The 241,385-nt window shown below is 34.0% G+C and overlaps 2 long non-coding RNA genes and 1 other non-coding gene across 9 annotated transcripts; 2 read left to right on the top strand and 1 right to left on the bottom strand.

Annotated features, from left to right (window-relative positions):
• Positions 1-25,547: 25,547 nt before the first annotated feature.
• On the bottom strand, positions 25,548-141,749 carry LOC147656328 (uncharacterized). Of its 3 annotated transcripts, XR_015294619.1 has the most exons (5): positions 140,752-141,749; positions 88,790-88,878; positions 44,422-44,769; positions 28,694-28,756; positions 25,548-28,556 (listed from the first exon to the last, which is right to left on the bottom strand). It is a non-coding gene; the product is annotated as an uncharacterized LOC147656328 (long non-coding RNA). The 3 variants fall into 3 exon arrangements; XR_015294617.1 differs by lacking the exon at positions 25,548-28,556 and having other exon boundaries at positions 28,609-28,756; XR_015294618.1 differs by lacking the exons at positions 25,548-28,556; positions 88,790-88,878; positions 140,752-141,749 and adding an exon at positions 56,994-57,276 and having other exon boundaries at positions 28,609-28,756.
• Positions 141,390-188,827, top strand: LOC147656327 (uncharacterized). Of its 5 annotated transcripts, XR_015294612.1 has the most exons (4): positions 141,390-142,083; positions 143,348-143,475; positions 182,197-182,479; positions 188,164-188,827. It is a non-coding gene; the product is annotated as an uncharacterized LOC147656327 (long non-coding RNA). The 5 variants fall into 5 exon arrangements; XR_015294614.1 differs by lacking the exon at positions 182,197-182,479; XR_015294613.1 differs by lacking the exon at positions 143,348-143,475 and having other exon boundaries at positions 141,835-141,924.
• Positions 183,684-183,802, top strand: LOC116414248 (5S ribosomal RNA). Its single transcript, XR_004224723.1, has one exon. It is a non-coding gene; the product is annotated as a 5S ribosomal RNA (ribosomal RNA).
• Positions 188,828-241,385: the final 52,558 nt, after the last annotated feature.

Here is a 241,385-nt window from a genome sequence, read left to right as displayed (position 1 = left end):
ATCGAAGGGTGAAGGATTTATAAGAAGGAACGTCGTTTTCTTAAATGGGACTATACATTTTTTATCACTCCTATTGATGTCTCTTGGAATTCTCTATAAAAAAGTATTAAGCTTTATATAGCAAAAAACCAATAGTTTAAAAAATAAACAAAATTATGTAAATATCGTTTTAAAAAATAGTTTTTCGCTAAAAATGGTCTAATACTTTTTTATGGAAAATACTACCATACATCGATTGATGCCTTCAAAGTTATATGGTGCCATTTAAAAAAATAAAGTTCTACTCGAGAAGTTTTTTATGGGGCCACATACGAAAAAAATGAATGCACCAGAATATAGCCCTTTCGAAACCAAGCAACTTTTATTCGAAACTTTTTTCGATATTGTTAATAATAAGGGAGATATTTAATAAAGAAGACGAATATCGAAATTCCTGGGGTCGAAGAAAAATTTTTGTCCAAAAATGCGACTTTGTATTAGGAGAACATGATACGATAGGAGGTCGATCGAAAAATTTTTCCAAGAAATGACGTCAAATTCTGGGAACCTCTGAAATTCTTGGAAATGACGTCTAATTCTCGGAACCACTGAAATTCTTGGAAATGACGTGGATTTCTCGGAACCTCTAAAATTCTTGGAACTGACGTCAAATTCTTGGAAATTTCCAAGCGTTCGAACAATAGATCGAAACTTTTCGTCAAAAATTCGATGTATCTCGCTTATTTGTGGAGATATTAAAAAATGTTTCGAATAAAAATTACGTGGTTTCGAGGGAGGAATAGGCTGGTACCGTTTATTTTTTTATAAATAAAAGGGTGAAGGATTTATAAGAAGGAACGTTGTTTTTTTAAATGGAACTATACATTTTTTAACACTCCCGTTTTTGTCTCTTGGCGTTCGCTATAAAAAAGTGTTAAGCTTTATATAGCAAAAAACCAACAATTTAAAAAATAAAAAAATTTATGTAAACATCTTTTTAAAAAATAGTTTTTCGCTAAAAATGGTCTAATACTTTTTTATGGAAAATACTACCATACATCGATTGATGCCTTCAAAGTTATATGGTGCCATTTAAAAAAATAAAGTTCTACTCGAGAAGTTTTTTATGGGGCCACATACGAAAAAAATGAATGCACCAGAATATAGCCCTTTCGAAACCAAGCAACTTTTATTCGAAACTTTTTTCGATATTGTTAATAATAAGGGAGATATTTAATAAAGAAGACGAATATCGAAATTCCTGGGAACGAAGAAAAATTTTTGTCCAAAAATGCGACTTTGTATTAGGAGAACATGATACGATAGGAGGTCGATCGAAACTTTTTGACAAAAATTCGATGTATCTCGCTTGTTTGTGGAGATATTAAAAAATGTTTGGAATAAAAGTTACGTGGTTTCGAGGGAGGAACATCCTGGTACCACTTATTTTTTTATAAATCGAAGGGTGAAGGATTTATAAGAAGGAACGTCGTTTTCTTAAATGGGACTATACATTTTTTATCACTCCTATTGATGTCTCTTGGAATTCTCTATAAAAAAGTATTAAGCTTTATATAGCAAAAAACCAATAGTTTAAAAAATAAACAAAATTATGTAAATATCGTTTTAAAAAATAGTTTTTCGCTAAAAATGGTCTAATACTTTTTTATGGAAAATACTACCATACATCGATTGATGCCTTCAAAGTTATATGGTGCCATTTAAAAAAATAAAGTTCTACTCGAGAAGTTTTTTATGGGGCCACATACGAAAAAAATGAATGCACCAGAATATAGCCCTTTCGAAACCAAGCAACTTTTATTCGAAACTTTTTTCGATATTGTTAATAATAAGGGAGATATTTAATAAAGAAGACGAATATCGAAATTCCTGGGGTCGAAGAAAAATTTTTGTCCAAAAATGCGACTTTGTATTAGGAGAACATGATACGATAGGAGGTCGATCGAAAAATTTTTCCAAGAAATGACGTCAAATTCTGGGAACCTCTGAAATTCTTGGAAATGACGTCTAATTCTCGGAACCACTGAAATTCTTGGAAATGACGTGGATTTCTCGGAACCTCTAAAATTCTTGGAACTGACGTCAAATTCTTGGAAATTTCCAAGCGTTCGAACAATAGATCGAAACTTTTCGTCAAAAATTCGATGTATCTCGTTTATTTGTGGAGATATTAAAAAATGTTTCGAATAAAAATTACGTGGTTTCGAGGGAGGAATAGGCTGGTACCGTTTATTTTTTTATAAATAAAAGGGTGAAGGATTTATAAGAAGGAACGTTGTTTTTTTAAATGGAACTATACATTTTTTAACACTCCCGTTTTTGTCTCTTGGCGTTCGCTATAAAAAAGTGTTAAGCTTTATATAGCAAAAAACCAACAATTTAAAAAATAAAAAAATTTATGTAAACATCTTTTTAAAAAATAGTTTTTCGCTAAAAATGGTCTAATACTTTTTTATGGAAAATACTACCATACATCGATTGATGCCTTCAAAGTTATATGGTGCCATTTAAAAAAATAAAGTTCTACTCGAGAAGTTTTTTATGGGGCCACATACGAAAAAAATGAATGCACCAGAATATAGCCCTTTCGAAACCAAGCAACTTTTATTCGAAACTTTTTTCGATATTGTTAATAATAAGGGAGATATTTAATAAAGAAGACGAATATCGAAATTCCTGGGGTCGAAGAAAAATTTTTGTCCAAAAATGCGACTTTGTATTAGGAGAACATGATACGATAGGAGGTCGATCGAAACTTTTTGACAAAAATTCGATGTATCTCGCTTGTTTGTGGAGATATTAAAAAATGTTTGGAATAAAAGTTACGTGGTTTCGAGGGAGGAACATCCTGGTACCATTTATTTTTTTATAAATCGAAGGGTGAAGGATTTATAAGAAGGAACGTCGTTTTCTTAAATGGGACTATACATTTTTTATCACTCCTATTGATGTCTCTTGGAATTCTCTATAAAAAAGTATTAAGCTTTATATAGCAAAAAACCAATAGTTTAAAAAATAAACAAAATTATGTAAATATCGTTTTAAAAAATAGTTTTTCGCTAAAAATGGTCTAATACTTTTTTATGGAAAATACTACCATACATCGATTGATGCCTTCAAAGTTATATGGTGCCATTTAAAAAAATAAAGTTCTACTCGAGAAGTTTTTTATGGGGCCACATACGAAAAAAATGAATGCACCAGAATATAGCCCTTTCGAAACCAAGCAACTTTTATTCGAAACTTTTTTCGATATTGTTAATAATAAGGGAGATATTTAATAAAGAAGACGAATATCGAAATTCCTGGGGTCGAAGAAAAATTTTTGTCCAAAAATGCGACTTTGTATTAGGAGAACATGATACGATAGGAGGTCGATCGAAACTTTTCGTCAAAAATTCGATGTATCTCGCTTGTTTGTGGAGATATTAAAAAATGTTTGGAATAAAAGTTACGTGGCTTCGAGGGAGGAACATCATGGTACCATTTATTTTTTTATGAATCGAAGGGTGAAGGATTTATAAGAAGGAACGTCGTTTTCTTAAATGGGACTATACATTTTTTATCACTCCTATTGATGTCTCTTGGAATTCTCTATAAAAAAGTATTAAGCTTTATATAGCAAAAAACCAATAGTTTAAAAAATAAACAAAATTATGTAAATATCTTTTTAAAAAATAGTTTTTCGCTAAAAATGGTCTAATACTTTTTTATGGAAAATACTACCATACATCGATTGATGCCTTCAAAGTTATATGGTGCCATTTAAAAAAATAAAGTTCTACTCGAGAAGTTTTTTATGGGGCCACATACGAAAAAAATGAATGCACCAGAATATAGCCCTTTCGAAACCAAGCAACTTTTATTCGAAACTTTTTTCGATATTGTTAATAATAAGGGAGATATTTAATAAAGAAGACGAATATCGAAATTCCTGGGAACGAAGAAAAATTTTTGTCCAAAAATGCGACTTTGTATTAGGAGAACATGATACGATAGGAGGTCGATCGAAACTTTTTGACAAAAATTCGATGTATCTCGCTTGTTTGTGGAGATATTAAAAAATGTTTGGAATAAAAGTTACGTGGTTTCGAGGGAGGAACATCCTGGTACCATTTATTTTTTTATAAATCGAAGGGTGAAGGATTTATAAGAAGGAACGTCGTTTTCTTAAATGGGACTATACATTTTTTATCACTCCTATTGATGTCTCTTGGAATTCTCTATAAAAAAGTATTAAGCTTTATATAGCAAAAAACCAATAGTTTAAAAAATAAACAAAATTATGTAAATATCGTTTTAAAAAATAGTTTTTCGCTAAAAATGGTCTAATACTTTTTTATGGAAAATACTACCATACATCGATTGATGCCTTCAAAGTTATATGGTGCCATTTAAAAAAATAAAGTTCTACTCGAGAAGTTTTTTATGGGGCCACATACGAAAAAAATGAATGCACCAGAATATAGCCCTTTCGAAACCAAGCAACTTTTATTCGAAACTTTTTTCGATATTGTTAATAATAAGGGAGATATTTAATAAAGAAGACGAATATCGAAATTCCTGGGGTCGAAGAAAAATTTTTGTCCAAAAATGCGACTTTGTATTAGGAGAACATGATACGATAGGAGGTCGATCGAAAAATTTTTCCAAGAAATGACGTCAAATTCTGGGAACCTCTGAAATTCTTGGAAATGACGTCTAATTCTCGGAACCACTGAAATTCTTGGAAATGACGTGGATTTCTCGGAACCTCTAAAATTCTTGGAACTGACGTCAAATTCTTGGAAATTTCCAAGCGTTCGAACAATAGATCGAAACTTTTCGTCAAAAATTCGATGTATCTCGTTTATTTGTGGAGATATTAAAAAATGTTTCGAATAAAAATTACGTGGTTTCGAGGGAGGAATAGGCTGGTACCGTTTATTTTTTTATAAATAAAAGGGTGAAGGATTTATAAGAAGGAACGTTGTTTTTTTAAATGGAACTATACATTTTTTAACACTCCCGTTTTTGTCTCTTGGCGTTCGCTATAAAAAAGTGTTAAGCTTTATATAGCAAAAAACCAACAATTTAAAAAATAAAAAAATTTATGTAAACATCTTTTTAAAAAATAGTTTTTCGCTAAAAATGGTCTAATACTTTTTTATGGAAAATACTACCATACATCGATTGATGCCTTCAAAGTTATATGGTGCCATTTAAAAAAATAAAGTTCTACTCGAGAAGTTTTTTATGGGGCCACATACGAAAAAAATGAATGCACCAGAATATAGCCCTTTCGAAACCAAGCAACTTTTATTCGAAACTTTTTTCGATATTGTTAATAATAAGGGAGATATTTAATAAAGAAGACGAATATCGAAATTCCTGGGAACGAAGAAAAATTTTTGTCCAAAAATGCGACTTTGTATTAGGAGAACATGATACGATAGGAGGTCGATCGAAACTTTTTGACAAAAATTCGATGTATCTCGCTTGTTTGTGGAGATATTAAAAAATGTTTGGAATAAAAGTTACGTGGTTTCGAGGGAGGAACATCCTGGTACCACTTATTTTTTTATAAATCGAAGGGTGAAGGATTTATAAGAAGGAACGTCGTTTTCTTAAATGGGACTATACATTTTTTATCACTCCTATTGATGTCTCTTGGAATTCTCTATAAAAAAGTATTAAGCTTTATATAGCAAAAAACCAATAGTTTAAAAAATAAACAAAATTATGTAAATATCGTTTTAAAAAATAGTTTTTCGCTAAAAATGGTCTAATACTTTTTTATGGAAAATACTACCATACATCGATTGATGCCTTCAAAGTTATATGGTGCCATTTAAAAAAATAAAGTTCTACTCGAGAAGTTTTTTATGGGGCCACATACGAAAAAAATGAATGCACCAGAATATAGCCCTTTCGAAACCAAGCAACTTTTATTCGAAACTTTTTTCGATATTGTTAATAATAAGGGAGATATTTAATAAAGAAGACGAATATCGAAATTCCTGGGGTCGAAGAAAAATTTTTGTCCAAAAATGCGACTTTGTATTAGGAGAACATGATACGATAGGAGGTCGATCGAAAAATTTTTCCAAGAAATGACGTCAAATTCTGGGAACCTCTGAAATTCTTGGAAATGACGTCTAATTCTCGGAACCACTGAAATTCTTGGAAATGACGTGGATTTCTCGGAACCTCTAAAATTCTTGGAACTGACGTCAAATTCTTGGAAATTTCCAAGCGTTCGAACAATAGATCGAAACTTTTCGTCAAAAATTCGATGTATCTCGCTTATTTGTGGAGATATTAAAAAATGTTTCGAATAAAAATTACGTGGTTTCGAGGGAGGAATAGGCTGGTACCGTTTATTTTTTTATAAATAAAAGGGTGAAGGATTTATAAGAAGGAACGTTGTTTTTTTAAATGGAACTATACATTTTTTAACACTCCCGTTTTTGTCTCTTGGCGTTCGCTATAAAAAAGTGTTAAGCTTTATATAGCAAAAAACCAACAATTTAAAAAATAAAAAAATTTATGTAAACATCTTTTTAAAAAATAGTTTTTCGCTAAAAATGGTCTAATACTTTTTTATGGAAAATACTACCATACATCGATTGATGCCTTCAAAGTTATATGGTGCCATTTAAAAAAATAAAGTTCTACTCGAGAAGTTTTTTATGGGGCCACATACGAAAAAAATGAATGCACCAGAATATAGCCCTTTCGAAACCAAGCAACTTTTATTCGAAACTTTTTTCGATATTGTTAATAATAAGGGAGATATTTAATAAAGAAGACGAATATCGAAATTCCTGGGAACGAAGAAAAATTTTTGTCCAAAAATGCGACTTTGTATTAGGAGAACATGATACGATAGAAGGTCGATCGAAACTTTTTGACAAAAATTCGATGTATCTCGCTTGTTTGTGGAGATATTAAAAAATGTTTGGAATAAAAGTTACGTGGTTTCGAGGGAGGAACATCCTGGTACCATTTATTTTTTTATGAATCGAAGGGTGAAGGATATATAAGAAGGAACGTCGTTTTCTTAAATGGGACTATACATTTTTTATCACTCCTATTGATGTCTCTTGGAATTCTCTATAAAAAAGTATTAAGCTTTATATAGCAAAAAACCAATAGTTTAAAAAATAAACAAAATTATGTAAATATCGTTTTAAAAAATAGTTTTTCGCTAAAAATGGTCTAATACTTTTTTATGGAAAATACTACCATACATCGATTGATGCCTTCAAAGTTATATGGTGCCATTTAAAAAAATAAAGTTCTACTCGAGAAGTTTTTTATGGGGCCACATACGAAAAAAATGAATGCACCAGAATATAGCCCTTTCGAAACCAAGCAACTTTTATTCGAAACTTTTTTCGATATTGTTAATAATAAGGGAGATATTTAATAAAGAAGACGAATATCGAAATTCCTGGGGTCGAAGAAAAATTTTTGTCCAAAAATGCGACTTTGTATTAGGAGAACATGATACGATAGGAGGTCGATCGAAAAATTTTTCCAAGAAATGACGTCAAATTCTGGGAACCTCTGAAATTCTTGGAAATGACGTCGAATTCTCGGAACCACTGAAATTCTTGGAAATGACGTGGATTTCTCGGAACCTCTAAAATTCTTGGAACTGACGTCAAATTCTTGGAAATTTCCAAGCGTTCGAACAATAGATCGAAACTTTTCGTCAAAAATTCGATGTATCTCGCTTATTTGTGGAGATATTAAAAAATGTTTCGAATAAAAATTACGTGGTTTCGAGGGAGGAATAGGCTGGTACCGTTTATTTTTTTATAAATAAAAGGGTGAAGGATTTATAAGAAGGAACGTTGTTTTTTTAAATGGAACTATACATTTTTTAACACTCCCGTTTTTGTCTCTTGGCGTTCGCTATAAAAAAGTGTTAAGCTTTATATAGCAAAAAACCAACAATTTAAAAAATAAAAAAATTTATGTAAACATCTTTTTAAAAAATAGTTTTTCGCTAAAAATGGTCTAATACTTTTTTATGGAAAATACTACCATACATCGATTGATGCCTTCAAAGTTATATGGTGCCATTTAAAAAAATAAAGTTCTACTCGAGAAGTTTTTTATGGGGCCACATACGAAAAAAATGAATGCACCAGAATATAGCCCTTTCGAAACCAAGCAACTTTTATTCGAAACTTTTTTCGATATTGTTAATAATAAGGGAGATATTTAATAAAGAAGACGAATATCGAAATTCCTGGGGTCGAAGAAAAATTTTTGTCCAAAAATGCGACTTTGTATTAGGAGAACATGATACGATAGGAGGTCGATCGAAAAATTTTTCCAAGAAATGACGTCAAATTCTGGGAACCTCTGAAATTCTTGGAAATGACGTCGAATTCTCGGAACCACTGAAATTCTTGGAAATGACGTGGATTTCTCGGAACCTCTAAAATTCTTGGAACTGACGTCAAATTCTTGGAAATTTCCAAGCGTTCGAACAATAGATCGAAACTTTTCGTCAAAAATTCGATGTATCTCGCTTATTTGTGGAGATATTAAAAAATGTTTCGAATAAAAATTACGTGGTTTCGAGGGAGGAATAGGCTGGTACCGTTTATTTTTTTATAAATAAAAGGGTGAAGGATTTATAAGAAGGAACGTTGTTTTTTTAAATGGAACTATACATTTTTTAACACTCCCGTTTTTGTCTCTTGGCGTTCGCTATAAAAAAGTGTTAAGCTTTATATAGCAAAAAACCAACAATTTAAAAAATAAAAAAATTTATGTAAACATCTTTTTAAAAAATAGTTTTTCGCTAAAAATGGTCTAATACTTTTTTATGGAAAATACTACCATACATCGATTGATGCCTTCAAAGTTATATGGTGCCATTTAAAAAAATAAAGTTCTACTCGAGAAGTTTTTTATGGGGCCACATACGAAAAAAATGAATGCACCAGAATATAGCCCTTTCGAAACCAAGCAACTTTTATTCGAAACTTTTTTCGATATTGTTAATAATAAGGGAGATATTTAATAAAGAAGACGAATATCGAAATTCCTGGGGTCGAAGAAAAATTTTTGTCCAAAAATGCGACTTTGTATTAGGAGAACATGATACGATAGGAGGTCGATCGAAAAATTTTTCCAAGAAATGACGTCAAATTCTGGGAACCTCTGAAATTCTTGGAAATGACGTCGAATTCTCGGAACCACTGAAATTCTTGGAAATGACGTGGATTTCTCGGAACCTCTAAAATTCTTGGAACTGACGTCAAATTCTTGGAAATTTCCAAGCGTTCGAACAATAGATCGAAACTTTTCGTCAAAAATTCGATGTATCTCGCTTATTTGTGGAGATATTAAAAAATGTTTCGAATAAAAGTTACGTGGTTTCGAGGGAGGAATAGGCTGGTACCGTTTATTTTTTTATAAATAAAAGGGTGAAGGATTTATAAGAAGGAACGTTGTTTTTTTAAATGGAACTATACATTTTTTAACACTCCCGTTTTTGTCTCTTGGAATTCTCTATAAAAAAGTATTAAGCTTTATATAGCAAAAAACCAACAGTTTAAAAAATAAACAAAATTTATGTAAACATCTTTTTAAAAAATAGTTTTTCGCTAAAAATGGTCTAATACTTTTTTATGGAAAATACTACCATACATCGATTGATGCCTTCAAAGTTATATGGTGCCATTTAAAAAAATAAAGTTCTACTCGAGAAGTTTTTTATGGGGCCACATACGAAAAAAATGAATGCACCAGAATATAGCCCTTTCGAAACCAAGCAACTTTTATTCGAAACTTTTTTCGATATTGTTAATAATAAGGGAGATATTTAATAAAGAAGACGAATATCGAAATTCCTGGGGTCGAAGAAAAATTTTTGTCCAAAAATGCGACTTTGTATTAGGAGAACATGATACGATAGGAGGTCGATCGAAAAATTTTTCCAAGAAATGACGTCAAATTCTGGGAACCTCTGAAATTCTTGGAAATGACGTCGAATTCTCGGAACCACTGAAATTCTTGGAAATGACGTGGATTTCTCGGAACCTCTAAAATTCTTGGAACTGACGTCAAATTCTTGGAAATTTCCAAGCGTTCGAACAATAGATCGAAACTTTTCGTCAAAAATTCGATGTATCTCGCTTATTTGTGGAGATATTAAAAAATGTTTCGAATAAAAATTACGTGGTTTCGAGGGAGGAATAGGCTGGTACCGTTTATTTTTTTATAAATAAAAGGGTGAAGGATTTATAAGAAGGAACGTTGTTTTTTTAAATGGAACTATACATTTTTTAACACTCCCGTTTTTGTCTCTTGGCGTTCGCTATAAAAAAGTGTTAAGCTTTATATAGCAAAAAACCAACAATTTAAAAAATAAAGAAATTTATGTAAATATCTTTTTAAAAAATAGTTTTTCGCTAAAAATGGTCTAATACTTTTTTATGGAAAATACTACCATACATCGATTGATGCCTTCAAAGTTATATGGTGCCATTTAAAAAAATAAAGTTCTACTCGAGAAGTTTTTTATGGGGCCACATACGAAAAAAATGAATGCACCAGAATATAGCCCTTTCGAAACCAAGCAACTTTTATTCGAAACTTTTTTCGATATTGTTAATAATAAGGGAGATATTTAATAAAGAAGACGAATATCGAAATTCCTGGGGTCGAAGAAAAATTTTTGTCCAAAAATGCGACTTTGTATTAGGAGAACATGATACGATAGGAGGTCGATCGAAAAATTTTTCCAAGAAATGACGTCAAATTCTGGGAACTTCTGAATTTCTTGGAAATGACGTCGAATTCTCGGAACCACTGAAATTCTTGGAAATGACGTGGACTTCTCGGAACCTCTAAAATTCTTGGAACTGACGTCAAATTCTTGGAAATTTCCAAGCGTTCGAACAATAGATCGAAACTTTTCGTCAAAAATTCGATGTATCTCGCTTATTTGTGGAGATATTAAAAAATGTTTCGAATAAAAATTACGTGGTTTCGAGGGAGGAATATGCTGGTACCGTTTATTTTTTTATAAATAAAAGGGTGAAGGATTTATAAGAAGGAACGTTGTTTTTTTAAATGGAACTATACATTTTTTAACACTCCCGTTTTTGTCTCTTGGCGTTCGCTATAAAAAAGTGTTAAGCTTTATATAGCAAAAAACCAACAATTTAAAAAATAAAAAAATTTATGTAAACATCTTTTTAAAAAATAGTTTTTCGCTAAAAATGGTCTAATACTTTTTTATGGAAAATACTACCATACATCGATTGATGCCTTCAAAGTTATATGGTGCCATTTAAAAAAATAAAGTTGTACTAGAGAAGTTTTTTATGGGGCCACGTACGAAAAGAATGAATGCACCAGAATATAGCCCTTTCGAAATCAAGCAACTTTTATTCGATACTTTTTTCGATATTGTTAATAGTAAGGGAGATATTTAATAAAGAAGACGAATATCAAAATTCCTGGGGTCGAAGAAAAATTTTTGTCCAAAAATGCGACTTTGTATTAGGAGAACATGATACGATAGGAGGTCGATCGAAAAATTTTTCCAAGAAATGACGTTAAATTCTGGGAACTTCTGAATTTCTTGGAAATGACGTCGAATTCTCGGAACCACTGAAATTCTTGGAAATGACGTCAAATTCTCGGAACCTCTGAAATTCTTGGAAATGACGTCGAATTCTCGGAATCACTGAAATTCTTGGAACTGACGTCAAATTCTTGGAAATTTCCGAATGCTCAAACAATACAACGCTTGGCCGAAAATTCCAGTTTGTATTAGGAGAACATGATACGATAGGAGGTCGATCGATAAACTTTTCCGAGAAATGACGTCATATTCTCGGAACCTCTAAAATTCTTGTGAATGACGTCCATTTCTTAGAATTTCTATATTTCTTGGAAGTGACGTCATGTTCTGGGAAATTTCCGATTCCTCGAACAATACCACGATACGCTTGGCCAAAAATTCGATTTTATATCAGAAGAACACAATTTGGTACAGTGTTATTTTATACATCAAATTGTTTGAGTCCTAAAACAGACTTTTTTATTAAATTTAATGTATTTATTTGCATACTTACCGGCATACTTACCTTGCTACTTACCTGCATATTTACCTGCATACTTACCTTTTCCAGTTATTATTTTTTTCTTGAATTTTTGTTTTTCAACAGTTTTCTTAATTCTAATAATACTTACCTTTTTTTATACTTACCTTTTATATCATAAAAGATATATTTTTATATAATATTGAATGTTTTTTATGGACTGGATGTCTTGTTTAACTTTGTCTACAATATTTCGTTTATTTTTTACAATATTATATAATATTTCACATAAAAGTTAAATGGTTTCAAAAGGACTCTTTTATGATCATATTAATTTTTGAAGTTATAGCACATAACTTTGTTTTTTCAAATAGAATTTTATATTTTTTAATGCATATATTTTGGCATTTTTTATAAAAATGTATCAGACTATATAAATCAAAATATTAGTAATTTAAAAGGTAATTAAATATAATTAAATATCTTCTGAAATAATGCTTAGTATTTTATAAATTATTTATAAGTTATTTAATAATTTTTCATAGAAAATATATTTTATTTATGCATTAAAAAATATATATATATTCTATTTAAGAAGACAGGTCATTTTTATGTAACGTTCACATTGTATTCTATGAGGAGAAAAATAGTTATATAACTATATACCTCTCTTGAAACCATTCAACATTTATCTCAGATATTTTTTGCTACGAAGAATAATAACGACATAATCAAGATGATAATACCTGATGAAACTGTTCTGTACTTTATATCCTCATTCCAGGAATCCAAAGGAGCATAATATCGTCGTGGATAGACACTAAGTGCATTGATATTATTTCCTTCACTATACAAAGCTACACCGTATCTATAAATGAAGAAGTTGTTCAAAATACTACCTTCTATGATATATTTCAAATTTGTTAAAAATAGATGAAAAATAACCCATTACACGTTTTCCTGAAGGCAGTTTCTGACAATGAATTTTATGACACAAGTGCAATAGAAGGGAATAGCCATCGAGGCCTCAAGATGGACGTGCAGTCGATACTCTGCAACATATGGAAGGCCATCGATCGACGCCTGGCCATCGGCAAAGGGATTTCAAGTGGCTCTCACGCGGTTTCAAAAATCTTTCCAGGGAGGCGAGATCCCTGGACGAAATATTATTTTATCCTGCGGCTACGAAACCTTTAACACGAGACACTGATCGTTCTTTTTTTCACCCTTGAACCTGCTTCGAAATCGCTGCCCATTTCCGGTGTCGCGTCAAAAAGGATAATATTGTGCGTCACTCGAATAACACCAGCAAAATGGATGTTCAAGTCTATCCGAGATCACCATTTTATACTCTCGATATTTCCTTCTGCTTTATCCTTCATGGCCTCTTCAAAACTTTTATGGTTATAGATATATAGAAAACATTGTTGTAAAATGTAATACGTTGTGTTTCATGTTTAGAAGAATTTAGAAGATTAATTTAGATTAATTTTTGTTTTTTTCTTGGAAAGGTAAATTTGGTTGAATTATTCTCAAATAATTTCTTTTTTCTCCCCGATAGAGGTATTCTTTCTCGCTTCAGTTTAAAAAAAATTGGAAAAATAAAATTTTGTTCGTCCAATGTAATGTTAAATGATGTATAGGATCGACAAGGGAAGCGTGAAGAAAAAAAAAATACGATACGAAGTAACATAATTAATATATAGGTTGGAAGATTGATTTGTAGGTCGTTATATTTTTACGCGAAAAATATTACATCGTGTTAAAAGTGTGTCACTGTTAGATAAAATAGCTCGATCCATTACCTCATAAAAGATTATTATTAATAATTTCTAACTAATTTTTTGATTTCTATTCATTATTTTGACGGAATTAATTTTTTCAGGACACTTAATATCAAATAAATTTAAAATTCTAACACAGCTTTGTATTGCAAATTCTTTTATTGAACAGATTTATACAATTAAATACACAAAACACATATCGGCATCGAGAAACATAAGAAAATTGGAACAAAAAGTTTTCAAGTGCTTTCTCGTGTACAAGTGATTCGCGAAACATGTCGCGTGTAAGAAATGAATCGTCGCTTTCATTTCGAACGAAAATATATATGAAATATATATGAAAAGATCTTGGTAAGATTATTTCATCTATATTGAAATTTATCGCTCGCTATTTTTCTACTAAATCTTCCCCTCTCGTATAATTCTTATTTCTTATCACAACGAGTTTTAAATTATTTTAAAAAAAAATATACAATATAAATATATTGAATTACAATATAAATCTTAAACTTCTTTTCAAATACGCAAAGAAAAAAAGAACCATTAAACACACGTTACAAATTTACCCCAATTCCTTTGATAAACGTCGGGACACGAGCACGAGGTCCAATTTAAACATCGTATAAACACAGAACCGTGTTCCAGGTTCAACATCCAACGTACCTCTCCCCAAACTTGTCCCGCTTATTGGTAATAATTAATCGGTGGCGCAATTAGGCTAACGATAGCAGGTCCGGATGATGGGCCACCCTTGTTACAGCGCAAACAAAAATAACTTGGCTCGTTTCCATCCGGTGCACGTTGAACCTCGTGCCGGCCCGAAATCCTCGAGAATAGCCGACCGAAATAGAAACCTGCCACGTGCTGGGCAACTATATACTATAAACAAGTATATGACGCGTGACGTTTCAAACGAATTTCCTTGTTTTGCCGCCATTTTCTATCTGCTTGATTGGTTCACGCGTAAGGGAAAGGGTTAAAATCACGGGTGGAGTAAGTTTGCGATGGAAATTGAAACGATTCTTTAAACAGTTTCTTCTATTGTTAGTGTAAATAGGTTTGGAAAAGGAAGTGAAGTGAGAAAGGAGTGGGATGAGTGTAGTTGAATTGGAAATGTAGGATTTTTTTTTTCTTTTTTCTTGAAAGGCATTGGAGAAAAATGTATTGGTGAATGAAATATCAATGGTGTGTATTTTGTAGGTGAAAAGAATGAGGTGAGTTGAAAATATAATTTTTTTCTTTTCCTTTTTAATTTAAAGGAAAACGTAATGGATTGATATTTTGTAAGAATTTTATAGTGAAATGGAAAAGAATAGTATTGAATGCAAAAAAAATGTAAGAAATATTGTAAAATGTAGAATGTAGAATATACATGGAATGAAATATAATAAAAATGTATAGATAATTTTGGATATTTGGTATGTGCAAATGAAATGCAAAGATTAATGTAATATTTCATGTATTTCATTGATAATAGTAATTATATAATATAATATAATAAAAAATATAATTGTATATAAAAAATTTATTGTACGATATTTGTTGAATGTAATTTTATCATATTTTTGGAAAAATTAATCGTATAACTATTGTGGATTTTTCTCGAATTTTATTTCAATGATTGTGTCACAATAGAAAAATAAATCTGATTAAATTTTTGACAGAATAATCGAAAAAATTTTTTACAATTTATCGCTGCATCTTTTATAAAAACAATTTTATTGTTTCTGTAAAAAATATTGTATATATATTTATTTTATACCTCTTCATATGCAAACTAAATTTCGTTTGCATTTCTCTTGTAATTCTCTTTTCTATTCACCTTGCAATTTACCATGCTTTTCATTTTCCACCAAAAAAGGATGAAATGCTTAAAAATCATAAATATTAAAAACTATTAAAGTCATTCTTATGGAATTCGTATTTATAAAATTATCTTTTATTTGCATTTGGTTTCAATGTTCTTGATCAATTTCCAAGATTTTCATTATTTCAATATTCTCGTTTTAAAAATAATTTTCTTTTTAAAAATATAATTCTATTTTCTAATGAATTTCATTAACGAAATATTTAACGTGTATTTCCTTTAAGTGAAAAGCAAATGCAAAAAAATTGATACAATATCTTTTTCAATATAAAACGAAACTTTACAATTTCACATTCTTGTAAAATACTGTGTAAAATATCAACTTCAAACGGATCGAATTTTTGAAATGTTTGTTTAATGTTTGCAAAAAGGAGAATGCGAAAAGAGAACGATGGAAAAGAGATCGTTGCACTTTTACATTCACTAGAAAAAAAAAAATCTCTCAGTATTCTAGTAATTTTATTCTCTTCCTGTTTTTTCCTTGTTAAGATCAAATGAAATCACATTGTTTTTCTGTTGAAACCAAATGAAATCACACGCATTGATTATTACAATAATTGAAATTATATACACGTATATTCGATTTCGAAACGATTTAATTTTTGTACAAAAAACAATTCTTTTTTTTTTTCATGCCCTGATTAAATGGAAATAGAATTATTATGTCATATAGTATATGTATCAAAAATTGAAAAATGTACGTTATAGAAAATTTACATGCACGTACGATTATATGAATATTCATTTATGTTTTAATTTAAAATATTGAGCAAAATGTAAACAGCTTTTTGTAAATATATCAAATATATAAGATAAATACGTATTGACTTTCAAAAAAACGTGCGAGTTAAAATATTTCATATATTCTCGACTTTTTATGTATAACTATAACTATAACTATGGAATAAATTAAAAATATAAAACTTTATGCTGAATATGCATATTTCAACACTCGTTTATTGTTCGACGATATATTATGTACACACATTAAAATTACACAAATTTCAAAAACTATTTCTAAATGATTGATTCAAATTGTCAAATCCAATAATTAAATTCTTATAAAATTAAAGAGGGAAAAAAATGTAACATGAATCCACTATTAGCTCATATTAAGCTCTACATATCTCTTTCCATATCAATCTAGTTCAAAAGAATTTATTGACGCCAGAGATATCTTTCTCCGAGAAGCAGAATTTCTCAAATTAATCAATCAACTCAATCCACTTAATCAGCTACCAACAAAAAGCTCACATTCCTCTCTTACAAACAATCCCTCAATCTTGATAAAGAAACGAACAAAACAAACCCTAAATCGTGCCCAAAAAATCAGGACTCCACCTTCACATTCCTCCAACCATACCAAAAGCCAGTCAGATCGTCGAAGGGGATGCTCGTTAAAAAATATATTGCCGTACGCATCCAATGAATCTTTCTACCCCTTCCTCTCCTCTCTTTTCCAGAGCCCGCCTTTCCCTAATAATTGCCAGCCTCGTTATCTGGCCAGATTGGACTGCCAAGCATCCGTTTCGCACGCGAACAAAACGCTCGTATCTTCTTTGCACACTTGGTGGAGAAGGGAGGGAGGGTGCATCCTGCCGCGAGTTCCGCCCTAATAAACGCTCCCTCTAATTAAGATTTCGCCGATTAAACTTTCAGGCCGCGTGTACACGCGCGGGATCGGCCAACTCTGTTTCTTTCGACGTTAACTCGCCCCATTTATTCAGACTTGGCCACCGCATCCCCCTTCTGTGTACTCCTCCATCAGACTGGTTTTACGATCGCTTGCCAATGATTCCAGTTTTATACTCGATTCGTGGCGATTGAGCTTTGCGAGAATCGATTATTTAATGAAGAGTGGATATTCGATGGAATGAAAGAATTTTTTTTTGAGTCGAGTAAGAGATATGAAACGGGGGATAAAATTTTGATCGGTGAATATTACGTTTTTTTTTAGGGGGAGAGGTATTTATGATGTCTCTGATATTTTTTGAAATAGTTTTAATTTTTTTCGTTGTAACGATTACGTAATTAGTTAGTTTATAATTAATTTATAATTCGTTAGAAAGTTTTTAAATTTAATTTAAATTAAATTAATTAATTAGGCATTTCTATTGTTAATTTTAATTAGGAAAACTTTATAATTATCTGATTTATGACTTATAAGCATGTACTAGACTTTAAATGGAAACTTTGTCATATAGTATTAACATTATGTTAATATAAATTAATGAAATTTTTAATTTTCTAAAAATTTTAATTACTTATTTTTACGATAAGTCGTTTTATGCATATATTACTTCTTTCTTTTGTACAAAAACAAATTTTTTATCCTGTTAAAAATTGTAATTTAAAATGTTAATAGCAATATTAACACTTCAGGTTCTCTCTTTGTAAATATATATCATACCAAAATAAAAATTAAAAATTTCCATTAAATAAATTCTCAAATCATCAATTTATTTTCTCCAAAGTTAATCGAAAGTAATTCTCAACATACTAGTATATACTTCACAGCCTCTCAATACTAAAAATAGCAGAACATGCAAACAAGACTACTCCTCGATCATTCCTCGAGAAAGATCCGCGAATCAAAGATTTATTTATCCTTCTACAAACGAAAAATAATTTTGAATAGTAAAGTACTCGAAATTTATTTCAATCCTAATTTTAAACGAATCGATTATTAATAATCCATCTACAATATTCTTAATTTAATATTCTACTCTGTAATATTTATCATTTAAAAATTTTTGAATAATAACTATCGAAACTTTACTCAAAATTTTTGACAGCTTAAATTATTAAAACATAAACAAATATTTATATATACATAAAATATAGAAAATTCACCTATTTCTTCATTCAACGGATCTAACATCCAAAAAGAAAAATGGATAGATGTCTCACGCTACCTTTGGTCCTTTTCTTTTCTAAAAGAAAAAAAAAAAAAAGAAAAAAGAACTTGGCCACTTCTTGTTCGTCAACCGTTTCACCAACTTTCTATTACGAAACCCGAGTTTAATCGCGACGCAACACGCGGACAAATTTCGGCTCGTTAAGCCGCAGGATTAACTGCCACACGGACGTCGCACTCGTCCGCGTGATGGATGGGATATTCTTCAACGGACGGGCCACCGACGACCCAATTTAACAGGTGCGTTTATCTGCACGCGTGCCTCGTCTGCCTCGTGACAACACGTGCAAACGCCCCCTCCATCCCTCTTTTCATCCTATCCTCGCTATGAAAACGCATTTTCGGCGACGCCGATAGAATTCTGCTCGCGAGCTTTGGGACAGAGTTACTGGAAAATTGGCCGCGTTTTGTCGCCAGAGCGACAAAAGCTCATCGTAATATTGCGCGCAAGCTGATAAAACTTTGTTGGACCCGGGGAAATTCGCCCGAATATATGCGTACACAGACAGATATGTATGCATGTATGTACGGGCAGAGGATAAATGATTATGCTCGTGGAGGATATTTTGTTTTGAATATAGAGGGTCGTGAAATCAATCTTTAGAATTTAGAATGGGGGAATGAACGTTTCGTAATTGAATTTCGTCACTGAGATGTGAAAGAAGAGATGTGTTTTTGGAACAATACGTTTCAATTTATCAATGTGTGAAGACGTGGCTATCTAAGGATTGAGAGAATTTAAAACGATACAGAAGTAGAAAAAGAATAAAATATAAACGCGTGAGATAGAAAGAGAAAAGATTTATGAATATTGGTGAGTAAATTATTGAATTATATTTTGCGAAATCAATAAAGTGTTAAAAATAATTTGTTTCTCTTGCAGCGAATATTCGAACGAAGGATAAATCATGATATTACATGTATTACAAGAAAGTGAAAGAGTTAATTATGGAAAAAAATAAAAAATCAAGAATTTTATCATTTATGTAATATCGTAGTAATATCGTAATGTTCCACAAATTTTTTCCATTTTTTTAATATATTCAATATATTCCTTTTCAGTCATCAAACAATTATATTACAAAAACGAGTTAACACGGCGGAATGGAAAACGCGCGAAAAAATTAAAAAGGAACAAAGGAGAAAAACGCAGAGCAGAGAAGGGAAAGAGAGAAAAAAAATTACGTGTCACCAAGGTAAATCCGGTCAATGATCGATCTCACCGGTGTATCGGTTATTAATTAATTTCAGTCCGTAATTCCAAATCAAAAAAGGTTTTCCCATGGATATCGAGAATTTACAACCGGATCAATTATTTCGTGCTAAATCCCTCCCCCCTCCTCTCCCCCTCTTTTTTTCCATCCTTGATTCCGTCAAAACCAATTCCCAATTTGAGAAGCCGATTCTGCGTGTATTTTTCGATCGTACGCGTTTCCCTGTTCGTGACAACGATTGTCGATAGACACAAACTTCAATAGTAAACTCGTTCGAAGGTGATAAATCCTTGAATCAGAGCCCAATGAAGCTTAAATTTTCGTTTCGGTCTGTTTGATAATAAGGAATATGAATTATACGAACGAGAAAATTTGGTGGGCCGGAAAATAGGATTTAAAGAGGACGAATTGAAATAATTTTCTGTATTGACGAAAATTATATGATGAATTATATTATTAATCGTAATAATATAATTTTATTCATTCTCTATATATAAATGTTTTTAACTATATATCTTTTAACTATATATTATTAATGATTATTATTATTTTATTTTAGGTTACTATAAAGAAATTATTGATAACAAAATAGTACGATAATAAAAAAGATATACTAAATTAAAGTATAAAATATATACATTTACTGACTACAAAAATTAAGAAACAAACTAATTCTTTGAGATGATTACATTGAGGCTAAAATTGAAATGAGAACAGTTCACACATCGATAATGAGTAATAATTTTTCTTTTATAATTAAATAAATTCGCAAATGATTAATTTTCTCAACTTTTCTCCCTAGATATTAAAAATTTCGATTCATACAACAATTCGTTTTCCACGAAACTATCATCCATTTTACAAACAAATAAACATTCCAGAAGCAGAGTTTCCATTCTCCCTCGCTTATTCTCACCTCTATTATACCAAAAATATTTTTCACATCGTATAATAATTCTCCTCTCACCGCTGAGCAACCATCACGGCAAACAGTGGCGAACAAAAGAAGAATGAACGGGCCCCGGCACATTCAATTAAGCTTTCAGTAAAACAGGTGCATTTTCCATACGGTTCACTGGCGAACCAGCGATCATCAGCCAGGATAAATGTTGCTCGTGGAATGAGAATCGTGATATGGAAGGTTTCCGGCTCGCAATCGATGCAAAATTTCGTTTCACACCGATGACAATATCCATTCTTCGAAAATAATTGTCAGCCAACGTTGAAACGTTCGTAATTCGCGGGAACAAACGAACAAAAATCCGCGAAAATAAATTTTCTTTTTTTTTTTTTTTTTTCCTCTCCATCCACTTCGTTACAACGAATTTCAGCGCGACGAAATATTATTTTCGCGATTCGAGAAGAATCGAACCACGTCGAAGAAAGTTTCAAGCGACGACATTTGAATTTTAAATGCGCCCCGAATGAACTGCACGGTACGCCTTCCCCTTTTTTCTTCTTCTTCTTCTTCCTCTTTTTCAGAAGAACTCGTAAAAATTTGTATACAAATTTTCAACTCGCGAATGGTCGTTGGGAAATATTGTTAAAGTTGGACATGGAAATATCTTATTGCGTGTCTCGCGTCAGTTTGGTAAAATTTAAACCAAGTATGGTTATTTTACAGTTCTTCGAATTTTATGATTTATCATATACATTCTTCTAGATCTCCATGTCCTTCTAGAATTAATTTTTTTTTTAATTTATTTTGTGCATTTTTATTTAAATCTACGATACTGTTAGAAAATAAAATTCGTTATACCAATATATTGTTTGCTCAATTAAATTTGTAGATGGTTAAACTGTTCTCTGGGAAAGTAGAAGATTCGTCGGAAGCTAGGTTTCGATCAATCAGAGAAAAATAACATCGAATCGATGCTTTCTGTTTTGAGAGCTTTTGCATTTGTCTACGGCAATAGAATCGCCATAGAACCGTCCAGGAATCGATTTACGACATACGTTGGTTTCATCGTCGACATGTTTCACTCGATGCTTGCAAATGATTCAATTCACTCACGACGTATTATATTTCCTATTGTTTCGTTAGATGGAATGAATGCTTCAAAAGTTGACAGTTTTTCAAAATTACATTTTTCTCGAAAAACGATGAAAATATTGCGCACATTGCAATTTACTTTTTTGATATTTAGATTGACTTTATTTCTTGTTATTTTTCCAAAAAAGTAAATTAATTTTATATATTCCTTAAAAATGCATGAAAATTTAATTGAAGTTAGAAAAACTTTTTCTCTTTTTCGACAGAGTGAAACGTGGTTTCTCTATTTCGTTTTCAATTTGCATTGTCTCTTGACATTCTTCTCGTGTTCGCGTTTTTCAAACGAAATTTACTTCTTTGTGCATTTTATGAAAAAAAAATAGAACAAAATCGTGTCTTTTGCGAATGAAAATTGCGAATTGAGAACAGATTTGGTTAAGAAAGAAGATATTAATTTAATTCTCTCAATTTTACTTGTTTACAAAATTATTAAAATTATTATATTTTCAGATAACAATTCGTTCACTAATGACTACTAGACGTCGATAATTAAAATTATGAATCTAATCTAAAAGAATCAATTCTTTTCTATCGATACAAAAAGATTTTAAAAATACGCATAATTTGACAAGAATTTACATTATTAAAAATGGAAAAAGAGAAATAACAAATTATAAATTGATTTCATCTAACCGATTAAAAAAAAAAAAAAAAGGAGCACGTTTGTTGTCGCGAAAAATTAAAGAAAAGAAAGGTAGATTATTAAACGCGATAATGTACTTGCATAGCTTATTCTTGTCCGATCGAGGACAACCAATTAAGCCGAGATCTCGCCTTTATTCGCGGTATAAATGGTGGAAAAAAGTTTTCTCAGAAGAGACTGAAATGCCCCTTACCCTCGTGGTCTTGGCTAAAAACTTCTGTTAATGCAAAGAATTCTTAAGTTCACTTCGCCGTCTGCAGAGCTGAGATAATCGCGGCAGCCGAGCTTTCTTTGCTCGAGCGCAATATTGCCCGATTCGGAGGTAATTAACGGCGAAAGTGGCGTTATGAATGAATTCGGTACTTTTCCTAGGCAAATGATTCTAATAGTTGCAATTAAGATATTCGATAATTTTGAAAAGGTATTATAGTTTTAGATATGGAAGATATTTAATTTTTATTTGATTTTAAGGATATTTAGAGTTAAACAAGTTTCTTGGATAAGTAAGAAACTTTTTATTCCTTCGTCGTGTATATATATTTTAATAATTTGTTTTTCAAAAGCGTGAATGGATAAACATTAAATTTCGTAGATACGAAACGATTGTCTTCAAAAAGAGATTGAAAAATAGATTGATTAAAATTAATACCGTTCACTGGAAAAATGAATAAAGATGGTGAAAATTTTTTAATGTAATCATCCGAAAATGTACGATATCTTTGACAAATTTATATCTCATTAAACACGTAGCGATGAAATTAATTTGCCCACTCTTTGATTTTCGTATTCGCTTTTTAAAACGGTCGAGCGATCAAAAGAGTGTTCAATATCGTTATCAAGAATCCGTGTACACGTTGTCGCTAAAATATTTTCATGCGCTACATTTGGCTTTAAAATTTCCCGTAACTCCCGCAACAAATAAATAAAGTTTCGATTTCCAGTTTTCCGAACGATTGAAATATATTACGGATCATAAAATCGCATCCATTTACGCGATTTCATTTTCCGTTATACATTTAACTTGGTATTTTATATTGTTACAATATTTCCTATTATTTTATAAATAATTCTTTACTTGGTTGATAATAAATCAATTAATTGATTATAAAATTATCACAGACTCGTCTAGTAGTCTTATCTCTAATAATATCTATATTGTGTACTTTTGTGTGAAAATAAATTTTACATTCTTCGTTTGGTGAGATGGAAATTGACACAGTCGCTTAATTGCAACTAAAAATCGATGAGAATTTCCACGATGTCGGGAGTTGTGTTATTAAAGGAAAAGATAGCGACAGTAGGAAACGAAACAAGTTCCGGCATCGTCTGTGTACCTTTCGCTGAGGGTATCAACTGGGAAACCGGAGATTAAACTCAGGAACGGCAATATTCCGTTTCCGATTCTGCGCAAAATATTTATCCTCCTGATAAAAGTGCTCTCTGGCTGATCAGCTTCGCAGATATAAAAATTAACGATTGACATAAAAGTTACAAAGAGAGCGTAAAAAAGGTGAATATTCTTTTTTCGCTTTTCGTTCCATTTAGTTAAGAGTTCGTTGACAATATAATATTTTCTTCTTTCGTTTCATTTGTTGAATAATTTTGAATTTAAAAAAAAAAAAAAAAACGAATTCTTAACTGACATTCAAACTGACTTCACTTTGGAATCATTTGAAACATTCTCACTCTCCAAGAGACAATTAACAACTACAAAAAACATTTATCTTTACAAAAAAAAAGAAAAATTCATCTCAAAAGTGAATTTGAAACAAAATCATCAATCGTATCGTAAACTTGGGGCGCGAAACTTTCGCAAACTATCTCAACTCGCAAACATCTTCAAACGTGGATATACAACCGAGTTCGGAGTCGGAGTGTTTCGCGTTTATCCGTCGAATAAAAGACGAAAATGGGGGGAGGGGTGTAGTGTTACCCTTCAAACTCGATCAAGCTCTTGATAAGGCAGCTACCCTCTGATAACGTTGGAACGAACGAAATTACCAAAACGTGGCAGACAATTTGAGCCGCATTACCGGTGCTCTACAATTTCGTTATCGTTGCTGGGGGTAGTTGTAGGATAAAGGCACAAAGGCGGGAGCCGGTGCATCGCTCACAAAGTAAAATAAACTCGGCGATGCCTCGCGATTCCTCGAGCACTCCCGTATCCGTCGGCTCGAGATCAAAGATCAACGGCCGGGGGTGAGTAATGTCTGCTCTCTGCCAGGCGTTATGGTAATTCAACGGATGTGTATAGATCGCATCGTTCATCGCGGATCGAATTAATGTCTTGTGAAATTTCGAATACCTGGGGCGGGAATTAATGATAGAGACTCGAGACGAAACGAGGGTAACGAGATTTTACGAGAGTTTTATTAGGTGTCGTGTAATAATTCGTACCGTTATATAATAAAAGTATAATAAAAATGGGAGGTGGAGAGAAAGGGGGAGAAAGAGATGAAATATTGTTATTGGGGATGGAAAAGGAATTGGATTCCGTCTCTTTTTCTTTCTTGTTGCTTCTATTTTTTTTTTTTTTTTACTTTTAGATAGGTTTAAGCCGAGGAAATGGAGAGAAAACTGTGAGAAAATTCTGAATTTAATAATTAGTTGAACGTGCAAAGTGAATAATTGTGAAAACACCAAATTGTATCAATTTTTTCAAAAAATATTGTATTTGCATATTGTAAAATTCAATCCAAAGAAAAGAGAAAGAGATTAAATTGCCGCGCTCGAAAAAATTCTTCAACATGTTTCTTCAAGAAGATAGGATAAAAGCTTAAGGAGAACACAGCAATAAGGACAGGATCTAAAATAAACTCGGCGATCTTTTCGACATCCCCTTTTCTATTCCACGTTACACATCTATACTTACACGAGCTTCTAGGAAATTGCAATCAAATTACCGTGTCTCGTATCTGAAATTTAAATTTATCTAACATTTTTGGACTAGAGAATTTTTAACGTGATGTCATGATGCGATGTTCTATTTAAAATGGAAACTATGCCGAACTCGTTGTTAAGATCTTTTTTATTTTTCTTTTAATTCAAGAATATATTCTTTGATTGATTAAAATAATAATCATCAATAAATTAAAATTAATTTCAATGATATTAAATTGTTACTAAAATTAAAATTAAAATTAAAATTATCCCAAAAATAATAAAATTTACATTATAATTATTGAAATATCGCAACAAAAAAACCTATCACAAATTTACGCAAAATACACGTTTCACTCAACTCGTGCGTACTCAATTCACATAATCCATTTCACGAAAACGAACTCGACCTACATCAACACCGAGCTACGAAATACCTCTGGGAACCACGGTTACCCAACCCTCGCCCTCGTTCCACCACGCAATAAAACATATTCCATAAAATCACCCTCGGTAACTTTGTCTCATAAGCCTGCGTCATAAGCCAATTAACTCTATTTCGTTGTTATCCACGTTACACGATATATACTGCCATGCTTCGCCCACAGTTTCTCAATTTCAATAAATTCCATCTCCGATCCCGTTATTTTTGTTTCCATTCGATTGACGAAGAAACTCCATTTGATCGAGAATCCCATTTGACCGTGGCGAATCCGAGGAAAATTCAAAGGATCAAACGTGAAACTCGACACCTGGTGCCTTCGAATCTTCCATAGGATCAATGGATATTTATTATTAATGGACTCGAAAAGAATGCTATTTTGAAATTTATCGTAAATTCAGCTTGTGTATATGCATATCTCTGTTATATTACTCGTTGTCGAAATGATTAAAATCTAAACTCACTGTAATTTACATCTATAAACTTTCGATTGAAATTTATTAAATTTGTATGGGAGGAAGCGAAACGGAGATAAAATAAAATAATGCAAAATTAAATTCCTTACAATTTAGAATAAACAAACCTCTTTTCTAAAATTGACCCTTCAAAAATTTCCAATATATTAACACCTAAATATCGTTATCGCAGCATGGAAAATGTTCTTTCACTGTCTTTGGAATGATACAGTGACGAGAGAAATACATTCTCTGTACATTCCAGCATGGAAAATGTCTCCTCGCATTTCCCTCCTCCGCGTGTTCCCTATTCTTTGGACGTTCGGAGATCGTGACGGTCTTTTTAACAAGACGAAAATAATCTGTTCGACGAAATGCGCGATTCTCGGCCATAGCCACGTGGTCTCCTCGCGTTCGAGGACAGGTTTGTCAAAGAAAAATGCACGGCTTGACGGCTTGCATCGTCATCGTCAAGGATTGCAAGCTTTTCACATTAAGTGCGTACACGTTCGACTACTGGGGTGGTCGAATGTCGTCGATATTTGGGGGGAAGGATCATTGTATTTATAGTGATACTCGCTAGATTTACTTTGGTTCTCGCGTTCTATAAATTTATGATAGATGTTAGTGTAATATTTCTGTTCTGAATAAAAACTGAATATTAATTTCGAAAAGAAAATTATTATAAAAATGAAAATCGAATATTTAAATCAGACCAATAAAAAAAAAATCTCTGCAATTGATCCTTAAAATCTCTGTGATGATATTACGGTTAATTAATTCCGTATCCGAACAAATTACCCGCAAACACGATTACCCGAACGCTTCGGAACCCGTGGTTGCGACAAATACGATCGAAGTTTGTTTTAATCACCTTGTAAATTCACCAAGTTCCTCCAGACAAGGGCAATTAGCATACAATTTGAAAGGAAAATCAGGTTCCATCGTGTAGGTGGTAGCGGCTTTGACGTAGCCGCGTTAAGTCTCTTCCAAGCGGGCAATCAAACATTGAAACGAGCCGTGAGTAATGAAATTTTCGTAGGCTCGGAATCACGAGCAATCTCAATTCATCCTTTCCACGCGTTTGCTTTTCACCGTTCCTTTTAAGTAAACGATTGTTAAATCATTTTCCGAAGAAGATATCTCTCTAACGATTAATAAACGCGTAATTAAGCTCGTAAGCGTGACGAGCAAGTATTCAGAAAGTACTTCTTGATAATATTAATAATCGAATAAGGATGATCTCCGAGCGATTATTCCCTCGTTACTTTTGTTATTTATTATTTCAATTTGAAAAATAAATATATATAAAGTATAATCTTTCTTTGTAGATAGGAATATAATATTTTCTTATTCTTATAAAATCAAAATTTTCAAAAATAAAATTCTACCAGTATTTTAATAGATCCAAAAATATGACAAAAATTTAAGAATCGTGGCTACTCGCGAGAAAAGAAGAAGATCATTCCGCTGAAATTTTATCGTACTAACAAATTCAAAACAGATTATATAAAAAAAAAAAGTTTAACATCAATAATCACGTCTATTTACAAAAACAGATTCCGATTTGAATTTCGCATCACCGACGCGAGATATTCGAGGAAGAAAAAAAGAAAATAAAGCAAACCAATTAAAAAACAAATCCGCGACAACATGCCATCTCCCGTTAATACCCCGTTCGAATCGATTCGTCCTTTTCAAAACTCCACTCGTTTCAGCTCGAGAATCCTCATTCATCCTCGAATCGATTGATAATTGCGATACGGCTCATAAGCTGCTCAATATTCCGCTCAACGCTCGAGGAACTTTCAAGACGCTCGACATTCCTTAAATCCGCGCTCGTCTTTCATCCCTCCGCGTTTTATTGTCCTCCTCGCAAGATGCATCGTACGTAGAAGGGGACGGAAAGAAGTTCCAACGCGTAAGCATCGATAAACGTGAGCTATTTCTGCACCGACCGCATACTTTGCCCTCGATTCACGCGAGTACTTGTGGGTGTACGCGCGCGGATTTAAAAAACAATACTGGCTATCTCTCGCCAAGCCCGAGCCACTTTTTCGTACACGCTGTTTACTGGTAACGTTTTGAAAGGTTTAAGAGAGAGGAGAATTCTTTTCAACGTTACGAGGCGGATTATCTTCTGGCGCGAGTTTTCGTGCTCGTTGGACGTAATCTGAATCGAGAGAGATTCGTTAGTTGGAGCAAGATGATGCATTGGATACATTACTGGCCAAAAATATATCTAGAAGTAGAATTTAAAGTATTAAAAAAAAAGTAAAATATTGCGTGAAAAATTTAAAAATATTCTATGATTTAATATCAATTATATTTCGTTATTGATTTTTTTAAAACAATTACAGTTATAACTATAATAAATACCTATGAGAAGAAGAAGATGGGTAGAGATTATTTCCAATCCAAATTGATTCTTCTGTGACTTACCTGTAACGAAATAAAAATTAATTAAAATACGTACATTTGATTACAACAAATAATTTATATGACATATTAAAATAAAAAAATATCTACGTACAAATACGCACATTACATTTTTTTAATACATTTTATAAAACGTGTTATAAAAAATAATATTCTTACGAGTTTTAATAACCATAAACGTGTGGAACGGTATCGTGTCGAATATAAACAATGGTACGAGAGATACGAGAACGATAATATCGATTGTCATTAATATTCAAAACATCGAATTAATACAGTCGTGTATAGAATACGGAGACGAACGGGCGCGTTACTTTCCGCTCCTCGCAAAATTATTATATATATTTAATAAATTTATATCTATAATTTTTAATAATTATATATATGTTATATATAATATATATAAAATAATAATTAATAAATAAATGTATTTATATTATATATATATTTATTCATTATATTATATTATATTTATTATTATATATTATATATATTTATTTATTAAATATTATATATAATATTATATTATATATATTTATTTATTAAATATTATATATATAATATTATATTATATATATTATAATATAATAAATAAATGTATTTATATTATATATATATATTTATTTATTATATTATATTATATTAATTATTATATATTATATATATTTATTTATTAAATATTATATATAATATTATATTATATATATAATAATATATAAATATACATATTTATTTATTAAATGTTATATATTTAATATTTAATAAATAAATATATTTATAATATAAAAATAATAATTATTAATAATTTACGCGAGACATTATATAAATGCAAGGCTTTATTAAAAATAACAAATATAATTTATATTCTTAACAAAATAACAAAATAGAAAATTTACAAGCATGCACATTCTTTACAATCTTTTCATAAATTTGTTTCAGTCATCCTTGCGGTAAAGAAAAGACGCGACTCGCGTGAGATGCAATGCATTCGAAATGCAACAATCCGCGAATTTCTCCTTGGCCGAGGTGTTCGAGGAATCGTCGTGGAATTCCAATGATTCTTTTTGCTTGCGTGTCGACGCGCAAGAACGAAAGAAAGAAACCATGGAATAATCGAGATAAAATGAAAATTCAGACGCAATTAGAAAACTTTAATGATCCTCCTTATTAAAAACGGCACGCTTATTTTTCGCTTATTTTTCGACGTGACAACAAAATAAAAAAAATAGACACGTTTTCCGGAATGACGAATCGTTTTACACACACGAGGTAATTTATGAATATTTTTTCTAATTTTATCCTCGGTTCAAGAAATGATTTTGTATCTTTTTATTTTTTTTATATCTTTCAAGATAGAAACGTAAGTAAAACTACGAGTTTTAAATAAGTTAATTAATTAAGTTGTTTTTTTATTCGTGTATTAATTTTTTTTTTAAATTTTGAGATCATTTTAAATAGAAGCAATATTGTTTTGAAATTTTGAAAAATATAAATACAAAGAAAAATTCGATGCGATAAAAATGCGATAAAAAAGAAGAATTATCGCCTTTAAAAGACCAAGTTATTAGTTATTTTCTTTCCTTTTAAAACTCGAGGAACTAAATATATAATTAGAACGACCATTTGCAAATATAATCAAAATCGTTTAATCCGAGATAAAAAAATTGTTAACGTTAAGCATGATTTGCATCTCTACAATTATTCTTTCCAACATTCATCGAAGGAATAAAAATTACAAATAACGAACGGTCGGTAAGATAAATTAATAAGGGGAGATAAAAGCATAGTTAATGGACAGAGTTCGTTTAGACTGTGAAAACAATATCCTGACGTGAAAATACAATGGCTAGGAAAGATACAATTGACAAGTTTGTACAAAATCGATCGAATAAGATAAAATAGAACGAAGAAGATAAAATTGATCAACGGAATGAAGCGAAGCAAGTTTTTAAAACCTTTGTGACACGATTTTAAAGGGGCGAATGTTTTTTCAAGATTATAACTTCCAACTCATTAAGATTTGTATCTTGATTTATTTAAAAAATATCTTAGTTCTGAGATATCTTTGTTTCGAGGAAAAAGTTCATCTCCTTTCGTTAGAGTTAATTAAGGCCACGAGTTATTCAAAGAGAAACTTGAAATATAAGTATTTCTAATAGGATGAAGTAACACTTTATTATATTTTTGAATAAAACTTTTTGATATAATTGTTTTTTTTAATGTTAGTAGAATTTTTTATGAAGAATTTTTAATATCATATAAGTACATAAAAATATACGAAATATAAAGAATAACCAATACAGTATTTTAAAAAATGCTCTACTTTTCTATTTCGAAATGAGTACAAACGATACATTATGTGAAACATTCGTTACTTTTATACATATTAATTACAAAAAAAAAAAAAAGAAGAGAGAGAAATAATTGGCCTTTTTTCATCAGTAATCACGACAAATATCACAAGAATATTGCAATCATTGACCGCGAAATTTCACTTATAAATCAAAATAATAAATTACCTTATGAACGAAATTCTATTAATTAATCTTAATTTAAACTATTCAATTTCTTAGTTGTACTGCAATTAATTTATATCATGAAGGATTTAACGAATTAAAATTTCAATCAAGATCTTACATTTCTGAGTCTCTCAGTAATGCATATATGCAGTTAGTGGAATTCCTTCTTCACCTCTTCTTCAATTTTCATTTTGGAACATTAATTCCAAAATTTCTGCATAACACATCCAGTCCAAAAAAAAAAAAAAAAGAAAAAGAAAAGGATTAAAAAACGCAACGAGAACACGTGTTCCACGGTTAAATCCTCATGTTTCCCTCGTATCAATGTTACTTGAACGTAATTTAAAATGCAAACGCGGGAGACATTAATAATTCCTCCCAGTTAAAATTCCTCCATTTATCTCCTTCTATGTACACAGACACGAAATCAGTTTTGACAATAATATGTAATCTTTTCTTCCATCCACGATCTCTCGGCATTCCCTTGTCAACCTCGTGGAATAACCAACGCTGCAAATGGAAATTTTCTCGTAATTAATACGCAACTAGATCCTTCTAATTTTCCATTCGCGAATCCTCATCGTGCAATTTCTCTATTTCTTTTTTTTTTTTTTTTTTTAGACGATCGAGACCGCCGTTCTCGAATCGTGAGAAACTCGTTAATACGGTCCAGATTAGACGGTCGTTGCGGCTACTCTCGCGTTAAATAACGAGCCACGAATTCTCATAAATATGCGCCACGGCTGGCAACGTACGTTAACGATATTAAAAAGTTTCGGATGGCGGAACGTGCAACTCGTTTTCCCGTACAGTGAACTGAGATACGTAAGTGGATTATTGTTTTCCACCAGGCGTGCGCTTTGTGCTTCGTGGATGGACTCGTTTTGTTCCACCCAAGCGCGAGCAACTATTATTTCTCGTTATGAAAATTCTTTTTTCCACGAGGTTCAGAAGGTTTTGCGTTATTTTTATTCTGGAAACGATGTCTGTTTACTCTTTTCGCTTGTTTGTATTAGATGTTTGAGCTAAATTTGTCGAGAAAAGTTGACAATTGTAAATGTACTTCATAATTGGTATCAATTTTTCAGAATACGACGAGAGAATTGAGTAAATTATATCGTTGGAATGTAAATACGAATTAGATGAATTCTATATTTGAAGGAGAAATTTGATAAACGATAGAAGGTGGATTCGTGTGATTTAGAAAATTTTTTTTGAAAATATTGCAAAATATTGTGAGAGCAATACGATGATGTTTCAAACATAGACAAATATTCTTAAAAATCATCACGATTATTTATAATAATCTATTATTTATCTACAATATATTCCAACAAAAATATTTAAAAAAAAATCAAAATTCATTTATTGTTGTTATAATTTAACACTTTAATACGACATTCTTGCGTTTTTTATCTTCTTCTTTTTCTTCTATCATCTTCCAACCATTCCAAATTTTCTCAAAAAATCGTAATTTTTGGATTTTACAAATTTACAATATACATATCTCGCGTAAAAATGATTTTCAAGGAATCGAGTAAACGAAGTACAATGCCATCTGTATCGGTTCACGCTTTTATCGAAACGAGAAGACCATTTTGAAAAGCTACACGATTTTCAAATTCCGCCGGGTTCCACCGATTTATTCGCCGTGGTCACGCTCCGATATGACCGAGTTGCTGTTTTTTTCCATCCAAAGGGGCACACGGGCAACGATACACGATGGTTGGTGGAAACTGCGCTACCTTGTCCCGGATTTCGTTGTAACGGTTTATTGTGCGGTGAACTATTTTATGGGTTGGCCGTTACCCACCGTGTTTTACGACCCTCGAATCATGCGGGTTATTCTCCGTGTCAAATGGGACTTCTTCGTAACCCTGTGTACACCCTTTATTTTTTACCGACCGATCTGCACGTGTAACTTTATGGCGTATTGCTTTGTTTCGAAGTGGAGAGATGGAGGTCGAAAATAAGATATATATTCGGTAAATTGTTCGTTTCCACGAATTTTATTCGATTTTTTCATCGGAAAAAAAAAAAAAAAAAGAAATTTACTCGATATTTGAATTTCGTGCTATGAATATTAACAGACGAGCGAGATTTTCGAATGTTGGGGAAAGATATGTACGCAATAGGTGCTTAAGCGAATGTTTATGTCATGAAGAGAGGTTTATATCGAGAATTATTTGCGTGGAATGTAATGGAGTTAAGAAATATTGCTCTCGTATAATCTATGAGAAAGGCTATTTTTATCGAAATGGAGGGGATGTAATAAAAATCAATGGTAAGTATTATAATATTTAAAAAATCGAACAAATCTCTATCTAAACTCTATTTCTTTAATCACGTTGATAAATATTTAATTTCGGATAAAAAATATCATTTATACGAGTTTCTTTTAATAAACGATTGCTATTAAATAATAATTCGTAATATTAAAATTTTTTTGAACAATTTTAAAAAACTTTCCAATTATCTTATCCTTGTAGAACGAGAAATATTTAAATGCCAGTTCGACTCCAGTTTCCAATTATATTTTTCAAAAAAAAAAAAAAAAAAATAAAGCCATTGTTTCCATAAAATAATCGCAATTCGAGATTGTTAAAACAAGATTTGTCGTCAAACGATAGATCGAGGACGCTATGATCGATGAACCAGCGTGAGATAAACCACAAGTGGAAAGTAAAGGGATAAGTAAGATTAATACGATTTCTCCCGGGAAGTTTTTCGTAACCGAGGATATTCGACACCGTGGTTGGATTTCCCCGAAAAATCTTCGCCCCTTTCAACCGATTTTCCTCCGTTTATTTCTTTTCACGAAAGGAATTTCCTCTCGATAACGACGATTCGATAAACTCGAATTGCGGATCAAAGACGAAAGAGAGCCATCGAAAAGTATATATTTTGTGCACGACTCGACTCGTACTTTATATCGGGATAAAACGCGAATTGGAATTACGTTGAATAACACGTAGATGTAATAATATTGGAAAAAATTTCATGAGATATAATTTGTAACCGCTGTTGTGAATTTTTAATGCATTTCGTTATCCGGAATGTATGTGTACAATATTACAGAGATACGTAAAATTGATTGAACGTTTTGCAAAATTTTGCGAATTTTCGTTGTCAAATTATGAATCTAACGTGCAATTTTTACCCTTTGTCAAGAATCAATAATGATTCTTCTTGATATCGCAAAATATTCTGTGATTAAATTAACGCGTGTAGCGTTGATAAATAATTAAGAAAAATGTACACATCCTTTTTCTTAATTACAGCTTAAAATATAAGAATTTCCTTACGGAATATTAGAATGAAATATCGATAATTTTAAAAAAAAATTCCAAAATATTTTTTCCGCTCGAATTACACCCTACGCGTTCTCTATCGCTATAAAAAGAGACAAAAGAAAAGGCATCCACATCCTGGAAAAGCGTTGCGTATTTCGAACACGTTGTTCACATTACAACGAGCCATCTTTCGTCTCCGATCTTAACACCCACGCGCATCCACACACGGCATCCGAAAAAAGCCAAAATTCGAGGAGAACGATGACACGATGAAAAGCACTTCTACAGAATTGCTTTCAAGTGCAGCTGCGCTGTTTCATCCCTCGATGCGCCAATTTTTTTTTTCTTTCTTCTTTTTCTCTCTTTCCTCACACCACAGGAGAGTCCTTCGACTGTTTGTCTCTAACTCCATTGTACCAGTTTCGAGCCGTGTCACTTGGACAACCGACTCCTTCCTTCGAGATTTCAATTGTTCCCGTACCGTGAGTCCCGATGCTTCCCATTTTCCCGGCGCAAAGAGAAACAAGCATCGACGAATTACGCCACGGCCTTGTTCTTCCCTCATTTGCCTGAGTGTATCCCCTTTGTCTCGGCCGTGTTTCCAGGTAATTCGACCGTTTTTCCTTCTCCAAGCTTCTCGTTTTCCACCGACATACACACCACTCCGCGTGATGGAGTCTCTTAAACGTATGAGAGGCGCTTTTGAATTTGTTGCGCTTGATTTTTGAACGTTTCTTGCCGTTTTCTAGTCTTGCCTTTCTTCAATACGTTTCGCTTCAAAGGCGGTTTAAAGGGGCTTGTCGTTGTGTAAAGTGTTTTTTATTCTTCCTTTTTATTTTATTTATTTATTTATTTATTTTCTTCGTTTTTTGAGGCTATTGGAAAAACTGAAGTCGTCCTGAATCATAATTAACAGGAATTATAAAAATATCGATACGCAACGAGGAAAAGATCTAATTCAATTTTTTCGTTTCAACAATTTCTCAAAGGATAAAACAATTTATCCCTTCATCAAAAATCATTCGTAAATAAATACAAAATCTATAATTTTACAAAAAATAATTTTTCCAAATCATGTTGTACTTATTGAAAGATCCATCCGCACCACCTATTTCGAACATCGCATTTTAAAAACGTGCAATTCGAAAATAATGCGACGAGAGGCCTACATTTATAGAAACGAATATTTTTTCTTTTTTTTTTTTTTTTTTCCACTCGTTACACCGAGAAAAATACAGGGAAATTAGGTGGCTTATTTCGAATACAAACCGTGTCTGTCTATACATTGACGAATTTCTAAACACAACATAAATGTGGAGCGATATTTCCATCTGGCCGACGGAAACTTCGGCATTAACGAGGACCTGTTCGGGACAAGTTTGAAGGGAAGGAAATTCGGCGAGGTTATTAACGCTTGACACAGTTTTGAAGTTGCTGCGTAGCCGTGAGCGCAGCTAAACTGGTGGAAAGTAACGACCAAGCAATTTCAGAAACTGGACATTGACAATTGGTCAAAGAGAATATTGTCGTGGAAGCATCCTTCTCGCGTGGATAATTACAAATTCATAAATATATGATCCGCAACATTTGCAACTTTCTACTTATTTTTATTTATTACGTACATTTCGTAAATTTTTATTTACACTTAAATTTTGTATAGATATACAATCTAATTATAATGTTTTAATTTGTCTGATATTTCAATTTTGCAATTTTACAGAAGGAAGATTAATATAAGAAACATTCCATATTAATTAAAATAATTTTGTAGGATTAAAAATACTTTGAATTCTTTCAATGTCATTAGTTAATTTAAAATGATATTTCTTATTAATGCTGAAATTGTTATTATTAAAATTTAATTTAATTTCATTATTTTGAATATATGTTATGTACATTCTACATATTTTTATGCACATTAAATTTTCTACGAATTCATAAATATCTTTAATGCAATAATAAAATTACGGCTAAAAGGAATAACAATTAAAATAATTCTCAAGTTTCAAGCTCTTTGTCGAATTTCCATGAAAAATTTAATTCTACAGGGAAAATCGTAAGAGAAATCATTTTCAACTTGTGTCATTGTACCATTGTTTTCTCTGTAACAAAACTTTTAAAGTGTGTCAAACGTTGATAGTGCGAAACTTTTGTTAGTTTCGAACCTCTCTCAAACTATCATTAAGTTGATGTTTCTCTTTTCTTGTTTGAAGGAAAGAAAAACACGATATCACGAGTATAACGTGAACAGCAACTTTTTAATTAATATTTAATTCACTTTTTCAAATTAGTAAATAGCAGGAACGTTTTATTAAAACAGAATTAAAACATAACTGTCATTAACATAAATATCATAAATATCATAGTTACAAAATCTAATAGATAATTAAAGATAATTAAATATTTCAATAATTTTTTCACAATTTTAAAAATTCTATAATATAAAGAAAAAATTCGTGGAGAAAACGAATCAAAAGTCCACTGTAAATATCCATTCTAATTTCACATTCTATCCTTCTGACTACATCATATACACTCCCTTTAGCAACAAAATCTCTCCATTTACGTGGAAAGAATATTCGTATTCGTGTCATCGAGGAATTAATAAATTAAGGAAATTTCATAAACGTCAGGAACCGGTTAATCGCTCTTTCGAACAATATCTCAAACATCATCGAAACAAAATTCCTATTACCACTCAGAAAGATCCAAAGCACGGTCGTTTTCTCATCGACCACGTGCAAGAACGAATTCTCGGATTTATAATTTTTCCGAACGTCTTAGGAAATATTCTCGTTCGAAATGGCTTTCCCCTCGATGCCTCTCCACTAGATTGCAAAGGAAACACGGCGAGCAGCCGTGAATCAAACAAGAGGCAGGTAATTAAGCGGATTTAGGCACTCTTAGACACGAGCACCTCAACACCTTTCCCTTTTAGCCGCCGGTTCAACCGCCAGTCGCCGATTAATTACGGAAGATTACGCCTCGTCTCGAACAAATCGCCTCTCTTTCGTCCTCGTTCTCTTTTTTAGTTTCGAAATCACACATTTTGGGGGATAATTGTTCCTCGAGGTCGTTTGTTATTCGTTCTAGTGTAAAAGGGGGGAAGGGAATGGTCAAAGGATGGCAATAAATAATAATTTTGTATCGTAAAAGAAAAAAAAGAAGCGTGAATAGATTTGTTGTCTAGGCTATTAGATATTGGATAATCTCATCTCAATTCGATACATGTTACGATCTAAGAATTGCGTTTTATTTTATTTTTGTACGAGTTAAGCTATTGACTTAAACCCATCACTTCGAATTGATATAAAAGCCATTTGATTATTAGATCAGATATGTATGATTCGAGTTCATCATTACGTCATAAATTTCGAGACAAAAATTAATTTTTGTATAATTATATTTCAAGTTATAATATATTTTCGGTATTATCGATTGTGTATAGTTTGATACACGAAAAAACTTGTTAAATTATATACACGATTCTCTTTTCTTTTCGTTTAACATGATCAAAATTACCAATGTTGACCGATCCAATATTTTCAAATAAAGAGCAAGAAAGGTTTGTTGGTTCGGATACAATAATCGGTTATTGGAAAACGGATTTATATGAATATGTATAGTATAAAACAAAATTTTAATCTGTATTATTTGTACTTTCCATTGTGAGTGCATTCTATATCTTATTATTGGCGAATTATTATTTTGTACAAAAATCGGAAGAGAAAAAAATAATATGAAGATAAAGTAAACGTACTTTTCTTTTTCTTTTTTTTACAATATAATTAATTGTGAATAAATTGAAAGAAGTTGATTCGGTTTTTGGAATTTCGATAAAATAAAATGAGAGGAATGAATGAAAGATAAGCATAGACGTTTTTCGCGATAAATTCAGAGCGACTCGAACTTGGAAAAATTGCGATACCGAAGTTTCTTCGAGACCGCATACTAAACTCCGATAGAGACTTCCATTTCGCGACACGATTTTCTTTATCGATTTTCCGTTTTGTATGTGAAATGTGACAGAAATGGAATTTGCGCGACGCAACTAGCTTCGAATAGAGATTGACTTGTATTTTATTTTTCTATGAAATTTCAGTGGAATCAGCGCGAAGATATTGAGGAATGGTTACAAAGCGTTCCTTTTACAACGGAACGATTGATTTGTGGCGAGACGTTACCGCAAGACACACAGAGAATTCATAGACATATAGAAATTGATGGTCCTTTCCTAATAAAATTACAGAGGGAACAATTCTGACGGAAAATGATGAATAAATGAAAATTGTTCCGATTGAAAATTGAAAACAAGCAAGATTGAAATAGCGGAATAATTTCTTTTCGTTGTTGTGGTTACCCACGCAAAGAATTTTTATTCCTTGTATAAAGATAAATCGTAAAAGGATGTAACATTTTATTTTGAGAAGTTTTATAAAGTTTATAAACTAGTTGAAGATGATTTATGAAGGTAATTCGAAGTGGATAAAATAAATCGAGAAAGAGGCTGTAAATATCTATCATCGAGAATAATGAAAAGTATCCAATATTACAATATTAATCAAAGATTTCATTCTAAGATCAAACCATATTTTGCATCCCCAAAATTATTCGAATAACCGGTACACTTTTGTTACATGTCTCATCCTCTCGACCATCATTGGTCGAATCATTCACCGTCCATTCTGAGCATGAACAGGCGAGGAAGAAAGGCAACCATAGTCCATCAACTAATTCGATCGATTTCGGCTCAGCAGACCGTTATATCGGGTAGAGAAATTTCCTTGACGTGGCCGAAACGCAATAGAAACGACATCTGCATGACAAGGCGCGATCCGGAGCGGTGCTCGCGAATTATTTACGGTGGCGGTGTCAGCAGCCGGCCAACCCCCATGTATGATAAAGGCATTTGTCATCGCACGGCTTTCGCCTTCGATTATCGATATACGATACACGATCGATACATGCGACCCGCCGATACTCCAATAGGTATTTACGACCGGTCGTTTCCTACTTCCGTTCTTCTTCCTCGTCTACTTTCCTCCCCTCGATACTTTTCATAGTACTACGCTTGTTCGTTTCCATTTTTTTTTTTTTTTTTTTTTTTTAACTTTTTTTCGGTTCGATACCGACCCTGAGTTTCGAAACGGTTTTTCATTCGATGTCATATCTCGTTTATGAATCTAGTTTGACCCCGGCACGAGGAATTTCCGATCTTGGTTTTTTGGTTTCAACAAACAAAATTGGACAAAGTTTGTTACTTCGATCTTCCTTTTCTTTTCCTTTTGATTTTTCTTCGAACAAGAGTTAAGAAAACAAACTAATTTCTTTGAATCTTTTTTATATTCGAAAAGGAATTTAAATAATGAAGGCTATTTTGTACACGATTAATTTAACGTAACTCATATCTTTGCACGAAATTACATTTGTAAGGAAGAAAAATAGAAACGAAATTTCTAAATATGGATCACGCTCAAGGAGACTGCAATTATCTCGAGCATTTCTCTCACCCCCCCCGAACGATCAAGAATTTAAGGATTTTCTCCGTTATTAAGCATCAATCAACTCCATCATCCTTTAGAAATTTCACGTTAAAATTTCAACATTTTCCACCGCGCCGCCTTAAATCCTATTTCACGGCCCCTCTTCCTCCATCTCGCCCCCGATCTAATCCCTCTCCGCGCGTCCATCCGTCTCCATTATCCCGCATCCATCTCCACCCGCCTATTCTCTTCGATCCCTCGACCCCTACCCTGCCCATGAAAACCGATAAAAGTTATTAGATCCTACGGGTAAGTAATTCCTAGTGGGCCAGGTACCCGGAAATGAAGTCTCGAGCCCCGCCGGTGGTTACACGCGTAAGGAACACAGGGACGGGGTGGGTTTCGGGACAAGGACAAAAAGCATCCCTCTCCTCCTTACTTTTCTTCGTGGAGATAGAGGTCGAACCCCTTTATGGAGATACTGGATCGATCCTAGGATGCTTTCATCGGACGTGAGGCTAGCTATGGGATTTGATCTGGCTATGGAATTACTATGGTTGGTATCTATGGTGATTCTTCCATGACAGGGTAGTGGATTTTCCTTTTTTTTTTCTTTTTAGGGATAAAAAATGTTTTATCGTATTAATGATGAAAGATAGATGCATGAGATAAGTGAAGAGAGGAAAAACAAAATAATAAAAAATAATTGAATCTCTTCTTAACGTTTACTATATGATTATTTCCATTAATCTACCAATTAATAACAAAATTCTATAAATAAGTTCGTATAATGCGACGTGACAATCTCACAATTTCACACGAAACGAATTATTAAACATAAAAAAAAAAAAAAGAAAGGAAACTGACCTACTTGAAAATATCACCCAATCATCCAGACAAAACTTTATTCCCCTCAATAATCCTCTTTCCCCGTATTAAACCGGCCAATGTTAAACTACCCCATCGAAACAAAACCACGACAACGATTCAACAATTCGAAACGAACGCCGAAACCAACGTCGTATAAATAAAACACGAATTATTACCGATCACAATCTGTACGACAAAAATCGGCGGAACCTTTGAAACGTTCCATCGAGAGCAATCACAGGCTTTCTTCGATATCGAGACCGATCAAAGCAATCGACGATCCGTGATTTTTGAGATGATGGCCGAAATGGAGGAACACTTGTAAACCAAGGATCGACTATTCCCCGTTCGATTGTTAATCATTTTTCTCCCCAATCAGAGAAGCTCCTCTATGCTTTTTCTTCTCATGGATTTTGTAAAAGTTGTACGAAATCGATGAGAGATCGAGGTAAAGATACCGTTTTCTTGGTATTCCCTATTTGCGGAGCTATTGGACGAAGGGTAATCGTGGATTTATGCTCTACGTCTAATGAAATTCGTGCCCGATTCAACTACAGGAATGATTTGTTTCGAATCGATCCTTGGCCCTGAATTCTTGGACGAATTTCAATTTGTGATGGAGATTCGTTGGATTTGCTCGATGAAAATTCGAGTTAGCAAAAATTAAATTGGCGATGATTAAATGGAAAATTATGCTCCCTTTGAATTAGTATTCAAATTTTTTGAAATAATAATATTACGATGCTTCGAATTACGAATATTTATATTATCTTATACAGAATGGAGAAATTTATTATTTAAATTTTTCCCTTTGTATCCATATCATGTACAAACCTAACTACTAAATTAGACATACCGAGTATCACAACACCAACCAACCTCGTCTATTTTAATCCATCCGAAGATGTAAATCTAAATTTACAAATCCTTTGCACTCTGGTCGTATAAATAGCAAATATCGATTTATACCCAAGACCAACTATTTTCAACCCAATATCCCTCTATTATCGCAACGCACATCGCCAAGCTTTAATTAAAGAACGCGAACGAACGAGGTAAAAATACATTGTACAATCTAATCTATTTATATTAACGAAGAAACGTTCTTTTTTCGTTTCGAAACAAGTACTTTATATCCGTATATAATAATTCTAACCGACGATGTATAAGCGTATAAAAATCGGCCACTTCTCGCGATCCACGTGATAAATCATTCTTTATGGGTGCGCACTTTCGCAAGGATATTTCTTATAGAAACATCCGCGCTTCTGCGCGTAAACTCTTAACGCAGCTCGCAAGAAGTGGAAATATTTGTTTCGAGGAGCGATGTGTGAGCGAAGTAAAATTATAAACAATTTCTTATTGCGAATATTTCGACGTGCCATGAATACGCTAACGATGTAAATATTATGCGTAAATATTATCCCATTAAATTTCCATAGAGTGTGAAATTAACTTTCTCTTTCTAAAAGAGAACGATTATATTATCGAATTTTAATCAGGAATATAGGATGGAAAATTATAGAATAAATTCGTATGGAATTATGTAGGGAAACTGCGACAAGTTTGAAAAGTCGAGGAACGATTCTTATTCAATTTTAACCATGGGACGGAAAATCAAATTTTCTCAAGGGTCACAGGTGTGATCGCAAAAAGACGAGAGTCACGGCAAAACGAGGAACGGGTTAAACGATTCAAGGGAAGCTGGTTCAAGAATAGCTGGTAGAAATAGAGGATGCACGGTGAAATGGCGAAAGGCGAGGGATAAGTTCGCCACGAAACACCAACAAAGGACAGCTGTATGCCGCGCTATATTAATGTCACCGCGAAAAAATAAAAAGAAGAAGGGTAGCTGAGGAATGAGATTCCGTAACAGTCTAAAGGAAAGGAAAGTTAACTGAAAAGTTCGTAATCTTGATGCATCACTTCTTTTAATTATTCTTCTTCTCTTTATGAATATTTATCGTTCCATATTTTCACGATATTTTTAATGATGATATCAAGTAAACGCGATCAATCATAGAAATATTTTTAGGTGTTACAAAAATTTAATCATTTCAATCTTTTAAAATATCCCTTCTTTAACGAAACTTTGCGAATATGTGGCGAATAATATAATATTTTAACATGAAACATCACTTTATTTCGTTCAAAAACATTTTAAATTATAAAATGTTTGGCTTTTAATGCTCTATCACTCCGCTGTGAAAAATGAATCCCCGAATGAAATTGTTTTCAAAAAGATGAACGAAAAGATTATTCCGTTGTGTACAATCCGTTGTGCTACACACACGAATAAAATCAGAATTTTTTGATAAGCTGAATTTTCTTAAATAACACAGCTTATTAATTCAGTAATTCTGATTAATATTTCTGATTATATTGTTATTTTTTCAGATCGACAAACATGAATCGACGTTAAGAAACTTCAATCACTTTCGAATATCGACTCCAAATTTTATTTCCAACCAATTTCCTCCACAAATCGCAACAATTCATCCATCCTGACCGTGTACTAAAAACTATACGTTGAAGAAACAAGAAAAAAAACAAAATCTCCAAATCTGCACGAGAGGACAAAAATTCCGGAGAGAAAATCCGCGATTAAAAATTGCCAACAAACTTCAAAAACAGGAAATCGCAGGACAATAATCCTCGAACGAATGCAGGAAGAAAAACATATCAGGTTGAATACACGGGTGCATAAATTGTTCATTGATATAATTGCGCCACGGCTCCAATCAACGATTAACCAGACGTATTAGCGCGTCGATGAATCGCGACGAGAAACGAGATCCTCGCATTTAAATCGCAAATGCGTTCTTTGTTCCGTGTCTCGTTAGTTTTTAATCTTTTTTTTTTTTCATTTTTCATCGAACATTCGACGCACGTGACAAACACCATTCGGTTCGGCTCTTTCATCAATTTACCACCAGCGAGTGAAAATTCCCGGGCATTCGTTAATGAGGGGCCACGGATGGGGGTGAAAAATAGAAGCATCATTTTTATGGAAAGTATGCTTTTCCATTTTTCTGCCCGCGCAGAACAGACGCGCGTGATAAATCCGGCGAATGCGGAGAAACGATAAATCAGGAACGAAATTTACATTTGCCTAGTCATATGTAACGTGCGTTAAAAGAATGTTGAGTGAAATCCATAAATCAGTATCGAGAGATCGCAACAGATGAAATATATCCTTCGTGGGGCGAGGCGTAATTTAAAGAAAAATTGAAAGAACATGATTTTCACAGCATACAGATAACACGTACAAATAAACACATCTTAATTCAGTTTCTTTCAAAAATTAATAACTTGATTTCTATTCTCTAAGAGGTTATATATATATATATATATATATATATATATATATATATATATATATATATATATATATATATTTTTATAAAAATTAACGAATAAACGAGTGGCCGGAAACGAAGCGGAAACGAAGTGGTACGACGCGTGAAAACGAAGGGCAAAGTTACAATAAAGAGATGACTTACCCAGATGATCCTGTTCCCTCTGAACCTTGCCGGGCTCGACGATCAGCAGACACCAGATGGACACCAGGGACACCGACGAAAGCAATTTTCCCAATATTCCCATTTCTCTTCTTCCCGAAGCTTCCGTTTCGAAGCGATGAAAACACGGACCTCGGCGAGCACACACGCGACCGCGCACACGGAAATGTCAAATCAGCCAACGAGACTTTCGTCTTTGCCGGGTTAATATTTCCCCCATTCGTTTTCCTTTCTATCCCTTTGCCTCTGAAAACCCTTTTGCTCCTTCCTCTGCACCACCCTCCTCGATTCGGCGGCTCCAGGTGAGAACGATTCACTGAACGATGTGCACTGAAAAAAAAAGAAAAAGAAAGATATATATATTTTTATTTTTGACAGTCGAACCTACTTAATTTTTAACTTCATTCAATCATTTCGAATTCGAATTAATCGGGGAACAGAAAATTAATAATAATTATTATTTTATTATACTTTTAATTTTTCTTGGAATAATAATATTTATTTATCACGATCCATAATTAATTGGAACATGGTATACAACAACGCCGTTTAAGCAAATTGTGTGAATGAACATTATATATTTCCCCGTTCTAATAATAGTTCTCATAGCCATCGCCATCGAGAGAAAGGAACGTTTAAAATCTTTTAGCTTGGTTACGCAGTAGCTATGATCGCGCTGCTCTTGTTTTTCGCCTCTTTCGAATATTTCGAGTGACAAAAGATTTAATGGGTGAACTTGGATAATAGGATTACGACACGGTATGACTACGCGTTGCTCCGAATACCGTAATTTGATTCTACGTAAATTTCAGCCGTGTGTTTCATTATGCTCGGCGAAAGCTTTCATTTCCGCGTTATTGATTTTTCGGTAAGCGTATTTAACCAAATTTGAACAAGCGTAAGTACGTTTGATTGTAGAGCGGAATTAAGTTTTTTTAATCCTTGGAAAATGAAAAATTTTTGTTGGTTGATGAGCAATAAATAAGAAATATAAGGATTTAGCTGAATGGTTATATTTTGGTTATACGTGAGTGCACGTGTCGGGCTACTGAACAACTGAAGATCGCGTATCGAAGATAAACAAAAGGATAGCAACTAGAGAATAGTAACACTGCTAGCAACGTTCAATAATAAAATTATAGATAAAATTTCAGTGAACTTTATACTCTATAACAATTTTATATTGGGGACGGGATGGATGGATGAGTTTAGACAACAAGTGGAAGACGTAATTGTGAAATACGTTCTTCTCGTTTTTAACAACAAATCAAAGATTTTTTTTTGGGTATTGTAATAGACAGTTAAAAAAGATTCAATATTTATTATATTGTATTACTCTCTAAAATCAATTTTTTTACTTTTAATTTTGTTAGCAAAAATGGAATAATGAAAGTTCTCAAAATTTTAAGAAGATTAAGGAAGAAACTTTGGATCGTAATTATACATCGTGCTCCTCGCGAAAGATCGAGAAAAACGAATGATATCCGAAAATGACGTAGAACAGACGTTGATTTCTGGACGTGGTTTGTCGTCGATTACGTTCTACGAAAATTCCGCACGTCCATTTTCATTGCTGGAACGCCACGAATATCCGGGATTTCGAGCGAAATAATAGAAATGTCGATACAAGAAATCCGCTCCAATGGCTTCCACTAAATTTTTCTACTCAGACGTTCTCCATTGAATTTTCCTGAATAATTTGAACTGATCGCAAGTAAATTATCGCCCTCTCTTTATCATACTCTTTTCTTCACTTTGCAAAAGAAACTCGAGATTTATATTTAGATATAAATAATGTAGGAACAATTTTAAATAGAAAAAGAAAAAAATGTCTTCGTTGCTTTACAAATTTAATGATAAAAATGAAGATACGATAATTGAAAATGGAAAATGTTACGAATAATTTACAACAATAACATAATTTATAAAAATAAATAACAAACTTTCTCATCCTCTCGCAAAAGAGAGAGAGAGAGAGAGAGAGAGAGAGAGAGAGAGAGAGAGAGAGAGAGAGAGAGAGAGAGAGAACAAAAAAATACTTTCAATACCAATAAATTCGAGCAAACATTCCACCAATCAATTCCATAAAATAAACTACAATAAGTCACAATTAATCATTTTCCTTCGTTACTACTCGTTCTCCTCGTAATAAAGTATAACTCCTCGCGGAGGGAAAGAACGATAAAAGAAAGTGGAGAAAAAAGGGGGAAAGAGGGAGGGAGGGGGGAGGGAGAGGAAAAAAAAAAATAATAAAAGCGGCGAACGACAAAGCGTTTAAAAAGAAGAAAAAGCGCGTGAGAAGGGAGAAATAGTGGTCGCGGTGCGACACGACATTAATTTCTGCCTCGACTCTTCAGATTTACGCGATTCAACGTCATAAAATCGGGGCGGTGGACCACGAAAGAAAAGGGCGAAACAAAGAACGAGATTTTCTCTCGCGACGCGAGAAAGTGAGGCCAACCCTCGTGCTTTTAGAACACGAGTAATTCGACGCGGGGAGAACTACTCGGCCCGAAACATTAATATGACGGAGACGCTCCCCTCCCCTCCCCTCCCCTCCCTCTCTCTCTCTCGCTCTAATGAGATTAAAAGTTATCGAGGATTACAGTGGAGTGCATTAGACATATTAAAAATGGCAAGCTGACAAGCATTATCCTCTATCGAATTGATAAATGCGATAACTGGATCTGGAAATCTGGAAATTGTATTAATTTAAATTGGCGATGTTATTCTTCGAAAGATCGAGATGGTTGTTCGACGAATTTTGCAATGCGTGATGCATCATATTCTGATTGAATGGCATTTTGGTTTTATCTATATGGTTTTTTGATAATTTTTATTATTCCCCTTTCTCAAAAGAATTCTTTCTCGAATAGAAAGTTTTAGCTTATTTTCATTTTATCGTAGCTGTGAGCAAACATGTTAATTTATATGAATTTTCCATAGTAAAGAAAATAAATAAAATAGAAGAATATTGAAATCTCCACCATTTATGAAACTCGATCTCGATGTTTTTATCATGGATAAAAAAATGTTATGGCAATTTCAAATTGATCGACACCAATACTTTCGATAGGTATTTTATTCTTTTTAGTCTCTCGATTTCTTAAGGAATATATAAACAATTCTTGGAACGTCAAACAAAGGGAAGAAGAGAGAAAAAAAAGACGATAACGATAATAGTCCATCGTTTTTTCATATTTTTTGAAATAATAAAGATTTTACCTACCCTCGGTATAGATTGTATAAATATTTACGCTAGAATGGTAAGTTAATCTTCGACGAGGGAAACAACCCTCTTGTCTTCTATATATGAACTTTGGTGAGTCTATTTTCTTCCTGAATATTTGGCGAACACTGACGTGACAGGATGAAACTCGAAGGGAACAAGTGGCAAGTTGGATTGTATTCAAAACGTTTGTTTGCTTAACGATATAATGACAATTTTTACACAAACGTTTTCTCTTGTTTATTATTTTAAACGAAATTAAAAAGTATTCTAAGGATTAATACTTATAAGTATAATGTTTATCAATTTTTAATATATAGCATGTAATATAATGTAACTGGCATAAAAAAATATGCAAATTCTGTCAGAAGATGTAATAATTTTCTTTGATATTATTTTTCATTTCAACCATGTGAAAAACAAACTTTCGTCATGCGAAAACAGACTGACGCGTTTTATTTTTATTATTATTCATGGATGCGACAAATTCGTGCACGAAACCAGCATAAATAATGCTAGAAAAATTATTTTTTCTTTTTATAGAGGATGTTAATATACATTTCATAAGATACATTTCGATTCTGAAATGTCAAAATAAATACAAAAATTTATATACGAAAAAATGTTGATTAAGGTTTATTTATCGAATTATAAAATGAATATTAACAGCCTTGTATACGAATACTAATTTCATTAAATTCGTTTAATATAATAAGTTACATCAGTCGTATATTTTGAGAGAGATAAATTCCAGGCATATATGAGCTATTTCCAATAGCTTTATCAAATATTATTCCATAAAATTAAATTTTATTTTAAATGAAAAATGTATACCTTCGTAATAGAAACGTGCGGTTCTGATTGAAAAACTTGAAAAATAATATCACAATTTTCTCAATCATATTAAGCAACAAAGAAAGAAAAAAACACGTAAAAATTCTTATAGAACGTTTTTCAACCAGAAGAAAAACATGATACTTATCAAAGGGAAAAAGAGATTGAAATATTAAATTATTATTTCAACCATTATAAAAATCAATACGAAATATATCGTGTGATTTATGGATATAAAATTAAAGTGTCAAATATTAATTAAAAATTAAATGATGAATTAATATTAACATAAGAATAGCATAAAACGTATTAATATTATTTATTTAGAATTTAAATTATTTTCTTTCTAATAAAAATAATATTTATTTCATTTATCTTTTCCAGGGAAGAAAAATTATTAATTCCATAAAAGATTCAAATGAAGAAACGATAAAATTTATTTTTTCAAAGAAAAAGAAACTAGTTTTTTGAAGATCGATATAATCTTTCGAGTCTTCATCGGATCGCAGGTTAATCGAACGGAATGAATTCCGGGCAAGGGATGAATTTACAGGGGTGAATTTCGATCTTGTAGGCATCAACGATAGAAAAGCTGTCAACGACAGGTCACTCGGCCACCTGGAAGGCGTGACGTGATGCGACATGGCAGTATTAGCGAAGAGCATTAGCGTGTCGTGTCAATCTTTCAGTTTTAGCGCACAAAGTTGCGAAATTTTTAAATATACAATAATATAATAAATTTATGAAGTAAATAGGTAAACCTTTAATCTGATAATTTTTAATATTTTTTGATTTAGACAGAAATGAAAGGAATTTAATTATTGAATATTTGAAATATTCAATAATGTATACGAAGTAATGAAGTAGAGATATTCAAAGTAAATCCTGACTTATTGAAAGATTAGAATATTTAAAATTTGGATAATAAATAATAAACAGATCGTAATTGGTGAAAGATATAAAATTATTTGAAAAATTAGCATAGCGTTTAATAAGATTTATTTAATCCTCTCGTAAATTTTGGATAATTTACTATTTTTCTAGCAGAGAAAATCACATGAAACGCATTGACTCGTGTGATTTAAAATGGCGTGTCCGCACGGGAATGAAATTAATCGCTTTCACGTGGAAGAATTCCTTTAATCGCCGGCTGGAGAAGTTCAATTTTAACTTTCGGTTTCCTAGAGTAAACTTTTTCCGTTGTTGCGGAAAAACAATTTAAATAAATCACTTTATAGTAAAGTATGAATACTTTACACTGAACATTCTACGACAGTCGATAGATGCATAACTTATTTTCTTCAAAATAAAAATTATATCTTAATACAATATCGAACAAGTATTTATTTATTTGTATGTATAAAAATGAAAAAAAAAAGAAACAAAATTTTAAAAAGGGAAAATACAGAATATTTAATATTTTCATAATAATATCTCTTTGAAAATTTCAATTTAACTTGATAAAAAATTCTATGCTGCGAAGTTTATTGAAAAAAATTCTTACAAATAATGAAATCTAACTTACTACCACGCACCTATTTTACTTATTTTTATTTAATAACGCTCTCCGCAATAAATTCCCGGCTAAAAATCTCCAATAGTTATGAACAATATCCGATATGCTGTAACCACATTTCGTTAACAAAACTCGTTAATTAATTTACTGGAATTTCAGTTTATCAAACACGATCTTTATCAACATCCAATCCACTGTCTACGTATATATAATCAACCCAACAAAAATATCGTTCCACTTCGCTTAAATCTCTCCTCCCCTTCAACATCATCCAATCCCTCGACGCAGCTTCCCGCATAATCTCGGCTAATTTTCTCATTAAACGTAAAATAATCATCAAGCATCCTGCCCTCCGCCGATTCAATTATCCCGGGATGATCCAGGCCATGATCATCAGACGATGTTCGAGGGTCAAGGATTTCTTAAAAGGGGGGTTGGAAGCTCTTCATCCTTGGTTCGCGAAAAATACGAGGTCCTCCACGTCCATGGTGCGAATAAATACGATCTTCCGCGGGCGAAACTTCGACCAACTGTAACAGATGGCTTCGTGACTCGGGCGTCAAGTCTCGAGGAGGGTGGAAAGGCATGATATCCATCCCTCCAGGGGGAAGAATTGAACAGCACTCCTGGGACATCCGCTGAGGATGCCTTGCTTTCGACGCGATCATTTTAAAAGCGTCTTTTCAACAACTAGTTGCAACTTAATCTCTTCGAGCTCACAAGCAAGCTCGAATTCGAACGACGATTTTTACGATTATTCGATATTTTTGGACAAACGATGATTAAATACGTAATCTTTTCTTTGGTGTTTTAAGAATTTTGTTATTTGGTATTTTCATGTGTTATGTTGTAGATTACGTAATAGAAATATCGATTGCATTATTATTTTTTATGTTAGCTTGAGTCGTTTGTTGGGTTAATTGGCTAACAATGTAACTCTCTTTTCATTCAGAGAAACGAATTTAAATTGATCATCCTATGATTATTTAATATTTTTGAGCACTGGTAAATTTCGGAATTATATTGTTTTCGTGCGTTATATTAATTTTATATGAATCGTTTCGAAAAGATTTCCATTTTTCCCGATAAATATTTTAAATATTTGAATCGTGGAAAAATATATTTACCAAATGAAAGGATAAAGTGGTATTAAATGTAGATTTATATTGTTCATTTTTAAATCGATTTATAATTTACTCTTGAATTATTATCTTCTAAAAATACGTATTTTTAAAATAAAATGAAATTCGTGACAAAAAAAAAATAGGTTAAAAGAGATGAATAACTGCTGTTTCACGCGATGGAGATGTTTAGTAGGTTAAACGCGACGAAGATTGAGAGATGCATGTAAATGTCTTATTGATCCACGAGATTGGAAAGGATCTTTAAACCTCTTATTTTAGTTTCCTGGTAAATAATATAACACGATTTATAAACTTAGTGTTCAACTACGTCTTAAAATTTAGCCTTTGCTCAGATTGATGCAAAGTAAACACGGACAAGCTCGAAAATTCCCTTTGAAGCATATTAGAAACAGATGAACTCGAAATTTCGATGTTTTACGAACAAGATTTTCGGCAAAAAAGGAATCGATAAATCATTTCATCCTCCTTCTAAATAAACTGCTGATCAAAAATATAACAACGCCGCATAATTGGCCCACGTTTTCACAGCATATTCAAAATAAAATTTTTATGAAACACGATTATAAAATAAACAAATAAAAACCTTGTTCAAATAAAATACCTGTTACACTTCGAATATTTTGTACGTCTTTTAAACATCATATGCATTCCATAGAACGCGTAAACATTCACGAAGAAGTAGGGATCAAAGATGTTCCACCGCGAATCTAACAATCAACAGAGGTGTTTTTTAGCGACAGATGTGCCCAAAATGGCGGTGATCCCGGCAAAAAGGTTGGAGAGTGGATTAAATTTCAGAGAAGCTAATCCTCTGCTCTGCTCGACGCTCGTCAAACGTCAAGGGAGAATCAATGGAGGAGACGTGTCGCGTGGCAATCCAAGGAATTAAAAAATCTCGAGTGGGCGAGGGTTGGCTGGGACGAACAAAAAGAAGGAGAAGAAAGGGGAAAAAAAAGGCTGGAAGGATGCTCTCTAGCGCCAGGAGAGCTAGGATTATGTCAATTTGAACGTCAGACGCCGTCATCAAAGTCCTTTTTTTCTCTCTCTCTCTCTCTCTCTCTTTCTCTCATCCTCCCTTCAGGTAAAGGTCCCTTCAACACGCCTAAACACGCTTTTCAAACACGAGTGCAAATCAGTCCAAGTGTATGGGGCGGCTTGCCACCGCCTTGTTTTGCGAGCAACCCTTGCTCCGACGTAATCCTCTTTGGGAAGGAACGTTTCCTTGTTTCGCGAGTAAGACCGGGGATTCGAACAGATTTGACGGATCGTTGCCTCATTGCATCAGCCTGCTTTATTACGATGTGGAAATTATGGTATATGGTATTATATTTTGATTGGATGAATGTCTCGGTTTTTTTCTTTTTCCTTTTCATTTTAAATTATTCGATGTTGACGCTTTGATATTGGTTAGTAATTGATAACAATAAATGGTGAATCACGTCCATTTAAGGGATAATTTATTTTTTCAATCACGAAAGAAAGAGAAGAATAATAATTATTTACAGGTTTATGTACAGATTGCACATAAACAGAGAAGAAAGGATGCTCGTCTATTCATATTTTTCCTTGATATCGTTTTAGTAAGAAATATTTTTTACTACGAATAATAATAATATTGAGAAAATCAGATCAGGTATAATAAATCAATCGAAAGAAAAATTTACTGTTCCAAATAATAATCGTTTCCAAGGAACATTCGCTTCATCTTAGATATTTTTTTGTTTCAGATCATCTTCGTTAACGTGAAAGACGATTAAATCTTATCTATTTTGCCGCGCACGAAGAAATAACATGGAAGAAGAAATAAGACATCTCATCGCGTAATAAAATATTCAAATTGGCCAGCTTTCAAATTGTATTCCCTTTACCGATCCTTTCAATGGAAGTAACGAAAATAAATGGCGGAAATGGCAACGTGGAGGGTCGAAATACCAAGGGAGGTAGATCGTGGAACAGGCGTGGCGGGGGAAATACACACAGGATGGAAAAAGGTCGAGGCGGTGATCCGTAATCAATCACGATAACCTGGATATTCGATTTCCACGCCAATTCGAATCGTCCGCCAATTGACTCCTTCGCAATTCGAGATTTAGGTGTTAAGAGACTTACCGCGGTTGTTTCAATTTCTTTTCCCAGTTGTATCGATGGAATTAGACGATTTAAAGAAAGGAACAATCGTGGTGGAACGGAGATGGAACGAATTGGAGACGCCTATCTTGTTATCCTGTCAAGAGACACCGATAAATTTCGCTTTTAAAAAGATTCCGGAAAAAGATCTCTTGACTTTAAAATATTGCGCGAGCCAATTTCGAATACGATCGTTCCTGATAAATCATTCCATTCGAGAACGAGATTTCTTGATTTATTTTTCAAAAGAAGGGGTAATTTCGATTTAAAGCCGAAATCGAATCAAGGATTAAAGTTTAAATTGAACGCGAATCCAATTTTTTAAATCCTCGAAACAATTCGCGTAAGTTTGAATCTTAGAAAAGTTTAATAGAGCGTAATCTTAAGAATTTTACGTCTTTGTTTTTTTTTTTTTATAGCAGCGATAATGGACATTAAAAATAGACATCGAGATCGACCAGTGATCTTAAAGTTCGAATTTATGGTCTTGAATCGTTGTACGGGACGATAATGACACGTTCAGGCAAACAACACACCGATCGAATTTAACTTTAATCTTTATCGCGCATCGATTCGTTTCCAAACAAGAATTGCAAGCGTGGACAAGCGAAGAAATAACATCGAAACTTTGTCCCATTACTTCGTCTAATCTCTGCATTTACGACAAAAAGTTAAAGCGAAATAGACAATCTCGAACGATCCTAGCAATCCTGTCTTTCACAGAAACGTAACATGAAAAGTTTAACAAGATATCCAACTTTCAATTCACTGATACCGTGCCCCTAAAAAATTGTTTCTCTTTCACGCTACTTTCATCAATCTTTCAAGACCTGTTTGCCAAACTGTTTCCACCGACAATTTCGTTACAACGAAAAAAAAAAAAAAAAAGAAAGAGAAAGAAAAAGAGGAAGGAAAAAGTAGCAAAGGAACAAGTTCGACGCTTCCACACACCGGATGTTAATAAATCATTCTTCTTGAAATGAACCGTTGCGCAGTGATTCAAGAATCCAAGCGGATTCTTTCATCGAAAATTTCGTAATCGATTTTCCCTCGTCTCGAGCAACGTCAGAATTCTCGATTCGCCGACAAAGAGGCCGGATCCTCAACAATAAGAAACCTGACGGAAACTTGCCGTTTTCCTCCAGTTCCGTTTCCTTTCTTCCCCCATCGTACAGGCACGCGCCCTATAAAATCTAACCGGGCATCCAATTGAAATTGGATCCTGTTTTTACGGAAGTACAACAGGATGCCTGTTCCATGAGAACTAATATCGAGACCTCAAAGGCGGATATTGCTTCGAGACCTAAATTCCCGTGCCAAGAAGTCTTGAGAGCGCAAACTTGGATCAAGATCTCTCTTTCCGCCACTCGTTACGTTTGAAAAATCTCTTTTCATCGATGGACACCCGAGATTGAATCTCCCCCCATTTACACGTATTTGCTATAACTTATTTTCGAACAGCGACGATCTTCTCCATTTCGAAAATTCAGTAAAAGAATCATCGTTCCCCAATTTCATTTCCTTTTTTTAGTAGAAGGGTAAGCTTCAACGTACCCCGATCTCGAAAAATCTTCCATCTTACCGAGGGAGGAGCTCCTCTTCTGCGAGTTCGTTAAGAAACAGGTCACGATCGCAGATCTGCGAAATCGGAATCCATCTCGAGCCAATTATCGGTCTTATCCTTGGCCGGTTTCAAAGTTCCTAGCCGGCAACTCGGCCAATAGACGACGGATGCAAGCACACTTGGCCAAACGGGCTCGGCCTTTCGAGTATAATAGAGAGAGGAGGAGCCAAGATACGACAAGTTACTCGCCAGAATCCATGTTCTCAACACGACAGTCATCTTTCCTCGACTATCGGTCCCACTTGCTCCCCCAGCCAATGCGCCCAAGTATGCGCGGCTTCACGAATATCGAGAACCGCCTGAGAATTGCATTGAACTTCCCTTCTCTCTCTCTTATTCCTATACCTTTGTGTACACGTACACACGTAACAGCGTGCACACAGAGACACGTGTATATCCGCATACAAACAAAAGCGTGTCCCGTGATAATTGCACTTCTGGGCTATTGAACTCCTAATCACGAAGTGACAACTGTTTCTAACCGTGCTCTCCTCGCTCCAGGGACGTTTACCCTCGTCTACGTCTCCATCAAAGCAAACTATTTCGCTTCCGAATTCCAATTCCTTTCCTCGCTGTCAACTCTCCTTTCTTTTTCCTTTTTGCTTCCTTCCCTTTGCTTCTACACAATCATCATGTTCCTTCTTCTTCTTCTTCTTCTTCTTCTTGGAACCAAAATCTTCAAAGTCCTCTGACCCTGTTTCATCAAGAAACGAAACGAGACGAGACATTTTTCCCTCCCTCTTCAATTCTCCCTTGTTTTTATTCCTATCTTCCCTTCCTTAATTATCATCATCCCCCTTTCCATCGATACCCTTGCAGGGGATTCTAATACTTCTAGGAATAAATTTCTAGAAGCTATTTCGACGGGTATATATATATGCATCTTCGTTAAGCCAAGCACAAAACAGTTTCTATACATCTTCAGATTTATCTCGTCACTCTTGGGGATGCATCTTGGACATCGGCCTTCATTAAACGATACAAACGGTCGTTAAGAGACCGGTCGAACTCGTTCTATTCCGCCTCTTATCGGGCTGTTGTTCAATCAACGCGAAGGAGTCGATTAAGTCGCAACCCCATACTTCGTGGAATCGTGACCGATCGGTGGAATGGGAGAGGAGGAGCAAATTGCCGATCGATGCCGTGGAAACGAGCCGTTGTCGACGAAAGAGAGAATTCGAGAAGAAATTTTGTCGGGATGGAGGAACGAAAAATGAAAGGAGAAGTGGGTGGAACGTTTTGAAAGAGAAAAAAAGAGGAGGGAGGAATTGAGGAGAGACTCGTTGATTGGAGAGATATTCTTGATAGCGGGATTAAATCGTCGAACGAATTGTATCGATATTTATTTCGTGTGCCACGACATAAATATTTATCGATCGTTGCATCGTTATCATCCATGGTGGCGATAGTGTCTCGCGTTGGAAGGCGAAGGATATTTTTTTCGATTGTTTGGGAAAAAATGAGGGAATGGAAAGAGGACGACACGTTTTTTCCTTTTTTATTTTTATCTTTGAGGTGTATTTAATGTTAATCGTTTATTAATTATTGATTTGCTTATGAAGATTTTCACAGGGAAATCGAATTTACAAAATTGTGTACGATGAGAATAATAAATCGTGCGAGGAAAGCATTACTTTTATCCATCGATCCAAGAATCGTATTGGTTTTAATACATCGAAGAGGGGGATAAAGAAAGCACGAGAAGAATTTGCCGGGCAATACATGTGAATCGAAGACGTAAAGTGCATTCCCTGATTCTTGAAATAGACGATTTTACGTGAATAGCTCGCATTTTCCGAATACATCGTCTCTCTTAAAGGGTATCCTCATTTCTCATTAAAATGTAAAGAGTCTCTGAAATTCTAGAACGAGATTACACCGTGTTTCTATCTAATAATGCAGATTTCTTATTCACTTTTGTGATATAAACAATTTTCCTGCAAACAATCTGCGAATATTTAAACAATTTCTGCTCACCATTTATCTATCATGAAATTCGACGAGAATAAAATTATTTAAATCCAATTTATCACAGAATCAAAAAAAGAATTATTCAAAATGATTAAAACTACAACTCACAATTTATCCAAATTTCTTCACCATCGATCGATCACAACTGAAGAAAAACACTTCAGAAAAATCCATAGTATTTTAATTACGCTTACTCCACTCACCGATCGTAAAACAACGGTAAAACGTTTAACAATCTCACAATTTCTCAACAAACGCATTCTCCGAGCACAAGAATCACACGATTCCTCGTATTTTCACCAAGTTTTCCCGCCATTTTCTCCCGCCACGCGACCAGAGGAGAGTGTGTTCCTTGCGACGAACGTGGCACGAGAAATGGCCAACAGGCACTGGCGGTATTTTCGCGAGCGACTACGAAAGCCGGAATTCCGTTTCACCGCCATGTCTCCGATTTATATTTGGCGCGGCCAAGCCGCGCTAATAATATGTGTTCGCTATTGTCGATCCATGGATCATTCGCGGCCCGAAACCACCATGGAACCAGCCTCTTAGTCTCGAAAATTTTTCGACGATAGGGTCGTGATTGATGTTTTCCTGCCGGTGCTTAACGATTTACTTCGGGAACACGGATGAATGAGAAAAGTTTTGATAATTAGGATTTTGCAATAAAGTTAATTGGGACGTACGTTCATTGGCCGACAATTTGTGAATTTATGAGTCGAACGTGATATTATTTTTGAGATGATTTTTCTGAGGATTCGATTTTGAAGAAATTGAAAGAAAGCTATTATTGAGGAACTGTGGATAATGATAAAATATTTTCAAATATTGTTTCTTACGTGGCTATAAGTTCGACGGAAAAAAAAAAATCTAATCTGTATAAAAATGGTTGCAACGAGAATATATATTTATAGGTTGTGGAATCTCTGTGATTCTCGTGGATCGCAAGTTTTTCAGGGAATGTTGGTGAAACGAATTCAAAAAAGAAAAATAGCTAGTGAAACTACGGAATTCGTTGCTTCGTTCACTTTCAAGTTAAAAGTTAAAACTTCTAAATTCTCGTTTGTGAAATTTCATCGCTACGCTAATAAATCTTCATGCAAATACATATTTTCGATTATACGTATATTTTGATAAACCATTAAAAATGCTGCATTAAAATTAGGAAAAATTTAAACCGCTATAAATCCGAAGATAACGATCTCGTCGTCAATAGAATGAAACATCTTCCGAAGCGCGGAATCTTGTCCTTTAAAACGCATTTTCATTTATCCCGATACGATTTCCCATTCTCGAGATATCATCGTTTAAAGAAAAGGTAATTTCTTCGTCATTTACCTTATAAACCCGATTAAAGCGATTAAATTTAGGAAAACTTTGAATCGTTGTAACTCCCAAGATAATGACTTTCGATTGACGAATGAAGAATCGTTGGAAGCGCGGAACTTTCCTCTTTGAAACGCTTTTCCAATTATCTCGATACGACTTTCGGTTCTCGAGATATCGTCGTGCAAAGGAAAAGGTAATTTTCAATCGTTTATTATTTCCGTCCTCGTTGCTTACTCGGATCTCTCGCTCCTATCTTGTCTCACTGACCTATCCTAAACTCCAGACAAGCTGCAGACACGATTCCTGGAAAAACGTAGTATGCATTTCCGGGAAAAGATGTAGGTCGCAAGCCCATTCATAATCTCTGTGCTGGGTTAGGCGTTACGAATACTTTCAGTCTTTATATCTCGACCATCGATTGAGATATCGGGATAAATCAAAAAGCGACTTCAAGCGTGCAGTTTCCTCTATTTTTCGAGTGAGTTTTAATTACTTCTTTCTCTGAAATATTTTTTAATTCTAATTTGTATATAATTGTGTATCGTGATGTTCACGGTTAAACAGATCCAAATCGAACGATGTTCCGAATCAATTTCATACTTATAAATTAAGAGAAGTATAAAAAGAAAAAGATTCTTCTAGCCAAGTCGATTATTTATTTATAAATTGTCGGGCTCGCGAACAGTTAACGAAAAAGCAACTGTACAAATGAATCGAATATTCGTGTAGCGATGATTTACGTAACGTCGAACGCATCCAATCCGCATCCCTCCTCATTTCCCGGCTATTGTTCGACCCCAAATTTTTTTCCAACGTTTTCGTTTATTAGCGTCGACGCGTATCGCGAAATGAATGGCTGCAATTTTCGAACGTGAAATCGAAAATTCTGGCGCGCCTCGAGATTGATCGCGGCGAATCCGAATAAAACGTTGGAAGGGAAAATTGTGGAAAATAAAAAAATTGGCGGGGAATCGAATTCCACGCTAAACGCACCCCTCCTACTTCTTTTTTTTTCAATAAATTTTATCATCGCGCGACAAATCCGTTCGCAATTCTAAACAATTTCTGCCTGCCCTCGAAATCGTGAATTTTAATTGCACATTCCTTTTTTTTTTTTTTTTTTTTTTACCGATATCATGAATATGAAATGTGGAAAATTTATTCGAGTATTTCCATAATAATTAATAATTATTTCATTAATTTTGATTCATATAATAAAACGAATATTCCCACAACTGGTATTTGTCGAAAGATACATTCTTCCTACAAATATGACCAAATTAATTGTCAATAGCACACGATCACGATGCATCAATCTACTCGCAAAGTAACCGGAAACACGTTCTTGTTTCACTCCGTGAAAGTTCAACGTAACAAAAGCCTCGGTTCCCGTGCAACAACACCGAAGTAACGGGCACCGATTGACATCGGCTGCCGTTGACTTAATCCTTGCAGGATCCAAAGTCGAAGCTACTTCGATGTAGCCGCCCGAGTTTTGGTCAAGTTGCGGCCAGGTCGCTTCCAAGTTTCCGCAAGATGCAAATGTGTTAGTTGCATTCCAACCAGAGTTTTCCTTAGAAACTTGGAAGCTCGCGCATAGCCGAGCATCTTACGCTCCGGAAGTCATCGGGACCGTCGAGAATAAGTAAGTTGGATCGATTAAAAATTTACCGATCACTGCGCATTCTCACGATAAATGTAATACGTGAAACGGAGTAGAAAAGTTTTCTGTGCTCGATAAAGAATTTTTATTTGTGACGAAGAAGCGTGTAGAATATAGTTGGATAGAGGGGAGGATGAATTAATCATTAATGATATTAATTTATATTTATATTGTTATTATTGAATTCGTCTTTAAGTAAAATATCTTGAAATATTTTCCGTTAAATCGCGAGAATAAAAAGCGAAAATCGACGAATTCTACCGTTCACTTGAATTTATAAACTTCATAAAACCCTGTAACTGCGGGCGGAAAAACAAGGATTAATTGAAGCAAATCAAAAGTTCATTTCGTTTCACAGAATTTTCTACACCAATTTTATTGTACCAACTATTTACACAACCGAAAACAGAATGTTTCCGGCATGAGTGTTCTATAGACACGATACGTTCATTAATAAAATACTGCATATACACGTGTTACTTCCTTTATATCATGCAATCTATTTCATATAATTAACTTCAATTGATACGCAAGTATTGAGAATATTTATAAATGATTAATTTACTTAACTTATTCCAAGAATTAATTTCTTCAAGATATTCAAACACTACTTATCATAGATTCAACCATGAACATTTCCAAATACTTTTCAATTACAAATCACATTCTCCTTCCAGATTTCCCTTAGAACGCGAGGGATGACGATCGACAAGATTATTCGCCGAGAGTTTGATCGGTCGTGAAGTGTTCGATTCTTCTTTCAATGTCAAGAAATATCCGGCCAACAATGGGAAACACAACTCAGGTGGAGTGGATCGAACTCGTAATATAACCGATCTATTGTTGCCAGAGGGGGAGTGACTTCCTCGCGCGCGTTTCGTGAAATATTTATGAAAGCCCGGATCCATTGTACATGGCTAATGAGGAAAACATTCGCGATACGATGGGATAAAGCAAAACAAAACGAAAGAAAAAAAAAGGTATGAAAACAAGATCGAACGAATTTCAAACGAGATTGTTTCGTTCATTGTCTAATTGCCCGTTCCTGAATTTTATTGCCGTAAAATGGAAAAATTGTTCGTGATATTATTTTGCGTTGAAAAATTTTGTGTTCGTGCAGATGAAATATATAAATGTTAAAATGTGTTAAACGATAAGTGGATATAAGAGTAATAACATTAAGTATTAAAATAATTATTGCTTAATTAATGTTGAAATTTCATTCAGGTAAATAGGGATGAATAATGCATTAATACGAGTCGATGGATGAACGAATAAAATAATAAATAATGCATCTTTTGATCCCTGATAAAACGAGCGAGTACATGTAAATATCGAAGAATTTTCGTTTCGCAAAGGAAAAAACACTTTATATCCATAAATTTTAATACAAATAATCCTCTGATGAATTCGAACCGTGAAAAGCTCGAATCTCTAACGTTCTAAAATATTTGCAAAGCTGAAAAGGGATGTATTGAAAATTTCCAAGGAGACGGACAGACTATAGCCTTTTCTCCGGATGATAAAAAATTCCGAGCTAAGAGACCATTAAGAGCCATTGAAATTAAGAGATCCACGTTATACGTTCACGTTCTTGATAACAGGATGTATTTTTACAAAAGCAGAAAAATTCAAGCGAAAGAGTTAAACGACCAACTTGATTCTCTATTGCATAATAGAAACGGACAATAGGCATTTTAATATTTCCTCAGCTTCCTTCCTGGAAAACTGTTTATCACTGTGTATCACCGCTTGTACATCAGGCTTTCGTTATCTTTTCCATAGCGAAATAAAAAGGAATCTCGGGGAGGCCTTGAATAGGGTCTCGTGCAACGAAAAAACAAAGCCGTTCGAGAAGAGGGACGAGAGGGTTGTGTAGGAATAAGGGAGCGAAATAGATAAAAGGCAAGGAGAGGAGAGAGATCTCCTGAAATAGAACGAATCAACCCAAGTGGAATGTCTAGCCTTCGAAATGGTGGACGATTCGTGGAGGAGGATCCAGCGAACTGTCACTGGAAATTTCTTTAAAGTTTTCTTTTTTTTTCTTTTTTTTTTTTTTTTTGTTAAGTTAACTAAAAGATCGCTTCCTTTTCAACGGATTGATAAAATTACGATACAATAAACGTTTCGAGCTTCTTTTTTCGATTTTTAAAGAAGATTCCTAGAATGGTGGTTAAAGTGAAAAATATTCTATTTCGAAATCGTGTTTTCTTTTTTTTTTTTTTTCTTTTTTCGTTTCTCTTCATTCAAGATAAGTATTGTACTATGAAATATGAAAGAGAGAGGTTTTGAATTGAAAAGCTTGAGAAGAAAATAAGTTATTTCTACGAGATGAAAGTTTTTAATTTATTATCGTCTATCAATATTCCTTTCTTTAAAAATGTAATTTTGTAATTGTCTCGTCATTATCGGGTCACTATCTGTTTCTTACAATATCTTTTATCTCCTACAATCCCTGAGTCATCAGGTTTCATCTCTTTTTCCGACTTTAAACATTTTTATCATCCACTTAGTAGTTCCTTTGATCTTTAAACTAAAATTATTAACCATTTCCTATTGTGTGTAATAAATTCTAGCTAATTGTGGATAGAAAAGATTTCAAATTAAATTTCATTGCTTTATAAATTGCATTAAAATTGTTACAATTTAATCAACAATGGAGAGAATGATTCAATTGTCAATATTCATCGACAGGATATAAAGTATTTTCCGGATCATTCGTCTTCACCATCGATCATAATTATCACGATAATGCGCACAGATGTACGATCTTATCGTGATTTATCAATGCTCGAGAATAGCACAGCCGGGTATCGAACGATTTTCCATTGAATAGCATTTCTACCCCTTCGAATCGAACTTCTCATGTTTTCCTCCATCTATTCAATCCTTCACTCTCGTATCATTCTCTCCCTATTTTTCACATATTTCCTCTTATAATATACTTTATACTTTACACACATTTGCATAAGTAATTCTACAGATTTGTCAAAAATTTAATCGTTATTATTATTCGCGTTATATTTCATAGAATTTATTTTATCAATACACCTTTCTCTTTTTGAAATCAATTTCCTAGCCGCGTATTTCCATAATCATTATCATCATTATCGAACCTGTTCAATAGTTAATCGATTATTGAAAGGATAATCCAATTAATTCTAAAAGTAGAAACAAAGAATCTTCGTTAATGAATCAAGATATATATATATATTTTATATAATAATTAAAATCGTTGATGAATAGATGCGAAAATTATAAAGAAAGCTCTATTCTTCTTGTAAAAAATAATACACGATATTTCGTACGAGTTATTAAAAATTATTATCAAAACTTATTATCTATTAAGTAACATCGTTATCTCTGTTGCAATGATCGTGCAAACTCGCGCTCATAATGATTCACGATAAATTGGAATTTCGGTATCCGTATCGAGAAAGGGTATATTAATTAGAGAATCTAAAACAGAAGTCCAGTAAGGAAAGAGGAAGAGTAGCAACTAAGTGAGATAACGATAGTGCAATTATTTACGCGAAACTCGATGCTTTAGACCCCCCTCACGGTAATATATAACGTTCCAGGGAATATCTAATGCAAACGAGAAGAGGATTAATAAGCACCTTGCTAACGAATTTCGCATAATAATATCTACTCTACCGCGAATCATTAAACCGAAATTCTATTTTTAAAAATAAATTCATCCGTCGTTATTTCGTTCATCGTGCGAAATTTCTTACTTCTCTCCACTCGTGGAAAGAGACGTACGCATCATCGAAATAATCCTTCCATTTTCATCACGAGCAAACTCATAATTCTCCCCGTCAACAACTCGTTATTCAGAAATTGTTCCACGTCGACGATGATGCTTGCGCGTATCCCAGGGATTGATAGGGGGATCGAAGAACTGTAATTAATGAATCCCCTTCTCTCGCTGGGGATGATGGGATTGTTGCAAGGGTACGAATCAGAGCAAAAGGGTTAATTCTCCGGAAAAGTTTCTCGGTGCGTGATCGAAACGGTTCAACGGCCTTTGGACAAAGGGGAGGGGTGGGGAGAAAAGTGGTCATCCATAGTGGAACATAATAAAAAGTTCGATCGTTTCCGGCGTAATGAGTTTCCAAACAATCACTTCCTACTCGACCGATGTTTAAAAATCGTTTCCACGTACGAGAGGAGTCGTTCCGATTTCCAATCGCGCGTGTACAGGGAATTTAATTTGCTCGAAATTCAAATTATTATTACCGGGATTCACATTTCCTTAAATACACAAATATATGCGTTCGAATTGTACATCAAATATTTTGTTCTTATCGCTTACGAATTATCGATTAATAATATTAATTATCCAATTCCAGGGTATCGAGCAAGCATTCATCATCGATAAATCGATCGTGCAAATTCTCCCCGTGTTTGGAAGGTTTCTTTCACTCGGGGGCCGCGTAATCATCAACCTGATCTATCCACTTAATCGGTCAAAACGGATCCCGATCGATCGATACGCCGCAATCGTCGCGGCGTTCGAAAACCACAATCCAATCTCCGCGAGGCGGCAAAGGAAGTCCGCAGGAGGCGAAGTGAAACCGGATAGAAGCGTCAGATTTCACAGAAGGGATGGGAAATTACCACGAGTTTCGAGTGGCGCGGTTAAGCGTAAATCCGGTGGCTGGTAGAATTAAAATCGCGTTTTAATCGTCCCCCGTGGATAATCACAACCGGAGGAATTTCACCCCTCGGATTAAGGAACTCCTATTCGAGAGCAAACAAGCTTCCGCCGATTTCGTCTTGAATCCCGCCACGGTTTTCAATTAGCGACCGCGAGACGCTTCCATTTCGCGTTGATGGCTCCAAGTTGAGCTAACAAAAATGTGGCCCCGAGCCGGGGAAATTATTCGGTGAAATTGCTAACTGCGAAGATTTGTTTAGAGTCGATCTCGTACGCGGACGGATAAATTGAATTGAGAGGATCTTGACAGATGTGGGTAAGGAAGAAGAATTATTGATTCCACGTCAAGGATTCAAGTGATCGAGGATTGATTTCTTTTAGGGGATTTTGAAAATGATTCCAAGTGGGACGTTGTATTAAGAGTATGTAACAGTGTGTCAGATAAATTTAAAAACAATTTTGCAAATATAATAATCGTTGAACGTTTAACGAAGATGGGAAATCGGCTGAAGTTCGAATGATCTGAACTATACGAATGGAACTCATATTAATAGAATTATATTCATTCTATATTAGAGACACACGTTTAAAAATAAGATTAAAATAATTTATTGGACCATCGTTTTTTTCGTTTTCGAAAATTATGAAATTTCGAGAGAGAAATCTAAAAAAAAAAAGGTACGAGACATCGATAAATAATTTTTAGAAGAAGCACACACTCGCTTCCTGGTTTATTTCTGTCGTTTGTATCTCGAGCGTTCGTATTAGCATAAGAAATATTATTTTCGTGTCACGTAAGAAATATCCCAACGAAACAACAAGTACAAAATTGCTTGGTTATATAACAAACTTTCTCGTGAAAAATAGTAATTTAAAAAATACCATTTTTTTACAGAAACAATGTGCAAGAAAGACGATAAAAATTCCGATTATTTACCGAAATGTTAACTTTTATATACTCGAGATAAAAATGGAAAATTTAAATTCCAATTATTTCTAAAAAAAAAAAAAAAAAAATAATACGACAATGAAAAATTTCAATTTCCACGAAATATTAATTTCCATTTAAAATAAAAATTTAAAGAGTTAAGTAAAAAAAAAAAAAAACAGACTCCCATAAAATACTTTTGATAAAAATTTTTTTTACAAAATTTCGATTTTCACCAAGTGTTAACTTTCGTTCAAAGGGGAGCCGGCGAAGAAATTTTCGGACGAGAACAGGGGGAGGCACGAGGCACGAATACGAAATCGGCACAAAAGGATAAGTTGAGGCAGAAGTTGGATGCAACGTTTCGATAGCTGGAGATACGAGCTACTACCAGTCGGTCGACAACGAGGCTTGTTCCATTTTCAGAAATGTATTCGAATCCTCTCGTCGTGGAGCAAAATATACCGAATTCGCGATATTCGACCGGAGTCGGTTCGAAACTTCGTTCCGTAGTTTTCGCATGCTCCACCGTGGCGAGAACTTATTCCAGGAAACAAATAAAAGATACTCGGCTGTTCCACCTCGCCGATTCTTGCCCAAAGTCGGCGATTAAATTCCTTATTCGGCTTTCAGCGAACGGGGTTCGAAAAGGGCTACACTTCTCCTCGTCAAATTCGAGGAGGAAGATTTTGTTTCGAGCAACACAGATATTATTGATATCTTTGTACCGTTTCAAGTTTATAGTCTCGCGTGTTAACAACAAACAATCGATTTCGCGTATTAATCCTTTGTTTTGAAACTTTATGAGAGTGAGAATAATATTTGGAAATTGTACGAAACGATTCGTGGAAATTTTACAATGTGGATTAATATCCATGTGTATTTTATTCTCGTTTCGAAGTTTCATGTCGGGGAATATAATTTTGCATTTTGATGAGATTAACCTCTCGAACGATTGTATCGCGTATAATCAAAGTTATTCTAAATATTCCAGGAACGATGATCGATAATCAACGATACATTTTCCCCATTAAAAATCGCTGCACTCTGAAAAATTCATCGAGAAGAAAATATTATACGCACACATTAATCGATAGGCAACAACACGAATAAACGAAACTCGTTTCGAGAGGTATGTACTCCACCTGTTATATCGTGTACCTTCATTTCGAGCAACGACGAATCCATTTTCCAAAAGTGGAACAACAACTCAGAAAGCTTAAGTTTCGTTGCAATTGTAGCGCCAATTTTCCATCAAAGATCTCGCTGATTTTCATAAATTTATCTCTCCTCCTCCACCATCTCGTCTCTAAAGCAAGTTCTTCCTTACTTTTTCCTCCTGTTGCGCCGAGAGCCAAGATTTTAGAAAACACTTAGCACTCGAAGGAAATTGCGTTTACACGTGTTCAAGCTGGAGAGACGTAACTTCGCGGGAAATATCGTTCGACAAGATTACGGAAATTTTCTCGGTTTCTTCCCGTTGAAACTTTATGATTTTTGCTGGGAAATTTCGTTCCGTCGAGGGAGAAATTGAAAAGAAAGTGAGAAAAATGGTAAATTAATGATCAGGCTTGGAATTCGATAGATAATTTCTTCCTCGTTTTTAGTTTTGGCAAGAGACGGGATTATTGAGCGAAGAATTTTATATACATTCAATTTTAATTCTTTTTCGAGATTAAAGATGAATAATGTGTTAACAATAATCTATTATTCAAAATTTTTATTATTTTAAGTGTACGTTTTAATTTAATCGTTTGAATTTATATATATTTCTCATCCTCTGACGTGAATAGATGAAAATTAAAAATAGCATAAGGAGATCACGATCCATACATTAATAAACAATATATATATATTTTTTTTTGCATAAAGATTAAGTAAAGATAAAAAAAATATATCTTTTCTTCTAATATTTATCAATCTTCCTAAAGAAGAATTTCTTTAAATATCCTTTCTCCATACCGATACAAATTATCGAATTCGAATAAAAATCCACGATCGATCTCAACTTTTCGTGGGGGGAAAAAAATCGTTGTAATTAGAGAAAAGTTTCGAAAAGGGGAAGGAACACTTTCATTTTATTGTTGAAAGTATCATTCCTCCTTCTACTTCTTCTTCGTAGAAAATGGAGGTGAAACGGTGCAAAAACAACGAGTTCGATCGGCGAGAACGTATCCACGCCGTGAACAATTACGGGCGCGAGCAAGATAACGGGTCAAAAACCAGTTCAAACTGTTTGTTGCCGAAAACCACGCCATACCTCTCAATGCCAGCCGTACTCTCCACGACTACGATTCTCTGGCCAAAACGTTTTTGCCCGATTTATACCTTGTTTCCGTCGTTCGAACGAGATCCGATCTGTTTTCAATTTTATCTCGGCCTTTGTGAGAATGCTGAACCCCTGCAATGAAATATCGCGCAAAAATTTCCAAAGAAAAAAAAAAAAAAAAAAGAAGAAAATGAATTCGAATCGATTCTTGGAGAAATTGAAATTCAATTTATCGAATTTTGAATAACTCGGTTATTGGAAAAAGAAGTGTCAGATCAAGCACACAATTTTATGTGAATAAAATTTCTTGACAGTCGAAGGACGACGTAGAAGTTAATACGAAGTTAATCGGTTAAGATAATTCGAACTCATTCTCGAGATTGCAACTGCAAACTGCATTTCCAAAAAAAATTTCCATTTATATTTTTATTTTTATTACCGAGATAACCACACCACGAATCTAACTCGAATCCTGTTATCAACAGATATCTTCCTCAACTTATAATCACGAACGCGTCGTTCTCAATCACCCCCAAAATCACGCGAAAAGATGCCTGATCCCGATAACAAAGCGCATGCATCCCTAACCGAGGGAAACGAATATTCCAATGCGCGATCGCGACGTAGTTTCGAAAATATCGAAGGCAACGCAATCTTGGTCGAACGAGATTCAACCACGGTTTCACGCGAGCTTCCCCCCCGATAAAAAGGTAAATTCGGTTGGAGTGGAGAGAGAAGAGAAGAGAAGAAAGGGGGACGACTCGAAAATTCGATTCATACAATTGGAGGAGGTCGTCATCGATGATCGACCGATGTCCGTATAATTCTCACGCGTTGGTTAACGATTCGTGGCTCGAAGCGGGCGAAGGTGGATCGATGCACGTGAGACGAATGGCCAAGGATGCGTTGGATGAAAACGTTTCAAACTTTACGTCTTCACCTACTCTTCTCGCTCGCGTCGAGCCTCCCTTTGTTCATTTCCCCGCATTCGACCCGCGTTTCTCCCGCCTCTTCGCTCCTTCATCTCCTCATCTCTCTTCATCTACGTTCATTTAGTTCGTTCTCGTGACTCGCTTTTCTTCTCCCTCCTCCTCTCTCTCTTTTCCTCTCGCTACTTGCAATCCTACAGGCTTTACAAAAACTCTCTGCAGTTTTTCTTCTTTTTTTTTTTTTCGTGTCATTCCTTCCTTTTTTGTTTCGTATTCTTTTCCCCCCTCTTCTTCTTTCTTTATTTCCTTTCATTCTCATAACGAACGGAATTAGGGATGATTCTGAAATATTTGCTCGAACGATTTGCAGCAGCGTTCGAACACGATCGTGAAACGTTTCCGCGCTGATTAAGAGAACTGCCCTCTCTGCAGCTGCCCGAGTTAACGAGTTTCGCAAATACGTCCGTGTTTTCCGGAATGAAGCTTCTTTTTGCTCGTTCTTTTCTTTTTTTTTTCTACTTTCTTTTTTCTTTTTTTCTCCCCCTCTTTTTTCGCGAACGCGTATAATTAAAATCCTTCTGTGTTTCGCTAAATCCCGGCGTTCTCTCGCGTTTTTTCCCGGAAAGTCGTTCCGATCCGATAACTTCGAGGAACAACCGTTTCGAGGGGCGTTAAGTGGGGCTGCATTTTCTTTTTTTTTTGTTTAAATTCCCTTTGCAAAAACTTGTATTGCATTCCTTCTGTTGTTTGTTGTTAAAATTTTTCCAAAAGGATAAAAATATTATCCCGTTTATCATTTAGTCTCTTTTAAATAAACGCTGATATGTTTGCGGTTTCGATGTATGCTTTTATTTTCGTTCGCTTGAATTTGTTTTATGAGATAAATATTATATCTGTAACATTGTAATGGAAAGAAGAGAGGAAGAAGGAGGGTGGAGAAAAGGAATGGAATATTTCTTCCGGTATCCGTTATTGGTCTCATTACTAAAGCTTTCTTTTTTTTTTTTTTCCCAGAATAGTGGAAGCCGTTCTTTGTCATTTTTTTTTTTTCTTTTTTTTTTATATCGACGAGAAGAAAAGTCTCCAGTAACAAGAAGCCATTGAAGTATTAAAGTGTATACTTGTCACCAACGTGACAAAGAAATTTGATATATAGCCGAAATAAAAGATGCTTACAATTAATAAGAGGAATCGACGATAAAGCAATAGTAAATAATAATTCAGAAATTTCTAACGATAAGAAAAAATCGTTTTTTTTTTTTTTTTTTTACTCTACTCGCTTCTAGAAGAAGATACACTCTTTGCAACAAATGAAGATAATTTTTTACGCTCGCTTATTTCATTTCTACGTGAAGATATATTCCATAATTTTCCAGTGAACGTAGGGAGATGGCGACGTACCGCACGTATCATCTTCTACCCTTATTTATTCTCATTTCTACAAGAAAATATAAAAATATATTTCACAGCTTTGCAGCAAATGTCGGGATCATTTTCTACCCCTCCACTTATTTCATTTATATTCTACATTAAATAAGACTCTACGTATCATTCTCCTCTTTTATGTTCATTCGTGTTCTACGTTAAACATAATAAGATCCTCACAATTTCTACATATCCTACACGCCTACTTATTTCATTCCTACGAAAAGGAATACATATATATATATATATATATATATATATATATATATATATATACCCCACGATAAATGTACGAAGATCCTCACAGACCTTAATAATTTTCCATCCCTTGCTCATTTCGTTTCTCCCGAGAAAATATTCTCGCACACCTCTTCTCTTTCCAATAATCTCCACATCCACCTCCCCAAAAAACAAAGCAACCCACGTAAAATTCTGGTGGCAACGGAGCCCACCAATCAACTCCGCACATATGCTCCCCTTCCAGAAATACTCTCCATAAAGGAGGGAAGGGTAGGTATTTCGAAGAGAAGGAAGCACCCCCCGGGGATGGCGACAGACACCGTTTAACCCCATGCTCTTTTTTAGCCGTGGAGGACGGAAATGTCGCTCCCCGGAACGAAACTCGATACGCGTGTTTCCCGTGCGCTCGAGATGAACGCGCGCCACGCGCCAAACTGCCTCGCGGGAACCGAGGATTCGCTGTTTAACTTTTCTCGTTCGATTAAGCCATGCTTGGATTACCAACGTTTGCGCTCAATTCCAATGTTTTTTCGTTGATTAAACGATGTCGATCGAGTTACGTAGTAGGAAAGCGTGTGAGTGAATTAATACTCGATGAAGAATCGCCGATATTTCAAACTGTTGGAACTCGATAAAAAAAGAAAGAAAGAACCAGCTTGAAAGCTCATTTTAAGTACTTTTCTATTTTCAGAATACAGAGTTCGAATTGTCGTTTCGAGAGGACGATTTTATATCGTGCAGCAAATAGAAAAGTGAGGATACTTTTTTGCAAATTTGAAAAATTGGCTGCAAGGAAGATCCAAGTCCTATTTTTTTAAGGATCTCTTGAAATCTGGTATACGCCAAGTTATTGAACTTTTCATCGATTGGGTTAATGATCTAGCAATGTGCAGAACGATGATATAATGTATTTGTAACAATTACATCGATACGTTCATTTCGAAGTTAGTATTAAATTTTACTCAGATTAATATTCGCCTTTCTTTTGTAAAAACTGATTACACGCAATTTCTTTTATTTATTTGCAGTATATATTCCTCTTTCCCGCAATAAAATTTATTAAAAGTGTTATTAAAAGGCAATTAATTAAAAGTGAAGGATTATAAGAAAGGATTTGTATATCGTCGGTGTTTCAACAATGTTTCGCAATGTTTTTATTTTCTGGTTAATGTAAAAGACACGGCAAGTAACGCTGGGAGAAAAGAGAATTGTAGGCAGCAGTGAAATGAGAGTATTAAGGCCAGCTTTGAATCTACGGAAACGGAACAAGGAATAATGGAATATTCAGAATGCGAGATCTAAGACACGGTTAGGTATATAAAAGGAAGAGAATGGAGAGATCTTAATAGAGTTTAATGTAGACTGATAATCTAGATTCTCAGATTATCTATAAGTTTGCTTCCACAATAAAAAATATGTTTCTTAGAAGACGATTCTATGCGCATAAAATAAAACTTTTCTACGGAAGCAAATCTTTGCCGATTCTTATGCAAAATCAAATTTTTACAAAATTAAAAAATTTATCCTCGATAACTTTCCAACTACGGATAAAATCGACTTCGAATCGAGCAAAGAATTAACGAAGACGAGTGAAAAAGTGTAAAAGAAGTGTATCCATTGCATTATTTCACGCCTATCCAATACTCTTGAAATGTTTCGTGACTGCACAGCCGAAGGCGCGGCTAAAATCCGGGACAATTAGTTGATGCGCGGGGCGTGGCCCGCGAAAAGGGGTGAAAGTATTATAACACGGTGATGGCTCGTGTCTGCGCCGTGTCCAGACACCTGGATTGCCACCAACTGTTCGGGCTAACGTGTCCAACGCTCGCTAATCTTTCCTTCAACGCCGACACGCCACCATAATGGGGTGCGGCCCCTATTTGCGCCCGTCTCGATGGTAACTCGACTTCCTCCCATCCATTTCGAGCTTCTTTAAACGATTATTGACTGGTGGTTACGACCAATTGATTTCCATTCTACGGGGTGAACGAACAGGGTGCGTGCGTGTGTGGATTGACTTGTTAGGGCGATTATACGGGGAGGAACGTAAGGGAGAATGGAGTTTGTTTTATGCCTTCGTGGTGTTATAAATAAAGAGAGAATGAGATAGAATATATAATTCGATCGAATTAGATAGATTCTATTAATATCAGGGATACGGTAATTTTGTATCTCGTTAATTGTTTTGCGAAAACGCGAAAATATCATAAGCAAGGATAATAAAATGAAATGCAAATATATTGTTCTTCAAACATAATTAAGGGTGAAGGGATCGTTTTTCTACTTTATATAACGCGTATAAGCTTTAATTTCACAACGGGGACGATTGAAAATGCATCAGTTTGATATTCCAAAGGGTAATAATGGTAAGAATAATTATTAATGCTTTCGATAAAAATCGCGAGATAATATTTATATTGATTTATTTTCGCAATGTAATATACGTAAGGGTATTTAGATAAAAGGTGTCAAAGTTGGAAGAAAATTATGAAAGAGAAGTTGGCAAACAATTTAAAAATTCCAACTGTTCCACCGATAGTTATACATTTTATTCTATTTCATAATAAAATATTTATCTTTTCATGTGCAAAGAAGATAATATTAAAATTACGGTTCTGAAGATGTTCAGGATGAGAGAAAATTCTTTTTCCCGGCGTGATATCAAATTAAAAATCTATTTACATTAGAAGAAAACGAGAAAGATAAAGAAAAACGTTTCAAGAAAGTTCCGCGGGAATTTTCCGCGGGAGAAGTGAGAAACGGACGTGTTCTTGCCACCATTTCCATCCTCCCCCCCTCTCCCAGAACACGGGGATGAATATTTAACAGAAAAGTTTATCTACTTAGACCGTTTGACGCTTTAATTAACCGTACGAAAGGCGGAATGTCTTTCGAAATAATCGAATTACCGGATGAATGATTAATAAATCTCGACCGCGATGGGTTCGATTGGTCTATGTTTGGATTTGAATCACGTCAAATTTTCCGGGGCCATTGAACTTTCAGAGTTATCTCGGAAATATATACGTTTTCTCGATCCGACTAAAAATTCATTTTTAACTCTGATATAATTGTTAATACGATTTAACATTAGTTTAGAAACGATAAATATCGTAGACAATGAATGGAAAATAATCGACAAGTGATGACGTAAATTGAAAATCAAAATGGTACAATTAATTGGTATCTAAAATGGAATATTATCTCTGTTAATATTTTATATTGATGAATATAAAATACATGTTTATTAAAAATAATATCTAACATCAATAAATACTAAATTACAGAAATAATAATAATAATGACAATTACAATTTAAATTTATCAATAGATATATAAATTCTTCGAGCGTTTTCACCAACATTTGACACTTCACTTTAATCAATCAATAATTTACTATCATACGTAATTTTTATATTCTCGTCACCAATATTTACCGATAAATTTAAAACGATATTAATCTATAATATGAAATAAAATGAAACGATCAAAAAAATCTTATTAAACAGATGATTTTTCATTTGATTTATCAAAATAAAACTAACGGTAGAGCGCGAGAATTAAATAAGGAATTAATTAACGATTGTAATTCCGATCTTTTGCTACAAAATGAAACGCGGAGGAACTCTCCTCTGAAATATATATACATATATATATATATATATTTCTGTTCTAGAGAAATCTACTTGTTCGTGCATGAAGTTGCTGCTCTGCCTTTCCATTAAAACTCGAATCGCCCCAAGGGTAGAATATTTTCAAAGCTTGTCCCGAATCTAACCAAAGCGTCCTTCGACGACCAGAATATCTTCACCGGTTCGACGGATACGTAAACTAACGATTCTTGTGTACACGAGGAACGACGCCTTTTCACGACCGAAATTCATGGGTTCAGCGTGAGAGAGAGAAAGAGAGAGAGAGAGAGAGAGAGAGAGAGACGTGTAATGAGTAGCGAGAGACGCGCGAGAAATTCCATTTCGCGTTAAAAGCAGTTGGTAATAAGTTTGTTTTATCGGATTCTACCGGAAATGCGCAACGAATGCGAGAAAGACACGAAAGGTGGAAAGTCTTAAAGAGGGGTTATTAGGTTTTAGGTTGTAAATTTAATTGTCGAATGATGTGAAATATTTTAGTATGTTCTTTTTTTTTTATCGTAGAATTAGAATTTAGAGAAATGTTAAATTTGATGATTGATAGAAATTTAATTATCCAACGATTAATCTTATTGTTCTTGTTTTAGAATCAATAGGGAAGAAATGTAAATTTGTATTTTGATAAATTAAATTTATCGGCGGTGTATTTCAAATAATTGGTTCAAACAAATCGTACACATTGTACGTTAATATATTTTACGAAAAATAAATGCAAGATCAGTATTTTATATACAAGCATCATTAAAAATAGAAAATTAGAGCAGAGATGTGTGTATATCCGTAGAGAATAAGCAACAGCGAAGATATATACCTATATATCTCCGAACTGTTATAATATAATTTGATATTCGCTTTGTGCGTTCACTTTGTGCATTTCACTAGCACATCGAGGAAAATGAATTTTTGAACGAAAGCGAGAAGAGCTTAACACTCGTGATTAATTATTTTATTCCCATCGAACGTGCAAAACGTGTCAAAAGAAAAAAAAGAAAAGGAATGTATTTATCTATAATATGAATAAAAACGAAAAAGAAAAAAGGTTGTAAATTCGATATACGTACAAATATCTTATAAAAATTTCGTATATTGCAGAAAAAAATTCTATTTCGAATGCGATGTACAAAAAAATATACCTGTCAAAAGAAAATCTAAATCTATTTGTAAAAAATTCGGAAACTGACTAAACCATACACGTACAACAAAATAATCGCAAAAAAAAAGAAAAAAGAAAGAAAAAAGAAAGGAAGAAAAACACAAGAGGCAGATATCCATCGAAAAATGTTTTAAAATAAAATTCATCTTTCGAAACGCGGAAAATCAAGCTGAACCAAGCGAGATACAGCAAAAAATGGGCTTTAAAATTTCCTTCCATGTTTATCAGTTCGAATAACGACCTTTCACTGAGCAAACATTTCGATATTTCCCTCCGTACCACTCCACTTTTCCTCTATTTTCCAAAGTCTATCCTTTGCATATTGAAGAACGCGGCTTAAAGAACTACTACCTATCCTCGGAAGCATACGTGGCTCACAGATGAAAAGACAAATAAGAAATATTTCCTTTGATGTTCGGCGTGGAACGGTGGAAAACTCTGAGAATGACGAAATATTTTCGCATAAAATGCAGAATTGAATTTTGACGAACAACCACCCTATAAACCGCCTTCTTCCCTTATCTTCCATCACCCCTTTTATCTTCTTACGCGAATTCAATGAAATTATCGTTCGAAATTACATTGGCGGTGCTTTGTATGCGGAATGAGACACGAAAGAACACCTGCAATCCGAACAAATGGAACGAAAGCAATTTTCCCTTTTGAACGCTGATATCCTTGTGTAAAAGAGATCCTCGTTTAATTACTCCGCGTAATTGGATAATTTATTTTAATTCGTACTTCCGGGTATTAACGATATTATTAATTATATTTATTGGTTAATTTTTACAAAAATAGAGAGAGAATTACGTGATTTTTATTGATGCACGTTGAAAATAATGAAAGTTAGTTAGGCGTTAAATCGCTTTGAGTGTACAAAATTCACAGCATTCTTTGAAGTTAAGAGAGAATTTGGAACGTAGATTTTATTAATGTACAAATTTTGGAGAATAATTCTTTATATTTTCTTTTAATAAAATAGCTGATGTTCATCATCGTGCGTCCACTAATTTGAATGATCTTCTTTGCGATAATATAGATGCAGTTCCAATACAGTTTGAGTTAAAGAAAGAAAAAACTAAATATTTTTAGTTTCTCCGTAATTAATTATCGAAACACATAGAATTAGAATGTTACGAACAAGAATGAAAGAAAAAGAAAAAAACGACTTTTTTAAGCCTTCACGTCATGATAAAATGTTAAAAATATTCCTCGAGATAAGAAATATCGAAGAATATGAATTTTACATCAGTTCTACTAAAAGTTCTACTAAAATTTTCAAAGCTAAGAAGCATAGGTTGAACGGTCATAAACTGTTAAACGATCGGTGAAGATTCCGAGACACGAGAAAACAACCATAAAATAAGCATGCAACGACCGACGTCTCTAATATCCCATAAAACTGCATCTATATCCAGATAACACGATAAGATAAGTTTCCATCTATTTAATCCAATAAATAATTTTTTATCCATTTTACATAATTATATATATATATATACCTCTATTTTTATAAGATTACAAATCCAATAATTAAATATACACATTAATAATTTACACTTTCTTCCTTTCTTTCTTATCACAGCATGTATCTTTTTCATCCTTTATCCTGATTGATTCATAAATAATTCGACCAAATATCCAGACTTGGTACCATACATGGAAGTAAAAGATAAGATTCTATATCAATTATTATTATGTACATGCGAAAACACATTAATAATTGATGAAATTTTTACAGTTAAATTTCGTCCAAATATTTTAAATTTTCTCTAAAAAAAAAAAAAAAAAAAAAATATTTGAAAATTTGAGTGAGTGGTGCTACGACTTTTTGTCGAGGAAATATAACTTCGATCCTCCATCCTCGCCTCGAAAATATGAAAATACTATTCAACGCATTGGATATAATTTTGAAACGAATTAAAAATTATCCCGTGCCAGGACAAAAATTCAGCGCGATAATCGGACAATTTCTGAAGGGAATAGCACGGGGGAAGCAAGCACGGGTTGGATCGAGGAGGGTAGAAGCTAGTGCGCGATTATTTACCAAAATCGACGTCGATGGAGAGGTCGGTAAATAGCCACGGTTGCCTGGTAGAGACGGCAAAAAGGTCGATTTAATCTGATTTCGTTTACCTTTCGATGAGAGACAGGAAAAAAGAGAGGGAGAAAGAGAGGGGAAAAGGGCGCTATTAGTTTTCCGTGTTCGTGACCGTAAGTTTCCAACCGTGGAATTGTTCGTACGAAGTTTCGGCAATAAACCACGTCCAATGGAATTTCTGATAAACGATGTTTAAACGAGGATTAAAAGGAAGGAAGGAAGAAAGGAAGATGGGGAGGAGAAGGAGAATGATGGAAGGATCGATGGAACGTGGTATGGCGTTGAAATGAAGAATCGAGTATTGGAACACCTCTTACTGGCTTCCTAAGTATATTGAAAACGCGTGTGATTTATCCGAAAAACGTACAAATATCTGGAAAAATATCTCGGTGAACACGTGTACGTACGTGTGCCCTGTTAATATTTCGTCCATCATAAATCATTAAGGATCCTTTTTAAGGAGGGGAAAAAGGCTACGTGGCTAAAACAGAAATTATAATTAGAAAAACGATAAAAATTGCAATCCTCTTATGGCACAAGCGGGACAAAAAAGTTGGCCGAGTGTTTTTCAAAAATGCATGCAATCATCGATTAAACTCGACGCTCTCTTGGGAACGGTTACTTTAAGTTTCAAATTAATTCCATGGAAAACTGTGTGTGCACTCGGGACGACTTGTAATTAACATTGGACAAAATGTATCGAAACACACGTAGTTCGTTTACGCATCCCTTTTTCGCAAACTTTTCAAGCAAGCTCTCATTATTTTTATTATTATTGTTATTATTTTAATATTTCGCTTTTAAAAGGAATTGTATCGTTTATTAAAACGAGAAACTCAGAGTTAATATTGAGTGAAATGTAATTCATTAGAATGAGATGTTTCTCGTTCCTTAATTTATTAGTCATTTGTCTGTTTCGTGAAACAAGAATATGTAATAAATATGTAATAATTAGAAAAATATTACGAGCAATTAACAAAAAACAATTTTGAGAGAAGAAAGTCTATAAGATAAAGAGAGAAATGAACAAAAAATGGAATTATTCTTCAATTCCAAACTCGTAACTATCCGATCTAAGATGTAAAAGTAGCGTTATTAAAAAAAATATATATATATTTTATAATTTATAAATTATTAATTATTTCGTTATATTTGCTAGGTTATATAATTACATAAGCTAAGGAAAATTAAATAATATATTTTACTTGGATCGATCGAATTCCTAAAAGTACGTCTAGCATGATAAACATCAAGCAGTTTGAACGTCCATTTCAGGATGAATTTCAGCTCGAATGTCACGCTCGAAATGTCAATCAAGACCAGACCCATGCATCAACCGCATTCAACGTCAATGATGTTGCTAATTGGTTAATGCATTCTCTCATTCATGATCGAAAAATATTGAAAAGTTTATTTAGAATTTCGCGAGAAAAGATTTGCATTAAATCCACGTATAAAAAAAAAAAAAACGAAGCCTGTTCTATCAGGCAACAAAAAGTTACCTGGCCGTCATTCCTTTTTTCACTTCCTTTTCTTTTTTCAATTTAGTTTTTTTCAAACGAACACTGCCAAGTCGTGCAGAGGAGAAAAGAGATAGAAAAAGAGAAGAGTTTGTTTCACGAGTTAAACAAATTTAGAAATCTAACGAACCGTGTATTTTTCACACTCTTCTCGCTTTCACGTTTAATTAAATATCACTGTATGGAAAACGAAATTATCGGATATATTTCGATCTTCTTTGACGAGTTCTCGAAACCGATCGAACTTGCAAAATTAATTAACCACAAAGATATACAAAGACGTTAATACATTCGTGAAAAATCATCCAAATATCCGTAAATTGAAATAAATAAAAGTTGACGTATAAAAATAAAAAGTCCATGTATATATTCACGTAGCATATTCCACATGAATATCCTCAAGCTTTTTCATCAAACTATTCATCACAATTCCGAAGCTTCCACTTCCAAATAAGATGAATATTCGTATCCTCCTATCTCGAGAAGAGACACGTGCAGATAAGCCAATCGAACGATTCGATGGATCTTTTGTGGAGCGAAATTGGTCGATAAATGGCGAACAATGTGATCGAAGTAATGGCAGGATTATGCGACGCGACGCGTTTCCGGAACGTGCGTGACCATCGTGGCCACCCTTTACCGTTCAAATTGCTCATTTACCTACGAAAATGAACCCCTATGATATTTCACAGAGGGCCGTTTAGGTGACCGGTCTCTCTGTGACTGTGACCATGTAAATTCGAAGCGGAGAGAATTGGAGGGGGGGAGATGGATGATTATGGTTTTCATCCGAGTGCCGCTATTGTTTGCGACGTTTCGAGTGGATCGGAGGGTGTGGGAAAAATTGATTCGCTTGGAAATTGGGATGAAAGGTTTGGGATGAGGGAAAAGTGATACGAACGAGTGGTGCAAACCCGTTTCGTTTGAGAAAATTGTAGGTATGGTTGAACTTTGATATTTTGAAAATAAAGGATAGCGAGAGAAATGGATACGATACGAGTTCTCGACTTAATTGGATTAATAGTGTTATTGGTGATGTATATTTCGTATGATGAAATTATCTATTAAATATATATCAACATTGCATTATATTGAATTATATACCATGGATGGTCATACCATGTAAAAATTGATTAATTTCTTTTGTATGAAATTAAAAAAAGGGTGATAGTTTAATGTAACATCATTCGTGATAATGAATTATAATCTCTTTATTGTATGAAAATTGTATATAACTCAATTTTGATATATGTAAGCTATTCGAAATTATGATATTTTGACATTTTCGTATAATTTAATAATTACTATTATATCAATTGATTATGCAACGTCGATATATCGAAATGATTAATTAACAATTGTTATTTCTTCCTTCAATTAAACTTGTTTTTTTTCTTTTTTTTTTTTTTTTGATTTTACAAAGGAAGATTGATGCTCGATAAATAATTGCATCGATAAAATTTTTTTATCTCACGGATCAAAGGATAAAATGAAACGAAAATAGAGTTGAACTTTCTTTAAAACGATTAGGTGCGGTGAAAGTATCAACTCTCGACATTTTAATGTTTCGTTAAAGTGTTATCAATTTTTCAAACTCATCCCCTTGGAAATGAGCGATGCTTGTTTGAAATTATTTTTTAAATAACGTTTGGTGGAGATATATAAGGAAAAATTTATCCTCGATATTTTTATAATATTTATTAAAATGTCATTATTTGTTTTATATTTTATATGGAAACAAATAATAATTGTTCGAAATTATTTTTTAAATGTTTCGTGGAGGAAGGATATTTAATAAAAAGAAATCAAATTACTATGCTTTTAGGTTTTAAATGAAATTTTGTAAAAGTAATCTTAAAATAAAAAAATGAATATTTAAAAATACAAATATTAATTTCCTTTTCATTTTTCATTTGATCCAATGTTCCTCGAAATTTCTCTGATAAAACAATATTTTAAAAGCAATGTAATTTGATTTTATTATTGACATTATGATTTTAATTGTAATTTCAATATCGAGCGATACTCATAAGTATTTATATAAGATATTTATAATTTTTATAAACTGGAGAATATTTATAAAATTCTAAATTTATAAATTTTCCATTTTTTCCATAAGTTAATCACTGAATTATTGAACGCCTATATTTACAATGCTATATTAAATAGCTCTTTCATTTTTAAAAATTTTAAGCATCTCACATCAGATAAATCTTTTGGATGAAGATTAAAATAAAAAAATATAGATTTAACAGGTGTATATATAATTTTGACGTTTAAATATATGTCATAAATTTTATGTAATTTGATAAATAAATAAAATCTCGCGAAATTTATTCGCTTCATTCATTCAAATATTAGAACACATTTATTTTGATGAGAAGAAAGAATCAATGCACTAATTCGAAAAAAAAGAAAAATCGCTCGATATTTGCATATTCCATAGTTTCATCTATTTTCTTTTTTTTTTTTTGAACGATGTAAATACTCGTATTCCATCATAATTCATATTTCCACGGTCGAAAATATGGAAAATCACGCGATTAAAAATCGTTACGCGTTCGTAACAGTAAATTGATATTTGCATGAAATCACCGTGGCAAATGATATTAAAATTTCGAAGATGGGAAAGCGTTTAAAAGAGGCGCGGTTTAAAAAATCACGGATGGAATTTTAATCGTCCATCTCAAGAAGAATCGAAAGCTTTTGAGAAATTATATACGTATAAACGAGAATATTTCTGAGAGATCTGAAACAACAAAATCGGAAAATGTTGAGAATTTTAATCGTCCAAGAGAAAAATTAACAATGTCAATCTTCTAGTCAATTTAGAAAAGATTCTCTGACTGTATCGATTTTCTCTCACAATTAGAATTGTTTAAAAATGAAACGAAACAACACACGAAAATAGAAAGAAGAGAAAATTCATTATTTGAACGAGTAATTATTTTAATCGCAATAATAATTAAAATAACTTTCAAAGTATCGATCTTCCTTTAATAATTTTCGTTGACGATTAATTCTCATTATATTCTCTAAATTTTTAATTAACAATTTCACGAGCATATGATAATTTATCACGTTTAACAAAGTATTATAATTATGAAGACAAAGTAGTATAGTCGTGGCGCATCGAATGGCGCAATATTTCACTTTTACTTTATGGAAATTCTTGGTGAAGCACGTTGATCGTGTGCTTTTCGTTTTGGAGAACATTGCCATTTATTCCATACCTTTTTCCCGTTCTACATATTACTTATAAACGGGCATAAATTCGGAGATTCGTGGGTGCATAGGCGAGGGAAAAAGCAGATACTGGTCTAAGGTGAAATATGAAACGTGTCTCTATCTTCGTTGAACAAAAGAATTTGCTGTAAACGCGGGGACAAATTAAATTTCTACGAATTCGAGGAAATAAAATTGAATGAAACGAAGCGGCATAAATTTGAAATAACGAGAATTTTGATGAAATATATTTTGTTGAAATACGATCAATCGATGAATTCTACAGGATATTTTTTTTAAACTGAAAAATTAGTTTCCAATTTAGAAAAAATTGAATTTAAAAATTATACACCTCCAATGGATTAAAAAGAAAAAAAAAGGATTCAAGTGATAAAATTTCATTCTACGTTTTTTACTTATTTTCATATGTAACTGTCTATCGATATTTTCATTTCTCATTCCTCTAATCGAGAAATAATCAATATTTTTCTCTTAATTTATTCGAAAACGAAGTTTCAAATGAAAAAACTTTATTCTATTTTATCCCATTATATTTTCCACTTGTTTTTGAATCACTCTCTATTCTTCTATACTTTTTTTTTTTTATTATCAATTGCAGAACATCTTGTATAATAAAATTTAAGAATAAAAATACCAGAAATTACGGGATATATCTTGTACTCCAAACTAATTCGAAAAAAATAACCTTCTAAAAATTGTAAAAATTTATTTATAAGCTCTTCGTCGATTCATCGACTCATTAATGTACAGTTAAGTTCCCGACCATCGTTTCTCAGAGGAATTAAAGATCAACGAAGCAAGCTTGTTTGATGAAAAGAGCTTTAACTTACCAGCTTTTATAAATTGAATTGCGTTTAAGCCGCAATAATTACTCGCTGGAAAATAATTAAAGCGCGCTCCTGACATGTATCAGGTCGTAATAAATCATCTTAATCTGAACAAACACGATGTTATGAAATTTTATTATATGGTTACTGTTCATTGAAACTTATTCTTAATTCGAAATCACTTTCTATTAAACGTCTTTCCTTTATAAAGCAAAGCTCGATTCAGGTTATATTCAAGATATAACATATGCTCAATAATTAAAATAAAACCTATTATATTCAATCTGATAATAATCAACAATAATATGGAAGATTTTTATAATTAAATTAAATCAATCTAATCCAAATCTACAATGAACGAAATAAAATTTAAATTGTATCCAATGTGTTATTATTATAATGAACAAAATTAGATATCGATCCAGCGATTATATATTGATTTCGATTAAATTACAAAGCAAGGAATTAATTAGAAACTCAAAAAGCATGTAGTATTTTCATTGCAAATCATTTCAAATTACAAGGATATCATCAATGGTGGATACAAATTTATAAGATTGGAGATAAAAGGATGAATAACAGGGAAGAAAGAATCAAATCTGGCTGTTTTCAAACCTGATCAATCTCTTTCGACGATCAAAAAACTTGGAAAATTCATCACGTTTCCTTTCTTTTTTTTATCCAAATTGAGAAAATTCACGCCTGGTTTAGAAGACGGAATAAGCGCGCACAAAGATCAAAGATCGTCTTGAAGAAAAACTCGATAAATTCGGCCAAAGGAACGAGAACAGAAAAACACTATTGTGTACACAAGAAAACCGTGTATTTCTCCCGTGTATAATTTTTGTATGCGCATATTTCTCCGCCTTTTTTCAAAGCGGAGTAGAATGCGAGAGAATTTGTATTCCGCGAAGAAAATCGCACCGGTGCGGCGTGGTTTTCGTATTTTCGTGAGATTTATGAAACGGTTCACGATGCTTTTTATTATAATTGAAGATGCAAATTGCACGGTGGTGTCCTACGAGAATCTTGATTTTCTAGTTGGCGTGTTGCAAATAAATTACAATTGTAACGGTAAGCTAGTTATACGAAGAGCTAGAGGCGTGTGTCTCGAAGATAATTTCGAAACATTGAAATATTCGTAAATAAAAATAAATAATTTTAATTGGAATATCGAAATATCCGAATGTGAATAATTCAATCCTGGATACTATCAATCAAGTTTTTGAAATTTGATTGACAAATAGGTCAATAATAATTCCAAATGCAACTAATATATAGTAAAATATTGTATTCAGAAATTCATAATGCAATTATTGTAACCTGTATTATCCATATATCCACTTTATTACACGAAGATTTATACGCATAAGCATACGAAACAAACCAGTTTCGATTAAACATTCCCCAAAATTCTGCATAATATTGTTGAGAAAATGCACCATGCACTTCACTCGTAAACGAAATCTACCAACATTCAAATTGCATTAAGCAAAATTTCCGAAATAGAGTTTCTGCGAAACATTACTCGAAATTCGCAAATTCGCAACACACAGCCAATTAAAATTTCCCATTATCTCGATACAATGAAGCTTCCCTTCTGAAATGTTCTCGAATTAATCGCAAATTTTCTTAACAAAAGATATACATCTCTTCTTACTCTTCGATCGAAACGATTCCATCGTTTTTCTAATGTTATAAAACGGAAGCTGAGGGTTCCTAATAATTTCAAGAAAATGGGAGAAATGCGAGCGAATGAAAATAGGCGCAATAATGAAAATTTGTACAACGGATAGGTGGTTTTTAATGGCGGGGATCTCTTGCACCCTTCCATTGCTCGAAATAACGAGATCGTGGGGGATGGAAATCACGAGATGACGAGGGGACACGCGAGCCAAGCGTGTTTCCGCGCCATTCACCCGATTTCGCGTAAATTACGCCAATATGGGTTTTATTGGATTTTATCGCCAACGTCTCGTCCAAGATCGATCGTGTTGAAATTAATGCTAAACATGGCTGAAAATTTACCTTCATTGTGTGTTTCGAATTTTTTTTTTTTTTTTTTAGAATTTCAATGAGAAATTATTACAAATTCCTTTGTGAGAAGAAATCTTGGAAGTTTCGCGATAAAAATTTACCTGTAATTTAAAGGTTTTTTTGCGAAGAGTTAGAAGAAATCTTGACACCACGAGTAATCAAATTGGAGACATAGCTTTCAATTCTCTTTCATTCTTTTATCAATATTCAGAAAATGGAGAGGAATATATTTTTCTTACCAGAAAAAAAAAAGAAAACGAAATAGATGAAATGAATAAGCCTTGAAAAAAGTGAAATATAAAGATCTTCACAAGTCGCGCAACGTAATCAACTAATTCTAAAGCTTTGATAAATTAAAAGAAACTCGTTTGAGTAAAATAAACCAAGAGGAATAAAAGGAAGCAAAAAATTATTTCTCAAAAGAGTATCGCGTGTAAATTCCAGAATAATCTCTCGGTACTAAAAAATCCCTCCCATCTGTTCAAACATTTCATTCGTCATTCTCTCCACCGTTACGAAATCCAAAAATATTTCAAAATATGAAATATGAAATGTGAAATATAGCCGAAGAGAAATAACCTAAATAAATGAAATAAAATATAAACACAAGGCAAGATTAAAAGTAAAAGATTTCGTAAAAGAAAAAGAACAGAAGAGAGAAGCTGTTACACACGAAAGAGAGAAAATCGAAGAAGAATTTGGTGGAAACGGTTGATCGAAAATACCTGCTGAAAGATCGCAGATGTTCGAATTCCAAATTTTTTCGTTTCCAAAGATTTCTCGCCCTTTTACAACACCAGAACTGGGACACGTTTTCGCTTCAAAAAGAGAGCTCCGACGAAAATATTGGAAGCACGCAACCATGGTCAATTCGGGCGCGGAAACAAGTTCTACATGGCGTAGCGTATATTCTGCTGAGATTTTCTTCTGATTTACGATTTGTTGACAACGACCAGAATTATTCGAGGCACGGATAAAAGCATGGAAAAAAGTTTGAGGCTAAAACGATTAGCGAAGAGGTATGCTTGAACGATTTGAAATTTAGATAAAAGTAAGTACAATTCTATCATTGATTTTCATTAATTTCATTTTCTTTTCTTGGTAAGTGAGATAGATAGAATATACAATTCCAAGAAGACATCCTATTTCGATTAACAACCTTACTGTATCGTATATTATAGATTAGGTGTATGAATTAATTAAAAGCTGACAGCGCAATCTATCTTATTTTCTCAATAGTAGCACCTTAAATAGTTGCAAGCTAAGGGATGACTAAGAGATTTCTCCTCTAACAAACTAACACTATTCAAAATTTTGCGATACGTCGTGTCACAGATCCATAAATCCGTAAATTATAGAAGAAATAATTAACCATACAAATGTATTCCAAATAATGTTTGAATATTATTCCTGCTCAAACTTGAAATCCTATTCGTTATACCCGTCTTCAACGAATTTATTTGTTCATCCATCCAATCAAAAATTTTTCATTCGCGAAAACACAAAGTAAACTACTCGAGAAACCGATCTGAAAAATGTCACTTCAACCCGAAATGAAACTTGCTCGATTTTCCATTCCTCGTTAAACAACAACGCTTGTTTATGGTCCATCTAATCAAGATTTAATACCTTGCCGATCCCGGAATATTAAACATCGGCCGCTTAGTCATAAACGAGAGGGGAAACGAAAGCGTTTTAATTGCACGGCGCATCGATCGGTGTTTCGAGAGGGCAGGCGAAACGACGAGGCGGAATATCGGCAGGATAGAAATAATTCAGCTGCGCCGTTTGTCGCCGTGAACAGGGACGAATTAACTGCGACAACGGCTTACAAGTGGAGCTGTGGATAAAAAAAAAATCACGGGAAAAGCGGAGAGGAAAAGCGCTGGTTCTCGTCGAGATAAACAACGGAGAATAATTAATCGCACGAGCGATTTTTTCCCGTTATTAACCGAAATTACACCCGCTTCCAACGTTCGATTTAATGTTAATAATATACGAAGGGTTACGCCGGTTTAAACGACAGTTCATCGCAATCAAACGTGGTTAAATATTGACAAGGTTTGATGGGGTGATATCGCAACGATACGACCGTTTACGAAATAATCGCCTCGATGGGAGAGGGAATTTGTATCTATTTTATGCAACGTTTAATGCATTATGTTGTAGTAGTTATTCGAAATGGGATGGAACAAAATTTTACGCGTATATAATATGGGATGTAATATTTATGATTTTCGATAAGATTGGAGTTTCATATCGTGTTCTCTCATTTATTCATAATTTTCTAGCAACTTGAGACTATATATATATATATATATATAGTAAAATAAAAATGTATTAAAATAGTAATTTTAACTTCCGGTATAAATAAATTTAATCACTTAAACTTTTCCTTTAGAAGCAATCAACAATGTGTTCAATTTAACATAATGGAGCTATCCTTTCGAGCGAATAATTAGCGTTGATATTTTAATGGCTCCATTACCTAGTATGTTACAGGCATATTTGACCCGTTAAATCATACATATACATATACTCCCGAACCAATATAGCCAATAATAAAGTAGATCATCTCGTCTAATATTTAGTTCCATTACATTTTAATTATTGTCATTGTATAGTATATCCGTGTATTGGAAAGGTTTTATCAGTAACGAAACGAAATATGAAAAAATTCAAAAGATATAATGAAATTTTTCTTATATAAAGTATAAAATAAACCAAAATTTTTTTAAAATAGAGAATTTAAAAAAGAATATCAAATTATAGCGATCGTCTCGATCAATCGAGATAATAAATTTCTGTTCGGTAATAATATTCAATCTCGATGCACTGCGTCGTATTAACAAAAATACAGTTTCGAGAGTTTTGCTTCCAAATGTATTCTCGCACCAATCTCGTATCCCCCTTTCGAACTTTTATTTTCATTATAATTAATTCACTGCGACCAATGCATGATCAATCATATAAATAATCATTCATTACTCGAATCAAGTCAATGCATAATATATCACTTCGATTAACCAAACAATAAATTCCACTTGATAAACGTACAAATAAAATACCGACTCCCAATTACCAAAGACATTCGCGATACTATAAACGAACAATCTCTTCCTCGTGATCTCGACGACCACGTAGCATCCTCTAATTAGCAAGGATCGGAGGCGATCCTTATCGCGTGTATCCTAGTATCGCCACAGGCGTGGCATTCGTTTCGCCAGATAACCAACGTCGATTTGTCCGTCGCCTCTAAATCCTCGTGAGTTTAAAATCCTCCCTCCCTCCCCTCTTTGCGCGATTCTTACAAAACCGACCGACACGGATATCGCGTGTTTTATGCAAATCCCGCGGCCACGTGTATTATGCAAATCGGGTTTTGTTTGGGAACAAGGCTCGTGAATGATGCACGCGAAACGACACACGATTATTTGCGAGAACCGGCGTTGTTATTTACGTTCGGTTTTTTTTTTAACATGCTCGACGCTGTTAACACGTAACAACGAGACAGATATTGTTATTAATATCGTTATTGCTTGGGTGGTTTAATCAGGATAGAGAGTGTTGGAAATATAACGGTGGTTCAATTTTTTTTTTTTTTTTTTTGGATAAAATTAGCATAGATGTAGCATAGATCGACGAGGCTGGTTACGAGATTTATCGCGAACGCGATTCGTTCGAGGGGATTTCAAGTGACATTAATTAGCTGTCTCCATTGACATTTCTACTCTGTCTACTCTGTTATTTCGAATAAATGTGAATAAATTTTCTAATTAAGCGTTCGGGGGAGATAAGATTGGCAAAAAGATGATGGAAGATGAATTTTATACGTGGAAATTCCGTTATTTCGAAACTGTCTGAACGAAGTTGTAGAATTGTTATCTCACTTTTTGTTCATCATTGAAAATTATTTTTACATACCTAATTGATGACGCTTTTACATTATTCTTCGTCTGGAATATTCTCTGTTACCACGTCGTTTATACATTATTCCTCTTTTGAAATAGTCTCTGAAAAAAAAAATATATATATACATATATTTTCGTATTATAACGTGATAAAGATCGAGAAGGATCAATCTCGAGTCAAATGGAGGAAAAATGGATCATTATCGTGCCATCATTTAATATAACGACTCGTTACGAACTAGTTGAAGAAAGGATTTCGATCGAAAATTGAATGGACCATCCGATAGAAAAACCTTGTTTCTTCTCTCTTCTCAATCTCTTCGACGCGATTTATCAACGGCTTTTATATTCCGTCACAATTCATTACGTGATCGAAAATCGTATCGTATCGAGAGAGAGAAAGAGATTCGATGCATTCTTTGTTTAAAAAGAAATGTTAATTAAATATTTGAAGGATAAATTTTGTGTCTCTTATACGATACGATTGATATAAATACGATACACAAAATGATATTTGGCATACACTTATTGATAAAAAATATTATTGCTTAAAAATATATATATATTAAAAATATTTCCTAAACTTTTACTATTAATAAAAATCAACCAAAACAACGTTTAAAAGCAATGTAACATGAAATATTAAATAAAGAAACACGTATCGTTTCCCAAAATTCGAAAAATTCTGATGAAAATTTTTCATCCAGAGAACCATCCTATTCGACACCCCGAAAATTTACAACGGTATCAACCGCGCAGTGAAAGGGCAAAAAGGGAAGGCGATTAATCTCCACGGGGCAAAAATAATTCTTCGCGCCATTCGCAGGAATAATTCCACGAGTTGTGGGTGTGCTCAGACCCATTGTGCACCGCAATTAACGGCGCACCGAGGGAAATGTTGAACAAATCAGCGGGCGGGACATTTAAATAACCACGATTTGTTCGACTCTCAATTATTAATTCGAATGCAGGCCGGCCCAGAATTTCCTGACTTCGTTATTTCGGGGGGGGGGCCAACTTTCTCGAAAGAAGTTCAACCCACGGGAGAAACTTTTTAATAACAGGGACGTGATCGAAGGACTCTGAATCCGGAAGGTCTCGCTTGGCGAAACAAAAGGAGAGAAATCGGGATTGCAGCGTTTGCAGATGTGAAACTTGAAAATTCTCGTCTCGAATTGAAAGTAATGAAACGAAAAAAAAAAAAAAGAAGAAGAAGAAGAAAGAAAGAAAAAAAAAACGAAGGAGGGGAATTGGAATGTTCCACCCTTTCTCGTTTCTTTCGAATAATTAAAAGGTTTTCTTTAACGCGGCAAATTTAAAATACATCCCCTTTATACTCGAGTTAAGATCTTCCACCTCCTGGAAATTGGGGCGAGGAAAATAAAAGGGAGTAGGATCGGAATAAAGTTCCGACCGATAAAACTGAAGACGGTGGAATAAAAGTCGTCAAAGGTTGCCCTGGAGCCAGGGCACTGATTGTTCGTGAATTAATAACGAGCACCGATTTCGTTAACTACCCATAACGATTTCCTTCCTTGCATCCCCAGAACAAATTTGATTCTCAATTGATTACTGTCATTCGAAAGAAATTTAGAAATTTAGAAATCATATCGTAAATCTTTCTCCTTCGAATTCGTTCATTTCAGTGTTTGAAATATCTTTTAATATTTCGTTGCAAGATTCGTTGTACACGTGTATCACTTGCACGATTCTCGAGTTTCAATTCATCAACCTGCGAATTCAAATTTCTTTAATGACAGACCACGCTGATAATTTTCACTTTCCCTCAAAAATCGGTCGTTAGTATTCAATCGAAAAGAGAGGCACGCTACTACGCCTACTAGAAATTTTCCATAATTACCCCCTCGTTTACGCTACGTGTAATATAGGTATTCCATATTAGTAACCACGTTTACCTTAATCATACGTCGCTATGTTAAAAACTGCGCGTCCACCGTAATCATGGTGAGGCGGGCGTGTAATCACGGGGTGTTTTACAAGAAACAACAACGTCGTCTCGGTAAGAGGATGGTCACGCTCGAATTACAATGAGGCGCAATCACGATCTGTCCCTCTCTCATTACGAATCAAAGTCTCGACGAGAAGTGGTGGTCAGACTCGACTTCTATTATGCACACAGACGCGCGACGACCACCTAAATCACGTAATTTGCCGCTGACACAACAAATAGGGGACGTCGTGTTATTAATTACCGAGGAAATTGCCTTAACCCACGCGGCGATTATCCCTGGCGCACGGTTAACGAGGCAAGTTACAAGAGCGGGTGAGCATTAATACGTACCTACGAGCCCCCAAGTGTGGAATTTCTCGATTTATGCTGCCTCCTTGGGGCGGCCTACGTTTCTTTCTTTCCGCTTTCGTCGAAAAATGAAAAATTCATCGAGACTCTCGTCGAATTACTATTATTATTAATTTTCGAATTTTTGTTGAACCCATGGAAAAACGTGTAAAAATCGATAGTTGCAAAAATTATTCGTCAGGATTTGTACGTTCTACATGGATGGATACGATGATCGATGATCTTCACCGTGCAACGTGACACTTGAAGAGTATAAGGATTCATTCGTTACACGATATGATCCTTAACTGAGTATCCTTTGAATAAGTACGGATGCAATGACCTCTATTACTATGCAATGCTATTCTTAAGAGTCATTCGTATGTCCCCTCCGCAGTAAAGACAATGATCTTTACTCCTGTGCAATACGATCCTTAACTAAGAGTGTAAGGCTTCGTTCGTACGTCCTCTGAATGAATATGGAGTACAATGGCCTTTATTAATATGCGATCCTTCGTTAAAAATCAAAGAGTCCATTTGTACGTTCCTTGGACGAGAATGGATGCCATGAGGCGTGATTTAACTAACTAAAATTGAGTTCAATTTCTCGTGAATCTTTTTATTACTAGAAATAAATATAATGCAAGTTTACGCGACTCGGTGGCCGAGATAAAGAATAATCCGAAGAAGGGAAGGAAATTTGCCGATTTTCTCGTAGAAAATTCTCCAAAGTTGCGGAAATGGAGTTTCGGTGGGGTTGACTGTGAGGTTTCGAGAGGAAAGAGCAAGAAACTTTCATCTCGTCGATTTTCTTGGATCCTGGTCCAAGGAATAATCCAGTTCCGTATGAGAAATGCCAAAGATGAATACGTTTTCCTCGCGTACCGTCGATACTGTAAATACACGATTTGTTTGCCCAACTTCTCTATCCTCGATAGAGAAATTTCAAATTGTTTCCATGAAGACGTTTCGACGGCACCATCGATTGCTTGTCAATTGCACCGAAACCGAAGACTTTCTTCCTCCCGAGAGATTGAACATTCTTGAGACTGATGAAATCTCATAGCTTGAGGAGAATCGTATTACTCATCGTTATTTATTAATATCGTTCGTTGATCGAAAAGAGAAACCAATTATCGATACCCTCCTTCAAATTCTAATCTCCACTCATCAAATATCCTCGATACAAGTTTACAAAATTTACGAGATAATTATTCCTTTCGAAAGGAAAGAAAAATAATTCGATCGATCTGCACAGGATTCCGTTTTCCAACCACGGATGTATAAATTAGAATCAGAAGGATGCGTTTACCTAACATTTTTATCCCTCCTTTTCCCACGAGATCGAATCGAGCCAGCATTAAGATATCAAACCACCTTTCATCCAGTCTAAACACACTTATCAGCGCACACCTTGCTAAAGAGATTACGAAATCCTTGCAACGAACGAACGATTCAATAAATCGCATCCCACGACTCTTCCTTATAAAAGATCCCTCCCCTCCAGACGACGTTTTACATTTTACTCGTCCGTACGTGCCTCGTTCTCGAACGAGACGACACCTATCCCGCGGAAAACTCGTTCACCTCGTGACGAAACTCGCGTTTCTCGTGATTATCCACGTCTTTGAGCAATATCTCGTGTCAACGTGCCGCGCCTTCGCGAAGAGAGAGAGAGAGAGAAAAAGAGAGACGTAAAACGATTTTCTAATTCCCTTTTCCTTTTCAGGTCGGAGGGAGTTGGCTCGGGGTCAATATCGATAGCACTGGAATAAATTTTCCTCGGCGGCGATACCTGGCAGGCGTATCGGTCGAATAACACGAGCCATCCTCGAGGATACGCTGCGCAATTTTGTGTGGCTACGGGACACGATTATACACGAGGAGTTTGTACATATCGAAGAGTTTGATCGTGGAATCAATGCGTTCGATTGATTAATTTAATCGTAGAATCATGCGACTCGTGTTTCAGGTGAATTTGGTGATAAGGATGGACTGAAATTACGAGTGATTTGTATTGAACAAGTGGTTAAAATAATACAGAAAGTAAGTCGAATGATTAAATTGCAACAAAATTTGTATCCAATAAAAATATTAGAATAATCAAATCATCTATTTATTCTTTTCCAGATAACACCTTTCTCCTTCTGTATTTCTCTATAAAGGATGAAAAGATTGTCGAGAAAATTAATCTGATTAATTTCGAGGCGTATTCCTGGGTGCTTTAATTCGCCAATTTTTTTCACCAGGAGATAGGGGTGAACGAGAATCTGTACAACCCATCGGGATGCGATATCGGTTCCCCTCGATTAAATCGACAGAAGCGAACCTGTCCTACATGTTGGTTCGCGAGGCGAAACAGCCCATGCCGAGTTTCTTATCGAGCAACAATTTCTTACGTTTATCGCGATTTTCCTGCGCTCGTCCACCGTTGATAATCGCGTATCGTCCACAATCATCTCTATTTTACCGTAAGCCAGTGCTCGAACGCTTCTTTTTTTTCTTTACTCCAATTATCGTGCATGCAAATAGCTAACGGAGTTGTTGGAATTTGTAGTTTGCACGAAACATATTTTTTTATTATTAGATCATATTAGATCATTTGCTACGGTATACGTGCCAAATAGACAGTATCATCTGTTTATCATAATGATTATGTCGAATATAGAATAGTTTTATTAAAGTATCAAGAGTCGTATTTTCTTATGCTAATATTTTGAAACGATTCACGAAGAGGGCACGATGAAAGAACGATACGATAACCTCTTCCCGTATCATTTAGCTCGACGAAATCCGTGGATTATAAGAATCGTGGTTTTCTCGTGGCGTACTGGTAAAAATTAAATTCTCTCGATTGAAAATTTTCATTCCACGAGTTCCACTCGTGATGTTTAGGGTTTGGCTGATCTTCAGTTCACGAGTTCCACTCGTGCTATTCACGTTTGGACCGAAATCTTCGGTTCACGAGTTCCACTCGTGCTATTCATGTTTGGGGATGAAATCTTCATCACGAGTCAGACTCGTGATAATACGGGAAGAGGATAATAATTCTTCGAAAATAATAGGAATAGAGAACACGTACGATTCTTGTTTATTAAATTTTCTACGAATTTTCACTACTACTACTACACATTCGTATGATTCTCTATTAAAACTTCAATAAATTTCCAAACTGTTTTAGATCTTCATCTTCTTATCGAGGCTCAATTTTAATCTCCAAAAAAAAAAAAAAAACAAAGAACAGAGACTTTGAAATCTCTATAAACTATGATTCTCTAATCTCACGTTTCCATCCGGGGCGGGAACACGGATGCGAAACACGTGGCCGATTCTTCCCCTATCTCGCGGAATTTTAAGCAGAGAGGCACGCAATATGAGCGTGTGCGCACGAACGAAATTCAGAGAGAGGGAGTTGCGCGAGAGTCGATAGCCTCGTTTGCACGGGAAACGGATTGTTGGATCTGGATGCTCTTCCTTCCGGTTCACGAACGTGGCCGCGATTACCGCGAGATCTCGATCGACCACACGGGAAATAGGAACTCGAACCGATCCATCGAGTTACGTGCTTTTTCCTCTTGCTCCTCGAATCTTTGCGCGCGGAAATTGCTTTTCGTCTCTCCGTTCGTAATTAAGATTACGATCTGATGCACTTGCTTCCCTTTTTTTTTTTTTCGAAAAAGGAAAAAAAATATCCTCTTTCATTCTCGAAATCTTCGCTTCTGTTTGAACATATTTCATTCGAACGTAGGTGTATGTGTATACGCTATGTACTTTTTCTCGTTTATATAATAAATGGTTAATGTAATAGTATTATTGGAGATTTATACACGTTTGGAGGGGAAGATCAAATTTGGTTAACGAGTTGTATTATCGGAATTAAAAGTAATTTTGTTTTGCGTGAATCATCGTGAATAAAAATATAAGTATTATTTTCGTTTTTTAAATAATAATTTTCTGTAAGATAATGGAGAGGGAGAGAGAGCAAAATTTTAAAAAATAATTCCAGACGAAATTCGTGCGCAAGAAGTAATTCAAAGAGATTTTCTGTCGAAAAATAAATTGCCTCGCCTCGTATAAATATGAATTTTCGTTAAAATCAAATTTTTCAGGGTGAATTTTCTTCCAGCAAGATAAGACTTTCGTGACCGATTGTAAAAGTATATAGATTTGCGATAAAAAAAAACAAAGACGGAATTTGAAGATAACGATCCGAATGGGTTTTATTTTTATTTCAATTTCTCGTTCGCGTTTCGCTCTTGATGAAATGCAAATCAAGCTTCTGCGTATTTATTTATTTATTTCACAGGGATGCAAAGTATATATAACATTCTGAATTTTAAAATTTCCCAATTTTTTGATCGAAGTTTTGTACATGACGTCAAACAATTCCGATTCCTCTTATTGCGATATCGGAGAATCGAAATATTTTCAACGAAAGCGAATTATTTTCGAAATCAAAGCGCCGCGGTTGCATCCGGCTTAAAAATATAAATTGAACAACAAAATATTATGTCAAACCATCCTGTATATCCGGTTGTAAAACGTTGACATTTCGCTGCCCTTTTTCTGATAAAACCAGGCTTTCATCCTGAGCACGCCACGTCGAATTCATAAAATATATTCCGCTGTATGTACTTACAATCGTACAAACTCGTATGCATTGTCCGTTCCCCTCGGTAAAACTAATTTTGCAGAAATCTGCCAAATGGGAATATATATATATATATAAAAGAAAAAAAATAGTATCGTATCGTATTAAATATCAGCTTATCGTGCAAAAATGATGACAAAGGAAAATGGAAAAAAGTTAAATCAATTCGTTTAAAATTATATCTGAAAGCGACGAAATATTTTAATATTATAAATTAATTAATAACCGTAGTATCTCCGGTACTTTTCATATCATATTTTAATCATATTTTCAATGGAACAAATGTGTGTTCGTTTCTGCATATCATAATTTAATTTGTAAATGAATAATTAATATCGATAATTCCATTCTTACAAATTCAACATCCCAGGAAAATTCAAATCAAATGGAATAAAACTACTTCCCAATAAATCATTAATTTATAAATATACATGTAATTAACTTCTATATCACGATCAGTTTCGGATTCTCTCGAAGAGACGATCCGCAAGTCTAATAAAATTCTCCACCAACTCGACAATGATAAACAACAAACTAGAATCCAATTACAAACAAGCATTCTTCTCACCAAGTTGCCCTAATGTCGAACATCGTGTCGATTATCGCGTAACCATCGATGATTAAAGATCGCCGAATGAGTTACACGATCGCGCGACATTAAGCTGCTCGGTTAACCGGCCAAGTTCACCGAGGTGCCCGCCACCTTCGACCTCGACAAATTGACTCGTGGATCGATTAATCCTATCCGTCCACCTCCCGTGTAAGATCTAACGATTCGAGGAGAGGTGTGGCGAGAGAACCAGGTTCTCAGCACACCAGCTCTTCCTCCTGTGTTTCCCAGTGATTAAGCAGGGAGAGAAATAAACCTGTCCTCGGTTGCCATTGCGGGATGTAACGGGTAGACAAGCTTCCTACTATAGCAGAAGCCACCGTCGTGTCCCCAGGGTGTTCTTGCCTCGAGAGAGGGGAGAAGCCAAGGAACGAGGATACTCCAAGAGAGAGAGAGATAGAGAGAAACATCGGAGGCTACAGCTGCATAATTCAGGCTAGCTCCCAGCCCAAGTTCACGCGATAATGCAGGGTATCGTATCGAGGTTCGGCAATGCTCCGCTGTTTCGACCCGATCGGAATCGTATCGTCGTTCGACTCGCGTCTATCTCGAGCGTAATCGTGGACGGAATGGGTATGAGACGTCGGGATGTAGTTGGAATCGGGCGATCGAAGCGGATTTCCAAGGGAAAGGGGGGAGATCTCGTGGTAACGAGAAGTTCGTACGTGCGGGTCGATCAAGGGAGATAAAATATTTTGGACGGGTGGATATTGATGGTGGCCTCGAAATCGATGGCTATGGTGGCAGGTGGTGTAAACTTTTGTTCTATTGCGAGGGATTTCGGTCTGCTCCCCTTTTGCAGGGATTTTCGAAACGTTTGGAGGGACAGTTGCTCCGATTTCTTTTTTTTTTTTTTTTCCTTTTACGAGAAACGAGTGGGAATGGAATTTTCAATTTTTCCGAATTCTGTTTCAGATTACGAAGAGATCTGCGATGCGAAGGAGGATTCGTTGTAATAAGAATAAGAATATGTTGAGAAAAAATATACACGTTCTTCTTTTATATGTAACGGATATAATCGATGTACAAGCGAAAACATCTGTTGCTCTAATCAATAAATATCCTTGTAGATCCTTCCCACGACGCATGAGATATCCATTCGAACGATTAAACGATTCTCCACCCACTGTTAGATAAGACCTGACTAATCGCCCACGCGTCAAGTTTCAAAAGTACTGGAAAAACTATATTTTCCATAACCCAGATCTATGTTATGCTCACGAAATTCCACACTGAAAGCCAAACGATTTTCCAGCCATCGATGCGTGATTGTCACGGTACGATAACGAGGGTCGAAGAACCGGCGATAACGATTCGTTAACAACGACGACGACGACGACGACGACGACGACGTGGCTATCGTCCGCTCACGCATGCGGAACACGCATGGCGGTCGAGGGCACGTTCCTCCTCATCCATGGTGTTCCAGGAATATAAAACTAGACACGACCGACAAATACACGGCCGGATTATCGAGCATCGGCTTAGGATTATCGGCCGTGGACGCGGTAAACCGGCGATTGGGAATTTCCATCGTCGATCTCGGCCGAGAGTAGGAAATCCGCTCGAATTCTGCTCGTCGCGTGAAATAAAAATTCCTCGCGTGTGTTTTTTATATCGAAGGCATTGGATTAGATTTTTGGATTTTGACGAGATCTTTATTTATTTTTGTTTCGAAGATTCTTTTGGAAATTATATATTCGCGTTTCGAATTCGATTGCAAGTTTGTTTCTGCAATTGAATTTGGAGATTTGGGATTTGTTGCACGGGTATGTTCGGCAGTTTGTTAGAAAGAAATGAGTTTTTTCTTTGAACGGAGAATTTCGGCTTGCCTTTGTGAGGTCGCAGGAATCGACGGTTCTGAGAAGGTTCTTTCGGCACAAGTGCCATTTAGCATGTAAAGATCGGCGAAGGATATTTTTGACCGGCTGCGGTTAATAGTCCAATGATTATTGGAACGTGTTTCTTCACATTCTGTATATATGCATAAATGCGTAATAATTGAATGCAAATGAAACTTTTGTAAACACTGGCAAAAAGAAATGGAGCTTTGTTGTCTTATTTTCCAAATATAATATAAATATTATACTTTGAATATTTAAATTTGGCTTAAATGCACAAACGTCCGCAGTTATATTTAAATTTAGAAGAATAAAATAATTTGTTAAATAATTTTTGAAATCTTAATTGATAAGTAATGTCATTATGCGCATATTTTATTTCCATTTGACTTTCTGCGAAAAATATCAATCCATAAAACGCGCCAACTCCACTCAACTTTATCGATCGTAGTAGATTCGCGTAAATACGTAGGGCGTGATGAATATTTTTTTTTTTTTCAACTTTATACCCCACTTACCAAAGAGAATGGTAAACTGGATGGAACGCAAATACTGGTCCGACAATTGTTGATCGCGTGTGTGAGAAAATACGCCGCTTGTCAACGGGAACGTACAGAAATATTTTTAAAATCCTCTTGATACTCGCGAAATTTCGAATTTACTGTTTTACGACGAACTGTTCGAAGATACACGAGCACAATAAAACGTGTGCTCTTTAAATAAAAGAAGAAAAACCATCACGTAGTGCATCTCGATAGAAGATGCAATCCTGTGAATGCAATCTTGTCCCCGATTTGTTGTGAAATCGTGATCGAAATATTTAAGGTAACCGAATAGGTAACTTTGACATTTGTGTCAATACATGAAATTTTCAACATCGTTCGAATTTTCGAATCGTTGTAATTCCTTTTTTTTTTTATTTCTTATTTTTCAATTTCTAGAATACGAATCGATGAAAGATCTCGATGGAAAGATTTGAAGAATTTTTAATGGAGGATTAACGATAAGGATTGTTACGTAAGGGTGACACATAAAAAGTGGAGAATATACATTTAGATAGATTTGATATATACATACATTGTAGCGTGGAAATATTTACAAAATAAATACAGGATTGAAATCGAATCCTATCAAATATTTAAATAACGACGTCGATATCGAAACGGTTGTTTATTTAAACCTGTGAAAATTGGAGTGTGAAAAAAGAAAAAAAAAAGAATGGTAACGATAATTTCTTTTTGTACCATGATCGATTTGCAATTTTTTTTTTTTTTTTCAATTCTATTTTCAATTAACAGAATGCTGGAATGCTCATCGATCACTATACACATCTGTCAATTTCACATCTATGATAAACATAAAATCAGCTAAGTTTCAAAGCAATAAAATATATCCTGCACATGAACATATATCGTGCCAAGCGCAAGGTTTATATGCAAGGCGAAACCCATTTCTGGTGTTAAGTAGAAAAGCATCGGAGATAAACAGTTTTCAAGAGTGGGTCGGTTATACGAAAAAGAGGCGAGAAGAAATAGAACGACTGCGGACCCCTTTCAACCATCGTACAACCGCATCTTTGTTTGTCTTTGGCGAGGGATCGGACTTCTTCTGGACCCCTACGTTGAATCCCTTCCGGGAAACAGTAGTGGAAACCGTCATCAGTTTAAGTATTTACGTTTGTTTCTTCTCCTTTCTTAGCTACAACATGGATAGACACTCGAGACATGTGTCGTTCTTCTTTCGTCCGAGCGATGAATTGCTTCGTTCTTGTCTCGCGAAATAGAAAGGAACAGGAGAAATTACAATTTTTGAAGAAGCAAAGAAGATGAAACGATCGTGCAGTGATATTTTTATAATTATAGAATCATTACAGAATCTTGTACAAATTGTTTTTGTTTTTCAGAGATTTGATGTTCTCCTCTCGTCAGTGAGATGAAACAGAAAATTAAAGATGTGGCAAAAAAAAAAAAAAAAATGTTTCCATTGAAAATTCCACTCGATTCTATTTCAACGCAATTATTTTCTTCGAGTTTAAATTTCTGCTCACGGACTTATTTTTCCTCGTGGAAAGCACGTGTTAAATACTACTTAGCTAACTGTCCAAACAAATTAAATTTTCCGTCATTTTAGAGATCTTTATGAATACGTTTCATTACAGAGACCGTGTTGCGCCTTCCCATTATACTAATACACTTTTGCTGTACTTGCCTCTTCTAAATATTTCACTCTAAATATCTTACGTTTCTTCTTCTTTAAAAATGTTTTTCATATTAACACGCAAAATATTATTATGAGTGGAAATAAACGATTGGTGAAACGTTTACTCTTCGAAGTATAATTTTGTAATACATGAGAATCTTTACATCCACATATCGGAATTTTAATGATTAAAAATTCTTTGATACACCATCTTTTCGCGGTTTTATTAGAATTTTAAATTCTATATAACTTCCAAGAAACGTGCATCAACGAAATTTCCCAATTGAATTTCATTAAGTATCGATTCAGCGATTCGACCTGATTTTTCTTATTGATATACAAAAGTTTCCACACCTAAGATAAACATGCATAAGAGATATCGAGACAAAAGTTTAGAGAAAGATTGAAGTTTAAAATCATCGAATTATAAATATACTACTAATGTGTAAAATAAAGAAGAGAACGCCTTAAACGCAAGTCAAACGATGTGTACACGGAACGATAACTAAGTGCTCGTGAGAATTGTGTTTTCGATGTAAATCCCTCCGATGGTGAATTTTGAACAGCAACTACGCGTGTTTGCACCACGTAACGACCCAATTCAGATAATGTGATTATAGTCGACAACAGTCTAACAGTCTCCATCTAAAGATCATTTTCAGTTGAGAAATAAACTCAGGTGAAAAAAACTCGCTCGAATTATTCGTTCCCCGGAAAATATCATAAATCGCCAATTCCAATTTAGATTATAAAGTGTCCAAGATCGAACGTTTCTCAAGAGGACGTCTCTCACGGTGCGCAATCGAAGCGTTCGAAAGCTGTATCCTCAAAGTTTCACCGTTTGTTAAGGAAATTGATTACATTCGATACCTAAACAAGATCTCTCTGACGACTCTACCGAGGACATAATTTCTCGTGGAAATGTCTGCTCTCGTTGACCGGGTTCGTCCAAAGCTCGACGACAGGTGGTTACCGTTACGAGCGAATCGTCCAATCGAGAGGAAGAGAGACGGTATATACATACATATATGTAGAAGAGAGAGAAGGAAAGACAGACAGAGAGAGAGAGAGAGAGAGAGAGAGAGATCACTCGTACAGTGACGAATTGTACGTGGAAGCAACTAAGAGGTGGATGCGGTCGAGGAAGAGGCAATAAAGGGATCTGATGGCGTGTAATACCACGGCCGAGGAAAGATTAATTTGTTACTCGTTATAATGCCTTCTACCATGGTGAAGGGACAGTCGTTTCTGTAATGTTTGTCCGTAATTGCGACGAAATTGCTTTGATCATACGAGACGCGTTCCCTTGATTATATAACAAGACGATGATTTTTAAATTTCGATCTCGAAAATTCTCATCATTGATGCGTATATTTATCACAGAATTGTAATCCCAATAATTCGTTCCAATTCGATCCATCAAAGAACGATATTTCCACTCGATACTTTGACTCGACTTGTTAGAAAATACGTGGCAATACGTGTTGTACGAAACTGTTGTACGACTCGTGTAGGAAGTGACGAGAATTATTCACGAAGAAGGGGTCTAGATGAGCGACTAGTTACACGGATTAATTTATCATTCGGTACGATGACCCACGAACGCGATTATGCTCATTATTAAACAAGCATAATCTCGTGGGTGGATTCACTCTCGTGTGTGATAATAACCATCTCCAACAGAGCAGAGTAGATTTTAGGATTTTTCACGGTGCAAGTGAAACGTGACATTACATGAAAATTCGCATCCGCCTAATGGCGATCCTCTCGAGAATAAAATAAATGCTTTCAACGAGCATCCCGATCGGCATTTTGCCAGCTTGTACACCATGCACACGGTGAATTTGACAAATCATGGGAACATTTATGAAATTTATCCCGCGGATGGATAATTTTTGGAGCTGCGACAATTTCTTTTGGAATTTTTATTTTGAGTTTGGCTACGTTTAATGTATATGTGCTTTTCAAATTTTTTTATTTTGGGGGAAACGTGAAAAATGGATTTTTTTAATTTATTTATTAAAGCGGAGATGAAAAAGAGGGTTCCTTTTTCATTTTTTGAAAAAAAATTGGAACAATGAATGTAATTCTGGAACGAATTAAATTGAAAAATGTGAATTTGGGGAAATTTGTAAATATTGCTCTGTTCTATTTTCGAAAGTAGAAAAACGTGGAACGTGACGGTGTAATTTATTGCAATTAAATGAATGTAAATTATTTTTTAATTACTGTTATTATTTTTTTATCGCATAATAAGTAGATCTAATTTTTTTCCACATGTCTTATTAAGGACAAAAATCAAATATTTAAATAAATTAATATTTATATTAACAATTTTTTTAACTGGCATTCTTAAAAACAAACGAGCTATCTGGCTCGCACATTTAACAGATTAATACACGAATTAATTTCGAATGGAGAATGTAATTATCGAAAAATTTACGACGAAAGTTGCGTCGTAATAAATATTCATTTAAAAACATTTAACAATTACCCAAGCAACAAACGTTTTTACAACACGCAGAAATTCCACAATCGTTACAAAATGAAAACAATTAATTTCAAAAAGAAGAAAAAGGAATACACACAATACGGAAATCCAAAACAAAATAAAATTCTTCGACGAAAATGGAAAAAAAAGAAAAAAAGAAAGAAAGAAAGAAAAAAAAAAAGAGTCGACGGCGCGAAATACCAGAGGAAATCTATTTTTCGTTCCAACCATTGTTCTCGAGTCGATGACGTCGTCTGCGAGCGAAAAAATGAAATACTGTCGGGAAGGATCAAGCGGAAGAGACACGCGGAAAATGTCTTCTAATTCGTCGCGAAACATTTGTATCGGCGGAAAAATCGTCTCGCCTCTTTGTTCCGCCCCTCTTCACTCGTGCATATATGTCTTTCATTCAGGAAAAAAAAAAAAAAGAAAAAAAGAAACGAGTCAAAAGACGTCGCGGTTCCACACTCTTTTCACACTCTTTCGAGATACATCGAAATTAAAACGACAGTTTAATCTTCTCGATAAATCAGAGGGACCAACGTGTCCAATTTTCGCGATTTTGGAACACGAACGTGAAAGATCGAATATCATTCGTTTATATTCGATCGTAATTAGAATCGAGAAAAATCATGTGTTCCATTATGATCTTTGAAATGATCTCGAATGAAAATACGATACGTATAATCAATTGATACATGATATATATATAATTGTAAAAAAAAAGTAGGGGAATGATCAGGAAATATGGAACGAATTTAAAAAGAAATTTGTGCATTTGGCTAACGAGGGTAATTTAATGCTTCGTTTCGTTCCGACTAACTAATGTTCACGCAAATGTGCGAGGGAATTCCCTTGGGAATATTGGACGATTCGAGTCTAAATATTCATTGATGTATAAATCGTAAATATTTGTACACTGGCAGATACGTAATACATGCTCGGTTCTACAAATATTTTCCGACGCGGGTGTTTTATTCGTGTGTGTTAAAACCCATAATGCAACATTTGGTTTAAAAAGCTAATTAATCGAGATGATGATTGGAAAATAAATATAAATGAACGTGTGTATATGTAAATACTCAAAGATCAATATTTGAACTGTCGTGTATGCTTTGTTGTGGCGAGTAAACACACGTGTAATTCCATAGAATCTCCAGGTGAACAGTAGCGAGCAGAATTAGTTAAGGAAGTTTAGCAGATTTTAGACGTATGTTAACTAGATAAAATAACAGTACAAATAACTCGATACGGATACGTGTGTATACATCTGCGTAACTCAGCTTCTGAACTTGTGCAGATCCTAAACTATCTGCCCAAAAAGCATCACTTTAAATTATCACTTTGAACGGATACCAGATTTACACACGTTCGAAATGTTTCACGTTGAAATTTGCACGAGTAACGAGGTTAATCGACAAGAGAAACATAATTGCTGCTCAAAGAAGAAAAAGTAGCTTTAGATTTGATAACTTTCCTAGATTATAAAAAAATCTCGTCAATTAATATAAAGAAAAAGATATTCGCATTCCTTTCCATCTCTCACCGTTACTCAAAAATTGTTTCATTCAAAAAATAACTTATAGAAAAAACCGTAGCAAACCATACTCATCGATCGTCACAAACCAAAACATCATCCCCTGTATTCACCCCTTCCATCACTCCACCTTTCTTTCAACCATTCCTCTCACCGTTCCATATCTCATTACTTTTTCGAATTGCCTTCAAAATTATGGCTGACAAAACGTTCCTAAAAAAGGGGAAAGGAAGGGGAGGGAGAAAAAAATTCATCGTACAGCAAGTTTAATACTCGCAAGTCCTAGCTTTTGGCATTGTTTCGTCGCGAGCCAACAGACTCCCGGGTGACGGCGCGTTGGCGACAATGGATGTGCTCTGTTCAACGGATGACTTCGTCAAAGGAAACGGAAGCAACGCACAGGAAAGTTCGGCGGACAGGCATTCATACGGGCCCTCGCTTCGACTTTTGTTTTAAGACTTTTGTCAGCCGACCACGAGCCAACCAAGAACCCATTCGGCCAACTTTTCGAGCCCTGCGCATTGTGCCCACCCATTATTGTTCTCTACGGGGCGCGTATGCCGAGCGTGGTGAGTTCACGCGCCTCTTGCCTCGCCTAATGGTCACCTGGAAACTTTCTTGACACGCGTAAGGCGCGATAAACGAATTTGTACTTCGACCGAAACGTGATGCAGTTCGTGATGTGGAATGAAAGATTCCTCTTTTTTTTTTTTTTTACGAGTAACGTTCTTCAATCGTGAATGCATGACGATGCACGCTTAGCTCGTGGCATTGCAGAGTTATCTCTAATAATTTTTGAAAAAGAGAATATCCGATTTGTTCATTTTTTATAGTTGTCTTTCTCTTTTCTTTCTTTTGGATCTATTATATTCTACTGTTATTGCGGCTCATAAGGAATGGATCAAAAGATGTGTTTTTGTATTAATTTTCTTTGGGGTAAATGTATATTTACTGTAGTAAATTTTATGTACTAAATTGTACATATCTATCATTGGACGATAGATTTCGAGTTAATGCGATTTAAGAAAGATACGAATGGGAAATTCTTCAAAAACGATTGTAAGAGAAACGAAGAGGAATGAAAAGGATACAACGAATCAATGAAAAGTAGATATAATTATTTTCTATGGCCGACAAAATAATTCTATAAAACGGAGAAAAAAAATTAACACGCTCGGCCAATATTAATTTGCTTCAAAGTATCATTTCACAATGAATAAACTTTGAAAGCTTAACACGCGTGTAATTACATACATACATTAAATGCATGTCCTCGATTAAATGCACTAATTTTTACCGTTTCAAGAATCGGTTATTACGTTAATGCATATTAAGTTTGCCGAATCTCTCGTGCGCGGCTAACGATCTATGATCACGACACACACGGTGGATATTTAAAATGCGCGATACGAAACGATCGATACGAAACGGCGAGCTTTACTTTCGCGAACTCGCGACAAGTTGGCATTCGACTATTCGTCCACAGCTAATGGGTTTTATGTAGCATTCACACGGTGCAACCTCGTTTTTCTTCCTCGTTCCCCGCCACAGCGAATTACGGCACTTTATCACTGTTAATTATTAACTCCTCCTGTCAACCATCCTTTATAAAGAATATTTCTCCTTTTTTTCTTTTTTTGCCTTCGAGGCAGCCGATATTCGCAAAACTTGGTTGTAAAATAACGTATCCCCTGACTGTTCGAAATGATATTTCATATTATCACAAAGTAAAAATTATTCATATAGAAATTTTAAGAAGAATTTAAAGTGATATTTGAACGAAATACGAGTGTGTATTTTTTAAATTTTGAAAGATGGAAAAAGTCAAATCTTACGATTGGACAAATTATTTTCTATAACTTCGTTTCGTTTTTTAATTGCATCATTATCTGAAATTAACGGAGCGTATCGTAAAGATTTTTCTTTAATCTTCGATTCGATTCAAAGATAAATACTTCATTCCAGTTAGTACTTTTTAACCTATTTCTTTTTTTTTTTTTTTATTAATCGAGACACGGATTTTAACCGATTCAAAAATGAACTACGCCCGATAAGCGGCGCGAATCGAGGAAAGAAGGAACGATCCGTAATTAAGTGTGGCTCGAGCTATAAATTAAAGTTGATCGTTAAAGGGAATAAAATGTGTTGCACGTTCCAGTTGAAAAAGCCTCACGCTCTCACGAACTTACTTACACGTGAATCGAGTAAGTAACACTTTGTTCCGTTATATTTTTATTCTCCTCGCCGTCGTAAAAATTTACAAAATTCCGAACAATTCTTTAGAATATCATACTTCCACTCGTCGTTCACTTCGATGAGCAACGAATCTCGAAATAGTCGCGTTAATCCTTTAATTTTGATTTTCTTACTCGAAAATTACTAGGTCGTTGAAATTTCCAAATGAGAACTTATCTTGATCCACGTTTTCGCTTATCAATCATAGATTCGAATGAATAACGAAATCAAACGAATCATCTTAAGAAAGAAATCATCGTCAAACTTAAAAATATCGCAACGCCAAAAGTTTAAAAAACATCTTCTCGATCTTTCAATCTGGAACGCGATTTGTGTCTGGTCACTAAGCGAGTTTAATGGTTCCATAAATCGTGGAGGATTAACCAAAATGACAGAATTTAAATGCCTTCGCATTCGTCGTCCCCGGGACAGATATAGATCGGGCAGGAGACGATCGTGCGCTCACATAATCGGGCAGTTTCTCACAAACTGAGAGCGACCATTGTTTGAAGTGTTTCTATATGCGTTCTCACGCTTTGCCCGCGGTAATCGATGGATCCGTAACACCGCCCCCTTTATTTCCTTTAAACGGCCGACCAATTCCGAGATGAAATTCTCTCGAACAGGTAGCTCCTTCACCTTGGCTAACGTCGCTCTCTTATGACCAATTTTTCCAACCATGCGAGCCAAATGGGACCTAGTTGGTAACGGCGTTGCATGCAGTTTCTTGCTCGTTCCAGCTAGTGGTTTCGGGCAAAGTTTTAAACGGATTAGTTTTCGCCTTGCGGATATATCCACAGGCGAAACTTTTGCCTATGATTGGTGTAATTGTAACACAAGGAGAGGAGAGAAGAATTCTTGAAAAGTGGTAGAAATGAGTAGAAAAATATTTTATCCAAGTGATTGATCCAGGAGAAGATTAAGTTGAAATTTTTATTGGTGATATATTATTACTTCATAGAATTTTATTTTTTAATTATTCTAACTTTTACAAAGTTTTGAAATTAAATAGTAATTCTTGGTATCTGTGTATTATTTCAAATAGAATAAAATAATTGAGGTTTAATCGTCACGACGAGATTTAGATAGAATAAATAAAAGCACGTTGTTGGTTGTATTGTAATTTTCTCATGAAACTTGGAATTCTGAATCTCTAACTTCCTTAAAATTTCCCGATCCGTAAATTTAGAAGCATAGAAACTCGAGTGTTCCCCAGATTTTTATTCCAACGTCCTTTACGTGCTCGGCTAAGTGCTCCTCAAATCGTTCAAGCATTATACAAGTAGCTCGGTGTGCCGTTATTATTACATTTTATTGTTACGTAACAATGAAAACCTTTCTGTCTCACTGTCAATTCTTTTTTCAAAGGAGAAGGCATTGTTAACTTAACAAGGATACTTATCTCGAAAAAATGGACAAGACGATTGATACGAATAATATTAACATTTCCCTTTATTTCTCGCTCCATCTTTCTTTTTTCTTTTCCGCGATCTATATCCCAATTGACACATTTTGCACGTGAAAAGAGATAATATTATTCATTCGTAGAAAAAATTAATTTGAGATTTTTAACACGAGGTGTTATTTAATCAATGCTACAATGTCGATCTGATAAATTTTTACGTTTAATAAACTCCATCGATTAATTCATTGTTTTCTTTCAGATTACACGTATGTTTAAATATATGTATAATTTTGAATATCGATATATTTGCTTCTCTTCGTCAAGAGATAAAATTAAAAATAAAATCTTTTTGACGCGAATGAAATCCTTCGAGATTAATCTACTATGTAAATATTCGTTTCATCGATGATTATTGATTATCAATTTGATGTATGAACAACAAAATGAAACAACATTAATCTCCGTACTTCTAGATATTTTCAATTTCTCAAAAATAACGACTCGACTTATCGCATAGTTCTCTTTCGATCTTCGTAAAATTCGAGAAAACGAGGGATTGTATTAGGCGGATCTGATGAGCTTCTTTACATAGCAAGATTACACTCTGCAGAATCAGAAAATTACGTTCTGGAATGAAGTCGCTGCCGCGGGACTCGTTTCGCGAAACTCGTGATGCAGCCAGTTATCCAGGGAATATATATTTTTATTCCTCTCGAAATCACACTTTGATAAAGCGCATATCATACGTTGAGCGAGTAACATAATCCTCTTGTGTCATAAAGAAATCAATTAATTTATATCGAGAAGATGCACTGATTGAATCGCGTATAAAATATTCGCGGACACTTGCTCGCCCAGATCTTCGGATCAATTTCTGAAGAACTTCTAAAATTCTTATTGGTCGTCTTCTAATTCTAACGAGACGTAAATCTATAAATTTTCGAATTTTAATCTTCAAAAATCAAAAATAAATTCTTATATTTTTATCTTTATCTTCGCATCTTTCATATACATTGTATCGTCATAATAATATAAAATATTTTACACATGTGTTGTGTACTAAAAAAACTTACACGTTTCCTCTTCCCAAAAATATTTCTAATACAACATATGCGCTTCGTTGCATCTGCACTCTCGACGTAAAAATAACGCAACGTCCAACGTCAAAACCGTAATAAAAGATCCCCGAAAAATCCTACCCCAAAACGATGACATAAAATTCCCTTCCAACTTCTTTTCCAAGAAACGCGTAACGCGTTCCTTCCGTATTGTTTTCAATTTCGAGGAAACTCGATATCGAGGAAAGATTCAGGAAAAGGGGATCGGCCAACCCCTCTGCGACCAGCTTGATGAATATTCATCACTCCTCGACACGGATCCTTTCTAAACCCTTAATAAACTCGCGTTAAAAAGCGAATCTTTCTTATTTTTATTGCCAGCTATCGACAATTATTATTATTGTACCGGGTGAACCTTTTACGCGGCTTGCGATTTTCCATTATGATCGTTTAAAAAGCCTTTGCAATGAATGTGAAACGAGACCGATACTCGAGGCTTGACAAAAGTCGAGATGGCCGATTTATGGAAGTAATTCAATAACACAATCGAGTTACGCCAATTTTCTGCGAGGTTGAAAAGACTGGTTATTTCTGCGGTAAACACGGTGTAACGTTCGATACACTGATAGATGGTGCATCGAATGAGAAGCAGTAAATGTGGTTAACTGGAAAATATAGCGACAGAGGTTCTTTCTTGTTCCATTGTATTTTATATACTTTTATATTTCGTATTTTTGGCACGAATTAGATTATAACAATTGTTTTCGATGATTATTCGATGAAATTTGATTTTAATTTTATTTATTTGTTCCTCTTTTAATTTTAGATACAGTAGAAGTTTTACTTGAACGAACGAATATTAAGTCGGATGAATCGATTTTTAAAATAATAAAAATAAGAAAAAAGGAATAACGAATAACTTTTCAGTCAAATGAATAAAATTTTAAGCAGAGATTTAATCGAAAATCCACGATGGCAGAAAGTGTAAATTTTTGATGATGAATATCATTTTCTTGGTAAAAAAGAAAAAATTGTGACGAATATACAGGTTTTAAACGGTAAATCGATTAATATCAATATCAAGATAGAGGCGATATGTACAAGTGAAACGTGAAAAATTCAAAGGAGGTTAAATCACAAATCGCATGAATGGTAGTAAAGCTAATAAATATCGTCGGGAATCGCAAGATTTTCCTGTAGCACGAAGGTAACACAGTGAAATATGGCCAACACGTGTCTCGTTGATGGTGCTTTTATATATCCCTCTAAAGGATCTCTTCCTCTTTTACCCGCAAACGTTCCACGACAAATGTTCGCGTGCAGTAAGTGGAGCAATCATTATTAAATGTAATTAAAAAACGTATACAAATAAATATTAATTATACAACAAATATTAAATGTACAAATACAAATACAAGACGATTGATCAAACTTCATCTCGGTCAAATTAAACATAAATATTTTAATAAGAGGAGAAAGAGAAAAAGAAAAATTGCCAATTACCTGAGAGAGGCTGAAAAAGACTCAACAAGACATAATTAATTTTCTCATACGTGACGCGACACGGAAAATAATAAATGGCGAAAGAAAGGAAGAGAACCGGAAGATTGAACACGGTATTAAATGCCTGGAAATAAAATTACAGAGGAATATCTTACGATTCCTGCGAAAAAAGCGACGAGTGTTAAAAGTTAGCGGAAACAAACAGCGTAAAAAAGGAGAGAGATTCTATCCGGTTTGTACCGGAGATGAAAGGAGCGTAGAGAAGAATCGCGGAGAAAACGACAAAAGTTCCCGTAATGAGAATGTAAAATTGAAATCGCGATGCGGGGAACAGTTATACGATTTCTCTAACTATAAATAAAGTTTTCGAAATACGGGAAGTGCGGAGATAGGGAGAAAAGTGGCGGAAATTGACCATGCGTAAACTCGAAACCCTAAAACTTCGTGCGGTAGACCAAAAACGTGTATTCAAGTTGCAAGTTCGGGCTCCAGTTCCCAGTTCGTGAGGAAGCACGAGTCGTTTCTCATCTCGAAACGAGGAATTCGATCGAAAATAGACGATCGTGCAAAATCCTTTACGATCAATTTTGATATTTTTGAAAATATCGAGAGACTTGTTTAATCGGAATTTTCGATGAAATTTTTATGGTATTTTGGATAGGATCAAATGTTTCTCGAAATTTATTCGACTTTACACTCTATGATATATCTTTTCTCTTACAGTATTTATCTTTCAGATTGTTATTAAGATCCTTGAGATATCCGTACGAGAAAATCTTGGCCCATTGAGGATACTTTTATGAAAGAGAACGATAATATCTAGCAATGTTTAAAGTTGTAACCGTGGAATTTCGCACGTAACTAATACATCAAATACGAAAGATTTAACATAGCGCTTTCTACGTTCGAGTTTGCATTTGCGAGAGTCTCGAGATCGGTGATCCGCACGTTTCACGTGGCTACAGATTTCAAAGAGAAAAATACGCGTGAGTAGATCGTTTATTCGATCTTTGCCTTTATAGAATAAGATTGGAATAATTTTACAATTTCTATAAACATTTATTATTCTATCCTCTTATTCTCACAAGCTCTTTATAAACCAACCTTCGAATTGAAAATACTCGACGAGTGTTTCGTTTAAAAAAATAAATAAATTTATTGACAGTATCGCTCGCAACGTGTCTGTCTATAAATCTCCCTGTTCGAGGGAGGGGAAGGAAGAGCGTCGAAATGAAAAGGAGCCAAGTTATCCGAGTTATTTCGAATCTTGAAAAACTTTCTTCCGGTTCATCGATGATGGTTTCTCGCGCGAAAATTGCACGAAACCGTTTCGTAAAATAGCGCCGCCCGAATTTCTCCCGATTCCAAAAGTATCCATCTCGCTGATTCCACGGAGTAAATTGCTTCGTATCGATACGTTACGTGCACCGCGAGCCCGGGATTTTTCTTTAAAATCGAAAGATCAAGCGGAACTGAACCGGGTGAAAATTTAATATCGCCGCCTCGGATAATACCGTTGTCACGGTGTTCCCCTCAGAGGCGAGTTTGCCCAGAGTTTCGTACCAAACAAGGAACTCGGATAAAGAATTTAAGTCATGGAGAGAGAGAGAGAGGGGAGGAGAAAAACACGAAACGTAATGGATTACTCTTGGATCTCCTTGGGGAGATATTCCAGAAATCTTCGATCTTGATGAGAGATTCCTCGATTAAAAGAGGGGAAAGAAAAGCGAAGTATTACGAAGACAAGAGTAGTTACGAAGACAGGGATAGACGAGAAAGGTTATTTTTCAGACAAGTATGAATTTTTGTAAAATTATTTAGAGACAGGAAGATTGTAGAAAAATCAATCAACGTTTGGAGTTTCTGGCGACGAAGACAGACGTGTTATAAATAAGTAAGCAGGAGGTTCATTAATACGAAGGACAGCCAATTTTCTGAACATTAAAATGGGTAGAATTGCTGAAAGAATCAGTCGTCGTAATGAAGTATGATAATTGAAACGATGAAATTTGAGGATTTAATATTTTTTAGGGACGAATCTGTGAAAAAAACAGAGAAGAAAATATCAAATTTTTCATTATGAACTTTTCATGCATCCGATATCTTCGAAATTATACCAAAACTTCAATCCACACAGATATACGCACGAAATAAACTTCGAAACCGCGCGTTTCACATTTCAAATTTCTTATTTTTGGAAATGCAATATCGCATGCAGCTGAAAATTTTCTTCCCTCAACATTCCATATTCCCACACACTTTATACGTAAGAAATACGAATGGTTGCCAGAAATTACGGCCAACTCCGTGTATTGGACACAAAAATGAAATTTATACGCAATGAAATTTAACGCGATAAACGATGTTACAAGCGTAAGAATGGATTGTGAATAATCATACGATGAAAAGGTATCGAACAGTTGTGAAAACGTACATTTTATACTCGTTAATCATCGATAGACACTGTCGTTGTTCATCCAGCTCTATGCTTTTTCTTTTTTGGTAATTTATGACGATAGTCTTCTACGTCGAATCGCTTTTTAGAAAAAGATAAATAGTGGTACAGAATTATGGTTTGATTGGATTATTTCTGATCAATTCTCTGATAATTCTTGTAAATTCAATTTCTCTTTCTCTGCTGTGGACACTGTGCGAGATATGATTTTATTTATACCTGTCGTTTATTTCGAAAGTGAATTAATTAAATGGGAAAGGGAACATGATGATGAAGCTTCGTATAATTTATTTTGACCTAAATTATTACTTGACGCATGTAAATTCCCAAAGGATGTTCCTTGCTTTGGTTTGATGTTAATCACGAGAGTGAGTCAATAATCGTCCATGATGTATTTATAAAACGTGTTAACGAATGAAGGGGCATATAATTTTCAACGTGTTTAAATTCTAGTAGATTCAATTTATCGACTTAAATATTTCCACCACGAGAAACATAAATAAAATTAAATTAAATGATTATCCAAATATAAAGTGTGTATACACACATATATGTTAAATATATAGATTTAAGATACGTATAAGATTTTTACATTGCACTTGTTTTTTAGATCAAAATTTTTCTATCGATCTTATTAACTGATGTTTCATTTCCCTGTCGCTCGTCATTTCTGAACAATCTTCATTCGCTATCTACTTTTACAAGAATAGGTATTTCGATGAAATGCACAGTGGAATTAAGTTTAATTCACGATGTTGGAGGAACGTTATTTGTTGACAAAAGCTAAGTTATTATTTCAACTTTTTGATGGATTAACCGGGATAATAGTCGGCCGCCGGCCCACTCTTGCCGCTGTAGCATTAAAACGCGGAAAGCAATTAAAGTTTTCCTCTTTTTGCGGCAAATGGATACGAGAAATCGCCTCTGCCGAGCTGACAGTATTCTGAAGAGGTCAACCGCAACTCGACAGCGGAAGCGGGCGAAGAGATCGGGTCTCAACTTAAATTACAAATTGAACCCAACGTTTATTACGAGAATATTACACCACGTCATCCCAAAAAGCATTGTGTCATTTATCAGAGTATTTTTGACGCAATGAATCTTTCCACCGGTTATTTTCGGAATTATTGTCAGAAATCTTAGAAATTATCTTCGAATGATGGAGGTTGCTCACCAGAAATGGCATTATTAATGGAATTCTTTTTGGAAATCTAGTTTCTCGAATAATTGATTTGAAACTTATCTTTCGATATAAATTATTACTCTTCCGTAACGTAATTATCTGGAAATGGACAAATGAAATATTTCGGATATTTTCAAATAAAAAATTCCACTGGTTTCCCACTTTTCTTCGACCTATCGTAAAATTGCCGGCTAATGAATAAATGGAGATCCATTCTCGTGCTTTTTTCGTTCGTCCCAAGAAACACAAAAGTGGGTCGACCTTAGACGTAGCGACTTCACGTTCTTATTGTCGCCATACGAAGCCACCATTATTATTACGCCTTGTCTTCGTATTTTCTATTTTTACGATAATGCGCTAATTCCGTGAAAAAAATAGAACAATCGTTACATCTCGAGGAAGATTAAATTTCCTCGAGTTATAATACGAAAAAGTTGCGATTAATTTCCAATTTTATTCCAAGATTCTCATTGAAATATTAAAATCTTCCCGACTATCGAAACGAAAAGGTTGAGAAATAGATATAAATAAAAATTCGAAGGCGGCATCAAGCTTAATATCAAGATACTCCCTCGAGATACGTTTGAAAACTGGGTCAATAAACTTTCATATACTTCTTAGCAAACTCCTTCGCGATTCTTCGCGAAATTCAACTCTTTTTTTTTTTTAAATTCTCGACGATTGTGCACACAGAGATAGATTTTTCATCGGAAAATTCACCAGGTGAGTCTTACGCGTGCAACCGGTTGTTTGTGCAAGGTAATGGCGATTTTCTGTCGTGCAACGTGATCGAATGGAAAATGGGCGGCGTAAGTTGCTGACAACCGATCTTTTTACATCCAAGAAGCCGATCTGGCACACTGAACCCGTTTCCATTCTGATTCCTCGAATGAATGAACCGGTAAATGAGTTCCGTGTACACTTTTTTTTTTCTTTTTTTTGCGGTTTGCCTCCGCGATGTACGAGGATCGATGTGGATCGAGAAATTCGTGAACCCTTTTAAAAAATTTCTTTGGAACTTCTTCTACTCGAATCAGGGTATGGATAAATCAGAAACAGTTTCTCGAAAAGAAACGAAGATTCGTAAGAGAGAAACGATTTCTTGATTCGTTTCTTCGTTCGTATGTTTGAGAAAAAAGTTTTGAAAACTGACGAAAAATGGAAAAAATTCCTTGAAGCGGAACGGAGTATGAAACAACTTTGTGGCTACGGTTATTATTTTAAAAACTGGGACAGTAAAGTATTTTCAAAGTGATGAACAATACGAAAAAGTTGAATCGTTTCGTTTATAAAAATATGCAAATGTTTCGAAGCTTTTTAAAGAATTTCCCGACCAAACGTTCGTATCCACCACGAGCTTTTTTTTTTTAATTACCGAGTCATCATCACGAAATTCAAGGGACAAGAAGACCGTTCATTTGGTCGAAAATAAGATCGGAGTAAAAAAAAAAAAAAAGGAAGGTAGCAATCCGAACGGCCCCAGCCGCGCTTAATTATATAAAGTCGGCGGATAAAATTGCGCAACAACGAAATGTAGGTCGAGTCCAGCCGTTTCAATTTTATTGTTTCAACGCATCGACGACCGCCTTTAACCTCCATAATATCGAAATCATATATTTCTACCTTCTTTTCGTTTCAATTGTTATACATTAAATGGGAGGAGGTGAGAATCACGTGGCGATACAAGGAAATGCATGGATTTATTTTGAGAAATTTGTGTCGTATAAATTGATATTTAAGAAAAGTATATACTTCTGATCGTTGAAATAATTTATACGAAGCAATGTGTAAAATAATGTGAGATTATAGCATAGTTTTATTATCGATTGGATTCATGATATTCAGATACGATCTATAAATTATAAAATTTATTCTACATTATTTCGTATTACATTTAAAAAGTTATACATGTTGCTAAAATGAATGTTTAACTACAAATTAAAATTAATATTCAGGAGAAAAATATGTCTCTTTTAAACAAATTCCTTTTACAAACTTACGATTTTATTTTATATTACACTTCACCGTTGTGCTAAATTAGATTACGTTTTACATTTCAAAAAATTCTTGGAGAGCAATCTTGGAAGAAAATTCGATTTTATATGTAAATCGTGACCACACACGGGAGAAACTTGGAGAAACGATCTTCGATGGAATAAATCCTAGCCAAGTTTCCTCCACTGTGTCATACGATTTCCACGATAATGTAATCAAACTTTTTCTAACACAAGGCGTGCTTAAGAAGCGAACTTCATAACAAGTTTCTAATACACCGTGAAAATATCCAGAAACTTTCGATATCTTCGAAACTTGATACTTTGAAAAGTCCAAAAACCAAAGTAGAACAAGTTTTCTTTCAGATATATTTATGCATATCGACACTTAGAGAGAGAGAAAGAGAAAGAGAGAACTTGGGATTTAAGATATTTTTCATCTGGCAAATTGAACTTTTTCGAAAAATATTCTGTATTAAAAAAAATTTCAATTCGTGCTCGTCTCAGAGAGTATGGAAAGAAAGAAAGAAAGGAATGAAGCAATTTCGACAAATGGTCGAAAAGTTTGCCCGGCTAGAAGGGTAGAATTATTCGCGAGGAAAGAGATGGGAAACGAGTGGTCCAAGATATGGAAAGGAAGAAGGGAGAAAGAAATCCACCATTAGTCTTTCTGACATTTTCATCCTGCGACTACCACTCATCCGAGACACGTGATCCCACGTCTTCTTATTCTTTTTTTTTTTTTTTTTACAATAAACCCTCCGTTCGACCAGCTTGTAAAATCACTATGCATTGATAGAAAAGTCAGAAGAAAAGTCTGTTGAATATTCGAATGGAGTGTGATTAATATTGCAGGTGTAGTAAAAAATGTCGATGCTTGAATATTTTAATAAATTTGGAATCGTAAGTGAAGCTTTTCTTAATTTCTCTTTCTCTTTAATTTCGCTTTTCCCAGAAAAGAAAGCTTTGGGAAATCGGCTTTGAAAAAATTAAAAAATAATAAAACACGAGGGATGTTCGTGGCTAAGTGCACTTCAAGTAGTGCAAACGTTCCACGTTAAAATTTCATCCTCTCTCCGAAAATTGTTTCAAACGTAGTGAAGCGTTTAATAAAAATATCATCCTTTATTCCTTTCCTCCGAAGAAAAAATACTTTAAAAAATATTCTATACGAATTCTATAGAAGAATAACACTTAGGCGACACAAATTGTGCAAGATGTAAAAATTCGTTTTCAACAACAATATCGTCCAGACATAATTCGAAACATAATTCTTCGTATCACGAATCTAAGAGATGGATATTGATTTTCGATAAATACACTCGACAACACTTCCAACAAAAGTGTGCAAAAGAAAATCCAAAAAACCTAGAAAACCTTCTTTACATCGCGTTATATATTTACTGAAAACGTAAACTTATTTTTCAGAGGAGGGGAAGGATAATTACACAAGAAAATCGACAAACTCTCTACGATCTTCAACCCTCCCAAAGGAACCACTGCTAATACCATGATCGCAATTTTCATTCGACGAAAAAAATCCAGAATAACCGGGAATTAACAATAAAATTGAGAAGAGAAGAACGGACAATTCCAATTTCGCCATCAATCTTCCATCGAAAACAAGTTAATTAATCGTCATAAATACACCGAGGCCACAATCGGTTGGATCGGAACCAACGACACGAAACAGTTTCGCACGCGGAACAGTTTCGCGCCACTGGAATTTAATTAACACTCTCGAACCCGTTTCCACGGGAGGAGGATAAGGTTTCTCCCGTTTCGAATCGATATTATTAAGCCCGATTTCGGTGGTGTGTTTCGCCCGGTTATTAAACCCGCCAGCCAACGCCGAGGGCCGCCTGCGAAGAAAACGTTTAGAGCTTATTTCGAAATTCACCCGGCCCGGCGAAATTTCAATTTCCTCGAGTGCATAAATTTCGTTGGCCGCATCTTCGAGCACAAACTGTCGAGAGGCGTGTATTAAACCTGCAAGATCGTCGATAAAAGTATCCTCGAATGGTGGCGGTGGATAGAGAGAGAGAGAGAGAGAAAGAGAGAGAGAAAGAGAAGAAAAGAATTGTCGGGCGGATTTGCATTTTGCTTGAATTTCTTCTCACGCTTACGCGTTTCCTGGTTTCGTTTCTCGATCCTTCCGGATGGATTCAAGCGCTTAATCTTGCGTGATATAGGAGTCGCCAGAAATCCAAGTGAATATGAATTTTTATGGAAATATTGTGATTGGTGGTGTCGATACGACGAGGATATGGAAATTTATATCTCTCTATGGAAATAATAGACGAAGGAAGAGATTATTTTAAATGAAGTTCATAAAGGAAGAGAGAACTAACTAAGTAGGAAAAAGTGAAGCGAGTAATTTAATTAAGTAACCAATCTTATACGATAATAATATTGAATTTTTTAAAATTTTAGAAGAGAAGGATACGATTTTCCACGACATATCAAAATATTCTACTTTATCGCAACGATCTAATCCCATCGAATCTTCCCTCGTTTCGGAAACACCACGAATAAATCGCGCAATTATCGGCAAGCAGTCGTGAATTATCGAAATTTTACCGATAATAATTACCAGTGTCCCCAGAGTTGGCCCAAGTCCACGAATATCGGATCCCCTTATCGATCGATTATTATCATTAAGACGATTATCAGCGTGCATAGTTGCGCAATGCACAAAAGCGTAATCCTCTCAGACGTGTTTCCAGGATAGAATGGCGCAGCGAGGATCGGAAGTTCCGGGACTATAAGTCAGCCTGCCACGAAGAAACTTTCGTAAGTGGGCAGTTCTCTTGAGAAATTACCGGCATCAGTCTGCCGTAATCACGGCGCCAGAAGGCTCGCCAGAAATGTAAACGCGTATAGTAATGCACTTGGTCGCGATCTCTCTCTTTCTCTCTCGAGGCACGCAACAGGACACAACGGATGTGTCTTACGTGCTCGTGCAACTCGTTGTTTTATAATCTTAGCCACGTTCAACACTGGTCGCGATATTAACGAGCATCTTGATTTCGAGCATCTAAGGGATAATTAAGTCACTTCTGGCTGCCATATATATCTGTTTATCGCAGTACTAATTCACGCTGTATATATATATAGGTTGTTTTGTGTCGTTTGCTTCGATTTATTCATTTAAAATTAAAATTAAGAGGATCAATTTTAAAATGGAAATCTATGTTGGAAGAAAGTTACATTGTACAATCCTTTTGGCAAAAAGGATCAAACAAGTATCGAAATGGAATGAGTTTTTTTTTTAAAATTGAAAAGTTAGAAGGATTTATTAAATAATATATAGATAAGTAAGATTTTGGAAGAATCGTGAAAGAAAGAAACAAATAATATTATGCTGAAAATTATGGAAAATTAATACAGAAAGATATCGAAATATCTATAACTGATCGAATATTTTTTCATTTCAGGAGTCGCGGTTCTGACGAAGATTGTATTCTGGATTTGAAACACGTCAAATGTTACAATTTCAAAGATGAAAGAAAGCCGAATGCAGAGACGATTATCCAACTACGGAAATAATCGTTTAGTTCATTGAGAGTGTAATGAATAATAGGTCGAATTGAAATTAATTTCGCAACATCCATTATTGTCGCTGACCTATTTCTGCAATAATACTCGTAACTTTCGCATAATCTCTATATTAATTAATTTCTCGAAACTTTTCATATTTATTATTACACTCAAATCATATATACCCTTGTAATTAAATAAATTCTACGATTAACGCACGTTAAATCATGATTTTAGAATTCGAAGAAGCTTTTCAATCAAAGAACACGCGATCTAAATTGGAAAAATTAAAATTTTACGGAAAAACAGATGAAATTTGACCCAGCATTGTTATTTGGTCATCCGCAACTCGCATCAACAACGATCGAAACCGCACGAAAGCGCAGACTTACTCGTTTATTTTGGCGCCAGCAAATTTGTGAAACGGAAACGCGACAACACCCTTCGGGCGATTTTCTGGCGAGCATCTAACGAATCCACGCTAAGATGAATCTAGCCGTGAAACTGCGAGGGTGAACCGCAAAGACCAAATGAATTTCTCATGTGTATCTGACTTGAAAATGTTATACGAAAGTTGTACAAGAGCAAGAAGAGAGGGAAGTAAAGCGCCCTATGATTCCTGGATATGAAATAGACAATTTAATTTAACTTCTAACTACGTGTGTTTCAGGATAGAAGAGAGAATCAACGAAACGGAAAGTAGATTCAGTTGTGTGTTCTACGATATTTTTTTTTTTTGTTTTATTTATTTCACGTGCGAAATTTTTATATGTGATTTTTATCAAAATTAAAATACGATGATTCTTTAAGATGTTCAATTTTCCATGAAAGGGAAACGGGTCGAGGAGTGTTCTTTTTTTGTTAACACGATATTTTCACGATACGAGAAATGTGAAATTAAAATTGATCAATTAATTGGAAATTTTGCATAAGTAGATCTGTGTATGTAGTTTGAATAAACTTGAAATCATCAGAATTGTTTCTTTTGAAAATTCAAAAAAACGATGATTTCTGGATATTTCAACTGGAACGATGCAATGCACGATGAAAAATAAATTTATTCGCAGAGTTTTTAAAGTTACTGAAAAACATCTCCAAATATTCTGCTTGAGAAACGATAAGAGACGTTAAAGTACCGTCTTTGCCCATCAAGCTTTCTCCTTGATATTCTAATACCTCCTCCGAGGTCCTTTAATCTTCGTATATTCAATTCTTTTAACTCGAGGCTCTTTTTGAAATATCTACATCCATTTACAAATTAAAATGCATCACACTCTTGTAAAATGTATCCACCATTTCAAGTACACTTGCTTATGTATCAATAAAACTCGTGCAAACAAATGAATTTTGAGAAAATTCATCTCGATTCCATATTTTCTCAAATTCGAAAATTTAATTTCCTAAAGTACCACCTTCCATAAAAAAAAAAAGAATATTGCGATTGGAACGATCGATTTGCCATTCGCTCATCGATCTCTTCACGTCTAAAACCTCACTCATCGTCAATCTATGAATATCGATTTACAAGATCGCACGTTGAAACGCTTTAAAAATATATTCGTCGCTGGAAATTACACTTGCTACAAATAAAACTCGAATCAATACGAAAGCAAATAAATTTTCGTTGTTAAAATAAATCCGTTCCTTCGAGCGCAGAGAAAACAAAAGTGTTATTTTTCAAAAAAAAAAAAGAAATATCGTAAGTGGAATAATCGACTTGCCATCGGCTCGTCGGCCCTGCTAAACCCATCGACGATCTATGAATCGGTTTAACGTGGCGCGTTCGCACCTCACACGTTGAAAACAACGCGAAAATCCGAGCTTTCGTGGATGGGCTCGTGAAGTAGCCACGTACGTGGAACGCGTCCCTGTATGTAAATACGCGACATCGTTGACAGTAACATATGACGGAAGTCCGGTGCACGTTGTACTCGTATTACGCGTGCACCGTGCTCGCGAGAGCGTTGCTCGAAATTGAAAGCTGCCGCGTAATTTCGTCTATGAATCGGCAAGATGTCGAATATTTGCGGAAACACGTTCCTCGACTTATGGACGACTTATTATGCATCGAATTTGCATCGAATTTAAATTAAAAATTTTGGAATGGTCAGACGAATGGAATGGAAAGAGATATTTTTGAGAATAGTATTTTAGGAAATTCAAGAATACATTTCGTAAATCGATTGGAGAAATTTAAAGAGTAATGGATAAGATGGTCGTGAGACAAGTTTGTTGAATGGTAAATAAGAGAAATAAAATTTGTTTTGTGCAAGATTAAAATGGATGGGACGGAATGATGAAAATATGATCGAAGTAACGATATTCATCATATCGCGGAGAAATTCTGTGGTCGGTGGACCACGTGTTAACGTGGTTAAGTTTCAACAAAACTCATGCTTGTCGCATAGTTCACGCTGTAACCTAATTAGCGCTCGAAACGCGTGTAATGTTGGCTTTTGCCTCGTAATCGTGAATGAATAACAACCGAGCAGATATATAAATGAGGAGCAACCGAAGCTTCTATGATTTCGTATTAATATTATAGGATACTGCGAAACGTGATGAATAAAGGTGAAAATTGAATCGTTTAAACGTGGAACGATTGCGATTACAAATATTATTTTACGCATCTGCGCATAATCGATAGAATTTGACTCGAAGTGTTTCTTTTTACTTTTTTTTTTTACATAAAATCCTTCTTAGTTATCATAAAATACGGTATTCTATATACCACGTATTAAAAACAAAAATTTATCTCACAATCGAGAAAGACGAAACACAGTCCATACATAACAATATTCTCGAGTCTCTTCTTCGAAACTTCAAAAGATCCTAGCAAAGAAGATCATGATTTACATTTCCAGTATCGTCAAATTTCACAGTGATTTACATGCGAAATTCTCGACACGATAACAAAGAATGTGTTGCACGAATTGCAAGCTGAAACAATGATAGTATCGAAATCCAAGAATATTAAACGACTGATATTCGTGGAACAGGATCGATGCCTATGATTACGTTCGTGACACCGTCGAACATAGGCCAGAGATATGTTCGACTCTTTATCGAGCTTATGGCTTCATATCCTCGACCGTGCTACGAGATTATCCGGAACAGCTGGCCTTAACGGAGTAATCCTTCCTCAGGATATCGCTATTGCGGTTTAACACGGCTTTCGCCAACCGATCGATTCTGTTCTCGCTATTCCTGATTCCGTGGTTTTTTTTTTTTTTTTTTTTTTGAGGGGAGCGATATACACTTTATTATTCACGGATTTTCCTCGATTAATTCATCGATCGCGAATCGTAACGTATCTATGCGTTTCACTATTCTTTTATGTTAAATTTGTTGTTGCAAATAATTGTCATATTATACATTAATTATAAATTCTAATAATAAAGTTAATGGTGTAACTTTATAGTTTGAAGTTCGAAATTGGGATATTAGGATATTATTAATTAAAATAAATTTTGTGTATTTTATGCGATACGAAGGAGAAAGAGAAGAGAAATAAGAAAATAGAAGAAGGAAGAGAGAATACAATATACCGAGATAACCGAATTTAAACTTTTATTAGAATCAGATTACTCTCTTGGAAGTGATTCTACGGTAGACTTATCCACGAAATTCGAATTGAAATTCTCTACAGTGAAGTTCTCTGTAGTTAAATTACTCATACGAATTGAAAAATATTCAAATAAAATTAATTTCAAAAAAGTATGGCTGCACACCATGATATACATCGATGAAATATCTAATAACAATTATATTATCAACTTACTTACAAAAACTCGCAGAGACTAAAATATTTTTTTCTTTTTTTTTTTTTTTAGTTTCAGCATCCTTGGCTGAACGAAGTTAAGGGGAAAAGTTGTTCGAATCGAGGAAAACAGAAATCAACAGCGCGAGACTGAAATCGAATCGAGGAGCCGGAAATTCGCGCGTATTCACCGCCGATGTAAAAATCGAGTTAACAACGAAAAACAAGCGACTGCAACTTGATTCAACGACACCGTCGAAATTTGATCAGGTTTGATCAAAGGTTCGAACGTTTCCTTAATCAATTTTGATTGAACTCTTCGTTTGTCGCGATACTTTTTATTTCTCAGAATCTATACAATTATTATAATCTTACAATCGATATACTGGATAGAGATTGAATTGTGCAAACGAACATTATACGTTGATTTTTTTCATAAATCTTTTAGAGAAATTTCAGCTTTTGAGATGACTGTTTCTCAAGCGTCCAGTCTTTCATTTACATATGCATTCACTTCGAGTATTTCTTGTCATTTTAGTCAGTTGCTTTTTGTATATCAAATACAAATCTTCGATTTTTGCCGTTAATAGGGCGTGTTATTTCTTTTGTTACTGATATGATTTTGCCATCTTCGATGATTTTGTACATAGTGAATTTTTTTCACTACTTTAAAAATAGTGCGTCGCACTATTTCAAGCCTCGAAAATTAATCAAAGAGAGGGAAACAGATTGGATGTAGCGACACACGGGAAATTAGGAGTTCTGATTAAGAAGCTGAATATCTGCGCCATTGTGCATTCCGCTCCAATTAACCGTCCCAAAACACAAGAGAAGATTCAAAAGCTGATTGTGAACCAAGAGGGAGACAAGACGAAAGACATTCAGAAGCCATTTATCTCTTGCTACAGGATGAAACGTTCTGCTCCACCATTGGACGGATAAGAGGGTGAAAGGATACGACACAGCCTAACACGACGGATAATGCGGGGATTAAGAATTATCCTCGAGAGAGAAAGAGAGAGAACGCTGCTTCGAGATTAAATATCGACGAACCGAGAAGAAGTTCCAATTCAATTAGGAAGCATAGTTTTTCGGTGAGTGTTCGCAAAGTATATATGTCATCGTGGTCTGATCCTGATTAGATTGTACCTCTCGAATAATTTTGAAAAATGTTGATTTGTTCAAAGAGTTAGATTTTTGCGAATCATTGTCCAATAACAATGATTGAATCGTTTCGATTGTTATTGGAGAAATGTTTAACAATATTTATTGGATGCAAAGTTAGAGTTGTGTGTAAAGAATAATATTGAATATTTTTTTACGGTTATTATGGAAGTATTGAAAAAATTTAAAACGTAAACAAAATGTGTTAACGAAAGTGTAGCAAGTAATTAAAAAAATATATAGAAAAATAAACTTTGTTTATATTAAAAAAAAAAGCTCAAATATTTGAATTTGCGCAAAGTGTCAAGTTTCGTCGAAACATTGGAAAATTTTGCGGAACAATTAAATGAAGTTACAAGGAAAATAATTAAAGAATGGTTGCAACCGGTGTTCGTTACGATACATTTTTATCAAGAAAAATACCAGCTCCTTTCTTCACTCTAGTTAATTCATAGCTTCTTTTTTTTGAGAACTTAATTACCCTTGTATTTATCTTTCATTTCCGCGAACCTGTGCTCTTCTTTTTTTTTTTTTTTTTCTTTTTTTCAAAAATATCTTCTAACAATGAAACAGCTTCTCGAGAAATTTCTCGCAAAACAATTACAACAAACACTCACGCAGAAATAACGAATACTACTAAGAACGTATATAACCAACGAGTGAAACTTTAAACAACAACTTTCCTCGCCGTGTTTTCAAACGTACCTGCTAAACCGAATATTGAAATTTTAAACATCAAGTAAAACATTAGCAAAACGTTAGCAAAATATTATCATAACCCGGAATTAATTAAGAAGAAGAAAAGAAATTTAAATTTCATACCAATGGAAGTAAAATATAATACAAAGAACTTGTAAAATATAATTCGAAGTTAACCGCAGTGAATGAAAACTCCAAAGAGAGAAAATTGCAAAAAATATTCGTACTACTTTAGAAAGTATGGAGAAAATTTTGAATCGTATTTGGAAAAATTTGTTCGATAGAATAAAATGAAAAATTTAAAGCATAATGGATCGTAGCGTATAGAGGAATTAATCTTCGCTCAAATCATTTTTCCCACATTCTTCGTACAATTTTAACTGGAAATATTTGTTAACAGAATAATAAAAACACGAAAAATAAAAAACGAAGTTAAAAAAAAGAAGATAGAAATAATATTAAATATAACATTGAAATTGAAACAATTGATTTTCTCCTCTTTTAATAAAAAAATTGCCTCACATATAACCCATTATGATCTACAACGTTTCACATAAAACAAAATTATCTTTGACTTCGACAATTCAACCTATTGATTAAATTTATCTAAAATGAATCTGAATGAAAAAAGAGATAATAAAATTACGAACAAATATCATCGAATCAAGAAACGAATCAAAAAAATTCTTGAAATAATTTTATTCCCGGTTTTGAATACGAATCTGTTCGAGAATGCACGCCAGGAAAATTCATCCGCTAGTTTTTCCCGCTCGATTCGCGGAGCAGCAGCCAACAAAAAGAGAATCGAACCGTGACTATTCGTCAGAGGTTGAACCGTGTACTTACGAGGGATATATCGACAACCGAGAGTTCTCAAACTCGATCGAACGGAACAAAAGTAGCAGAAACGAAAAAGGAAAGAAGGAGTCGAAGAAAAGCAGGACGAGGATGAGATCAACGGCGAGAAAGAGATAAAATCGAGAGGAAAATCAACCGAGATCGGTCTAACTTTAGGCCAAGTGAATTTATCGAATCGTGTGCATTGATACGTATCATCGAGAATGATTTTGCACGCATGATTTCTTTATGCGTGTGTTCTGATTTTAAATTTTAAATATAAATACATCGCAATGGAAATTGATATCTAATGAAAGCGAATTATTCATATCAATCATCTGCTGTACGAAATCCGAGGCAATTCTTTTCTAAATGGACGCATAAAGGATCATCGTGCATTTTCGCACGATTTAAACTAATATAACTTTAATGCAATCAAAGCGCGCTAAAATCATTTTGACAAACGACATTACGATTTTTATCGCGAAAGTAATTCGATTTGAACAATATTTTATTCTTTCGTTTCATTTATCCTTTATCCAACGATACATCTTTCGAAAGATGAAACAACCCTTCTATATGGTAATCTATCCGCGCTCGAAAATCACCGTAAAAACGAGCTCTTTGGAATGCATGGTGTATATGTGTATTTTATTCTCGCGTTCTCGAAAAAAAAAAAAGAGAGAGAATGCGCTCTTCATTTCGACCCTCATATGATTCTTTAATTTGAAATTGATAGACACCTATTTCTATCCAAAACTGATACTACCTTTCCTTCCATAATCCCCATATCCATTGGCCCAGTTCCAAAACGCGAGTCTATCACCTCGTAAATTATTTTGACGCGTTCCGGGAATTAAACGTAACGCAAAAGTATTACATTCGATGTTGGGGGTGTTGCCGCGCTTGCACATCTCGAGGGAATAAAGTAACATTCGTGTTTATTTCTCGGCTATCGAGTCATCGTATCGTTTTGGAAAGTAAGATCGTTATTTTTAATGAAATTCGCGAAATTTTTCTAACGATGAATACCAAAAAGATTGTAAAAAAAATTACGCGCGTGAAATTCAACAAATGCAATAAAATTTCATTCAAGTACAAAAGTACAAAAAACGACAAATATTCGTGGAGAAAAAAGATGGAAATTTCAAAGCAAACGTTCAATCGAAAAATTTACTCGACGATTTCATCGATTTTTACCCATTTTTTTCATTCTTTGACTCATTTCACTTTTGATTCTCTGCGTGTGAAAATTCTGTTCCACACCAATGATTAAATAACTCATACACAGAAAACTCATACAAAGAAAAAAAAAGGAAAAAATAGCAGAAAGGATTCTCCAAAAATTTCAATTACTACTAAAATTTCCCAAAGAAGAATACAATCGAGAAAGTACCAATCTAACCTATCACGAAATATCTCCAAAAAAACAACTGATATTCCTTTGAAATTTCCCAAAAAGAAAAGTAAAAATATAGAAAGCATATAAATTATATGTTTGAAACTTACTTTGAAATATCGCTATTAAATTGCATTATTAGATAATAATATGCGCAAAATTGAAAATACTTTAAAAAAGATAGGAGAAGGGTATAAGTTTCAGTAGAATAGTATAAGTATCTGTAGAACAACGGGTGTGTGTTCCTGCGAAATTTCGCAAAGAAGAACATACATTCAGGAAGCATGTAAGCAGCGGGTCGCCGAAGGTATCCGGCGTAAAATGCGAATCCTTGAGCCGCGGTCGTTTGCATAATTAGCAGAGATTTTGTCCAGGTCGTAATGAAGTTCGCATTACACTCGGTGAATCTGGAGGGACATGTCGCAGTGTACCTCGCTAAATTATTTCGCCAACCGGGGCCCAGGTTCGGTGATACCGAGAATCCGTTCCTATCCACCGCTAAAAACATCCCTCCAGTAATTTATTTAGACCCAGACGTGTAACGGGTCTTTGCTCTTTCCATTTTATATTCCGGCACACGTGTAACGTCGCTTCGTTAATACAGTCTATCGTCGGAGGAACTGGTGAATGTTATCCTTTTCAATGAAAATATTCGCGCGGATATTCGACTGAATGCCGAGAGAGCCACTCGTCCAACGATATATATATATAGGCTCATCGAATGAAAAAGCTTGACGCAAGATGCGCTACTAAAAGCCAGTACTAGTAAATTAGTTATCGAACTGACGGTGTTTTTATTTTTATCCATTTATTATTTTTAAATCGATCATCGATTCCCTTTCTTTTTTTCTTCCTCTTATTTTCCGTTAATATTCGTTCATTTCATTTTATTGTTGATATATTTTCGTATCTAACGATATATTTCGATTTCGTCTAAGGGGTGCAGAATTTTGCTATTTAAATGTATGATGTATTGGATTGTACATTAGAGATTTAAAGTTATATATCGATTGTAGACAGTAAGATAAGATTTTGATATCGGAAGATTTGTTCAAATTTTTCTCATCAGAGATTCTCTCTATCGAAATTGGTGATGCTCTTACGAAAATTCATTTTACACAAAAACTCCTATCTCTCAAGGAAGAGGTTTAGGTTCAACGGTGCTTCGATTTCACGCTTCAGGGAAACACACCACCGCTCGTTCCTATTTGTCGCGGCTCTTATCGTTTTTATGTATGAGCAAATATTGGAAGGGTCGATGTAACGCTGCTAAATATATCGACTGGGCTAATGGAATTGCTTCAACCGGATTAATTCCTAAATTCCGGCAGGATAATACGTGGCAGGTTGAAAAGGAAAATCGTAATCTGAACACGTCGCTTTTATTAAACTTCTTCGGTTCCATTTTGTTCTCAATTTTTTCCCTTACGTAAGTCTTTTTATTATAAATCAAAAAAATCTATCGATATCGGAGTAATCCGATAATCCAAATATCATCGTTCGACTACTTCTTCAATATAACCCATAAATATAATCTTCGATCCAATAAAATTCTTTATATACATAATCTTTCTATTCTTAATCAATCTTCTTATCATAAATCAAAAAATCCATCCAAGAATATATAATCCAGTAAAAATCACCCTCTCGACTTAATATCCCGATAATCTATCTGGAAATTTTCACGGAAATTCTTCGAGCCAACAGGTTTCGATCGAACGAAAGAGAAGGAAAAAAAGGGAAGAGAGGGGAAGATTGAGACTAATACGAATAATTTAAGAACAATTGGCCGGCAAGATGCGCTTTATTCCGCGACACTTGGCGCCCCTGCTAACTCGAGATGTAAATTCAACGACCTTTAAGGACGTTCTTGCGCGGCTATTACAATATATCTCCTCGACCGTATTCCAGCATTCCATCCGTGGTTCCTCCATCCGGGAAAACGTAATACGCCTCGTGCAACCTGTGACCCCCCACGCTCCATACTTTCTTAATTTCAATTTTAGTGGAAAAGGCGAATCATCCCCCCGAATTTTGAATTCTCGGCTGCTTCTCCATTCCTCGCGTTTCCTAAGATTTAAATGGTGGATTTTTCAGTGGACACCCGAGAGATGCCTATCCTCAACCAGGCCTTTTAACGCCAACGATTTTTCAAGCCGCTCAAAGTGGCTGGAAGGAGGAGAGTACACGGCGGCCAAAGAGTTACGCGAAGGCGTTTCACGGGTCGGCTATCTTTTAAATTGTGATACGACGAGTTTCGAGCCGAGGAACACTTCCCTTCAGAACCAGGCAAAGCGAGAGAGGGATCGTTAAGTGAGGTATCTCTCCAGTTAATATCCACGTCCAGAAGTTTTAACGAAAATTTTTCTTCGACGTTACAAGCCTCGTTTTCTCTTTGTACGAATCTTCGACTGTGCTGGACACCAACGTTTTAAACGTATGGCGTTGAATATTATGAAATTAACCTTTGGAGAATTGTCTTGTGGACGTTAGAATACTCCGGGGAATTCCAACCGGGCTGTTATATGAAAAGTCCTAAGTTGGAAGGCGCATATGGAAAGGTTTCGCCAAGACAGCGGAAATTTTGAATAAGGATGGAAAGAATTGTAAAGGACGTGTGAAACTGGGGATTGGCAGGGGTTGGAGACGGTCGTAAATCAACGATTCGACGCGTATTGTAATTATGCAGAGGTGAAAGATTTAATGCTCCATGTGCTTCGAGTTGGATCTATTTTTTGAAATTGTCTGTATTGTTTTTAACAATTTTTAATTTGCGTTTCCAGGTTTAATAAGATGTGATGTTGCATGGAATGAAATTGCAAAGAAGGAAAATTTATAAAGGAAGGAAATTTATGATTTCTTCTTCTTCCTCCTCTTCTTTCTCTTATGTTTTAAAAGAAATACACGCAAAAATTATCCATATTTTCAACTATTATAAAGTTAAAAGTTTAGTTGGACATCCACCTTTTTCTTTCTTTCCTTCTTTCTCTCTCTTTTTTTTTTTTTACTTTAGAAACTTTACTTCCATTCTTTATACAACTTCTTAATTCGAACCCAACAGATATTTCCGCCATTGTAGAAACTTGTTCAACAATTTTCCAGATATGCGCCAGTACTTTCAGTCAGAAAGAAAGAAAGACAGTAATGCACGAATGTATAATGTAATAGAATATAATTGATTCGTATTTCAAGTCTCCATCGCACTGTTAATGAAGATTAATCGTTGAAATGAACGAACACGATTTTTTAATTTCGATAGTCGCATACTTCGATAGTTCACCCTGTTGCAATAAATCTGATTAATCGAAGGAATGTATACACATCGTGGAAATAATCGAACAAATGAGAATAGCTCGAATATCGAATATATTTAATGCAGAAAAATATTGTCGAAAATATTTAAAAGCGACAATTAAATGTCCCTTTCCCGTATTAAAATCCATGATAAAATAAAAACGATGTACGTTACACATATAAATTTGTAATTTATGCTTGGGATAATTGATCAAGTTTCCCTTTATTAAAATCAACTTGATTTAGATTGTCGTGAATCGTGGAAACGTGGAAGAGAAATTTAATAAACGGCGCCGGGCTCAAAAGTTTCGTTATATTAGAAAAACGCGATTGTCAAGAAGAAAAAGCAGCAACAAGGATGGAGAGGATGGCTTCCTCGGTTTCCTTGAGAAAAAATTACAAGGCCGTGACACTGGGGAGGCGAAGTAGTAAGATAAAGGGCAATAAAAAAAAGCGCGAATAATGGAAAACACGAGTCGAGATATTGAGGAAGTGGAGAAATTGTATCGGAAGAAGTAAGAAGTTGAGGGAAAATCGTAGAGAAGTTCAGATAATTCATGACGAGACGTAAGAGACTGGAGGAATATTGGGGGAACGAAACGAGCCACGTTCCAAGATAAATAGAAGAAAGTTGAGAAAAAGGAGACAAAATGGTATGGTTGATGAAATTAGAACGAATAGTTCGATATAAGAGATACTTGTGAACTTGTAGAAAGATAAATCTGTATCAATGACAAGAGAGAAAAAGGTTTTCCTGGTCATAAAAACATCCTAAATATTCCTAAGCATTTATCGTTGTATCGTGTGTCTTTTTAAAATTTTATCTATTATCTGAAACAATTTTAATTGATTTGCTTCTTGATAATATTTCCTAACATTTATATCAAAATGTTGTCACGACATAAATATGTTTAGAATTTAACTAATTGTAAGATTTATATTCAAGATACAATGCTAGAATTTAACAAAAGAGAAAAACTCGTCATTGCATCTTTTCAAAAGAATTTAATTCTATAATTATAGCAGATGGCTAAGGAAGAGAAGCTTGAATAAAAATTTTCTTCATTCCTCAAACATCAAAATACTGTTATTACTGTATTTATTTTTATTTTTATACATATTTTATTATTACTCGCTTTATTTTATTTTGTGTCTTTCAGTATATTCTGCATAGTTTTGCACAGTATTCAAATTTTGCACAAATCCACAATCTACTTACAACCATTTCTACATGACAGAAATAAAATAAAATAAAAAAAAAAAAAGAAGAGAAAAAGACATTATTTAATTTCATTGATCGAATTTAGACATCTTCGTCGCATTATCGCTTAAATTGCAATCAAGTAGGATTCATGGATTCACGTTGGCAAACCCTGTCATTAACGGATTATTATAACCATTTCAGTTACAACTGACACGCAATCGATCAGGAGACAACAATTGAGAATCGACGATTGATAATGAGCCCGGGGCCACGCGATGCGCACACGCCTCATTCCCAAAGTTATCCACGTATTACATCCAGCCCGTCTCATCAATCGTAACCAATAAATGCGACAACCGATCAGTGCATTCGGATAATTTCACGTCCATTAACCGGGCCAGCGAATCGGCCAGGTCGAAACTCACTTCGAAATGCGTTGTTTTGCGACGTAAACACTATCCATCTGCAATCGCGCTAATTTATGCAATTATCCTTTGAGCATCCGTTGATATTCTTGTCGTTAAGGTACGCTGAACACGCTGCTGTCCGTTTGTTCGTAACGAGGCCGATATATGCGCAAAAGGAATTTGTAATTAATTGCGTTTCGACGATACGCGGTAGATTTTGGACGCGTAAATGGTGATAAGCAACGTTCATTGAGAATTATTTTCGTCGTGTGTACACTTGATTAAATGTTATTGCGTACGATTTATGGAACGAAGAAATATATGGTATGATAATAAGAAATTTTTCCAATAGAGTATTCTTAGGATTTACATGAGAAATTTTCAAAGAAAATTCCTATGAAACGACACTTTGAATTTTATGTAATTAATCAAAATAATAACTTAAAAAAGTGTGTAATAAGAACGAAAATCCAAAAAGAGTTGAGGTGTTTCTACGAGAAATTAGTACGAAAAAAAATTATTCGATCGCGTCGAATAATGTTGTACGATTTCGATATTTTAAACATTTCCATCTGAATAATTTTACGCCAAATATGAAATTATTAAACAGTTCGATCGGACAGGCAAAATGAAACGTATCGGTCGAACGGCACAGTACGCACCGGTTTATGTGATTACCGTTTTGATAAGGATGAATATGATTTATCAGCACGATGCAGCATCCAATTTTAGTCACAAATTCACGCGAAAACAGATATCAGGGAAACGCCCTACTTGTGTTCAGGAGGCCTGTTTATTCATATAATTTAATGTAGCCATCATTTCGTTAATCCACGCAATTAATGCGAATATAGGTTACGTTCCATTAATCGTTTACCTGTACAATCCGTAAATATTAGAAAAAATTGGGAATATCGAACCTGAAAATATAGGAAATAGATATACGATAAAGAAGATTCAACAACGATCAAATAAGATAATTTTACATGTAGAACGAAATTTCATGCAAATTGATCCGATCAGGAAAACGATAAAGATTTACAACTACTAATCGTAGAAGTTTGAACAATGACACGAAAAGGATGAATCTGAAATATAAAATTTTATTCGATTATTTATTAGTTTTAGACGAGGTATTAACGAAAAATTTTGTACGTTGAATTTTATCTATCTGCAAGTCGTCGTCGAGTATCTAATAGTCGACTGTGGAGCGTTCCACTTTAAAACTTTAAATTGCTTCCATGAAAAATTGCAAATATTTGCCGTTTTCAAATTCTAACCTAATCCAATACCCACGGAATCGCTTCTATTCGAAAAGTGCTTAAAATAACACATTTGCCACATCTGCACGCCAGATGCTTTTACCTGCAAATTGGCCTTCTCCTATTTCCACTCATATGGAATACAATACTTTGGTAATTTGATCATTCGATTCACGTTTAATCTCTCGATCAGAAATTTTTCCATTTAGATTATAAATAAAACAGCCCTACAAAAAAACATCATATTCATATAACATCCGGACAAAAGACAAAACTCAACTATAATACTTTTCGATACCAAACCAAGCTGTTTCGCATGAAACTATGCATGAAACAAAATAAACAAATTACCCAATTTTACGCAACCGACACTTCCTATCGTAGAGAAGAAGAATCCATTTTCATATTCCAGAGATACGATCTATAACTCGTTCAATTTTTCGAGAAGCCATTTCGAAAATATAATAATAAATATAGAAAAGCTCGGCTAGGATTTGGTTGAACTGTTGCCCGGAGACGGAAACAAAGAGGCAACGTTTGCCGAGACGCGAAGAAAATCCTGGAGGGCTTGCGGCGTTAGATTCAAATATCAACTATATCCGATTATTCTCTCTTTTCTCTCTCTCTCTCTCTCTCTCTCTCTGTTTCGATTGGAGGCGCACAAGGGGAGGGGGAGAGAGGGAATTTACACGCGAGCAGTTACGAAGATTGGTCGACCCTTCGAATCCCAACGAAAAGGCGGCCGAGGCGAGTACAATAGGTAAATGCACTTCGCTAAACCCGTGCCAAGCAACGCGACTCGGTGAAACAGGGGATGGAAATGGAAAAGCTTGGAAACGAGCTACTCTTTCCACCGTTTCGCCAACTTTTCTTCTCACCCCCCTCCTCCTTCGACCGAAAAAGAAGGCGCAAGGCAAACGACCACTTCGACAGGGGAGAAGTTCGTAACACGTCCCTCTTCTCGCGCTTCCTTTCTCCTCCCCCTCCCCCCTTTCTTTCTCATCCAACTGGTGAGAGAATCGAGAGAATCGAGATCGATTATGGATGGCAAGTGCAGCCAGGATTGTTACGTACGAAAGAAAATGGGGATTATAGCGTAGGATGCTTGGTTGTGTTGAGAAACACAAGAAGAGTTATGTATCCATGCACGCAAGATTTGTGGTTTGATATTTGTGAAGCGTGTGTTCAAATAATCGAAATTTTGTATGAGAGAATAATTTGTACGGACACGCTTGCATATGTGTATATCTTCACGGATCTGTATCTATTGTCCATGGATTCTTGTATATGCGGATATATTGTTGGTTAATTATAAATTTGGATAAATGTGTCAGAAATATCTGATTCGTTTCGACATTGCTGTATTTTCATTTAATCGAATAATATGTGGCGAATTAAATCTCTTTGTGAATTAAAGTAACTCAAATATAATCGAAATATAATAACAATTTATTAATTTCCAACGTCCTTCAAATATTTTACATGCGTTATTATATTATATTGGACTGAATAAAAATCGTTTCCTTTGATCTTCTTCAAAAATTATATTCTTTCAAAATTGTCTCATTATTCCTCAGACACGTATAAAATTATCCGTACGTCCGTGCACTCTCTGGAGTGAAAATTATGAAACTTTTCACTGCGAAGATCAATGATTTCCTATATATTTCTCTTAACAAACAGATAAATACATCGACCTATTCCCGAGAAATATTAAGAATCCTTCGAGAAGCATTTTATTCGTGGACGAAGATTATCAATTATGAAATTATTCGAACGAATCGTCTCAAATCGGCTTATTACTTCCAAGAATTCCATCGTATTTTAGAGATTGCGACATTAAACGAACTAATTTAATGGAAACCAATGGCAGCGACCGCAGGCGGTCGAAAATAAAACCGCCGATAAAAATATTTGTGAAACGGAAGGGGGGATCGATACTGTCGCCGAGGCGTGTTGCAAAAATATTGGAAGAAAAAACCATATCGAGATTCTTGTTTGATATTTTACACCACTGGGGAAAACTGGATTTGTCATGCGATAATACACTGTTTACTGTGCAAGCAATTGATCCGTTCGAAGAGACAAATCCGTTTTCGAGAAAAACGTAAAATTCTCTCCGCCCATTGATTTTTTCCTACGCATTGTGTGTATTGTTTCTTCACAAACCGTGTTATAGAGCGCGTGCTTTCGCGATGAATGAATGACCTCATTTTTAATAATTAAACAAACACGGCGAGATATACACCGTTATGAAGCGAACGCATAACGCGACCACGAGAAATAATTTTATGATGCACCTACTGCGAAATTCTGTCGCGATAAAATTTCCCTTTGAAACGTTTCTCCGGGAACTATGATGTACGAGCGTGCATCACAGCTACATAAGTTATATGATATAATGATAAAACGAGAGAGAAGATCGATATTCTCATCTTTTTGCAAGAGGAGAAAGAAAATATTGTAGGATCATATACGAATTAATATATCTGACGTGTGCATCGACCGTTTCTTTCTTAAACGGGGAAACGATATCGTCTAGCTTTCTCTTTTTCCGCGATGATCAAAACACATTCATCTCGTACAATGAGTTCATAGAGCAAGCGATTTATACCCCACCAACGGAACAAAGAATTCGTATCCCATCTTCTCCATCCGTATCCGCGTAATTTATCTACTGTAAAATATCAACCCCGGGTATTACGACGAGATGAGATCGTAAGACGAGACCGTTGGAGTACTTTAGTCGATTGCAAACATTGAAACCAATGAGACCAGTTTCCAGCAAAGGCCTATCTCTCTCGACGACGAAAAAACCATTCCATTCTTCATTTCTTCCCCTACTCTCTCTCTCTCTCTCTCTCTCTCTCTCTCTCTCTCTCTCTATGTATCAACCTTCCTCTTTCACATATTCCTTTTCTCTTTTCCTTTTCACCTTTCTCGCGAGGATTCGTAATCATCCACCGTCACCGACTACGATTTATGGAGACGGCGGCAACGATTTTCGAACTTCCGAATTGCTCGCCTATGCCCAATCACGACTCACGCCAATTATAATAAGAATTTACGAGCGATCCGAATGACCGGCCATCGACAAAGTGCCATGGAGAGAGAGAGAGAGTTCCTCCACTTGGTCGGATTCCTCGTCTCACGAATTCCGCCCTTTTTTCGCGAAATGCCCGATAGATTTACGAGGGTAATTACGCGCTTCCTTCGCTATTCGTCGCTTTTCTGCAAACTCTCCCCCAACCGTTTCTCCCCTCTTATTTTCATTATTCTTACTCTCGTTCCCATTTCGCAGCCCCCCAACGTCTTCTCGAGAAGTTTGCCCGAGTTTTCCGCCTCGCCCTTATCCAACAAGCGTTCGATTCGTTACTTTTCGGGTAGCGCGCTCGATATTCCTCGAAAGCAACCTCGATCGATCGGTATCGCGGAAAATGAACGCCAAGTTTCGGTTTCGGTTGCTTCTGTTTCTCGTGAATGGAGCCGTTCATCTTGCGCAACGGTGGATAGAGTTGCTTGATGCTTCGAACGCGATATATTTTCCACGGGATGGAATTGAGATGCGGAGCTCAACTATTTTTTCGATATATTTCGATTATTATTAGTACGTGGAAGGTATGTTTCTAAAGTGAGTTTAAAAGAAAATTGTAGAAGATATAAATGGCTTTTTTAGTTAAAGTATTTGCTATCAAAATCTATTGTTTGATTGATTTCGATTGATTTTTTAAATTTTTTCGCATTTATATCGACAGTTTCATTCTTTGTCACCTATTCATTTTACCATCTACTATCATTTTACTACTAATTACTAATCTCTATGATTTTTACAGATAATCACATTCAATATTTTAACACTTACGTTAATATTTCATATCCTTTTTCTAAAATTTCAAATTTCCCATCAAATTTATCATTGTTACATAAATTTAAATTATTATTATCAGCAGGCTATTAAAATCGTAGAGTATACTAAGAATTTTAGATAGATATATATTATAACATAAGCGTTAAATAAATTTAAAAATAAACGTCATCGATTAAAATTCTACAAGTGGAAGAAGATTTATGATTCATTCACTATCTGAACAATATTTCCTATACGAGATATCCTATTCATTTGCATAATCGTTTTCAGAAATCTTCGTCCATTATTCATCGATCAGAGGGAACTGTTTAACCTGTTTCGATGAAATAAAATCAGCTTAATTATAAGTTGATATAGTAACCACCGACTTCCACTTCCGTCTACCTTTCAACGATATGATGATAAATCTCATCCGAGTATTGCCACGAGGAGAATTCTTCGCCTTTCATTTTGCATTTACTGTAACGTGATTCGTCTATAATCTCTTGTCTATAACACGTGTTACATGGCGTTTATCTAAGCGATATGCGTCAGCATCGTATTAAGCAAACACGTGAGGGAATAACGTATGAGGTGAGTAACCAAGAGTGTGGATATAACGTAACATTACATTAAGAATATGTTGAATATTAAATTAGCAATAACCAGTTTAAGGGATATATGATAGAAAATAATTTATATTTTCGATTGTATCGCTAAATTTCATCGTTATTGTGCAACTATCACGTTCATTTATAATTGCAATCATATAAAGCTAAATAGTTTCTACGGATTTTATTTGTTAAATACGCAATCAGTTCGGATGTATCTAACCACGGATGTTTCTAAATATTCCATGCTCTCGAGAATTAGTCGAACACTCGTTACATAGATCCTTCAGTTAACAAACTATTTTTCAGGGTATGTATTAACGATTGAAGTTGTAAAATAAAAGAAAAATAGAATTAAAGCTAAGAAGAAATAAAATTCCCGAGAAGAGCGATACAATCGATTTGAATTATTTCACTAATGTCGAACAAATCCTTCTTTCCAAGTAAAATTCGTTATAAGGAACTCTTTTGCAAACTGTCGCGTCCAACTACAGTGAAACAAATGCAAAAGGTTTTACGCAATAAACTGTAATCTATAAAAGGTGCAATCGTGTTTTAATTAGCAGAACTATCGCAAAAACACGTTGTCCTTTTTATGAATGCCTTCAGGCTTGACTCGAAACGAATACCGGTTCTTCGAAGAAACTTCTATCACGTTTTATAAGATCTTCAACATTCGTTTGCATGATTACGAAATGGAAATTTTCGAAGATTTATCAAACGGAACTCTATTGCTGTATTAGCTATATTATATAATTTGAATTTCAAAAGATTTCAAAGATGGAAATTTTCGAAAATTTATTGAATGAAAACTATATTGCAAAACTTGGATGAAATAATATTATATATATATACGGAAAGCGAGCTAATTTAGGCTAGAAGCTGATTCAAGGTTTGCAGCTTTGAAACAAGACACAACTAACCAAGTCTAATATGCGAGAAAATGCTGGTATTACAGATATGGTGCCAGCATTGCAACTTTAACTTCATTAAGCAATTATGCTAATTATCGTAGACAGCTTAGATTTCTGAGGGAGAATTAAACGCAGACGTTTTCTAAAAACATATTATTTCCATGACGAGGTAATTATTAGTTCCGAAATTTAAATTTTTAAAAATGGTTTTAAAAAATTTCAATTAAAAATTAAAAAAAAAAAGAGAGAGATAAAATTTCTGAATTTTATAAAATATTTTATATATTATTCATATATAATAACTCTACTTTTGTATCGCGAATAATGGAAATTAATTTAATACAATTCATTATATAACGTACAAATATCAATTTTATAATACGAGAACAGATTATATATAATCCTATTAAAATATTATTCGTGGCGCAATACGGAATTATTCTAGATTGGTTTAAGCGTTTAAATCACCTATTAGAGTACTGATTTTCTAACTAAAGCATATTGCAACCTTAACAATTCACGTAAACGTTGATCTTAGCGAATAAAAATTTATGAATGTACTATGCTTATATCATTATTGTACGACTTCATCTATTAATAACCTATAAAAGATATATCTAGATAAATTATTCATCGAAATGATATTTGTGATACTATTCTAAATAAAAATCATGGAAATCTATCAACAAGAATTTTAATTGACATCTAATTAACTTAATTTTTCATTCAATACTTTGTTTATTTTCCATGAATTATTATAATATTATGAAAAAAAGATAGCACACTATGATATCATTCATACTATTCCAATCAGTATATTAAAAAAGCATAAAATTTAGAAACGCATTTAGATTGTCAAACCGAAAATGGGACTTGAAATATTGAGACATCGTTTCATGATATGAATAAGAAAGCATAAATTTGGAAACTTTTTTACGATCCCATTTTAAGATACTTGTAAAAACTTCGATTTGATTAAAATTCGTGCCATTTCGTAATACTTTTTTCGTTTGTATTAAAAAATGGATTGAAATGGAGAGAAAAAAGATAAATATAGCTAATAAAAAAGAAATTATTTAAAAAATAATACGAAATATATTAGAATATATATCGAACATTATTAAAATAAAAATATATTTATTAAATTATTATATATATTAATAATTATTTCTAATTCTAATAAGAAAAAAAAGTAAGTTCTTGGTAGCAATATAATATATATAATAATATATAGATTTAAAATAGATATTTCTATATCTAATTTTCAAATTACATGACATGATGGAATAACTAAAGAAATAGTTCACTTTATTAAACCAATTCTCTCCTTTCTTCCCTAACTTCATATTCAAACGCACATCAATCATCATTCTATTGCATGCTAATCACTGCAAACGTGACATTAGCTAATTTCTAACACGATAAGAATGAATTCAAAGTTCTCATTGTATTGTACGTTATTGTACAATTAACCATCGATCAACAGAATTTAGCTTTCAACGATAAAGCCACGAATAATGTACGTATATATATATCGCATTGTTCTACATATACAAAAGAACATAAATCAACTTACCGAAATAGTCCGCCTGTACCACCAGTTGGCCCAGAACGAGCAGGAAAACAATCGTCAGCATGGTGACATGAATCACTCGTCCTTAAGACAGCACCAATTATCGTCTTGACATCTGGCACACACAATACACACAAGGTTTAAGTCGACGCGACACAAACATCAACACATCATACTCCCTTGTTCATCGAAGAGCGTAGATTAAACGTGAAACACTTTCGAAAAAAGGAAAAACACAGGTGTGGCATGTGAACACGAGGACGTTATGCTTCAGAGGACAATCACGAATTCCACGAAGTCAAATCGACGCCATTGAACCGGTCCGTTTCTCCGTGTTGCGCATATTAAACTAAATTTGAAACGTTTTCGGCACATTGACCGTTTAACGTACTAATATCGATTAGTATCGATCGAACGCGAAAACACATCAGGCGTTGTATGTACAGGCAATTATTCTCATCGATTATTCGAGATATCGAAATTACAGCCAATCAACGCAGTTATACGCAATGCACAAATATCGATGTCTGACAGATTATAATATCGCGGCTTTGTAAATGCGTCGTTCACATAACCTCCCAACACTGATCACGTGGTCTCGCGAACAGAACGTTTCACTGGTATGCATTCACCGGAGAAATGCTATCCATCATCACTCAAATGCATGCTGTCAATTGTGCGTAGTAACAAAGATAGATCACGTAATTGAAGAAGGTTTTCCTTTTCGTTGTGCACGATCATCGACGACAATCGAATCGAGGCGAGTTCACGGAAAAAAGTACGCGAAAAAGAGATAGAACTTTCGTTATGACACTGCACTAAAATGGTCGATAATATCGAACGTCACTTTTTTATTGGTAATCACTAACGAACTTTCTCAACGATGATATTGTGTTTCGATGATTAGCGCGTGAAATATAACGTTATTTCGTGCAAAGATTTAATGAGAAAAAACGTATAACACCCCGTGTATTCGGTTCGACGTTCGGCGCGCGACTGACGACTGGGACGATTTCAAACTGGGCGAGCGTGACGTCAGAGTCGTACGCATCCGCGCGAGATCCGCCAGCCAATCAGAGAGCATCTGCCTCTTCGATGATCTGTGTTTGTCTCAGAAACTGTGTTCTTTGACGGTGATCGTGACCTCGTAAATCTTGACCACTGAGACGACGATTGGTAAGAGTTATTGCATTTGAATTAATATTTAACCCTTTCATTAGTTTTGTGTGTCGTGTAATATATTCGTGTGAAATATGAGAAGATATGTATAGATATTCGTGCATGGAATGTTATAAGTGAATAGCAATGTTTCAATTGAGGTTAAACAATAGCAATGTGAGTACAATTTTTACATCATATTTTTTCTATTTTATATTCTATTTTATATTTTAAATAATGTATTTCAATATTTTTATTAATATTTTACAACTTTTTTTAAAATTTCAATTATATTTCTGTCAGAAATATAAAAAAATCTATTTATATAACCTGTATCCATTTACAAATCAGAAAATTTGTTTGGTAGAATTAAAGAATAAAATATAAAAAGAGATTTGGTAGAATTTCCATTTATATTTTTCAATGAAATTATATTTTTACATATAAATAAAAGATTTATAGTTATAGTCACCATTTCAAGTGCTATTTTTTGATAAATATTTGAACGATTCTTTTTCATTTCAATATATACTTTTCATATGAGCTCATATACTCATATCAGTACATGAATATTATTATTCATAAATCAAAATAGATTAGTTTACACATAATATATCATAAATTTAATCTTGGTTTGAATCCAAATTATCTAATTGAAATTCATATTAAACAAATGTTCAATAATTCATTATAGAAAGGTTACGGAGTAACATTTTTCTTTAATATAACTTTCTTCATATAAATTTTTATATTAATATAAATCTTTTTTTGCATATATATCTTTGAATTTACATATTTATCTTTGAATATATGTTTTTGATTGAGTTTTTTTATACTATTATTTTATACTATTTATTTATCTTTTAATATTAAGATACTAAATATAGTAATAATGTCATTATAAATGATAAATCTATTAATATACATAGAGTGTACGTGGTCATAGGAAATTTTTTTTCTTTCATATCAAAGTTTTATTTATTACTGTTTCATCAAAGAAGAAGTTGTTTGTTCTATCTTAATGACTACGTGAAATTTCATAACGCTACAAGAAGATAGATGGTCGCATAAATTGTTACGTGTATCGTGATCTATGACGATGCACCATCTGTCACTTAGAAATTATAATTTACATAATACAGTCTTCAACAGATGGTATTTTTTGTTATGAATTTTTCGCGAAATTCAAGATGAAATATCATAAATGGCAACAATATTTGCTTGATTACGTCCACTTATTCTTCGAAACAATTTCTAATTAAACATTTAAGAAAAGAATCTCCAAATATTTGATATTTAAAATTGAAATTTGAAAACGATAAAATTTCTATAAATAAAGATGTTTCATAATTATAATTATAAAGTAAGAAAAACTAGTTTAAGTAGAGCAAAAACGTTCTTTTTTCGAACGACAACTATTAATACTATCCTCTTGAAATAGAATTTCCGGGAACGAATATCACGAGCCGCTAAAACGTAGTAACGTTTTCAAGAATCAGAAAGTTCGCTCAAATCTTTAAACACCGCTAGTTTCAACGATTCACATTCTTGCTGTAATTGTCGTAACAGGTAAGATGTCGGTAATAGTCATGAATGTAATAGAACTATGTTTCCAGTCTGATTATTACCTTTCTTCTTGTCTTAAAGAAATAAAAAATTTTCGATAATTTCTTTAATTTAGTTCAATAAAATTATTAATTCCTTCTTTAATTGTGTAAATTTTTTCAATTTATTTCACATTTTATTTATTTAATTCTACGAAGATAATTTACAATTGTTAAAATATATTATGCTACAGATTAAAAAATGTGTAAAGTAACAAAGAAATTAAAATGGATACTCTGCGGTTGTTTTATTTCGTTGATTGTTTTGGTTTGCTTGCTCGTCGCTATTCTCTTCTTATTTTAACTTAATGGTGAAATGTTTGCAAGCATTAACTTCAAAACCATTGAAAATTGTATTACATAAGACTTATAAAAATTAGATTAAAAGATGTAAAGTAACAATTACTGACCAAAGAAAAATAAAACGGAATTAAAATGATGTTCTATTTACTATTCTGTTTTGTATCATGAGATTTCTATAAACTTCTGAACCTTACACGGTATATAAGTACATGATTGTAACTCCTTACGAGGTTTAATCTCGTAAAGTTTAACACCACTACAAGACATGGTATTTGCATAGACATGATTGCACAGAATACGTTAGCAGGATGAAAAAACTCATAAAATTTTCGGTCATAGCGACGGTATAATAGATCAATAAACCTTTAAACTAGTTTATCGATTTTCAAATTGGTGACATCGATGAAATTGGATTGGAAATGTTCACATAATGGAATTTCCAAATCCTTTCCGTTTGTCTTGTAAACAAATTTGTTTTTTAAATTGTCCCTCTTTCTTTTCTCTATTTCCAATCAAAATATCAAATCAAACTATTGCTATTTTTCCATTCATATTACTTTCTTCTTCTAAATGATGATTAGTTTTCATACTTCAGTAATGTTTTTATGAAACAGAAATGGTAAAGAGAAATGGTAAAAGACCAATCTTATTCAAATTCAATTCAAACACAATTTAAATTTTGATTTTAATTTATTATTAATAAATTCAATATAACTTATTACAATATCATTTTGTACGATTAAAATATTACCAATTACTATTGTTAGTGTTGATTGAAAATTAAAATGATTAAAACAATACTGAATTGTTAAAAATGGAATGCAAAATTTATTAATTGTTGTTGTATCATCATTTCTCCAGTTTAATACGGTAATATTTTATATTTTCCCTTCTTAAAAAATGGTAATTGGGTGAAAGAACGATTCGATCATGACATAACACAAGCTTCCATGTCGCCAATTTCGACGAAACCTCCCGAGCTAAAGTAATTTCCTCATAAGTGGAAAACACGAACTAAATGAGTATTGGAAAACGTGATCTACGCTGCAGTATTCATTTCCCTATACCCGGCCTGTGTTTACCGCAAATTGCATTTTGATCGTTTAACGCTTTTCTCCCGTATGTGACCGAGGTGAACGAGATTCCGAGTGTAATATACATGCGGATCACATCATGTCGAACAGAGCCGGTTGCGTCTGCGCGATAAACGGAAGTGGGTGTGGGTAGACTTTGGCTCGGGTCACGGTTTCGAAAGGGTGAAAAGCCAACGTCCTCGAATAAGACGGTTCTATCCTTGGAATCGTGTGATCCATTTCAAAATTCCATTTTCGCTCTTTTAATGAAAATAAAGCGACGAAGAAATCAGCAATAATCGCAGGAATCGATTATGGAGACAAGAAGATATTCTTGTCTCTGTAATTGAAGATTCAAATGGTTCATAAATTAATTATTCTTTAATTATTTGCTCGAACCAATATGAATTATGCATTGTGCTCAATTAGTCAATAAATTATATATCTTAATTTTTCGATAATCTAATATATTTGACTGTTTATCAAGATCCCTGGAATGAAATCGGGAAAATTGTAGTATGATAAAACAAGTTTTATAAATGTAAGTCTACGAATGGTTTTGGTTATCTATGATATATTTACGATGTTACCAAATATAGAATTCTGAACGCAATAAAATTAGAAGCAAATGCTTCATCTCCCCCAATAAGATATTATACCTTTAATAGCTATTTAAACGAGATTATCGCTGTACATAGATTATATTCATTAAGATGGGCTTATATCCTCGAAACTAGGAATGAAACTTAGAAATAATATTGTTGAGAGATATATGGAGGAATGTATCGAAGTTCTTTTGCGTTTAACTTTCTTTCCTGTGATTAATTACAATTTGATGTAGTTTAAATTACACGCATAGGATGCGTTAGCAAAAGTATTCAAAACTTTAAGATTTTAATTCAAATATAAGAGAAGGTAGATCTTAGATTATTATAAAAAAAAATTCAATAGTTTGGAAAAATATATTAGGATATTATGCAAAATAAATATATATTTCAGTTTATAAATTTTCTTTTCTAAAATCTCTCAATGTTTAAATAATAAACATCTTACGCTTTGATTTTTATTATAAAACTGTATAAGGTGGTGAAGTTTATGCAGATTTTCGATAAAAAAAGTAAGAAAGGGAAGTTCGAAAAGCGATACCTGTTGACTCTTTAAATGATACAGTGTTATCGAATTTTATACAGGAGCCGATGTTTTTTAGTTCACCTAAGTAGGAAGGCCATGTGCATCGATATTTAAGCACCCTCTGTAAGAACTGTCCAAAAATACACGAAGGGCCATCTGCTCGAGATATGGTAATTTTATTTATCCGATGAGCCAAAATTGTATTGCAGTACAGGAATGTATCGTGACATGCATAAATTATATTTTATTTATAGAAAAATCATGCATGAAAACAGGATTTGTTTTATTTCGATTGATGAGGATTTTGGAAAATGAAAATGTACAAAATATATAAAATCTTTTGGAAAACGTAATACTTTTTTGGTATGATTAAAATTGCGCACACTTCCTTGTCCCATTTTCTCAGTTTTTAATTACACTCTTTTATATTTGAGGATACAAAATGCGTCGTTAGAAATGTTAATATTTACATTTTCAGGCGTTTATAGCTTCCATAATAAAATTACTATTTGAGTTGCAGAAATGCTTCTAAAGCGTTGTATATATACTAGTTACTTATCCTACATCAAATTGCGCGACTGAGTAAAATATCCCTCGTTTTAGTTTGTTTTAACTTTCCTAATTTGTCATTTTGCTTTTTGACTCTATATCGGAGGATTAAAGTTACATATAACAAAAACAAATTATTCATCGTTATTAATTTACTTCTTACATTAATCCAGATATTAAATCAAAATAAACGAAGGATAAATTATATGAAGATTTTGACACTTCTTTCCGTCAAAATCTTTATCACTCAATCGAAGATTTAAAATAATATTTTCTTCGTTACATTTTTCAATTCGTATAGTAAATCTCTGTGCGCAGTTTACCGTATGTGGGTGGCATTCGAAACGAGAGCATATCTTCGGCTCGAGGTTCCCTTTGACTTTTCTCTATGCTTCTGTGTACTTACTTAAAATCTTCTCCCCTCAAGTCGAGGAATTTAACCGAGGAGATATAGATGTAAGCATGGGTTTATATGTGTAATACGTGGTATATCTTAGAACTAGCTGAAGTGCTAAACTTGAGAAACACGTTCTCTTTTACCAAACTGTACCAAACTAGCGGAAAAAGTTTTAAGTAAAACTTCTTTGCCTTTGTCGATGTTAATGTTTAAACTCTAGTTTCGTGAAATTTTGCAAGCGTCAAAGATAAGTTAGGTTTTTCAGAAAATTACACTTCAGATTCGACAGAGAAAGAGAGAGAGAGAGAGAGAGAAAATAAAACGATTCGAATAGGAAATTCAATATTCAGCTTTTTAATGCATTAATAAAGCGATCTGCATTCGACATACCCATCACACCGAATTAAATATGCACGCACTATTCACGGCTAAATATCGATTCAACAGAGAGACACTTTCCTAGACACCAGTGGACACCGCAAAAACGTCGAAAAACGAGATACAGATATTTCAAAGCCCTCGATTTTCAATGGAAAAGTTCGTTCACGTCAAAAATTTCTTCTCTCCACGTCGTCAATGATTTACGAAGAGCTTTCAGACATTCGTAACCGACGTATCTCGCTCTTTTTTTTTTCTTCTTTTTTTTTTTTTTTTTCCCCTCCTCCGACGCGCAAAAATTCCCATCGATCCGGAAAACGTCGATATAAAAAAATATTTCCAAACCGTGCGGATTAACCGCCAGATCGCAAGGATTAATAATAATGAAAATCGATCGTGATCGACAAATCGTTCGCATTCCATTAGCGCGATTAACGTTTCGCTGAAATTACCAGGTAAACAGACGCGTAGAACCGGGGATATCAATTAAATCGTGTCGTGGGATTGTTAATGGGGAGAGCGTGTGAAGTTCGGCATGTAAATCGCAGTAATTTTATACGTTCACTCGACACGGTGATACACACAGGCAATAATCGTAAATTTCATCACGTGTTTATCCTGCTTCCGGTTACTATTTATCGCGGCACGCGTAAAGCACGCTAAACAGATTACAAGCCGCAACTTTGTGGGCGCGGAATCATCCTGTGAAACGTTTTCGTATACGAGAAACTCGTCAAATTTTGATAACATCGAACGCGAGTTGTCAAAATCTGGTTCGTTCTATTTTTCATTTCTCTCTCTCTCTTCTTTCTCTCTCTCTCTCTCTGATCTTTTTTTTCACGCTTCTTCCATTTTTCCCCCTTTTCTCTCTTTCTCTCTGTTTCTTTTTTTTTTTTTTTTTTTTTTTGGAGCACCCGATCGTTGCGTATACCCGTCGATTACTCCGGAAATCTCCTCGTTTGTAGAACTGCCGTTCGTGCTCGCCATCTGGCTCAGCGTGTCAATTACAAAAAATAAACGAGACACGTAAATCATCGTTACCAGGGGCCAAGCTGCCCGATGCTGAAGTTGCAGCTCTCGCGGGGTTACGAAAAAATGTGCCCCCATCTATTTTGCGAGGCGTTGAATCGAACCGCGTCATTGGCTCCGCGATCATTTCACGTCGCCCAAACAATCTTTGGGCGAGGATTGAGACTCTAAAAAAACAGGTCTCGATGCTTCTGGAGGTTACGATCGTGGTGGAGGCGTGTAAATATATCAACGTGACTCTGTGTTCGGGGATACGTCGTCATTATTTTACAAATTGAAAATGTAGGATTATTGTCTTGTAGGAATCGTATATCGTAATTTAATAAAGTAAAATAAAGTTTCGATTATTCGAATTGTTCTTCATTGCGATTCATAAACGAAGAATCGTGGTAAGCGGTTGAATAAATTGAAGGAATTCGTATATTTCGTAGTACGTTTATTGTGTATAAATACATCATGTGAGCATCGTAATTTGTAGCTACGAAAATATGTTTACATTATGAATACTAGGAAATTCCTTTCGTTTGTTGTTACATATAATTCTATTCATCTGACAGAGAATGTTCGTTCGAAAGATTATTATATTTCACTAAAGTAAAGTGATAATAAGAAGAAAATAATACAATTCTAATATTATCATTTTTACGTTTATTACAAATTAACTCTTTTATTAACTTCTTATATACATACGACAGGTTTGAACAAATAAATTTCTCCTTGCGTTCAATCATCTCTCACCAAAAGAATCTCGTCAAAAGTAACCCCCCTTGCGAGATACACGCGAACAAATTACTCTCGCCTCGCACAAAAATATATATATATATATATTTCAAAAAACTGTTGACTCATATGTTTGGCGCCATACTCGTCCAGAAACGGCACCACTTCAAAGCGGTCCATCCAGGCGAGGAAACGATCCTCTAAGCAAGGGGAGGTGTGAGATGGTCGAAGAACGATTGACTTTTGAAAACAATCCCCGCGGAGAAATACCAACTGCCCGATCCAGCGTTTTCACGCTCGGTAAATTTGTGGCTGGGAATTTTTCATAAATTAGACAGGTGACGGTGCCGTTAAAGTCCCGGATAAATTTCTGGGAACGCCATAAATAAAGGGGAGGGAAGATTTCGCCCGTAGTTTCATCGCCTTGGTTAGTTTACGCCAAGTTGAGTCGGGAGGGAAAGAAGGGGATGGAGAGAAGGATAAGGCGAGCGGAGAGGGCGAAAAAACGCGAGGAAGAGCGCTGACAGGGAAGAAAGTTCGCGCTCTTAAAATCACATTTTTCGTTATTTTCGTTTTTTTTCTTTTTTCTTTTTTTTTTTTCGCCTCGAAAAACTTAGGCTGCGACTAATTATCGCGACTTGGTCTGCGCGAAAACACGATACGAGACGCAATTTTTATTTTATTTCACCGATAAATCTATAAAGGAGTTAATTACGTGTATTTTAATAGAAGGTTAAAGTTTAATACGAATATTTTATCGATCAAGGGTGAAATACGAAATTTAAGTAACATTTTATTTGTATATAGATAATTGTTGTACCAATATTGATCAGACGTGATACCATCAAGTGGATGACCGATCTTAAATCGTAATATTTTTGTGAACAAAAATTCGTACCATTCAACTCTACGATTTGCACAGAATTCTAGGATCAATAAGGGTTCAATAAGAATATTTCTATATTTAAAAACTCCAATTTTGATGAATCGAAGGATACAATCGAAGTTTTGCACGAACCAGACAATAATTCCTATCAGAGGAAGGGGAGAGGAGAAATGGGGGAAAAATTTATGAGATTCCTTATCTCTGAAAATTCGAGATTACGCGGAACATATTATGCGGTTTATTCGTACCAGTGGGGGAATGGAATCATTAATCTTCTCTCGTTGATATCACTTTTTAACTTGAACACGGTGCATCACGAATTGATCAATAAATGATATAGGGATAGATCGGGCAATCACGATTCCCACCTCACGGATGAAGTTAAGAAAACAATTTATTATTGATAACAGCGCGTTGAACGGGACAGAAAACAAGATAAATCGTTTCTACGTGAAGAGCACCGGGCTTGTTTCAAACTTTCCACTGATCGAGCAACGATCGACGATCGAGAGAATCCTCCCCAATGTTTCATCAATCAATCCGGATCGTTGCATAATTCCTCGAGTCCGCCACGTTTCTCGATGATGTAATTAGAACAGCGGAATATATTTTGAAAGTTCGCCTACAAATTTACCCTGGCCTCGCTCGAAAATCCATTCATCACGTTGTGTTCAGGGTCAGCGAGTCAACGATGGGTGGTTTCGGTTGAATGTGCAACGGGATTTCACAACTAATGAGAACTAATGGTCTGAAAGTGTTTAAAAATTGTTGTTGTAAATGTACAATTAACCTGATTTCGTTTATATTATAGGATACACGTCTGAAAGAGATCGCTTTTTTTTATCATTTCTTACGAAAAAGAAGAGATCGTAAAAAGGGTCAGAGATTTTATACAAGTAGAGTGAATGGAAATTAAGCGTTTTGATGATCGGAATGAAAGTTGAATTTAATAAAGGAAATTTTATATTTTATAGCTGGAAGTTCGTGTATATTATTGGAATAATTTTGAATACGTTACAAGTTTAGCAGAAAGTACGATCTTATTTGGAAAAAATACATTTTATATACATCAGTTTAATATACATGCATACATATACATTTTTATACATTTTTCAAGTTTTCAGTATTAGCTTATTAGTTTATTCCTTTTTATTATACAAATTCAGGTAATAATAATTCACGTTTGTTTTCTTTTAGATAAAGAATTAATTTTACAATCATTTATCATAAACATATTTTCAACAATTAATTTTATTTAGATATATTTAAAACGGTATTTTAGTAATTCAAAATCTGTAATATAAAAAACAAAAAGCACATATTAATTTATATTAAAAGTTTCATGGATTGATTGTAATAATTCGTAATTTGCAATAATTAAACTCGTTATCAAAACTTCTTGATTTTCATAGGAGTCTCTCTTCGTGTTAACGAAAAATAGGTATTCAGTGAAAAGAAATCAAGTTTTTTAAGATAGCATTAAAGATAGCAAAAAGATGAAGGAAAGTTGCACAAAGGTTTAAATAAGGAAATTGTTCGATAATTCAGATAGAGACGAGTTAAATTGACCAAGTTTAAAATTCTTTTTAACAACTTAAACGTCGTTTACGGGCATTAAATATTTTTTAATAGATTGATATTTAATAGACTTGTAACGAAACGTGTTCGTTAATTTATTACATTAATGATACTTTTTTAAATGTCAATTTTAGAATTTTTTAACTTTGTAAGGAATAGTTTTCCGCATTCTTCCTTCGTTCTTTGATAAACCAACTTTATCCAGAAAGAACTATTTTTGAGAAGAGTGTGCGAACGAAAAATGAGTTTCCAATACAAGCCACTAGCTTTCCCATTCCCGTGAACCGAAAGAAAGATTGCCAAGAATCCTTTACCGGAATCGTTCATCGGAATTTCACTACTTAAACAGTAGCTGTATTCGTCACAACTGTTGGATTTTTTCAATTAACAGATACTTTCCTGGATCATTATTTCCTTTTCAAAATATTGTTCTATCAATTTTACCAAAACTCAATTCGCAACGATTTGGTTATTTTCAATTTGATGGATAAGCGAAAAAAAAAAATGGAAAACGACTCTTCACAATTCCAATCTTGAATTTGAAAAACCCCTCTCACGATTAATTTCCTCAAGAATATTCACAAAAGTATGTCAAGCGATTTGTCAATCGCAAAAATATCGGTCAATCGGATTGCTGAATCGAAATTTCAATTCGGCCCTTCCCTTTTGTCAAACAACCAACCAATTACGCCGCGTATACCTTTTCACAACCAAACCATTCGCTTCGTTTTACACACCGCTACACACATTATTGTTCCATCATATCCATTTCGCGCGTGCAAACTTTCTAAAAATATCGATTACTAAAATATCCACGTTTCCATCTATATATATATAAAAAAAAAAAAAAAAAAAAATAGAAAAAAAAAGAATTACGAAATTTCATAGTTTGCTTCCGACCCAATTTTCCATTTGGAACGACGAAAACGTTCGTTCCACTTCCGTTAACGCCGCCTCGCCGGGTCAAAGATATTTAACGGTGGCCGAATCGAAAGATAAAAAGTTAAACGCGATAAATACGAACAGTTTGTATCAGAAATTCAATCAGGATCGGTTCGATGATTTCACGTAAGCCGCGTTCGATCGATTCTTTTTTTTTTTTTTTTTTTTTTCTATTTTCTATTTTAACCGATTCCGTTTGATCTTGTTCCGTATCTCGCGCGATACCATCGTCATCGTGTGTCCCGTTTTTATCATTTCCGCTGACACCGGCCATTTTTCTCCGCTTCGTCGATAATCGTTGCGCCAGGTACGTCACGTAATATGCAAATAATCCGAATAAAACGTGGCCGTAATTTTTCTGAGTTTAGTGGCGGAAATGGAAATAAAAACAACGGTTTCCGTTGTTGCGCTCCGTTATTGTCACGTATTATACAATGAGAAAATCGAGAGGAAGATGAAGTCGAGAATATCGATGAACGCTTGTTTGTTATTTTTTTTTTTTATAATTTTGTATTGCAGATCGAGTAATTGTTGAGGTTTGATTTAATTTGAAAAAGAAAAAGCAATTTTCAAAATTATTCTGTAAATTGTAAATACTCAAGATAGAAGAAATATACTTACTTCGAATAGTAAGAAGTATTAATAATAAAATACGAATATTTTTGTTTAACGATTTAATCTGGTAAGAATGGTTTCAAGCGGCCAAACATCGACGCGTCGATTGCAAATTTTCCAATTATATTTTTCTTTCTTTTTTTCCTGACTTGTACGGCTCGTTACGTTGCATCACGTGCAACGACAGTTTTCTATGCGATGCAAATCCATGTATACTTCGGGAGAAAGTAGGGCGGAAGGAAAAGAGGGTGACAGTATCGGCCGTCGTGGCGCCGTGTTACACTCTCGACCGAAAAAGAAATACGAATCATCCCTTCCACGCTGAAACTATCATTATCCTATCTTCAAATCTCGTTATTCCGTACAATTTTTCGTTATCTTTGAACTTTCGAATCGGATAATTCGAAATGGAACACATCGCTCAATTAAAATCTTTGTATAATATTTATTCGATTTATTTTTAGTATTGCCTTAATATTTCGTAAACGAGATTGCCGGGTAAAGTAAATTATAAAGATTAACCAGATATATTTCACATAAAATCTAATAGTAGTAATAATTTCAGGCAAAAATTTTTATAGCTTTTCTTGACAAAACTGAAGTTTCCTCTGTTAAACTCGTTTAAGATCGAAGGAAAAAAATTGAGTTGAAAAATTGGTAAACAAAATAAAATTTTGGCATTAACCGTGGAATCACTCCAGTTCGTAAAATTTAAACATAACGCGGAAAAAGAATTTCACAGAGATACATCTATGTACGTTCCTCTCGAAAACGTACTCTTGTATACTTTTCTCTCGAAGGATATGGAGGCTGGATAACGGAAGTGGCAATTATATACAAGTGGCAATTGCGTGACAAAAGCGCGATCGTTCACAGTATTCATGGGATCTGGATCCATCTCTGGAAACTTGGCAAAAAGTGAACGATCGTTATCGAGAAAGGTACAAAAGATACGCGAGTGTGGAAAGAATAATTGCAATGTCAATGGCAAATGTGTTTTTTTTTCTTTCTTTTCTTTTTTTTTTTTTTTTTTTTCAAACGGAATACACAGGATAAAAATTACAGGATGGAAGTTAAAACGGAGAAATTTTGTTGTGGAGAAGATGAAAAATGAACATATCATTAGTATTAAATATTAATATTTGATATATTTGAATCCAATTCCTCGTGATATCTCTTTGTAGTACTTAATTTATTCTTGGATCCGTTTAAAAAAGAATAAATATAGAAATAAATAAAGAAAAAATAAGATAACTTCACTGTGGATCTGCATCTTAACCAATTCATTGCCTGTTTTTTTGAATTCTTATCAGTGAATGCATTTTTGGATTGGAAGAAATTTCATGATTTCGTTGAAGCATTGGAGAGAGATGGAAATTGGATAATTCAATTTAATTGGAAAATTAAATCTCGCCAATAGTGATAACATTAATAGCTATTCTCCCAACATGGATTCCATGATATATTTATAAAAAAAAATTGTGAAAAGAGACGAACGACACATTTTAATAAAAATGAAAATAATGATATTCCTTTAACGATAAAAGTTTTTAAAAAACAATGTAATGATACAATACAAACGTATTCTAAAAATTTTATTTTTAGAGCGCGAGATTAATTTGGAAATATAAATACAAGATTAATTACTTTCAAAACACGCAAACACGAGATGTTTATCAACAAACAAACAAACAAACGAACTTACCTCTCTTTCTCTCGAAATTACCCAGCTCGACAAGGAAACCAACTTGTTTGAACGTTGTATGACTTGAAACGAATCGGAACGAACGAACGACACGAAAGGTAATAAATATTAACAATCACTGGGATTGGTTTTAGCCCTTTCCTTCGCCCGAACCCCCAACGGGGAATTCAATTTCCGCGAAAAATGGAATCTGCGCGTTCTTGCGTTTCTCGCATTGTGTAACACCCTCCCCCCTCCTGTCTCCCTTTCCTTTAAACCGTGGTTTTCACGTGGCGCAAAAGACCTGGCTGAAATATATTTGTTTGTCAGATTGTGTCGTGTCCTCGACACGCGTGATGGGGGGAGTGTGGAGGAAATAGCGGAAAACGTGTGCTCCCTAGAGAATGGTGAACCGTATTTACCGAAGCGTGACTACTCACGCGTGTGTGTACGTATATGTGCTGCTAAATTTGCGCATATCGTTGAGTTTCTTCGACGTATTTCCAGGATTATTTTTCGCCCTAACAGAGGCGGCCTTCCTTGTCTGCGGTGCCGTTGCAAATTCATCATCTCTTTTTTTTTCTCTTCCACTGAGAGATTTAATTTATGAAAAATGCACGAGGGAGAAGCAGGGGGAAGATTGTTCGCGCGAGGAGGGAAGGATGATAGGTTGATGATAAAAAATATCACGTTGGAACGAAGACAGTAAGCGAGTAAGGATCGACGATATTGAAAGATTAAAATGGAGATTGTTCGACTGATAAAAGAAACCGTCCTTCGTCGCATTTGATTATATCATTTTTATTGAACTGGTAAAATTAAAAATTCCTTTTTTTTCGCGAGAAGAATAGAAAATAAAAGTGATCGTCATAATTTATACGTCATAAAGGAATTTTTCCAAAAGCGAAAGAATGCTTGGATACGTTATGTATAAATATTTCACATTTATTAAGGTATTAATCAGAGTGTTAAAAAAAAAAAGAGAAAACGGTCAAAGATGGGGGAAAAAAATTCGTTTCCAGTCGACGAGACGTAAACGTGAAAAAAATTTAATTAAACCGATGCGCCATGGGTCTTTATGGTTCCGCTACTCTCGTGCAATATTTTATCGCGTACATAGAAAGACGAATGCAAAGCACGCAATTAAATAAGATACGTTGACCAAACGAAATTATACGGTATGGTGATGAAGCGTCGGTTGAATACGCGCTGTCGTATCCCTGCCAGAAACTTTTTCCCAACGACGCGACGCGACAGGGAAATTTTATTTTTAGAAAAGTTACCGATTCCTTTCATCCAACTTCCTCGTCCTCGTCCACTGGCTTTATGATTACTTTATGACTACCTAATAGAGCTATATTCCTTTGATACGAGTCATAACGAGTTTTAATTTTATATGAATATAGAAAAGATTTCACTCTTTCCGAACATGTTTAAATTGGAAATTATTCTTTGCTTTGACCGAGGTGGAAAAATTGAAATGAAAAAGATACGCATTAGATAATTTTAAAACGCACGATTTTCATTATTCTCCGACGAAGATGGGATAAATCGAGGGATGGATTTTTGGATGATTTATCTCTTGTGTGATTTATTCAACTTGACGACAATGATTCTTAACTTATGATGAAAAAAAACATAGGACTTTTAAACATTTAACGAAACATTCGATTCATTAAATAAATTCTTTCAAAATTTATTTTCAGTCACAAACGATTAAATTTTAATATTTATAACCTAGTACAATTTTATTACATACATTTTTCATACGTAGTTCACGCGAAACTTCATTTGAAAAACAAATTTATATTTAAATTATTAATTAGAATAGCATGAAAATTCAATTTTATCAATTTCAAGAAATCTTTGCGCTAAGCTCGAAAATATATCGCGCGTGTTCGAATGCATTTGCAATTATCCTCGAAAGCGAAAGCATTAAAAATTCACGATGCATTACACACCGATTGATGTGTCAAGTAACGACGAATTATTGATCTAGGTGATATTTCGATCCTCGTTCCGGAGACAAACCGGGGCTCCATCATTGGGATACTTGTGAATAATTCGAGAGATGTACGACATCTCTTCCTCAACCAGTTACCGAGATTAAACCGCATCCGCGAAACAAATCCTCGTGAGGGATCAGATTTTCGATTTAATATGCACACGTAACAATAAGCATTGTTCGCATTGCACTTCGATACTGCACAAATTTGAATGAAAATTAAACAAGGAGACGAACCCGCCGCTGATCACAGTCTCTATTCATTCCCATTGTTGTTGAATTTTAAAATATTAAATGAAATACCTTGATTTATCACACTGTCATGTTTTCCATTCGCCTTTACGTATATTTCTCACCATTAATAATTGAAAAATTAAAGCAAGGAAATGAAACGAAGCTGCGAATAATATATCAAGAAAATACAACGTGTTCGATAAAGAAGAAACAGGAGGAAGGTAGTTAAAACTACGTAATCTAACCGGTATAACACGAGAAGATGGAGGAGGATCATCGTCCACGGTCTCGATCCATCCTATCGCTTTTTCCCTCGGTTGGTTATAGAGAGGTGGCGGCGTCAAAGCCACGGAAAAATGAAGAGACTTTCGTTCTCGCGCCAAGATCCTCTTCTCTCTTGGGGAGAAACAGATCACTGATCCCCACTGTCTTCCGCAAAAGTGGTATGCGGCTCGGTGTGTGGATCTGGTTACAAAGTGCGGAGAACAAGCCGGCAAACAAGGGATGCCTTTTGTGCCGGTAATGTGGTCGGCTCGGTTCAAAAACGCCTGTCGGAGCGTTGACGATATCCAGAGGGGAAACACCGACCACATTTCCGCGGCCAGTTTTCACAAGTTAGATCCCTTAATTGATGGCGCATCGATGTCTCGGTCGAGCCTTTCCATTTCGATGGAAAATTATGATATTTAATCGTTAATCGTTTCGCGTAATTTTTGGTATCATATGGAAAATTTTACGTAGAGATTCTGCAGTTCGAGATAAATATAAAATATTGATCGAGACTTATTTATTAGTTACAAGTAATTAGATGAAACGAGACAATTTGTAATATTATAATAACTCTAGAATCAATCTTTTAAAAGTTTCAGGTATATAATAATTTGTAGTAGATATCAGTTCAAGTTGCAGTAGATTTATCTAAATTTTAAGAATTGATGTAGATTTTTATTTATTTTTTTTCAGATTGAGATATCAGAGTTTTTAAGAAAGATTTTGTACAGTTATTCACACGATTTCTTTTTATAAAACTTACGAAGATCATCCTATTATTCAATACTATTTTCAATTTAAAACTATTTATCTGAAAATAAGCATAATTCAAATCGACGTAACGTTTCGAAACGTCAAACTTTTCGAAATATAACATAACTCTCGCGTGTTAGACATCGATCGTGAAAAACACGTCAAGAGAATAAATAAAAAGTACGCATAAATCTCGTTCCATATTTCCAAGATGAAATTGTTTCTCCTCCTTTTTGCCACCCTCGCCGATATTACATTTGACGTGTAAGTAATCGAAAAACGAAAAAGGGGAAACGCGGAGAAAGAAAGTAGAATACGAATTGAATAAGTTGGGCGCAATGAATATCCAAAAGCTCGCACGAGACTTTGTCGTCTTTTTTCTTTCTTTCTTTCTTTCTTTTTTTTTTTTTTTTTTTGCCACGCTCGTGCTTCTTCAAGTAGCACGATGCGCGTTTATTTCCCCGGAAATAGAGGAGGGATTTATCTTCATGTGCGAGTAACAAGACTTTTCCACCGTTGCCACTAATTTTCCACGATGGAAAAACGTGGTGTAACGCGTGTGCTTCCCGCAAAAAAACGATCCTACTTGAAAATCTCTCTCGCGCGAATTTTCCGCTCGATGTCGCCACTCAAACGTCGTCGTCGTCGTCGTCGTTTAAGTATAAATTGGACTCGAGAATTTGTACGTATCATTACAAATTTATTGTGTGTGAAAGAGAAGAATTTCTCGCAAGCTGGATAATTCTTTCCAACAATCGAATTTCATTCCTAATGAAATCGATAAACGTTCAAGTGAAGTGCAAACGTGTAATTCCCATCGTGTTTGGGAGATGAAAATCGCCCAAAGAAAAAAAGAAAATGTTGGGATCGAGCTATCGTTATTGGCTCGTACGATTTCATTCGTTCGTTAATCGTTGAATTTAAAATTGCATTCCTCCCAAATAGTTTCTTGGCTCTGATTTGCTCCGACAGAATTATGCTTTTACCAAATCCGAGACATAATCACGTTGGAACGGCGCCAACAATGCTCGCTTCAATCGTGGTTTCGGAGGAATCGGTTCCATTTGCGGTTCAACAGACGAAGGACAAACCTTAGGGGAGTACACGCAGTTGTTTCGTTTGTGGTCGTCGTCTAAAGCGTGAATTGCGGTTGTACAAGCTTTCGGCTTTGTGTCTCTTCTGCAACAAACAATATTCCTTAAAGAAAAATTAAATTTAACAAAGGAAAAGAACCGAATCGAGAAACAAAAAAAAAGAATAAAAATAATCGAGCAAGAATTCTCATGATCGCAAAAACGCGTGGCCACAAATTACCTCTCGCATACGTGTACATCATCAAACTACACCCGGTCACAAAGACAGGCGATCTCAAAATTGGAAACACCTTCAACGACCAGGCTTCAACCCTCGACCATCAGGCTCCATCTCCCCTATGTACAGAGATAATTTGTTCGCTATCGATCCACCATCGTACACGCCGAGTCTAAACACGTCGACGAGCGGCGAAGAGCGTTTCTTGGCGGGCAGATCGAGTCGACCGAGTGTCCAATATTCAAACCAGTTGGCAAGTACTTCCGGATCTAATCCCAGAACCGGAGGTGGCGGTTCAAGTAAGAGCCGGCGTCGTCCTCGAGGATCGGTGGAAAATCACATCGTCGACAAGCGGAGGAGCGGGGAAAGGCATCGGGGTAAGCTCGATTTATCGGTTTTGGATAACCTGGTGACGTTTACCGCGCCGACTGTAAATCACGCAAGAGTGACGCGATTCGTGGCCACGTCGAGACGATCCATCTAAATTTCCAAGGATCGAAGTAGACTCATCTATCGATACCTCGGCATGTTTCATCGTCATCCGTTCGTCAAGTGTCTCTTTGCTTATCGATTCTTTTTTTTCGAGAGTGCGTGATTTTATTAAATTATCAAGATGAATTAAAAGAAGGAGAGACGCAGAAAGTTAGAAATGAAAACATTGCTCTCCTCTGCCGTCATAAATCTTTGTGTTATTGTCAAATCTTCTGTGATGATTATATTTGGTGTTGAGCGAAACGTAGAACTAATGTCAACAAAAATATGCGATGGAAACATTTATACGAGAGTTGGTCTAAATTCCGAGAATATTGTAAGTTTACATTACATTGTATCCTCGATTTGCTTCATTTATAATCGAATAGATCGATAAATGATAAATTTGACATATTTATTAGTGGGTTACAGAAGACGTGCAATGTTTGTTATTTGGACGTGAGAGGAATTTAATTTTGTCTCTGATGAAATAGAGAGAGTCGTAATACGGTGTGCCTCGTTCTTTGATATTATTAGATCGTCGGAACAAAGGATAATATTTTTATTTTGGTGAATGGAGAGAAAGGATGAAATAGGTTTGACGGGGGGAGCTCCATCAGGAGCTTGATAGGGTATTTCGTGTCTTGGCTTCTTTAGTTTTTTATCTCATGAATGAATCATGCCATGTGGAAGTGAATATGTGTGTTTCTTTTGTTATTTTTTCGTGTAGGGCATCATTTTTCATTTTGATCAACCGGTTTCTTTCTTATTCATATTTATATATAGATTTTAATTGATGGATCATAGATGAATTATAATAATTCATGTTACTTAAAGTTCTAACTTTTTCAAAAATAATTTTTCATTCATTTTTGATTGATTCGAGTAAGTATGAAAAATGGAAGATTTCTAGCAAAAATGATTATGACATCTATCTATTAAAAAGCTCGTGATTTGAAATGATTTAAAAGAAATGAGAGGGACGAGAGCAATGTTCATTTTTACTTCTTGGATTTTATTTCTTGTAAGAGTAAACGTTTCTCAACTTTTTCTTCCCCTCCTTGTTTTCGTCTTACTTTTTCTTTTTGAAACTTCGTTGGACAAGTGAGGTAAGATGTAACGTTGGGTGGTACGATTAAAGAGAATGGACGATACAATAGCGAGTTAATCCTTTCTTGATACACTCTCTGAGTGGCCTAAAGTGTACCCAACCGAAACAACTCGTGAGTTGAACTTAGAAAGCCACGAGAGGGTCTCATCAATCTCACATGTGACTTCTGACATGCTACTGCACTTCGTCTTCGGCCTCTTTCACTAACTCTTATTTACTGTCCAAAGTATTCATAAGTTTCCCTTTTTGATTCCTATACTGGTGTCATAAACGATATAAACTTTTCTATTTAATAAGAATTCGTTCAATATTATTAATATTTATTGTAAGAATTGATCATAAACAAAGAAGATCTTTTCCAATTTTACAAAATTAATAAATTTTTTCATTTAACAAGGATTCGTTGATTTAGAATTTTGTATCAAATTCTTTTTTTTTTTTTTTATTTAATTTTTCATTCAGTTTATATCTTTGTTTTAAAATCTCCATTCGAAGCTTTTAAAGTTTCTATGCGCATGCAATACTGGGTAAATAAATAGTGCCCTAGAGGATTCAAATATTTGTGCATCACATTTATACATATAAATTATATATGGCCAATATATAAACTTTATTTTATCTATATACACTATATTTATTCACAATATTCCATATACGAAAAAAGGAAATGGCTCTAAGGCTATTTTTGTAAATATTCAGAAAATGTGATATTTTGAAGAACGTATCATGTGGTATAAAAAATAAAGAAAATACGAAACTTCTTAAAAAAGGACCAACATGATATTAGAACCATAGAAGTTCCTTAATTCTTTTTTAAAGTATGGAATTCGATAGTCCCAACTTTCTTAAAATGCCTTTTCGAAATATTATAGAATTACGAATTTATTTATATTTCTCATTTTCAGAAATAAATAAATTGGAACCAAAGGTAAAGAAATAACAATCCATAGATCAGCAATAAGCAATAATTTTTTTTATGCTTGCATAAAAATCGTGCAAATATAAAATAAAAAATAACAAATATAAAATATACGAATAGTTCGTTCCTTAATTTTTCTCAATAAGTGTATCTAATTTTTTATTATTATATTTTATTTGAGAATAACTCAACATCGAATAAAAACGATTATTTTATCATTGTTTCACTCGAATGAAAAGAATAGAAAAAAAAATATATATATATAATAAACAAAATTTTCATCCCTCAATCTTTCAATTCGCAGATACACACAACGATAACGAACAATGTTATTCAACTCTCTTCCATTTCACCCTATAGGGTTCGTTTCAAATTATACCCCATGGATGTTTACATTGGGTATTTTCGAACGTGCAAAAACAGCCGTGAAAATTCGTTACGTTTAAATTCCCAGGCAGAATCGTCTCGCTGTTAAGAGGCTCGTTTTTTTGTTTTTCAAAATGAAAAAAAAAAAAAAGAATTTCGGCGGGTCGAGGAACCGGAAATGGCCGCAGTGATGGAGAGGAGGAGAGATTTCAACTGTGCGCCGCGAAACGGATAGTAGGAAAACGCAAACACGGCGGAAATACGTTGGAAAAGCAAATGTATATATCGCTTGACCAAAGGAATCAGTTCGGATGAACTTCATCCTCGTTAATTTACCACGACCTATTTTTCTCCCCGTGTTCTTTTTCGGCAAACACCCGAAACGCGTGTTTTTTCGCGCGATACTTTGAAAATCGAATACAATCGCCTTGTTATTGTATCTTTTGACCCGAGCCACGAGGCTGGAAAATTCTTGTGTTTTTTACTGGCTTTTGGCGCGAGAGTTCCAATATTTTTTGATGTCAGAAAAATATTTCTCCGCGCCAGTTTTAAAGTAGATTTTTTTTTCAGCGTGCTCCGATGAAGCTTTAAAATTAGAGTAGAGAAATTAGAGAAATGTAATTACAGAATTTTATTAATAAGCATGCAACGATAAAGTGTTAAAAATTATTATTTAAGTATTAAATATTAATACTCATTATTTAAATATATTTAATACTAATTATTTAAAATATTAATATTATCTATATTAATATTAATATTAGAGTTTTATTTAATATTATTTTAACAATAAATTATTAAAAATTATTACTTAAATATTAAATATTTAATACTCGTTACTTAAGTATTAAATATTTAATATTAATTACTTAAAATACTAACATTATTAATACTATTAATACTAAAATATTATTTGATATTAATTTAATAATAATTTTAATAAATTTATTGAAAATTATTACTTAGATATTAAATACTAATTACTTAAAATACTAAATAATATTAATACTATGTATATTATAAATATTAAATAATTAGTAATTAATATAATTAAATATTAATTACTTAATAATATTTAATACTACTTATCTAAATATGAACTATTATAATATTATTATTAATTAATTAAATATAAAAATTTTAACTTGAAAGAATGTATGTATTATATAAATATATCATTCAATTAGTAGGGATCAGATCTACGATAAGTTGGTCAAATTTATGCTGAATTTTTATGCAGACACATTCAGAGATAATCAACATTCGGCTGAATTTTTGGTCATAGTAGTCGTGTTGTTACCGAATCGTTCCCAGAGAACCTCCACGTGCTTCTCTCCAGCGATGCAAATTTATGCTAACAGGGTAAAGCAACGCGAACAAATCGGTGGATAACGATTTAGTGAGTCATAATTTGCGACTAAAGTTGAATCGTGTACGGTAGAGGCATGCACGAATTATTATAGGAATTCGAAATGCAAGATAAAATGTTGAATATTCCATCCCTGTATCTGATTTGACTTGTAAGTGGAGCATTAAGATTTCTCTTAACGTTTAAGGGAAACCATATATATATATATCTTAGAAAAATTTATGAAATCTAATATGAATAATATGAATATTCCTTTATTTATATTTATTATAAAAAAAGGAATGTATCATAACCGTCAAATTTATCAGGATTTAATTTTAATTTTATATCGAACGATTTTTTTTTAAAAAGAATTTGAAATATTTTTAATTATTACTTAAGTTTTTCAGTATGCGTTGTTGTAAGGAATGCACTTATTCATTCTTTGATAATTAGTTGATTGCATCTGTGTTGCACGAATGTTCCTTATCGCGTATCAATCTTAATCTCTGAGGGTGCAGCATAGATGAAATTACATGCAAACATTAATCATGTTGCAGCCGGTAATTTCTGCAATATGACTAGAGAATACATTATGTGCATACGTCATAGATTACAATGATTCGATGGCAGTTCCACAGTTCAATTTTTCAAGAGAAATATTTCTTAATCTTCCATCTTTGATAATACCGATGAATATCAGAACCAGAATATACAAGCTGTTAATATATTCGTAAACTTAATAAATAAGCTTCAATGGATTTGATTTTTATATCGCAATTATCTTTCTATTTGTTTTCAAACTGTTCGTTATATTAGAATCATGTATTTATACATTCAAATAATTTATTACATCAAAAATATAGCAAGTTCTTAAATTAAAATCATCAATGCAATAATATCTATGATTTCAACATAGATATTCTCTGTAACAAAATCGTTTTTCGATAGAAAGTGTATCAAAGCTATGCTACAATTCATACACTTCTGACTGATATCTCGAAGCCTTTATCTCTTCAGATTTCTATGAAATCGTCTAGACACTCTTATATATGTAAATCTCGACGTCAGACGATTGTTTCAGTATATTTTCATGAATGAACCCTACGAATTCTTCAAATATCCAGAATTAATAACAGAACGATTTTCTAAAAACGCATAAATATTCATAAATCTACATTTTTGCTAAAAATAATCAGTTTTCTGAAATTATTATTATTACTCATGATGTACATTCGTACTATCGCGAAGAAGCTGTTTTCCTGCGAGAGAAACATTGACACGCATTCGAGAATGATATGTCAGATGACGCGAACACAGGTTATAACTTCTGAAAGGGAATAATGATGGATACGTTTAGCAATTCGTGTTATAATCAAACAGTACGAGCAAATGCGCGCAACGAAACGAGCACAGGAGGTATAAACTTGAACGGGTGGAAAGTAGTCTTCACTGCTTGTTTGTGATTATGTAAATCAAGCTGCTCGCGAAAACACGTTTAGATCGAGGCAATCTTGTTTGTTATCTTGTTTGTTAACGATTGTTTCGCAAATAAAAATTATACGTATCTATAATTCTTATTTAACAATTATCGTTAAAATTGTTAAATTTGCAAATTCTTTGTCAAAGTTTGAAAAAAAATAAAATTTCTCGAATACAAGATTTTCACACTGTTCACAAATATTAAAATAAATTAATTCAAGTCAAGATGGAATTAAATATCAATTACCATTAAAATTTCTCAGATAACAGTTTCTCTTTTTTGCATAATAATAGACAATATTAAATTCTCGAACACCTATATGATCACTGTAAATTCAAAAAAAAAAGAAGCACAAAACAAATCAAACCGAATACAACTTTCAAACTCGAGTCTCGCGTCCTCTTTCCAACTCTAAACTTTACTCCGTAAATTCCTTTCTAATTTGGTCAAACCATCACGAACCACCACGGATCTGTATAAGCCAAGAATTTCGAGAACACTTCGCAGACAGACTGACAATGGGACTGCTCATTACCGTTGTATCATTCGAGAGGAATCTTAATTGTTCTCAAATATCTCGGTGGCCTTCTTGGTGGCTGTTATCCGGCTCCTTCTCTCTATCATGTTTCGTTCCACTCTTGTTAGCTACATCCATTTCCCGATACGTCGCGAACAAGAAGCGCGCGGGTGCTACACGCCGCTATCATTCCCGCGGATCCAGCCGTGTTATCCGAAAGGAATGGAACGATTCGACCCAGTTATCGTGTACGTATACACGCCCGAACGGATCCGGATAAAATAAGGGAGGCATTATTTTTCGGTGGAATTGCCGCTTCGATTACTTGCTCTCAACGATCTCTCGTTCGTAATGTCTCACGTCGTTTGTTCCTTTAAGAGTGGATGCTGAGTGAATAGATGTGGAAAATCGAGCGATTTATTTAAGGGTGGGAATGGATTTTAGCGTAAATATTTGGTTGGGATGAAAAGTTAGAGTTTTCAATATGTAATAAAGTCAGTCTGTGAGTATTCATGCATTTGTGCAAAGTTCGAATGTACAGAAGTTTACAGAATACGTATATGATATAGCGGATATGTATTATATTTGAGAAATGAAACAAATCTCTTTTTTAAGTTCCACTTTTAGTTATAATATAAAATAAATTTATGTAAACTTTGATAGTCAATGATGCGATTTGATGAAGATTTTTATCAGCTTGAAATAATTTCTTCTGCGAGTGTTTAATTGTTTTTCTAAAACGATACTTTATGGTATAAAGTTGAATATGAAATAGTCGTTCAATTTCGATTATCTACAGCGATCGATATATATATATAACTAGAACGCAACATGATTAAATCGATCGAATGCGGTTTCAGCAGCGTATAAATTGTATCTTATCTCTATCTTTTCTTGCTCACTTTTTAATCGATATTTCATTCGTTGTGTCTAGAATTTGCCGGATCATATATCTTCCAGTAATTACCGAGGCAACGGGTGTAACTATGCGAATCGCTCGTTAATTCTCAGTTTGCAAAATTGCTACTGTCACTACGAAGCGTGGAGGAAGATTTCTTCCGCATTAGAATTTACAAGTTCCCTAAGAAAAATCAACGTTCAGAAAAAGGTTAAAACGAAAGTGTCACTTTTAACATTGAGATGAAAGTTTTGGTTACTCCAAACCAATATTTATCGATACTTTACTTCAACGCTTAAGAAAAACGTTCTCCAAAAATTAACAAATAATTACTTTCCTAATTTTTAATCGATTAATCTTCAATATGATGATTCGCTGTGATATTAAACATTCCAAAAAGATAGATCTGCTTTGATTTTCCTTCAGAAATCGATCAATTTTAAATCTCGATCTTCGATCTTCGAAATTTCTCAAAAATCGATCGTGACTAATTTTAAATCTCGCATCGATGAAAATTCGAGGAGTGGACGTTAGCAGCGCCATAGCTTTACCCTTTAGATACGTGCCAAGAGTTAAAGAGGAATCGATTTCTTTAATCGTACAGAATCGAACGAATGTATCGGGCCGCAAACATCCCCGAGGGTTTGGCAAAGCTCGAGGGTCGGTATCGAGAAGTTAGACGGGTGTGTCTGACATTATTGGAAGCAATCCTCCCCCCTGGACCCGTGGATGCAACTACCGCATTATTGGCGACCAGGCTCAATAGGAGACACTGGCATATCCCGTATCGGATAGGATCTTGTAACCGACGTGAAAAGTACGTAAAAAGGGATCGATAAATCGGTTTCTAATTTAGGGTGACGCAAACGCGACAGGGACGGCCGACTCACGTTCTATATATATATATATATATGTGTGTGTGTATATCGCTCTCGAGTTCTTTTGGTCGCCTCGGCTCGAGCGAGAATCGATGAGATTGCACTTTCGAGGAGTGCATGTTGTACCATTTTTAGAGCGTACGAGAGACCCGGGTAAATTGTTTTCGATACTTTGGCTTGTCGCGTTGAATCGCGTCACACGGTGATAATCGCGTTTGGTAAAAGGGATTAGCCGTTGTATCAAAGGATGCTCGAGAGAGAGGAGACTCACTTTGCTGATAAATGGAATAAGTTTTTAATAGGTAAACGTTGAGAAGAAGCTGTGCTCGTGGCTTCGATGTCTTTTTTCCTTTTATTTTCGATTTAATTACTTGGAGGAACTGTTTGGAATGCTCGTTTACCGAACAAGGGGTATGTGTTCGTGTTGTTAATTAATAGTTGCCCCGTCTTAAGAGAAATTATTTAAGAGATCCTCGTTTGTGACTTGGTTATTTGTATTTCAGGTTAAAAAGGATTGGCTTCCTTTGTTTAATAACATTTGCGTGTTGGCGAAGAAATAATTGATAGTTGAAAAGAGAAGGAGAAAGGAAAAATGTAGATCATATCTTCTGGTATTACTAAAAATTCGACGTATATACAACACTTTCCTATTTTTTTGAAACGAAAATTCTCATGGATTTGCGTGTTTGGAATAAAATTGCACGATAATTGGAAAATTAGACGAAATGATTAAATTCTAATTTAAATTTCCAACATTTACAGCTTTTCGCATGTCGTGTATATTCTATACGTTTAAATTTTGCATAAACATCCTATAATAATAACGAAATCAATAAAGCCCTATCCGATAATTTCGTCTATTATCACGGCAATCTCACAATATCGAAATGTAATGGATTCCACAGCGACATTAACGAAATACTACTACTACCCTCTACCCTGTCCTCCGATAGAGTCGCGTTTGAGGCGTTCAGCCGCAACATGAAATCGATTCGCGACATCGGTCCACGTATCCTGAATCATGCCTCGCTTCAGAAATTACCGATGGCGCGGCCGCTTTATGACTGAATAATTCATGCTGCCCTCTCTCGAACGTAGCGGTGCAGTCCGATGCAAATATTTAGTTTAAACGTTGCTGTTTCGGGCTGCAAAGTGCATCGAGATTGGCTCGTGATCAGGACAGGAAGTCATTCCGTCTTCGAGTCGCACTTTCTTTTCGATCATCGGCGATGATTGAAAAAAAAACGTGTCGTCAATGCCACAACGCGTGAAAATTATGCGTCTCGAGGTGGTGATGATGTGTGAAAAGATGAGACCTATTATGGAATAAATATTGCCGTACGACAGGGAATTATGTTTGACGTTGATTGTAGTTTGTTTCACTTTTTTGCCCGTTTGATGGATTAATTGGTGCAGTTTGATCTTGTTTATAACGCGAGATGGAAATATTGTTGTGACGAGGGTGTATATAAATTTTCGGACTATAAACTAGAAAAAATGGCTTAATAGTGAAAAAGTTAGTTTGTTGAAAAAAAATTGATCAAAAATTGATGAAATCACGTGATGGAATGGAAACGTATGACGAAAGTAAAGAAAATTTTCAATGTAGCAATTAGTTGCAAAATTAATTTGCAAGGTAATTTAGCTATAATTAGCATGTACAAAATCATAACCTATTGTATTGGTTAATCAAGGAACAAGTATTCCAAACAAACAAAACATCATCTCTGATGATTCGAGATACTAAATATTCAGAATTGAATTCGTTGAATTTATCGTGCCATGACAGGTTATACTTTCCAAGCGTTAATTTCAATTTTGCCGTATCAAGAAAAGAAGAGAAAGATCAAAAGCCAAATCTTTAAATTTCGTTTCTCCACTATATAATCATCTCATCTGTCAACGATACTTAGAAAGCGATAAAACTGTACAAAGACAATGAAAATGAATGCCTCACAATGTCCTGAATCGATCGAAACACGAGAATTCCACCGTGGAAGTTTGAAAACGCTTTCAAATCGATTTGCAAACTGATTTCCGATAACCGTGTCCACGGGTGTATTCGTTACGCGGAATTGATCGTTAAAATCGGTCATGGTAGGGGACAGTTCGCCTATTCTGACAAACAGAGGCGAAATAGAATATGAAGACCGAATTCACATTTCCGTGCGACGGTAGCGGGTTTATCGACATTTCGAGTCCCCGCAGTTACGGGCATTGTTTCACGGATGTTACGCCCGAGATACGAGGAAAGGCGGAATGGGGTGGTGGGTTCTGCTTTTACGATGGATAGCTGAATAAATTTAGCGCCTTTCGCTCCAACACCGCCGCGATAAAGTGAGCAGACACGATCGTCGACCCGAGTTCGTTGGATTTTAACGGATACGGAGGATTTAGAATATTGCTAATTTTTGTTCGGTCGCGCGATGAATGTTTGATCGTTTTTTGGAAGATCGCGAAATATTTTGACAGAAAGAGAAAGATTTCTGGCATATTTCTGGCCATCATCTCACACCGGTATCAAGATACGAGTGATATTTATTTTGGTGGTAATTGTTGGATATAAAAGTAATATATATTTGCAACGAAAAGGATTCTAGGGATCACTAAATTATCTAGGGATCACTAGAATTCAAGCTATTTTTTCGCTACGATCATGCAATGCATAAATTATATTTTTTAATCGATGTTACAGTAAGAAAACATTACGTGCTTTTTTTTTCTTTTAAAATTGTACCGAAGCTGGCAAATATACTCTATATTGAACACATGTAACATTTCTAATATATTACATAATAATATTCAAAACACGTTCTACATTTAAATAATAACTGCCTTGTTCTGCATAATGGGTGGAAATGTATCGCGCGGACTGCAATATCAACTGCACGCGATACCTAAATTTCAAGTTATTGCTCGTACCTGAAGGCATTTGTCTCGAAATCAGATAAATTTCCCGGGCTACCGCCGTTTTCCTTGCCGCTCCCTTCATATTCGCGATTTCACGAAATATGAAAGGGATATGCTTATGCACTTGACACTATTTCGCAATAGTTAAAATGTATTGCACGGAGGAGAACGAATTGTCGAACAAATCGTCGACGAAAACAGCGAAGAAGAAAGAAACTTATCTTTCGTTGAATATTTATTACTTTATATTTTTAGATTTCTTTGCTTCGAATTGAATTTCAAAGCAAACAAATTATCATCTCGAGATGTATTGTATATGTACATAAAAAGAAACTATTTTAAAGATTTTTGAATGAAATATCAAACATAACGATCGATTCTTTACAAATGATACAAAGAAAATATGAAGGATAGTTTAGAATCATACTGTTTATTCCGGGATAGAGAGATCGCGATATGCATCGCGACTTGCGGCTCTTGCTAAATTCGTATTCGATGCATAGCAACGCGCACGAGCAACGTAACTTTCCCCTCGTGTTTTGACGATAATAAATTTGAAAGTTTAATGGCCGATTGCAAATTCAAAGTTGTTGCGTATCGGCGAGAGCTTTGCTCGAATAAATTCCTGTTAACGTCGCGGTCAGATATTCCACGTGTGAAAGATGCTAATCGAGAGACGAACGATAACAATGGCCGTGATGCAGAACGCGAATACAGTGGCAGCGATCAGCTGTTCACGCTTGCTTCTATCATATCCTCCGTCGTTCGAGTTTTATGGATCCATCTTTTGCTGGAAAGCCGTGTGCTATTCTCGACTCTTATCGTTAGTACAAGGGCGAAGTGCTTGTTGTTGGAAGGAAAGCTTCTTCTTTAACGCTAGCGTGTGAGTAACTCTTTAATGACAAAGGATGATAACTATTTTGAGACGTCTATTTCTGTTATATAATATAATTTAATTGGTAACATTGTTTTTAAATACACAAGTTGCAATTGTTTGATATAAAAGATTGTAGAACAATGAAAAATAATGAGGAAATTCGATGTTAGATTCGTGATACGATCATGACTTTAGAAGTATACAGTTTTATTTAGTTTTCATTGATATTAAAATATTCATGTCTCATTCTCATTCTTTCTAAATTTTCTTGTAATATTAAAAAATTGATTAGATTGGATTATAGATTGTTCTTTTTAATCTCATAATTATGATGATTCTCTATAAAAAAAATTGATTATCTTAATGGCATTAAAAACTATTTTTCAGATAATTAAATAAAATATAATTTTTGAAAAATTGAATAGTAGATAGTAGAATACAAATGGAATTATATGAAGATTTTAAAAAAGTTGTTTTGAGACATATATATACTAATAACATAAAACTTCTTCACATTTCTTAAAGAAAAACCCGAAAAACGATACAATCATTTGCCTTGAACAAATAAGAAATCCTCACGATACTTCAACTCCACGCAACAATCGCATCTATTTTTTCTCCAAAACCGATTATTCCACATTTAACATCGCATAGCTTCATAAATTAATTCCGCCAGCACGCATCTGGTTTTGGAGTACGATGCATACACGGCTAATTTGACGGCGTAATCACGCTTACGTCCTGATTAACACATAATGCGAAGAGTAACCAGTCAGCGTTTGCCCTTGGAAATTCACATCGCCCCTCGAGAAATTATCCTCGTTACGTATTTCACCTTTCGTTTCGCAATTCCTCGTATCAGCACCCTTTAATCCATTCGGATATATCAGGGTGTGTAATGTCGTTTACCGATCTAATTGCGTCCAAGGGGAAGAAAGGGGCGAACAACTCGAATGGCTTAACAACTTGGTTGGAGCAATGAGACGGAAAAAAATCGCTCGAGCCTCCGTGAAAATGGTGGATCGCGGAGAAACGCGTCTCTGTGTACGATCCTCGTGAATTTCGTTTCACGTACAAGAAAACTGATGAAGTTGCTGTGCACGTGTGTGCAGGATATCTGTACGAGGAGCGCTAGAAGTGTATGCTAGAAGTGTAATTCCCTATTTATATATTTGAAACGAGAGAACACGTTATGAGTGTCTCGATATGTGTTGTCGAAAAAAAAAAGAAGAAGAAGAGAGGATGAAATAAAATTGGGGAAGAAGGGGTAATTAAGCTGCGAACAAGTGAAAAATCTTTATTTATATCCACAAGTTTTAATGCATTTTATTTATCGTGAAAATGATAATGTTAATAATGTCGTTTTTTCTGAAATTCATTCTTTTATTTTGATATAAGAGAGAAACTGACGATAAACAAGCAACCGTGCTGCTGAAGTTTATGCTATGAGAATCTTCGTGTTAATCTTGTAAACTTTCTGCAATCTTGTTTAGCTAATTACCTTTTACTATAGTTCCATCATCGAATTATTTAATCCAAGTTCGTCAGATAACTTTGTTAATTGTAACCCTTTTCTTGTCTACGTTACAATATCAACGCGTAACAGAAAATTACATATCAGAAAGCATTGAGCATTTAAAATTATCAGATAGCAAAGGAAAAGAAAAACACCGAACGAATCAATCTACAATCAATTTTCAATAACACCCCCGTTGAACTCCTTCTTTGTCACCCCTTAATTCCCAATCGCCATCCTTAATTCCCAATATTTCTTACGGATATCTTTCCCCACGATTCTCCCGATCCCTTTTTTTATTTCGAGAATTCCATCAAGGCGGAAACACACACAGGAATCGTTTCTCAGCCGGTCGGTGTAAGCGGCACGAATGGCGGCTCCATTATTTATCCTATTACGAGATAACTGCCAGCCGGATACTTTTAGTTCTGCACCCAGCGCGGCGCAGGTTCAGAAACGGGGATGGCCGAGGTTTATAGGGGTCCAGAGTGTCTATCCTGCACAGTCTTGGGCTTCTCGAGTGGATATTTCGCGACTCTCCTCTTACGTGCCACTCATAAAAGGAGCCTGTTTCACGCTCCCGGCGATTCTTTCTCGCGAACGTTTCGCTGTAATTGGCGAACCGTCCACGAGAGTTCAAGTTAATCCGTAAACTGGCGCTCGTTTAGCGGCATCGTCTAAACGAGCTAACGAATCTCGTGCTCGTCGGCTGATAAAAAGAGTCGGTCTCTTCCATTGCACTTTTTTGTTTTCGTTATCAATCCCCTGAGGGGGAGACGCATTTGTACTTTTGAACGTTGATAGCTAAATGCGAAGACATTTTATCAATACTTTCGTTGATAAATTTGTTTCGAAGAGAAAAAAGAAAGAAACGATTAATTTTTCAAAATTAATAAGCAATGAAGAATTTAGAGTATACAGTGTTCTTTTTTTTTTTTTTTTGTTAACAATTCGTTAACAATTATACCTGAAGAATTTCCAATTAAACGATGTTCCCATATTCGTGATATATGTTAATAATAAAGAGGTATTCGATAACAAAGGGGAGAGATAAAATAAGATCAGTAAATTTCCCTTGAAAAAAGCTAAGAAGGATTAATCGGAACGTGAATCTCTATTTATCCATTGTTTGCTATTGTCTCGATCCGCACACGTATTTTTGCTTCTTTGTATAGCTACCAATGAGATTACTCGTTGAACGTTCCAACTTAATCAATTACGAAACTTCGCGACTATCAATAGTTACTTCGATTTGTAAGATTCGAAGCAATGCTGATTAACGTTGATGAAGATACAGTTTCGAATAGGAACAAAGAAACTTCTCAGTTTCGCGAGGTAAACATAATTAGATGCAGCTTCCCTTGTGTGTATCATCATTGACGTAACAACTCTACGTATAAAATTTGTATCGAAACGTTTGAAAAAAAAAAAGCATCATTAACTACCTAAACATTACACAAAAGAAATCAAACTATTTAAATATACAAGTCGTACAAAAAAGAAAAAAGAAAAAAATTGGATTATCGAAATCCAAGCACGAGCTGAAATTCGTTAAAATTTAATCCAATTACCAATACCCTTTTTACCAAATTTCTCGCACGATCCATACCATAGAACGAAAGGAAACGTGAATTCTAAATATTTGAGGTGCCTCCTCTTCCATTTCGATCGCACCTGTTGTACCACGCAAACCAATATCAACGAGGTCAGAAATAGATGGCCGAACCGAGTGATACGCACGTTTAAATTCGTTACGTGAACGTATATTACACGCATTCGGGATAAAACGAACGATCGGCGGCGATCGTTGGCCCATCGCTAAGGGAGGATCAGCTGTAACGTAGGAAGTACGTGAGGCGGCGTTATCTCTGCGGCCTTAAATCTCTCAGGTTGACGGGGGGACGGGGTAAAAATAGAGCAGGTCGAAATCGTTGCCAGTCCGTCCCGCCGGGGGTTTGGCACAGCTGCCGCCGCGGCTTGAATTCAAAAAACCACCAACAAGGGAGAAGGGGAAGGAGGAGGGGAGAAAATCTATGCGTTTCCGCTGTCGGTACGCGTATCCGTCCATCCTCGCCCCGGTTGAAACTTGGCCGAATCTCGACGACGACGTGACACCTCGGCAAAAGGAATAAATAGGCCAAGGGACAGGCCGGTGCTAGATCGTTTGACGCATCGTTTCTCCCATTCTTCACTCGAAATGAAATCATCCTCTATGGGGATGAACGACAGGTTGACGAGTCGTTAGGAAAATTTGTGGGAAGAATTGGTGGAGCTCGTGTTGACGAAGAGCTGAGATGAATTTAGATTTTTATCGACACAACTGTAGAATGAACACGTGAGTATTCTCTGAAATTTTCTAATAAACGAATGAACAGTTTGGTAATGATAAATGTTTTCTTTTATAGGAAGAACGGGGTTATAAGTATTTTTTCGCAACATTTTTCTGAATCGATTGATTTTAGAACAAGTATGAAAATAGTTTGTATAAACTTTTGAACGTCGGAATGTTTTCTCGCCTACTTTTAATTATTATCACGAAATTTAATACTTTATGGTTATAAATTCATCGAATCGAAAATTTCTTGGTAATATTTTCTACATTTTACATTTCTATATACGTACATACATGCATATATTTTTTTTAATATTTATGTGTCGTATGCTTCTGACAATCAATTCTTAATCGGCGTGAAATACGTTTTTTCACGTATGAATGCTATTGTGTCTGGCTGCAGTGCGTTACTTCGAAAAGATAAAAATCATGAAAGATACATGGGACGCGTATCTTCCGCCATTCGTGTCCATTTGATGCCAACGAAATGATTGTAGCGTGAAGCGTGACAAAGTGACACTTTGAAAAGATAAATAAAAAAATTCGAACGGGGGAAAAAATTCCAGCTTTAAAAAAAAAAAAAAAGAGCTAGTAGTAAATTTCGTGCCTTACTGCCACATCCCCTTCCTCCCCCCTCGAATCTTTCTTCCTCTTGCAAACAAAATTAGTCAAACTATTCCCGAGTTAATTCTGATAAGATGAAATAAAAAGAATTCCGTATACTTTTTTGTACTCGTACTAACATCTTCTCTGCAATTATCAATTTTAAATAAACCAAACTGGAATAAAAATTATATTCCAATCATTCGATAAGGAAATTCGTCTTCTCCTTCGCAAATGCAAACACGAATTCGTATTGTACAATCACGAAGAGAGACGGTTTCTCGAGATAAATGAATAACGACGTCAAAGGAAATCAACTCTCGATCGGGCAATAATAGCGAAACTGCGAACAGATGGATTCGAGAGGCGGAAGACACGGTTCTCTCGATGCAAAACGTGGCAAGACGAATGGCTCGGCCGATAGACGAATGGTGTTCCAGGGAGCACGCGAACGACAAGTTTCCAGGGAGACAAACTGTTTGCGGATAGGAGACCACGCTTTGGGGAGAAAAAAAAAAAAAAAAAAAGAAAGAAAAAGAAAACGAAAAAAAAAAGGTGATTCGATTACGGGACGATACTGGCTCGCTTCATCTTTCTTTCGCCGGTCTCGTGTGCCGAGTAAAATGGAGCGGATCTGATTTGTCGACTTAAGCTCCTCTTCCAGAGAGATAAATAGTACGTGGACGTCGATCGTTATGTACCATTTGTCTTGGCTTTGTAATTTAACGAGGAGTTGGGTGAATTGGATATTTTTATTAGTGTAACGGGATGATCGTATTGGAATTGTTGTTGATTGGATATTTTTATTGGCATGTGATCGTTTGATCGTTTTTACAAGAACGAAAAATCATTTGTTATATAAATTTTTAAAGGAAAATTAAAATTACCATGTAATATATGATAGGATAATAAATATGTGCAATAATAGAAAAAATTAGAGAATGTAATTATTGAAATTAAAACATCGTCTCAATCTTAAGAAATGATCTTCTTAAATAAAAATTATAAAATATGTGTAAGTAAATATTATTCTTTTATTAAAATTATATTTTTAAAATGATATTGAAGATATAAATTCCAAAATTCAAAAATTGGAGAATTGTTAATTATTACCATTAAAATAATAGATTTACGATTCAAGAGATATAAATGATAATGATAGGAGATTTCGTAAATCAATATATATTTATAGATAAAATATAACGTGATAATAATTCGAAACAACATATGATCCTCTAGATCTATATAATTCATTTCATGATTCGCTGGATAAACGTTCTAAGCTCTTAATACCATAAACGCGAAGAGCAGTACGAAAAGCATACCATCAAAGTGAAGTGACCATATTTGGGAAGAAGATCAGGTTAATATGCACATCAACGGTTAAACTAACGCAATGAAATTTACATATCAACGTTTAAATGGTGACCATGCAATTAATTATGGTGCAAAGTGCTCGATTTAGCCAAATTAAAGTTTCATAAACTTCTGATTTACGATAGCTAATTATCTTCAATTAATTCGATTTGAAAGTGAAAAATGATTGAAACCAATTTCTGATCGATTATAAAAGTTATTTCATAACCAAACTACAGAAAAGAACTGTCGAAGAAAGTGTATACCAAATTTAAATATTATCCAGAGGGAAATTAACACTTTCAAACATTAAAATTTTCCGATCATCTTTTCTTCCTCTTGTCACGCTCTATGCGGCACCGTATAATTTCTTTATCCAAGTAAAAGGCGACATTCCATTAGAAAGATGCGCGATCTTCATTGGCAAAATTCGAGAAGAGAAGAAGAAGAAGAGAAAAAAGAGCTTCTCGAAGAATCTTAGTGAAAGAATTGCTTCCCCGAAGGATTTACGGATCCGCATTAAAACGGTCGTGAATCACACTTGAAATTTAAAAACGTGGGGAAATAAAACCGATAAAATAGTTAGAGGTGAGTAAACAGCGAGAAAGGGAAAGAGAGCGGGAAATGGACGGGCTCGAAGCAAAGAGGGTCCCGCCGTTGAATTATTCCGCGAGGACGTGATTGCTCCCGGAGAAGTAAATTACCTGTTCTAGTGACCGGCTGACTTTGGAATTACGTACTGTAAAAGATTGCAAAGCTGACGCGGTTTACCCGTATGTATACGTGTGTGTGTATATATATATACATATATGTATACATACGATCCAGCATCGGTGGAAAACTGGGAGGGTTATAAAGTCTCCGGGGTCTTTACGATCCGACATCTTTGAAACTATCGATTACAAGGAGTTTCCTTCATCCTCCTCGAAAACTTTTCCCTCGAATGGAACATCTCGCTCGAATCTCTGTGTACATGAATTTTAATGCACGACAAACCCCTGCGTTATCTTGTTGCATCCCAGTCACTTTCATGGAGCGATTACTTAACTCGTAATCGTCGAGTCTGGGAGACGTATACGTTTTTGTGCAATTTTTCGTTGAGGCAGAGATTTTTCAGAGGGAAGGAAAGTTGTTAAAATTTTAATAAGCAGGATAATAAGATATGTAAAATAGATGAAAATGATTTTCTAAGAAATAAACTAAATAGATATTTAATTATGGAATAATAACAGTTTCAATTTTTCAGAATGGGTCGAGTGAAAAATATTCCATTTTTTTTCTTGAAAATAATAAAAAGTCAGTTTGCATGTTATATAAATGATAAATATGGTAATAAATAATTAAGATTACCTTTAATCTGTCCTTTTTGAATAAAATGTAAAGCGAAGAGTGAAGAGTTAGTGGAATTTTCAATGCTAATTTAATAATTAAAAATAAATTTAAGCTTAATAATATTGAATTTTTTTAAAAAAGTTTCTCTAAAACTCTAAAAATTTTATATAAGTCTTTAGGTCGAATATATCGAGACTTTTCACGGAATTAAAGTGTATACTATTTATCGATAATATTACACACATATATAATATGTTTTACACGAAAACAGGTTAATTCGAGACCACGAGGTTTCCATTTACTGTATAATTTATGATGCACGTTATATATCAAAGAGAATTTTCAATTTGATATTTTATGTTTAATGAAGAATTAACTTTGCGAATAAATTTTCATTGATTGCTGTTAATAGACAAAAACCGATGAAATTAATATTCATCGCTATTTATTTATTGCTTATTTATTATACGTTCAATTTTTTGAGAGATGAATTTTTGTAACAATATTTAATCTTATTTTTGCGGAAATTTTCATAAACATTTTGATTAAATTTTAGAATTTTAAATGCAAAACATTTACATACATAAATGCTTTTTTAAATGCTTTGAATCTGAAATAAAAAAAAAAAAAATAAAAAAAATAGGAATCATCGAAAGTGACATGTGATACAATTATATTATTCTTGGTGATTCTTGGTGAGATTTGATTCTCCTTTATTTTTCATTTCTCTTTTTCGTCGGCGAAGAACATTTCGTTGACAAAGAAATATTGCAAATACGCGTATTGTCGTGCGATAACGATGAAACGGGGTTAACATCGCGATGGACGTTGTTAAAATTGCATTCCACCCGGCAATACAATGTTTCAGCGATGTTTTTAATGCCGTTTTCGTTTTATCCATTCCATACTTCTTCCTTCTACCGAGACTATACTTCCAATTAAGAGTATCACCACAATGATCACCTTTATCATTCTTGCATACCATCTATACTTCATTTTACGTAAAAACCATCCCACTTAAACCACACTCTCGTTGCGGAAGAAATAAATTTTTTTTAACTACGAAGAAATAATTGCTTGTGAAAGAACAATCATGCTTGATAAATTTCAATATATACAATCCATATAAAAAGAATGCAACATTCAAATTGTCACTGTATATCGTCATTCAGAATAATTTTATATCGACTATACACTCTATGAAACATTGTGAATCATAATTTCTTCAAATCAAAATTTAAAAATTTCACGTATAATAAGTACACACAAATCATATCAAATTAATAAATCTACTTTATTAATAAAATCAATTTATATTTGTCTAATTCAAGAACTACAAAAGAAATCCTTCTATTCTCTTCAAAGCTATAATACGAAACAACTCTTCAAAGATCTTGGATATTCCTTCCGTCTTGTCCATCCCAAGACAAGGAATTGGATGCAATCTCGTTTCCGGTTCCTACGTAATTAACCGGTTCCTGCCAGCTAAGAATTCTTTCTTGCAACCGGTTTCGACAGTCGAACGAGACACCCCTCGTGAAATCGACGACGTGGAGGGTTAATTAAATACTTAACCGAGCGCGAGAAGGGGCCTCGTTAAATCTCAACTTCGAGCCCTCGCAAGTTTCGTCTACCGACAAGGTTTCCTTCATCCCCGTGGCAGCTTTTCTCATTGTGCTCGTCCTCCTCGCGGGCTTGACTCGTGTCTCAAGTTTCCATTTCCGGGGCGACCGCCATATTCGACGAGAGAGAGAGAGAGAGAGTTATGCTCACCTTGAAATTCGAGGATCGTGACGAATTCGCTTGAACGACGCCTCGTAAACCGCTCGTGAATTCTCTTCCTTGGTCTTGGTTTCCTCAGGGATGAAGTAAAGAAAAAACGAAGTATGCTGAAGTTATAGATAAGTATGTGATATTTAAATTATATTAGATAATTGAGTGGAATTTTAATTAACATGTTCGTTATTTAAATAGAAGGAGAGTTAATTCAATGGGTATATAATTATCTTCGTTGAATGTTACAAAATAATCAATGCTTGTTATGAAGGATGCAGGATGTCATGGTGGTAATGAATGGTTCGTTTGAGTTAAATAAGAAGGTATATATTGCGATGCACGTATTTTTAATAATTTTATAATTGAGATTAAAAGAGAATTCTAGGTACGATAGTAATACAAAATTTTTCTTTTACCTTTTTATCCGTATTCGTATTTATATTAAAACATCGTTACTCATTAAAGCCAATTCCATTTAATTAAAACAAGAACAATAACGGCACGGGAGAATAATTAATAAAGTTATTTGCGTTGTGTATACACGTCCATCCGATCAAACGAACAATTGATCCGCTTGTATATTATCATTGGAACATCGAACATCATGGGCATTAACTGTTGTTACCAGGATGGTTTGGACAAGCCTAGAGTAGGATTATAGCAAGTGTTATTGTTATACTCGAGATAACATGCGATATACATATACAATTAGCATAGTAATGTTAAATTTCAACGATCGAAATATTGGTTTAGTAAACAATTCTCTGCCAGAAAGGGAGACATAACATCTTGAAACGTGGACGATTAATTGTACGAAAATTTAAGAAAATTTATTGGAAAGTACGATTTAATTTCAAGGTATGTAAATGCAAATTAATCTTCTAGATTTATTCGTTAACTTTAAATTAAAGTCGAAACAACAAGTTTTTGACTCTTTCTTTCATTCGCTCGAACATTTTAAGAAATAATATTTTAAATAATGTCGTGCATCCATACCTCTTAATCGTTTAATGTATATTGCAATTAATACGCTCCAATTATTGGAGCAATTAATAATAGATAGACTATATGATAATTATTACATTTCCCAAATAGCATTTGAATTATACATGATGTTATCATGTTACGATATGAAACATGTCTTAATTTTATCGGCAAACGATCGATCGTTTGAAACAAATATCATTCATCTCTCTTATTGATCCATCTTCTTCGTATAAAATATAGCTATACTTTTATATATGAATTGCTGAAAAATTTCATTCTAACAAACTCTCTCAAACGAAATTTTCATCGCTTAATAAGAATTTTTCACTTGAAATCAGCAATGATCCAGCAATAACCATTCCATACTAGACGTTCAACATCTATCAATAAGTATAGACACGAAGCATCCCCGAAATCGATCCAATCCACTCCTCCTCCCCCCATTCCCCGATTCAAATCACCTATCACATTTCCTACCTACCAAAATTCCCCACATCCCAATAAACCAAGCCGGCCATTCGTCAAATCCTGTACCGGAGTCGCGATTCCTCTTCCAACCATCGTCCACGTCATAATTCTCTGCAAAAGTGACCCCGGACCTCGGCTAAGTGTATCGAATAGGCGTTGCATAATAATCAGCCGATCGAACATCGATGTCATAGACGTACAATTAAACGACGTCAGCGTCGACCAAAGCCTGTTGAACACGACAGGTTTACGTTCAACCCGGAATACCACCATCGTTAAGCCTGCGTTCACGAGATCGTTGCGACACGTGTGTCGCGTGCACGCTATCCCGTGGATTCGAGAATAAGGCACTGGTATACATGGGGTGTTCATGTACGAAACGATGTAAGGAAATTTTAAGAGGGATAATTCTAGGGATTGTGCAGAAATTTCGATCGAGGATTACTTCTATTATTAAATAGAAATATACAGTTTAAAATACGATTATATATAAATATATTTTCCTCTTTGTTATTATAATCCTGTGGCCCAATTACCAAGTAGATATCCAATATCAAAGACGGATAAAATTACGCGAGTTTTCTTGTGAAATTTTATATTCTCGCTTTTTAGAATTATTCTTTTTCTTCACGTCTTTTTTTACGCGACGAATGTTTGAACACCGTGTGTATGTATTTTAGGTATGGCAGTCAGGCTGAAAGCGGAGATCCATGGTTGACCATGGCAAGACCCACCGCGTCGACCGGAAGATTTATAGACTTTTGTAAGGCTACACACCGAACTGACCTAAGTGCAATTAAGAGAGCAAATGGTGAGGGACGTGGACGCACTGGATAGTGCGACGTGTGCGGCTCTAGCACGAATAGGATGAATATGAGTCGACGTACTCCTATGTTCTTCTGATAAAATAGAGTGTACCCATTCGAGTGAAGATTCACACTTATTAAACGCGTTAAGGACGAGGTAAGATGGCCCCTGTAAATGTGCTTTACGTGTGAAATCGAAAAGGAATCGGGATGTGAGGGATGAACGAAAAGTGTGGAGATGGGATTATAAGTTTATCAGAGATGAGTGAAATTGAGAAAGTATATAAATTTTGGATAATTTTTGTTAATTTTCACTTTAATTATAAATTTTTTTATATGAATAATTATCTCACCGTTCTTTATAATCGAAGAGTTAAATATATTAGGAGTTATTATTATTATTTAATAGAAGGATTTGTTCGTCTCACGTTTCGATTTACATTTTAGAATGAGATGTGAAAAAGCGAAAATTGAAGGCGAAAAATTCAAAATAATTCAAAACGCATCTCTGGATTAAGTCTCCATTAAAATACCGGAAGCTCCACCACACTACTATCTCGGCTCACGCAATAAAAGTTGATCCATCTCACGTTTCGTCAACCCGATACAAGACCGTGAAATTTTAATTAATACTTTTACAACCGGCGCGAATACGAACGTTCCAGGTCGGAAGTCTGTTTAATAGGTGTCCACTGGAGCGGCCATCGCGGTTGAAAAAAAAAAAAAAAAAAAAAAAGAAAAAAAACGTGCACGAGGACACTCGACGACCCGTCGTATCAGGTGACGCCATATATTTGGATCAACTACACTTAAACCGTGGCTAACGAAGCCGTTGTCCCGTGTCTCCTCCGTGGAGGGAAAAAAATTGTAACCAGGAAGCCCGAAGGACGGAGAAAATAGACGTCGCGACGGCGATCAGAGCATCTGCCTACGAACGAAAATACCCGAACAAATTGAGCTTAGAACACCCGGTTGTTGATGATGCACGAATAGTCGGATGGTTTCGAAAATTGGGACAAAGCGTTCAGACCGTTTCCACAAATTTTTCAAATTCTCCGCTCGAATGATGAACGATGAACTTGTCGGTCGATTGTATGGTCTACGATTTTTTGAACTTTGAGAAAAGTTCCTGAGAACTTGAAGAAAGAAATTAGCCTCGTAAATGTACAATAGGAATGATGACAGTGAGCAACAGTAGGAGCTGTTTCCATTGCAATTTGGTAGAGTTGATTATGTGAAAGATGCATAAAAGTTTGTGAACATATGTTTGAATTATTATTTTGTGTGTTGATAGGACAATTATTGGGGGGATTCGAAAGTTCATTTTTGTATTTATTGGTATCCTATACTTAACTTTAACAACCAACGACCATACCACGTAGGATCTACTGGTTCTCGTTCGATCACCAAAGTCAAGCTACGTCGGGCACGGTCAGTACTTGGATGGGTGACTGCTTGGGAACACCGTGTGTTGTTGGTATTTATTTTTTTGATTTCGATATATCTGAGCAACACGGTATCGTACAATTTAAAATATCACCCATTCAAATGTTATTAACAAAATTATTATTAAAAATTACAGAAAATAAACGAAACGAGATATTACTTCACAACGTAATTTATTTCCCGCAATTTAAAAGTAAATGCAAAAAGTAGAATCGTAAAGAAAGTCTTGTAAAATCGAGCACCGATCAACGATCTTCAAATCAATTTCTCGCTGTTTGAATAAGATTATTTTAAGAGGAGGATTATGCTTTTTAAGAAGATCAATTCTAAAATTGTTCAATCTCGAATTATCGCTCAAATTCGCTCGAATTACGACAAAAGTTAAACTAAGACGTTTGCATATGCGATTTCGCCAACACATGGAGATAGAAATCACGTTTCTCTGAACTGGTTGAAAGCGTTGCAAATGAGAATCATAGGTAAACAGAGATGATTCTGTTGAAATGCATACTAAAAGCATTAAAACGTGCAATTTGTGAAATTTTACTTTGTATCCTGGTATTATACGTATACATGTATTATACATTTTTAACGTATGAATATTCTGAAAATTGCGCGATTTAATCCAAACAAAAAGTGGATGGATTATGAAATTTAAATATTTGAATGATACATTAATAAAATTAAATCACTTTTTGGAATGAGAAAAAATAAATTTCTTAAAAGAAAAAAGATTCTTAACTTTTAATAATTAACAAGTGAAATTGAGGATGTTATAACATTAAACTTATGATTATAGAATCATAGGTTTAAATAGATTTTTTTAAATCAATATTAAATTATATTGAACTCAAGTTGAAAATATATTTTTCAATTTCGTTTTTACGAGACTAAAGATGAGTTCATATATTTTTACGAATTGAAGAAAAATCGAATTTCCCGTTATAATGGCCTTTGTAACACGATTACCGGGACAATTGGCCAACAAACGAAAGGATTTGAATCCCGATTCACCAATTCTATCTGCTAATTCTTTTTCCGCCTACGATTTTCAGAAATAGAATTTATCACCCTTCTAACATTTCTATTCTTCTATTATTTTGCAACTCGATTATTTAAAATTTATCTAAAAAAATTTAATATATCATTTGCAATGAAGTTCAAAGCAAAGATTCGAAGAAGGAAAAAAAAATTTGAACCTAAAACTTCCCCTTAGTTGAATTCCTTTTCAACTTTGATCTTTTATTATCCATAAAATACCAATATTTTTTTATCTACAAATAACTTAAAAATACCAAACATAGTCAAGAAATATAAATTCTTCTATAAACATTTTTCAAAGCGAAAAAAGAAAAAAAGAATCTAAGAACAAAAGCGCGAATGGCATGTTGTCGAGTCAGATATTCTACGGCCTGTTTAACATAACGCTGTTCGATTTAAAGGCTTCAGTCAGTGACGGGTCAGTTTCTCCTTGATACACTTCCAATTTTTTCCCTTCTTCTTCTTTTTTTTTTTTTTTTCCCTCTCAAAATTCATGTCAATGTACGTGTATGGACGAATTTAATTTTTCAAAGTCAAAGTCAATCGGTATGAGGAAAAATGGCGGAGAAAAAATGGACGAGAATTTGAATAACTTGATTTACGGATTACGAAACCATATTCCGACAACGAGACGGATTATCATAGATAAGATAATATTGGGCTAAACCGACTAAATACGTCGCCGTCTATAACTTGGCCAATGTTAGCTGTTTCGAATATATCCTCTCCTCCTTTATTGCCTCGGGTATTAAGGAAATTCGTGGAAGATTAATAATCCGGAAATCGCGGTTTTGTGTTGCGGCGCGGAGCAAATTTTTTAATATTTTCTCATTGTGCCATGAAGGATAAGTAGCCATAGGTTTTATTACCGACCAGATTGTTATTAATCGTTCACCAAGTCTCTGAAAGATTACTTATTATGAAATGCTATGCATGTCTTTTTTTCTCCGCGTTTCTTTTGAATACAATATATGTAATTTAATGGTTTTGATAAATATATTTATCAATTGAAATTATCAATTAAAATTATATATTATAAATATATTGCCGATTATAATGAGTAAGTACGTTTTCAAATTGTTGTTTTTTATTTTTATTTTTTTTGTCTTAGATAGATTTATCATGAGTTAGAAAGTAAATTAAAAATTTCAATATAACATTTTGTACAATAATTAATCAGAGCAAGCTTACTCTTATCATTCGATTTTGCGTATTCTCCTAAGTACTTCTGATAGGTTCGTTGTAACTGTACACAGCGTGGTTAACCACACTGTTGATTCGCTCTTTGTATGGACGTACACAGACTTCGACTATGAATGTAATATTCATGGAGCAATAGAAGGGGTTAAATCAATAAATCTCTTTCTATCACCATTTAGTGTTAGTTATCTAGCAAAGTTTAAGATTAAGATTAAAGTTTAAGATTGTATATTCTGTAATTAAAATTCTTTTCACTTTTTTTTTATAATATTATTTAACAAATATCCATAAATTGGAGAATTTAAAACTTTGTTTAATTCTTATATTCATTTATTAATTCCAGTTTTTTATTATATTTCGTATTTTAAAAAAAAAAATGTTACATATGTTGAATACGTAGGTGAAATTTCTAAAATAATTTTTAAAATAATTTCACGTGATTTTAGTTATCAGGGTACCGTTATCTCCCCATTTCTCCCGATTATCGTTAATTTCACTTAACCAAGATATAATCCCCACCCCCTTTGCTTCTTTGAAATAAGGATCTTCTTTCGAGAATGGAGGTGGGAAACTTGATCTTATCCGTGTCGCTTCTCATTAGACGATGCGTAACAGATACGTGTAAAAATGCGTCTGGCATGAAAGACATAGATGAAAACCATGTCTAGACATTCCATTTATAAGAATGAAAATAGATTTTTGCATTTAGTTATCTTTAAAATTTCTCTTTTGAAAGTTGATATTTTTGAAAGGAAATGGCAAATATTATTATATCGAGTGAAAATAGTAAAAATTGTAGAAGAAATAATTGGAATATATTATGGAATATATCAATTATTATAAAATTTATAGAAATGCTATATTTTTTAAAATTATTTAGAGAGAATTTATGTTTTAATTACACGGAAATAGGTTTGTTATTGAATATGTAATAATTTTGAAACTAATTGATTACGTTTCTGCAATGCTATACTTATTCCTAATTCTCTCTATTGCTGCAATTTCGATTTATGCCCGAATATGAAAGCGTATTTAGCGAACATTATATGCATTTAAGGAGAGAATTTATTAAAATGTGTATGAAAGTAGATGTTTCTGGGAGAATTTGAAATTTGAAATCACATTTCCTCTATGATTGCAGTTGTTATTTCAATTTTTTGATATATTTCATCTTCCATAATTTTCTAATAATTTTCCCCTTTTATGAAAATTTAATCCAATTAAATAAGAAAGCAGATTGTTGAATGAAAATTCATGTAAATTGATAGAAAAGTTTTCTGGTAAAATGAGTGAGAAAGAGAGAGAAAGAGTAAAGTCTTTTATTCATTAAAAATTCATTTTTCCTTGTCCATTTATTTATTTACGATTAAAATATATTAAAATCTATGAATAAGAATTTGCATATTTTTCTTAATACTTTCATCTCATCTCTCTTATTAAAAAAAGGAAAGAAGATAAAAAAGAAAATTAAAAAAAATATTGCTCGAAATTATACAGGAGGCACCAGAGGCAAAACAAAATCCATAAGTCACGGCTGGCTGGAAACGTGGAAGTTGAAAGACGCTCGTTAAAAATGCGTCTGTGTCGACTTTCTGAGATTATTTGACAGCCGCCATTGACAAAAAATGCCTCTTACGCGTCGAAGCATAATAATAACAACAATAATAATGATAATAAATTATCAGCTGAAAAGAAAATAAAAAATTTCTTTTTAGCAGACATAGTCGAATGTCTACTATTGTTCTCAACCTCTTACCCTAAAACCTACTTTTATACAAAGTGTATTTACATAGTTAAAAACCTATATACACATACATTTATATTCTTTAGAATTCCTGCTTAATTATCTCCCTAGAATTTTTTATTTAAAAAGTGTATCTATTTTTTAAAAGAAACATCTAATGACGTACACGAGTCTTGTTTCACAAGAAATACTTCTGAAGTGCTTTTCAAGTACTTCTTTTTTTAGATTCTCCAAAAAATTTTAAATCCTTATATATTCGATCAATCTTTCATGAAAGAAGAATTATGAATTATCATAAAATTAAAACGTATATCATGCAATAGCATAGAAAATTTGCTATTAAATAAAATTTCTCAATATTTATACACGCATCGAAACCAGTGGATAATATACCATATTATGAATTACAGGGGCGAAAACATTTCACGGATAGGGAATTTGGATCGTTGCCAGTCCCGATTCTATTCTTCTTATCCAGTACACCGCGGCATTACTTTCAACATCTTGCCCGCTTTCGACTTCTTACCGTCCACTCGAAAGTGGAAAGTGTCCGGAAGGCCAAGCTTCCAGGTTTCATTAGTTACGTCTTCGAACAACCGACTGCCACGAGCACTTATCGAACTGGAACGATCGTGACTCCATGAACTGGAATTACATGAACTTATTACACTGCGCCACTTTCAGCCGCGGACACGGATGGTCGTTAGAATCGGTCCGATCTATTGGAACTTCCCTGTAATCTACCAGTTTGGTCCGTTTAACGGGCTCATTACAAGTTGACGGTGGATTGGTGGGGGAGGGAGGTGGCACGATGTATGATCATGAAGACAACTTTAAGGGAAGTTTATCATTCGTCACAGAGGGGGAGAATTATGGAGGAGCGACTCGGTTTCTGGTCGAACGATTGAAGAGGAAATTTGTAACGATTTAACCAAGATTATTACCTACGTACTTTGACGATTATGATGGATGGGGCTTGTGCTCGCGAATCGATATTACGTGTGGATTTTAATTTGTTGCAATGTTGTAAGTAATAAAAACGAATAAGAAAAATTTCTGATTTAATTTACAAAAGTTTTTTTATTTTCAAGCGTTGAAATCGTGATGGAAATTTTAAAATAAATCTGTTCTCATTTCAATTATATGCTTTTGCGTGGATTTTGCAAATATATTTCGCATGAATATGAAGTGTGAAGTAAGATCTTAAGTTTCAATGTCATTATTATTAATTGGAATATTGAAGATGAAATATTTTATAAAAACTTGCATTTTTCAGATTGGTAAATGATGACTCACAAACAAAACGATCGATCGTAGATTTGTATTCAACGAAGTTACGACAAAATTTATTATGATTCGTTCCTTCATTTTCTTTTATTCTCTTCCACTTTTATTTATTTATTTAATTTTTTTTTTGAAGTTGTTATGCAAACGCTATCTATCAATTTTTAGTGTCCATCAATTTTGAAGTTCACGTATACAAATATCAATATTTCACGTGAGTATCAAATATATATATGTATAAATCATCAACGATTGAAGTGATAGCATTCTATAGCACATCTGGTATCTTTGCCACGACAATATATTTGCTTATCATAGCGCAGTTGAACGTGCAGTTCTGGGTAAAAGCAAATATCTAGTTTTTATCCGCTCGATATATTCAATTGATCTCGCTTCCTATGATTAATTGCTGTTCCCAAGATTTAGTATTTTAGAGAAAGGCTCACCACCAAGATGTGCAAGCAATCGTGATCAGAATACTCTAGATTAAAAACAAGTAAGTATTCGTCTCTAATATTCTATTAAAGGATATACTTTGATTGAAATTAAACAATTCAATATAAATATACTCAGTATTTGTATCAATAATACATTTAACTTACCTTTTTTTTTCCAACAAACAAACTATGAAGAATTTTTATAAAATTACGAAAAATGTTACGTTTTTATTTGTATTCCGATAAAAGTTTCTACACGCGATCTCATTGAAAAAAAAAATTTTATTAATTTTACAAACCAGTATATCAAACTATTATTCACTTCTATAAATCAAAGTGAATTATTTTTAAATCAATTCGACGAAATTTATAGCTTATTCATAAGAATCGAATAATCTGGCGTTAAGAGATATTGTCCAATAAATGGTAGAATAAATGTGAGAACCGATTTTCCATTTCAAATTTTACATTCGAATAGAAAAATTTTGTGTATTAAATGTATGGTATGGTCATATCAAATTTCTTCAAAATGCTTTCGTAAACGCAGAAGAGGAAATCGATAATACCCGCATGGAATAAAGAGAATATCTATTAAAGATAGCTAATTATCTGTAAGTAATTTATTGGTAAACCGTGGGAGTGTTCTTATTTTTCTAATAGAAGATTGTCCATTATTAGTGATTGGATTATCAATACCCGCATCTAATCAGTTAATTGATGAGGGGGATGTTTAATAAGAAAAATCCGAATATGGAGTTGTTGTACCATTGCTATTCAAGAGCAATAACTATGAAATATTAAAATATTTCCATTAATATTCCTACTTTGTGTTAATTTACAAGAATAATAATTAATTGCAGAAACTTTCGTAGTTCCTCCAAGTAATATTTGTAATAATTACACTCTGTAAATTTATTTAAAATCCTCATCTCGTGTATTTAATTATCTAAATTAATATTGAGAGCATATTCGATTTCATCACGATATTTCTTTCTTTTTTTTTTTTTTTTTTTTTATACAACAATACCTGTTTCAAATATATCAAAGAATTCAGGTTGCTACAAGTAATTATTTGCTATCTCTTGTTCGAGCACAACATGTCCAATTCAAATACATAGGTCTGTTTTTCCCATGATTCCAACGTAGTATCGAGGTAAAATATTATTGGCATGTTTGCTTTTCAAACACATGCACCCGTTAACCAACAAAGTGTGTTTGCCTTGTAATTTTGCCTGCTTCGTAGAAGCACTCGCCGTTTTTCTTTCAAATTGCACATTTCGTACAGGTATGCACTTTTTAATACAAGCTAAACGAAAGAAATAGGAAAGATGATAGCATTTTATCCGATGAATTAATGAAATTAATGAAACTTCGTACTTGACAACGTGATTCTTGCAAATAATTCAATCAATTTTCTCACGAGGGTAACGAAAGATCAAGTTGATTAAAATCTTCTGGTTTATTAAATCAAATATGCGTCGAGATAAAATCGATTGAAATACCAATCAACAGGCATTGGCTCGTGTCACGAATTTAACACGAATTTTTGCCTTAATCATAGTAACAGATATAATATTAACAGATATAATAATAAAGGGAAACTAGAACGAGACAAGTAACGAAATATAAATATTTCCTTTTCGATATTGAAACGAAAGATTATATTCGTTAGCTTTATTTTCTTCGCGAAGTGAGCATACCGAAAGTAAATTGATTATACCAACAACCATATTTCAAATTATCATCCGTATCAACAATTTGACGCTGAAGGAATCGATAAATCCATAAATATGCCTGTATATCGTGTTCCAAGAATTATGTGCCTACAACTTACACGCTTTCTCTCACATTTATTCTAGAATTAATCTCATTTATAACTGATTCGTCTATGTTAGGATACAAGGTATCATTCTACTGTGGATGTAATTTTAAGAGAAATGGAGAACCAAGAACACAACTTTAAAGAATATGACCATTAATGGTCATTGATTGATCATGAAATGGACGCTTCTTAGTATTTGTATACTATTGACAAGCAAATATATTTAACTAACACGATCAACCACTTGGAATAATATGACAAGTTCATTTCTCCTTTCTTTATATTTTAACACGATCGATTTATCTATCCTGTGTGACACTTAGCATTATTGACAAAAGCTTTATTTCCATATATTTCAATGAAGTAAGTAACATATAAGTTAAAATAATAATCTTTATTAATTTTGAATCGTAGTCTATGAATTTGACAAGGATTGTTATTTTCAGTAAACTTTAACTATTATAACGTTCTCTGTACCACGTTGAATAAATTCAGAATTTTGTCAATGATGAAATAATCACGGATTTAAACGGATGTCATCAAATTCTTCGAAAAAATTTCACTTCTTTTATAATTTTCCTATAAAGAACGATCATATTTTGAGAAGCGTGATCCTAACACGAAACGCAACATCGACTATCAGTTTTTTTTCACTCGATATTATAGCTCGTCAGCTATTTGCATGCATTTTTCATTTTTATACCATCAGTCATTGCGATCCGCCCACTTTCTTTCGACGAAAAAATCAGGTGGAAAGTCGGTAAAGGGTTCCACTTAATCTCGGAAGTTTTGTGCTCAATCGGTGGAAAGATATCGAGCCACCGCCTTAACTATCGAATGAAAAATGTACGGGAATTTATTGAAGGAAGATATATCGGTCCTCGAGTAGATCGACTTCTATTCCATTTTAAATTCTCACGTTTGTGACATTATTAAATGTAATGCTTTTAAAAGAAGCCATTAAATTTCACGTAGCGGATTTAAGATCTGCATTATTGCTCCCCTCAAAAAATGTGATATATGCAATAGTAATTGTAATAGTAATTCAAGTCCACGCGAAATTAAAATTATTACGCGTATGAAAGAGAATTATTAAATAAGAATTATTTAATTAAATATCATAGAGATCACAATTTTAAGCCGGTGGATTTAATTTTAAAATTCAATGTGCCGTGAATTAATTTTTTTTCATTCGGTCATCTTTTTTTTAGATCGTGCAATTCAACGATTATTAACCATCTCGCAGCAGTTTAACGAAATTGCCAATGTAATAAACTATATAATAATCACAATTAACAGAATTCAATTCGATGTTCTTATAATCTTCACGAATTGTGCATTTCATTATTGGCATAGACCTTCGTTAAAAAATAAATCCAAGATTTACGTACGCTCGAATTCTAAATTTTACGCAACGGAATTAATTTATTATTGACACGATAAGGAAGAGTGCAGAAAGTCTTGTGCACCTATTTGACATAAGCTGCTTACGAACGTCCATAATGCATCTTTGCACAGGTCATGACACCGTGCATACAGATAAGCTTGCAATGAAGTCGACGGATGGATTATAATAACATCCATCCGGCCTAACAGCAGATCACTAATTAATCACGCCGTTTAACGCGATCGATCGTCGAATGGAATCGTTAGATCGAATTATTAAACAAAATTCCAAGTAACAACCGGTTCATCATTCCTCGATAAATTTAATTTTGCCCGCGCTTCGATGATTATTAGAATCAATCTCGCGGGGAAATTTAATAATCGTGAAATCAAGGGTGCAGGAATATGCATCGAGTTCGAACGGCGAGAAGTTAATTATCCTGGAACCGAAGGCGAGTTGCACAGGTGTTCAAATATTATTGGAGATGCGATGGGGAGATCTATTTACGCGTGTAAATTAGTTGAAAATTATATTTGTTAATGTTAGGATTTGTTGACGTGGAACGATTGTAAACAGGAAAGTCGTTGTGTATGTTAAAATTCTATAAAAATCTATGATATATGAAATTTAATATTGGGAGGGTGGGGTGAGAGTATAGTGCAGGAGAAGAATTTATTTGGGGTTGATATTGCACGTGTGGAGTATCTAAGTGTTTTAATGTTCTATAAGGAAATGTAGTTTCGTAAAAAAGAAATAAAGATTGGAAAGCGATGATTATATTTCAAGAAATTGATAAGTAAAATAAAATTTCTATAGGTAATAATCTTTCTTTAAATTTTTGAGAAAAGAAATTGATTATATATATATATATATGTACGAATTGTTGGAAAATTGAATAAGATAATATTTCGATACGCGATAAGATATATTTCTGAAACAATATTATCGAGAAAGTGGATGGAAATGGAACATCGCTTCGTTAATTTTTATATTTGCACGCGTTCACATCGTTTGTCGATTTTGCAAAAATTGGGGCATCGAATCAGACATACATTCGCGTGTGTAATTCATTTCCGTGATACGTGAGAAGGCAGATTTCATTGAAAGTGGAATTACGTTATCGAATCGCATTTGCATTCGTTCGATAAACGATCATCGTTCGTTCATAATGGGATCAATGTAATTTGAGCAAAGTGGAAAGTTTAATTTTCCAAAGATTCGCGCCAATTGAAGGAACTAGCGAAATCCTTTCGTATTACGAGTAATACAGTTTTTTTTCTTTTACCAACGTGTTATATTTCTTTTTTATTATTTTCTCTCGTGTAACGATAATTAGAGAGATAAATATTATTATTCAATTTTTGCTATATCATCTTTAAATTCATTTTTGCTTTATAATTGATATTAATAATGATGATAAAGAAAAATACTTTTTACAAATGAAATAAATATCGGCGAAATAAATTTGCGCCAATCCCGTTTAAACCAATGATAATAAAATGTTAATAAATAACGGGTGGCGAAACAATTAAACCCTCGTCCAAACATCGAGCAAATTGACTTTGGCTCAAGAACCGAGTTTCAGAGTTTATTGAAGTGCAATTAAGATAAAAGCAACAAAGAAGAGGGAGTTTCACCAATGTCGTTCCTAGGTTTTCCTCTTTCTTGTGAGAATGAAATGCAATCAAAGATACTCGAGATTAAATATAAATATGCTCTTACGGGATTAATTGAAACGAAACAAATGATTAATAATTTCCTTTAGATAAATTACGCCAGTTGAAACAAGATGTAAATATAAATAAAGTAAAATAATAGGCTGATAATAATCTTAAACATTTTGAAATACTTTTTTCAATAAAAAAAAAAATTTGCTTTCAACATCATCATGATATAATGTATAATATATTATTAATAAATTGAAATCAAAGTGTTTTATTTTGGATTTATTAGAATTAACTTTTTCGAGTCGATATTTTGTAAAAGAAAAAAAATCGATCTTATTCTTTTCCATATCACGAAATAAAATATCTCAGAGTTTCACAATCTCTTTTAAAGTTTAAAATGAAATAGAAACTGAAATTCTGTCACAAAAAATTTCCCTTCTACAAAAACATTTCATTTGCAGGGAAAATACTCTCGATCCCTATTTCCACGAGGATAAATTCTTACGGAATTTTAAACTTTCAAAAAATTCGTGTTTTTTTTTCTTCTTCTACTTTTCTTTTCTTCTTTTCGAATCTGCTTGAAAGAAATACGAAAGGAAAACATGTCGAGCTCATCCAAGCTGCTACATCAAATTTTACGCGATTCATCGATTTCACATCAGCAAAGAAAATAATCTTATTCCCGATTTTGCGTTGAATCTGTGAAAGAGAGCCACTTAGGTGGTATCATCGGCGCAATAAGTTATCCAGGATTAAAGGAGTCACCTCGAATAAGTCCATCCCTTATCGAATAATCGAGAGAGCGTAAGTCGCGTCGTAATCAGTCTTTAACGTGCTTTTCGATAAGCTTTGCGTGGATCGACAGTTCGAGTTTCTCCCCCAAATCTAAGCAACGTGTTTCTAACGCGATTAAATCCTCGTTACACTCGCACTCGTTCACGAGAATTTACAATCGTTTGATACAAATCGTGGTTGAAGCTTAGACTACGTTTGTTTGGATATTTCCTCAGTTGGAAGTTTAAAACGAAGAAGGGAATTTATTAATATTGCTTGAAACCTTTCAAAATTTAACTTAAAAATGATTAATGAAAGTATTTTAAATTGAGAAAAAACGCAATAAACATAATATGTAAATTTTAAAAATAAAAAGATTAAAAAATGTATATGCTCAAGATTCAGAATTTCAGAAAAGTGTATACAAGTATAATACTATAATTAATATCAATATTAATAGAGTATGTAATTAGTAGAATTGTTTCATCGAATTGCTTGGAAACTTTCAAAGTTTAACTTGAGAACGAACGAATAAACTTTCCTGGATAATTTAAATTGAAGAAGTTCCGCAATTGATACGGAATGTATCCATGTAATTTTCGAAATTATAGGAAATAAAAATTCTCTAAATCGCAAATTGAAATTTTAACTATTCTAACACTATTTCCAATCGAATACAAAAATGGAAGTTCCCCGCGAAAGCAATCGATCTAAAAATCCTTTTCCAAGCTTTCAAATCAGGAGCTCCCGTATTCCTTCGAGAAATAGAAATTTTGACAAATACACCGAGGAGGACGCTTGCACACACACTTATACGTGTATACGTATAAAATCTATAAGAGGAACGGGGTCGATGTGACGGCGTGGAACCGCGGGGTTAACCCTCGGGCGACAGGTGTCGAGGAATCGAGAAATTACGATGGGTGGCGAGTAAAAGCTCGGGGTGTGAATGTCACGTAACCGATGGAGACAAGGGGGGAGGGAAAAAGAGAAACAATGGGAGCTCGAGCGTGAAGATACCCGCAGAGGGTGGGGTAAGAACAGCCAGGAGCAACCGGGAGAAGACGTAGCACTCGCATTAATATTTATTCTATGCGCGCTTCTGGCCGCGGTTGCGCCATTTCTCGCACTCCTCGTGCACTTGCAGGTGTGTTGTTCGACGAAAACCACACCTTCGAGGCATGCATCTCGACGAGGTGTTCAGGGATTCCGGATCGGTGCGCGATAGTGCTCGTTTCGTTTGCACTGATTGCATTGTAAGTATCGAATCGATGGGAAAGTTTGAGATTGAAATGAAAGTTTAAGTTACGCGATTAACCCCGCTCTCGTGTTGCGATTTAAGATAGCATTTGGAAGATTGGTAGATATCTCTAAAAAATTATTTCTTCAAACGGAGATGCTGTTTCATTTGGAATTATACTTATAAGTCCAGACCCATAAATTTTTGCTTGAGATAAGATTGTTTGCCCGTAAAACGTTCTCCTCCCCGAGAAATGTTTTCTATTTATTATACGAAAGTTTGAAACTAAATCTCGTGTGTTGAAGCGGGAGATTGGAGGCTCGGGTTAAGACGGATTTGTATTTTATATTTCGAACGCGAAAGATAAGAAAGAATTTCTTCGAATTTCGAAAATCCAAAACTGAGATATGAAAACGGAAGACCATTGAAGCTCAGAATTTGAAAGAACAATAACAATTCAAGGATAGATAAAGATTCGTCACAATTTTCCAAAATTTTTAAAGAACACAAAGATCAAGTGGACAAAATGGTCTCAAGAACGTAATATTATAAGATCTCTTCTTTATTTCGACATTGAAAATTTTGCCGAGAAAAAATTCAATCAAAAAAGCACATCTCAAGAGAAAAATTTCCAGTTTTTTTCAAATTCATTAAGACTTCCATCTCTATATTATATCAAAATCCAATTGCCGGGAAAATATTTATTTTCCTCGAAGCACAAACGTTTCCTCACTGTTCAAACATCTTTCTAACCATCCTCTTCGTCCCTCCTCCCCTTCACACGCGGAAACTCTTCCACCCTTACAATCGGGCGAAAATGTTTCCGAAAAATTTCGCCTTTTCCTTTTGATCCCCCCCTCGTTGGTCTTTGACTACGCCCTCTCTCCCTCCCTCTCTTTTGCGTGCAAGCTCGTCGACGGACAAGATTGGCCCCCGGCAAAGGCCGCGTCGAGCCGCTAAACTACGTGTCGGAAAGGATAAAGGGGTGGGGAGGGTGAATTCAAGCCCGAAGGCTTGGCCGAGTTTACAAATATGTGTTGCTCGCTCGGTGTCGTGGCGGTTCCCCGGATCTTCCTGTAAACTTCGTTATTCCCTTTGCAACCCCCCTTTCCAACCCTCGTCCGTGTCTCTCGGCGCCAACCCTCTTAGAAATTACGGAGGCGCATCGGCGTCGCAACAGGCGATGATGCTTGGTGGACGGTGTTTCTCGTTTGCAAACGAGGAGATGGCGAAAAGTGGGTCGTGTCAAAGGACGCGACGAGATGCAAAGGGATTGGATTGAGTGTGTTTAACGATGATTTAATAATAATGGGGAGGACGTGTGCTCGCTTTGAGACGATGCTTGATCACATGCTTTGCGATTGGGAATTAGATTGTTTTTTTCTTTTTTTTTTTTTTCTTTTTCCAAAGGATTTTGGGAGTTTGGAGTGTCAATCTTTCGAGACGAATCGAAAGGGATGGGCGATACAGGCGTTGAAATGTTGTTCGAAGTTTGCCCTTTCGATGCGTTGTCACGATAGATGGATGATAGGTGGATTGGAGATCGCTCGATCGAATTTCAGTAAACTGTGCGTGTCGATTCTTGGATTGCCATTCGGGAGATTAATGATTGGGTATAAATACTGAGCGTGGTGACAGAATGTGAAAACGTGTGATTGAAAAGGATCTGCATAAACTTGATATTGTTAATGTAATATCGAAACGCATTAATCATTTGCGGATTTATTTAAATTTCCTTAATCTTCATGTAAGTATATTCGATGAAAATTATCGATGTATGGATTATTTTCATATTAATTGTAACACTTATTCGTTTCAGGGAATAAAAAAAGTTTCTGTTCAATTATCTAATATCATAAATATCAAGTCTTTCAAAAAATGAATTGAATTATTAAATTTCTAAACGAAAGATTACTAAAAAAAAATTGTAGTATTTCGATTAAAAATCGTTTTAGCCGTCATTTAAACGTACGCCAATTTTGTGCAAATAAAAACAGATTGTAAAGACAAAATTGTCACGTTTCGAGTTAACAATCGTGACTATTATCACCTTTGCATCCGTATCAGCCGGTTGAAATTTGCTAACTATTTCGTCGCAGTATCGAGTGGGAAATTCGGAGATCCGTAAATTTCGATAGTACACTGCGTACTGGTAGTTCTCTCGTGAAATGCGACAGAATACGTAATGCAATTTCTCTAAGACGATTAACATAACTGCAGGCAACGTTCTCGTTTTGCCGATACCAAGTTGTATTTACCAAGTGTATAATACCGAGATCAAACAACGAGTAGAACGCACTTTGTATCGTATTACTAGAGACCGGAAAAATAATTATCTTAGCAAATTTATTTCGTACCATTAATTCGAATAATTAAAAGATAAGTTATTTTGAATATTCTCTTTCTTAAAAATAATATTTCGAAACGTGTATTTGTTGCAATTTGTTGTAATTTTTCTTACCAGGAATAAATTCTACTCGTCATCTTTCGCTATCTTTTTTATCGAACGAAAGTGAAGATTTTATTTTGCTACGTGATAATTTTGTAATATAACCACAAGTATTTGCATGATTCATTAATAATTTCCAAATATAAAAATCATTACAAATATTTAATAAATCAATGGCGAAAAAGTATAAAAACAGGGATATTTCACGCATCATTTGACGTAAACATTACATTCCGAGTTTTCTTCGCATATATAATGTATAGAGGCCGCGAGTGTGGGCCGCAAACGTCGTTAAAATAAATTTAAATATAAAAGGTAAAGGAGAAGCAAGAAGACAAAGTATGTCCAGCAGACACTGACAATAACTGCGAATGAACTTTCTTGCTTCACGGTCCGAGTGTTCCTTCCTGGCTGCATGGCACAGTCTTCCAGAGGCTGACCATCAAATTTTACGAGGCTGCTTTCTTCCTGAAGCAAACCAAAGCTAGGGAAAGTTATGCAAGCATGAGAGAGGAAACGCAGAATGGGTATAGTTTCACGTTTTCTATGGTTCAAATTGGTAACGTTGCAAAAATTTCTTTCGCCAGTTTCTTTCGAGAGAAGAAATTTGTTTATAAAAGTTTTCTTGTGTGAGATTGAATTTTCCCGAACCACGAATTTTTCCCTGACAATTCGCTTATAAATTTTCAATATTTCCATAGCTACTTTCCACGAATTCTGAAAATTGTTCTCTTTCATTATTATTATAAAAATTTCATGAGATTATATTTGAACACTTTATCTTTTCGTAATTCGAAGAAGAAATGTGAACCATGATAATGGAAAGAAATAACAGAAAATGAAAATCGTATTTCCAAATAAACCATAGTAGTGCATTTCTGAGATGAAACAAGAGTTTCTCTAACTTTATTAGGTCATCTCGTTGTTTCATACAAGACAAACGGAAACTAATCCAACAAAAATTACGCTATCATAGCGTAACCTATTAAAAACTTGAGAAATCCAATTTTCCATTACATTGACATTTTCATACATATTTACTCAAATTCTCGAAACGACAAAAATTCTGTATTTCGAGAATTAAAAAACTCTCTTAATCCATATAAATATTTTTCAACTCCATCACTTTTAAGAATTAAAATTAAGATTAACCCTTCGACAATAGACCGTTCGATGAGAGTTAAACGCTCTTACTGTTTTTTTCGATCCTAAAGTAAACGTTTAGCCTCGAAAAAGAAACGCATGCCCATAGCGAAACTTTCGTGCCAACGGAAACACTTAATCCTCCTAGCTAGGTCCTTTCGAGGAACGGACAACAGCGTTTCCTGCGGCTGGCAAAAAACGCGGGAAGGACAGCTCCGTTTCCACGGTAAAATATTTACGTTGTTAAAGGGGTGCTGCTCGTCGTATCCGTAGCTCTGGAAAAACGGGCTCCCCTATTATAGCCGTGATACCGAATTAAAATGCTAATTCGCGGCATTAATTTCCATCTATCACGGGCCAGCTTGTCCTCTCACGGCTAGTAATTTTAAATGTTTCCAGTTTTCGCGCCCCCTCTTTTGCATAAATCTATGGAAAAACCGTACGAACGAATCCTTCCCTCCCCCCCCCCTAAGTATTTTCCACGATTTTTCCTCCCATTTTCCTCTTTGGGGAAAAGTTATCGCGTTGGAAAGTTCCGTAAATAATTTGTAGTTCCTGCGATTTAATCGGTGAAATTTAAATTTGTAATTAAAAATGATGTAAATGATGGACACGCATTGAAAATTTAATCCGAAACAAACTGTTCGTTGGCGAATTAATTATGTTAATAGTTTCTTTTTTTCGAGTATATTTTTTGTATAAAGAAAAACAGGAAACAATATTGATATAAAAATATAATAATAATAATCATATCATCGTACTTATTATTCTCTGGACTAGAAGAACGAGAAGATTTTCACATATTCAAATTTATTCAAACTATTACGTAAGTAAAAGATAAAAAAAAAAAAAAATTTAGGAAAAGGAAGCGGAGAAAAATGGTGGAGAATACTTTCTACCGGGATTTCAACCATTTTTCAAGCAAGGAGAAAAGTGGATAAGATTTAACCGTTGAATCTTAATCTTTCCACGCTTATGAATTAATACATTTTAAAACGATATAATTATTCCATACCACGCGCATCGTCATCGCGACGACAGCCGCGAATCAAGAATTCCTTCCAAAAAGAAAAATTTCCAAAATAAAGCGTCCCAATCGAAATTGAAATCGAGAAATTAAAAAATTGTTAACAGGAATAGCTGCGGAAATAAAAAAATTAAAAGGACAGAAATGAAATTGCATATTCTTCGTGTATTAAAAATCTACGCGAGTGGAATTTCGAAAAGGTATTTTTTTCACGTTGGAAGGTTGCTCGAAAAGGAAAATGAAAAACGAATACGGCCCTCTCTTCCTTTCCTCTCCTTGTCCAAAAATTTAGGTTACCCTTCTTTTGATGTATCCGCAGAATTCTGAAACGGAGGGGAGTGTTTTCATTCACTGGGAGGATTTAACGGGTCATATAATGGCGGGATTTAGTTTTAAAAGTCTTGGATTAAGAACGGTAGAGAATGTAGTTCCCAGAGATTATCTCGCTATGTTTTCGAGATAAGTGGTGGGAAACGCGTTCGTAATTCAAAGAGTTGCCACAAAGGCCGCGTATTTACTTCCCTGTTGTCGAGTATACTTTCGTTTCGTTTCTATTTTCCGCGATATCTTTGCTCGAAACATTATTTGTTCGAGCACACGGGAGAAATAATAAGGTGTAGAAATTATAACGCGATAACTGGTGCAAATGAAACGGAAAGAATCTTCTCGTATTATCGCGTATAATTTATTTTTATTAAAATAAAAATATTATATCATTTTCTCCTCAAAGCGACGTCTCGTTTAATACATTATCGATGGATCGATCGTTGTATAATTTAAAGGTAAATATTATTTTGCAAAAAGAAATTTCCAAATAATCAAATTTATTCGATGCGTTTGTGATTGATTTATATTGTCGAATCTTTTTGGCAATAAATAATTTCCAGGTTTTGTTTTAAATTTTTATTTGAATAAATGTTGTTCACCCCTTTATGAAGATTTATGAAATATTTATAACGCATCTGAAATATTGAAACATTTATGAAATATTCAGAACTGTCATTATTATATGTGTATAATAACTTGAAACGAAAAAAAAAAAAAAAAATTAAAGTTCTGAATTATTTGATACATCAGAGTAGATAGAAACGCAGTTATCTTTTAATTAAGAAAAAAATATATATATCTTTCATTATCCTCATCAGTATATCGAATAATCGTATCCACGATATTTCGATATAATTACAGGAATAAAATTATTCAAATTTTTTCCCCATCTTTTTTTTTTTTTTTTTCCTTCTTTTCCTCCCCCGTCAAATTATACGATCTATTATACTCAATCGCGAAATTCGTAAATTTCTTTTTTTTTTTTACAATATCGTTATCCGACAAAGGAATAGGGAAAAAATTCGAGAGATACGTAACTGGCATTTTAACGAATGCACGTCATAACGAAACGAATTGGGAGCGGGACGAATCGATTCCTCCGGTTTCGAGAGACTGCGAATAAAATGAACGAAATGCCCGAATTAACGCTCTCTTTAAAGTGGCTCGCCACGATGCATACATTTTAATGAAGGGCGGATGCCGGATTAGTTTCGTTTCCGGTGGGTGGCGATCGATTTTTTCCTCACGCACCCTCGTACGCTCGCATTAAAGCTAGTTGGAAGAGGAAAGAGGATAGAAAGAAGGAGGGGGAGAGAGAGAGAGAGAGAGATGTTTACAATGTAGCCACCTGTTGGATACAGAAACTTGTCGTTCTGGTGAAACTTTTTCCCTTAGAATCTTGTTGAGAAGATTAGGTCTTTTTTCTCTTCTCGTGGAATTTTTTCGCATCGATCATATATTCACACGTTGTTCCATAAAAAAGAAGGAATTTAATTATATTAATTTTTGTTAAAGCTTGGGGAATAATTTCATTCTTTCGTTTAATTAGAATTTATTTCTACGCTCGTGTGACAACAGCGTGATATTTTTTTTTCCCTGCATATTCAAATGTGCAAATGTTCAACGACGAGTGAATAGAATTTATTTTGCGATTTTTTGACATTGCCATTGATGTCACAAAATTATATTGGATAATACAATACGTTTTATAGATATATGTTTATTTTATTTAATTTATTCCAATTGCGAATCACGTTGATTATAATCTCTTTCTATAATTGAAATATTTCTCTTAATCGTTGCCGAGTTAATCGTTCTTACGGTTCACTTGTTCTCTGAAGCACGGCAGAAAGTTATAATCAAGAAGGAATTTCAGCAAACGTTCAATTGCTCGTTGAACCGTTCGCCCAATTAATTGCCAAGCACCGACTTTCTAGTACTAAGTACTAAGAGAAGTACTCGATAGAATGCTGTTATTAGAGAGTCGAAATATTATACTATATTATATTATATTATGAAGATAATTATCTAAATCATACATTCTTCTCTCTCTCTCTCTTTTTTTTGAGATATCGAGAGATTACATCTTAACACGTTTTTTGAAAATTTCAAATTCAAATATATTCAACTCGAACGCGATTCTTTTTCTTTTCGAATTTGTCTCGAACGCTCATATTTTCAGTTCGATGAATATTCCACACTCTAATCCCAGTTTTGAAATTAAATTAGAATTTCCAACTTGCACGGTCTGCTAAATCGATTACGCAGCTTGTCCCAAAGCCCCGGTGTAAACTACTAACAAAACATTAACCGCTGATAACAGTGGGCGAAAAATTCAAATCCCCTCGACGAAGGACTGCACGCACACACACATACACACACACTCATATTCAACCCCGCAACACGGGGAGTGCCGATCTAAATTAACGACATACTCGCGGTTATCTCATTCCGAATGAAAATTAATGAGGAGCAAGATTACTGGGATTAACCTGTTACAGTCATCAATTTAATGTTCTCATTCGGTTAGCGCTATACATTATCTTGATCTAGATGCGGCTATCATTTTGTTCATTTAGACATCTCGAATGGTGAATATTATAAAAGTGAGAAGACAATTTTCCTTTTTAATATTTTTTTATTAATTTAAATTACATCTTTAACAACGTGTTTACAGTTTAATCTGGAAACGTTCATTAAATTCTACTCTAATTTTTAATGCATCAGTTGAGAGGCTTTTATCTCGAAGAATCTTTAATTTAGGCAATATTATAATTTCACAGTAAGTTCTACAAAACTTTAAAAAATTAAAATTTTCACACGACTTTATATATTCACAAATAATTAACTTTCATTCGAATATTTTTCCAAATACTCGAGCGTAATAAATTTAAATCAATAAACGAATCCTCATCGAGATTGTCTCTCGAAATAATTCTCGAAGCGTTTTTGCGATACAAATCCCTAGTTGTGAAATCCTCGATCGTATTCTTGTTCAAACGCAATCAAAATCCAATTACAGAACGATCGAGCAATATTTCGGCCAAAAATTGTGCCGAACGTATTTCCTGCCTTCTTTCATCCGATTGTATCCCATAGCAACCCGCGATATGAATTTCCACAGCCTCAAAACGCCTCCGACTCGCTATTTTATTCCTTTCTCATCCCGCGATAATTTTCGAACCACTTCGAGCTCTCTTTCTCTCTCTCTCTCTTTTTCTCTCTCTCCCTCGTTCCAGCAATGTAATTAGCATTTTTATTACGCATACACGTCACGCTGCTCCTCGTCGTCGATGGCAGACAGCTCTATTCAGCGGTCGACATCCAGTCAGGAGGAAAGTTTTAAATTACTTTGTTCGAATACCCGCGAAAGTTGGGGAACCGACTAGTTCGATCGGGTAACGCGGATTCTGCGGTTGCAGAATATTTTTGGATTAATCGGCACGGCCAATCGCCTCGTTATATCTTCCGATTAATTCCGATTTGACGAGTGTATGAAATGGAAAAAAAAATCGTCTCTTCCCTTCTTTGTAAGAAGGAATTTTTGAAATCGTGAAAACTGAATGGACTTTCGATAATGGAAATTTAATTGGTGCGGTTAATTTTTTTTCATCCTCGCAGAGGAAGAATAGAAATATTTCTATGTATTCCTTGGAAATTCGATTTGCATAGATATATTGAAATATAAAATAATACATCAAGTTATTTAATTTTCCCGAATATACATTGGAGAGATCTGTTCAATTATGCTTTACGTTACAAAATATATCTCGATAAAGAAAGAAAATACTTATCTTTGAATATCGATGATTATCTTCCACATGTATAATTAATAATCATAGCTTGAAGTGTCTAATAATATCTAAAATAAAATTTCTATGAAATTAATTTTTCTCGTCTGTTTATAAGAAAAATGTTCAAATTTAACGCGATTCACAATTTTTGTTCCAATATTTATAACGCGAAAATTTGTATAGAAACTCGATTCATGCCTTGTCATCGCTAAAAGTGAATTAAAGAGAAAGGAAAGAGAGAGAGAGAGAGGAAGAAAAGAAAAAAAAACAGCGAGTGGAGTTTTTAACGTCAACACTATTCTCCACGGAACTTTTAACTGCCCGTTAAACTATTTTCGTTTCTGACGATTCGTTTCTTTTCGCGGACAGCTTCTTTCCCGCCACGTGGGCGCGAGTAACGCTTTACTCGAGAAAAATGAAAGGGGGAGGGGGGAGGAGATGAAGTGTCGAAGCGAACACATCGCGAAGAAAGCGGCTGGAACGCGGCGTCAAAAATACTACACTCGGATCTGAGTCATCGCGGCAAAATAAATCAAAGGAAATCACCCCTCCCTCGTTTATTTTTACGTAATTTCTATAGTTCCTTTCACGAGCGATTTGTATTTGTAAAAATTGGACGTAAAAATGGATTCTATCACAAATAAATTTTATCCGCGGAATTTTTGATAAAGCGTATTGTTTTGTTATCCTCGTGTTGTTCGTTAATCGTTTAATCTGACAGTTCGTACAAAGGATGATCGATTCACGTGCAAAGTAGTGTAAAATATCAAAGAATCGAGAAAATCGTATAATCGACAAAGTCAAAGGCAGAAACTGTTGCATTTATACTTTGAGCTTATACAGCCAGAAAATTGAAACCGAATTTGTATGTGTGTTCTCCGAAACGAGAAATTATTATTTATTTATTTTTATTTTTTTTCCATGCTTTCGCCACAAATTTATATTTTCAAATTCTACATCACTCGATATACTTCACAGTTATCCTACATCTCATTGATAATGATTCGTGTCTCTTCCACATTTCCATCCAATGCCAATCAACGATTATTAAAAGATCCTCTCGATCTTCTCCGCCAAGATCCATCCTCTCGTGATTTTCAGGTTAAAAACAAAAAGGACGTGTTTACGTGGCGGAGAGAGAGAGAGAGAGAGAAAAAGAGAGTTAGCGGAAATGGATCCGATGGAGCTCGTCGAAGGAGACGTTGACAAGCGGGAGAAACGAGTTCACGTTCGTCGAGGATGACAAGCTGGATCTGGCTCCCAGAGCTCGTTCGATACGGGAGGTTGCTTGGAAATTTTCGCCACTTGGGATTCCCGGTTTCTCGTTGTCGATCACAAAGATTACGCGTGACGTGCATCGAGAAACGGGCCCCGGGATCCGTGTAAATGTTGCAAACGCAGGCCGGGATGGAAATTTTGCCGACCCGTCCCGATTTCAACCGCGTCACGCGTGGAAATTACCCAACACACCGGTGGAATAATGGAATACGCGTATCTGGTTTCATGAGTGTCTGCTAAAATTTATTTCGCTCGTTCGATCCCAAAATTGCGGATTTTATCTCCGTTCTTTCCCAAATTTCAATTTACCGATACCTTCCTTCGGTGTTTCGATCCTTCGGTTTTACATTCGAAAATCTAAAATAAAATTTTTGAACTGGTTTTTTCCTCGAGCGAGGAATTATAGAAATATCATTATCGTTCGCGGTTGTGTGAGAGATTTCAACATTCACTGGTGTTTCGCAATGTGTCGTGATAAAAATCGAAATTCCTCGTGGCGGATATTGATTTTCAATAAGTAGAAAAAAAATAAAACGTAAAAATGCGACAAAATCTAAAGTGGTAGTGCATATTGACGACGATAATTATATACTGAACACGTAGTGTGTAAAAGAAAATATTAAAGTATTTAATGGATGATATTAATTTACGAATTTCGAGGAAACTATATTTCACAAAACAGTCTCTTGAAATATTGGTGGAAACAGTTTTGAAGGGAAATCTATCGATACGATCGAAAGAGTCGAGATAAAATATTACATAAGAAACGTATAAATTTATAGAATCTATCTATCGTTCGTGTAGAACGCATGTTTTTAACTTTCATTTACGTATTCGTATGTGATTCGTAATGTAAATCACAGTGGGAAGAATTTCGAAAGAAATATTTTTCTATTTAATTACAAAACAAGGAATTCTTTTTAGCATTTTAATTTTGAACTCGATTAATTGGTAATTCAACGTTAATTAAAATGAGAAATACAAATAATCTTTTAAAATAGATACGCTCTGAATATACGTTTCAATTAAGAATTTCGAGTTGTGCAATAACATATTCCTACGAAACTAGAGAAAATTATTTAAATAATAAATGGAAAAATATAATGAAATTTTAAATTTGTATTCTCCTCACGATTAAATTTCAAATATTGATTATTCTTCAAATATATCGCCAAATAATATTTATAATATTTACGGGATATTTAGTGGACCGAATTAATTCATGAAAATTCCCCAACAATTTCCCTGCGGGGAGGATACGAACAAGGGATAAAACAAGCTCGAAATACCGGCGATATTTTCAAGTATCCTGAACAAGAATTATTCATTAACTTTCCGTATACGCCCGTAATCCAATTACGCGATAATTCGTTATTAACATATTCATTTTCATACATTTCATCGTGCACACGATTCCTTCCCACACACTTTTAACACGAAAACAGAACCATCTCTCCATCGGGTACACGCCACAACACGAAACAACACCCACTCCTTTCCCTCCCATCGGATTCACCCATCGAACACGGAATCATCCAACTCGGTGCAGAACTGAGTCCACGAGTTAAAATAATCCTCGAGCGATTTCGAGCGCAAAGGCGAAGGTAAAAAAAAAAAAGAAAAAAAAGTAGGTTAATGCTACCCGCAGTTAAGCCATCCCGCAGATTCGAGACAAAAAGCGGGGGTGGAAGAGTCGCTCGACGATACATAAAAATTGCCTCGATATCGCTCGCGATTATTCACACTCTCGTGTGTACGAACGTGTAGCCCCGTTGTATTTTATGTCCTCGACCACCACCCACTTTTCCGCGCTCTTTTAATTCCGCCTGTTCTCTGGCGCCGTCTTATTAATTAGTAGCCAGCCGGGAGTTGCCCGGGGAGAGAGACACTTTTTTCTCTCCATCCGAATCTCTCGGAGCGACGGCTGCTGCGATTCGCGAATTGACACAGCTCTCCTTTGAGACCCGCTCTCCTCGACTCGAATTATACCTTTGAGGATTGACTGGGTGAAAGGAACGAATGGAGGGAGGAAAGAGGATTTCTTTTTCCCGCTCGAGGAGTTGTGCTCCGTTTCGAGGATGTTCTTAACCCCTTCGGGCACGAAGGATGATTATTTTTTTTCTTTTTGTTTTTTGCAGGGAAGATTATACAGTACAGTTGGGTGTTAAAAATTTGTTATTTTAAAATATTTGGTATTTTAGAGCGGAAAGTAGGCGGAGAAAAATTAGAAAGTATTGTGGCGAGCTTAAAAATAAATGTTTAAAAGGGGTAGGTAATTCTGGGCAAGAAAATGTAATAGTTGAATGGTTGATTTATGCGCACTTGAAACGGAACTGGAATTTTCAGTGGCACAGAAATAGATCTAAAGTCAGTAACGCACAATTGATCCGCGTGTGCAAGCCATTCTGCATCTGGCAGTAATATCGCTCACTCGGTATACAGAGAGTTGAAATTTCAAAACCGGATTCGCCATTACTGACATTATGGTTTAACGCGCGTTAATAATAAAATGATATACGACTCGAGAAAATATTTTACATTTTAAATTAACTTTCTATCACTCTATTTATTAGTTAATTTTAACGATAATTTTTAAATAATAACAAATATAAACTCAATTTTCTAAAATATAATTTAATTATTCCTCTTCGCAGAACTTTCTCCGCTGCAAAAAAAAAAAAAATATCCCCGATAAAAATTTGCCTAAAATAAGGATGAAAAAGACGAATTTTTATTTTCATTCCGCTCAATAGTAGGTTAATGTCACGTCATAAATACGTTATATCGTGAAGGGTCATCCTTCATATTTTTCGATAACGGTATCAAGGATGGCGCATTGAGCGCGGGGGAAAAAAAGGGGTGAGCCGAGCAGGACTGTTGAACAAACGATCTCTCTCGTCCATCGGCGAACAATGAGCTACGGGGCCACAATGATGGGCAAAGGCCGACGTGCTCGGTGAATTGTATCGCGTTCGCGGTTTCGAAGCCTTCCTTTATGTCATCCCCTTTCTCCGTAGGCTTGCTCCTTCGTAGCAGAGACCTATACGCCACGTAATAATACCAGAAGTTATCAGAATGTCCGTGTCGTTTGCTCTCCTGTTGTTATGTTTACGGTTTGATCTCTGTTTCCTGTTCGAAATCGTGAGATCTGACGATCTCAGATTGGAAGAATCGTTTAATTGACGAGTAATGAAAGTGAATGTTACAAATCGACGGATTTCGATGGTATAATATGGTATGATAATTGTGTAAGTTTTTTTCGTTTTTATTTTGTTGACGACAAATTATTAACGAAAAATATTTTCAACCAATCGCAGAGACGGCCGAACAAGTCCAAAAGTATTATATTTCGACGATTACTGATCTATGTGATTGGTCCAAATAACTCGTTAACAAAATAAAGGAATAGTTTACTTGGAATCATTTCAGGAATTAGCATTGTTTTTTCTAAAATGCTTAAAATGATGAGATATATTTTCACAAAGTTCCAGAAGATGTCACCAATTTCCACTTTTTTCGATCAAACATCGCCAAAGACTTTACCGTTTCTCCAACTTATATCTTTATTATTCCATTTACAGACTTTTATATTCGTATTTTTCAAAGCTAATAAAAGCTAATAAACATTTCCATTTGCAAACTCTGCTCGCGTTATTACATCCTGTTGCATCTTCGAAATTCGGATCGAAAAGCAAATTTGCCCTAGAACGAGGAAATGTGGTGAAGTCAAAGCATTTTAATGAGACCACAGGAAGAAGAGACGCGATTGCGCAACGGGAAAATTCAATTAACCAAAACGAATTAAAATTGTTTTCAAAATACGCTCGTTTCGAATCCGCCCACGTTCCTATATATTTAAACGATACACATGCACGACATAATTAGTAGTATCGATTCCAGATACTCGTTATTTCCTAGCATAATATTCCAAGAAAGCACAATTTTCAAATAATTTTTCGAAATTTATCTCCTATTAAGTTTTCCTCAATATTTATGAACAAAGTTACCCAGCGATATTTTTGTTTTAAAAGTTCCACTTCGTCCACGCTGAGCCACTTTAATCGTGGTTTAACCGTGTCTGGAAGTTAGGTTAGGGAAACACAGGCCGGCTGGACGCAGAGAGAGCCTTCCATCCACGATTACTTGGCGCCGGTTCATATTTTTCCATCCCCCTTTCATGGATCAAAATTGGAATTCGTGGATTTCGAATTTTCGAAAATTAAACTTTCCACTTGTTAAAAATTCATCCGTCGACGCTCCTAGCGAATTTAATAATCCTCGTGTTGCACACTTTGCCGGGAACAATTAATATAAGATGAACGTGTTTCAAGTGATATTCGACATGACAGCGAGGGAGATGAAGCTTGGTTCGTACGTTTGCGAATACGTATTCGGATAATAGCGGTAGAAAAATAACGCGATTTCAGTTGGTAATCTTCTCGCGGATCCTGTTGACCGTCGTTTTTTGTTTGAAATTTTTGCGATGCTTCTCGTTGGAAAATTCTCGGCCGTTATTCGTCGCTGCACCTTTGTTTGGTTTCGCGAGTTATAAGTTTAGATAAAATCTAACTAGGATGAATAAGGTTTCAGGCCATGGTTTTGTGTGTATATATATATATATATATATATATATATATATATATATATATATGGAATAATTCTAAAAAATAGGATGTACCTTTGATGACATATTGTAAGTAGAGCGTGAGATTTACTTGTTTAGATTGAAATTTATAGCGTGGCGTTTCGGAATTTTGTTATTTTTAAGTTTCAGCAAAAATTTTTATCATATTTCATAGTGTATATTTCTTTTCAGAAATGATCATTCATTTAGATGTTTACTACAGATATGAAATATGGAATACGAAATATTATATAATAATAGAAAAGAAAAGAAATAAAAAATATATTTGAAAATACGTTTAAAGGATAAACATCTGCTTAAATGTAAATGAACATCAAATTGAAACTCTATTTCTTCAAGTATATATATATACATATATATATATTACACTCTTCTGATAAATATCCAAACCAGCCTAATCTAATAATACAAATAAAATTCAGTTTTTAAACATCTTTCGTCCTTCGATATCTTCGCAGAAACGGCACTCGAAACCCCTTTACATTTATCCTTTTTCATCACGACGATTGCTTTCATTTCGCGGAAACATGTCTTTCGTTTCAATTACATTTGCGCTTTCGTTGTTCGAACGTTCGTTTCAACGGTGCTCACTACGGCGTATCGCAAAAAACTGAACAAATTTCGTCGAAAAAAAGAAAAAAAAAGAAGAAGAAAAAAAAGGGGGACGAGAAAAAAAGAATGAAAGTTAACAAAAGGAATGGAGGCGGCGTGGTTCGCGCCAGTTTCACTGTACAAAGACTTCACGGCTAAGTATTTCACGACGACGTGTCGGAAAAAAATCGTAACTATGTTCGTGGACAGTGAGAGAATAGATAGAGAGAAGAAAGAGAGAGAAAAAGAGATGTATATATATATATATGTATATACGTGTGATAGAACAATGAATCGTCATGGACGTAGAAAACGATGGCGGTAAAAGCAGAGCTCGAATCACGTATCTACGCGGTATATGAAAGTTTTTCTGTATCGCGGCACGTCTCTTAATTTGCGGACATTCATAGTGTCCTTTTTAATGGAAAGAGAAGAGCGAACGCGTGAATAGAGATGGTGAGATAGGCGCAACCAAGTTAATGCACTTAGAAAGAAACGAACGCGGATAATAAAAGAGTCACGGGATCGAGATTCTCGTGAAGAGAATAGGCAAACGTGGTAGAATGAATGAAAATTGTGCACCATCGTTCCTTGTGTTTGCTCGATCCGTTTTTAGTTTCTTCCTCCGGATGAAAATTAATGGTTAGAAATCTTTTTTTTTTTCTTCTTCTAAGAATTACAATATAGATGTTACAATAAAAGGAATTCCTGTATTTATTTAATGCTTGGAAAAAATACGTTTTATACGTTAAAATAAAAGTATAAATGTTAAAAAATTAATAATTCATATTTCATATGAAAACATATTTTTTATTCGTGGCTATAGTTTTTCACGTAATTTCACGAAATGTAAAAAATGTATAACATTCTTTGAATAACAAAAAACGGAAGGGGGAATAATACAATATATTATTTCCCATTTTTTTTTTTTCGGTTTTAAATGTCTTGCATTACAAAATACGACATTATAATTTTCCAGTTACGTGAGTGGAAAATATATAAATTCATTTCGGATTCGCCTTTCCAGATAATAGAATAATTTACCTTAAGTAAAAGTATTCCCTTATATATCGCACACATTTTACGAAAAATACAGGAATCTCGTATTTCACGTTAGAATGAATTAAAATATTATGTTTTCACTTGATAAACTATCACATTCGTGAAAATAACGATGATTTATTTAAACTCAAATTGAATCTATTCTATTGTTAAACATATAATTTATTCATTAACAAGTCTAAGTATTTTTTTATTTCTTTTTATTCTAAAAAGGAATTATTGTAAATGTTAAAAATTTCCCAAGAATCCTTCTAAATTATTATTATATTTCTTTCAAACAATATTTTTGATTAATATAATCTAATATAATTTATTTTTTTTACAGATATTTCTTCTTAATATTATTTAAATATTTAATTCATAAAATAGACCGAATCTTCGAGCAAAAACTGATCTTTTCTTCGTTAAAATGTAAAATACGAAGTATTTTCATAGAAACATTGTCGCTGATACTTAATTTAAGAAACACAATATTCGTGTCATTTAATTATATTTAAAATTCGATGTAACACATGGTTTCATTATAGCAAAAAAAAAAAAAATGTATTTCCTTGCACGAAATTTGATACATCGATGATAAAAATTAATTTGTTTTATGAGAGCAATTTCCGAGAATACTGTACACCATTCTCTTTTTTTTGTTGCACTTTTCGAGCTCTAGACGCTTCTGATAGGCTTCGAGCCATTCCTTCTCGATGAACAGAGCTTGGTTCGAAGAAGTGTGAAAAGAATGATGAATAGGGGAATTATCAGTGAAGCAAAAGTTACCGAGTCAGTTCTAGGTGTGCTGAGTTATGGATACTCAAATAGTATTATTAAAAGCCATTATTCAGAACGCATGTTATTCGAGATTTTATCGGAAATTACTCCTTTGATTCCTATTCATATCGTCTGATCGTGTAATAAACGAATTTTATATCGAAATAATTATCCTTAGACGCGAATAGAATTGAATAAAATGAGGATAAAAAAAATTTCAAATTAGGAATTATTTTTATTTTGGGAAGAACATTGGAAATTGGGAACGTTAAAATCTTGCATGCGTTACTTAAATATTTATGCAATATTTGCGTTATTCAAATATTTTATAAAGCAGAATCTGATCGTCTCAGTATTTATTCTATCTATTTATTTTATAATGGAAATATTATGTATTAAAGCTTATGAATAAATATCATTCAGATATTCAATTTGATTTTATAGGACGATGTTATTTTATAATTAAATGAAATATAAATATATCAACTGAGAGAAATATTCGATAAAAATATTATACTTCATTGACGATACATATAGAATCATCAAATAATACTTATAATTTGTAATTATTTGCTTTTGTTGTAATTGCAAATGCATTACCTTTCATTAATTGAAAATCATTGAATTCGTATGAAAAACTTTTTTTTTTTTTGGCTCTTTCATATTTTTTAAATCAATCTATTACTTTTTCTTTTACAATTAAAAAGTTAAAAATTACATTTATCGATAATAAAAGAAATAAAAGAAGCAGATAATATTTATAAATTTTGACACGGATATATTGAAGAGAAAGATATAATAAATTTAATAAATTTACGAATATTTTTCATATTCATTTTCTACATTTTTCAACAAACTATCTTAAAAGTTATCTTAAAATTATTAAATAAATTACACTATCAATCCACTATTGGTTCTAAAATAACCACAATCAACCACAAAGATATGTTATCCACTATATGTCCACAAAATCAGAAAAGTTTGCCATTTAACGTGTCACATCTAATAGCTATTATTGTTCATACCTGTCCCGATGTTCGCACGAGTCGAGGAAATCTACCCTCGTGTGATTAAAGACAACAATTTCAGTTTTAGCGTGAAACTGGAAGATATTGAATCCGCCGAGGAGACGTGGCCATCTTCCATGACAAAGCTCGATGAAGGTAATACATTTCCCAGTGTATATTCCTTTATGATAGCTCCGCTAAGCCACAGATATCTTTTATTTCCTTTGTACCAATAACACGTTGGGATCGATTCCGCGCGAGGAATAAAAATCGACACTGAGATATTTATGGACAGAGATAGCGAGAATTGGTTTAGTTATTTCTTCATAACATGAAGTCCCTTTCCCACAAGACGATTAATAATTGATCGATTTATTATTAGATTAGTTTCTAAAGTAGCAAAAAAAAAAAATTATATTAGATAAAACATAAGATAAATATTCTTATATATTTTATATCAAAATATTAACATGAAATTTTAACTTTTCATATAAAAAAAATGTGACAAGAAATTAAAAATTTGTCATCAAAATTGACTCAAGAGATAGAGGAAATCATGCCATTGAAGATGCTTTTTGATTTATCTCGATATCTCAATCGGTTGCTGAGATATAAAGACTTAAAGTGTCAATATTAGCACAGCGTAAAAATTATGAATAGGGGCTCGCGATCCATTGACCTACATTTTTTCTTAGAAATGCGTACTGTTTTTCCAGGAATCGCGTCTGTCGCTTGTCTGGAATTTGAGATAGGTTAGTGAGACAAGGTGCGAGCGAGAGATCCGAATAAGCGACAAGGACGAAGATAATAAACGGTTCAAAATTACCTTTTTCTTTACACGATGATATCTCGGGAACCGGAAGTCGTATCGAGATAAATCAAAAAGCGTTTTAAAGGGCAAAGTTCAGCGCTTCTAATGATCGTTCATTGATTGATTGGAAGTCATTACTTTCAGAGCTATAACGATTTAAAGTTTTCTTAATTTTAATAGAATTTGATCGAATTTTAAGTTAAATTACGCAATAGATATGTTTATTTCTGGAAAATATTATAACAATTTTACTATGTTATTATGTTGAAGATGTTTAATCAATTTAAAAATTTTATGTTAAGCCTTTTGCTTTTGAAATCTATATTTATGTCATTTATATTTTTGTGATAATAATCTTTTAATAAGATTGTTGTCAAATTTTTTTAAATTTTCTTTTGCAATTACAATTCAATTTTTTTAACGATCAAAGGAATTGATGTTTGTCAATCGATCAACATCAATTTATATTTAAATTTGTTTTTATAAATTTGTGTATAGATAAATGTTTCTTGCAAAAAAAGGGTAATATTTATTTTTCGAAATGATTCTTTTTATCTCTATTCTAAATATCGCGTTAGAGTTTTTTTTTTAGAGTTTCTCATTACAAATAGATATTTATATTTAATTAAAATATATTTACAAATATGGCACTCGATTAAAAATTATCATAAAAGATATTATATGTACCCACTCCTTAATTATAAATTAGCACTACGTATTCAGTTTTCAAGTCAATTTCAACTGCAATTATAAACATCAAACACATTTCCATATCCTCTCTCTTCGTCCATCATAAAACTCAAATATGTACATACAACCCGTATACTGTATGCCTACCCTGTTATAACATACTCCTTGCATATCATCCCACTAAATCAAGAACAAACACTCCTTAGAGAAACTGGCCAGATTCGACAGCCTAAATAATCCAACCTTCTATCTAACTTCTTAGATACAAGCAAATTGTTCTGTGATAAATTGTTGGATTAAAATTTACGAAAATTCAAATACCAAAAAAAAATTATTATATCAAAACAAAAATGAAATAATTCTTATCAAGGAATCTAAGAAAAATATCAAGAATGCCAAGAAAACAATGATAATTTCATTGATATTCTCGTTGTTCACGAAGAACGAAATCACGGTTCGTGGAGTGAATCGTTCGATTCTACCAAGACTTGGGAGTGTCACAGGTGAGTTTTATGGTGTCGATCGGGAATGGAAATTCGAGACTTCGCAATACCGATTGTTGGACGAGGGTGACGGTCGTAAAACGCGCCCTTCTGCTTGCCGCAGAATCGACCTCCGAAATATTGCCTTCGGATGCAGGTCGAGGCAAGAGGTTGGGCAAGATCAACAATCGAGGATGAAATAGCCTGCAGAAATTATTCAGGACCCCGTGGTTTACTGTTTGCCTTGAATACGCCGATTTAGAGGTTTCGTTAGATTGACGGAAACAAGTTTCTTGGCTGGGAAATGATTGTTGCTAATTAGTGTGATGGAATTATTATTCGAGATAATCTCTTTCAGAAGAGATTGTATATTTCTGTAAATTATAAAATGTTCATGAATTCGTGGAAAATTATTATCAATTTGTCAATTGTGATGATTTTCAATTTTACGAATCGAAATGATATTTAAAAGATAATAACATAATATATTTAAAAGATAATAACATAGAAGCTCGAACAGGCTTAATTATTGTTAAAAAATTTTATTGCGAATTTATGGAAATTTCATGGAATTTCTTAATACTAATTATTAATACGACATACTTCTAGATACCTATATATAAATATTATGATCTGTGATACGCGTAGTGTTATACGTAAATGAATTCTTGAAATGAATTCAAAATATTATTACTATAATACTTCCTGGTATTATTTCCATATGAACTTTAGTAAATAATAATCGTGATAATAGATAGCAGTATCGTGAAGATTCATTGCGCGAAATGTTCACGTACGATTTCAACGTGGATAAATTAAATTAAAACTTATCATCCCGTTTAATTAAAACAAGGATAATTCGGACAGCCCCTACACGAGCCTCGTACAAACCATTGGGAATATACATATTTCGGTTCCGTTTGAGTTTAACGCGCCTATTTTGCGTATCAATTACAAGTTCGTGATGAATTTCACGATAGTTCACAAAGTTTTATCACATAAGCATTTAATTGAAAGTCAAGAAAAATGATTCTTTAACACAGAACTCTTTGCAGCCTGATTACAATTCTGGTAGATATACAATTTTCTATACACAAATAACAAAATATGACTGAAAATATATTCTTTTTTCATAATATTATAAGATTATTCATTAATTCATAAATTGTACACAAGTGAATGTTATATGTATTATTGTAAGTGAAAGAGAAATGCATATATCAGACGTGTCTCATAACGAAGAGAATAAAATTTCACGCACTTTTCCATAACATTTTTAAATATATTATTAAAATTTCTTTAATTAATATACACATAATTTTAACCGGACTTCACAAAATCTTAAAAGCATCTTCGAATCTAATTTTTCAAAAAATTCCCCCCCAAACAATTTCCTTTATGAAACTGAAATTACTTACACGGAAATATATCACGTAAGTTTGTTTCGCACGTTTATATTTCCCTATGTTCATCGCTCCATCACCATTTTCCCTAAAATTATTTCTCGTTTCTCCTCTGTAACAGACTTCAAGCCAATTACGAGATTAAATGGACAAGCGAACGAAGGAAGATGGATAGATAGCGGAAATAACGGAGACGATGTAAATTCAAGTTTTTGATCTCGAATTCTGGCCGGTTTTTTGTTCGACGCATCGAGCTGTGGCCGTAAACTTCAAACGTGGCCAGAGACACGGTTAACAAGGCAAACAGCCTAGCTGAAAGCCTTTCGATTCGCGTATAAAAAAAAAAAAAGAATGCAAAACGGGATGTTGTTTCATTAGAGCACATACACGGGGTGTCTTTGTTTACATACGTGAACACGGGATAAGCCGTGAAACGAAGACAAAGCGGCTTATCGCGTATCTACCGATCACGATAACTAACGTGATGCCTTCCAAAAAAGAACCGGGGCGGTGAATCAAAGTCATCCTGCGCAACAAGTATCACACAGCTTCCACTGTGTGTGATCACGGAAAATCACGAAGGATAGATATATTTTATAGCTTTTAAGAGAAGATGGATTGTACGTATATTTGTATTTTATACGAATGTATCCTTAGAAAAATATTCAATTTGTAACGTGTGTTAATACTGTTCATCTTGTTTAGCAATCGATTATTTCGATAATTTCATTTGTGTATTTAATTAATAACGCAATTAATTGGTATGTAATAACTGTATAAACTGCTTGCGAGCAAATACAAACCTATTAAATCATGATTAAATATCATTTTTAACGATATTTCGTTCAAGATCTCGTATGATTTAACATTAATGAAAACTTAGAGAGTTTTATTATCAAATTATATTAATTGAATACGTTTAATGAAGTTTCATGATGATGAAATGTTTCTGGGGAAGAATTTAGTAGGTATCATTAAAATATATGAATAAAATAACTATATAATTTTCGTCCAATAATATTATTAGTTATTCGTTGCAATTTGTTTCGTTTTCAGATATGCAAATTTTGTAATCGGGAATATTATTATACGTAGAAATCGTCAGTTATCTCATTCCAAACAATCCAGAATATTGAAATTAACAATTCAATTGATGGGTAAAAGATATCTTCCTTCCCTTTGCGATTCATAATAATTCTCCAATTTGTACGATCTTAATATCAAATATACAAAAAAATCTGCAATATTTTCAATTCACAAAATCATTCGATTTTTCGAGTAAATCCAAATCTCTTCGAATCATAAGCTAAAAATAAATAGGACAATGAAAAAATAATTAACACGAATGTTTGCTTTTCACATTAAATTTTTATTATTAATCGAATTTGAATGGAATGATTTCTAAAATTAGAAAATGTTAGCATCGCCTTTGTTGTTGCCTTCATCAATAATACACATGACATTCGTTAATTTCGTTTGCACTATAATGGATCTTACTTTATTAATTGATTATTATAAGCATATTATTACAATACCACGTTGTATGAGACATAACATAAACCGGAAATATAGTGGATAGATTTTAAAACCTTTGCTTGGAAATTCATGTTCATTAAAGCTGTGGCAAAATGGGGATCGAACGTGTTTAAATGGCCCCGGGTTAATTTAGGACATTAATCCAGAACAAGTATTCCCAGTTGTAATAATGTGATGAATTGCCCACGATTTAGATGAAATGAAACAATAGGTTCGTGTTGAATATGTAATTACACGATTAACTAGATGAAGTCGATATTCGAATGATAGAAACGATAGGAATTTAAAGAGAAAAATTTGGCATATTGTGCTTTGCCTTTTAATTATAACACGATTGGATAATCCTATAAGTTTCTGAATATGTTTTGACATGGTAAAAATAGGAAATGATCGAAGAATTGAATTTTGTTAATTGATAAATTATAATTAATGAATATTTTTTACAATAGGAAGAACGATTGTTCGAACCAGAGAGGCCTAATCTCTGTCGAGCCAGCAAATGATATTTCGAATGAATTTCACAGATGCACAGACCATCGATGCATATGCTGTGCTGTTACGTAGAAGACACTGACAAATGATGTTCGATACGAGAGATCGACGATGACTGTGTCAATCAACGTCGAGGATGCCTATTACACCAGAACGACACGATTTTTTTCTCGTTTGTACATAAATGTAAAACACGTCCCATTACTAACAGAATCTATTTAACATTCCTCTGTTGAAATATATTCGACGTATGCGAAATAAATTATAATTGTAATACGTCGATACTTAATTATTTCACAATTAACAATAAAATTTCATGGAATTTTCTCTCGAGCAAAAGAAAAAAATACCATTAGATGATACCATCAATATTGAAAAATGTTCAAACATTAAATTTCTTCTCAAAAATAATCTATATATCTTATATAACATATGAAATTCCACGACAATTGCACGACGTTCCATTGATCCATAGAACGGATTCCCAATTCATTAAATTATCGACAAAATAGAATATTTTTCACAAAAAAAATATACAAATCATAAAGTTTCGCTACAATAGCGTTTCATTAATTCATAATAGGAAAGGACATTCGCGATTCATTAAATTATTCGTTTTGATCGCTGGCAGAAGTTTCGAGGGAGATAAGATGCATGCTCGCGTGTTACTCTCTCTGAATTAGTTGTGCCGAATCCCTGTTTTTCGAAATGTCGCGAAAACATGACTGCCTGGTTCATTGATGAATATGGAAAGTAATCTAGAGAATGAATTAATTATGATTCGATTATCTTGAGCGAAGGAAACTGGAACAGTTAATCTCGTGAAATATGATGCATGGAAGAAGATTAATTTTGTTTTATTATTTTATATATATAGACGATCAAGAATAAGGTACAAAAATATGAAATTATTTTGATGAGAATTATAATGATATAAATCAGATTATTAAAATTATTATAATATTTAAGGGAAAAATTTATAATTAATGTATTGAAATATTAAATAATTTAAAATAATATGAAATTATAGCACTGTTCCATTTTCTATCTATATCTATCTACTTCTATGATTCTCCTTTGATCTTTTGTATATTAAAAATATGGTAAGTATCTCTAAGTAAGTATCAATTCATCCTATAAGAAACATAATTATCTATAAATAACTCGATACTTTATTTAAATACTTATTTACTCAATAAATTTACCCCACCGAATCACACTTCATCGATTCATAATCTGATATTCACTTCTTTTCCATGAATTCCAATAAACTTCGTTCAAAGGAAAAAAAATTCACGCGAGAAACCTGCGACGAATCATCGGTGTTCCGCGACGAAAGGAAACGCCGCCAATAATCTGCTTTGTAAATCAACCACGATATACACGAGCGTAGCAGGGACGATTCCCATGTAGATCCACGCCTGGAAAACATGAATAATGCAGCCAGCTCGTGAAAGTCTTCAGAGTAATCGTCCTGAAACGGTTTCCGCTTGTAACCGGAATCTCTTCTCCTCGAGACACAGAATTGACGGATACAGTTTGAAGATTGCACGTGATGGTATCGTATCTTTCCATACGCCTTTCCAAAAATCGATAAATGGTTGATAAAAGGATTAGACAGAGAGAGAGAGAGAGAGAGAGAGAGAGAGAGAGAGAGAGAGAGAGAGAGAGAGAGAGAGAAAAAGATAGAATCCTGGAAACTCACAATTGGATGTTGACCACGATAAGCGAATAAATGGCAAATGAATATTTGTTTGGGAAGTTCCTGCGGGATATTTGGAAAGTGAGTGATGAATCAGAGTTTTATTGGAAGGCATTCATCGCTGGGAAAAATGTTCGGCGATCGAATGGTTTCCAAACGAATGTAAACATGTGACGATCCATAGAATATTTGGAATGGAAGTTTTCTTGCTCGTTTGACGAAGAAAAATAAAATTGATATCATTATCAAATATTTAAGATATTATAATAATTTAGAGTTATACGTTTAACATGAATTAAATCGAGTCAATAAGAAATTGCTATTTTTGAAGAGTACATCATTTTTTGGAATTTTATGTTGCTTCTACTAATTTTTGCTTTTCAATGTTATATCATAATTATAATACGATTAATTCAATTATCACACAAATAAAATTAATATTAGAAGAAAATGTATATTTCTAATAATTCGATTTTATTCATTATCACTGTTCTTTTATGAAATTTTTGAAAATTGATCGAATTCGTGTGACTAAAGCATTGCACGACAACGTGACGGATTCGAATTACAAAACAGCACGTCTCGTACAATTTGAGACGTTCTCAGAGTGTAATTTCATTAGACAACGGCCAACTAACCGCGTCAAAGGAAACGGTTAACCCGAATTCTGGAATTGGAAAATGTGGTCGGTTCTCGCGTAATCGAGTAGATTCGATTGAAACTCGGTGTAAGTTACTGCCACTGCAACCGATAAATGCACGCAGAATGCGACCGCTTGGAGGCTGCGATCCGATAAATCATGGAAAATCAGTGAAAGACTTTCATTTTAATCGGACGAATGCCAATGAATAACGCTTGTGTGTTTAATCGATCAGTAATTCGAAAATTCGATCTCAACATTTGTCTCTCAAATACCATTTCCTATTCAAAAATTGAATTTTATCCAATTTTTCTAATAGAAGCGCTATTCCAGATTAAATAGGTAAATATTCGAGAATATATATTTTATTTTTGATAGTTTATTAACTAATTTTTCTAATTTTTCTTTTTCTCTAATTTTAAGATAATTTAAAATTCTGATATTAATTTATAGGTAATTGTTTCATCGATTTGTTTCGATATACTAATAATAGTGATAAAATAAAAAGAAATATAGGAAAAATTGAAACGAAACGTGTTTATTAAATTAATAAAAATCAAAGGAACGCTTGAAGGTATCGAATATTTTGTAGCATACATAACATTGTATGTATATTTAAAAAAAAAAAAATGTAAAAAAGAGAAAATACATTGGGTGTATATATTGGGCATGAAATATTCGAATAAATATTTAATAATTAAACAGAAAAGTTGATTAGAATGCATGTACAAAAATTGCTCATATAATTTGTGTACATCTCATGTACATCTATATGTAGGATAAGCTTATCGATTTTATTTATTAATTTATGAAGTAATGAATTGCAATTTATTCATTATAATCATCAAAAATAAGCCACGACTTAATATAAATCTCTGATGGGCATTTTCTGATCCCATTAAATAAATAGAATAATAATTATTCAAGATTTAAGTATTTTTACAGTCGAATTTCTTTTTCTTCTAAATTTCTTTTCACGAATGTTAGAAGAAAATTTTTGGCTAATATTTTATTGTTTCAGATTACCAACGAATTACAATTTACAATAATCTTTTTAATTTTATAAATATTAACAAAAAAAAAGAAAAATTCTTCTTTTAAATATTCATTCGATTAAACGACTATAACAATATTATTTCGATATTTAAAAAAAAAGAAAAAGACAATCCATCCATTGTTTCTACATTCAAATGCAGATTAACCCTCTTTGACGCATCGGAATCCTTCTCAATATTCGGGTATCCTCTTAACAAAGATAATGGATACGGAATATTCGAGCCAAAAATTGCTTTCAGAAAATCACGGACAAGTTGTCTGGCCGATTCTGTGTCAGCAGAATCGATATATCTCAGTCGACGGGGCCGATACAAAATCGTGGGCGGGAAAAAGATGAGGCGGATGAGAGACATGGGCGGATTTGCATGTCGATGGAAAATCGATTCAAGCGAAAAACCGATGGCCAACCGGCAACATCCATTATGGCCGCCGCAAAATAAACAACGCATTCCGCCGTGATGAACTCGTTTGTCTAATCAGAATCCGGCTGTCAACCGATTCGACGACCGATTGATATTCTTTTTTTCCCTTTTCGTGTCCACTTTGATGGAGGAACAATCACGGACTTTGCGATTAAATACGGTGGGAATGATTGGAGTGGGAAAAAAGAGAAACACGTTCCATACAACCTGTGCACGTTTGCCGTGAGAAGGATTCATGGAAATATTGATCTTTTCTTGGAGATATTTATCATTGAAAAAGATATTAAAGTCGTCGAAAGAAAAGAAGAAGGATAGCAGAGATTGTTCGATATATGTTCCACTTTAATTTTATAAAGATACGATCAATTTCCGGAGAGAATCCAATATATAACCAATATAAAATACAAATTTTATTAATATGAAACTAATATATAATATAATATTAATACGAAACTAATATTAACTTTTCATTTTCCAACCAATATGAAATACAACAACTTTTTGATGATATAAAAAATAGAATTGAAATACAATAATTTCAAAATATAGAAATATTGTTGCTCCACAAAACTCTGTATATCAAGGTTCTGGAAAACACATGGAAAGCTAAACCATCGAATATTGACGAAAATATTAATCACAGGACGAAGCGATTCTCGAGTTCGATATCGAACCGGATGAAGTATTATTTCTGCAAGAATGTTGCCAACAACTTGTTAGCGGAACTGATTGTGAGAGGAGATCCATCGAGTTTCCGGTGTAACGAGTTCCATAACCGAAAATGCGATCGGACAAATCTGACGGAAAATGTTATGCAAATCTGTTTAAACAGACGGTCACTCGTATAGATATGAAATTGGATTCAAACAGATTTCGATGAATTTGAAATTTTGATAAGAAACGATCGATTTCGACTGTAAATATCCGCAAAAGTGCTCGATTCTTGAGTTCGATATCGATTTTCGATCGAGTGCAGAGCTCTTTTTTTCTTTTTTCTTTTTTTTTTACTTTTGTAAAAAAATGTCGATTTTTTACGATCATGCATGATTCTCTATTTTTTCCCCTTCTGTGATCGTATTTGAAGAAATGATACGTGTTCTCGATTTATGGCGACAATAAAAAAAAAAGCTGATTCGATGGGAGAGGAATCTTTTACCAATTCTTCTTCTTTTTCTTCGTCTTTCTATCATTCCCTTTAATTTTTCCATTTCATATCGTATTTCGTCGATTACTTTCGTGATTACATTTTATTCGTGATAATATTCGGAAAGCTTTCAAAATTATGAGGATCTTATTCGCGACATATTGAATACCTGGATAAAAGTTTCAATTGTTTGAAGATATTGATCGAAATTTTCTTTTCTAATGAGGATTTATCGTTCTATCGATTTTGTCAATGATAATTAAAAGCCTTATTAACTATTATTAGAATTGTTATTAGATAATATCTTCTCGAATTAAATTACTGTGCACAGCAATCGAGTTAAAAAAGAAAAATATGTATACACTTTCACAGTAGTGTGAACAAAAACAAGAACTACGAAAAGATCATAAAGAAAATCTTCAAATTATATTAATAATAATATTTTTAAAGAGAGTATGATTCTCTTAATTAATTCGTGTATAATTAATCGTTTAACGAACCATGGCATACACGTAAAGGACAAAAAGCACCACTTCCTCCACATGTCAAACAGTTTTTATTGCTATCACGTACGTGACGTGTTTTTAAACATGTATACTAAAACGTCTAATTACCTTGCTTAAATCCACGTGCTGCTCTCGTTTGTTCAGGGTCGTTGCATTATCTCGTGTTTTTCACCCCGAGGGTGTGTGTGCTTTCAGATTTTTTTCTTTGCGGAACCCTCTTTTTAAGAACCCTCTTCTTCCTCTCTTTTTCTTTCTTTCTTTCTTTCTTTTTTTTTTACACGATCGTTTTATCGAGGACTTCCTGTTGTATCTCTGAAATATTTAAGATCCTCGTAACATCATACGGTATCTCGGATTTATCTTCTTTTCTTTTTTTTTTTTTTTTTCCAATTTCAATAAAAACAGTTTTCGAATCGTTCAACTGTTTTCTTCCGTTAGATAAAAAAATAAGCTTTATGCATTCCACCTATGCGCGAACTGGAACGAATTTAATCGATCGAATAATTTCAGGGCGACAGGAAATGATTAATGCTTTTCGGTTCATACAAGCCGGTAGATTGTTTTCTAACGATCCGGCTGGCACGATGATCGACTACCTCTTTATCTCAATATCGTTCAATGGGCCGTGATATTTTCGAATGAAAAAACGCCGCCATTAATTTTACTCTTAAAATAAACGCTGTCATTGTAAGAATAATTATATTCGGCGGGAAAATCCGAATAATAATTCGGATATAAAGGTATCGTTTAAGAAATGTATTTAAGAACAATTTTACGAACGAGATTATTTCTATTGAATTCTCACATTGATTTCGTGTTTCGTATTTCAAACACTACAGAATAATTGCATTTTATTTTCCTTTCCATTCTCCCCTCTAATGTATCACTTCGCATCAGGCCAGACTAAAAAAATAAATAAATATAAAAATAACACGAAAAATCTATTTTAATTTACGTTCCATCCACCATTATTTCACAATTCTTCTCTTAATGCACTTTTATTCTACTTATTAAAAAAAATATAATGTTTATAAATCACGCGTTTTTAACGAATGACAAAAAAGAAAAGCGTTGCTCTTCCTCGTTTTCATTCATCAGTGTAATTGAAACCCATTACATACCCAGATATTTCCATAAAAGATTTTCACGCTTCACACTTGATTACCGCATACGGCTCGCATGACGATGTAACACGGTTAAGTACGTTTCGCGATTCCATAATCGCGCACAATTCGCGTCATATCCGAAAACGGCCGGTGCGGGCGAGAATGAAATTTCCACGCAGTGTTGTAGATGCTTAATAGAATTATGAAAATCGTTCGCGATGGCGGAAGGGCGTTTTTACGCGCGTGTCACGTGGATCCATGATCCACCGGTGCACGTTAATTACCGCAACGCGGCGGTCATATAAATTACGCGGTCACAGATAAATTTAATGAATGTTTACCACCGTCAATGGCCTGTCCGCAATGTTTCCCTCTAAATCGCCGTGTGCCCGGAATACCCACACTTTTACCACGTGATACAGCGTTTTTGACGGGAGTAAATCTTCTCGCGTGATGGAGAACGCGTCTTCTCGCGTGTTGCCAGGTTTTTATAATTGATTGATGATGAAGTAGAGGACAGTTTGGGTGGTTAAATGGGGACGAAAAATCTGGAATTTTTTACCTGGATAATGTAATTTGTTAACTGTTGTTGATAATGATCAAGGAGATTTTTCTTTTTAATTTCATTTTCATAATCGAGACGTATATATAAGTATCTTTAATCGTAGCTAAGAATAAGTAAATGTATTGTTGTAAATGGAAGTATTCGATCTTCAAAATTTATAAATTTTTACATTTTTAGATGCTTGTTGCTTATTCATAATAATCGATATTCAAGATAAAGAAACAAAAGCTATATTTTCTATCCAATTTTAGAAAAATGACTCTACTTTAAAAAGGGAAATACTTGTTGCTAAATGTTATGTGGATAGAAATTTCTCAAGTTCTCGTCTTCTAAAAAAATGAATGTGCTACTCTTCTCGATTATACGCTCGCACGCAACTTGTTGCTGCTTCCAAGACAGCAGGATTCTTAAGCCGGGATTCGCGTAATAGCGCGATAAGTGATCAAATTTAAAGAGGTAAATCGTGGAATATTGAGCAGAGGCGAAGAAGGGATGAAGCTCGCAAAGCAAATGAAGGAACGGTGAATACCTAATTAATGCGGGAAGCGCAATTATCTTTGTAGCCTGACGGCAGGAATATGCAGCATTGTCCTGAGAGCGGCGTGATTAAATTCACTGAACACCAACACCGACACAAGGATTTAGCCCCTGGACCTAATCACTATCCGCCAGTGTTGAGGGCTTAATGGCTTGCACTTGAAATACCGTTTCACCGTGCATGAGAAGAGTTAACTGGCGTCCCTGCGCCGGCTAAAGAGTTTACCAGGTGGCGTTACATTAAGCTTTGTTTAGCAGTTTCGAGGAATCGATCGACCTGTAATTCCAATCATCGGTATCGAAAGCTCGATCAACTTCGATCGGTGCACGGTCCAAAGTGCGTGGCATAAATAAATTTCGTCACGGTATGTGCACAATGTGTTGGATTACAGGGACGATCGATCGGGATCGATACGCCTGATCCTGTCTAAAGGATGAGTTTCGAACTGAAAACGAGCGGTTGAATGCGTGTCAAGTTGCGAAAAGATGCGAAAAAAGAAAAAAGGAGGAGAAATTGAGAGAATGATCGAATACTTGGAATTATAGTAATATATATATATATATATGTGTGTGTAGAAAGATTGGAATTTTATTATATTCGATGGTTAAACATGAGTTAAGAATTAAAAGTACGTGCTTATTTTTATCTAGAGGCATAAATAAAAGGAGAGAGAGATATAAATATAAATATTCATCAAATAAATTACCTGTGTATTGTTATTAATAAGATAATATATAAAATCCCGGAATGAAGATAATTTACGTGCTTCCATTAAGAGAATTTTCAAATTCCATTAAAACTATTAATTTTAATTAAAATTTATATTTAGGTGTTTTTAAATTTTACCATTATTTGCAAGTGTATATTCTGAATAATAAAAGATAATAATAAATTCCTCAATCACTTAAAAATATTTTAAGATTGATAATTTAAGAGATTAATCATTTTATTTATTTTACTTTAATTATAAATTAATGTTAAATAAACATTAAAACGATTTTAAACGAATATAATATTACTATATAATATTTATTTTATAAATTAAAACAAAATCTCAAATAAAATAAATCAATTCTTTCACTATTACTTGCATTCCAATTTTCTTTAGCATAAATATATCCCTGGATTGACATTACAACACATTATTTCTGATTATTATAATAAACCAAATATTCTCGATTATATCTATATAATCTATCAAATTAAACAATGAATTTCGAGCTCAGATTGCGAATAGCGACTTAAGAATTAAAATTCCAAAGATTATATAAAGATTTAACACAAATTTTCTCCCCATCGACGCTCTTTGAAAATATCTTCAATATCATTAAGCAGGAACATGTTCGTGCAGAATGGATCCATCGCTTATGCGATTTACAAGGACGATAAGATACACGATAAGATAGCACGATCTTGTAACATTCCGCAGGAAGCATAACCGATTGCCACGAAATAGAATATGACTTCAATGTTCTCTGGCCGATAGGTTAATTTCGCGTAACAGTCATGGTTAGTTCAATTCCAACCAACAAGACTGCTGTAATATCTATAAGGATGTAAGAACCATATCGACTGCCAAGAAATATAATGAATCAATTGAATTTCCTTTCTCTCGAATCGATTATTTCTATTCCATGACGTTTTAGTTGATGTGTTGTAATCTATCACTTATTGAGAAAAGAACGAAAAAAATAAGTATTTTGATATATATATATTGGAAATTGCAAGATATGAAACAATGTTGAAAAGCTATTTATTTATAATTCTATTAAAAAATTTTAATTTTTTATAAAAAAATTTCCTAAATTTCTATAATGATTGAATGATTTTCTAAATTGTTTAATTTTTTCTTATTTTTTCAGAAATCAGAAAGAAGCGTTTCTACACTTGTTCTACTCTTTCGTATCAAACGTATATAAATTATAATATTAAGTTATCGTTTATCAATAACGAATTGACAACCAAATTGACTAACACAAGCGCACATTAAAGTTAGATAGTTGATGGCTATCGTTGCATCAAATTGCTTGAAACTCTTGAAATTGATTCGAGATCTTCCATGATCATCCACTTGATCTATATCGTATCAATAGCATGGATAGCGCCTTGTGTAACGTGGCCACAATGCAACGTAACAGAATGGCGATTCTACGGTGTGTTGGCCTCTTTGATGCTGAAACTGACATTGTTGACTTGTGCTTCGAGCGTTTCGACGTTGACAGAGATGAGATAGAAATTGAGTTTTAAATCCTATGGGTGAAAGAGCGAAATGGAAAATTTTTATTTTGAAATAAATCGAATTCATAATATACATTTACAATTATAGGATATCGAGATGTATAATCAAGTTTTTCAAAACAACAGAAATAACAAAAATGGAAACGTTCATTAAAAAGAAATATAGATACGACTTTGAAAAATATCTTATAATTCGAACTGTGTCGAGAAAATTGGCATAGTCTATCTCTGTCTTTTTTAATTAGAATTATTATACAGAAAGGAAACAAAAGAATTGCGAAATAGAATCGTGGAGAGCTATGAAAAGTCAGTGTAAATAAAGAATATATAACAATGGTCTGGTTCGTAAACTCGTGGAAAAAATTTGCAAAACAACTACACAATACTTGAGAAGTCGAGAAAAATAAGTTTTCCTATTTGCAACCCAGTCTCAACTCGAACGAATACAACTTTGATATCTCAATTTGCATACGCATGTAAACCTCGTGAAAAATCAAACGATAATACGAGTTTTTAATATCGAAGATTATCATTAATTATCAAGAATTTACATTTAAGAATTCTAAAAATATATTTTCCATGAAAAATCGTATTTTTTTTTCTTTTCTTACAAATTTATCTTGGTTTTCAGGTTGATTGGAGCGAAGGACGGTAATCATGGATGATTGAAAATCGGAGAATTAAAAAGGGAGTTAAGTGGAACGTCTTGGTACTATATACGGATAAAAATATCTTGGAAAAGAAGAAATCGTTGAGAGGAATAGAAATCGGTCCCATTTTCCAGCGATGAAGAGAACGAATCAACGAATGAAACGAATGAAGAGAAAAAGATTATTTGGGACGATTCTTCGATTCGTCTAATATCAATTCTACGAGATCAACTTGCAGGACGTGTTTCGCTGTTAAACAAAAGAAAAAGAAATTTTCAAGCGGACTTATATTGGAGATTATCATGGGATGAGAAACGATGAAACTTTCTGGATTGTTGTAACACGTAAGAGAGTGTTACTACTAAAAGATAATTTTTGAACGAAGGGTAACGTTATAAAGATAGTATCGAAGTTGAGTTTGAACTAGTAAAGATCAGTAATGATGGTTTGGCAAAAACTTTGAGGGATCATTATATAGATCAATGATGTTACACGTATGAGATTTCAGTTTTATGATCGATCTTGGGCAATTGTTGCGTTAAAATGAAGAGAAATATTCGACAAGTGTTACAACATTTTTAATGTTACAACATCAGTGTAATAAAATTATTAAGATTTTTTTATTACTTTTTTTATTACATCTTACTTCTATTATATTAAAACATTATTTCACCATTTTTCAGGATATATTTTTTACAGTCGTCTTATCGTAAAATTTCAAGAGGTCTTTTTGAAAACGTGGCTAACCCACCGGAAAGGGGAATGAAAAATTTTTGCTCTGAAATTCAGGAACCGTCTTCAAATATGCATATTTCAAGGCGGCGCGATCTCTTGAAAGGAAACGACGAAAAGTACCATTTTCTTACTTCTTCGTTCTTTTACAAATCAACTTTGAATTACGCGACCTTAATATTTTAATCTTCTACACTTTCTTCTACCCTTTTTTTTCTTAATCCTAATACATGCATTGTAAGATCTCTAAAAAATAAATTGTTAGAAATTAAAAATAAAAATCGGGCCTTCTTTCTTTTCCAGTAATATCAAGCATCCCCATCCATTTCTCGCTTGTCTATTCCAAGACCGTTAGCCAAAAAACTTGTATGTATCCCTTAAGCCTGCGCCACGGAGTTTCTAACGGAAACTTAAAGGGGATTAAGACTCGATATACGTGACAAGTATTTGGCGTGGATCAACCGGGTGTAGGCGGCCAAAAATACTTTCCACGTAATTCTTGGCCGGCCAACTGGAGCAATTGAACGAAACCGAAGTTGCCGGCAAACCCTTTGTAAAGTTGAACGGGAGCCACGCAGAGATTTTAAAACGAACCATTCCATTACCATTCCGAACCGTGAGAGTGAAGATTTAAGCATTACAAGCATTTTTATTTGCTTGCAAACTGGAATTGGCCTTAAGAAAGCTGTTTGATCTTGTTTGCCCCTTTCGTTTCTCGAATTTCAAAAATATATGTAAAAATTTTATTTTACATTCGTTAAAAGAAGTTTAATCTTCGTCGTTTCGAATAAATCGGCACGTGATAATAGAAATTTGATTGGAGATATAAATTTCTATCGATTATTTATCTCTAGAGAAACAAGGAATATTGCTGGCGTGATAATCATTGACAATCATCGCGTAATTTTTAAGTGGAAAAAGGTGGACAAGTTTTGGCAATCGTTGAACGATATATCTTCTCTGGGCAAAGACAAGACGCTTATGGGATATATCGATTTCTCGTCCAAGTATTATCAAATCCCACGATTTATTACCGCAACGGTGGTAGAATTTTTCAAACGTAGCAGACGTTTCCTTGGACCGACCGTGTTTTCATTGAAATATCCATAATGGATGGACACTTGGACTGACTTCGATTATTGATTATGAATGTTTCACGAGCGGAACGAAAAATCTAATAATCCCCTCCGAAGGAGATTAAATATTTTTATTATTATTCAATATTCATAACTTTTTCTATTCTAAATCAAAAAACTTACTATTCCTCGAACAATAATCGTTACTACAATCCATTAGTTTAATCGTTGTAGTAATTCATTTCACCAAAACACGATCCTTAAAACCTTAGAATTTTTCCTCAAACGAAAATATATTTATTTCAACGATTCTCCATCCACGAAAACAGGAACTCTATAATTCACCGTGATAAATTCGCTTCGCTCCATCGAACGCGCAAAGCATATTCTTCCCAAAACATTCCTCATCGAAGATCAGAATCAGAAAATATCTTCAATCTCCAAACAAATTTCTCAACTTAAATCATCTCTCTCTCTCTCTCTCTCTCTCTCTCTCTCTCTTGTCGAAAGTTTCTTAATCGAGGAATCGCGAAAATTCGAAGGGATCGGTCGAAGAAAAATCGGTCGAGGAATGAAGTTACGGTTGGCACAAACTCGAAGAAAGAAAAAAAGAAATAGAATAAAACGAAAGGAATATCTGTCGGTCGAATAGAAGGTATAGAAGGATACACAATTAAACACGTAACTCGATAATTTCTCTGGCAAACCGCGAATAATACGCGGCAACGGTTGGGTCGGGCCAGGTGCGCCATTATTCATCCGTTCTTCTTGGCGAGCGTAACGCGGCCTCGTAAATCTGCGCCCAGGTAAGGGAACGGGGACGACAAAGTTGCCAGCAGGGGCGCAGGCAGTTTCTCAAACGAAGCGACGCCCAAGGATTGCGTTCGTCGCGTGAAAATCCTCTATCTTCGAACACCTGATACGAGGAGGGTTGACGCTTGAATTCACCGCCGATTCTCGTAATTCCTGTGGAAATTCGATGGATGCCCGTTGCGATTGGATTACGGATCCAATTGATGGCTCCCCGTTCGACTGATGACAGGGTGAGCCGTAAAAATGGATTAACGTTTTTTGAATGCAGTTTGAATTAATGCGAATTAATGTAAAGGCGATTACACTCTCCTGAGAGTAGTGCGAGACGAAATTTATTCATTTTCGAGTTACAATTTTTGTATATAATTGTCGAAAGTAAGCGTATCTTGAGATTCAGGGGTATTAAAAGGATTAATTAATCGGAGAAAGTTCTTTACTTTCAGGATAAACGATCGATTATAATGATAATCATAAGTAAGCTAATCAGTCGGAAGCAATACGAGTATATTAAAAGGAAGTGGTTATTTTCGAAATCGAATAGCGAATAGTTTTAAAATTTCGTGGAAATTTGCCAGAAATTGCAAATTGTTTAAAAAAAATAATGATTTTTGACGGGAAATAAATCTGGATAAAGAGAAGGAGTTACACGAGTTTTTTTGAGGGTGAACAGATAATTGATTGACGTTTAAACCAAACTTGAATGGTTATTGCACCGTGGTCGTTAAATCAGTTTCGAAAGTGTCAAGAAACTGTGTTAACTCGGTAGTGCTTAAAGACCAAACAAGATTTCTACACGAGGAGTCGGTGTATCGTTAATTAACATCAGCTGCTCCGAAGATACGGCACGTCTGCTTTGGTATCATTTTCATAATACTCGTAACGAGCGGGGATCGAGAGAATTTACGCTAGAATAAACTTCCGTTTTCGCAATTAATTATATCGCATCGATTAATCGTGCCACAAAAATTTCACTTTCTATGCAATCGTGAACAATTGCGATACTCTGTTTAAATTAAATTATAATGTAAATTTGGATAAGAAATTTGTATACGCTTCGAGGAGTTTCAATATTATTTTAATTCAATCATGCCAATATTTATCGAATTATTATCGAATTTAAAAGGAATAAAAATGTTTCACATATTTTATGAAATAATCTGGAATTTATTGATTTATAAGAATTTAATAAATATGACAAAAATGTATAAATCTTGGAATATGAGATTTAATATTTTAATTCTATATTGGTTACAAAATTTAATCGATAAATTTGTATATTTTATTCGGTGCTTCTATAAGAATAAATATTGAAATCATCTTCAAAGATATAGATTTTAATTAATGTTATATATATGTGTGTGTGTTTCGTAAAAATACTTGAAAATATTAAAATTTTAATTTTAATCGTAACAAATTTTCCAAAAGAATTGTAACAATGAGCTAATTGAATAATAAAAACCGCAAATTATACAATTTCGAGTAATACGGTAATACATGTGATTAAAATTTTCTATTATTAACCAGCCTGCAAATCATCGTTACCAATCTATTGAAACTTCAATTTCGTCTTCATATTACAGCTAATTTTTGCTAATAAGGGAGTAACAAGGTAGCGACATCCATTGTAGTTGCAAAATTTTACGTGATTTTGGGTACTGCAGCTAATCGTGAAAGTAAATTGGAAAATGTTAATATGAAAGAAACATCTGGCTGTGTGCAAGGGAAACTAATTTTAAATTCGATTTTGGTATCCGAATTTATTACGACAACTCCGCTGATTGCAAAAGTTAATTCAATCGACCTGGCCTCATAACACCTGTACAAAACTAAATATTTGTTCGGTATATATATATATTTTCATTGAATGAAATTTCCAGTAGTACGTGCAACTTTCAGTTTTTAAACAGCAGATATAATTTAATTAATAGATCACTCGATTTCAGTCGTATATGCGAAAACTTTTTCATAATTATATAATGTGCAGGTTTTCAAAGTGGATATTTTCTAAATACTTAAGTTATCCATGTTATAAATCCTTTTTTCACAATAATTTTAACTTTTTGTTTTAATCATTGACTTTGTTTCTATTGTTTATCGAGACAATTTATCCCGAAGATCATTTCACATTCGAGTTCGAGTTCGTAATCGATACTTGGTTCTCTTATTTTGATGCTTGTTGTAACGATTTCTCTCATTTCTTTTTCTTTCGTCGATTTCCACTGATATCCACACGCGATAAAATAACTTCGTATTAAGAGCACAAAATTCCCCTAATATAATATATCCAAAAATCACCTACAAAACTAATCTTCATTTCCTAAATTTTTATCCTCAACCCTGTTAAAAGCGGGCTAATTTAAAATCTCCACTAATAAAAACAGTGACATTTACTTAACCGTACGCCCACGGTTTCAACGAGGAGATTTTTCACCTGGAGGAATCTCGGCACGATGTATAGAAGGAGAAATGAGGAAACAGACGAGGGAGAATTTAAAAAGGCGGCAGAAGAGGGGACGTTATTAAGGTCGCAACCTGAGAAATTGGTGTCTACGGGAAATTAATTTCTCCTTATCCGCCCGCACGGAAGAATCGATAAATCTGGTCAGCCTGGAATTTACGATCGCGCACTTTGCCACGATTATCTTGATTTTTCCGCGTCCATATGTCATCCGATACGCGATTTATTATCCCCTTCGCGAAGATCACATCGTAATTAGCTTGAACCGGCGATTAATTTGTTTTCGAACGCGTCCATTAATAAAGAAAATGTTTCGTGTCGGGATGGAGGAGGTAAATAGTCTCGAGAACAGCCATCTTCGTAAAGGATACCCCCTTGGGGATTTTTAGAGCTTTGTACGTGGAAGGAATAAGATCTACCACTTTTTCTATCTCTCTCTTTCTTTCTCTCTCTCTTATTTAGAAGAGAAGATTTAATTTACTTCTTGCTTCTGAGCTTACGTTCTTTAGCACTGGTGTAGCAACGGTTGGAATTGGACATGTTAATTATTTAAATAGGGAAGGGTAAATGCATGGTCGGACAAATTATCGGCTTGTCCCGGGAGGGAGATTGTTAGAACGAAGTGAATAATTGAAATGCAAGGGAAAATATATCAGCGTAATTGGTAGAAGGAGAAAAATTATGCTAAGAAGTAAAGATGAAATTTGCGGAATTATTCAGGTTTTACGAAATGAATTATTCGATGCTCGGAATTGTAATATGATAAATGTCGCGCGATATGTAAGTAATCGCCTCTTTACCACGATTGGAAACAATGGGAAATTCAATAGCATTCTTTACGACGAAATACTTGGGATAATTTGAATCAAATATTCATTGAAAAATGTAGAAACCACGGTGAACTCCTTCGATGCAACAACTATGAACTTAAACAATTGTAAAAATAACTTTTTTAAACGTATATTCATATTTCTCAAGTCTTCAATTGTTAGAAATTTTAATATATAAATTAATAATGTTGTAATATAAATTATGTTATATGATTAAAATTCTTTTATGATTCTAGATCTATCCAATACTTCATAAAGTTCCTCAAGAGATATTACACTCGAATTGGCCGAGAGGCCAATCATAATCGTAGCCCTCATCCACCGAACGGAGGTCAATTTTTTACAAGCCGTCGCTTTAACCGTTCGAATTCGTATTCAAATTGCGTAATAATCAGGCCACGATTGAGACATAACGAGGTGGGTGCTGAATGGCAAGAAAAAAAAAAAATGGGCCGAACCATCTTCTCCATCGATGACGGTTACCGTAAGACTCAATTTCACGCTCGAATACGCGCCACGACACCGGCAATATTCCAAGGGGTGTCGGGTTAATGCTTCGTTCTCGATTTCCATACCACGCCACACCGATAAACTTCATCTCGTTGACTTATATCTTAGATTGTTCTAACAATTCCACGACTCGTCGCTTCTTCGTCGATAAATCAAATGGTCGATGATAAATGTGAATTTCTCACTCTGCGCTGCTGATATTTCATGGAAAATCAACTAAAAGAAGTATTTATTTAAAAGAGAAATATTTTATTATATTTTAAGACTATGTAAATGCTTCATAAAATTTCCTGTAAATAGTAGGAATATATTCTACAAAAAATACATAATTGTTAATAATATTGTAAAATTAATCTTAATAATTGTTTAAGAATACCGTGTATCTATTATTTAAGTAAAGTTTGGATGTAATGGTGGATAAAGCGTGTTTATAATTGGCTCTATTTCCATGAAATATTGATATTTTAATATTCAAAAAACCATTAAAGTATTAACAACATTGTTACTATAATTGTCATTACGAGTATAACTAGCGATATCATTATGATGATATTAACATTTCTCCATGATTGAGACATTCCTTTACTGAAGATGGAGAAACTCCAGTTCCATTCTTAAGTGAGTATTATAAGTATTAATAAACGCTATATCCATCAGCATTAATAAAAATAATAATTTTATTAACGGTCTTATATAATGTAATATTATTTTACAAGAATAGTACAGAAACATTTAAATTACTATGTTAAAAACATAAAAAAGTGTAAAATGCGATTAAAAAAAATATCATCGTTAAACGAATGTAATATAAATAAAAATTTAATTGTACAAATAATTTCTTTGTTCAACGATTTTCCAATTTTGACGTTCCTTATTTGATTTAAACAAATATAAAAAACATATTCTTCCATTCGAGTAATATCGAGTATATGTTCAGCTTGCTCTTCTTCATTTCCCTTAATATTTTTGATTATAACATAAGTTAGAATAGTATTAGAAATGAAAATAAAGATATCGATAAATAAAATTTGCTTAGGATACATTCTATCCTTACTGTAAATGGAATAAAAAAATTGATAAAAAAAGTATTGTTAAAAACTGCAAATCCTAATAAAAAATACAGTTTCTGACCAAATAATTCATTTATTCAAGATTTATTGATATCATCCTTTTCCAATAAATATTTTGTACATTAATGTTTGTGTTATCCGACGAAAAAAACAAATAAGCAATAATATATCTTTCGTAAAACTATTTCTTTTCAATTAAAAAACATTTTATAAAATTTCCAAAAACAAGCGAGATATAACAGATAATATTATTCGGACACCCGGTACATCACATCATGCAACAGGTTATTAAAAACAATCGAGATAATACGAATAAGAAAAAATATAATGTCCAATTCTGGAATCCTTAAAAATCTTAAAAAATGATAAAAATGATATAAAAATGTTCAAAAAATGGCAGAGGATAAGTGTGCAAGCAGTAAGTGCTTAAATTTATATATAAATCGAGAAAAAGAACGTTTTAAAGCTCTAAAAAAAATGGCAACGCTAAGAGGAATGGTAAAAAAATACGTAGGGGATCGGTAAGTATATGATAAATGTAAAAAAACTCCTTTCAAATTATGTTCTCCCAATGTAAAATCAAATTTTCAGCAGAAAGTTTCGTACTATTATTCGAGCACTTGGAAATTTCCAAGAATTTGACGTCATTACCAAGAAATCTAGAAGTTCTATGAACTCGACGTCATTTCCAAGAATTCTAGAGATTCCAAGAACTTGACGTCATTACTTGGAAAAATTTTTCGATCGACCTCCTACCGTATCATGTTCTCCTAATACAAAGTCGAATTTTTGAACAAATATTTTACTATCGATCGGGAAATATCGTTCTTAACTTTTTTCTTATATATCTCGCTTATTTTTAAGAATATTGAAAAAAGGTTCCAATAAAAGTTCAATGGTTTCGAATGGACACTATTCTGCTGATATCAGTTCTTTCGTAGGAGGACTAGTAAAAAAGTTATCAAACACAACTTTATTTTTTTCAATGGCACCATATACTTTTTACGGCATCAATCGATGTACGGTAATATTTTTTATAAAAAAGTACTAGGCCATTTATAATAAAAAACTATTTTTTAAAAAGATATTTACATAAATTTGTTTATTTTATAAACTATTAGTTTTTTGCTATATAAAGCTTAACACTTTTTCATAGAGAATGCCAAGAGACATCAACAGAAGTATTAAAAAATGTATAGTTCTATTTAAAAAAACAACATTCCTTCTTATAAATATTTCATCCTTCTATTTATAAAAAAATAAATGGTACCCGGATGTTCTTCTCCCGAAACCACGTAATTTTTATTAGAAACATTTTTTAATATATCCATAAACAAGCGAGATATATCGAATTTTTACAGAAAAGTTTCGACTTATTGTTCACACGCTTGAAAACTTCCAAGAATTTGACGTCAGTTCCAAGAATCTTAGAGGTTCCGAGAATCCGACGTCATTTCCAAGAAATTTGGAAGTTCTAAAAATTCGACGTCATTTCCAAGAATTCTAAAGATTCCGAGAACTTGACGTCATTTCTTAGAAAAATTTTTCGATCGACCTCCTATCGTATCATGTTCTCCTAATACAAAGTCGCATTTTTGGACAAAAATTTTTCTTCGTCCCCCGGAATTTCGATAATCGTCTTATTTGTTAAGTATCTCGCTTATTATTAACAATATCGAAAAAAGTTTCGAATAAAAGTTGCATGGTTTCGAAAGGGCTATATCATGGTTCTACCATTTTTTTAGTATGTGATCCCATAAAAAACTTCCCATGCACAACTTTATTTTTTTAAATGGCACCATATATTTTTTAAGGCATCAGTCGATGTACGGTGGTATTTTCTATAAAAAAGTATTAGATCACTTATAATGACAAACTGTTTTTTAAAAAGATATTTACATAAATTTGTTTATTTTTTAAACTATTGGTTTTTTGCTATATAAAGCTTAATACTTTTTTATAGAGAATGCCAAGAGACATCAAGAGGAGTGTTAAAAAATGTATGGTTCTATTTAAGAAAACGACGTTCCTTCTTATAAGTCCTTCACTTTTCGATTTATAAAAAAATAAATCGTATCATGATGTTCCTCTCTCGAAACCACGTAACTTTTATTCCAAACATTTTTTAATATCTCCACAAATAAGCGAGATACATCGAATTTTCGGTAAAAAGTTTCGATCGACCTCCTATCGCATCATGTTCTCCTAATACAAAGTCGCATTTTTGGACAAAAATTTTTCTTCGTCCCCCGGAATTTCGATAATCGTCTTATTTGTTAAATATCTCGCTTATTATTAACAATATCGAAAAAAGTTTCGAATAAAAGTTGCATGGTTTCGAAAGGGCTATATCATGGTTCTACCATTTTTTTAGTATGTGATCCCATAAAAAACTTCCCATGCACAACTTTATTTTTTTAAATGGCACCATATATTTTTTAAGGCATCGGTCGATGTACGGTGGTATTTTCTATAAAAAAGTATTAGATCACTTATAATGAAAAACTGTTTTTTAAAAAGATATTTACATAAATTTGTTTATTTTTTAAACTATTGGTTTTTTGCTATATAAAGCTTAATACTTTTTTATAGAGAATGCCAAGAGACATCAAGAGGAGTGTTAAAAAATGTATGGTTCCATTTAAGAAAACGACGTTCCTTCTTATAAGTCCTTTACTTTTCGATTTATAAAAAAATAAATGGTATCAGGATGTTCCTCTCTCGAAACCACGTAACTTTTATTCCAAACATTTTTTAATATCTCCACAAATAAGCGAGATACATCGAATTTTCGGTAAAAAGTTTCGATCGACCTCCTATCGCATCATGTTCTCCTAATACAAAGTCGCATTTTTGGACAAAAATTTTTCTTCGTCCCCCGGAATTTCGATAATCGTCTTATTTGTTAAATATCTCGCTTATTATAAACAATATCGAAAAAAGTTTCGAATAAAAGTTGCATGGTTTCGAAAGGGCTATATCATGGTTCTACCATTTTTTTAGTATGTGATCCCATAAAAAACTTCCCATGCACAACTTTATTTTTTTAAATGGCACCATATATTTTTTAAGGCATCAGTCGATGTACGGTGGTATTTTCTATAAAAAAGTATTAGATCACTTATAATGAAAAACTGTTTTTTAAAAGGATATTTACATAAATTTGTTTATTTTTTAAACTATTGGTTTTTTGCTATATAAAGCTTAATACTTTTTTATAGAGAATGCCAAGAGACATCAAGAGGAGTGTTAAAAAATGTATGGTTCCATTTAAGAAAACGACGTTCCTTCTTATAAGTCCTTCATTTTTCGATTTATAAAAAAATAAATGGTATCAGGATGTTCCTCTCTCGAAACCACGTAACTTTTGTTCCAAACATTTTTTAATATCTCCACAAATAAGCGAGATACATCGAATTTTCGGTAAAAAGTTTCGATCGACCTCCTATCGCATCATGTTCTCCTAATA

The sequence above is a fragment of the Apis florea genome, unplaced genomic scaffold (genome assembly GCF_048593485.1).
Source record: "Apis florea isolate Af1SG1 unplaced genomic scaffold, ASM4859348v1 contig_3796_pilon, whole genome shotgun sequence".
Classification (NCBI taxonomy): Eukaryota; Metazoa; Arthropoda; class Insecta; order Hymenoptera; family Apidae; genus Apis; species Apis florea.
Note: the sequence above shows the minus strand (reverse complement) of the source record. Positions and strands in the feature narration are given on the sequence as shown.